Source organism: Schistocerca serialis, unplaced genomic scaffold (assembly GCF_023864345.2).
Source record: "Schistocerca serialis cubense isolate TAMUIC-IGC-003099 unplaced genomic scaffold, iqSchSeri2.2 HiC_scaffold_1362, whole genome shotgun sequence".
Classification (NCBI taxonomy): Eukaryota; Metazoa; Arthropoda; class Insecta; order Orthoptera; family Acrididae; genus Schistocerca; species Schistocerca serialis.
The window spans coordinates 6,956,099-7,244,456 of record NW_026047583.1 but is presented as its reverse complement, the minus strand read 5'-3'; positions in this window follow the sequence as shown (position 1 = coordinate 7,244,456).

Genomic DNA, 288,358 nt, shown 5'->3' with positions numbered 1-288,358 from the left:
TTTCATCGTCAATACGAAGGTCCAAGGGATACAGTAAACATGAAGTGAAGCTCCGGAATCTAAAGTGGACCCCCAGGAGAGGTTCAAATCATAGAAAGTTAGAGTGTCTGTCCTCTTTTACTTAAGTCGGCATTGTGCCTTTTGTATTAAATTCGGATGCAATTTCTGTGTTTCATCGTCAATAAGAAGGTCCAAGGTATACAGTAAACCTGAAGTGAAGCATCGGAATGTAAAACTGGACTCACAGGAGAGGTTCAAATCGTAGAAATTTAGTTTGTCAGTCCTCTTGTACTTCAGTCGGCGTTGTGCCTTTTGTATTAAATTCGGATGCAATTTCTGTGTTTCATCGTCAATAGGATGGTCCAAGGTGTACAGTAAACCTGAAGTGAAGCATCGAAATCTAAAACTGGACTCACAGGACAGGTTCAAATCATAGGAAGTTAGAGTGACAGTCCTCTTGTACTTAAGTCGGCATTGTGCCTTTTGTATTAAATTCGGATGCAATTTCTGTATTTCATCGTCAATAAGAAGGTGCAAGGTATACAGTAAACCTGAAGTGAAGCATCGGAATCTAAAACTTGACTCACAGGAGAGGTTCAAACCATAGAAAGTTAGAGTGTCAGTCCTCTTGTACTTAAGTCGGCATTGTGCCTTTTGTATTAAATTCGGATGCAATTTCTGTGTTTCATCGTCAATAAGAAGGTCCAAGGTATACAGTAAACCTGAAGTGAAGCATCGGAATCTAAAACTGGACTCACAGGAGAGGTTCAAATCTTGGAAAGGTAGAGTGTCAGTCCTCTTGCAGTTAAGTTGCCATTGTGCGTTTTGTATTAAATTCGGATGCAATTTCTGTATTTCATCGTCAATAAGAAGGTCCAAGGGATACAGTAAACCTGAAGTGAAGCATCGGAATCTAAAACTGGACTCACAGGAGAGGTTCAAATCATAGAAAGTTAGAGTGTCAGTCCTCTTTTACTTAAGTCGGCATTGTGCCTTTTGTTTTAAATTCGGATGTAATTTCTGTGTTTCATCGTCAATAAGAAGGTCTAAGGGATACAGTAAACCTGAAGTGAAGCATCAGAATCTAAAACAGGACTCGCAGGGGAGGTTCAAATCATAGAATGTTAGAGTGTCAGTCTTCTTGTACTTAGTTGGCGTTGTTCCTTTTGTATTAAATTCGGATGCAATTTCTGTGTTTCATCGTCCATAAGAAGGTCCAAGGTCTCCAGTAAACCTGAAGTGAAGCATCGGAATCTAAAACTGGACTCACAGGAGAGGTTCAAATCATAGAAAGTTAGAGTGTCAGTCCTCTTTTACTTAAGTCGGCATTGTGCCTTTTGTTTTAAATTCGGATGTAATATCTGTGTTTCACCGTCAATAAGAAGGTCCACGGGATACATTAAACCTGAAGTGAAGCATCAGAATCTAAAACAGGACTCGCAGGGGAGGTTCAAATCATAGAAAGTTAGAGTGAGAGTCTTCTTGTACTTAGTCGGCGTTGTGCCTTTTGTATTAAATTCGGATGCAATTTCTGTGTTTCATCGTCAATAAGAAGGTCCAAGGTCTCCAGAAAACCTGAAGTGAAGCATCGGAATCTAAAACTGGACTCACAGGAGAGGTTCAAATCATAGAAAGTTAGAGTGTCAGTCCTCTTGTACTTAAGTCGGCATTGTGCCTTTTGTATTAAATTCGGATGCAATTTCTGTGTTTCATCGTCAATAAGAAGGTGCAAGGTATACAGTAAACCTGAAGTGAGGCATCGGAATCTAAAACTCGACACAAAGGAGAGGTTCATATCATAGAAAATTAGAGTGTCAGTCCTCTTGTAATTAAGTCAGCATTGTGCCTTCTTGTATTAAATTCGGATGCAATTTCTGTGTTTCACCGTCAATAAGATGGTCCAAGGTATACAGTAAACCTGAAGTGAAGCATCGGAATCTAAAATTGGTCTCAGGGGAGGGGTTCAAATCGTAAAAAGTTAGAGTGTCAGTCCTCTTGTACTTAAGTCCGCATTGTGCCTTTTGTACTAAATTCGGATGCAATTTCTGTGTTTCATCGTCAATAAGAAGGTCCAAGGGATAGTGTAAACCTGAAGTGAAGCATCGGAATCTAAAACTGGACTCACAGGAGAGGTTCAAATCACAGAAAGTTAGAGTGATAGTCCTCTTGTACTTAAGTCGGCATTGTGCTTTTTGTATTAATTCCAGATAAATTTTCTGTGTTTCATCGTCAATAAGAAGGTCCAAGGTATACATTAAACCTGAAGTGAAGCATCGGAATCTAAAACTGGACTCACAGGAGAGGTTCAAATCATAGATATTTAGAGTGTCAGTCCTCTTGTACTTAAGTCGGCATTGTGCCTTTTGTTTTAAATTCGGATGTAATTTCTGTGTTTCATCGTCAATAAGAAGGTCCAAGGTATACAGTAAACCTGAAGTGAAGCATCGGAATCCAAAACTGGACTCACAGGAGAGTTTCAAATCGTAGAAAGTTAGAGTGTCAGTATTCTTGTACTTAAGTCGGCATTGTGCCTTTTGTATTAAATTCGGATGCAAATTCTGTGTTTCATCGTCAATAAGAAGGCCCAAGGTATACAGTAAACCTTAAGTGAAGCATCGGAATCTAAAACTGGACTCACAGGAGAGGTTCAAATCATAGATAGTTAGAGTGTCAGTCCTCTTGTACGTACGGCGGCATTGTGCCTTTTGTATTAAATTCGGATGCAATTTCTGTGTATCATCGTCAATAAGAAGGCCCAAGGTATACAGTAAACCTTATGTGAAGCATCGGAATCTAAAACAGGACTCACAGGAGAAGTTCAAATCGTAGAAATTTAGTGTGTCAGTCCTCTCGTTTTAGTCGGCGTTGTGCCTTTTGTATTAAATTCGGATGCAATTTCTCTGTTTCATCGTCAATTAGAAGGTCCAAGGAGTACAGTAAACCTGAAGTGAAGCATCGGAATCTAAAACTGGACTCACAGGATAGGTTCAAATCATAGAAAGTTAGTGTGTCAGTCCTCTTTTACTTAAGTCGGCATTGTGCCTTTTGTATTAAATTCGGATGCAATTTCTGTGTTTCATCGTCAATAAGAAGGTCCAAGGTATACAGTAGACCTGAAGTGAAGCATCGGAATCTGTAACTGGACTCACAGGAGAGGTTCAAATTATAGAAAGTGAGAGTGTCAGTCCTATTGTACTAAAGTCGGCATTGTGCCTTTTGTACTAATTTCGGATGCAATCTCTGTGTTTCATCGTCAATAAGAAGGTGCAAGGTAATCAGTAAACCTGAAGTGAAGCATCGGAATCTAAAACTGGACTCACAGGAGAGGTTCAAATCATAGAAAGTTAGAGTGTCAGTCCTCTTGTACTTAAGTCGGCATTGTGCCTTTTGTATTAAATTCGGATGCAATTTCTGTGTTTCATCGTCAATAAGAAGGTCCAAGGTATACAGTAAAGCTGAAGTGAAGCATCGGAATCTAAAACTGGACTCACAGGTGAGGTTCAAATTATAGAAAGTTAGATTGTCAGTCCTCTTGTACTTAAGTCGACATTGTGCCTTTTGTATTTAATTCGGATGCAATATCTGTGTTTCATCGTCAATAAGAAGGCCCAAGGGATACAGTAAACCTGAAGTGAAGCATCGGAAACTATCACTGGTCTCACAGGAGCGGTTCAAATCATAGAAAGTTAGAGTGTCAGTCCTCTTTTACTTAAGTCGGCATTGTGCCTATTGTATTAAATTCGGATGCAAAATCTGTGTTTCATCGTCAATGAAAATGTCCAAGGGAAACAGTAAAACTGAAGTGAAGCATCTGAATCTAAATTTGGACTCACATTAGAGGTTCAAATCGTAGAAAGTTAGAGTGTCAGGCCTCTTTTACTTAACTCGGCATTGTGCCTTATGTATTAAATTCGGATGCAATTTCTGTGTTTCATCGTCAATAAGAAGGTCCAACGTATACATTAAACCTGAAGTGAAGCATCGGAATCTAAAACTGGACTCACATTAGAGGTTCAAATCATAGAAAGTTAGAGTGTCAGTCCTCTTGTACTTAAGTCGGCATTGTGCATTTTGTATTAAATTCGGATGCAATTTCTGTGTTTCATCGTCAATAAGATGGTCCAAGTTATACAGTAAACCTGAAGTGAAGCATCGGAATCTATAACTGGTCTCACAGGAGCGGTTCAAATCATAGAAAGTTAGAGTGTCAGTCCTCTTGTACTTAAGTCGTCATTGTTGCTTTTGTATTAAATTCGGATGCTATTTCTGTGTTTGAACGTCAATACGGAGGTCCACGGGATACAGTAAACCTGAAGTGAAGCACCGAAATCTAAAACCGGACTCACAGGTGAGGTTCAAATCATAGAAAGTTAGAGTGTCAGTCCTCTTGTACTTAAGTCGGCATTGTGCATTTTGTATTAAATTCGGATGCAATTTTTGTGTTTCAACGTCAATAAGACGCTCCAAGGTATACAGTAAACCTGAAGTGAAGCATCGGAATCTAAAACTGGACTCACAGGAGAGGTGCAAATCATAGAAAGTTAGAGCGTCAGACCTCTTGTACTTAAGTCGGCATTGTGCTTTATGTATTAAATTCGGATGAAATTTCTGTGTGTCATCGTCAATAAGAAGGTCCAAGGTATACAGTAAACCTAAAGTGAAGCATCGGAATCTAAAACTGGACTCACAGGAGAGGTTCATATCATAGATAGTTAGAGTGTCAGTCCTCTTGTACTTAAGTCGTCATTGTGTCTTTTGTATTAAATTCGGATGCAAATTCTGTGTTTCATCGTCAATAAGAAGGCCCAAGGGATACAGTAAACCTGAAGTGAAGCATCGGAATCTATCACTGGTCTCACAGGAACGGATCGAATCATAGAAAGTTAGAGTGTCAGTCCTCTTTTACTTAAGTCGGCATTGTGCCTTTTGTATTAAATTCGGATGCAAAATCTGTGTTTCATCGTCAATAAAAATGTCCAAGGGATACAGTAAAACTGAAGTGAAGCTCTGAATCTAAAATTGGACTCACATTAGAGGTTCAAATCGTAGAAAGTTAGAGTGTCAGGCCTCTTTTACTTAAGTCGGCATTGTGCCTTTTGTATTAAATTCGGATGCAATTTCTGTGTTTCATCGTAAATGAGAGAGTCCAAGGGATACAGTAAACCTGAAGTGAAGCATCGGAATCTAAAACTGGACTAACAGGAGAGGTTCAAATCATAGAAAGTAAGGGTGTCAGTCCTCTTGTACTTAAGTCGGCATTTTGCCTTTTGTATTAAATTGGGATGCAATTTCTGTGTTTCAACGTCAATAAGACGGTCCAAGGGATACAGTTAACCTGAAGTGATGCATCGGAATCTAAAACTGGACTCACAGGAGAGGTTCAAATCATAGAAAGTTAGAGCGTCAGTCCTCATGTACTTAAGTCGGCATTGTGCCTTTTGTATTAAATTGGGATGCAATTTCTGTGTTTCAACGTCAATAAGACGCTCCAGGGTATACAGTAAACCTGAAGTGAAGCATCGGAATCTAAAACTGGACTCACAGGAGAGGTTCAAATCATAGAAAGTTAGAGCGTCAGACCTCTTGTACTTAAGTCGGCATTGTGCTTTATGTATTAAATTCGGATGAAATTTCTGTGTGTCATCGTCAATAAGAAGGTCCAAGGTATACATTAAACCTGAAGTGAAGCATCGGAATCTAAAACTGGACTCACAGGAGAGGTTCAAATAACAGAAATTTAGAGTGTCAGTCCTCTTGTACTTAAGTCGTCATTGTTGCTTTTGTATTAAATTCGGATGCTATTTCTGTGTTTCAACTTCAATACGAAGGTACACGGGATACAGTAAACCTGAAGTGAAGCATCGAAATCTAACACTGGACTCACAGGAGAGGTTCAAATCATAGAAAGTTAGAGTGTCAGTCCTCTTGTACTTAAGTCGGCATTGTGCCTTTTGTATTAAATTCGGATGCAATTTCTATGTTTCATCGTCAATAAAAATTCCCAAGGGATACAGTAAACCTGAAGTGAAGCATCGTAATCTATCACTGGACTCACAGGAGCGGTTCAAATCATAGAAAGTTAGAGCGTCAGTCCTCTTTTACTTAAGCCGACATTGTGCCTTTTGTATTAAATTCGGATGCAAAATCTGTGTTTCATCGTCAATAAGAAGGTCCAAGGGATACAGTAAAACTGAGGTGAAGCATCTGAATCTAAAACTGGACTCACATTAGAGGTCCAAATCGTAGAAAGTTAGAGTGTCAGGCCTGTTTTACTTAAGTCGGCATTGTGCCTTTTGTATTAAATTCGGATGCAATTTCTGTGTTTCATCGTCAATGAGAAAGTCTAAGGGATACAGTAAACCTGAAGTGAAGCATCGGAATCAAAAACTGGACTCACAGGAGAGGTTCAAATCGTAGAAAGTTAGAGTGTCAGTCCTCTTGTACTTAAGTCGGCATTGTGCCTTATGTATTAAATTCGGATGAAATTTGTGTGTGTCATCGTCAATAAGAAGGTCGAAGGTATACATTAAACGTGAAGTGAAGCATCGGAATCTAAAACTGGATTCACAGGAGAGGTTCAAATCACAGAAATTTAGAGTGTCAGTCCTCTTGTACCTACGCCGGCATTGTGCGTATTGTTTTAAATTCGGATGTAATTTCTGTCTTTCATCGTCAATAAGAAGGTCCAAGGTATATAGTAAACCTGATGTCAAGCATCGGAATCTAAAACTGGACTCACAGGAGAGGTTCACATCGTAGAAAGTTAGAGTGTCAGTCCTCTTGTATTTAAGTCGTCATTGTGCCTTTTGTATTAAATTCGGATGCTATTTCTGTGTTTCAACGTCAATACGAAGGTCCACGGGATACAGTAAACCTGAAGTGAAGCATCGAAATCTAAAACTGGACTCACAGGAGAGGTTCAAATCATAGAAAGTTAGAGTGTCAGTCCTCTTGTACTTAAGTCGGCATTGTGCATTTTGTATCTAATTCGGATGCAATTTCTGTGTTTCATGGTCAATAAGATGGTCCAAGGTATACAGTAAACCTGAAGTGAAGCATCGGAATCTATAACTGGTCTCACAGGAGCGGTTCAAATCATAGAAAGTTAGAGTGTCAGTCCTCTTTTACTTAAGTCGGTATTGTGCCTTTTGTGTTAAATTCGGATGCAATTTCTGTGTTTCATCGTCAATAAGAAGGCCCGAGGGATACAGTATACCTGAAGTGAAGCATCGGAATCTATCACTGGTCTCACAGGAACGGTTCAAATCATAGAAAGTTAGAGTGTCAGTCCTCTTTTACTTAAGTCGGCATTGTGCCTTTTGTATTAAATTCGGATGCAAAATCTGTGTTTCATCGTCAATAAAAATGTCCAAGGGATACAGTAAAACTGAAGTGAAGCTCTGAATCTAAAATTGGACTCACATTAGAGGTTCAAATCGTAGAAAGTTAAAGTGTCAGGCCTCTTTTACTTAAGTCGGCATTGTGCCTTTTGTATTAAATTCGGATGCAATTTCTGTGTTTCATCGTAAATGAGAAAGTCCAAGGGATACAGTAAACCTGAAGTAAAGCATCGGAATCTAAAACTGGACTAACAGGAGAGGTTCAAATCATAGAAAGTAAGAGTGTCAGTCCTCTTGTACTTAAGTCGGCATTTTGCCTTTTGTATTAAACTGGGATGCAATTTCTGTGTTTCAACGTCAATAAGACGGTCCAAGGGATACAGTTAACCTGAAGTAATGCATCGGAATCTAAAACTGGACTCACAGGGGAGGTTCAAATCATAGAAAGTTAGAGCGTCAGACCTGTTGTACTTAAGTCGGCATTGTGCTTTATGTATTAAATTCGGATGAAATTTCTGTGTGTCATCGTCAATAAGAAGGTCCAAGGTATACATTAAACCTGAAGTGAAGCATCGGAATCTAAAACTGGACTCACAGGAGAGGTTCAAATAACAGAAATTTAGAGTGTCAGTCCTCTTGTACTTAAGTCGTCATTGTGGCTTTTGTATTAAATTCGGATGCTATTTCTGTGTTTCAACTTCAATACGATGGTCCACGGGATACAGTAAACCTGAAGTGAAGCATCGGAATCTAACACTGGACTCACAGGAGTGTTTCAAATCATAGAAAGTTAGAGTGTCAGTCCTCTTGTACTTAAGTCGGCATTGTGCATTTTGTATTAAATTCGGATGCAATTTCTGTGTTTCATCGTCAATAAGATGGTCCAAGGTATACAGTAAACCTGAAGTGAAGCATCGGAATCTATAACTGGTGTCACAGGAGCGGTTCAAATCATAGAAAGTTGCAGTGTCAGTCCTCTTTTACTTAAGTTGGCATTGTGCCTTTTGTATTAAATACGAATGCAATTTCTATGTTTCATCGTCAATAAGTAGTTCCAAGGGATACAGTAAACCTGAAGTGAAGCATCGGAATCTAAAACTGGACTCACAGGAGAGGTTCACATCATAGAAAGTTAGAGTGTCAGTCCTCTTGTACTTAAGTCGACATTGTGCCTTTTGTATTAAATTCGGATGCATTTTCTGTGTTTCATCGTCAACAAAAAGGCCCAAGGGATACAGTAAACCTGAAGTGAAGCATCGGAATCTATCACTGGACTCACAGGAGCGGTTCAAATCATAGAAAGTTAGAGCGTCAGTCCTCTTTTACTTAAGTCGACATTGTGCCTTTTGTATTAAATTCGGATGCAAAATCTGTGTTTCATCGTCAATAAGAAGGTCCAAGGGATACAGTAAAACTGAAGTGAAGCATCTGAATCTAAAACTGGACTCACATTAGAGGTCCATATCGTAGAAAGTTAGAGTGTCAGGCCTCTTTTACTTAAGTCGGCATTGTGCCTTTTGTATTAAATTCGGATGCAATTTCTGTGTTTCATCGTCAATGAGAAAGTCCAAGGGATACAGTAAACCTGAAGTGAAGCATCGGAATCAAAAACTGGACTCACAGGAGAGGTTCAAATCGTAGAAAGTTAGAGTGTCAGTCCTCTTGTACTTAAGTCGGCATTGTGCCTTATGTATTAAATTCGGATGAAATTTGTGTGTGTCATCGTCAATAAGAAGGTCCAAGGTATACATTAAACGTGAAGTGAAGCATCGGAATCTAAAACTGGATTCACAGGAGAGGTTCAAATCACAGAAATTTAGAGTGTCAGTCCTCTTGTACCTAAGTCGGCATTGTGCCTATTGTTTTAAATTCGGATGTAATTTCTGTCTTTCATCGTCAATAAGAAGGTCCAAGGTATATAGTAAACCTGATGTCAAGCATCGGAATCTAAAACTGGACTCACAGGAGAGGTACAAAACGTAGAAAGTTAGAGTGTCAGTCCTCTTGTACTTATGTCGTCATTGTGTCTTTTGTATTAAATTCGGATGCAATTTCTGTGTTTCATCGTCAATAAGAAGGCCCAAGGGATACAGTAAACCTGAAGTGAAGCATCGGAATCTATCACTGGTCTCACAGGAACGGTTCGAATCATAGAAAGTTAGAGTGTCAGTCCTCTTTTACTTAAGTCGGCATTGTGCCTTTTGTATTAAATTCGGATGCAAAGACCGTGTTTCATCGTCAATAAAAATGTCCAAGGGATACAGTAAAACTGAAGTGAAGCTCTGAATCTAAAATTGGACTCACATTAGAGGTTCAAATCGTAGAAAGTTAGAGTGTCAGGCCTCTTTTACTTAAGTCGGCATTGTGCCTTTTGTATTAAATTCGGATGCAATTTCTGTGTTTCATCGTAAATGAGAAAGTCCAAGGGATACAGTAAACCTGAAGTGAAGCATCGGAATCTAAAACTGGACTAACAGGAGAGGTTCAAATCATAGAAAGTAAGGGTGTCAGTCCTCTTCTACTTAAGTCGGCATTTTGCCTTTTGTATTAAATTGGGATGCAATTTCTGTGTTTCAACGTCAATAAGACGGTCCAAGGGATACAGTTAACCTGAAGTGATGCATCGAAATCTAAAACTGGACTCACAGGAGAGGTTCAAATCATAGAAAGTTAGAGCGTCAGTCCTCATGTACTTAAGTCGGCATTGTGCCTTCTGTATTAAATTGGGATGCAATTTCTGTGTTTCAACGTCAATAAGACGCTCCAAGGTATACAGTAAACCTGAAGTGAAGCATCGGAATCTAAAACTGGACTCACAGGATAGGTTCAAATCATAGAAAGTTAGAGCGTCAGACCCCTTGTACTTAAGTCGGCATTGTGCTTTATGTATTAAATTCGGATGAAATTTCTGTGTGTCATCGTCAATAAGAAGGTCCAAGGTATACATTAAACCTGAAGTGAAGCATCGGAATCTAAAACTGGACTCACAGGAGAGGTTCAAATCACAGAAATTTAGAGTGTCAGTCCTCTTGTACTTAAGTCGTCATTGTTGCTTTTGTATTAAATTCGGATGCTATTTCTGTGTTTCAACTTCAATACGAACGTCCACGGGATACAGTAAACCTGAAGTGAAGCATCGAAATCTAACACTGGACTCACAGGAGAGGTTCAAATCATAGAAAGTTAGAGTGTCAGTCCTCTTGTACTTAAGTCGGCATTGTGCATTTTGTATTAAATTCGGATGCAATTTCTGTGTTTCATCGTCAATAAGATGGTCCAAGGTGTACAGTAAACCTGAAGTGAAGCATCGGAATATATAACTGGTCTCACAGGAGCGGTTCAAATCATAGAAAGTTAGAGTGTCAGTCCTCTTTTACTTAAGTTGGCATTGTGCCTTTTGTATTAAATTCGGATGCAATTTCTATGCTTCATCGTCAATAAGTAGTTCCAAGGGATACAGTAAACCTGAAGTGAAGCATCGGAATCTATCACTGGACTCACAGGAGCGGTTCAAATCATAGAAAGTTAGAGCGTCAGTCCTCTTTTACTTAAGCCGACATTGTGCCTTTTGTATTAAATTCGGATGCAAAATCTGTGTTTCATCGTCAATAAGAAGGTCCAATGGATACAGTAAAACTGAAGTGAAGCATCTGAATCTAAAACTGGACTCACATTAGAGGTCCAAATCGTAGAAAGTTAGAGTGTCAGGCCTCTTTTACTTAAGTCGGCATTGTGCCTTTTGTATTAAATTCGGATGCAAATTCTGTGTTTCATCGTCAATGAGAAAGTCCAAGGGATACAGTAAACCTGAAGTGAAGCATCGGAATCAAAAACTGGACTCACAGGAGAGGTTCAAATCGTAGAAGGTTAGAGTGTCAGTCCTCTTGTACTTAAGTCGGCATTGTGCCTTATGTATTAAATTCGGATGAAATTTGTGTGTGTCATCGTCAATAAGAAGGTCCAAGGTATACATTAAACGTGAAGTGAAGCATCGGAATCTAAAACTGGATTCACAGGAGAGGTTCAAATCACAGAAATTTAGAGTGTCAGTCTTCTTGTACCTAAGCCGGCATTGTGCCTATTGTTTTAAATTCGGATGTAATTTCTGTCTTTCATCGTCAATAAGAAGGTCCAAGGTATATAGTAAACCTGATGTCAAGCATCGGAATCTAAAACTGGACTCACAGGAGAGGTTCACATCGTAGAAAGTTAGAGTGTCAGTCCTCTTGTACTTAAGTCGGTATTGTGCCTTTTGTGTTAAATTCGAATGCAATTTCTGTGTTTCTTCGTCAATAAGAAGGTCCAAGGTATACAGTAAACCTGTAGTGAACCATCGGAATCTAAAACTGGACTCACAGGAGAGGTTCAAATCATAGAAAGTTAGAGTGTCAGTCTTCTTGTATTTAAGTCGTCATTGTGCCTTTTGTATTAAATTCGGATGCTATTTCTGTGTTTCAACGTCAATACGAAGGTCCACGGGATACAGTAAACCTGAAGTGAAGCATTGAAATCTAAAACTGGACTCACAGGAGAGGTTCAAATCATAGAAAGTTAGAGTGTCAGTCCTCTTGTACTTAAGTCGGCATTGTGCATTTTGTATTAAATTCGGATGCAATTTCTGTGTTTCATGGTCAATAAGATGGTCCAAGGTATACAGTAAACCTGAAGTGAAGCATCGGAATCTATAACTGGTCTCACAGGAGCGGTTCAAATCATAGAAAGTTAGAGTGTCAGTCCTCTTTTACTTAAGTCGGTATTGTGCCTTTTGTGTTAAATTCGGATGCAATTTCTGTGTTTCATCGTCAATAAGAAGGCCCAAGGGATACAGTAAACCTAAAGTGAAGCATCGGAATCTATCACTGGTCTCACAGGAACGGTTCAAATCATAGAAATTTAGAGTGTCAGTCCTCTTTTACTTAAGTCGGCATTGTGCCTTTTGTATTAAATTCGGATGCAAAATCTGTGTTTCATCGTCAATAAAAATTCCAAGGGATACAGTAAAACTGAAGTGAAGCTCTGAATCTAAAATTGGACTCACATTAGAGGTTCAAATCGTAGAAAGTTATAGTGTCAGGCCTCTTTTACTTAAGTCGGCATTGTGCCTTTTGTATTAAATTCGGATGCAATTTCTGTGTTTCATCGTAAATGAGAAAGTCCAAGGGATACAGTAAACCTGAAGTGAAGCATCGGAATCTAAAACTGGACTAACAACAGAGGTTCAAATCATAGAAAGTAAGAGTGTCAGTCCTCTTGTACTTAAGTCGGCATTTTGCCTTTTGTATTAAATTGGGATGCAATTTCTGTGTTTCAACGTCAATAAGACGGTCCAAGGGATACAGTTAACCTGAAGTAATGCATCGAAATCTAAAACTGGACTCACAGGAGAGCTTCAAATCATAGAAAGTTAGAGCGTCAGTCCTCATGTACTTAAGTCGGCATTGTGCCTTTTGTATTAAATTGGGATGCAATTTCTGTGTTTCAACGTCAATAAGACGCTCCAAGGTATACAGTAAACCTGAAGTGAAGCATCGGAATCTAAAACTGGACTCACAGGAGAGGTTCAAATCATAGAAAGTTAGAGCGTCAGACCCCTTGTACTTAAGTCGGCATTGTGCTTTATGTATTAAATTCGGATGAAATTTCTGTGTGTCATCGTCAATAAGAAGGTCCAAGGTATACATTAAACATGAAGTGAAGCATCGGAATCTAAAACTGGACTCACAGGAGAGGTTCAAATAACAGAAATTTAGAGTGTCAGTCCTCTTGTACTTAAGTCGTTATTGTTGCTTTTGTATTAAATTCGGATGCTATTTCTGTGTTTCAACTTCAATTCGAACGTCCACGGGATACAGTAAACCTGAAGTGAAGCATCGAAATCTAACACTGGACTCACAGGAGAGGTTCAAATCATAGAAAGTTAGAGTGTCAGTCCTCTTGTACTTAAGTCGGCATTGTGCATTTTGTATTAAATTCGGATGCAATTTCTGTGTTTCATCGTCAATAAGATGGTCCAAGGTGTACAGTAAACCTGAAGTGAAGCATCGGAATCTATAACTGGTCTCACAGGAGCGGTTCAAATCATAGAAAGTTAGAGTGTCAGTCCTCTTTTACTTAAGTTGGCATTGTGCCTTTTGTATTAAATTCGGATGCAATTTCTATGTTTCATCGTCAATAAGTAGTTCCAAGGGATACAGTAAACCTGAAGTGAAGCATCGGAATCTATCACTGGACTCACAGGAGCGGTTCAAATCATAGAAAGTTAGAGCGTCAGTCCTCTTTTACTTAAGCCGACATTGTGCCTTTTGTATTAAATTCGGATGCAAAATCTGTGTTTCATCGTCAATAAGAAGGTCCAAGGGATACAGTAAAACTGAAGTGAAGCATCTGAATCTAAAACTGGACTCACATTAGAGGTCCAAATCGTAGAAAGTTAGAGTGTCAGGCCTCTTTTACTTAAGTCGGCATTGTGCATTTTGTATTAAATTCGGATGCAAATTCTGTGTTTCATCGTCAATGAGAAAGTCCAAGGGATACAGTAAACCTGACGTGAAGCATCGGAATCAAAAACTGGACTCACAGGAGAGGTTCAAATCGTAGAAAGTTAGAGTGTCAGTCCTCTTGTACTTAAGTCGGCATTGTGCCTTATGTATTAAATTCGGATGAAATTTGTGTGTGTCATCGTCAATAAGAAGGTCCAAGGTATACATCAAACGTGAAGTGAAGCATCGGAATCTAAAACTGGATTCACAGGAGAGGTTCAAATCACAGAAATTTAGAGTGTCAGTCCTCTTGTACCTAAGCCGGCATTGTGCCTATTGTTTTAAATTCGGATGTAATTTCTGTCTTTCATCGTCAATAAGAAGGTCCAAGGTATATAGTAAACCTGTTGTCAAGCATCGGAATCTAAAACTGGACTCACAGGAGAGGTTCACATCGTAGAAAGTTAGAGTGTCAGTCCTCTTGTACTTAAGTCGGTATTGTGCCTTTTGTGTTAAATTCGAATGCAATTTCTGTGTTTCTTCGTCAATACGAAGGTCCAAGGTATACAGTAAACCTGTAGTGAACCATCGGAATCTAAAACTGGACTCACAGGAGAGGTTGAAATCATAGAAAGTTAGAGTGTCAGTCTTCTTGTATTTAAGTCGTCATTGTGCCTTTTGTATTAAATTCGGATGCTATTTCTGTGTTTCAACGTCAATACGAAGGTCCACGGGATACAGTAAACCTGAAGTGAAGCATTGAAATCTAAAACTGGACTCACAGGAGAGGTTCAAATCATAGAAAGTTAGAGTGTCAGTCCTCTTGTACTTAAGTCGGCATTGTGCATTTTGTATTAAATTCGGATGCAATTTCTGTGTTTCATGGTCAATAAGATGGTCCAAGGTATACAGTAAACCTGAAGTGAAGCATCGGAATCTATAACTGGTCTCACAAGAGCGGTTCAAATCATAGAAAGTTAGAGTGTCAGTCCTCTTTTGCCTCTTGTGCCTTTTGTGTTAAATTCGGATGCAATTTCTGTGTTTCATCGTCAATAAGAAGGCCCAAGGGATACAGTAAACCTAAAGTGAAGCATCGGAATCTATCACTGGTCTCACAGCAACGGTTCAAATCATAGAAAGTTAGAGTGTCAGTCCTCTTTTACTTAAGTCGGCATTGTGCCTTTTGTATTAAATTCGGATGCAAAATCTGTGTTTCATCGTCAATAAAAATTCCAAGGGATACAGTAAAACTGAAGTGAAGCTCTGAATCTAAAATTGGACTCACATTAGAGGTTCAAATCGTAGAAAGTTAGAGTGTCAGGCCTCTTTTACTTAAGTCGGCATTGTGCCTTTTGTATTAAATTCGGATGCAATTTCTGTGTTTCATCGTAAATGAGAAAGTCCAAGGGATACAGTAAACCTGAAGTGAAGCATCGGAAACTAAAACTGGACTAACAGGAGAGGTTCAAATCATAGAAAGTAAGAGTGTCAGTCCTCTTGTACTTAAGTCGGCATTTTGCCTTTTGTATTAAATTGGGATGCAATTTCTGTGTTTCAACGTCAATAAGACGGTCCAAGGGATACAGTTAACCTGAAGTAATGCATCGGAATCTAAAACTGGACTCACAGGAGAGGTTCAAATCATAGAAAGTTAGAGCGTCAGTCCTCATGTACTTAAGTCGGCATTGTGCCTTTTGTATTAAATTGGGATGCAATTTCTGTGTTTCAGCGTCAATAAGACGCTCCAAGGTATACAGTAAACCTGAAGTGAAGCATCGGAATCTAAAACTGGACTCACAGGGGAGGTTCAAATCATAGAAAGTTAGAGCGTCAGACCTCTTGTACTTAAGTCGGCATTGTGCTTTATTTATTAAATTCGGATGAAATTTCTGTGTGTCATCGTCAATAAGAAGGTCCAAGGTATACATTAAACCTGAAGTGAAGCATTCGAATCTAAAACTGGACTCACAGGAGAGGTTCAAATAACAGAAATTTAGAGTGTCAGTCCTCTTGTACTTAAGTCGTCATTGTGGCTTTTGTATTAAATTCGGATGCTATTTCTGTGTTTCAACTTCAATACGAAGGTCCACGGGATACAGTAAACCTGAAGTGAAGCATCGAAATCTAAAACTGGACTCACAGGAGAGTTTCAAATCATAGAAAGTTAGAGTGTCAGTCCTCTTGTACGTAAGTCGGCATTGTGCATTTTGTATTAAAATCGGATGCAATTTCTGTGTTTCATCGTCAATAAGATGGTCCAAGGTATACAGTAAACCTGAAGTGAAGCATCGGAATCTATAACTGGTGTCACAGGAGCGGTTCAAATCATAGAAAGTTAGAGTGTCAGTCCTCTTTTACTTAAGTTGGCATTGTGCCTTTTGTAACAAATACGGATGCAATTTCTATGTTTCATCGTCAATAAGTAGTTCCAAGGGATACAGTAAACCTGAAGTGAAGCATCGGAATCTAAAACTGGACTCACAGGAGAGGTTCACATCATAGAAAGTTTGAGTGTCAGTCCTCTTGTACTTAGGTCGACATTGTGCCTTTTGTATTAAATTCGGATGCATTCTCTGTGTTTCATCGTCAACAAAAAGGCCCAAGGGATACAGTAAACCTGAAGTGAAGCATCGGAATCTATCACTGGACTCACAGGAGCGGTTCAAATCATAGAAAGTTAGAGCGTCAGTCCTCTTTTACTTAAGTCGACATTGTGCCTTTTGTATTAAATTGGGATGCATAATCTGTGTTTCATCGTCAATAAGAAGGTGCAAGGGATACAGTAAAACTGAAGTGAAGCATCTGAATCTAAAACTGGACTCACATTAGAGGTCCAAATCGTAGAAAGTTAGAGTGTCAGGCCTCTTTTACTTAAGTCGGCATTGTGCCTTTTGTATTAGATTCGGATGCAATTTCTGTGTTTCATCGTCAATGAGAAAGTCCAAGGGATACAGTAAACCTGAAGTGAAGCATCGGAATCAAAAACTGGACTCACAGGAGAGGTTCAAATCGTAGAAAGTTAGAGTGTCAGTCCTCTTGTACTTAAGTCGGCATTGTGCCTTATGTATTAAATTCGGATGAAATTTGTGTGTGTCATCGTCAATAAGAAGGTCCAAGATATACATTAAACGTGAAGTGAAGCATCGGAATCTAAAACTGGATTCACAGGAGAGGTTCAAATCACAGAAATTTAGAGTGTCAGTCCTCTTGTACCTAAGTCGGCATTGTGCCTATTATTTTAAATTCGGATGTAATTTCTGTCTTTCATCGTCAATAAGAAGGTCCAAGGTATATAGTAAACCTGATGTCAAGCATTGGAATCTAAAACTGGACTCACAGGAGAGGTTCAAATCGTAGAAAGTTAGAGTGTCAGTCCTCTTGTACTTAAGTCGGTATTGTGCCTTTTGTGTTAAATTCGAATGCAATTTCTGTGTTTCTTCGTCAATAAGAAGGTCCAAGGTATACAGTAAACCTGTAGTGAACCATCGGAATCTAAAACTGGACTCACAGGAGAGGTTGAAATCATAGAAATTTAGAGTGTCAGTCCTCTTGTACTTAAGTCGTCATTGTGAATTTTGTATTAAATTCGGATGCTATTTCTGTGTTTCAACGTCAATACGAAGGTCCAAGGGATACAGTAAACCTGAAGTGAAGCATCGAAATCTAAAACTGGACTCACAGGAGAGGTTCAAATCATAGAAAGTTAGAGTGTCAGTCCTCTTGTACTTAAGTCGGCATTGTGCATTTTGTATTAAATTCGGATGAAATTTCTGTGTTTCATGGTCAATAAGATGGTCCAAGGTATACAGTAAACCTGAAGTGAAGCATCGGAATCTATAACTGGTCTCACAGAAGCGGTTCAAATCATAGAAAGTTAGAGTGTCAGTCCTCTTTTACTTAAGTTGGCATTCTGCCTTTTGTATTAAATTCGGACGCAATTTCTATGTTTCATCGTCAATAAGTAGTTCCAAGGGATACAGTAAACCTGAAGTGAAGCATCGGAATCTAAAACTGGACACACAGGAGAGGTTCAAATCATAGAAAGTTATAGTGTCAGTCCTCTTTTACTTAAGTCGGCATTGTGGCTTTTGTATTAAATTCGGATGCAAAATCTGTGTTTCTTCGTCAATAAGATGGTCCAAGGGATACAGTAAAACTGAAGTGAAGCATCTGAATCTAAAACTGGACCCACATTAGAGGTTCAAATCGTAGAAAGTTAGAGTGTCAGGCCTCTTTTGCTTAAGTCGGCATTGTGCCTTTTGTATTAAATTCGGATGCAATTTCTGTGTTTCATCGTCAATGAGAAAGTCCAAGGGATACAGTAAACCTGAAGTGAAGCTTCGGAAACTGAAACTGGACTCACAGGAGAGGTTCAAATCATAGAAAGTTATAGTGTCAGTCCTCTTGTACTTAAGTCGGCATTGTGCCTTTTGTATTAAATTGGGATGCAATTTCTGTGTTTCAACGTCAATAAGACGGTCCAAGGGATACAGTTAACCTGAAGTGATGCATCGGAATCTAAAACTGGATTCACAGGAGAGGTTCAAATCATAGAGAGTTAGAGTGTCAGTCCTCTTGTACTTAAGTCGGCATTGTGCATTTTGTTTTAAATTCGGATGCAATTTCTGTTTTTCATCGTCAATATGAAGGTCCAAGGTATACAGTAAACCTGAAGTGAAGCATCGGAATCAAAAACTGGACTCACCGGAGAGGTTCAAATCGTAGAAAGTTAGAGTGTCAGTCCTCTTGTACTTAAGTCGGCATTGTGCCTTTTGTATTAAAATCGGATGAAATTTATGTGTTTCATCGTCAACGAGAAGGTCCAAGGTATACAGTAAACCTGAAGTGAAGCATCGGAATCTAAAACTGGACTCACAGGAGAGGTTCAAATCATAGAAAGTTAGAGTGTCAGTCCTCTTGTACTTAAGTCGGCATTGTGCCTTTTGTATTAAAACTGGGATGCAATTTCCTTGTTTCATCGTCAATAAGAAGGTCCAAGGGATACAGTAAACCAGCAGTGAAGCATCGGAATCTAAAACTGGACTCACATTAGAGGTTCAAATCACAGAAAGTTAGAGTGTCAGTCCTCTTGTACACAAGTCACCATTGTGCCTTTTGTATTAAATTCGGATGAAATTTCTGTGTGTCATCGTCAATAAGATGGTCCAAGGTATACATTAAACCTGAAGTGAGGCATCGGAATCTAAAACTGGACTCACAGGAGAGGTTCAAATCACAGAATTTTAGAGTGTCAGTCCTCTTGTACTTAAGTCGGCATTGAGCCCATTGTTTTAAATTCGGATGTGATTTCTTTGTTTCAACGTCAATAAGAAGGTCCAAGGTATATAGTAAACCTGATGTCAAGCATCGGAATATAAAACTGGACTCGCAGGATAGGTTCAAATCGTAGAAAGTTAGAGTGTCAGTCCTCTTGTACTTAAGTCGTCATTGTGCCTTTTGTATTAAATTCAGATGCAATTTCTGTGTTTCATCGTCAATAAAAGGTCCAAGGGATACAGTAAACCTGAAGTGAAGAATCGGAATCTATAACTGGACTCACAGGAGCGGTTCAAATCATAGAAAGTTAGAGTGTCAGTCCTCTTGTACTTAAGTCGGCATTGTGCATTTTGTTTTAAATTCGGATGCAATTTCTGTGTTTCATCGTCAATAAAAGGTCCAAGGGATACAGTAAACCTGAAGTGAAGAATCGGAATCTATAACTGGACTCACAGGAGCGGTTCAAATCATAGAAAGTTAGAGTGTCAGTCCTCTTGTACTTAAGTCGGCATTGTGCATTTTGTTTTAAATTCGGATGCAATTTCTGTTTTTCATCGTCAATATGAAGGTCCAAGGTATACAGTAAACCTGAAGTGAATCATCGGAATCAAAAACTGCACTCACAGGAGAGGTTCAAATTGTAGAAAGTTAGAGTGTCAGTCCTCTTGTACTTAATTTGCAGTGTGCTTTTTTGTATTAAATTTGGATGCAATTTATGTGTTTCATCGTCAACGAGAAGGTCCAAGGTATGCAGTAAACCTGAAGTGAAGCATCGGAATCTAAAACTGGACTCACAGGAGAGGTTCAAATCGTAGGATGTTAGAGTGTCAGTCCTCTTGTACTTAAGTATTTATTGTGCCTTTTGTGTTAAATTCGGATGCAATTTCTGTGTTTCATCGTCAATAAGATGGTCCAAGGTATACAGTAAACCTGAAGTGAAGCATCGGAATCTAAAGTTGGACTCACAGGAGGGGTTCAAATCGTAGAAATTTAGTGTGTCGGTCCTCTTGTACTTAAGTCGGCATTGTGCCTTTTGAATTAATTTCGGATGCAATTTCTGTGTTTTATCGTCAATAAGAAGGTCCAAGGGATACAGTAAATCTGAAGTGCAGCATCGGAATCTAAAACTGGACTCACAGGAGGGGTTCATATCATAGAAAGTTAGAGTGTCAGTCCTCTTGTACTTAAGTCGGCATTGTGCCTTTTGTATTAAATTGGGATGCAATTTCCGTGATTCAACATCAATAAGACGGTCCAAGGGATACAGTTAACGTGAAGTGATGCATCGGAATCTAAAACTGGACTCACAGGAGAGGTTCAAATCATAGAAAGTTAGCGTGTCAGTCCTCTTGTACTTAAGTCGGCATTGTGCATTTTGTTTTAAATTCGGATGCAATTTCTGTGTTTCATCGTCAATATGAAGGTCCAAGGTACACAGTAAACCTGAAGTGAAGCATCGGAATCAAAAACTGGACTCACAGGAGAGGTTCAAATCGTAGAATCTTAGAGTGTCAGTCCTCTTGTACTTAAGTCGGCATTGTGCCCTTTGTATTAAATTCGGATGCAATTTCTGTGTTTCATCGTCAATAAGAACGTCCAAAGTATACTGTATGCCTGAAGTGAAGCATCGGATTCTAAAACTGGACTCTCAGGAGAGGTTCAAACAATAGGAAGTTAGAGTGTCAGTCCTCTTTTACATAAGTCGGCATTGTGCCTTTTATATTAAATTCGGATGCAATTACTGTGTTTCATCGTCAATGAGAAAGTCCACGGGATTCAGTAAACCTGAAGTGAAGCATCGAAATCTAAAACTGGACTCACAGGAGAGGTTCAAATCGTAGAAAGTTAGAGTGTCAGTCCTCTTGTACTTAAGTCGGCATTGTGCCCTTTGTATTAAATTCGGATGCAATTTCTGTGTTTCATCGTCAATAAGAAGGTCCAACGTATACTGTAAACCTGGAGTGAAGCATCGGAATTTAAAACTAGACTCACAGGAGAGGTACAAATCATAGAATCTTAGAGTGTCAGTCCTCTTGTACTTAAGTCGGCATTGTGCCTTTTGTATTAAATTCGGATGCAATTTCTGTGTTTCATCGTCAATAAAAACGTCCAAAGTATACAGTATGCCTGAAGTGAAGCATCGGATTCTAAAACTGGAATCTCAGGAGAGGTTCAAACAATAGAAAGTTAGAGTGTCAGTCCTCTTTTACATAAGCCGGCATTGTGCCTTTTGTATTAAATTCGGGTGCAATTTCTGTGTTTCATCGTCAATAGGAAGGTCCAAGGTATACAGTAAACCAGAAGTGAAGCATCGGAATCTAAAACTGGACTCACAGGAGAGGTTCAAATCATAGATAGTTAGAGTGTCAATCCTCTTGTACGTACGGCGGCATTGTGCATTTTGTATTAAATTCGGATGCAGAATCTGTGCTTCATCGTCAATAAGAAGGTCCAAGGGATACAGCAAATCTGAAGTGAAGCATCTGAATCTAAAACATGAGTCACATTAGAGGTTCAAATCGTAGAAAGTTAGAGTGTCAGTCCTCTTGTACTTATGTCGGCATTGTGCCTTTTGTATTAAATTCGGATGCAATTTCTGTGTTTCATCGTCAATGAGAAAGTCCAAGGGATACAGTAAACCTGAAATGAAGCATCGGAATCTAAAACTGGACTCACAGGAGAGGTTCAAATCATAGAAAGTTAGAGTGTCAGTCCTATTGTACTTAAGTCGGCATTGTGCCTTTTGTATTAAATTGGGATGCAATTACTGTGTTTCATCGTCAATAAAAGGTCCAAGGGATACAGTAAACCTGAAGTGAAGAATCGGAATCTATAACTGGACTCACAGGAGCGGTTCAAATCATAGAAAGTTAGAGTGTCAGTCCTCTTGTACTTAAGTCGGCATTGTGCATTTTGTTTTAAATTCGGATGCAATTTCTGTTTTTCATCGTCAATATGAAGGTCCAAGGTATACAGTAAACCTGAAGTGAATCATCGGAATCAAAAACTGCACTCACAGGAGAGGTTCAAATTGTAGAAAGTTAGAGTGTCAGTCCTCTTGTACTTAATTTGCATTGTGCTTTTTTGTATTAAATTTGGATGCAATTTATGTGTTTCATCGTCAACGAGAAGGTCCAAGGTATGCAGTAAACCTGAAGTGAAGCATCGGAATCTAAAACTGGACTCACAGGAGAGGTTCAAATCGTAGGATGTTAGAGTGTCAGTCCTCTTGTACTTAAGTATTTATTGTGCCTTTTGTGTTAAATTCGGATGCAATTTCTGTGTTTCATCGTCAATAAGATGGTCCAAGGTATACAGTAAACCTGAAGTGAAGCATCGGAATCTAAAACTGGACTCACAGGAGGGGTTCAAATCGTAGAAATTTAGTGTGTCGGTCCTCTTGTACTTAAGTCGGCATTGTGCCTTTTGAATTAATTTCGGATGCAATTTCTGTGTTTTATCGTCAATAAGAAGGTCCAAGGGATACAGTAAATCTGAAGTGCAGCATCGGAATCTAAAACTGGACTCACAGGAGGGGTTCATATCATAGAAAGTTAGAGTGTCAGTCCTCTTGTACTTAAGTCGGCATTGTGCCTTTTGTATTAAATTGGGATGCAATTTCCGTGATTCAACATCAATAAGACGGTCCAAGGGATACAGTTAACGTGAAGTGATGCATCGGAATCTAAAACTGGACTCACAGGAGAGGTTCAAATCATAGAAAGTTAGCGTGTCAGTCCTCTTGTACTTAAGTCGGCATTGTGCATTTTGTTTTAAATTCGGATGCAATTTCTGTGTTTCATCGTCAATATGAAGGTCCAAGGTACACAGTAAACCTGAAGTGAAGCATCGGAATCAAAAACTGGACTCACAGGAGAGGTTCAAATCGTAGAATCTTAGAGTGTCAGTCCTCTTGTACTTAAGTCGGCATTGTGCCCTTTGTATTAAATTCGGATGCAATTTCTGTGTTTCATCGTCAATAAGAACGTCCAAAGTATACTGTATGCCTGAAGTGAAGCATCGGATTCTAAAACTGGACTCTCAGGAGAGGTTCAAACAATAGGAAGTTAGAGTGTCAGTCCTGTTTTACATAAGTCGGCATTGTGCCTTTTATATTAAATTCGGATGCAATTACTGTGTTTCATCGTCAATGAGAAAGTCCACGGGATTCAGTAAACCTGAAGTGAAGCATCGAAATCTAAAACTGGACTCACAGGAGAGGTTCAAATCGTAGAAAGTTAGAGTGTCAGTCCTCTTGTACTTAAGTCGGCATTGTGCCCTTTGTATTAAATTCGGATGCAATTTCTGTGTTTCATCGTCAATAAGAAGGTCCAACGTATACTGTAAACCTGGAGTGAAGCATCGGAATTTAAAACTAGACTCACAGGAGAGGTACAAATCATAGAATCTTAGAGTGTCAGTCCTCTTGTACTTAAGTCGGCATTGTGCCTTTTGTATTAAATTCGGATGCAATTTCTGTGTTTCATCGTCAATAAAAACGTCCAAAGTATACAGTATGCCTGAAGTGAAGCATCGGATTCTAAAACTGGAATCTCAGGAGAGGTTCAAACAATAGAAAGTTAGAGTGTCAGTCCTCTTTTACATAAGCCGGCATTGTGCCTTTTGTATTAAATTCGGGTGCAATTTCTGTGTTTCATCGTCAATAGGAAGGTCCAAGGTATACAGTAAACCAGAAGTGAAGCATCGGAATCTAAAACTGGACTCACAGGAGAGGTTCAAATCATAGATAGTTAGAGTGTCAATCCTCTTGTACGTACGGCGGCATTGTGCATTTTGTATTAAATTCGGATGCAGAATCTGTGCTTCATCGTCAATAAGAAGGTCCAAGGGATACAGCAAATCTGAAGTGAAGCATCTGAATCTAAAACATGAGTCACATTAGAGGTTCAAATCGTAGAAAGTTAGAGTGTCAGTCCTCTTGTACTTATGTCGGCATTGTGCCTTTTGTATTAAATTCGGATGCAATTTCTGTGTTTCATCGTCAATGAGAAAGTCCAAGGGATACAGTAAACCTGAAATGAAGCATCGGAATCTAAAACTGGACTCACAGGAGAGGTTCAAATCATAGAAAGTTAGAGTGTCAGTCCTATTGTACTTAAGTCGGCATTGTGCCTTTTGTATTAAATTGGGATGCAATTACTGTGTTTCATCGTCAATAAGACGGTCCAAGGGATACAGTTAACCTGAAGTGATGCATCGGAATCTAAAACTGTACTCACAGGAGAGGTTCAAATCATAGAAAGTTAGAGTGTCAGTCCACTTGTACTTAAGTCGGCATTGGGCATTTTGTTTTAAATTCGGATGCAATTTCTGTCTTTCAGCGTCAATATGAAGGTGCAAGGTATACAGTAAACCTGAAGTGAAGCATCGGAATCAAAAACTGGACTCACAGGACAGGTTCAAATCGTAGAAAGTTAGAGTGTCAGTCCTCTTGTACTTAAGTCGGCATTGTGCCTTTTGTATTAAATTCGGATGCAATTTCTGTGTTTCACCGTCAACAAGAAGGTCCAAGGTATACAGTAAACCTGAAGTGAAGCATCGGAATCTAAAACTGGACTCACAGGAGAGGTTCAAATCATAGAAAGTTAGAGTGTCAGTCCTCTTGTACTTAAGTCGGCATTGTGCCTTTCGTATTAAAACTGGGATGCAATTTCTGTGTTTCGTCGTCAATAAGAAGGTCCAAGGGATAGTGTAAACCTGAGGTGAAGCATCGGAATCTAAAACTGGACTAACAGGAGGGGTTCAAATCATAGAAATTTAGAGTGTCAGTCCTCTTTTACTTAAGTCGGCATTGTTCCTTTTGTATTAAATTCGGATGCATATTCTGTGTTTCATCGTCAATGAAAAGGTACAAGGGATACAGTAAACCTGAAGTGAAGCATCGGAATCAAAAACTGCACTCACAGGAGAGGTTCAAATTGTAGAAAGTTAGAGTGTCAGTCCTCTTGTACTTAATTTGCATTGTGCTTTTTTGTATTAAATTCGGATGCAATTTATGTGTTTCATCGTCAACGAGAAGGTCCAAGGTATGCAGTAAACCTGAAGTGAAGCATCGGAATCTAAAACTGGACTCACAGGAGAGGTTCAAATCGTAGAATGTTAGAGTGTCAGTCCTCTTGTACTTAAGTATTTATTGTGCCTTTTGTGTTAAATTCGGATGCAATTTCTGTGTTTCATCGTCAATAAGATGGTCCAAGGTATACAGTAAACCTGAAGTGAAGCATCGGAATCTAAAACTGGACTCACAGGAGGGGTTCAAATCGTAGAAATTTAGTGTGTCGGTCCTCTTGTACTTAAGTCGGCATTGTGCCTTTTGAATTAATTTCGGATGCAATTTCTGTGTTTTATCGTCAATAAGAAGGTCCAAGGGATACAGTAAATCTGAAGTGCAGTATCGGAATCTAAAACTGGACTCACAGGAGGGGTTCATATCATAGAAAGTTAGAGTGTCAGTCCTCTTGTACTTAAGTCGGCATTGTGCCTTTTGTATTAAATTGGGATGCAATTTCCGTGATTCAACATCAATAAGACGGTCCAAGGGATACAGTTAACGTGAAGTGATGCATCGGAATCTAAAACTGGACTCACAGGAGAGGTTCAAATCATAGAAAGTTAGCGTGTCAGTCCTCTTGTACTTAAGTCGGCATTGTGCATTTTGTTTTAAATTCGGATGCAATTTCTGTGTTTCATCGTCAATATGAAGGTCCAAGGTACACAGTAAACCTGAAGTGAAGCATCGGAATCAAAAACTGGACTCACAGGAGAGGTTCAAATCGTAGAATCTTAGAGTGTCAGTCCTCTTGTACTTAAGTCGGCATTGTGCCCTTTGTATTAAATTCGGATGCAATTTCTGTGTTTCATCGTCAATAAGAACGTCCAAAGTATACTGTATGCCTGAAGTGAAGCATCGGATTCTAAAACTGGACTCTCAGGAGAGGTTCAAACAATAGGAAGTTAGAGTGTCAGTCCTCTTTTACATAAGTCGGCATTGTGCCTTTTATATTAAATTCGGATGCAATTACTGCGTTTCATCGTCAATGAGAAAGTCCACGGGATTCAGTAAACCTGAAGTGAAGCATCGAAATCTAAAACTGGACTCACAGGAGAGGTTCAAATCGTAGAAAGTTAGAGTGTCAGTCCTCTTGTACTTAAGTCGGCATTGTGCCCTTTGTATTAAATTCGGATGCAATTTCTGTGTTTCATCGTCAATAAGAAGGTCCAACGTATACTGTAAACCTGGAGTGAAGCAACGGAATTTAAAACTAGACTCACAGGAGAGGTACAAATCATAGAATCTTAGAGTGTCAGTCCTCTTGTACTTAAGTCGGCATTGTGCCTTTTGTATTAAATTCGGATGCAATTTCTGTGTTTCATCGTCAATAAAAACGTCCAAAGTATACAGTATGCCTGAAGTGAAGCATCGGATTCTAAAACTGGAATCTCAGGAGAGGTTCAAACAATAGAAAGTTAGAGTGTCAGTACTCTTTTACATAAGCCGGCATTGTGCCTTTTGTATTAAATTCGGGTGCAATTTCTGTGTTTCATCGTCAATAGGAAGGTCCAAGGTATACAGTAAACCAGAAGTGAAGCATCGGAATCTAAAACTGGACTCACAGGAGAGGTTCAAATCATAGATAGTTAGAGTGTCAATCCTCTTGTACGTACGGCGGCATTGTGCATTTTGTATTAAATTCGGATGCAGAATCTGTGCTTCATCGTCAATAAGAAGGTCCAAGGGATACAGCAAATCTGAAGTGAAGCATCTGAATCTAAAACATGAGTCACATTAGAGGTTCAAATCGTAGAAAGTTAGAGTGTCAGTCCTCTTGTACTTATGTCGGCATTGTGCCTTTTGTATTAAATTCGGATGCAATTTCTGTGTTTCATCGTCAATGAGAAAGTCCAAGGGATACAGTAAACCTGAAATGAAGCATCGGAATCTAAAACTGGACTCACAGGAGAGGTTCAAATCATAGAAAGTTAGAGTGTCAGTCCTATTGTACTTAAGTCGGCATTGTGCCTTTTGTATTAAATTGGGATGCAATTACTGTGTTTCATCGTCAATAAGACGGTCCAAGGGATACAGTTAACCTGAAGTGATGCATCGGAATCTAAAACTGTACTCACAGGAGAGGTTCAAATCATAGAAAGTTAGAGTGTCAGTCCACTTGTACTTAAGTCGGCATTGGGCATTTTGTTTTAAATTCGGATGCAATTTCTGTCTTTCAGCGTCAATATGAAGGTGCAAGGTATACAGTAAACCTGAAGTGAAGCATCGGAATCAAAAACTGGACTCACAGGACAGGTTCAAATCGTAGAAAGTTAGAGTGTCAGTCCTCTTGTACTTAAGTCGGCATTGTGCCTTTTGTATTAAATTCGGATGCAATTTCTGTGTTTCACCGTCAACAAGAAGGTCCAAGGTATACAGTAAACCTGAAGTGAAGCATCGGAATCTAAAACTGGACTCACAGGAGAGGTTCAAATCATAGAAAGTTAGAGTGTCAGTCCTCTTGTACTTAAGTCGGCATTGTGCCTTTCGTATTAAAACTGGGATGCAATTTCTGTGTTTCGTCGTCAATAAGAAGGTCCAAGGGATAGTGTAAACCTGAGGTGAAGCATCGGAATCTAAAACTGGACTAACAGGAGGGGTTCAAATCATAGAAATTTAGAGTGTCAGTCCTCTTTTACTTAAGTCGGCATTGTTCCTTTTGTATTAAATTCGGATGCATATTCTGTGTTTCATCGTCAATGAAAAGGTACAAGGGATACAGTAAACCTGAAGTGAAGCATCGGAATCAAAAACTGCACTCACAGGAGAGGTTCAAATTGTAGAAAGTTAGAGTGTCAGTCCTCTTGTACTTAATTTGCATTGTGCTTTTTTGTATTAAATTCGGATGCAATTTATGTGTTTCATCGTCAACGAGAAGGTCCAAGGTATGCAGTAAACCTGAAGTGAAGCATCGGAATCTAAAACTGGACTCACAGGAGAGGTTCAAATCGTAGAATGTTAGAGTGTCAGTCCTCTTGTACTTAAGTATTTATTGTGCCTTTTGTGTTAAATTCGGATGCAATTTCTGTGTTTCATCGTCAATAAGACGGTCCAAGGTATACAGTAAACCTGAAGTGAAGCATCGGAATCTAAAACTGGACTCACAGGAGGGGTTCAAATCGTAGAAATTTAGTGTGTCGGTCCTCTTGTACTTAAGTCGGCATTGTGCCTTTTGAATTAATTTCGGATGCAATTTCTGTGTTTTATCGTCAATAAGAAGGTCCAAGGGATACAGTAAATCTGAAGTGCAGCATCGGAATCTAAAACTGGACTCACAGGAGGGGTTCATATCATAGAAAGTTAGAGTGTCAGTCCTCTTGTACTTAAGTCGGCATTGTGCCTTTTGTATTAAATTGGGATGCAATTTCCGTGATTCAACATCAATAAGACGGTCCAAGGGATACAGTTAACGTGAAGTGATGCATCGGAATCTAAAACTGGACTCACAGGAGAGGTTCAAATCATAGAAAGTTAGCGTGTCAGTCCTCTTGTACTTAAGTCGGCATTGTGCATTTTGTTTTAAATTCGGATGCAATTTCTGTGTTTCATCGTCAATATGAAGGTCCAAGGTACACAGTAAACCTGAAGTGAAGCATCGGAATCAAAAACTGGACTCACAGGAGAGGTTCAAATCGTAGAATCTTAGAGTGTCAGTCCTCTTGTACTTAAGTCGGCATTGTGCCCTTTGTATTAAATTCGGATGCAATTTCTGTGTTTCATCGTCAATAAGAACGTCCAAAGTATACTGTATGCCTGAAGTGAAGCATCGGATTCTAAAACTGGACTCTCAGGAGAGGTTCAAACAATAGGAAGTTAGAGTGTCAGTCCTCTTTTACATAAGTCGGCATTGTGCCTTTTATATTAAATTCGGATGCAATTACTGTGTTTCATCGTCAATGAGAAAGTCCACGGGATTCAGTAAACCTGAAATGAAGCATCGAAATCTAAAACTGGACTCACAGGAGAGGTTCAAATCGTAGAAAGTTAGAGTGTCAGTCCTCTTGTACTTAAGTCGGCATTGTGCCCTTTGTATTAAATTCGGATGCAATTTCTGTGTTTCATCGTCAATAAGAAGGTCCAACGTATACTGTAAACCTGGAGTGAAGCATCGGAATTTAAAACTAGACTCACAGGAGAGGTACAAATCATAGAAAGTTAGAGTGTCAGTCCACTTGTACTTAAGTCGGCATTGGGCATTTTGTTTTAAATTCGGATGCAATTTCTGTCTTTCAGCGTCAATATGAAGGTGCAAGGTATACAGTAAACCTGAAGTGAAGCATCGGAATCAAAAACTGGACTCACAGGACAGGTTCAAATCGTAGAAAGTTAGAGTGTCAGTCCTCTTGTACTTAAGTCGGCATTGTGCCCTTTGTATTAAATTCGGATGCAATTTCTGTGTTTCATCGTCAATAAGAACGTCCAAAGTATACTGTATGCCTGAAGTGAAGCATCGGATTCTAAAACTGGACTCTCAGGAGAGGTTCAAACAATAGAAAGTTAGAGTGTCAGTCCTCTTTTACATAAGCCGGCATTGTGCCTTTTGTATTAAATTCGGGTGCAATTTCTGTGTTTCATCGTCAATAGGAAGGTCCAAGGTATACAGTAAACCAGAAGTGAAGCATCGGAATCTAAAACTGGACTCACAGGAGAGGTTCAAATCATAGATAGTTAGAGTGTCAATCCTCTTGTACGTACGGCGGCATTGTGCATTTTGTATTAAATTCGGATGCAGAATCTGTGCTTCATCGTCAATAAGAAGGTCCAAGGGATACAGCAAATCTGAAGTGAAGCATCTGAATCTAAAACATGAGTCACATTAGAGGTTCAAATCGTAGAAAGTTAGAGTGTCAGTCCTCTTGTACTTATGTCGGCATTGTGCCTTTTGTATTAAATTCGGATGCAATTTCTGTGTTTCATCGTCAATGAGAAAGTCCAAGGGATACAGTAAACCTGAAATGAAGCATCAGAATCTAAAACTGGACTCACAGGAGAGGTTCAAATCATAGAAAGTTAGAGTGTCAGTCCTATTGTTCTTAAGTCGGCATTGTGCCTTTTGTATTAAATTGGGATGCAATTACTGTGTTTCATCGTCAATAAGACGGTCCAAGGGATACAGTTAACCTGAAGTGATGCATCGGAATCTAAAACTGTACTCACAGGAGAGGTTCAAATCATAGAAAGTTAGAGTGTCAGTCCACTTGTACTTAAGTCGGCATTGGGCATTTTGTTTTAAATTCGGATGCAATTTCTGTCTTTCAGCGTCAATATGAAGGTGCAAGGTATACAGTAAACCTGAAGTGAAGCATCGGAATCAAAAACTGGACTCACAGGACAGGTTCAAATCGTAGAAAGTTAGAGTGTCAGTCCTCTTGTACTTAAGTCGGCATTGTGCCTTTTGTATTAAATTCGGATGCAATTTCTGTGTTTCACCGTCAACAAGAAGGTCCAAGGTATACAGTAAACCTGAAGTGAAGCATCGGAATCTAAAACTGGACTCACAGGAGAGGTTCAAATCATAGAAAGTTAGAGTGTCAGTCCTCTTGTACTTAAGTCGGCATTGTGCCTTTCGTATTAAAACTGGGATGCAATTTCTGTGTTTCGTCGTCAATAAGAAGGTCCAAGGGATAGTGTAAACCTGAGGTGAAGCATCGGAATCTAAAACTGGACTAACAGGAGGGGTTCAAATCATAGAAATTTAGAGTGTCAGTCCTCTTTTACTTAAGTCGGCATTGTTCCTTTTGTATTAAATTCGGATGCATATTCTGTGTTTCATCGTCAATGAAAAGGTACAAGGGATACAGTAAACCTGAAGTGAAGCATCGGAATCTAAAATTGGACTCACAGGAGAGGTTCAAATCGTAGAAAGTTAGAGTGTCAGTCCTCTTGTACATAAGTCCGCATTGTACCTTTTGCACTAAATTCGGATGCAATTGCTGTGTTTCACCGTCAATAAGAAGGTCCAAGGGATACACTAAACCTGAAGTGAAGCAACGGAATCTAAAACTGGACTCACATTAGAGGTTCAAATCACAGCAAGTTGGAGTGTCAGTCCCCTTGTACTTAAGTCGGCATTGTGCCTTTTGTTTTAAATTCGGATGTAATTATTGATTTTCATCGTCAATAAGACGGTCCAAGGTATATAGTAAATCTGAAGTCAAGCATCGGAATCTAAAACTGGACTCACAGGAGAGGTTCAAATCGTAGAAAGTTAGAGTGTAAGTCCTCTCGTACTTAAGTCGGTATTGTGCCTTTTGTGTTAAATATGGATGCAATTTCTGTGGTTCATCGTCAATAAGAAGGTCCAAGGTATACAGTAAACCTGAAGTGAATCATCGTAATCTAAAACTGTACTCACAGGAGAGGTTCAAATCATAGAAAGTTAGAGTGTCAGTCCTCTTGTACTTAAGTCGTCATTGTGCCTTTTGTATTAAATTCGGATGCTATTTCTGTGTTTCAACGTCAATAAGAAAGTCCACGAGATACAGTAAACCTGAAGTGAAGCATCGAAATCACAAACTGAACTCACAGGAGAGGTTCAAATCATAGAAAGTTAGTGTGTCAGTCCTCTTGTACATAAGTCGGCATTGTGCATTTTGTATTAAATTCGGATGCAATTTCTGTGTTTCACCGTCAATAAGATGGTCCAAGGTATACAGTAAACCTGAAGTGAAGCGTCGGAATCTAAAACTGGACTCACAGGAGGGGTTCAAATCGTAGAAAGTAAGAGTGTCAGTCCTCTCGTATTTAAGTCGGCATTGTGCCTTTTGTATTCAATTCGGATGCAATTTATGTATTTTATCGTCAATAAGAAGGTCCAAGGGATACAGTAAACCTGGAGTGAAGCATCGGAATTTAAAACTGGACTTACAGGAGAGGTTCAAATCATAGAATCTTAGAGTGTCAGTCCTCTTGTATTTAAGTCGGCATTGTGCCTTTTGTATTAAATTCGGATGCAATGTCTGTGTTTCATCGTCAATAAGATCGTCCAAAGTATACAGTATACCTGAAGTGAAGCATTGGATTCTAAAACTGGACTCACAGGAGAGGTTCAAATAATAGAAAGTTAGAGTGTCAGTGCTCTTGTACCTAAGTCGGCCATGTGCCTTTGGTATTAAATTCGGATGCAATTTTTGTTTTTCATCATCAGTAAGAAGGTCCAAGGTATACAGTAAACCTGAAGTGAAGCATTGGAATCTAAAACTCGACTCACAGGAGAGGTTCAAATCGAAGAAAGTTAGAGTGTCAGTCCTCTTGTACCTAAGTCGGCATTGTGCCTTTTGTATTATTTCGGATCCAATATCTGTGTTTCAACGCCAATAAGAAGGTCCGAGGGATACAGTTAACCTGAAGTGAAGGATCGGAATCTAAAACTGGACTCACAGGAGAGGTTCAAATCATAGAAAGTTAGAGTGTCAGTCCTCTTGTACTTAAGTCGGCATTGTGCCTTTTGTATTAAATTCGGATGCAATTTCTGTGTTTCATCGTCACTAAGAAGGTCCAGGGTATAAAGTAAACCTGAAGTGAAGCATCGGAATCTAAAACTTGACTCACAGGAGAGGTACAAATCGTAGAAAGTTAGAGTGTCAGTCCTCTTTTACTTAAGTCGGCATTGTGCCTTTTGTATTAAATTCGGATGCAATTTCTGTGTTTCATCGTCAATAAGAAGGTCCAAGGTATACAGTAAACCTGAAGTGAAGCATCGGAAACTAAAATTGGACTCACAGGAGAGGTTCAAATCGTAGAAAGTTAGAATGTCAGTCCTCTTGTACTTAAGTCCGCTTTCGGACTTTTGTACTAAATTCGGATGCAACTTCTGTGTTTCAACGTCAATAAGAAGGTCCAAGGGATACAGTAAACCTGAAGTGAAGCATCGGAATCTAAAACTGGACTCACATTAGAGGTACAAATCACAGAAAGTTAGAGTGTCAGTCCTCTTGTACTTAAGTCGGCATTGTGCTTATTGTGTTAAATTCGGATGAAATTTCTGTGTTTCATCGTCAATAATAAGGTCCAAGGTATACATTAAACCTGAAGTGAAGCAACGGAATCTAAAACTGGACTCACAGGAGAGGTTCAAATCATAGAAATTTAGAGTGTCAGTCCTCTTCTACTTAAGTCGGCATTGTGCCTTTTGTTTTAGATTTGGATGTAATTTCTGTGTTTCATCGTCAATAAGAGGGTCCAAGGTATACAGTAAGCCTGATGTGAAGCGTCGGAATCTAAAAGTGGACTCACAGAAGAGGTTCAAATCGTAGATAGTTAGACTGTCAGTCCTCTTTTACTTAAGTCGGTATTGTGCCTTTTGTGTTACATTCGGATGCAATTTCTGTGTTTCATCGTCAATAAGAAGGTCCAAGGTATACAGTAAACCTGAAGTGAAGCATCGGAATCTAAAACTGTACTCACAGGAGAGGTTCAAATCATAGAAAGTTAGAGTGTCAGTTCTCTTGTACTTAAGACGTCATTGTGCCTTTTTACCGAGCGAGGTAGCGCAGTGGTTAGCACACTGGACTCGCATTTGGGAGGACGACGGTTCAATCCCGTCTCCGGCCATCCTGATTTAGGTTTTCCGTGATTTCCCTAAACCGTTTCAGGCAAATGCCGGGATGGTTCCTTTGAAAGGGCACGGCCGATTTCCTTCCCAATCCTTAACTTACCCGAGCTTGCGCTCCGTCTCTAATGACCTCGTTGTCGACGGGACGTTAAACACTAACCACCACCACCACCATTGTGCCTTTTGTATTAAATTCGGATGCTAGTTCTGTGTTTCAACGTCAATAAGAAAGTCCATGGGATACAGTAAACCTGAAGTGAAGCATCGAAATCACAAACTGAACTCACAGGAGAGGTTCAAATCATGGAAAGTTAGTGTGTCAGTCCTCTTGTACTTAAGTCGGCATTGTGCATTTTGTATTAAATTCGGATGCAATTTCCGTGTTTCACCGTCAATAAGATGGTCCAAGGTATACAGTAAACCTGAAGTGAAGCGTCGGAATCTAAAACTAGACTCACAGTAGGGGTTCAAATCGTAGAAAGTAAGAGTGTCAGTCCTCTTGTATTTAAGTCGGCATTGTGCCTTTTGTATTAAATTCGGATGCAATTTCTGTATTTTATCGTCATTAAGAAGGTCCAACTGATACAGTAAACCTGAAGTGCAGCATCGAAATCTAAAACTGGACTCACAGGAGAGGTTCATATCATAGAAAGTTAGAGTGTCAGTCCTCTTGTACTCAAGTTGGCAGTGTGCCTTTTGTATGAAATTGGGATGCAATTTCTGTGATTCAACGTCAATAAGACGGTCCAAGGGATACAGTGAACGGGAAGTGATGCATCGGAATCTAAAACTGGACTCACAGGAGAGGTTCAAATCTTTGAAAGTTAGAGTGTCAGTCCTCTTGTACTTAAGTCGGCATTGTGCATTTTGTTTTAAATTCGGATGCAATTTCTGTGTTTCATCGTCAATATGAAGGTCCAAAGTACACAGTAAACCTGAAGTGAAGCATCGGAATCAAAAACTGGACTCACAGGAGAGGTTCAAATCGTAGAAAGTTAGATCGTCAGTCCTCTTGTACTTATGTCGGCATTGTGCCCTTTGTGTTAAATTCGGATGCAATTTCTGTGTTTCATCGTCAATAAGAAAGTGCAAGGTATACAGTAAACCTGGAGTGAAGCATCGGAATTTAAAACTGGACTTACAGTTGAGGTTCAAATCATAGAATCTTAGAGTGTCAGTACTCTTGTACTTAAGTCGACATTGTGCCTTTTGTATTAAATTCGGATGCAATGTCTGTGATTCATCGTCAATAAGATTGACCAAAGTATACAGAATACCTGAAGTGAAGCATTGGATTCTAAAACTGGACTCACAGGAGAGGTTCAAATAATAGAAAGTTAGAGTGTCAGTGCTCTTGTACCTAAGTCGGCATTGTGCCTTTGGTATTAAATTCGGATGCAATTTTTGTTTTTCATCATCAGTAAGAAGGTCCAAGGTATACAGTAAACCTGAAGTGAAGCATTTGAATCTAAAACTCGACTCACAGGAGAGGTTCAAATCGAAGAAAGTTAGAGTGTCAGTCCTCTTGTACTTAAGTCGGCATTGTGCCTTTTGTATTAAATTCGGATGCAATTTCTGTGTTTCATCGTCACTAAGAAGGTCCAGGGTATACATTAAACCTGAAGTGAAGCATCGGAAACTAAAACGTGACTCACAGGAGAGGTACAAGTCGTAGAAAGTTGGAGTGTCAGTCGTCTTGTACTTAAGTCGGCATTGTGCCTTTTGTATTAAATTCGGATGCAATTTCTGTGTTTCTTCGTCAATAAGAAGGTCCAAGGTATACAGTAACCCTGAAGTGAGGCATCGGAATCAAAAACTGGACTCACAGGAGAGGTTCTAATCATAGAAAGTTAGAGTGTCAGTCCTCTTGTACTTAAGTCGGCATTGTGCCATTTGTATTAAAACTGGGATGCAATTTCTGTGTTTCATCGTCAATAAGAAGGTCCAAGGGATAGTGAAAACCTGAAGTGAAGCATCGGAATCTAAAACTGGACTCACAGGAGATGTTCAAATCATAGAAAGTTAGAGTGTCAGTCCTTTTTTACTTAAGTCGGCATTGTGCCTTTTGTATTAAATTCGGATGCAATTTCTGTGTTTCATCGTCAATAATAAGGTCCAAGGTATACATTAAACCTGAAGTGAGGCAACGGAATCTAAAACTGGACTCACAGGAGAGGTTCAAATCATAGAAATTTAGAGTGTCACTCCTCTTCTACTTAAGTCGGAATTGTGCCTTTTGTGTTAAATTCGGTTGCAATTTCTGTGTTTCATCGTCAACAAGAAGGTCCAAGGTATACAGTAAACCAGTTGTAAAACATCGGAATCTACGACTGGACTCACAGGAGAGGTTCAAATCATAGAGAGTTAGAGTGTCAGTCCTCTTGTACTTAAGTCGTCATTGTGCTTTTTGTATTAAATTCGGATGCTATTTCTGTGTTTCAACGTCAATAAGAAGGTCCACGGGATACAGTAAACCTGAAGTGAAGCTTCGAAATCTAAAACTGGACTCACAGGAGAGGTTCAAATCATAGAAAAATAAGGTGTCAGTCCTCTTTTACTGTAGTCGGCATTGTGCTTTTGTATTAAATTCGGATGCAATTTCTGTGTTTTATCGTCAATAAGAAGGTCCAAAGGATACAGTAAACCTGAAGTGAAGCATCGGAATCTAAAACTGGACTCACAGAACAGGCTCAAATCATTGAAAGTTAGAGTGTCAGTCCTCTTGTACTTAAGTCGGCATTGTGCCTTTTGTATTAAAACTGGGATGCAATTTCTGTGTTTCATCGTCAATAAGAAGGTCCAAGGGATAGTGTAATCCTGAAGTGAAGCATCGGAATCTAAAACTGGACTCACCGGAGAGATTCAAATCATAGATAGTTATAGTGTCTGTCCTCTTGTACTTAAGTCAGCATTGTTCCTTTTGTATTAAACTCGGATGCAATTTCTGTGTTTCATCGTCATTAAGAAAGTGCAAAGTATACCGTAAACCTGAAGTGAAGCATCGGAATTTAAAACTGGACTCACAGAAGAGGTTCAAATCATAGTATGTTGGAGTGTCAGTCCTCTTGTACTTAAGTCGGCATTGTGCCTTTTGTATTAATTTCGGATGCAATATCTGTGTTTCAACGTCAATAAGAAGGTGAGAGGGATACAGTAAACCTGAAGTGAAGCATCGGAATCTAAAACTGGACTCATGGGCGAGGTTCAAACCATAGAAAGTTAGACTGTCAGTCCTCTTGTAGTTAAGTCGGCATTGTGCGTCTTCTGTTAAATTCGGATGCAAATACTGTGTTTCATCGTCAATAAGAAGGTCCAAGGGATACAGTAAACCTGAAGTGAAGCATCGGAATCTAAAACTAGACTCACAGGAGTGGTTCAAATCATAGAAAGTTAGAGTGTCAGTCCTCTTTTACTTAAGTCGGCATTGTGCCTTTTTTATTAAATTCGGATGCAAAATTTGTGCTTCATCGCCAAGAAGAAGGTCCAAGGGATACAGTAAAAGTGAAATGAAGCATCGGAATCTAAAACTGGACTCACAGGAGAGGTTCAAATCATAGAAAGGAAGAGTGTCAGTCCTCTTGTACTTTAGTCGGCATTGTGCCTTTTGTATTAAATACAGAAGCTATTTCTGTGTTTCAGCGTCAATAAGAAGGTCCAAGGGATACTGTAGACCTGAAGTGAAGCATCGGAATCTAAAACTGGACTCATGGGCGAGGTTCAAACCATAGAAAGTTAAACTGTCAGTCCTCTTGTACTTAAGTCGGCATTGTGCCTCTTCTGTTAAATTCGGATGCAAATACTGTGTTTCATCGTCAATAAGAAGGTCCAAGGGATACAGTAAACCTGAAGTGAAGCATCGGAATCTAAAACTAGACTCACAGGAGTGGTTCAAATCATAGAAAGTTAGAGTGTCAATCCTCTTGTACTTAAGTCGGCATTGTGCCTTTTTTATTAAATTCGGATGCAATTTCTGTGTTTCATCGTCAAATAGGAGGTCCAATGTATACAGTAAACCTGAAGTGAAGCATCGGAATCTAAAACTGGACTCACAGGAGAGGTTCAAATCGTAGAGAGCTAGAGTGTCAGTCCTCTTGTACTTAAGTCGGCTTGTGCCTTTTGTATTAAATTCGGATGCATTTTCTGTAGTTCATCGACAATAGAATGGTCCAAGGTATACAGTAAACATGAAGTGAAGCATCGGAATGTAAAACTGGACTCACAGGAGTGGTTCAAATCATAGAAGCTTAGAGTGTCAGTCCTCTTGTGCTTAAGTCGGCATTGTGCCTTTTGTATTAAATTCGGATCCAATTTCGGTGTTTCAACGTCTATAAGAAGGTCCAAGGGATACAGTAAACTTGAAGTGAAGCATCGGAATCTAAAACTGGACTCACAGGAGAGGTTCAAATCATAGATACTTAGAGGGTCAGTCCTCTTGTACTTAAGTCGACATTGTGCCTTTTGTGTTAAATTCGGATGCAATTTCTGTGTTTCATCGGTAATAAGATGGTCCAAGGAATACAGTAAACCTGAAGTGAAGCATCGGAATACAAAACTGGACTCACAGGAGAGGTTCAAATCATAGAAAGTTAGAGTGTCAGTCCTCTTGTACTTAAGTGGCAATTGTGCTTTTTGTATTAAATTCAGATGCAATTTTTGTGCATCATCGTCAATAAGATGGTCCAAGGTATACAGTAAACCTGAAGTGAAGCTTCGGAATCTAAAACTGGACTCACAGGAGAGGTTCAAATCATAGATACTTAGAGTGTCAGTCCTCTTGTACTTAAGTCGGCATTGTGCCTTTTGTATTAAATTCGGACCCAATTTCTGTGTTTCAACGTCAATAAGAAGGTCCAAGGGATACAGTAAACCTGAAATGAAGCATCGGAATCTAAAACTGGACTCACAGGAGAGGTTCAAATCGTAGAATGTTAGAGTGTCAGTCCTCTTGTACTTAAGTCGGCATTGTGCCTTTTGTATTAAATTCGGATGCAATTTCTGTGTTTCTTCGTCATTAAGAAGGTCCAAGGGATACAGTAAACCTGAAATGAAGCATCGGAATCTAAAACTGGACTCACAGGAGAGGTTCAAATCATAGATACTTAGAGTGTCAGTCCTCTTGTACTTAAGTCGGCATTGTGCCTTTTGTATTAAATTTGGATGCAATTTTTGTGTTTCATCGTCAATAAGAAGGTCCAAGGTATACAGTAAACCTGAAGTGAAGCATCGGAATCTGAAACTTGACTCACAGGAGAGGTTCAAATCGTAGAAAGTTAGAGTGTCAGTCCTCTTGTACGTAAGTCGGCATTGTGCCTTTTGTATTAAATTTGGATGCAATTTCTGTGTTTCATCGTCAATAAGAAGGTCCAAGGTATACAGTAAACCTGAAGTGAACCATCGGAATCTAAAACTGGGCTCACAGGAGAGGTTCAAATCATAGAAAGTTAGAGTATCTGTCCTCTTGTACTTAAGTCGGAATTGTTCCTTTTGTATTAAATTCGGACCCAATTTCTGTGTGTCATCGTCACTAAGAAGGTCCAAGGGATACAGTTAACCTGAAGTGAAGCATCGGAATATAAAACTGGACTCACAGGAGAGGTTCAAATCGTAGAATGTTAGAGTGTCAGTCCTCTTGTACTTAAGTCGGCATTGTGCCTTTTGTATTAAATTCGGATGCAACTTCTGTGTTTCAACGTCAATAAGAAGGTCCAAGGGATACAGTAAACCTGAAGTGAAGCATCGGAATCTAAAACTGGACTCACATTAGAGGTACAAATCACAGAAAGTTAGAGTGTCAGTCCTCTTGTACTTAAGTCGGCATTGTGCTTATTGTGTTAAATTCGGATGAAATTTCTGTGTTTCATCGTCAATAATAAGGTCCAAGGTATACATTAAACCTGAAGTGAAGCAACGGAATCTAAAACTGGACTCACAGGAGAGGTTCAAATCATAGAAATTTAGAGTGTCAGTCCTCTTCTACTTAAGTCGGCATTGTGCCTTTTGTTTTAGATTTGGATGTAATTTCTGTGTTTCATCGTCAATAAGAGGGTCCAAGGTATACAGTAAGCCTGATGTGAAGCATCGGAATCTAAAAGTGGACTCACAGAAGAGGTTCAAATCGTAGATAGTTAGACTGTCAGTCCTCTTTTACTTAAGTCGGTATTGTGCCTTTTGTGTTACATTCGGATGCAATTTCTGTGTTTCATCGTCAATAAGAAGGTCCAAGGTATACAGTAAACCTGAAGTGAAGCATCGGAATCTAAAACTGTACTCACAGGAGAGGTTCAAATCATAGAAAGTTAGAGTGTCAGTTCTCTTGTACTTAAGACGTCATTGTGCCTTTTTACCGAGCGAGGTAGCGCAGTGGTTAGCACACTGGACTCGCATTCGGGAGGACGACGGTTCAATCCCGTCTCCGGCCATCCTGATTTAGGTTTTCCGTGATTTCCCTAAACCGTTTCAGGCAAATGCCGGGATGGTTCCTTTGAAAGGGCACGGCCGATTTCCTTCCCAATCCTTCCCTTACCCGAGCTTGCGCTCCGTCTCTAATGACCTCGTTGTCGACGGGACGTTAAACACTAACCACCACCACCACCATTGTGCCTTTTGTATTAAATTCGGATGCTAGTTCTGTGTTTCAACGTCAATAAGAAAGTCCACGGGATACAGTAAACCTGAAGTGCAGCATCGAAATCTAAAACTGGACTCACAGGAGAGGTTCATATCATAGAAAGTTAGAGTGTCAGTCCTCTTGTACTCAAGTCGGCAGTGTGCCTTTTGTATTAAATTGGGATGCAATTTCTGTGATTCAACGTCAATAAGACGGTCCAAGGGATACAGTGAACGGGAAGTGATGCATCGGAATCTAAAACTGGACTCACAGGAGAGGTTCAAATCGTAGAAAGTTAGATCGTCAGTCCTCTTGTACTTATGTCGGCATTGTGCCCTTTGTGTTAAATTCGGATGCAATTTCTGTGTTTCATCGTCAATAAGAAAGTGCAAGGTATACAGTAAACCTGGAGTGAAGCATCGGAATTTAAAACTGGACTTACAGTTGAGGTTCAAATCATAGAATCTTAGAGTGTCAGTACTCTTGTACTTAAGTCGACATTGTGCCTTTTGTATTAAATTCGGATGCAATGTCTGTGATTCATCGTCAATAAGATTGACCAAAGTATACAGAATACCTGAAGTGAAGCATTGGATTCTAAAACTGGACTCACAGGAGAGGTTCAAATAATAGAAAGTTAGAGTGTCAGTGCTCTTGTACCTAAGTCGGCATTGTGCCTTTGGTATTAAATACGGATGCAATTTTTGTTTTTCATCATCAGTAAGAAGGTCCAAGGTATACAGTAAACCTGAAGTGAAGCATTGGAATCTAAAACTCGACTCACAGGAGAGGTTCAAATCGAAGAAAGTTAGAGTGTCAGTCCTCTTGTACTTAAGTCGGCATTGTGCCTTTTGTATTAAATTCGGATCCAATATCTGTGTTTCAACGCCAATAAGAAGGTCCGAGGGATACAGTAAACCTGAAGTGAAGGATCGGAATCTAAAACTGGACTCACAGGAGTGGTTCAAATCATAGAAAGTTAGAGTGTCAGTCCTCTTATACTTAAGTCGGCATTGTGCCTTTTGTATTAAATTCGGATGCAATTTCTGTGTTTCATCGTCACTAAGAAGGTCCAGGGTATACATTAAACCTGAAGTGAAGCATCGGAAACTAAAACGTGACTCACAGGAGAGGTACAAGTCGTAGAAAGTTGGAGTGTCAGTCGTCTTGTACTTAAGTCGGCATTGTGCCTTTTGTATTAAATTCGGATGCAATTTCTGTGTTTCTTCGTCAATAAGAAGGTCCAAGGTATACAGTAACCCTGAAGTGAGGCATCGGAATCAAAAACTGGACTCACAGGAGAGGTTCTAATCATAGAAAGTTAGAGTGTCAGTCCTCTTGTACTTAAGTCGGCATTGTGCCATTTGTATTAAAACTGGGATGCAATTTCTGTGTTTCATCGTCAATAAGAAGGTCCAAGGGATAGTGAAAACCTGAAGTGAAGCATCGGAATCTAAAACTGGACTCACAGGAGATGTTCAAATCATAGAAAGTTAGAGTGTCAGTCCTTTTTTACTTAAGTCGGCATTGTGCCTTTTGTATTAAATTCGGATGCAATTTCTGTGTTTCATCGTCAATAATAAGGTCCAAGGTATACATTAAACCTGAAGTGAGGCAACGGAATCTAAAACTGGACTCACAGGAGAGGTTCAAATCATAGAAATTTAGAGTGTCACTCCTCTTCTACTTAAGTCGGAATTGTGCCTTTTGTGTTAAATTCGGTTGCAATTTCTGTGTTTCATCGTCAACAAGAAGGTCCAAGGTATACAGTAAACCAGTTGTAAAACATCGGAATCTACGACTGGACTCACAGGAGAGGTTCAAATCATAGAGAGTTAGAGTGTCAGTCCTCTTGTACTTAAGTCGTCATTGTGCTTTTTGTATTAAATTCGGATGCTATTTCTGTGTTTCAACGTCAATAAGAAGGTCCACGGGATACAGTAAACCTGAAGTGAAGCTTCGAAATCTAAAACTGGACTCACAGGAGAGGTTCAAATCATAGAAAAATAAAGTGTCAGTCCTCTTTTACTGTAGTCGGCATTGTGCTTTTGTATTAAATTCGGATGCAATTTCTGTGTTTTATCGTCAATAAGAAGGTCCAAAGGATACAGTAAACCTGAAGTGAAGCATCGGAATCTAAAACTGGACTCACAGAACAGGCTCAAATCATTGAAAGTTAGAGTGTCAGTCCTCTTGTACTTAAGTCAGCATTGTGCCTTTTGTATTACGTTCGGATGCAATTTCTGTGTTTCATCGTCAATAAGAATGTGCAAAGTATACAGTAAACCTGAAGTGAAGCATCGGAATCTAAAACTGGACTTACAGAAGAGGTTCAAATCATTGAATGTTAGAGTGTCAGCCCTCTTGTACTTAAGTCGGCATTGTGCCTTTTGTATTAAAACTGGGATGCAATTTCTGTGTTTCATCGTCAATAAGAAGGTCCAAGGGATAGTGTAATCCTGAAGTGAAGCATCGGAATCTAAAACTGGACTCACCGGAGAGATTCAAATCATAGATAGTTATAGTGTCTGTCCTCTTGTACTTAAGTCAGCATTGTTCCTTTTGTATTAAACTCGGATGCAATTTCTGTGTTTCATCGTCATTAAGAAAGTGCAAAGTATACCGTAAACCTGAAGTGAAGCATCGGAATTTAAAACTGGACTCACAGAAGAGGTTCAAATCATAGTATGTTGGAGTGTCAGTCCTCTTGTACTTAAGTCGGCATTGTGCCTTTTGTATTAATTTCGGATGCAATATCTGTGTTTCAACGTCAATAAGAAGGTGAGAGGGATACAGTAAACCTGAAGTGAAGCATCGGAATCTAAAACTGGACTCATGGGCGAGGTTCAAACCATAGAAAGTTAGACTGTCAGTCCTCTTGTAGTTAAGTCGGCATTGTGCGTCTTCTGTTAAATTCGGATGCAAATACTGTGTTTCATCGTCAATAAGAAGGTCCAAGGGATACAGTAAACCTGAAGTGAAGCATCGGAATCTAAAACTAGACTCACAGGAGTGGTTCAAATCATAGAAAGTTAGAGTGTCAGTCCTCTTTTACTTAAGTCGGCATTGTGCCTTTTTTATTAAATTCGGATGCAAAATTTGTGCTTCATCGCCAAGAAGAAGGTCCAAGGGATACAGTAAAAGTGAAATGAAGCATCGGAATCTAAAACTGGACTCACAGGAGAGGTTCAAATCATAGAAAGGAAGAGTGTCAGTCCTCTTGTACTTTAGTCGGCATTGTGCCTTTTGTATTAAATACAGAAGCTATTTCTGTGTTTCAGCGTCAATAAGAAGGTCCAAGGGATACTGTAGACCTGAAGTGAAGCATCGGAATCTAAAACTGGACTCATGGGCGAGGTTCAAACCATAGAAAGTTAGACTGTCAGTCCTCTTGTACTTAAGTCGGCATTGTGCCTCTTCTGTTAAATTCGGATGCAAATACTGTGTTTCATCGTCAATAAGAAGGTCCAAGGGATACAGTAAACCTGAAGTGAAGCATCGGAATCTAAAACTAGACTCACAGGAGTGGTTCAAATCATAGAAAGTTAGAGTGTCAATCCTCTTGTACTTAAGTCGGCATTGTGCCTTTTTTATTAAATTCGGATGCAATTTCTGTGTTTCATCGTCAAATAGGAGGTCCAATGTATACAGTAAACCTGAAGTGAAGCATCGGAATCTAAAACTGGACTCACAGGAGAGGTTCAAATCGTAGAGAGCTAGAGTGTCAGTCCTCTTGTACTTAAGTCGGCATTGTGCCTTTTGTATTAAATTCGGATGCATTTTCTGTAGTTCATCGACAATAGAATGGTCCAAGGTATACAGTAAACATGAAGTGAAGCATCGGAATCTAAAACTGGGCTCACAGGAGAGGTTCAAATCATAGAAAGTTAGAGTATCTGTCCTCTTGTACTTAAGTCGGAATTGTTCCTTTTGTATTAAATTCGGACCCAATTTCTGTGTGTCATCGTCACTAAGAAGGTCCAAGGGATACAGTTAACCTGAAGTGAAGCATCGGAATATAAAACTGGACTCACAGGAGAGGTTCAAATCGTAGAATGTTAGAGTGTCAGTGCTCTTGTACTTAAGTCGGCATTGTGCCTTTTGTATTAAATTCGGATGCAATTTCTGTGTTTCATCGTCATTAAGAAGGTCCAAGATATACAGTAAACCTGAAGTGAAGCATCGGAATCTAAAACTGGGCTCACAGGAGAGGTTCAAATCATAGAAAGTTAGAGTGTCAGTCCACTTGTACTATTGTCGGCATTGTGAATTTTGTATTAAATTCGGATGCAAAATCTGTGCTTCATCGTCAATAAGAAGGTCCAAGGTATACAGTAAAACTGAAGTGAAGCATCGGAATCTAAAACTGGACTTTCAGGAGATGTTCAAATCATAGAAAAGTTAGAGTGTCAGTCCTCTTGTACTTTAGTCGGCATTGTGCTTTTTGTATTAAATTCAGATGCTATTTCTGTGTTTCATCGTCAATAAGAAGGTCCAAGGGATACAGTAAACCTGAAGTGAAGCATCGGTATCTAAAACTGGACTCACCGGAGATGTTTACATCGTAGAATGTTAGAGGGTCAGACCTTTTGTACTTAAGTCGGCATTGTGCCTTTTGTATTAAATTCGGATGCAATTTCTGTGTTTCATCGTCAATAAGAAGGTCCAAGGTATACGGTAAACCTGAAGTGAAGCATCGGAATGTAAAACTGGTCTCACAGGAGAGGTTCAAATCATAGAAAGTTAGAGTGTCAGGTCTCTTGTACTTATGACGGCATTGAGCCTTTCGTATTAAATTCGGATGCAATATCTGTGTTTCATCGTCAATAAGAAGGGCCAAGATATACAGTAAACCTGAAGTGAAGCATCGGAATTTAAAACTGGACTCACAGGAGAGGTTCAACTCGTAGAAAGTTAAAGTGTCAGTCCTCCTGTACTTATGTCGGCATTGTGCCTTTCGTATTAAACTCGGATGCAATTTCTGTGATTCATCGTCAATAAGAAGGTCCAAGGTATACAGTAAACATGAAGTGATGCATCGGAATCTAAAACTTGACTCACAGGAGAGGTTCAAATCATAGAAAGTTAGAGTGACAGTCCTCTTGTACTTAAGTCGGCATTGTGCCTTTTGTATTAAATTCGGATCCAATTTCGGTGTTTCAACGTCTATAAGAAGGTCCAAGGGATACAGTAAACTTGAAGTGAAGCATCAGAATCTAAAACTGGACTCACAGGAAAGGTTCAAATCATAGATACTTAGAGGGTCAGTCCTCTTGTACTTAAGTCGACATTGTGCCTTTTGTGTTAAATTCGGATGCAATTTCTGTGTTTCATCGGTAATAAGAAGGTCCAAGGTATACAGTAAACCTGAAGTGAAGCATCGGAATATATAACTTGACTCACAGGAGAGGTTCAAATCATAGAAAGTTAGAGTGTCAGTCCTCTTGTACTTAAGTCGCCATTGTGCCTTTTGTATTAAATTCGGATGCAATTTTTGTGCATCATCGTCAATAAGATGGTCCAAGGTATACAGTAAACCTGAAGTGAAGCATCGGAATCTAAAACTGGACTCACAGGAGAGGTTCAAATCATAGATACTTAGAGTGTCAGTCCTCTTGTACTTAAGTCGGCATTGTGCCTTTTGTATTAAATTCGGACCCAATTTCTGTGTTTCAACGTCAATAAGAAGGTCCAAGGGATACAGTAAACCTGAAATGAAGCATCGGAATCTAAAACTTTACTCACAGGAGAGGTTCAAATCGTAGAATGTTAGAGTGGCAGTCCTCTTGTACTTAAGTCGGCATTGTGCCTTTTGTATTAAATTCGGATGCAATTTCTGTGTTTCATCGTCATTAAGAAGGTCCAAGGGATACAGTAAACCTGAAATGAAGCATCGGAATCTAAAACTGGACTCACAGGAGAGGTTCAAATCATAGATACTTAGAGTGTAAGTCCTCTTGTACTTAAGTCGGCATTGTGCCTTTTGTATTTAATTTGGATGCAATTTTTGTGTTTCATCGTCAATAAGAAGGTCCAAGGTATACAGTAAACCTGAAGTGAAGCATCGGAATCTGAAACTTGACTCACAGGAGAGGTTCAAATCGTAGAAAGTTAGAGTGTCAGTCCTCTTGTACGTAAGTCGGCATTGTGCCTTTTGTATTAAATTTGGATGCAATTTCTGTGTTTCATCGTCAATAAGAAGGTCCAAGGTATACAGTAAACCTGAAGTGAACCATCGGAATCTAAAACTGGGCTCACAGGAGAGGTTCAAATCATAGAAAGTTAGAGTATCTGTCCTCTTGTACTTAAGTCGGAATTGTGCCTTTTGTATTAAATTCGGACCCAATTTCTGTGTTTCATCGTCACTAAGAAGGTCCAAGGGATACAGTTAACCTGAAGTGACGCATCGGAATATAAAACTGGACTCACAGGAGAGGTTCAAATCGTAGAATGTTAGAGTGTCAGTCCTCTTGTACTTAAGTCGGCATTGTGCCTTTTGTATTAAATTCGGATGCAATTTCTGTGTTTCATCGTCATTAAGAAGGTCCAAGATATACAGTAAACCTGAAGTGAAGCATCGGAATCTAAAACTGGACTCACAGGAGAGGTTCAAATCATAGAAAGTTAGAATGTCAGTCCTCTTGTACTTAAGTCGGCATTGTACTTTTGTAGTAAATTTGGATGCAATTTCTGTGTTTCATCGTCAATAGGAAGGTCCAAGGTATACAGTAAACCTGAAGTGAAGCATCGGAATCTAAAACTGGGCTCACAGGAGAGGTTCAAATCATAGAAAGTTAGAGTGTCAGTCCACTTGTACTATTGTCGGCATTGTGCCTTTTGTATTAAATTCGGATGCAAAATCTGTGCTTCATCGTCAATAAGAAGGTCCAAGGGATACAGTAAAACTGAAGTGAAGCATCGGAATATAAACTGGACTTTCAGGAGATGTTCAAATCATAGAAAGTTAGTGTGTCAGTCCTCTTGTACTTTAGTCGGCATTGTGCTTTTCGTATTAAATTCAGATGCAATTTCTGTGTTTCATCGTCAATAAGAAGGTCCAAGGGATACAGTAAACCTGAAGTGAAGCATCGGTATCTAAAACTGGACTCACCGGAGATGTTTACATCGTAGAATGTTAGAGGGTCAGACCTTTTGTACTTAAGTCGGCATTGTGCCTTTTGTATTAAATTCGGATGCAATTTCTGTGTTTCATCGTCAATAAGAAGGTCCAAGGTATACGGTAAACCTGAAGTGAAGCATCGGAATGTAAAACTGGTCTCACAGGAGAGGTTCAAATCATAGAAAGTTAGAGTGTCAGGTCTCTTGTACTTAAGACGGCATTGTGCCTCTTCTGTTAAATTCGGATGCAAATACTGTGTTTCATCGTCAATAAGAAGGTCCAAGGGATACAGTAAACCTGAAGTGAAGCATCGGAATCTAAAACTAGACTCACAGGAGTGGTTCAAATCATAGAAAGTTAGAGTGTCAATCCTCTTGTACTTAAGTCGGCATTGTGACTTTTTTATTAAATTCGGATGCAATTTCTGTGTTTCATCGTCAAATAGGAGGTCCAATGTATACAGTAAACCTGAAGTGAAGCATCGGAATCTAAAACTGGACTCACAGGAGAGGTTCAAATCGTAGAGAGCTAGAGTGTCAGTCCTCTTGTACTTAAGTCGGCATTGTGCCTTTTGTATTAAATTCGGATGCATTTTCTGTAGTTCATCGACAATAGAATGGTCCAAGGTATACAGTAAACATGAAGTGAAGCATCGGAATGTAAAACTGGACTCACAGGAGTGGTTCAAATCATAGAAGCTTAGAGTGTCAGTCCTCTTGTGCTTAAGTCGGCATTGTGCCTTTTGTATTAAATTCGGATCCAATTTCGGTGTTTCAACGTCTATAAGAAGGTCCAAGGGATACAGTAAACTTGAAGTGAAGCATCGGAATCTAAAACTGGACTCACAGGAGAGGTTCAAATCATAGATACTTAGAGGGTCAGTCCTCTTGTACTTAAGTCGACATTGTGCCTTTTGTGTTAAATTCGGATGCAATTTCTGTGTTTCATCGGTAATAAGAAGGTCCAAGGTATACAGTAAACCTGAAGTGAAGCATCGGAATACAAAACTGGACTCACAGGAGAGGTTCAAATCATAGAAAGTTAGAGTGTCAGTCCTCTTGTACTTAAGTGGCAATTGTGCCTTTTATATTAAATTCGGATGCAATTTTTGTGCATCATCGTCAATAAGATGGTCCAAGGTATACAGTAAACCTGAAGTGAAGCTTCGGAATCTAAAACTGGACTCACAGGAGAGGTTCAAATCAAAGATACTTAGAGTGTCAGTCCTCTTGTACTTAAGTCGGCATTGTGCCTTTTGTATTAAATTCGGACCCAATTTCTGTGTTTCAACGTCAATAAGAAGGTCCAAGGGATACAGTAAACCTGAAATGAAGCATCGGAATCTAAAACTGGACTCACAGGAGAGGTTCAAATCGTAGAATGTTAGAGTGTCAGTCCTCTTGTACTTAAGTCGGCATTGTGCCTTTTGTATTAAATTCGGATGCAATTTCTGTGTTTCTTCGTCATTAAGAAGGTCCAAGGGATACAGTAAACCTGAAATGAAGCATCGGAATCTAAAACTGGACTCACAGGAGAGGTTCAAATCATAGATACTTAGAGTGTCAGTCCTCTTGTACTTAAGTCGGCATTGTGCCTTTTGTATTAAGTTTGGATGCAATTTTTGTGTTTCATCGTCAATAAGAAGGTCCAAGGTATACAGTAAACCTGAAGTGAAGCATCGGAATCTGAAACTTGACTCACAGGAGAGGTTCAAATCGTAGAAAGTTAGAGTGTCAGTCCTCTTGTACGTAAGTCGGCATTGTGCCTTTTGTATTAAATTTGGATGCAATTTCTGTGTTTCATCGTCAATAAGAAGGTCCAAGGTATACAGTAAACCTGAAGTGAACCATCGGAATCTAAAACTGGGCTCACAGGAGAGGTTCAAATCATAGAAAGTTAGAGTATCTGTCCTCTTGTACTTAAGTCGGAATTGTTCCTTTTGTATTAAATTCGGACCCAATTTCTGTGTGTCATCGTCACTAAGAAGGTCCAAGGGATACAGTTAACCTGAAGTGAAGCATCGGAATATAAAACTGGACTCACAGGAGAGGTTCAAATCGTAGAATGTTAGAGTGTCAGTCCTCTTGTACTTAAGTCGGCATTGTGCCTTTTGTATTAAATTCGGATGCAATTTCTGTGTTTCATCGTCATTAAGAAGGTCCAAGATATACAGTAAACCTGAAGTGAAGCATCGGAATCTAAAACTGGGCTCACAGGAGAGGTTCAAATCATAGAAAGTTAGAGTGTCAGTCCACTTGTACTATTGTCGGCATTGTGCCTTTTGTATTAAATTCGGATGCAAAATCTGTGCTTCATCGTCAATACGAAGGTCCAAGGTATACAGTAAAACTGAAGTGAAGCATCGGAATCTAAAACTGGACTTTCAGGAGATGTTCAAATCATAGAAAGTTAGAGTGTCAGTCCTCTTGTACTTTAGTCGGCATTGTGCTTTTTGTATTAAATTCAGATGCAATTTCTGTGTTTCATCGTCAATAAGAAGGTCCAAGGGATACAGTAAACCTGAAGTGAAGCATCGGTATCTAAAACTGGACTCACCGGAGATGTTTACATCGTAGAATGTTAGAGGGTCAGACCTTTTGTACTTAAGTCGGCATTGTGCCTTTTGTATTAAATTCGGATGCAATTTCTGTGTTTCATCGTCAATAAGAAGGTCCAAGGTATACGGTAAACCTGAAGTGAAGCATCGGAATGTAAAACTGGTCTCACAGGAGAGGTTCAAATCATAGAAAGTTAGAGTGTCAGGTCTCTTGTACTTATGACGGCATTGAGCCTTTCGTATTAAATTCGGATGCAATATCTGTGTTTCATCGTCAATAAGAAGGGCCAAGATATACAGTAAACCTGAAGTGAAGCATCGGAATTTAAAACTGGACTCACAGGAGAGGTTCAACTCGTAGAAAGTTAAAGTGTCAGTCCTCCTGTACTTATGTCGGCATTGTGCCATTTGTATTAAATTCGGATGCAATTTCTGGGTTTCATCGTCAATAAGAAGTCCCAAGGTATCCAGTAATCCAGAAGTGAAGCATCGGAATCTAAAACTGGCCTCACAGAAGAGGTTCAAATCATAGAAAGTTAGAGTGTTAGTTCACTTGTACTTAAGTCGGCATTGTGATTTTTGTTTTAAATTCGGATGCAATTTCTGTGTTTCATCGTCAATAAGAAGGTCCAAGGTATACAGTAAACCTGAAGTGAAGCATCGGAATCTAAAACTGGACTTACAGGAGAGGTTCAAATCATAGAAAGTTAGAGTGTCAGTCCTCTTGTACTTAAGTCAGAATTGTACCTTTTGTATTAAATTCGGATGCAAAATTTGTGCTTCATCGTCAATAACAAGGTCCAAGGGATACAGTAAAACTGAAGTGAAGTATCGGAATCAAAAACTGGACTCACAGGAGAGGTTCAAATCACAGAAAGTTAGAGTGTCAGTCCTCTTGTACTTTAGTCGGCATTGTGCCTTTTGTATTAAATTCAGAAGCTATTTCTGTGTTTCAGCGTCAATAAGAAGGTCCAAGGGATACAGTAAACCTGAAGTGAAGCACTGGAAGCTAAAACTGGATTCACGGGAGAGGTTCAAATCATAGAAAGTTAGAGTGTCAGCCCTCTTGTACTTAAGTCGGCATTGTGCTAATGTATTAAATTCGGATGCAATTTCTGTGTTTCAACGTCAATAAGAAGATCCAAGGGATACAGTAAACCTGAACTGAAGCATCGGAATCCAAAACTGGACTCACAGGAGAGGTTCAAATCGTAGAAAGTTAGAGTGTCAGTCCTCTTGTACTTAAGTCGGCATTGTGCCTTTCGTATTAAACTCGGATGCAATTTCTGTGATTCATCGTCAATAAGAAGGTCCAAGGTATACAGTAAACATGAAGTGATGCATCGGAATCTAAAACTTGACTCACAGGAGAGGTTCAAATCATAGAAAGTTAGAGTGACAGTCCTCTTGTACTTAAGTCGGCATTGTGCCTTTTGTATTAAATTCGGATCCAATTTCGGTGTTTCAACGTCTATAAGAAGGTCCAAGGGATACAGTAAACTTGAAGTGAAGCATCAGAATCTAAAACTGGACTCACAGGAAAGGTTCAAATCATAGATACTTAGAGGGTCAGTCCATTTGTACTTAAGTCGACATTGTGCCTTTTGTGTTAAATTCGGATGCAATTTCTGTGTTTCATCGGTAATAAGAAGGTCCAAGGTATACAGTAAACCGGAAGTGAAGCATCGGAATATAAAACTTGACTCACAGGAGAGGTTCAAATCATAGAAAGTTAGAGTGTCAGTCCTCTTGTACTTAAGTCGCCATTGTGCCTTTTGTATTAAATTCGGATGCAATTTTTGTGCATCATCGTCAATAAGATGGTCCAAGGTATACAGTAAACCTGAAGTGAAGCATCGGAATCTAAAACTGGACTCACAGGAGAGGTTCAAATCATAGATACTTAGAGTGTCAGTCCTCTTGTACTTAAGTCGGCATTGTGCCTTTTGTATTAAATTCGGACCCAATTTCTGTGTTTCAACGTCAATAAGAAGGTCCAAGGGATACAGTAAACCTGAAATGAAGCATCGGAATCTAAAACTTTACTCACAGGAGAGGTTCAAATCGTAGAATGTTAGAGTGGCAGCCCTCTTGTACTTAAGTCGGCATTGTGCCTTTTGTATTAAATTCGGATGCAATTTCTGTGTTTCATCGTCATTAAGAAGGTCCAAGGGATACAGTAAACCTGAAATGAAGCATCGGAATCTAAAACTGGACTCACAGGAGAGGTTCAAATCATAGATACTTAGAGTGTAAGTCCTCTTGTACTTAAGTCGGCATTGTGCCTTTTGTATTTAATTTGGATGCAATTTTTGTGTTTCATCGTCAATAAGAAGGTCCAAGGTATACAGTAAACCTGAAGTGAAGCATCGGAATCTGAAACTTGACTCACAGGAGAGGTTCAAATCGTAGAAAGTTAGAGTGTCAGTCCTCTTGTACGTAAGTCGGCATTGTGCCTTTTGTATTAAATTTGGATGCAATTTCTGTGTTTCATCGTCAATAAGAAGGTCCAAGGTATACAGTAAACCTGAAGTGAACCATCGGAATCTAAAACTGGGCTCACAGGAGAGGTTCAAATCATAGAAAGTTAGAGTATCTGTCCTCTTGTACTTAAGTCGGAATTGTGCCTTTTGTATTAAATTCGGACCCAATTTCTGTGTTTCATCGTCACTAAGAAGGTCCAAGGGATACAGTTAACCTGAAGTGAAGCATCGGAATATAAAACTGGACTCACAGGAGAGGTTCAAATCGTAGAATGTTAGAGTGTCAGTCCTCTTGTACTTAAGTCGGCATTGTGCCTTTTGTATTAAATTCGGATGCAATTTCTGTGTTTCATCGTCATTAAGAAGGTCCAAGATATACAGTAAACCTGAAGTGAAGCATCGGAATCTAAAACTGGACTCACAGGAGAGGTTCAAATCATAGAAAGTTAGAATGTCAGTCCTCTTGTACTTAAGTCGGCATTGTACTTTTGTAATAAATTTGGATGCAATTTCTGTGTTTCATCGTCAATAGGAAGGTCCAAGGTATACAGTAAACCTGAAGTGAAGCATCGGAATCTAAAACTGGGCTCACAGGAGAGGTTCAAATCATAGAAAGTTAGAGTGTCAGTCCACTTGTACTATTGTCGGCATTGTGCCTTTTGTATTAAATTCGGATGCAAAATCTGTGCTTCATCGTCAATAAGAAGGTCCAAGGGATACAGTAAAACTGAAGTGAAGCATCGGAATATAAACTGGACTTTCAGGAGATGTTCAAATCATAGAAAGTTAGAGTGTCAGTCCTCTTGTACTTTAGTCGGCATTGTGCTTTTCGTATTAAATTCAGATGCAATTTCTGTGTTTCATCGTCAATAAGAAGGTCCAAGGGATACAGTAAACCTGAAGTGAAGCATCGGTATCTAAAACTGGACTCACCGGAGATGTTTACATCGTAGAATGTTAGAGGGTCAGACCTTTTGTACTTAAGTCGGCATTGTGCCTTTTGTATTAAATTCGGATGCAATTTCTGTGTTTCATCGTCAATAAGAAGGTCCAAGGTGTACGGTAAACCTGAAGTGAAGCATCGGAATGTAAAACTGGTCTCACAGGAAAGGTTCAAATCATAGAAAGTTAGAGTGTCAGGTCTCTTGTACTTAAGACGGCATTGAGCCTTTCGTATTAAATTCGGATGCAATATCTGTGTTTCATCGTCAATAAGAAGGGCCAAGGTATACAGTAAACCTGAAGTGAAGCATCGGAATTTAAAACTGGACTCACAGGAGAGGTTCAACTCGTAGAAAGTTAAAGTGTCAGTCCTCCTGTACTTATGTCGGCATTGTGCCATTTGTATTAAATTCGGATGCAATTTCTGGGTTTCATCGTCAATAAGAAGTCCCAAGGTATCCAGTAATCCAGAAGTGAAGCATCGGAATCTAAAACTGGACTCACAGGAGAGGTTCAAATCATAGAAAGTTAGAGTGTTAGTTCACTTGTACTTAAGTCGGCATTGTGATTTTTGTTTTAAATTCGGATGCAATTTCTGTGTTTCATCGTCAATAAGAAGGTCCAAGGTATACAGTAAACCTGAAGTGAAGCATCGGAATCTAAATCTGGACTTACAGGAGAGGTTCAAATCATAGAAAGTTAGAGTGTCAGTCCTCTTGTACTTAAGTCGGAATTGTCCCTTTTGTATTAAATTCGGATGCAAAATTTGTGCTTCATCGTCAATATCAAGGTCCAAGGGATACAGTAAAACTGAAGTGAAGCATCGGAATCAAAAACTGGACTCACAGGAGAGGTTCAAATCACAGAAAGTTAGAGTGTCAGTCCTCTTGTACTTTAGTCGGCATTGTGCCTTTTGTATTAAATTCAGATGCAATTTCTGTGTTTCTGCGTCAATAACAAGGTTTAAGGGATACAGTAAACCTGAAGTGAAGCATCGGAATCTAAAACTGGGCCCACAGGAGAGGTTCAAATCATAGATAGTTAGAGTGCCAGCTCTCTTGTACTTAAGTCGGCATTGTGCGTTTTGTATTAAAACTTTGATGCAATTTCTGTGTTTCATCGTCAGTAAGAAGGTCCAAGGTATACAGTAAACCTGAAGTGAAGCATCGGAATCTAAAACTGGACTCACAGGAGAGGTTCAAATCATTGAAAGTTAGAGTGTCAGTCCTCTTGTACTTAAGTCGGCATTGTGCCTTTTGTATTAAATTCGGATGCATTATCTGTTCTTCATCGTCAATAAGAAACCCCAAGGGATACAGTAAAACTGAAGTGAAGCATCGCAATCTAAAACAGGACTCACAGGAGAGGTTCAAATCATAGAAAGTTAGTGTGTTAGTCCTCCTGTACTTTAGTCGGCATTGTGCCTTTTGTATTAAATTCAGATGCAATTTCTGTGTTTTTGCGTCAATAACAAGGTTTAAGGGATACAGTAAACCTGAAGTGAAGCATCGGAATCTAAAACTGGGCCCACAGGAGAGGTTCAAATCATAGATAGTTAGAGTGCCAGCTCTCTTGTACTTAAGTCGGCATTGTGCGTTTTGTATTAAATTCGAAACCAATTTCTGTGTTTCAACGTCAATAAGAAGGTCCAAGGGATACAGTATACCTGAAATGAAGCATCGGAATCTAAAACTGGACTCACAGGAGAGGTACAAATCATAGAAAGTTAGAGTGTCAGTCCTCTTGTACTTAAGTCGGCATTGTGCCTTTTGTATTAAATTCGGATGCAATTTCTGTGCATCATCGTCAATAAGATGGTCCAAGGTATACAGTAAACCTGAAGTGAAGCATCGGAATCTAAAACTGGGCTCACAGGAGAGGTTCAAATCATAGAAAGTTAGAGTGTCAGTCCTATTGTACTTAAGTCGGAATTGTGCCTTTTGTATTAAATTCGGACCCAATTTCTGTGTTTCGTCGACAATAAGAAGGTCCAAGGGATACAGTAAACCTGAAGTGAAGCATCGGAATATAAAACTGGACTCACAGGAGAGGTTCAAATCGTAGAAAGTTAGAGTGTCAGTCCTCTTGTACTTAAGTCGGCATTGTGCCTTTTGTATCAAATTCGGATGCAATTTGTGTGTTTCATCGTCAATAAGAAGGTCCAAGGTATACGGTAAACCGGAAGTGAAGCATCGGAGTATAAAACTGGACTCACAGGAGAGGTTCAAATCAAAGATAGTTAGAGCGTCAGCCGTCTTGTACTTAAGTCGGCATTGTGCCTTTTGTATTAATTTCGGATCCAATTTCTGTGTTTCAACGTCAATAGGAAGGTCCAAGGGATACAGTAAACCTGAAATGAAGAATCGGAATCTAAAACTGGATTCACAGGAGAGGTTCAAATCATAGATACTTAGAGTGTCAGTCCTCTTGTACGTAAGTCGGCATTGTGCCTTTTGTATTAAATTTGGATGCAATTTCTGTGTTTCATCGTCAATAAGAAGGGCCAAGGTATACAGTAAACCTGAAGTGAAGCATCGGAATTTAAAACCGGACTCACAGGAGAGGTTCAACTCGTAGAATGTTAAAGTGTCAGTCCTCTTGTACTTATGTCGGCATTGTGCCTTTTGTATTAAATTCTGATGCAATTTCTGGGTTTCATCGTCAATAAGAAGTCCCAAGGTATCCAGTAATCCAGAAGTGAAGCATCGGAATCTAAAACTGGACTCACAGGAGAGGTTCAAATCATAGAAAGTCAGAGTGTTAGTTCACTTGTACTTAAGTCGGCATTGTGCCTTTTGTATTAATTTCGGATCCAATTTCTGTGTTTCAACGTCAATAAGAAGGTCCAAGGGATGCAGTAAACCTGAAATGAAGCATCGGAATCTAAAACTGGACTCACAGGAGAGGTTCAAATCATAGATACTTAGAGTGTCAGTCCTCTTGTACTAAAGTCGGCATTGTGCCTTTTGTATTAAATTCGGATGCAAAATCTGTGCTTCATCGTCAATAAGAAGGTCCAAATGATACAGTAAAACTGAAGTGAAGCATCGGAATCTAAAACTGGACTCTCAGGAGAGGTTCAAATCATAGAAAGTTAGAGTGTCAGCCCTCTTGTACTTTAGTCGGCATTGTGCCTCTTGTATTAAATTCAGATGCAATTTCTGTGTTTCATCGTCAATGATAATGTCCAAAGGATACAGTAAACCTGAAGTGAAGCATCGGAATCTAAAACTGGGCTCACAGGAGCGGTTCAAATCATAGAAAGTTAGAGTGTCAGTCCACTTGTACTATTGTCGGCATTGTGCCTTTTGTATTAAATTCGGATGCAAAATCTGTGCTTCATCGTCAATAAGAAGGTCCAAGGGTTACAGTAAAACTGAAGTGAAGCATCGGAATCTAAAACTGGACTTTCAGGAGAGGTTCAAATCATAGAAAGTTAGAGTGTCAGTCCTCTTGTACTTTAGTCGGCATTGTGCTTTTTGTATTAAATTCAGATGCAATTTCTGTGTTTCATCGTCAATAAGAAGGTCCAAGGGATACAGTAAACCTGAAGTGAAGCATCGGAATCTAAAACTGGACTCACCGGAGATGTTCACATCGTAGAATGTTAGAGGGTCAGACCTCTTGTACTTAAGTCGGCATTGTGCCTTTTGTATTGAATTCGGATGCAATTTCTGTGTTTCATCGTCAATAAGAAGGTCCAAGGTATACGGTAAACCTGAAGTGAAGCATCGAAATGTAAAACTGGTCTCACAGGAGAGGTTCAAATCATAGAAAGTTAGAGTGTCAGGTCTCTTGTACTTAAGACGGCATTGAGCCTTTCGTATTAAATTCGGATGCAATATCTGTGTTTCATCGTCAATAAGAAGGGCCAAGGTATACAGTAAACCTGAAGTGAAGCATCGGAATTTAAAACTGGACTCACAGGAGATTTTCAACTCGTAGAATGTTAAAGTGTCAGTCCTCTTGTACTTATGTCGGCATTGTCCCTTTTGTATTAAATTCGGATGCAAAATTTGTGCTTCATCGTCAATAACAAGGTCCAAGGGATACAGTAAAACTGAAGTGAAGCATTGGAATCAAAAACTGGGCTCACAGGAGAGGTTCAAATCTCAGAAAGTTAGAGTGTCAGTCCTCTTGTACTTTAGTCGGCATTGTGCCTTTTGTATTAAATTCAGAAGCTATTTCTGTGTTTCAGCGTCAATAAGAAGGTCCAAGGGATACAGTAAACCTGAAGTGAAGCACTGGAATCTAAAACTGGATTTACGGGAGAGGTTCAAATCATAGAAAGTTAGAGTGTCAGCCCTCTTGTACTTAAGTCGGCATTGTGCTTTTGTATTAAATTCGGATGCAATTTCTGTGTTTCAACGTCAATAAGAAGATCCAAGGGATACAGTAAACCTGAACTGAAGCATCGAAATCCAAAACTGGACTCACAGGAGAGGTTCAAATCGTAGAAAGTTAGAGTGTCAGTCCTCTTGTACTTAAGTCGGCATTGTGCCTTTCGTATTAAACTCGGATGCAATTTCTGTGATTCTGCGTCAATAAGAAGGTCCAAGGTATACAGTAAACATGAAGTGATGCCTCGGAATCTAAAACTTGACTCACAGGAGAGGTTCAAATCATAGAAAGTTAGAGTGTCAGTCCTCTTGTACTTAAGTCGGCATTGTGCCTTTTGTATTAAATTCGGATGCAAAATCTGTGCTTCATCGTCAATAAGAAGGTCCAAATGATACACTAAAACTGAAGTGAAGCATCGGAATCTAAAACTGGACTCTCAGGAGAGGGTCAAATCATAGAAAGTTAGAGTGTCAGTCCTCTTGTACTTTAGTCGGCATTGTGCCTCTTGTATTAAATTCAGATGCAATTTCTGTGTTTCATCGTCAATGATAATGTCCAAAGGATACAGTAAACCTGAAGTGAAGCATCGGAATCTAAAACTGGGCTCACAGGAGCGGTTCAAATCATAGAAAGTTAGAGTGTCAGTCCACTTGTACTATTGTCGGCATTGTGCCTTTTGTATTAAATTCGGATGCAAAATCTGTGCTTCATCGTCAATAAGAAGGTTCAAGGGATACAGTAAAACTAAAGTGAAGCATCGGAATCTAAAACTGGACTTTCAGGAGAGGTTCAAATCATGGAAAGTTAGAGTGTCAGTCCTCTTGTACTTTAGTCGGCATTGTGCCTTTTGTATTAAATTCGGATGCAAAATCTGTGCTTCATCGTCAATAAGAAGGTCCAAATGATACAGTAAAACTGAAGTGAAGCATCGGAATCTAAAACTGGACTCTCAGGAGAGGTTCAAATCATAGAAAGTTAGAGTGTCAGTCCTCTTGTACTTTAGTCGGCATTGTGCCTCTTGTATTAAATTCAGATGCAATTTCTGTGTTTCATCGTCAATGATAATGTCCAAAGGATACAGTAAACCTGAAGTGAAGCATCGGAATCTAAAACTGGGCTCACAGGAGCGGTTCAAATCATAGAAAGTTAGAGTGTCAGTCCACTTGTACTATTGTCGGCATTGTGCCTTTTGTATTAAATTCGGATGCAAAATCTGTGCTTCATCGTCAATAAGAAGGTCCAAGGGATACAGTAAAACTGAAGTGAAGCATCGGAATCAAAAACTGGACTCACAGGAGAGGTTCAAATCACAGAAAGTTAGAGTGTCAGTCCTCTTGTACTTTAGTCGGCATTGTGCCTTTTGTATTAAATTCAGAAGCTATTTCTGTGTTTCAGCGTCAATAAGAAGGTCCAAGGGATACAGTAAACCTGAAGTGAAGCACTGGAATCTAAAACTGGATTTACGGGAGAGGTTCAAATCATAGAAAGTTAGAGTGTCAGCCCTCTTGTACTTAAGTCGGCATTGTGCTTTTGTATTAAATTCGGATGCAATTTCTGTGTTTCAACGTCAATAAGAAGATCCAAGGGATACAGTAAACCTGAACTGAAGCATCGAAATCCAAAACTGGACTCACAGGAGAGGTTCAAATCGTAGAAAGTTAGAGTGTCAGTCCTCTTGTACTTAAGTCGGCATTGTGCCTTTCGTATTAAACTCGGATGCAAAATCTGTGCTTCATCGTCAATAAGAAGGTCCAAGGGATACAGTAAAACTGAAGTGAAGCATCGGAATCTAAAACTGGACTTTCACGAGAGGTTCAAATCATAGAAAGTTAGAGTGTCAGTCCTCTTATACTTTAGTCGGCATTGTGCTTTTTGTATTAAATTCAGATGCAATTTCTGTGTTTCATCGTCAATAAGAAGGTCCAAGGGATACAGTAAACCTGAAGTGAAGCATCGGAATCTAAAACTGGACTCACCGGAGATGTTCACATCGTAGAATGTTAGAGGGTCAGACCTCTTGTACTTAAGTCGGCATTGTGCCTTTTGTATTGAATTCGGATGCAATTTCTGTGTTTCATCGTCAATAAGAAGGGCCAAGGTATACAGTAAACCTGAAGTGAAGCATCGGAATCTAAAACTGGACTTACAGGAGAGGTTCAAATCATAGAAAGTTAGAGTGTCAGTCCTCTTGTACTTAAGTCGGCATTGTCCCTTTTGTATTAAATTCGGATGCAAAATTTGTGCTTCATCGTCAATAACAAGGTCCAAGGGATACAGTAAAACTGAAGTGAAGCATCGGAATCAAAAACTGGACTCACAGGAGAGGTTCAAATCACAGAAAGTTAGAGTGTCAGTCCTCTTGTACTTTAGTCGGCATTGTGCCTTTTGTATTAAATTCAGAAGCTATTTCTGTGTTTCAGCGTCAATAAGAAGGTCCAAGGGATACAGTAAACCTGAAGTGAAGCACTGGAATCTAAAACTGGATTTACGGGAGAGGTTCAAATCATAGAAAGTTAGAGTGTCAGCCCTCTTGTACTTAAGTCGGCATTGTGCTTTTGTATTAAATTCGGATGCAATTTCTGTGTTTCAACGTCAATAAGAAGATCCAAGGGATACAGTAAACCTGAACTGAAGCATCGAAATCCAAAACTGGACTCACAGGAGAGGTTCAAGTCGTAGAAAGTTAGAGTGTCAGTCCTCTTGTACTTAAGTCGGCATTGTGCCTTTCGTATTAAACTCGGATGCAATTTCTGTGATTCATCGTCAATAAGAAGGTCCAAGGTATACAGTAAACATGAAGTGATGCCTCGGAATCTAAAACTTGACTCACAGGAGAGGTTCAAATCATAGAAAGTTAGAGTGTCAGTCCTCTTGTACTTAAGTCGGCATTGTGCCTTTTGTATTAAATTCGGATGCAAAATCTGTGCTTCATCGTCAATAAGAAGGTCCAAATGATACACTAAAACTGAAGTGAAGCATCGGAATCTAAAACTGGACTCTCAGGAGAGGGTCAAATCATAGAAAGTTAGAGTGTCAGTCCTCTTGTACTTTAGTCGGCATTGTGCTTCTTGTATTAAATTCAGATGCAATTTCTGTGTTTCATCGTCAATGATAATGTCCAAAGGATACAGTAAACCTGAAGTGAAGCATCGGAATCTAAAACTGGGCTCACAGGAGCGGTTCAAATCATAGAAAGTTAGAGTGTCAGTCCACTTGTACTATTGTCGGCATTGTGCCTTTTGTATTAAATTCGGATGCAAAATCTGTGCTTCATCGTCAATAAGAAGGTTCAAGGGATACAGTAAAACTAAAGTGAAGCATCGGAATCTAAAACTGGACTTTCAGGAGAGGTTCAAATCATGGAAAGTTAGAGTGTCAGTCCTCTTGTACTTTAGTCGGCATTGTGCCTTTTGTATTAAATTCGGATGCAAAATCTGTGCTTCATCGTCAATAAGAAGGTCCAAATGATACAGTAAAACTGAAGTGAAGCATCGGAATCTAAAACTGGACTCTCAGGAGAGGTTCAAATCATAGAAAGTTAGAGTGTCAGTCCTCTTGTACTTTAGTCGGCATTGTGCCTCTTGTATTAAATTCAGATGCAATTTCTGTGTTTCATCGTCAATGATAATGTCCAAAGGATACAGTAAACCTGAAGTGAAGCATCGGAATCTAAAACTGGGCTCACAGGAGCGGTTCAAATCATAGAAAAATAGAGTGTCAGTCCACTTGTACTATTGTCGGCATTGTGCCTTTTGTATTAAATTCGGATGCAAAATCTGTGCTTCATCGTCAATAAGAAGGTCCAAGGGATACAGTAAAACTGAAGTGAAGCATCGGAATCTAAAACTGGACTTTCACGAGAGGTTCAAATCATAGAAAGTTAGAGTGTCAGTCCTCTTATACTTTAGTCGGCATTGTGCTTTTTGTATTAAATTCAGATGCAATTTCTGTGTTTCATCGTCAATAAGAAGGTCCAAGGGATACAGTAAACCTGAAGTGAAGCATCGGAATCTAAAACTGGACTCAGCGGAGATGTTCACATCGTAGAATGTTAGAGGGTCAGACCTCTTGTACTTAAGTCGGCATTGTGCCTTTTGTATTAAATTCGGATGCAATTTCTGTGTTTCATCGTCAATAAGAAGGGCCAAGGTATACAGTAAACCTGAAGTGAAGCATCGGAATTGAAAACTGGACTCACAGGAGAGGTTCAACTCGTAGAAAGTTAAAGTGTCAGTCCTCTTGTACTTATGTCGGCATTGTGCCTTTTGTATTAAATTCGGATGCAATTTCTGGGTTTCATCGTCAATAAGAAGTCCCAAGGTATCCAGTAATCCAGAAGTGAAGCATCGGAATCTAAAACTGGACTCACAGGAGAGGTTCAAATCATAGAAAGTTAGAGTGTTAGTTCACTTGTACTTAAGTCGGCATTGTGATTTTTGTTTTAAATTCGGATGCAATTTCTGTGTTTCATCGACAATAAGAAGGTCCAAGGTATACAGTAAACCTGAAGTGAAGCATCGGAATCTAAAACTGGACTTACAGGAGAGGTTCAAATCATAGAAAGTTAGAGTGTCAGTCCTCTTGTACTTAAGTCGGCATTGTCCCTTTTGTATTAAATTCGGATGCAAAATTTGTGCTACATCGTAAATAACAAGGTCCAAGGGATACAGTAAAACTGAAGTGAAGCATCGGAATCAAAAACTGGACTCACAGGAGATGTTCAAATCACAGAAAGTTAGAGTGTCAGTCCTCTTGTACTTTAGTCGGCATTGTGCCTTTTGTATTAAATTCAGAAGCTATTTCTGTGTTTCAGCGTCAATAAGAAGGTCCAAGTTATACAGTAAACCTGAAGTGAAGCACTGGAATCAAAAACTGGATTCACGGGAGATGTCAAATCATAGAAAGTTAGAGTGTCAGCCCTCTTGTACTTAAGTCGGCATTGTGCTTTTGTATTAAATTCGGATGCAATTTCTGTGTTTCAACGTCAATAAGAGGATCCAAGGGATACAGAAAACCTGAACTGAAGCATCGGAATCCAAAACTGGTCTCACAGGAGAGGTTCAAATCGTAGAAAGTTAGCGTGTCAGTCCTCTTGTACTTAAGTCGGCATTGTGCCTTTCGTATTAACCTCGGATCCAATTTCTGTGATTCATCGTCAATAAGAAGGTCCAAGGTATACAGTAAACATGAAGTGATGCCTCGGAATCTAAAACTTGACTCACAGGAGAGGTTCAAATCATAGAAAGTTAGAGTGTCAGACCTCTTGTACTTAAGTCGGCATTGTGCCTTTTGTATTAAATTCGGATGCGATTTCTGTGTTTCATCGTCAATAAGAAGGCCCAAAGTATACAGTAATCCTGAAGTGAAGCATCGGAATCTAAAGCTGGACTCACAGGAGAGGTTCAAAACATAGAAAGTTTGAGTGTCAGTCCTCTTGTACTTTAGTCGGCATTGTGCCTTTTGTATTAAAACTGGGATGCAATTTCTGTGTTTCATCGTCAATAAGAAGGTCCAAGGTATACAGTAAACCTGAAGTGAAGCATCGGAATCTAAAACTGGACTCACAGGAGAGGTTCAAATCATTGAAAGTTAGAGTGTCAGTCCTCTTGTACTTAAGTCGGCAATGTGCCTTTTGTATTAAATTCGGATTCATTATCTGTTCTTCATCGTCAATAAGAAGGCCCAAGGGATACAGTAAAACTGAAGTGAAGCATCTCAATCTAAAACTGGTCTCACAGGAGAGGTTCAAATCATAGAAAGTTAGTCTGTCAGTCCTCCTGTACTTTAGTTGGCATTGTGCCTTTTGTATTAAATTCAGATGCAATTTCTGTGTTTCAGCGTCAATAAGAAGGTTTAAGGGATACAGTAAACCTGAAGTGAAGCATCGGAATCTGAAACTGGACTCACAGGAGAGGTTCAAACCATAGAAAGTTAGAGTGTCAGTCCTCTTGTACTTAAGTCGGCATTGTGATTCTTGTGATAAATTCGGATGCAATTACTGTGTTTCATCGTCAATAAGAACTTCCAAGGGATACAGTAAACCTGAAGTGAAGCATCGGAATCTACAACTGGACTCACAGGAGAGGTTCAAATCATAGAAAGTTAGAGTGTCAGTCCTCTTGTACTTAAGTCGGCATTGTGCCTTTTGTATTAAATTCGGATGCAATATCTGTATTTCATCGTCAATAAGAAGGTCCAAGGTATACAGTAAACCTGAAGTGAAGCATCGCAATCTAAAAGTGGACTCACAGGAGAGGTTCAAATCATGGAGAGTTAGAGTGTCAGTCCTCTTGTACTTAAGTCGGCATTGTGCCTTTTGTATTAAATTCGGATGCAATTTCTGCGTTTCTACGTCAGTAAGAAGGTCCAAGGGATACAGTAAACCTGAAGAGAAGCATCGGAATCTAAAACTGGACTCACAGGAGAGGTTCAAATCATAGAAAGTTAAAGTGTCACTCCTCTTGTACTTAAGTCGGCATTGTGCCTCTGTATTAAATTCGGATGCAATTTCTGTGTTTCATCGTCAATAGGAAGGTCCAAGGTATACAGTAAACCTGAAGTGAAGCATCGGAATCTAAAACTGGGCTCACAGGAGAGGTTCAAATCATAGAAAGTTAGAGTGTCAGTTCACTTGTACTTAAGTCGACATTGTGCCTTTTGTATTAAATTCGGATGCAATATCTGTGCTTCATCGTCAACAAGAAGGTCCAAATGATACAGTCAAACTGAAGTGAAGCATCGGAATCTAAAACTGGACTCTCAGGAGCAGTTCAAATCATAGCATGTTAGAGTGTCAGACCTCTTGTACTTTAGTCGGCATTGTGCCTTTTGAATTGAATTGAGATGCAATTTCTGTGTTTCATCGTCAATGAGAAGGTCCAAAGGATACAGTAAACCTGAAGTGAAGCATCGGAATCTAAATCTAGGCTCACAGAAGCGGTTCAAATCATAGAAAGTTAGAGTGCCAGTCCACTTGTACTATTGTCGGCATTGTGCCTTTTGTATTAAATTCGGATGCAAAATCTGTGCTTCATCGTCATAAAGAAGGTCCAAGGGATACAGTAAACCTGAAGTGAAGCATCGAAATCTATAACTGGACTCACAGGAGAGGTTCAAATCGTAGAATGTTAGAGGGTCAGTCCTCTTGTACTTAAGCCGGCATTGTGCTTTTGTATTAAATTCGGATGCAATTTCTGTGTTTCATCGTCAATAAGAAGGGCCAAGGTATACAGTAAACCTGAAGTGAAGCTACGGAATGTAAAACTGGTCTCACAGCACAGGTTCAAATCATAGAAAGTTAGAGTGCCAGTACTTTTGTACTTAAGACGGCATTAGCCTTTTGCAATAAATTCGGATACAATTTCTGTGTTTCATCGTCAATAAGAAGGTCCAAGGGATACAGTAAAACTGAAGTGAAGCATCGGAATCAAAAACTGGACTCACAGGAGAGGTTCAAATCACAGAAAGTTAGAGTGTCAGTCCTCTTGTACTTTAGTCGGCATTGTGCCTTTTGTATTAAATTCAGAAGCTATTTCTGTGTTTCAGCGTCAATAAGAAGGTCCAAGGGAAACAGTAAACCTGAAGTGAAGCACTGTAATCTAAAACTGGATTCATGGGAGAGGTTCAAATCATAGAAAGTTAGAGTGTCAGCCCTCTTGTACTTAAGTCGGCATTGTGCCTTTTGTATTAAATTCGGATGCAATTTCTGTGTTTCAACGTCAATAAGAAGATCCAAGGGATACAGTAAACCTGAACTGAAGCATCGGAATCCAAAACTGGACTCACAGGAGAGGTTCAAATCGTAGAAAGTTAGAGTGTCAGTCCTCTTGTACTTAAGTCGGCATTGTGCCTTTCGTATTAAACTCGGATGCAATTTCTGTGATTCATCGTCAATAAGAAGGTCCAAGGTATACAGTAAACATGAAGTGATGCATCGGAATCCAAAACTGGACTCACAGGAGAGGTTCAAATCATTGAAAGTTAGAGTGTCAGTCCTCTTGTACTTAAGTCGGCATTGTGCCTTTTGTATTAAATTCGGATGCAAAATCTGTTCTTCATCGTCAATAAGAAGGCCCAAGGGATACAGTAAAACTGAAATGAAGCATCGGAATCTAAAACTGGACTCACAGGAGAGGTTCAAATCATAGAAAGTTAGTGTGTCAGTCCTCCGGTACTTTAGTCGGCATTGTGCCTTTTGTATTAAATTCGGATGCAATTTCTGGGTTTCATCGTCAATAAGAAGTCCCAAGGTATCCAGTAATCCAGAAGTGAAGCATCGGAATCTAAAACTGGACTCACAGGAGAGGTTCAAATCATAGAAAGTTAGAGTGTTAGTTCACTTGTACTTAAGTCGGCATTGTGATTTTTGTTTTAAATTCGGATGCAATTTCTGTGTTTCATCGACAATAAGAAGGTCCAAGGTATACAGTAAACCTGAAGTGAAGCATCGCAATCTAAAACTGGACTTACAGGAGAGGTTCAAATCATAGAAAGTTAGAGTGTCGGTCCTCTTGTACTTAAGTCGGCATTGTCCCTTTTGTATTAAATTCGGATGCAAAATTTGTGCTTCATCGTAAATAACAAGGTCCAAGGGATACAGTAAAACTGAAGTGAAGCATCGGAATCAAAAACTGGACTCACAGGAGATGTTCAAATCACAGAAAGTTAGAGTGTCAGTCCTCTTGTACTTTAGTCGGCATTGTGCCTTTTGTATTAAATTCAGAAGCTATTTCTGTGTTTCAGCGTCAATAAGAAGGTCCAAGTTATACAGTAAACCTGAAGTGAAGCACTGGAATCAAAAACTGGATTCACGGGAGATGTCAAATCATAGAAAGTTAGAGTGTCAGCCCTCTTGTACTTAAGTCGGCATTGTGCTTTTGTATTAAATTCGGATGCAATTTCTGTGTTTCAACGTCAATAAGAGGATCCAAGGGATACAGTAAACCTGAACTGAAGCATCGGAATCCAAAACTGGACTCACAGGAGAGGTTCAAATCGTAGAAAGTTAGCGTGTCAGTCCTCTTGTACTTAAGTTGGCATTGTGCCTTTCGTATTAACCTCGGATCCAATTTCTGTGATTCATCGTCAATAAGAAGGTCCAAGGTGTACAGTAAACATGAAGTGATGCCTCGGAATCTAAAACTTGACTCACAGGAGAGGTTCAAATCATAGAAAGTTAGAGTGTCAGACCTCTTGTACTTAAGTCGGCATTGTGCCTTTTGTATTAAATTCGGATGCGATTTCTGTGTTTCATCGTCAATAAGAAGGCCCAAAGTATACAGTAATCCTGAAGTGAAGCATCGGAATCTAAAGCTGGACTCACAGGAGAGGTTCAAATCATAGAAAGTTTGAGTGTCAGTCCTCTTGTACTTTAGTCGGCATTGTGCCTTTTGTATTAAAACTGGGATGCAATTTCTGTGTTTCATCGTCAATAAGAAGGTCCAAGGTATACAGTAAACCTGAAGTGAAGCATCGGAATCTAAAACTGGACTCACAGGAGAGGTTCAAATCATTGAAAGTTAGAGTGTCAGTCCACTTGTACTTAAGTCGGCAATGTGCCTTTTGTATTAAATTCGGATGCATTATCTGTTCTTCTTCGTCAATAAGAAGGCCCAAGGGATACAGTAAAACTGAAGTGAAGCATCTCAATCTAAAACTGGACTCACAGGAGAGGTTCAAATCATAGAAAGTTAGTCTGTCAGTCCTCCTGTACTTTAGTTGGCATTGTGCCTTTTGTATTAAATTCAGATGCAATTTCTGTGTTTCAGCGTCAATAAGAAGGTTTAAGGGATACAGTAAACCTGAAGTGAAGCATCGGAATCTGAAACTGGACTCACAGGAGAGGTTCAAACCATAGAAAGTTAGAGTGTCAGTCCTCTTGTACTTAAGTCGGCATTGTGATTCTTGTGATAAATTCGGATGCAATTACTGTGTTTCATCGTCAATAAGAACTTCCAAGGGATACAGTAAACCTGAAGTGAAGCATCGGAATCTACAACTGGACTCACAGGAGAGGTTCAAATCATAGAAAGTTAGAGTGTCAGTCCTCTTGTACTTAAGTCGGCATTGTTCCTTTTGTATTAAATTCGGAGTCAATATCTGTATTTCATCGTCAATAAGAAGGTCCAAGGTATACAGTAAACCTGAAGTGAAGCATCGCAATCTAAAAGTGGACTCACAGGAGAGGTTCAAATCATGGAGAGTTAGAGTGTCAGTCCTCTTGTACTTAAGTCGGCATTGTGCATTTTGTATTAAATTCGGATGCAATTTCTGCGTTTCTACGTCAGTAAGAAGGTCCAAGGGATACAGTAAACCTGAAGAGAAGCATCGGAATCTAAAACTGGACTCACAGGAGAGGTTCAAATCATAGAAAGTTAAAGTGTCACTCCTCTTGTACTTAAGTCGGCATTGTGCCTCTGTATTAAATTCGGATGCAATTTCTGTGTTTCATCGTCAATAGGAAAGTCCAAGGTATACAGTAAACCTGAAGTGAAGCATCGGAATCTAAAACTGGGCTCACAGGAGAGGTTCAAATCATAGAAAGTTAGAGTGTCAGTTCACTTGTACTTAAGTCGACATTGTGCCTTTTGTATTAAATTCGGATGCAATATCTGTGCTTCATCGTCAACAAGAAGGTCCAAATGATACAGTCAAACTGAAGTGAAGCATCGGAATCTAAAACTGGACTCTCAGGAGCAGTTCAAATCATAGAATGTTAGAGTGTCAGTCCTCTTGTACTTTAGTCGGCATTGTGCCTTTTGAATTGAATTGAGATGCAATTTCTGTGTTTCATCGTCAATGAGAAGGTCCAAAGGATACAGTAAACCTGAAGTGAAGCATCGGAATCTAAATCTAGGCTCACAGAAGCGGTTCAAATCATAGAAAGTTAGAGTGCCAGTCCACTTGTACTATTGTCGGCATTGTGCCTTTTGTATTAAATTCGGATGCAAAATCTGTGCTTCATCGTCATAAAGAAGGTCCAAGGGATACAGTAAAACTGAAGTGAAGCATCGGAATCTAAAACTGGACTCTCAGGAGAGGTTCAAATCATAGAAAGTTAGAGTGTCAGTCCTCTTGTACTTTAGTCGGCATTGTGCCTTTTGTATTACATTCTGATGCAATTTCTGTGTTTCATCGTCAATAAGAAGGTCCAAGGGATACAGTAAACCTGAAGTGAAGCATCGAAATCTATAACTGGACTCACCGGAGAGGTTCAAATCGTAGAATGTTAGAGGGTCAGTCCTCTTGTACTTAAGCCGGCATTGTGCCTTTTGTATTAAATTCGGATGCAATTTCTGTGTTTCATCGTCAATAAGAAGGTCCAAGGTATACAGTAAACCTGAAGTGAAGCTACGGAATGTAAAACTGGTCTCACAGCACAGGTTCAAATCATAGAAAGTTAGAGTGCCAGTACTTTTGTACTTAAGACGGCATTAGCCTTTTGCAATAAATTCGGATACAATTTCTGTGTTTCATCGTCAATAAGAAGGTCCAAGGATACAGTAAAACTGAAGTGAAGCATCGGAATCAAAAACTGGACTCACAGGAGAGGTTCAAATCACAGAAAGTTAGAGTGTCAGTCCTCTTGTACTTTAGTCGGCATTGTGCCTTTTGTATTAAATTCAGAAGCTATTTCTGTGTTTCAGCGTCAATAAGAAGGTCCAAGGGAAACAGTAAACCTGAAGTGAAGCACTGTAATCTAAAACTGGATTCATGGGAGAGGTTCAAATCATAGAAAGTTAGAGTGTCAGTCCTCTTGTACTTAAGTCGGCATTGTGCCTTTCGTATTAAACTCGGATGCAATTTCTGTGATTCATCGTCAATAAGAAGGTCCAAGGTATACAGTAAACATGAAGTGATGCATCGGAATCCAAAACTGGACTCACAGGAGATTTTCAAATCATTGAAAGTTAGAGTGTCAGTCCTCTTGTACTTAAGTCGGCATTGTGCCTTTTGTATTAAATTCGGATGCAAAATCTGTTCTTCATCGTCAATAAGAAGGCCCAAGGGATACAGTAAAACTGAAATGAAGCATCGGAATCTAAAACTGGACTCACAGGAGAGGTTCAAATCATAGAAAGTTAGTGTGTCAGTCCTCCGGTACTTTAGTCGGCATTGTGCCTTTTGTATTAAATTCAGATGCAATTTCTGTGTTTCAGCGTCAATAAGAAGGTTTAAGGGATACAGTAAACCTGAAGTGAAGCATCGGAATCTAAAACTGGAGTCACAGGAGAGGTTCAAACCATAGAAAGTTAGAGTGTCAGTCCTCTTGTACTTAAGTCGGCATTGTGATTCTTGTATTAAATTCGGATGCAATTACTGTGTTTCATCGTCAATGAGAAGGTCCAAGGGATACAGTAAACCTGAAGTGAAGCATCGGAATCTAAAACTGGACTCACAGGAGTGGTTCAAATCATAGAAAGTTAGAGTGTCAGTCCTCTTGTACTTAAGTCGGCATTGTGCCTTTTGTATTAAATTCGGATGCAATATCTGTATTTCATCGTCAATAAGAAGGTCCAAGGTATACAGTAAACCTGAAGTGAAGCATCGCAATCTAAAAGTGGACTCACAGGAGAGGTTCAAATCATGGAGGGTTAGAGTGTCAGTCCTCTTGTACTTAAGTCGGCATTGTGCCTTTTGTATTAAATTCGGATGCAATTTCTGCGTTTCTACGTCAATAAGAAGGTCCAAGGGATACAGTAAACCTGAAGATAAGCATCGGAATTTAAAACTGGACTCACAGGAGAGGTTCAAGTCATAGAAAGTTAAAGTGTCACTCCTCTTGTACTTAAGTCGGCATTGTGCCTTTGTATTAAATTCGGATGCAATTTCTGTGTTTCATCGTCAATAAGAAGGTCCAAGGTATACAGTAAACCTGAAGTGATGCATCGGAATCTAAAACTGGGCTCACAGGAGAGGTTCAAATCATAGAAAGTTAGAGTGTCAGTTCACTTGTACTTAAGTCGACATTGTGCCTTTTGTATTAAGTTCGGATGCAAAATCTGTGCTTCATCGTCAATAAGAAGGTCCAAATGATACAGTAAAACTGAAGTGAAGCATCGGAATCTAAAACTGGACTCTCAGGAGCAGTTCAAATCATAGAATTTTAGAGTGTCAGTCCTCTTGTACTTTAGTCGGCACTGTGCCTTTTGTATTGAATTGAGTTGCAATTTCTGTGTTTCATCGTCAATGAGAAGGTCCAAAGGATACAGTAAACCTGAAGTGAAGCATCGGAATCTAAATCTGGGCTCACAGAAGCGGTTCAAATCATAGAAAGTTAGAGTGTCAGTCCACTTGTACTATTGTCGGCATTGTGCCTTTTGTATTAAATTCGGATGCAAAATCTGTGCTTCATCGTCAATAAGAAGGTCCTAATGATACAGTAAAAATGAAGTGAAGCATCGGAATCTAAAACTGGGCTCTCAGGAGCAGTTCAAATCATAGAAAGTTAGAGCGTCAGTCCTCTTGTACTTTAGTCGGCATTGTGCCTTTTGTATTGAATTGAGATGCAATTTCTGTGTTTCATCGTCAATGAGAAGGTTCAAAGGATACAGTAAACCTGAAGTGAAGCATCGGAATCTAAAACTGGACTCACCGGAGAGGTTGAAATCGTAGAATGTTAGAGGGTCAGTCCTCTTGTACTTAAGTCGGCATTGTGCCTTTTGTATTAAATTCGGATGCAATTTCTGTGTTTCATCGCCAATAAGAAGGTCCAAGGTATACAGTAAACCTGAAGTGAAGCATCGGAATGTAAAACTGGTCTCACAGGAGAGGTTCAAATCATATAAAGTTAGAGTGTCAGTAATCTTGTACTTAAGACGGCATTGTGCCTTTTGCATTAAATTCGGACGCAATTTTTGTGTTTCATCGTCAATAAGAAGGGCCAAGGTATACAGTAAACCTGAAGTGAAGCATCGGAATCTAAAACTAGACTCACAGGAGAGGTTAAATTCATAGATACTTAGAGTGTCAGTCCTTTTGTACTTCAGTCGGCATTGTGCCTTTTGTATTAAATTCGGATGCAATTTCTGTGTTTCATCGTCAATAAGAAGGTTTAAGGTATGCAGTAAACCTGAAGTGAAGCATCGGAATGTAAAACTGGTCTCACAGGAGAGGTTCAAATCATATAAAGTTAGAGTGTTAGTCCTCTTGTACTTAAGTCGGCATTAGGCCTTTTGTATTAATTTCGGATGCAATTTCTGTGTTTCATCGTCAATAAGAAGCTCCAAGGTATACAGTAAACCTGAAGTGAAGCATCGGAATCTAAAACTGGACTCACAGGAGAGGTTCAAATCATAGAAAGTTAGAGTGTCATCTCTCTTGTACTTAAGTCGGCATTGTGCCTTTTGTATTACATTCGGACGCAATTTCTGTGTTTCATCGTCAAAACGAAGGCCCAAGGTATACAGTAATCCTGAAGTGAAGCATCGGAATCTAAAACTGGACTCACAGAAGAGGTTCAAATCATAGAAAGTTAGAGTGTCAGTCCTTTTGTACTTAAGTCGGCATTGTGCCATTTGTATTAAATTCGGATGCAAAATCTGTGCTTCATCGTCAATAAGAAGGTCCAAGGGATACAGTAAAACTGAAGTGAAGCATCGGTATCTAAAAGTGGACTCACGGGAGAGGTTCAAATCGTAGATAGTTAGAGTGTCAGTCCTCTTGTACTTAAGTCGTCATTCTGCCTTTTGTATTAAATTCGGATGCAAAATCTGTTCTACATCGTCAATAAGAAGGCCCAAGGGATACAGTAAAACTGAAGTGATGCATCGGAATCTAAAACTGGACTGACAGGAGAGGTTCAAATCATATAAAGTTAGAGTGTCAGTCCTCCAGTACTTTAGTCGGCATTGTGCCTTTTGTATTAAATTCAGATGCAATTTCTGTGTTTCAGCGTCAAAAGAAGGTCCAAGGGATACAGTAAAAATGAAGTGAAGCATCGGAATCTAAAACTGGACTCACAGGAGAGGTTCAAACCATAGAAAGTTAGAGTGTCAGTCCTCTTGTACTTAAGTCGGCATTGTGATTCTTGTATTAAATTCGGATGCAATTACTGTGTTTCATCGTCAATAAGAAGGTCCAAAGGATACAGTAAACCTGAAGTGAAGCATCGGAATCTAAAACTGGACTCACAGGAGTGGTTCAAATCATAGAAAATTAGTGTGTCAGTCCTCTTGTACTTAAGTCGGCATTGTGCCTTTTGTATTAAATTCGGATGCAATTTCTGTATTTCATCGTCAATAAGAAGGTCCAAGGTATACAGTAAACCTGAAGTGAAGCATCGGAATCTAAAAGTGGACTCACAGGAGAGGTTCAAATCATAGAGAGTTAGAGTGTCAGTCCTCTTGTACTTAAGTCGGCATTGTGCCTTTTGTATTAAATTCGGATGCATTTTCTGTGCTTCACCGTCAATAAGAAGGTCCAAGGGATACAGTAAACCTGAAGTGAAGCATCGGAATCTAAAACTGGACTCTCAGGATAGGTTCAAATCATAGAAAGTTAGAGTGTCAGTCTTCTTGTACTTAAGTCGGCATTGTGCCTTATGTATTAAATTCTAATGCAATTTCTGTGTTTCATCGTCAATGGGAAGGTCCAAGGTATACAGTAAACTTGAAGTGAAGCATCGGAATCTAAAACTGGACTCACAGGAGAGGTTCAAATCATAGGAAGTTAGAGTGTCAGTCCGCTTGTACTAAAGTCGGCATTGTGCCTGTGTATTAAATTCGGATGCAATTTCTGTGTTTCATCGTCAATAAGAAGGTTCAAGGTATACATTAGACCTGAAGTGAAGCATCAGAATCTAAAACTGGACTCTCAGGAGAGGTTCAAATCATAGAAAGTTAGAGTGTCAGTCCTGTTGTACTTAAGTCGGCATTGTACCTTTTGAATTAACTTCGGTTACAGTAACAGTGAGTAATCGTCACTAAGAAGGTCAAAGGGATACAGTAAACCTGAAGTGAAGCATCGAATCTAAAACTGGACTCACAGCACAGGTTCAAATCATAGAAAGTTAGAGTGTCAGTCCTTTTGTACTTAAGACGGCATTGTGCCTTTTGCAATAAATTCGGATAGAATTTCTGTGTTTCATCGTCAATAAGAAGGTCCAAGGGATACAGTAAAACTGAAGTGAAGCATCGAAATCAAAAACTGGACTCACAGGAGAGGTTCAAATCACAGAAAGTTAGAGTGTCAGGCCTCTTGTACTTTAGTCAGCATTGTGCCTTTTGTATTAAATTCAGAAGCTATTTCTGTGTTTCAGCGTCAATAAGAAGGTCCAAGGGATACAGTAAACCTGAAGTAAAGGACTGGAATCTAAAACTGGATTCACGGGAGAGGTTCAAATAATAGAAAGTTAGAGTGTCAGCCCTCTTGTACTTAAGTCGGCATTGTGCCTTTTGTATTAACTTCGGATGCAATTTCTGTGTTTCAACGTCAATAAGAAGATCCAAGGGATACAGTAAACCTGAACTGAAGCATCGGAATCCAAAACTGGACTCACAGGAGAGGTTCAAATCGTAGAAAGTTAGAGTGTCAGTCCTCTTGTACTTAAGTCGGCATTGTGCCTTTCGTATTAAACTCGGATGCAATTTCTGTGATTCATCGTCAATAAGAAGGTCCAAGGTATACAGTAAACATGAAGTGATGCATCGGAATCTAAAACTGGACTCACAGGAGAGGTTCAAATCATAGAAAGTTAGAGTGCCAGTCCTCTTGTACTTAAGTCGGCATTGTGCCTTTTGTATTAAATTCGGATGCGATTTCTGTGTTTAATCGTCAATAAGAAGGCCAAGGTATACAGTAATCCTGAAGTGAAGCATCGGAATCTAAAGCTGGACTCACAGGAGAGGTTCAAATCATAGAAAGTTTGAGTGTCAGTCCTCTTGTACTTTAGTCGGCATTGTGCCTTTTGTATTAAAACTGGGATGCAATTTCTGTGTTTCATCGTCAATAAGAAGGTCCAAGGTATACAGTAAACCTGAAGTGAAGCATCGGTATCTAAAACTGGACTCACAGGAGAGGTTCAAATCATTGAAAGTTAGAGTGTTAGTCCTCTTGTACTTAAGTCGGCATTGTGCCTTTTGTATTAAGTTCGGATGCAAAATCTGTTCTTCATCGTCAATAAGAAGGCCCAAGGGATACAGTAAAACTGAAGTGAAGCATCGGAATCTAAAACTGGACTCACAGGAGAGGTTCAAATCATAGAAAGTTAGTGTGTCAGTCCTCCTGTACTTTAGTCGGCATTGTGCCTTTTGTATTAAATTCAGATGCAATTTCTGTGTTTCAGCGTCAATAAGAAGGCTTAAGGGATACAGTAAACCTGAAGTGAAGCATCGGAATCTAAAACTGGACTCATAGGAGAGGTTCAAACCATAGAAAGTTAGAGTGTCAGTCCTCTAGTACTTAAGCCGGCATTGTGATTCTTGTATTAAATTCGGATGCAATTACTGTGTTTCATCGTCAATAAGAAGGTCCAAGGGATACAGTAAACCTGAAGTGAAGCATCGGAATCTAAAACTGGACTCACAAAAGAGGTTCAAATCATTGAAAGTTAGAGTGTCAGTCCTCTTGTACTTAAGTCGGCATTGTGCCTTTTGTATTAAATTCGGATGCAAAATCTGTTCTTCATCGTCAACAAGAAGGCCCAAGGGATACAGTAAAACTGAAGTGAAGCATCGGAATCTAAAACTGGACTCACAGGAGAGGTTCAAATCATAGAAAGTTAGTGTGTCAGTCCTCCTGTACTTTAGTCGGCATTGTGCCATTTGTATTAAATTCGGATGCAATTTCTGTGTTTCATCGTCAATAAGAAGATCCAAGGGATACAGTAAACCTGAACTGAAGCATCGGAATCCAAAACTGGACTCACAGGAGAGATTCAAATCGTAGAAAGTTAGAGTGTCAGTTCTCTTGTACTTAAGTCGGCATTGTGCCTTTCGTATTAAACTCGGATGCAATTTCTGTGATTCATCGTCAATAAGAAGGTCCAAGGTATACAGTAAACATGAAGTGATGCATCGGAATCTAAAACTGGACTCACAGGAGAGGTTCAAATCATAGAAAGTTAGAGTGTCAGTCCTCTTGTACTTAAGTCGGCATTGTGCCTTTTGTATTAAATTCGGATGCCATTTCTGTGTTTAATCGTCAATAAGAACGCCCAACGTATACAGTAATCCTGAAGTGAAGCATCGGAATCTAAAGCTGGACTCACAGGAGAGGTTCAAATCATAGAAAGTTTGAGTGTCAGTCCTCTTGTACTTTAGTCGGCATTGTGCCTTTTGTATTAAAACTGGGATGCAATTTCTGTGTTTCATCGTCAATAAGAAGGTCCAAGGTATACAGTAAACCTGAAGTGAAGCATCGGAATCTAAAACTGGACTCACAGGAGAGGTTCAAATCATTGAAAGTTAGAGTGTCAGTCCTCTTGTACTTAAGTCGGCATTGTGCCTTTCGTATTAAACTCGGATGCAATTTCTGTGATTCATCGTCAATAAGAAGGTCCAAGGTATACAGTAAACATGAAGTGATGCATCGGAATCTAAAACTGGACTCACAGGAGAGGTTCAAATCATAGAAAGTTAGAGTGTCACTCCTCTTGTACTTAAGTCGGCATTGTGCCTTTTGTATTAAATTCGGATGCGATTTCTGTGTTTAATCGTCAATAAGAAGGCCCAAGGTATACAGTAATCCTGAAGTGAAGCATCGGAATCTAAAGCTGGACTCACAGGAGAGGTTCAAATCATAGAAAGTTTGAGTGTCAGTCCTCTTGTACTTTAGTCGGCATTGTGCCTTTTGTATTAAAACTGGGATGCAATTTCTGTGTTTCATCGTCAATAAGAAGGTCCAAGGTATACAGTAAACCTGATGTGAAGCATCGGAATCTAAAACTGGACTCACAGGAGAGGTTCAAATCATTGAAAGTTAGACTGTCAGTCCTCTTGTACTTAAGACGGCATTGTGCCTTTTGTATTATATTCGGATGCAAAATCTGTTCTTCATCGTCAATAAGAAGGCCCAAGGGATACAGTAAAACTGAAGTGAAGCATCGGAATCTAAAACTGGACTCACAGGAGAGGTTCAAATCATAGAAAGTTAGTGTGTCAGTCCTCCTGTACTTTAGTCGGCATTGTGCCTTTTGTATTAAATTCAGATGCAATTTCTGTGTTTCAGCGTCAATAAGAAGGCTTAAGGGATACAGTAAACCTGAAGTGAAGCATCGGAATCTAAAACTGGACTCACAGGAGAGGTTCAAACCATAGAAAGTTAGAGTGTCAGTCCTCTTGTACTTAAGTCGGCATTGTGATTCTTGTATTAAATTCGGATGCAATTACTGTGTTTCATCGTCAATAAGAAGGTCCAAGGGATACAGTAAACCTGAAGTGAAGCATCGGAATCTAAAACTGGACTCACAGGAGTGGTTCAAATCATAGAAAGTTAGAGTGTCACTCCGATTGTACTTAAGTCGGCATTGTGCCTTTTGTATTAAATTCGGATGCAATTTCTGTGTTTCATCGTGAATACGAAGGATCAAGGTATACAGTAAACCTGAAGTGAAGCATCGGAATCTAAAACTGGACTCACAGGAGAGGCTCATATCGTAGAAAGTTAGAGTGCCAGTCCTCCTTTTACTTAAATCGGCATTGAACCTTTTGTATTAAAACTGGATGCATTTTCTGTGTTTCATCGTCAATAAGAAGGTCCAAGGTATAAAGTAAACCTGAAGTGAAGCATCGGAATCTAAAACAGGACTCACAGGAGAGGTTCAAATCATAGAAATTTAGAGTGTCAGTCCTCTTGTACGTAAGTCGGCATTGTGCCTTATGTATTAAATTCGGATGCAATTTCTGTGTTTCATCGTCAATAGGAAGGTTCAAGGTATACAGTAAACCTGAAGTGAAGCATCGGAATCTAAAACTGGACTCACAGGTGAGGTTCAAATCGTAGAAAGTTAAAGTGTCAGTCCTCTTGTACTTACGTCGGCATTGTGCCTTTTGTATTAAATTCGGATGCAATTTCTGTGTTTCATCGTCAATAAGAAGGCCCAAGGTATACAGTAATCCTAAGTAAAGCATCGGTATCTAAAACTGGACTCACAGGAGATGTTCAAATCATAGAAAGTTAGAGTGTCAGCCTTCTTGTACTTAAGTCGGCATTGTGCCTTATGTATTAAATTCTAATGCAATTTCTGTGTCTCATCGTCAATGGGAAGGTCCAAGGTATACAGTAAACTTGAAGTGAAGCATCGGAATCTAAAACTGGACTCACAGTAGAGGTTCAAATCATAGGAAGTTAGAGTGTCAGGCCTCTTGTACTTAAGTCGGCATTGTGCCTTTCGTATTAAACTCGGATGCAATTTCTGTGATTCATCGTCAATAAGAAGGTCCAAGGTATACAGTAAACATGAAGTGATGCATCGGAATCTAAACTGGACTCACAGGAGACGTTCAAATCATAGAAAGTTAGAGTGTCAGTCCTCTTGTACTTAAGTCGGCATTGTGCCTTTTGTATTAAATTCGGATGCGATTTCTGTGTTTAATCGACAATAAGAAGGCCCAAGGTATACAGCAATCCTGAAGTGAAGCATCGGAATCTAAAGCTGGACTCACAGGAGAGGTTCAAATCATAGAAAGTTTGAGTGTCAGTCCTCTTGTACTTTAGTCGGCATTGTGCCTTTTGTATTAAAACTGGGATGCAATTTCTGTGTTTCATCGTCAATAAGAAGGTCCAAGATATACAGTAAACCTGAAGTGAAGCATCGGAATCTAAAACTGGACTCACAGGAGAGGTTCAAATCATTGAAAGTTAGAGTGTCAGTCCTCTTGTACTTAAGTCGGCATTGTACGTTTGAATTAAATTCGGTTGCAATAAGTGTGAGTAATCGTCACTAAGAAGGTCAAAGGGATACAGTAAACCTGAAGTGATGCATCGAATCTAAAACTGGACTCACAGCACAGGTTCAAATCATAGAAAGTTAGAGTGTCAGTCCCATTGTACTTAAGACGGCATTGTGCCTTTTGCAATAAATTCGGATACAATTTCTGTGTTTCATCGTCAATAAGAAGGTCCAAGGGATACAGTAAAACTGAAGTGAAGCATCGGAATCAAAAACTGGACTCACAGGAGAGGTTCAAATCACAGAAAGTTAGAGTGTCAGGCCTCTTGTACTTTAGTCGGCATTGTGCCTTTTGTATTAAATTCAGAAGCTATTTTTGTGTTTCAGCGTCAATAAGAAGGTCCAAGGGATACAGTAAACCTGAAGTGAAGCACTGGAATCTAAAACTGGATTCACGGGAGAGGTTCAAATCATAGAAAGTTAGAGTGTCAGCCCTCTTCTACTTAAGTCGGCATTGTGCCTTTTGTGTTAAATTCGGATGCAATTTCTGTGTTTCAACGTCAATAAGAAGATCCAAGGGATACAGTAAACCTGAACTGAAGCATCGGAATCCAAAACTGGACTCACAGGAGAGGTTCAAATCGTAAGAAGTTAGAGTGTCAGTCTTCTTGTACTTAAGTCGGCATTGTGCCTTTCGTATTAAACTCGGATGCAATTTCTGTGATTCATCGTCAATAAGAAGGTCCAAGGTATACAGTAAACATGAAGTGATGCATCGGAATCTAAAACTGGACTCACAGGAGAGGTTCAAATCATAGAAAGTTAGAGTGTCAGTCCTCTTGTACTTAAGTCGGCATTGTGCCTTTTGTATTAAATTCGGATGCGATTTCTGTGTTTAATCGTCAATAAGAAGGCCCAAGGTATACAGTAATCCTGAAGTGAAGCATCGGAATCTAAAGCTGGACTCACAGGAGAGGTTCAAATCATAGAAAGTTTGAGTGTCAGTCCTCTTGTACTTTAGTCGGCATTGTGCCTTTTGTATTAAAACTGGGATGCAATTTCTGTGTTTCATCGTCAATAAGAAGGTCCAAGGTATACAGTAAACCTGAAGTGAAGCATCGGAATCTAAAACTGGACTTACAGGAGAGGTTCAAATCATTGAAAGTTAGAGTGTCAGTCCTCTTGTACTTAAGTCGGCATTGTGCCTTTCGTATTAAACTCGGATGCAATTTCTGTGATTCATCGTCAATAAGAAGGTCTAAGGTATACAGTAAACATGAAGTGATGCATCGGAATCTAAAACAGGACTCACAGGAGAGGTTCAAATCATAGAAAGTTAGAGTGTCACTCCTCTTGTACTTAAGTCGGCATTGTGCCTTTTGTATTAAATTCGGATGCGATTTCTGTGTTTAATCGTCAATAAGAAGGCCCAAGGTATACAGTAATCCTGAAGTGAAGCATCGGAATCTAAAGCTGGACTCACAGGAGAGGTTCAAATCATAGAAAGTTTGAGTGTCAGTCCTCTTGTACTTTAGTCGGCATTGTGCCTTTTGTATTAAAACTGGGATGCAATTTCTGTGTTTCATCGTCAATAAGAAGGTCCAAGGTATACAGTAAACCTGAAGTGGAGCGTCGGAATGTAAAACTGGACTCACAGGAGAGGTTCAAATCATTGAAAGTTAGAGTGTCAGTCCTCTTGTACTTAAGACGGCATTGTGCCTTTTGTATTAAATTCGGATGCAAAATCTGTTCTTCATCGTCAATAAGAAGGCCCAAGGGATACAGTAAAACTGAAGTGAAGCATCGGAATCTAAAACTGGACTCACAGGAGAGGTTCAAATCATAGAAAGTTAGTGTGTCAGTCCTCCCGTACTTTAGTCGGCATTGTGCCTTTTGTATTAAATTCAGATGCAATTTCTGTGTTTCAGCGTCAATAAGAAGGCTTAAGGAATACAGTAAACCTGAAGTGAAGCATCGTAATCTAAAACTGGACTCACAGGAGAGGTTCAAACCATAGAAAGTTAGAGTGTCAGTCCTCTTGTACTTAAGTCGGCATTGTGATTCTTGTATTAAATTCGGATGCAATTACTGTGTTTCATCGTCAATAAGAAGGTCCAAGGGATACAGTAAACCTGAAGTGAAGCATCGGAATCTAAAACTGGACTCACAGGAGTGGTTCAAATCATAGAAAGTTAGAGTGTCACTCCGATTGTACTTAAGTCGGCATTGTGCCTTTTGTATTAAATTCGGATGCAATTTCTGTGTTTCATCGTGAATACGAAGGATCAAGGTATACAGTAAACCTGAAGTGAAGCATCGGAATCTAAAACTGGACTCACAGGTGAGGTTCATATCATGGAAAGTTAGAGTGCCAGTCCTCCTTATACTTAAATGGGCATTGAACCTTTTGTATTAAAACTGGATGCATTTTCTGTGTTTCATCGTCAATAAGAAGGTCCAAGGTATACAGTAAACCTGAAGTGAAGCATCGGAATCTAAAACAGGACTCACAGGAGAGGTTCAAATCATAGAAATTTAGAGTGGCAGTCCTCTTGTACTTAAGTCGGCATTGTGCCTTATGTATAATATTCGGATGCAATTTCTGTGTTTCATCGTCAATAGGAAGGTCCAAGGTATACAGTAAACCTGAAGTGAAGCATCGGAATCTAAAACTGGACTCACAGGAGAAATTCAAACCATAGGATGTTAGTGTGTCAGTCCTCTTGTACTTAAGTCGGCAATGTGCATTTTGTTTTAAATTCGGATGCAATTTCTGTGTTTCTTCGTCAATAAGAAGGTCCAACGTATACAGTAAACCTGAAGTGAACAATCGGAATCTAAAACTGGACTCACAGGTGAGGTTCAAATCGTAGAAAGTTAAAGTGTCAGTCCTCTTGTACTTACGTCGGCATTGTGCCTTTTGTATTAAATTCGGATGCAATTTCTGTGTTTCATCGTCAACAAGAAGGCCCAAGGTATACAGTAATCCTAAGTAAAGCATCGGAATCTAAAACTGGACTCACAGGAGATGTTCAAATCATAGAAAGTTAGAGTGTCAGTCTTCTTGTACTTAAGTCGGCATTGTGCCTTATGTATTAAATTCTAATGCAATTTCTGTGTTTCATCGTCAATGGGAAGGTCCAAGGAATACAGTAAACTTGAAGTGAAGCATCGGAATCTAAAACTGGACTCACAGGAGAGGTTCAAATCATAGGAAGTTAGAGTGTCAGTCCTCTTGTACTTAAGTCGGCATTGTGCCTGTGTATTAAATTCGGATGCAATTTCTGTGTTTCATCGTCAATAAGAAGGTCCAAGGTATACATTAGACCTGAAGTGAAGCATCAGAATCTAAAACTGGACTCTCAGGAGAGGTTCAAATCATAGAAAGTTAGAGTGTCAGTCCTGTTGTACTTAAGTCGGCATTGTACCTTTTCAATTAAATTCGGTTGCAATAACTGTGAGTAATCGTCACTAAGAAGGTCAAAGGGATACAGTAAACCTGAAGTGAAGCATCGAATCTAAAACTGGACTCACAGCACAGGTTCAAATCATAGAAAGTTAGAGTGTCAGTCCTATTGTACTTAAGACGGCATTGTGCCTTTTGCAATAAATTCGGATACAATTTCTGTGTTTCATCGTCAATAAGAAGGTCCAAGGGATACAGTAAAACTGAAGTGAAGCATCGGAATCAAAAACTGGAGTCACAGGAGAGGTTCAAATCACAGAAAGTTAGAGTGTCAGGCCTCTTGTACTTTAGTCGGCATTGTGCCTTTTGTATTAAATTCACAAGCTATTTCTGTGTTTCAGCGTCAATAAGAAGGTCCAAGGGATACAGTAAACCTGAAGTGAAGCACTGGAATCTAAAACTGGATTCACGGGAGAGGTTCAAATCATAGAAATTTAGAGTGTCAGCCCTCTTGTACTTAAGTCGGCATTGTGCCTTTTGTATTAAATTCGGATGCAATTTCTGTGTTTCAACGTCAATAAGAAGATCCAAGGGATACAGTAAACCTGAACTGAAGCATTGGAATAGAAAACTGGACTCACAGAAGAGGTTCAAATCGTAGAAAGTTAGAGTGTCAGTCCTCTTGTACTTAAGTCGGCATTGTGCCTTTCGTATTAAACTCGGATGCAATTTCTGTGATTCATCGTCAATAAGAAGGTCCAAGGTATACAGTAAACATGAAGTGATGCATCGGAAACTAAAACTGGACTCACAGGAGAGGTTCAAATCATAGAAAGTTAGAGTGTCACTCCTCTTGTACTTAAGTCGGCATTGTGCCTTTTGTATTAAATTCGGATGCGATTTCTGTGTTTAATCGTCAATAAGAAGGCCCAAGGTATACAGTAATCCTGAAGTGAAGCATCGGAATCTAAAGCTGGACTCACAGGAGAGGTTCAAATCATAGAAAGTTTGAGTGTCAGGCCTCTTGTACTTTAGTCGGCATTGTGCCTTTTGTATTAAAACTGGGATGCAACTTCTGTGTTTCATCGTCAATAAGAAGGTCCAAGGTATACAGTAAACCTGAAGTGAAGCATCGGAATCTAAAACTGGACTCACAGGAGAGGTTCAAATCATTGAAAGTTAGAGTGTCAGTCCTCTTGTACTTAAGACGGCATTGTGCCTTTTGTATTAAATTCGGATGCAAAATCTGTTCTTCATCGTCAATAAGAAGGCCCAAGGAATACAGTAAAACTGAAGTGAAGCATCGGAATCTAAAACTGGACTCACAGGAGAGGTTCAAATCATAGAAAGTTAGTGTGTCAGTCCTCCCGTACTTTAGTCGGCATTGTGCCTTTTGTATTAAATTCAGATGCAATTTCTGTGTTTCAGCGTCAATAAGAAGGCTTAAGGGATACAGTAAACCTGAAGTGAAGCATCGTAATCTAAAACTGGACTCACAGGAGAGGTTCAAACCATAGAAAGTTAGAGTGTCAGTCCTCTTGTACTTAAGTCGGCATTGTGATTCTTGTATTAAATGCGGATGCAATTACTGTGTTTCATCGTCAATAAGAAGGTCCAAGGGATACAGTAAACCTGAAGTGAAGCATCGGAATCTAAAACTGGACTCACAGGAGTGGTTCAAATCATAGAAAGTTAGAGTGTCACTCCGATTGTACTTAAGTCGGCATTGTGCCTTTTGTATTAAATTCGGATGCAATTTCTGTGATTCATCGTGAATGCGAAGGATCAAGGTATACAGTAAACCTGAAGTGAAGCATCGGAATCTAAAACTGGACTCACAGGTGAGGTTCATATCGTAGGAAGTTAGAGTGCCAGTCCTCCTTTTACTTAAATCGGCATTGAACCTTTTGTATTTAAACTGGATGCATTTTCTGTGTTTCATCGTCAATAAGAAGGTCCAAGGTATACAGTAAACCTGAAGTGAAGCATCGGAATCTAAAACAGGACTCACAGGAGAGGTTCAAATCATAGAAATTTAGAGTGTCAGTCCTCTTGTACTTAAGTCGGCATTGTGCCTTATGTATTAAATTCGGATGCAATTTCTGTGTTTCTTCGTCAATAAGAAGGTCCAACGTATACAGTAAACCTGAAGTGAACAATCGGAATCTAAAACTGGACTCACAGGTGAGGTTCAAATCGTAGAAAGTTAAAGTGTCAGTCCTCTTGTACTTACGTCGGCATTGTGCCTTTTGTATTAAATTCGGATGCAATTTCTGTGTTTCATCGTCAATAAGAAGGCCCAAGGTATACAGTAATCCTAAGTAAAGCATCGGAATCTAAAACTGGACTCACAGGAGATGTTCAAATCATAGAAAGTTAGAGTGTCAGTCTTCTTGTACTTAAGTCGGCATTGTGCCTTATGTATTAAATTCTAATGCAATTTCTGTGTTTCATCGTCAATGGGAAGGTCCAAGGAATACAGTAAACTTGAAGTGAAGCATCGGAATCTAAAACTGGGCTCACAGGAGAGGTTCAAATCATAGGAAGTTAGAGTGTCAGTCCTCTTGTACTTAAGTCGGCATTGTGCCTGTGTATTAAATTCGGATGCAATTTCTGTGTTTCATCGTCAATAAGAAGGTCCAAGGTATACATTAGACCTGAAGTGAAGCATCGAATCTAAAACTGGACTCACAGCACAGGTTCAAATCATAGAAAGTTAGAGTGTCAGTCCTATTGTACTTAAGACGGCATTGTGCCTTTTGCAATAAATTCGGATACAATTTCTGTGTTTCATCGTCAATAAGAAGGTCCAAGGGATACAGTAAAACTGAAGTGAAGCATCGGAATCAAAAACTGGAGTCACAGGAGAGGTTCAAATCACAGAAAGTTAGAGTGTCAGGCCTCTTGTACTTTAGTCGGCATTTTGCCCTTTGTATTAAATTCAGAAGCTATTTCTGTGTTTCAGCGTCAATAAGAAGGTCCAAGGGATGCAGTAAACCTGAAGTGAAGCACTGGAATCTAAAACTGGATTCACGGGAGAGGTTCAAATCATAGAAAGTTAGAGCGTCAGCCCTCTTGTACTTAAGTCGGCATTGTGCCTTTTGTATTAAATTCGGATGCAATTTCTGTGTTTCAACGTCAATAAGAAGATCCAAGGGATACAGTAAACCTGAACTGAAGCATTGGAATCCAAAACTGGACTCACAGAAGAGGTTCAAATCGTAGAAAGTTAGAGGGTCAGTCCTCTTGTACTTAAGTCGGCATTGTGCCTTTTGTATTAAATTCGGATGCGATTTCTGTGTTTAATCGTCAATAAGAAGGCCCAAGGTATACAGTAATCCTGAAGTGAAGCATCGGAATGTAAAACTGGTCTCACAGGAGAGGTTCAAATCAAAGATAGTTTGAGTGTCAGTCCTCTTGTACTTTAGTCGGCATTGTGCCTTTTGTATTAAAACTGGGATGCAATTTCTGTGTTTCATCGTCAATACGAAGGTCCAAGGTATACAGTAAACCTGAAGTGAAGCATCGGAATCTAAAACTGGACTCACAGGAGAGGTTCAAACCATAGAAAGTTAGAGTGTCAGTCCTCTTGTCCTTAAGTCGGCATTGTGATTCTTGTATTAAATTCGGATGCAATTACTGTGTACCATCGTCAATAAGAAGGTCCAAGGGATACAGGAAACCTGAAGTGAAGCATCGGAATCTAAAGCTGGACTCACAGGAGTGGTTCAAATCATAGAAAGTTAGAGTGTCAGTTCACTTGTACTTAAGTCGACATTGTGCCTTTTGTATTAAATTCGGATGCAAAATCTGTGTTTCATCGTCAATAAGAAGGTCCAAATGATACAGTAAAACTGAAGTGAAGCATCGGAATCTAAATCTGTCCTCACAGAAGCGGTTCAAATCATAGAAAGTTAGAGTGTCAGTCCACTTGTACTATTGTCGGCATTGTGCCTTTTGTATTAAATTCGGATGCAAAATCTGTGCTTCATCGTCAATGAGAAGGTCCAAATGATACAGTAAAACTGAAGTGAAGCATCGGAATCTAAAACTGGACTCTCAGGAGCAGTTCAAATCATAGAAAGTTAGAGCGTCAGTCCTCTTGTACTTTAGTCGGCATTGTGCCTTTTGTATTGAATTGAGATGCAATTTCTGTGTTTCATCGTCAATGAGTAGGTCCAAAGGATACAGTAAACCTGAAGTGAAGCATCGGAATTTAAACTGGACTCACCGGAGAGGTTCAAATCGTAGAATGTTAGAGGGTCAGTCCTCTTGTACTTAAGTCGGCATTGTGCCTTTTGTATTAAATTCGGATGCAATTTCTGTGTTTCATCGTCAATAAGAAGGTCCAAGGTATACAGTAAACCTGAAGTGAAGCATCGGAATGTAAAACTGGTCTCACAGGAGAGGATCAAATCATATTAAGTTAGAGTGTCAGTAATCTTGTACTTAAGACGGCATTGTGCCTTTTGCATTAAATTCGGATGCAATTTTTGTGTTTCATCGTCAATAAGAAGGGTCAAGGTATACAGTAAACCTGAAGTGAAGCATCGGAATCTAAAACAAGCCTCACAGGAGAGGTTAAAATCATAGACACTTAGAGTGTCTGTCCTTTTGTACTTCAGTCGGCATTGTGCTTTTTGTATTAAATTCAGATGCAATTTCTGTGTTTCATCGTCAATAGGAAGGTTTAAGGTATACAGTAAACCTGAAGTGAAGCATCGGAATGTAAAACTGGTCTCACAGGAGAGGTTCAAATCATATAAAGTTAGAGTGTTAGTCCTCTTGTACTTAAGTCGGCATTGTGCCATTTGTATTAAATTCGGATGCAATTTCTGTGTTTCATCGTCAAAACGAAGGTCCAAGGTATAGAGTAATCCTGAAGTGAAGCATCGGAATCTAAAACTCGACTCACAGAAGAGGTTCAAATCATAGAAAGTTAGAGTGTTAGTCCTCTAGGACTGAAGTCGGCATTGTGCCTTTCGTATTAAACTCGGATGCAATTTCTGTGTTTCATCGTCAATAAGAAGGTCCAAGATATACAGTAAACCTGAATTGAAGCATAAGGAATCCAAAACGGGACTCACAGGAGTGGTTCAAATCATAGAAAGTTAGAGGTACAGTCCTCTTGTACTTAAGTCGGCATTCTGCCTTTTGTATTAAATTCGGATGCAATTTCTGTGTTTCATCGTCAATAAGAAGGTCCAAGGTATACAGTAAACCTAGAGTGAAGCATCGGAATCTAAAACTGGACTCACAGGAGAGGTTCAAATCATAGAAAATTAGAGTGTCAGTCCTCTTGTACTTAAGTCGGCATTGTGCCCTTTGAATTTAATGCAGATGCAATTTCTGTGTTTCATAGTCAATAACAAGGGCCAAGGGATACAGTAAACTTGAAGTGAAGCATCGGAATCCAAACCTGGACTCACAGGAGAGGTTCAAATCATAGAAAGTTAGAGTGAGTGTCCTCTTTTACTTAAGTCGGCATTTTGCCTTTTGCATTAAATTCGGATGGAATTTCTGTGTTTCATCGTCAATACAAAGTTCCAATTGATACGGTACACCTGAAGTGAAGCATCGGGTTCTAAAACTGGACTCACAATAGAGGTTCAAATCATAGAAAGTTAGAGTGTCAGTCCTCTTGTACTTAATTCGGCATTGTGCCCTTTGTATTAAATGCGGATGCAATTTCTGTGTTTCAAAGTCAATAACAAGGGCCAAGGGATACAGTAAACCTGAAGTGAAGCATCGGAATCTAAAACTGGAATCACAGGAGAGGTTCAAATCATAGAAAGTTAGAGTGTCAGTCCTCTAGTACTTAAGTCGGCACTGTGACTTTTGTATTAAATTCGGATGCAATTTCTGTGTTTCATCGTCATTAAGAGGGTTTAAGGGATACAAAAAACCTGATGTGAAGCGTCAGAATCTAAAACTGGTCTCACAGGTGAGGTTCAAATCACAGAAAGTTAGAGCGTCAGTCCTCTTGTACTTAAGTCGGCATTGTGCCTTTTGTATTAAATTCGGATGCAATTTTTGTGTTTCATCGTCAATAAGAAGGTCTAAGGAATACAGTTAACCTGAAGTGAAGCATCGGAATCTAAAACTGGACTCACAGGAGAGGTTCAAATCATAGAATGTTAGAGTGTCTGTCCTCTTGTACTTAAGTCGGCATTGTGCCGTTTGTATTAAATTCGGATGCAATTTCTGTGTATCATCGTCAATAAGAAGGTCCAAGGGATACAGTAAACCTGAAGTGAAGCGTCGGAATCTAAAACTGGACTCACAGGAGAGGTTCAATTCACAGAAAGTTACAGTGTCAGTCCTGTTGTACTTCAGTCGCCATTGTCCCTTTTGTATTAAATTCGGATGCAATTTCTGCGTTTAATCGTCAATGAGAAGGTCCAAGGGATACAGTAAACCTGAAGTGAAGCATCGGAATCTAAAACTGGACACACAGGAGAGGTTCAAATTATAGAAAGTTAGAGTGTCAGTCCTCTTGTACCTAAGTCGGCATTGTGCCTTTGGTATTAGATTCGGATGGAATTTCTGTGTTTCATCGTCAAAAAGAAGGTCCAATTGATACAGTAAACCTGAAGTGAATCATCGGAATCTAAAACTGGACTCACAGGAGTAGTTCAAATCATAGAAACTTAGAGTGTTAGTCCTCTTGTACTTAAGTCGGCATTGTGCCTTTTGTATTAAATTCGGATGCAATTTCTGTGTTTCATCGTCAATAAGAAGGTATAAGGGATACAGTAAACTTGAAGTGAAGCATCGGAATCCAAACCTGGACTCACAGGAGAGGTTCTAATCATAGAAAGTTAGAGTGTGTGTCCTCTTGTACTTAAGTCGGCATTTTGCCTTTTTCATTAAATTCGGATGGAATTTCTGTGTTTCATCGTCAATACAAAGGTCCAATTGATACGGTAAACCTGAAGTGAAGCATCGGATTCTAAAACTGGACTCACAGGAGAGGTTCAAATCATAGAAAGTCAGAGTGTCAGTCCTCTTGTACTTAAGTCGGCATTGTGAATTTTGAATTTAATTCGGATGCAATATCTGTATTTCATCGTCAATAAGCTGGTCCAAGGGAAACAGTAAACCTGAAATGAAGCATCGGAATCTAAAACTGGACTGACAGGAGAGGTTCGAATCATAGAAAGTTAGTCAGTCCTCTTGTACTTAAGTCGGCATTGCGCCTTTTGTATTAAATTCGGATGCAATTTCTGTGTATCATCGTCAATAAGAAGGTCCAGGGGATACAGTAAACCTGTAGTGAAGCATCGGAATCTAAAACTGGACTCACAGGAGAGGTTCAATTCACAGAAAGTTACAGTGTCAGTCCAGTTGTACTTCAGTCGGCATTGTGCCTTTTGTATTAAATTCGGATGCAATTTCTGCGTTTAATCGGCAATAAGAAGGCCCAAGGGATACAGTAAAACTGAAGTGAAGCATCGGAATCTAAAACTGGACTCATAGGAGAGGTTCAAATCATACAAAGTTAGAGTGTCAGTCCTCCAGTACTTTAGTTGCCATTGTGATTCTTCTATTAAATTCGGATGCAATTACTGTGTTTCATCGTCAATAAGAAGGTCCAAGGGATACAGTAAACCTGAAGTGAAGCATCGGAATCTAAAACTGGACTCACGGGAGTGGTTCAAATCATTGAAAGTTAGAGTGTCAGTCCTCTTGTACTTAAGTCGGCATTGTGCCTTTTGTATTAAATTCGGATGCAATTTCTGTATTTCATCGTCAATAAGAAGGTCCAAGGTATACAGGAAACCTGAAGTGAAGCATCGGAATCTAAAAGTGGACTCACAGGAGAGGTTCAAATCATAGAGAGTTAGAGTGTCAGACCTCTTGTACTTAAGTCGGCATTGTGCCTTTTGTATTAAATTCGGATGCATTTTCTGTGTTTCACCGTTAATAAGAAGGTCCAAGGGATACAGTAAACCTGAAGAGAAGCATCGGAATCTAAAACTGGACTCACAGGAGAGGTTCAAATCATAGAAAGTTAGAGTGTCACTCCTCTTGTACTTAAGTCGGCATTGTGCCTTTTGTATTAAATTCGGATGCAATTTCTGTGTTTCATCGTCAATACGAAGGATCAAGGTATACAGTAAACCTGAAGTGAAGCATCAGAATCTAAAACTGGACTCACAGGAGAGGTTCATATCCTAGAAAGTTAGAGTGCCACTCCTCCTTTTACTAAAGTCGGCATTGAACCTTTTGTATTAAAACTGGGATGCATTTTCTGTGTTTCATCGTCAATAAGAAGGTCCAAGGTATACAGTAAAACAGAAGTGTAGCATCGGAATATAAAACTGGACTCACAGGAGAGGATCAAATCATAGAAAGTTAGAGTGTCAGTCCTCTTGTACTTAAGTCGGCATTGTGGCTTTTGTATTAAATTCGGATGCAATTTCTGTGTTTCAACGTCAATAAGAAGGTCCAAGGGATACAGTAAACCTGAAGTGTAGCATCGGATTCTAAAACTGGACTCACAGGAGAGGTTCAAACCATAGAATGTTAGAGTGTCAGTCCTCTTGTACTTAAGTCGGCATTGTGCCTCTTCTATTAAATTCGGATGCAATTACTGTGTTTCATCGCCAATAAGAAGTTCCAAGGGATGCAGTAAACCTGAAGTGAAGCGTCGGAATCTAAAACTGGACTCACAGGAGTGGTTCAAATCATAGAAAGTTAGTGTGTCAGTCCTCTTGTACATAATTCGACATTGTGCCTTTCGTATTAAATTCGGATGCAATTTCTGTGTTTCATTGTCAATAAGAAGGTCCAAGGTATACAGTAAACCTGAAGTGAAGCATCGGAATATAAAACTGGACTCACAGGAGAGGATCAAATCATAGAAAGTTAGAGTGTCAGTCCTCTTGTACTTAAGTCGGCATTGTGCCTTTTGTATTAAATTCGGATGCAATTTCTGTGTTTCAACGTCAATAAGAAGGTCCAAGGGATACAGTAAACCTGACGTGAAACATCGGAATCTAAAACTGGACTCACTGGAGAGGATCAAATCATAGAAAGTTAGAGTGTCAGTCCTCTTGTACTTAAGTCGGCATTGTGCCTTTTGTATTAAATTCGGATGCAATTTCTGTGTTTCATCGTCAATAATAAGGTCCAAGGTATACAGTAAACCTGAAGTGAAGCATCGGAATCTTAAACTGGACTCTCAGGAGAGGTTCAAATCATAGAAATTTAGAGTGTCAGTCCTCTTGTACTTAAGTCGGCATTGTGCCTTATGTATTAAATTCTAATGCAATTTCTGTGTTTCATCGTCAATGGGAAGGTCCAAGGTATACAGTAAACTTGAAGTGAAGCATCGGAATCTAAAACTGGACTCACAGGAGAGGTTCAAATCATAGGAAGTTAGAGTGTCAGTCCTCTTGTACTTAAGTCGGCATTGTGCCTGTGTATTAAATTCGGATGCAATTTCTGTGTTTCATCGTCAATAAGAAGGTTCAAGGTATACAGTAAAGCTGACGTGAAGCATCGGAATCTAAAACTGGACTCACAGGAGTGGTTCAAATCATAGAAAGTTAGTGTGTCAGTCCTCTTGTACTTAATTCGACATTGTGCCTTTTGTATTAAATTCGGATGCAATTTCTGTGTTTCATTGTCAATAAGAAGGTGCAAGGTATACAGTAAACCTGAAGTGAAGCAGCGGAATATAAAACTGGACTCACAGGAGAGGAACAAATCATAGAAAGTTAGAGTGTCAGTCCTCTTGTACTTAAGTCGGCATTGTGCCTTTTGTATTAAATTCGGATGCTATTTCTGTGTTTCATCGTCAATAAGAAGGTCCAAGGTATACAATAACTCTAAAGTGAAGCATCGGAATCTAAAACTGGACTCACGGGAGAGGTTCAAATCGTAGAAAGATAGAGTGTCAGTCCACTTGTACTTAAATCGGCATTGTGCCTTTTGTATTGAAATCGGATACAATTTCTGTGTTTCATCGTCAATAAGAAGGTTCATGGTATACATTAAACCTGCAGTGAAGCATCGGAATCTAAAACTGGACTCACAGGAGGGGCTCAAATCATAGAAAGTTAGAGTGTCAGTCCTCTTGTACTGAGGTCCGCATTGTGCTTTTTGTATTAATTTCAGATGCAATTTCTGTGCTTCATTGTCAATAAGAAGGTCCAAGGGATACAGTAAAACTGAAGTAAAGCATCGGAATCTAAAACTAGACACACAGGAGTGGTTCAAATCATAGAAAGTTAGAGTGTCAGTCCTCTTGAACTGAAGTCGACATTGTGCCTTTTGTATTAAATTCGGATGCAATATCTGTGTTTCGTCGTCAATAAGAAGGTCCACGGTATACAGTAAACCTGAAGTGAAGCATCGGAATCTGAAACTTGAGTCACAGGAGAGGTTCAAATCGTAGAAAGTTAGAGAGTCAGTCCTCTTGTACGTAAGTCGGCATTGTGCCTTTTGTATTAAATTCGGATGCAATTTCTGTGTTTCATCGTCAATAAGAAAATTGAATGTATCCAGTAAACCTGAAGTTAAGCATCGGAATCTGAAACTGGGCTCACAGGACAGGTTCAAATCATAGAAAGTTAGAGTGTCATTCCTCTTGTACTTAAGTCGGCATTGTGCCTTTTGTATTAAATTCGGATGAAATTTCTGTGTTTCATCGTCAATAAGAGGGTCCAAGGGATACAGTAAACCTGAAGTGAAGGATCGCAATCTAAAACTGGACTCACAGGAGAGGTTCAAATCGTAGAAAGTTAGAGTGTCAGTCCTCTTGTTCTTAAGTCGGCATTGTGCCTTTTGTAATAAATTCTTATGCAATTTCTGTGTTTCATCGTCAATAAGAAGGTTCAAGGTATACATTAAACCTGAAGTGAAGCATCGGAATCTAAAACTGGTTTCACAGGAGGGGTTCAGATCATAGAAAGTTAGAGTGTCAGTCCTCTTGTACTGAAGTCAGCATTGTGCCGTTTGTATTAAATTCGGGTGCAATTTCTGCGTTTCATCGTCAATAAGAGGGTCCAAGGGATACAGTAAACCTGAAGTGAAGCATCGGAATCTAAAACTGGACTCACAGGAGAGGTTCAAATCATAGAAAGTTAGAGTGTCAGTCCTCTTGTACTTAAGTCGGCATTGTGGTTTTGTATTAAATTCGGATGCAATTTCGGTGTTTCATCGTCAACAAGAAGGTCGAAGGCATACAGTAAACCTGAAGTGGAGCATCGGAATCCAAAACTGGAGTCACAGGAGAGGTTCAAATCGTACAAAGTTAGGGTGTCCGTCCTCTTGTACTGAAGTCTGCATTATGCCTTTTGTATTAAATTCGGATGTAATTTCTGTGTTTCATCGTCAATAAGAAGGTCAAGGGATACAGTGAACCTGAAGTGAAGCATCGGAATCTAAAACTGGACTCACAGGAGAGGTTCAAATCATAGGAAGTTAGAGTGTCAGTCCTCTTGTACATAAGTCGGCATTGTGCCCGTGTATTAAATTCGGATGCAATTTCTGTGTTTCATCGTCAATAAGAAGGTTCAAGGTATACATTAGACCTGAAGTGAAGCATCGGAATCTAAAACTGGACTCTCAGGAGAGGTTCAAATCATAGAAAGTTAGAGTGTCAGTCCCGTTGTACTTAAGTCGGCATTGTACCTTTTGTTTTAAATTCGGATGCAATTACTGTGTGTAATCGTCACTAAGAAGGTCAAAGGGAAACAGTAAACCTGAAGTGAATCATCGGAATCTATAACTGGACTCACAGGAGAGGTTCAAATCGTTGAAAGTTAGAGTGTCAGTCCTCTTGTACTTAAGTCGGCATTGTGCCTTTTGTACTAAATTCGGATGCAATTTCTTTTTTCCAGCGTCAATAAGAAGGTCCAAGGGATACAGTAAACCTGAAGTGAAGCATCGGAGTCTAATACTGGACTCACAGGAGTGGTTCAAATCATAGAGAGTTAGAGTGTCAGTCCTCTTGTACGTAAGTCGGCATTGTGCCTGTTGTATTAATTTCGGATGCAATTTCTTTGCTTCATCGTCAATAAGAAGGTCCAAGGTAATCAGTAAACCTGAAGTGAAGCATCGGAATCTAAAACTGGACTCACAAGAGAGGTTCAAATCGTAGAAAGATAGGAAGTATGTCCTCTTGTACTTAAGTCGGCATTGTGCCTTTTGTATTAAATTCGGATGCAATTTCTGTGTTTCATCGTCAATAAGAAGGTCCAAGGGATATAGTAAACCTGTAGTGAAGCTTCGGAATCCAAACTGGACTCACAGGAGAGGTTCAAACCGTAGAAATTTAGAGTGTCAGTCCTCTTGTACTTAAGTCGGCATTGTGGTTTTGTATTAAATTCGGATGCAATTTCGGTGTTTCATCGTCAACAAGAAGGTCCAAGGCATACAGTAAACCTGAAGTGAAGCATCGGAATCTAAAACTGGACTCACAGGAGAGGTTCAAATCGTAGAAATTTAGAGTGTCAGTCCTCTTGTACATAAGACGCCATTGTGTCTTTTGTATTACATTCGGATGCAATTTCTGTGTTTCATCGTCAATAAAAAGGTCCAAGGTATACAGTAAACCTGAAGTGAAGCATCGGAATCTAAAACTGGACTGACAGGAAAGGTTCAAATCATAGAAATTTTGTGTGTCAGTGCTCTTGTTCTTAAGTCGGCATTGTGCCTTTTGTATTAAATTCGAATGCAATTTCTTTTTTTCATCGTCAATGAGAAGGTCCAAGCGATACACTAAACCTGAAGTGAAGCATCGGAATCTAAAACCGGACTCACATGAGTGGTTCAAATCATAGAAAGCTAGAGTGTCAGTCCTCTTTTACTTATGTCGGCATTGTGCCTTTTGTATTAAATTCGGATGCAATTTCTGTGTTTCATCGTCAATAAGAAGGTCCAAGAGATACAGTAAACCTGAAGTGAAGCATCGGAATCTAATACTGGACTCACAGGAGTGGTTCAAATCATAGAAAGTTAGAGTGTCAGCCCTCTTGTACTTAAGTCGGCATTGTGCCTTTTGTATTTAATTCAGATGCAATTTCTGTATTTCAGCGTCAATAAGAAGGTCCAAGTTATACAGTAAACATGAAGTGAAGCATCGAAATCCAAAACGAGACTCACAGGAGAGGTTCAAATCATAGAAAGTTAGAGTGTCAGTCCTCTTGTACTTAAGTCGGCATTGTGCCTTTTGTATTAAATTCGGATGCAATTTCAGTGTTTCATCGTCAATAAGAAGGTCCAAGGGATATAGTAAACCTGTAGTGAAGCATCGGAATCCAAACTGGACTCACAGGAGAGGTTCAAACCGTAGAAATTTAGAGTGTCAGTCCTCTTGTACTTAAGTCGGCATTGTGGTTTTGTATTAAATTCGGATGCAATTTCGGTGTTTCATCGTCAACAAGAAGGTCCAAGGCATACAGTAAACCTGAAGTGAAGCATCGGAATCTAAAACTGGACTCACAGGAGAGGTTCAAATCGTAGAAATTTAGAGTGTCAGTCCTCTTGTACATAAGACGCCATTGTGTCTTTTGTATTACATTCGGATGCAATTTCTGTGTTTCATCGTCAATAAAAAGGTCCAAGGTATACAGTAAACCTGAAGTGAAGCATCGGAATCTAAAACTGGACTGACAGGAAAGGTTCAAATCATAGAAATTTTGTGTGTCAGTGCTCTTGTTCTTAAGTCGGCATTGTGCCTTTTGTATTAAATTCGAATGCAATTTCTTTTTTTCATCGTCAATGAGAAGGTCCAAGCGATACACTAAACCTGAAGTGAAGCATCGGAATCTAAAACCGGACTCACATGAGAGGTTCAAATCATAGAAAGCTAGAGTGTCAGTCCTCTTTTACTTATGTCGGCATTGTGCCTTTTGTATTAAATTCGGATGCAATTTCTGTGTTTCATCGTCAATAAGAAGGTCCAAGAGATACAGTAAACCTGAAGTGAAGCATCGGAATCTAATACTGGACTCACAGGAGTGGTTCAAATCATAGAAAGTTAGAGTGTCAGTCCTCTTGTACTTAAGTCGACATTGTGCCTGTTGTATTAAAATCGGATGCAATTTCTTTGCTTCATCGTCAATAAGAAGGTCCAAGGTATACAGTAAACTTGAAGTGAAGCATCGGAATCTAAAACTGGGCTCACAAGAGAGGTTCAAATCGTAGAAAGGTAGGGTGTATGCCCTCTTGTACTTAAGTCAGCATTGTGCCTTTTGTATTAAATTCGGATGCATTTTCTGTGTTTCATCGTCAATAAGAAGGTCCAAGGTATACAGTAAACCTGAAGCGAAGCATCGGAATCTAAAACTGGACTCACAGGAGTCGTTCAAATCATAGAAAGTTAGAGTGTAAGCCCCCTTGTACTTAAGTCGGCATTGTGACTTTTGTATTTAATTCAGATGCAATTTCTGTATTTCAGCGTCAATAAGAAGGTCCAAGTTATACAGTAAACATGAAGTGAAGCATCGGAATCCAAAAGGAGACTCACAGGAGAGGTTCAAATCATAGAAAGTTAGAGTGTCAGTCCTCTTGTACTTAAGTCGGCATTGTGCCTTTTGTATTAAATTCGGATGCAATTTCAGTGTTTCATCGTCAATAAGAAGGTCCAAGGGATATAGTAAACCTGTAGTGAAGCATCGGAATCCAAAACTGGACTCACAGGAGAGGTTCAAACCGTAGAAAGTTAGAGTGTCAGTCCTCTTGTACTTAAGTCGGCATTGTGGTTTTGTATTAAATTCGGATGCAGTTTCGGTGTTTCATCGTCAACTAGAACGTCCAAGGCATACAGTAAACCTGAAGTGAAGCATCGGAATCTAAAACTGGACTCACAGGAGAGGTTCAAATCGTAGAAATTTAGAGTGTCAGTCCTCTTGTACATAAGTCGCCATTGTGCCTTTTGTATTAAATTCGGATGCAATTTCTTTGTTTCATCGTCAATCAGAAGGTCCAAGGTATACAGTAAAGCTGAAGCGAAGCATGGGAATCTAAAACTGGACTCACAGGAGACGTTCAAATCATAGAAAGTTAGAGTGTCAGCCCTATTGTACTTATGTCGGCATTGTGCCTTTTGTATTTAATTCAGATGCAATTTCTGTATTTCAGCGTCAATAAGAAGGTCCAAGTTATACAGTAAACATGAAGTGAAGCATCGGAATCCAAAACGTGACTCACAGGAGAGGTTCAAATCATAGAAGGTTAGAGTGTCAGTCCTCTTGTACTTAAGTCGGCATTCTGCCTTTTGTATTAAATTCGGATGCAATTTCAGTGTTTCATCGTCAATAAGAAGGTCCAAGGGATATAGTAAACCTGTAGTGAAGCATCGGAATCCAAAACTGGACTCACAGGAGAGGTTCAAACCGTAGAAAGTTAGAATGTCAGTCCTCTTGTACTTAAGTCGGCATTGTGGTTTTGCATTAAATTCGGATGCAATTTCGGTGTTTCATCGTCAACAAGAAGGTCCAAGGCATTCAGTAAACCTGAAGTGAAGCATCGCAATCTAAAACTGGACTCACAGGAGAGGTTCAAATCGTAGAAATTTAGAGTGTCAGTCCTCATGTACATAAGTCGCCATTGTGCCTTTTGTATTAAATTCGGATGCAATTTCTGTGTTTCATCGTCAATATAGAAGGTCCAAGGTATACAGTAAACCTGAAGTGAAGCATCGGAATCTAAAACTAGACTCACAGGAGCGGTTCAAATCATAGAAATTTTGTGTGTCAGTCCTCTTGTTCTTAAGTCGGCATTGTGCCTTTTGTATTAAATTCGAATGCAATTTCTGTGTTTCATCGTCAATAAGAAGGTCCAAGAGATACAGTAAACCTGAAGTGAAGCATCAGAATCTCAAACTGGACTCACAGGAGAGGTTCAAATCATAGTTAGTGACAGTGTCAGTCCTCTTGTACTTAAGTCGGCATTGTGCTTTTTGTATTGAGTTCGGATGCAATTTCTGTGTTTCATCGTCAATAAGAAGGTCCAAGGTATACAGTATACCTGCAGCGAAGCATCGGAATCTAAAACTGGACTCACAGGACAGGTTCAAATCATAGAAAGTTAGAGTGTCAGTCCTCTTGTACTTAGGTCGGCATTGTGGTTTTGAATTAAATTCGGATGCAATTTCGTTGTTTCATCGTCAACAAGAAGGTCGAAGGCATACAGTAAACCTGAAGTGAAGCATCGGAATCCAAAACTGGACTCACAGGAGAGGTTCAAATCGTAGAAAGTTAGGGTGTCCGTCCTCTTGTACTTACGTCGGCATTGTGCCTTTTGTATTAAATTCTTATGCAATTTCTGTGTTTCATCGTCAGTAAGAAGGTCAAGGGATACAGTGAACCCGAAGTGAAGCATCGGAATCTAAAACTGGACTCACAGGACAGGTTCAAATCATAGAAAGTTAGAGTGTCAGTCCTCTTGTACTTAAGTCGGCATTGTGCCTGTGTATTAAATTCGGATGCAATTTCTGTGTTTCATCGACAATAAGAAGGTTCAAGGTATACATTAGACCTGAAGTGAAGCATCGGAATCTAAAACTGGACTCTCAGGAGAGGTTCAAAACATAGAAAGTTGGAGTGTCAGTCCTGTTGTACTTAAGTCGGCATTGTACCTTTTGTATTAAATACGGATGCAATTACTGTGTGTAATCGTCACTAAGAAGGTCAAAGGGATACAGTAAACATGAATTGAAGCATCGGAATCTAAAACTGGACTCACAAGATAGGTTCAAATCGTAGAAAGTTAGGGTGTCCGTCCTCTTGTACTTAAGTCGGCATTGTGCCTTTTGTATTAAATTCGGATGCAATTTCTGTGTTTCATCGTCAATAAGAAGGTCCAAGGTCTACAGTAAACCTGAAGCGAAGCATCGGAATCTAAAACTGGACTCACAGGAGTGGTTCAGATCATAGAAAGTTAGAGTGTCAGCCCTCTTGTACTTAAGTCGGCATTGTGCATTTTGTATTAAATTCAGATGCAATTTCTGTATTTCAGCGTCAATAAGAAGGTCCAAGTTATACAGTAAACATGAAGTGAAGCATCGGAATCCAAAACTGGACTCACAGGAGAGATTCAAATCATAGAAAGTTATAGTGTCAGTCCACTTGTACTTAAGTCGGCATTGTGGTTTTGAATTAAATTCGGATGCAATGTCGTTGTTTCATCGTCAACAAGAAGGTCGAAGGCATACAGTAAACCTGAAGTGAAGCATCGGAATCCAAAACTGGACTCACAGGAGAGGTTCAAATCGTAGAAAGTTAGGGTGTCCGTCCTCTTGTACTTAAGTCGGCATCGTGCCTTTTGTATTAAATTCGGATGCAATTTTAGTGTTTCATTGTCAATAAGAAGGTCCAAGGGATATAGTAAGCCTGTAGCGAAGCATCGGAATCCAAAACTGGACTCACAGGAGAGGTTCAAACCGTAGAAAGTTAGAGTGTCAGTCCTCTTATACTTAAGTCAGCATTGTGGTTTTGTATTAAATTCGGATGCAAAATCTGGGCTTCATCGTCAATAAGAAGGTCCAAGTTATACAGTAAACATGAAGTGAAGCATCGGAATCCAAAACTGGACTCACAGGAGAGGTACAAATCATAGAAAGTTAGAGTGTCAGACCTCTTGTACTTAAGTCGGTATTGTGCCTTTTGTTTCAAATTCGGTTGCAAAATCTGTGCTTCTTCGTTAATAAGAAGGTCCAAGGGATACAGAAAACCTGAAGTGAAGCATCGGAATCTAAAACTGGACTCACATTAGAGGTTCAAATCATAGATAGTTAGAGTGTCAGTCCTCTTGTACTTAAGTCGGCATTGTGCCTTTTGCATTAAATTCGGATGCAATTTCTGTGTTTCGTCGTCAATAAGAGGGTCCAAGGGATACAGTAAACCTGAAGTGAAGCATCGGAATCTAAAACTGGACTCACATTAGAGGTTTAAAACATAGATAGTTAGAGTGTCAGTCCTCTTGTACTTAAGTCGGCATTGTGCCTTTCGTATTAAATTCGGATGCAATTACTTTGTTTCATCGTCTATAAGAAGGTCCAAGGTATACAGTAAACCGGAAGTGAAGCACCGAAATCTGAAACTGGACTCACAGGAGAGGTTCAAATCGTAAAAAGTTAGGGTGTCTGTCCTCTTGTACTTAAGTCCACATTGTGCCTTTTGTATTAAATTCGGATGCAATATCTGTGTTTCATCGTCAATAAGAAGGTCCAAGGTATACAGTAAACCTGAAGTGAAGCATCGGAATCTAATACTGGACTCACAGGAGCGGTTCAAATCATAGAAAGTTAGAGTGTCAGTCCTCTTGTACTTATGTCGGCATTGTGCCTTTTGTTTTAAATGCGGATGCAAAATCTGTGCTTCATCGTCAATAAGAAGGTCCAAGGGATACAGTAACTCTGAAGTGAAGCATCGGAATCTCAAACTGGACTCACATTAGAGGTTCAAATCATAGATAGTTAGAGTTTCAGTCCTCTTGTACTTAAGTCGGCATTGTGCCTTTTGTATTAAATTCGGATGCAATTTCTGTGTTTCATCGTCAATAAGAAGGTCAGAGCGATCCAGTAAACCTGAAGAGAAGCATCGTAATCTAAAACTGGACTCACAGGAGAGGTTCAAATCATAGAAAGTTAGAGGTCAGTCCCCTTGTACATAAGTCAGCATTGTGCCTATTGTATTAAATTCGGATGCAATTCCTGTGTTTTATCGTCAATAAGAGGGTCCAAGGTATAAAGTAAACCTGAAGTGATGCATCGGAATCTAAAACTGGACTCACAGGAGAGGTTCAAATCGTAGAATGTTAGGGTGGCTGTCCTCTTGTACTTAAGTCGGCATTGTGCCTTTTGTATTAAATTTGGATGCAATTTCTGTGTTTCATCGTCAATAAGAAGGTCCAAGTGATGCACTGAACCGGAAGTGAAGCATCATAATCTAAAACTGGATCACAGGGGAGGCTCAAATCATAGAAATTTAAAGTGTCAGTCGTCTTGTACTTAAGTCGGCATTGTGCCTGTGTATTACATTCCGATGCAATTTCTGTGTTTCATCGGCAATAAGAAGGTTCAAGGTATACATTAGACCTGAAGTGAAGCATCAGAATCAAAAACTGGATTCTCAGGAGAGGTTCAAAACATAGAAAGTTGGAGTGTCAGTCCTGTTGTACTTAAGTCGGCATCGTACCTTTTGTATTAAATTCGGATGCAATTACTGTATGTAATCGTCACTAAGAAGGTCAAAGGGATACAGTAAACCTGAAGTGAAGCATCGGAATCTAAAACTGGACTCACAGGAGAGGTTCAAATCGTTGAAAGTTAGAGTGTCAGTCCTCTTGTACTTAAGTCGGCATTGTGGTTTTGAATTAAATTCGGATGCAATGTCGTTGTTTCATCGTCAACAAGAAGGTCGAAGGCATACAGTAAACCTGAAGTGAAGCATCGGAATCCAAAACTGGACTCACAGGAGAGGTTCAAATCGTAGAAAGTTAGGGTGTCCGTCCTGTTGTACTTACGTCGGCATTGTGCCTTTTGTATTAAATTCTTATGCAATTTCTGTGTTTCATCGTCAGTAAGAAGGTCAAGGGATACAGTGAACCCGAAGTGAAGCATCGGAATCGAAAACTGGACTCACAGGAGAGGTTCAAATCATAGGAAGTTAAAGTGTCACTCCTCTTGTACTTAAGTCGGCATTGTGCCTGTGTATTAAATTCGGATGCAATTTCTGTGTTTCATCGACAATAAGAAGGTTCAAGGTATACATTAGACCTGAAGTGAAGCATCGGAATCTAAAACTGGACTCTCAGGAGAGGTTCAAAACATAGAAAGTTGGAGTGTCAGTCCTGTTGTACTTAAGTCGGCATTGTACCTTTTGTATTAAATACGGATGCTATTACTGTGTGTAATCGTCACTAAGAAGGTCAAAGGGATACAGTAAACATGAATTGAAGCATCGGAATCTAAAACTGGACTCACAAGATAGGTTCAAATCGTAGAAAGGTAAAGTGTCCGTCCTCTTGTACTTAAGTCGGCATTGTGCCTTTTGTATTAAATTCGGATGCAATTTCTGTGTTTCATCGTCAATAAGAAGGTCCAAGGTCTACAGTAAACCTGAAGCGAAGCATCGGAATCTAAAACTGGACTCACAGGAGTGGTTCAAATCATAGAAAGTTAGAGTGTCAGCCCTCTTGTACTTAAGTCGGCATTGTGCATTTTGTATTAAATTCAGATGCAATTTCTGTATTTCAGCGTCAATAAGAAGGTCCAAGTTATACAGTAAACATGAAGTGAAGCATCGGAATCCAAAACTGGACTCACAGGAGAGGTTCAAATCATAGAAAGTTATAGTGTCAGTCCACTTGTACTTAAGTCGGCATTGTGCCTTTTGTATTAAATTCGGATGCAATTTTAGTGTTTCATTGTCAATAAGAAGGTCCAAGGGATATAGTAAGCCTGTAGCGAAGCATCGGAATCCAAAACTGGACTCACAGGAGAGGTTCAAACCGTAGAAAGTTAGAGTGTCAGTCCTCTTATACTTAAGTCAGCATTGTGGTTTTGTATTAAATTCGGATGCAAAATCTGGGCTTCATCGTCAATAAGAAGGTCCAAGTTATACAGTAAAAATGAAGTGAAGCATCGGAATCCAGAACTGGACTCACAGGAGAGGTACAAATCATAGAAAGTTAGAGTGTCAGACCTCTTGTACTTAAGTCGGTATTGTGCCTTTTGTTTCAAATTCGGTTGCAAAATCTGTCCTTCTTCGTTAATAAGAAGGTCCAAGGGATACAGAAAACCTGAAGTGAAGCATCGGAATCTAATACTGGACTTACATTAGAGGTTCAAATCATAGATAGTTAGAGTGTCAGTCCTCTTGTACTTAAGTCGGCATTGTGCCTTTTGCATTAAATTCGGATGCAATTTCTGTGTTTCGTCGTCAATAAGAGGGTCCAAGGGATACAGTAAACCTGAAGTGAAGCATCGGAATCTAAAACTGGACTCACAATAGAAGTTTAAAACATAGATAGTTAGAGTGTCAGTCCTCTTGTACTTAAGTCGGCATTGTGCCTTTCGTATTAAATTCGGATGCAATTACTTTGTTTCATCGTCTATAAGTAGGTCCAAGGTATACAGTAAACCGGAAGTGAAGCACCGAAATCTAAAACTGGACTCACAGGAGAGGTTCAAATCGTAAAAAGTTAGGGTGTCTGTCCTCTTGAACTTAAGTCCGCATTGTGCCTTTTGTATTAAATTCGGATGCAATTTCTGTGTTTCATCGTCAATAAGAAGGTCCAAGGTATACAGTAAACCTGAAGTGAAGCATCGGAATCTAATACTGGACTCACAGGAGCGGTTCAAATCATAGAAAGTTAGAGTGTCAGTCCTCTTGTACTTATGTCGGCATTGTGCCTTTTGTTTTAAATGCGGATGCAAAATCTGTGCTTCATCGTCAATAAGAAGGTCCAAGGGATACAGTAACTCTGAAGTGAAGCATCGGAATCTCAAACTGGACTCACATTAGAGGTTCAAATCATAGATAGTTAGAGTTTCAGTCCTCTTGTACTTAAGTCGGCATTGTGCCTTTTGTATTAAATTCGGATGCAATTTCTGTGTTTCATCGTCAATAAGAAGGTCAGAGCGATCCAGTAAACCTGAAGAGAAGCATCGTAATCTAAAACTGGACTCACAGGAGAGGTTCAAATCATAGAAAGTTAGAGGTCAGTCCCCTTGTACATATGTCAGCATTGTGCCTATTGTATTAAATTCGGATGCAATTTCTGTGTTTTATCGTCAATAAGAGGGTCCAAGGTATAAAGTAAACCTGAAGTGATGCATCGGAATCTAAAACTGGACTCACAGGAGAGGTTCAAATCGTAGAATGTTAGGGTGGCTGTCCTCTTGTACTTAAGTCGGCATTGTGCCTTTTGTATTAAATTTGGATGCAATTTCTGTGTTTCATCGTCAATAAGAAGGTCCAAGTGATGCACTGAACCGGAAGTGAAGCATCAGAATTTAAAACTGGATCACAGGGGAGGCTCAAATCATAGAAATTTAAAGTGTCAGTCGTCTTGTACTTAAGTCGGCATTGTGCCTGTGTATTAAATTCGGATGCAATTTCTGTGTTTCATCGGCAATAAGAAGGTTCAAGGTATACGTTACCCCTGAAGTGAAGCATCAGAATCAAAAACTGGATTCTCAGGAGAGGTTCAAAACATAGAAAGTTGGAGTGTCAGTCCTGTTGTACTTAAGTCGGCATCGTACCTTTTGTATTAAATTCGGATGCAATTACTGTATGTAATCGTCACTAAGAAGGTCAAAGGGATACAGTAAACCTGAAGTGAAGCATCGGAATCTAAAACTGGACTCACAGGAGAGGTTCAAATCGTTGAAAGTTAGAGTGTCAGTCCTCTTGTACTTAAGTCGGCATTGCGCCCTTTGTATTACATTCGGATGCAATTTCTTTTTTTCAGCGTCAATAAGAAGGTCCAAGGGATACAGTAAACCTGAAGTGAAACATCGGAATCTAAAACTGGTCTCACAGGAGTGGTTCAAATCATAGAAAGTTAGAGTGTCAGTCCTCTTGTACTCAAGTCGGCATTGTGCCTGTTGTATTAAATTCGGAAGCAATTTCTTTGCTTCATTGTCAATAAGAAGGTCCAAGGTATACAGTAAACCTGAAGTGAAGCATCGGGATCTAAAACTGGACTCACAAGAGAGGTTCAAATCGTAGAAAGTGAGGGCGTCCGTCCTCTTGTACTTAAGTCTGCATTGTGCCTTTTGTATTAAATTCGGATGCAATTTCTGTGTTTCATCGTCAATAAGAAGGTCCAAGGTCTACAGTAAACCTGAAGCGAAGGATCGGAATCTAAAACTGGACTCACAGGAGACGTTCAAATCATAGAAAGTTAGAGTGTCAGCCCTCTTGTACTTAAGTCGGCAATGTGCATTTTGTATTAAATTCAGATGCAATTTCTGTATTTCAGCGTCAATAAGAAGGTCCAAGTTATACAGTAAACATGAAGTGAGGCATCGGAATCCAAAACTGGACTCACAGGAGAGGTTCGAGTCATAGAAAGTTGTAGTGCCAGTCCACTTGTACTTAAGTCGGCATTGTGCCTTTTGTATTAAATTCGGATGCAATTTCAGTGTTTCATCGTCAATAAGAAGGTCCAAGGGATATAGTAAGCCTGTAGTGAAGCATCGGAATCCAAAACTGGACTCACAGGAGAGGTTCAAACCGTAGAAAGTTAGAGTGTCAGTCCTCTTATACTTAAGTCGGCATTGTGGTTTTGTATTAAATTCGGATGCAATTTCGGTGTTTCATCGTCAACAAGATGGTCCAAGGCATACAGTAAACCTGTAGTGAAGCATCGGAATCTAAAACTGGACTCATAGGAGAGGTTCAAATCGTAGAGATTTAGAGCGTCAGTCTACTTGTACATAAGTTGCCATTGTGCCTTTTGTATTAAATTCGGATGCAAAATCTGGGCTTCATCGTCAATAAGAAGGTCCAAGTTATACAGTAAACATGAAGTGAAGCATCGGAATCCAAAACTGGACTCACAGGAGAGGTACAAATCATAGAAAGTTAGAGTGTCAGACCTCTTGTACTTAAGTCGGAATTGTGCCTTTTGTTTCAAATTCGGATGCAAAATCTGTGCTTCTTCGTCAATTAGAAGGTCCAAGGGATACAGAAAACCTGAAGTGAAGCATCGGAATCTAAAACTGGACTCACATTAGAGGTTCAAATCATAGATAGTTAGAGTGTCAGTCCTCTTGTACTTAAGTCGGCATTGTGCCTTTTGCATTAAATTCGGATGCAATTTCTGTGTTTCGTCGTCAATAAGAGGGTCCAAGGGATACAGTAAACCTGAAGTGAAGCATCGGAATCTAAAACTGGACTCACATTAGAGGTTCAAATCATAGATAGTTAGAGTGTCAGTCCTCTTGCACTTAAGTCGGCATTGTGCCTTTTTCATTAAATTCGGATGCAATTTCTGTGTTTCGTCGTCAATAAGAGGGTCCAAGGGATACAGTAAACCTGAAGTGAAGCATCGGAATGTAAAACTGGACTCACAGGCGAGGTTCAAATCATAGAAAGTTAGAGTGTCAGTCCTCTTGTACTTAAGTCGGCATTGTGCCTTTTGTATTAAATTCGGATGCAATTACTTTGTTTCATCGTCTATAAGAAGGTCCAAGGTATACAGTAAACCGGAAGTGAAGCACCGAAATCTAAAACTGGACTCGCAGGAGACGTTCAAATCGTAAAAAGTTAGGGTGTCTGTCCTCTTGTACTTAAGTCCGCATTGTGCGTTTTGTATTAAATTCGGATGCAATTTCTGTGTTTCATCGTCAATAAGAAGGTCCAAGGTATACAGTAAACCTGAAGTGAAGCATCGGAATCTAAAACTGGACTCACATTAGAGGTTCAAATCATAGATAGTTAGAGTGTCAGTCCTCTTGTACTTAAGTCGGCATTGTGCCTTTTTCATTAAATTCGGATGCAATTTCTGTGTTTCGTCGTCAATAAGAGGGTCCAAGGGATACAGTAAACCTGAAGTGAAGCATCGGAATGTAAAACTGGACTCACAGGCGAGGTTCAAATCATAGAAAGTTAGAGTGTCAGTCCTCTTGTACTTAAGTCGGCATTGTGCCTTTTGTATTAAATTCGGATGCAATTACTTTGTTTCATCGTCAATAAGAAGGTCCAAGGTATAAAGTAAACCTGAAGTGATGCATCGGAATCCAAAACTGGACTCACAGGAGAGGTTCAAATCGTAGAATGTTAGGGTGGCTGTCCTCTTGTACTTAAGTCGGCGTTGTGCCTTTTGTATAAAATTTGGATGCAATTTCTGTGTTTCATCGTCAATAAGAAGGTCCAAGTGATGCACTGAACCTGAAGTGAAGCATCAGAATCTAAAACTGGATCACAGGGGAGGTTCAAATCATAGAAAGTTAAAGTGTCAGTCCGCTTGTGCTTAAGTCGGCATTGTGCGTCTTGTATTAAATTCGGATGCAATTTCTGTGCTTCATCGTCAATAAGAAGGTCCAAGGGATACAGCAAACCTGAAATGAATCATCGGAATCTAAAACTGGACTCACAGGAGAGGTTCAAATCGTAGAAAGTTTGAGTGTCAGTCCTCTTGTACTTAAGTCGGCATTGTGCCTTTTGTATTAAATTCGGATGCAATTTCTGTGTTTCATCTTCAATAAGAAGGTCCAAGGTATACAGAAAACAGGAAGCGAAGCATCGGAATCTAAAACTGGACTCACAGGAAAGGTTCAAATCATAGAATGTTAGAGTGTCTGTCCTCTTGTACTTAAGTCGGCATTGTGAATTTTGTATTAAATTCGGATGCAATTTCTGTGTTTCAACGTCATTAAGAAGGTCCAAGGGATACAGTGAACCTGAAGTGAAGCATTGGAATCCAAAACTGGACTCACAGGAGAGGTACAAATCATAGAAAGTAAGAGTGTCAGACCTCTTGTACTTAAGTCGGCATTGTGCCTTTTGTTTCAAATTCGGATGCAAAATCTGTGCTTCTTCGTCAATAAGAAGGTCCAAGGGATACAGAAAACCTGAAGTGAAGCATCGGAATCTAAAACTGGACTCACATTAGAGGTTCAAATCATAGATAGTCAGAGTGTCAGTCCTCTTGTACTTAAGTCGGCATTGTGCCTTTTGCATCAAATTCGGATGCAATTTCTGTGTTTCGTCGTCAATAAGAGGGTCCAAGGGATACAGTAAACCTGAAGTGAAGCATCGGAATCTAAAACTGGACTCACATTAGAGGTTCAAATCATAGATAGTTAGAGTGTCAGTCCTCTTGTACTTAAGTCGGCATTGTGCCTTTTTCATTAAATTCGGATGCAATTTCTGTGTTTCGTCGTCAATAAGAGGGTCCAAGGGATACAGTAAACCTGAAGTGAAGCATCGGAATCTAAAACTGGACTCTCAGGCGAGGTTCAAATCATAGAAAGTTAGAGTGGCAGTCCTCTTGTACTTAAGTCGGCATTGTGCCTTTTGTATTAAATTCGGATGCAATTACTTTGTTTCATCGTCTATAAGAAGGTCCAAGGTATACAGTAAACCGGAAGTGAAGCACCGAAATCTAAAACTGGACTCGCAGGAGAGGTTCAAATCGTAAAAAGTTAGGGTGTCTGTCCTCTTGTACTTAAGTCCGCATTGTGCCTTTTGTATTAAATTCGGATGCAATTTCTGTGTTTCATCGTCAATAAGAAGGTCCAAGGTATACAGTAAACCTGAAGTGAAGCATCGGAATCTAATACTGGACTCACAGGAGCGGTTCAAATCATAGAAAGTTAGAGTGTCAGTCTTCTTGTACTTATGTCGGCATTGTGAGTTTTGTTTTAAATGCGGATGCAAAATCTGTGCTTCATCGTCAATAAGAAGGTCCAAGGGATACAGTAACTCTGAAGTGACGCATCGGAATCTGAAACTGGACTCACATTAGAGGTTCAAATCATAGATAGTTAGAGTTTCAGTCCTCTTGTACTTAAGTCGGCATTGTGCCTTTTGTATTAAATTCGGATGCAATTTCTGTGTTTCATCGTCAATAAGAAGGTCCAAGCGATACAGTAAACCTGAAGAGAAGCATCGTAATCTAAAACTGGACTCACAGGAGAGGTTCAAATCATAGAAAGTTAGAGGTCAGTCCCCTTGTACATAAGTCAGCATTGTGCCTTTTGTATTAAATTCGGACGCAATTTCTGTGTTTCATCGTCAATAAGAGGGTCCAAGGGATAAAGTAAACCTGAAGTGAAGCATCGGAATCTAAAACTGGACCCACAGGAGAGGTTCAAATCGTAGAAAGTTAGAGTGTCAGTCTTCTTGTACTTAAGTCGGCATTGTGCCTTTTGTATTAAATTCGGATGCAATTTCTGTGTTTCATCGTCAATAAGAAGGTCCAAGGTATACAGTAAACCTGAAGTGGAGCATCGGAATCTAAAACTAGACTCACAGGAGAGGTTGAAATCGTAGAAAGTTAGAGTGTCAGTTCTCTTGTACTTAAGTCGGCATTGTGCGTCTTGTATTAAATTCGGATGCAATTTCTGTGTTTCATCGTCAATAAGAAGGTCCAAGTGATGCACTGAACCTGAAGTGAAGCATCAGAATCTAAAACTGGATCACAGGGGAGGTTCAAATCATAGAAAGTTAAAGTGTCAGTCCTCTTGTACTTACGTCGGCATTGTGCGTCTTGTATTAAATTCGGATGCAATTTCTGTGCTTCATCGTCAATAAGAAGGTCCTAGGGATACAGCAAACGTGAAATGAATCATCGGTATCTAAAACTGGACTCACAGGAGAGGTTCAAATCGTAGAAAGTTTGAGTGTCAGTCCTCTTGTACTTAAGTCGGCATTGTGCCTTTTGTATTAAATTCGGATGCAATTTCTGTGTTTCATCTTCAATAAGAAGGTCCAAGGTATACAGAAAACAGGAAGCGAAGCATCGGAATCTAAAACTGGCCTCACAGGAAAGGTTCAAATCATAGAATGTTAGAGTGTCTGTCCTCTTGTACTTAAGTCGGCATTGTGAATTTTGTATTAAATTCGGATGCAATTTCTGTGTTTCATCGTCAATAAGAAGGTCCAAGGGATACAGTAACCTGAAGTGAAGCATTGGAATCTAAAACTGGACTCACAAGAGAGGTTCAAATCATAGAAAGTTAGAGTGTCAGTCCTCTTGTACTTAGGTCGGCATTGTGAATTTTGTAATAAATTCGGATGCAATTTCTGTGTTTCATCGTCAATGAGAAGGTTCAAGGTATACATTAACCCTGAAGTGAAGCATAGGAATATAAAACTGGCCTCACAGAAGAGGTTCAAATCATAGAAAGTTAGAGTGTCAGTCGTCTTGTACTGAATTCGGCATTGTGCCTTTTGTATTAAATTCGGGCGCAATTTCTGTGCTTCATCATCAATAAGAAGGTCCAAGGGATACAGTAAACCTGAAGAGTAGAATCGGAATCTAAAACTGGACTCTCACAAGATATTCAAATCATAGAAAGTTAGAGTGTCAGTCCTCTTGTACTTAAGTCGACATTGTGCCTTTTGTAATAAATTCGGATGCAATTTCTGTGTTTCATCGTCAATAAGAAGGTACAAAGTATACAGTAAACCTGAAGTGAAGCATCGGAATCTAAAACTGGACTCACAGGAGAGGTTCAAAACATAGAAAGTTAGAGTGTCAGTCCTATTGTACTTTAGTCGGCATTGTGCCTTTTGTATTAAATTCGGATGCAATTTCTGTGTTTCACGTCAATAAGAAGGTCCAAGAGATACAGTAAACCTGACGTGAATCATCGGAAACTAAAACTGGACTCACATGAGAGGTTCAAATCATAGAGAGTTAGAGTGTCAGTCCTCTTTTACTTAAGTCGGCATTGTGCCTTTTGTATTAAATTCGGATGCAATTTCTGAGTCTCATCGTCATTAAGAAGGTCCTAGGGATACAGTAAACCTGAAGTGAAGGATCAGAATCTAAAACTGTACTCAAAGGAGGGGTTCAATTTCTGAGTCTCATCGTCATTAAGAAGGTCCTAGGGATACAGTAAACCTGAAGTGAAGGATCAGAATCTAAAACTGTACTCAAAGGAGGGGTTCAAATCATAGAAAGTGAGAGTGTCAGTCCTCTTGTATTTAAGTCGGCATTGTGCCTTTTGTATTAAAATCGGATGCAATTTCTGTGTTTCATCGTCAATAAGAAGGTCCAAGTATACATTAAACCTGAAGTGAAGCATCGGAATCTAAAACTGAACTCACAGGAGAGGTTCAAATCATAGAAAGTTAGAGTGTTAGTCCTCATGTACTTAAGTCGGCATTGTGCCTTTTGTATTAAATTCGGATGCAATTTCTGTGTTTCATCGTCAATAAGAAGGTCCAAGGGATACAGTAAACCTGAAGTGAATCATCGGAATCTAAAACTGGACTCACAGGAGAGGTTCAAATCGTAGAAAGTTAGAGTGTCAGTCCTCTTGTACTTAAGTCTTCATTGTGCCTTTTGTATTATATTCGTATGCAATTTCTGTGTTTCATCGTCAATAAGAAGGTCCAAGGTATACAGTAAACCTGAAGTGAAGCATCGGAATCTAAAACTGGACTCACAGGAGAGGTTCAAATCGTAGAAAGTGAGAGTGTCAGTCCTCTTGTACTTAAGTCGGCATTGTGCCTTTTGTATTAAATTCGGATGCAATTTCTGTGTTTCATCGTCAATAAGAAGGTCCAAGGTATACAGTAAACCTGAAGCGAAGCATCGGAATCTAAAACTGGACTCACAGGAGAGGTTCAAATCATAGAAAGTTAGAGTGTCAGTCCTCTTGTACTTCAGGCTGCATTGTGCCTTTTGTATTGAATTCGGATGCAATTTCTGTGTTTCATCGTCAATAAGAAGGTTCAAGGTATACATTAAACCAGAAGCGAAGCTCGAAATCTAAAACTGGACTCACAGGAGCGGTTCAAATCGTAGAAGGTTAGAGTGTCAGCCCTCTTGTACTTAAGTCGGCATTGTGCCTTTTGTATTAAATTCGGATGCAATTTCTGTGTTTCAGCGTCAAAAAGAAGATCCAAGGGATACAGTAAACCTGAAGTGAAGCATCGGAATCTAAAACTGGACTCGTAGCAGAGGTTCAAATCATCGAAAGTTATAGTGTCAGCCCTCTTGTACTTAAGTCGGCATTGTGCCTGTTGTATTAAATTCGGATGCAATTTCTGTGTTTCATCGTCAATAAGAAGGTCCGAGGGATACAGTAAACCTGAAGTGAAGCATCGGAAACTAAAACTGAACTCACACGAGGGGTTCAAATCAAAGAAAGTTATAGTGTCAGTCCTCTTGCACTTTAGTCGGCATTGTGCCTTTTGTATTAAATTCGGATGCAATTTCTGTGTTTCATCGTCAATAAGAAGGTCCAAGGGATACAGTAAACCTGAAGTGAAGCATCGGAATCTAAAACTGGACTCACAGGAGGGGTTCAAATCGTAGAATGTTAGAGTGTCAGTCCTCTTCTACTTAAGTCGGCATTGTGCCTTTTGTATTAAATTCGGATGCAATTTCTGTGTTTCATCGTCAATACGAAGGTTCAAGGTATACATTAGACCTGAAGTGAAGCATCGGAATCTAAAACTGGACTCTCAGGAGAGGTTCAAAACATAGAAAGTTAGAGTGTCAGTCCTGTTGTACTTAAGTCGGAATTGTACCTTTGTATTAAATTCGGATGCAATTACTGTGTGTAATCGTAACTAAGAAGGTCAAAGGGATACAGTAAACCTGAAGTGAAGCATCGGAATCTAAAACTGGACTCACAGGAGAGGTTCAAATCGTTGAAAGTGAGAGAGTCAGTCCTCTTGTACTTAAGTCGACATTGTGCCTTTTGTATTAAATTCGGATGCAATTTATTTTTTTCAGCGTCAATAAGAAGGTCCGAGGGATACAGTAAACCTGAAGTGAAGCATCGGAAACTAAAACTGAACTCACACGAGGGGTTCAAATCATAGAAAGTTAGAGTGTCAGTACTCTTGTATTTAAGTCGGCATTGTCCCTTTTGTATTAAGTTCGGGTGCAATTTCTGTGTTTCATCGTCAATAAGAAGGTCCAAGGTATACAGTAAACCTGAAGTGAAGCATCGGAATCTAAAACTGGACTCACAGGAGAGGTTCAAACCGTAGAAAGTTAGAGTGTCAGTCCTCATATACTTACGTTGGCATTGTGCCTTTTGTATTAAATTCGGATGCAATTTCTGTGTTTCATCGTCAATAAGAAGGTCCAAGGTATACAGTAACTCTGAAGTGAAGCATCAAAATCTAAAACTGGACTCACAGGAGAGGTTCAAATCGTAGAAAGATAGAGTGTCAGTCCTCTTGTACTTAAGTCGGCATTGTGCCTTTTGTATTAAATTCGGATGCAATTTCTGTGTTTCATCGTCAATAAGAAGGTTCAAGGTATAAAGTAAACCTGAAGTGAAGCATCGGAATCTAAAACTGGACTCACAGGAGGGGTTCAAATCATAGAAAGTTAGAGTGTCAGTCCTCTTGTACTGAGATCCGCATTGTGCTTTTTGTATTAAATTCGAATGCAATTTTTGTGCTTCATTGTCAATAAGAAGCTCCAAGGGATACAGTAAAACTGAAGTGAAGCATCGGAATCTAAAACTGGACACACAGGAGAGGTTCAAATCAAAGAAAGTTATAGTGTCAGTCCTCTTGCACTTTAGTCGGCATTGTGCCTTTTGTATTAAATTCGGATGCAATTTCTGTGTTTCATCGTCAATAAGAAGGTCCAAGGGATACAGTAAACCTGAAGTGAAGCATCGGAATCTAAAACTGGACTCACAGGAGGGGTTCAAATCGTAGAATGTTAGAGTGTCAGTCCTCTTCTACTTAAGTCGGCATTGTGCCTTTTGTATTAAATTCGGATGCAATTTCTGTGTTTCATCGTCAATACGAAGGTTCAAGGTATACATTAAACCTGAAGAGAAGCATCGGAATCTAAATCTGTACTCACAGGAGAGGTTCAAATCATAGAAAGTTAGAGTGTCAGTCCTCTTGTACTGAAGCCAGCGTTGTGCCGTTTGTATTAAATTCGGATGCAATTTTTGTGTTTCATCGTCAATAAGAGGGTCCAAGGGATACAGTAAACCTGAAGTGAAGCATCGGAATTTAAAACTGGACTCACAGGAGAGGTTCAAATCAAAGAAAGTTAGAGTGTCGGTCCTCTTGTACTTTAGTCGGCATTGTGACTTTTGTATTAAATTCGGATGCAATTTCTGTGTTTCATCGTCAATAAGAAGGTCCAAGGGATACAGTAAACCTGAAGTGAAGCATCGGAATCTAAAACTGGACTCACAGGAGGGGTTCAAATCGTAGAATGTTAGAATGTCAGTCCTCTTCTACTTAAGTCGGCATTGTGCCTTTTGTATTAAATTCGGATGCAATTTCTGTGTTTCATCGTCAATAAGAAGGTTCAAGGTGTACATTAAACCTGAAGTGAAGCATCGGAATCTAAATCTGGACTCACAGGAGAGGTTCAAATCATAGAAAGTTAGAGTGTCAGTCCTCTTGTACTTAAGTCGGCATTGTGCCTGTGTATTAAAATTGGATGCAATTTCTGTGTTTCATCGACAATAAGAAGGTTCAAGGTATACATTAGACCTGAAGTGAAGCATCGGAATCTAAAACTGGACTCTCAGGAGAGGTTCAAAACATAGAAAGTTAGAGTGTCAGTCCTGTTGTACTTAAGTCGGAATTGTACCTTTGTATTAAATTCGGATGCAATTACTGTGTGTAATCGTAACTAAGAAGGTCAAAGGGATACAGTAAACCTGAAGTGAAGCATCGGAATCTAAAACTGGACTCACAGGAGAGGTTCAAATCGTTGAAAGTGAGAGAGTCAGTCCTCTTGTACTTAAGTCGACATTTTGCCTTTTGTATTAAATTCGGATGCAATTTCTTTTTTTCAGCGTCAATAAGAAGGTCCAAGGGATACAGTAAACCTGAAGTGAAACATCGGAATCTAAAACTGGACTCACTGGAGTGGTCAAATCATAGAAAGTTAGAGTGTCAGTCCTCTTGTACTCAAGTCGGCATTGTGCCCGTTGTATTAAATTCGGATGCAATTTCTGTGTTTCATCGTCAATACGAAGGTCCAAGGTATACAGTAAACCGGAAGCGAAGCATCGGAATCTAAAACTGGACTCACAGGAGACGTTAAAATCATAGAAAGTTAGAGTGTCAGCCCTCTGTACTTAAGTCGGCATTGTGCCATTTGTATTAAATTCAGATGCAATTTCTGTATTTCAGCGTCAAAAAGAAGGTCCAAGTTATACAGTAAACATGAAGTGAAGCATCGGAATCCAAAACTGGACTCACAGGAGAGGTTCAAATCATAGAAAGTTATAGTGTCAGTCCTCTTGTACTTAAGTCGGCATTGTGCCTTTTGTATTAAATTCGGATGCAATTTCAGTGTTTCATCGTCAATAAGGAGGTCCAAGGTATATAGTAAGCCTGTAGTGAAGCATCGGAATCCAAAACTGGACTCACAGGAGGGGTTCAAACCGTAGAAATTTAGAGTGTCAGTCCTCTTATACTTAAGTCGGCATTGTGGTTTTGTATTAAATTCGGATGCAATTTCGGTGTTTCATCGTCAACAAGAAGGGCCAAGGCATACAGTAAACCTGAAGTGAAGCATCGGAATCTAAGACTGGACTCACAGGAGAGGTTCAAATCGTAGAAATTTAGAGGGTCAGTCCTCTTGTACATAAGTCGCCATTGTGCCTTTTGTATTAAATTCGGATGCAAAATCTGTGCTTCATCGTCAATAAGAAGGTCCAAGTTATACAGTAAACATGAAGTGAAGCATCGGAATCTAAAACTGGACTCACATTAGAGGTTCCAATCATAGAAATTTAGTGTACCAGTCCTCTTGTACTTAAGTCGGCATTGTGCCTTTTGTATTAAATTCGAATCCGATTTCTGTGTTTCATCGTCAATAAGAATGTCCAAGGGATACAGTAAACCTGAAAAGAAGCATCGGAATCTAAAACTGGACTCACATTAGAGGTTCAAATCATAGAAAGTTAGAGTGTCAGTCCTCTTGTACTTAAGTCGGCATTGTGCCTTTTGTATTATATTCGTATGCAATTTCTGTGTTTCATCGTCAATAAGAAGGTCCAAGGTATACAGTAAACCTGAAGTGAAGCATCGGAATCTAAAACTGGACTCACAGGAGAGGTTCAAATAGTAGAAAGTGAGAGTGTCAGTCCTCTTGTACTTAAGTCGGCATTGTGCCTTTTGTATTAAATTCGGATGCAATTTCTGTGTTTCATCGTCAATAAGAAGGTCCAAGGTATACAGTAAACCTGAAGCGAAGCATCGGAATCTACAACTGGACTCACAGGAGAGGTTCAAATCATAGAAAGTTAGAGTGTCAGTCCTCTTGTACTTCAGGCTGCTTTGTGCCTTTTGTATTGAATTCGGATGCAATTTCTGTGTTTGATCGTCAATAAGAAGGTTCAAGGTATACATAAAACCAGAAGCGAAGCTCGAAATCTAAAACTGGACTCACAGGAGCGGTTCAAATCGTAGAAGGTTAGAGTGTCAGCCACCTTGTACTTAAGTCGGCATTGTGCCTTTTGTATTAAATTCGGATGCGATTTCTGTGTTTCAGCGTCAAAAAGAAGATCCAAGGGATACAGTAAACCTGAAAAGAAGCATCGGAATCTAAAACTGGACTCACAGGAGAGGTTCAAATCAAAGGAAGTTATAGTGTCAGTCCTCTTGCACTTTAGTCGGCATTGTGCCTTTTGTATTAAATTCGGATGCAATTTCTGTGTTTCATCGTCAATAAGAAGGTCCAAGGGATACAGTAACTCTGAAGTGAAGCATCAAAATCTAAAACTGGACTCACAGGAGAGGTTCAAATCGTAGAAAGAAAGAGTGTCAGTCCTCTTGTACTTAAGTCGGCATTGTGCCTTTTGTATTTAATTCGGATGCAATTTCTGTGTTTCATCGTCAATAAGAAGGTTCAAGGTATACATTAACCCTGAAGTGAAGCATCGGAATCTAAAACTGGACTCACAGGAGGGGTTCAAATCATAGAAAGTTAGAGTGTCAGTCCTCTTGTACTGAAGTCCGCATTGTGCTTTTTGTATTAAAGTCGAATGCAATTTTTGTGCTTCATTGTCAATAAGAAGGTCCAAGGGATACAGTAAAACTGAAGTGAAGCATCGGAATCTAAAACTGGACACACAGGAGAGGTTCAAATCAAAGAAAGTTATAGTGTCAGTCCTCTTGCACTTTAGTCGGCATTGTGCCTTTTGTATTAAATTCGGATGCAATTTCTGTGTTTCATCGTCAATAAGAAGGTCCAAGGGATACAGTAAACCTGAAGTGAAGCATCGGAATCTAAAACTGGACTCACAGGAGGGGTTCAAATCGTAGAATGTTAGAGTGTCAGTCCTCTTCTACTTAAGTCGGCATTGTGCCTTTTGTATTAAATACGGATGCAATTTCTGTGTTTCATCGTCAATAAGAAGGTTCAAGGTATACATTAAACCTGAAGAGAAGCATCGGAATCTAAATCTGTACTCACAGGAGAGGTTCAAATCATAGAAAGTTAGAGTGTCAGTCCTCTTGTACTGAAGCCAGCGCTGTTCCGTTTGTATTAAATTCGGATGCAATTTTTGTGTTTCATCGTCAATAAGAGGGTCCAAGGGATACAGTAAACCTGAAGTGAAGCATCGGAATTTAAAACTGGAATCACAGGAGAGGTTCAAATCAAAGAAAGTTAGAGTGTCAGTCGTCTTGTACTTTAGTCGGCATTGTGCATTTTGTATTAAATTCGGATGCAATTTCTGTGTTTCATCGTCAATAAGAAGGTCCAAGGGATACAGTAAACCTGAAGTGAAGCATCGGAATCTAAAACTGGACTCACAGGAGGGGTTCAAATCGTAGAATGTTAGAGTGTCAGTCCTCTTCTACTTAAGTCGGCATTGTGCCTTTTGTATTACATTCGGATGCAATTTCTGTGTTTCATCGTCAATACGAAGGTTCAAGGTATACATTAAACCTGAAGAGAAGCATCGGAATCTAAATCTGTACTCACAGGAGAGGTTCAAATCATAGAAAGTTAGAGTGTCAGTCCTCTTGTACTGAAGCCAGCGTTGTGCCGTTTGTATTAAATTCGGATGCAATTTTTGTGTTTCATCGTCAATAAGAGGGTCCAAGGGATACAGTAAACCTGAAGTGAAGCATCGGAATTTAAAACTGAACTCACAGGAGAGGTTCAAATCAAAGAAAGTTAGAGTGTCAGTCCTCTTGTACTTTAGTCGGCATTGTGCCTTTTGTATTAAATTCGGATGCAATTTCTGTGTTTCATCGTCAATAAGAAGGTCCAAGGGATACAGTAAACCTGAAGTGAAGCATCGGAATCTAAAACTGGACTCACAGGAGGGGTTCAAATCGTAGAATGTTAGAATGTCAGTCCTCTTCTACTTAAGTCGGCATTGTGCCTTTTGTATTAAATTCGGATGCAATTTCTGTGTTTCATCGTCAATAAGAAGGTTCAAGGTGTACATTAAACCTGAAGTGAAGCATCGGAATCTAAATCTGGACTCACAGGAGAGGTTCAAATCATAGAAAGTTAGAGTGTCAGTCCTCTTGTACTTAAGTCGGCATTGTGCCTGTGTATTAAAATTGGATGCAATTTCTGTGTTTCATCGACAATAAGAAGGTTCAAGGTATACATTAGACCTGAAGTGAAGCATCGTAATCTAAAACTCGACTCTCAGGAGAGGTTCAAAACATAGAAAGTTAGAGTGTCAGTCCTGTTGTACTTAAGTCGGAATTGTACCTTTGTATTAAATTCGGATGCAATTACTGTGTGTAATCGTAACCAAGAAGGTCAAAGGGATACAGTAAACCTGAAGTGAAGCATCGGATTCTAAAACTGGACTCACAGGAGAGGTTCAAATCGTTGAAAGTGAGAGAGTCAGTCCTCTTGTACTTAAGTCGACATTGTGCCTTTTGTATTAAATTCGGATGCAATTTCTTTTTTTCAGCGTCAATAAGGAGGTCCAAGGGATACAGTAAACCTGAAGTGAAACATCGGAATCTAAAACTGGACTCACTGGAGTGGTCAAATCATAGAAAGTTAGAGTGTCAGTCCTCTTGTACTCAAGTCGGCATTGTGCCCGTTGTATTAAATTCGGATGCAATTTCTTTGCTTCATTGTCAATAAGAAGGTCCAAGGTATACAGTAAACCTGAAGTGAAGCATCGGAATCTAAAACTGGACTCACAAGAGAGGTTCAAATCGTAGAAAGTTGGGGTGTCTGTCCTCTTGTACTTAAGTCGGCATTGTGCCTTTTGTATTAAATTCGGATGCAATTTCTGTGTTTCATCGTCAATACGAAGGTCCAAGGTATACAGTAAACCTGAAGCGAAGCATCGGAATCTAAAACTGGACTCACAGGAGACGTTCAAATCATAGAAAGTTAGAGTGTCAGCCCTCTGTATTTAAGTCGGCATTGTGCCATTTGTATTAAATTCAGATGCAATTTCTGTATTTCAGCGTCAAAAAGAAGGTCCAAGTTATACAGTAAACATGAAGTGAAGCATCGGAATCCAAAACTGGACTCACAGGAGAGGTTCAAATCATAGAAAGTTATAGTGTCAGTCCTCTTGTACTTAAGTCGGCATTGTGCCTTTTGTATTAAATTCGGATGCAATTTCAGTGTTTCATCGTCAATAAGGAGGTCCAAGGGATATAGTAAACCTGAAGTGAAGCATCGGAATCTAAAACTGGACTCACAGGAGAGGTTCAAATCGTAGAAATTTAGAGGGTCAGTCCTCTTGTACATAAGTCGCCATTGTGCCTTTTGTATTAAATTCGGATGCAAAATCTGTGCTTCATCGTCAATAAGAAGGTCCAAGTTATACAGTAAACATGAAGTGAAGCATCGGAATCCAAAACTGGACTCACAGGAGAGGTACAAATCATAGCAAGTTAGAGTGTCAGACCTCTTGTACTAAAGTCGGCATTGTGCCTTTTGTTTCAAATTCGGATGCAAAATCTGCGCTTCATCGTCAATAAGAAGGTCCAAGGGATACAGAAAACCTGAAGTGAAGCATCGGAATCTAAAACTGGACTCACATTAGAGGTTCAAATCATTGATAGTTAGAGTGTCAGTCCTCTTGTACTTAAGTCGGCATTTTGCCTTTTGTATTAAATTCGGATGCAATTTCTGTGTTTCGTCGTCAATAAGAGGGTCCATGGGATACAGTAAACCTGAAGTGAAGCATCGGAATCTAAAACTGGACTCACATTAGAGGTTCCAATCATAGAAATTTAGTGTACCAGTCCTCTTGTACTTAAGTCGGCATTGTGCCTTTTGTATTAAATTCGAATCCGATTTCTGTGTTTCATCGTCAATAAGAAGGTCCAAGAGATACACTAAACCTGAAGTGAAGCATCGGAATCTAAAACTGGACTCACATTAGAGGTTCAAATCATAGAAAGTTAGAGTGTCAGTCCTCTTGTACTTAAGTCGGCATTGTGCCTTTTGTATTATATTCGTATGCAATTTCTGTGTTTCATCGTCAATAAGAAGGTCCAAGGTATACAGTAAACCTGAAGTGAAGCATCGGAATCTAAAACTGGACTCACAGGAGAGGTTCAAATAGTAGAAATTGAGAGTGTCAGTCCTCTTGTACTTAAGTCGGCATTGTGCCTTTTGTATTAAATTCGGATGCAATTTCTGTGTTTCATCGTCAATAAGAAGGTCCAAGGTATACAGTAAACCTGAAGCGAAGCATCGGAATCTAAATCTGGACTCACAGGAGAGGTTCAAATCATAGAAAGTTAGAGTGTCAGTCCTCTTGTACTTCAGGCTGCATTGTGCCTTTTGTATTGAATTCGGATGCAATTTCTGTGTTTTATCGTCAATAAGAAGGTTCAAGGTATACATAAAACCAGAAGCGAAGCTCGAAATCTAAAACTGGACTCACAGGAGCAGTTCAAATCGTAGAAGGTTAGAGTGTCAGCCCTCTTGTACTTAAGTCGGAATTGTGCCTTTTGTATTAAATTCGGATGCGATTTCTGTGTTTCAGCGTCAAAAAGATGATCCAAGGGATACAGTAAACCTGAAGTGAAGCATCGGAATCTGAAACTAGACTCACAGGAGAGGTTCAAATCATAGAATGTTGGAGTGTCAGTCCTATTGTACTTAAGTCGGCATTGTGCCTTTTTTATTAAATTCGGATGCAATTTCTGTGTTTCATCGTCAATAAGAAGGTCCAAGGTATACAGTAACTCTGAAGTGAAGCATCAAAATCTAAAACTGGACTCACAGGAGAGGTTCAAATCGTAGAAAGGTAGAGTGTCAGTCCTCTTGTACTTAAGTCGGCATTGTGCCATTTGTATTTAATTCGGATGCAATTTCTGTGTTTCATCGTCAATAAGAAGGTTCAAGGTATACATTAACCCTGAAGTGAAGCATCGGAATCTAAAACTGGACTCACAGGAGGGGTTCAAATCATAGAAAGTTAGAGTGTCAGTCCTCTTGTACTGAGGTCCGCATTGTGCTTTTTGTATTAAATTCGAATGCAATTTTTGTGCTTCATTGTCAATAAGAAGGTCCAAGGGATACAGTAAAACTGAAGTGAAGCATCGGAATCTAAAACTGGACACAGGAGAGGTTCAAATCAAAGAAAGTTATAGTGTCAGTCCTCTTGCACTTTAGTCAGCATTGTGCCTTTTGTATTAAATTCGGATGCAATTTCTGTGTTTCATCGTCAATAAGAAGGTCCAAGGGATACAGTAAACCTGAAGTGAAGCATCGGAATCTAAAACTGGACTCACAGGAGGGGTTCAAATCGTAGAATGTTAGAGTGTCAGTCCTCTTCTACTTAAGTCGGCATTGTGCCTTTTGTATTGAATACGGATGCAATTTCTGTGTTTCATCGTGATTAGAAGGTTCAAGGTATACAATAAACCTGAAGTGAAGCATCGGAATCTAAATCTGGACTCACAGGAGAGGTTCAAATCATAGAAAGTTAGAGTGTCAGTCCTCTTGTACTAAAGTCGGCATTGTGCCTGTGTATTAAAATTGGATGCAATTTCTGTGTTTCATCGACAATAAGAAGGTTCAAGGTATACATTAGACCTGAAGTGAAGCATCGGAATCTATAACTGGACTCACTGGAGTGGTCAAATCATAGAGAGTTAGAGTGTCAGTCTTCTTGTACTCAAGTCGGCATTGTGCCCGTTGTATTAAATTCGGATGCAATTTCTTTGCTTCATTGTCAATAAGAAGGTCCAAGGTATACAGTAAACCTGAAGTGAAGCATCGGAATCTAAAACTGGACTCACAAGAGAGGTTCAAACCGTAGAAAATTAGGGTGTCTCTCCTCTTGTACTTAAGTCGGCATTGTGCCTTTTGTATTAAATTCGGATGCAATTTCCGTGTTTCATCGTAAATACGAAGGTCCAAGGTATACAGTAAACCTGAAGCGAAGCATCGGAATCTAAAACTGGACTCACTGGAGACGTTCAAATCATAGAAAGTTAGAGTGTCGGCCCTCTTGTACTTAAGTCGGCATTGTGCCTTTTGTATTAAATTCAGATCCAATTTCTGTATTTCAGCGTCAATAAGAAGGTCCAAGTTATACAGTGAACATGAAGTGAAGCATCGGAATCCAAAACTGGACTCACAGGAGAGGTTCAAATCATAGAAAGTTATAGTGTCAGTCCTCTTGTACTTAAGTCGGCATTGTGCCTTTTGTATTAAATTCGGATGCAATTTCAGTGTTTCATCGTCACTAAGGAGGTCCAAGGGATATAGTAAGCCTGTAGTGAAGCATCGGAATCCAAAACTGGACTCACAGGAGAGGTTCAAATCGTAGAAATTTAGAGGGTCAGTCCTCTTGTACATAAGTCGCCATTGTGCCTTTTGTATTAAATTCGGATGCAAAATCTGTGCTTCATCGTCAATAAGAAGGTCCAAGGGATACAGAAAACCTGAAGTGAAGCATCGGAATCTAAAACTGGACTCACATTAGAGGTTCAAATCATTGATAGTTAGAGTGTCAGTCCTCTTGTACTTAAGTCGGCATTGTGCCTTTTGTATTAAATTCGGATGCAATTTCTGTGTTTCGTCGTCTATAAGAGCGTCCAAGGGATACATTAAACCTGAAGTGAAGCATCGGAATCTAAAACTGGACTCACATTACAGGTTCCAATCATAGAAATTTAGTGTACCAGTCCTCTTGTACTTAAGTCGGCATTGTGCCTTTTGTATTAAATTCGAATCCGATTTCTGTGTTTCATCGTCAATAAGAAGGTCCAAGAGATACACTAAACCTGAAGTGAAGCATCGAAATCTAAAACCGGACTCACATGGGAGGTTCATATCATAGAAAGATAGAGAGTTAGTCCTCTTTTACTTAAGTCGGTATTATGCCTTTTGTATTAAATTCGGATGCAATTTCTGTGTCTCATCGTCAATAAGAGGGCCCAAGGTATACAGTAAACCTGAAGTGAAGCATCGGAATCTAAAACTGGACTCACAGGAGAGGTTCAAATCATAGAAAGTTAGAGTGTCAGTCCTCTTGTACTTAAGTCGGCATTGTGCCATTTGTATTAAATTCGGATGCAATTACTTTGTTTCATCGTCTATAAGAAAGTCCAAGGTATACAGTAAACCGGAAGTGAAGCACCGAAATCTAAAACTGGACTCACAAGAGAGGTTCAAATCGTAGAAAGTTAGGGTGTCTGTCCTATTGTACTTAAGTCGGCATTGTGCCTTTTGTATTAAATTCGGATGCAATTTCTGTGTTTAATCGTCAATAAGAAGGTCCAAGGTATACAGTAAACCTAAAGCGAAGCATCGGAATCTAAAACTGGACTCACAGGAGACGTTCAAATCATAGAAAGTTAGAGTGTCAGCCCTCTTGTACTTAAGTCGGCATTGTGCCTTTTGTATTAAATTCAGATGCAATTTCTGTATTTCAGCGTCAATAAGAAGGTCCAAGTTATACAGTAAACATGAAGTGAAGCATCCGAATCCAAAACTGGACTCACAGGAGAGGTTTAAATCATAGAAAGTTATAGTGTCAGTCCTCTTGTACTTAAGTCCGCATTGTGCCTTTTGTATTAAATTCGGATGCAATTTCAGTGTTTCATCGTCAATAGGAAGGTCCAAGGGATATAGTAAGCCTGTAGTGAAGCATGGGAATCCAAAACTTGACTCACAGGAGAGGTTCAAACCGTAGAAAGTTAGAGTGTCAGTCCTCTTGTACTTAAGTCGGCATTGTGGTTTTGTATTAAATTCGGATGCAATTTCGGTGTTTCATCGTCAACAAGAAGGTCCAAGGCATACAGTAAACCTGAAGTGAAGCATCGGAATCTAAAACGGGACTCACAGGAGAGGTTCAAATCGTAGATATTTAGAATGTCAGTCCTCTTGTACATAAGTCGCCATTGTGCCTTTTGTATTAAATTCGGATGCAAAATCTGTGCTTCATCGTCAATAAGAAGGTCCAAGTTATGCAGTAAACATGAAGTGAAGCATCGGAATCCAAAACTGGACTCACAGGAGATGTACAAATCATAGCAAGTTAGAGTGTCAGACCTCTTGTACTAAAGTCGGCATTGTGCCTTTTGTTTCAAATTTGGATGCAAAATCTGTGCTTCATCGTCAATAAGAAGGTCCAAGGGATACAGAAAACCTGAAGTGAAGCATCGGAATCTAAAACTGGACTCACATGGGAGGTTCAAATCATTGATAGTTAGAGTGTCAGTCCTCTTGTACTTAAGTCGGCATTGTGCTTTTGTATTAAATTCGGATGCAATTTCTGTGTTTCGTCGTCAATAAGAGGGTCCAAGGGATACAGTAAACCTGAAGTGAAGCATCGGAATCTAAAACTGGACTCACATTAGAGGTTCAAATCATAGAAAGTTAGAGTGTCAGTCCTCTCGTACTTAAGTCGGCATTGTGCCTATTGTATTAAATTCGGATGCAATTACTTTGTTTCATCGTCTATAACAACGTCCAAGGTATACAGTAAACTGGAAGTGAAGCACCGAAATCTAAAACTGGACTCACAAGAGAGGTTCAAATCGTAGAAAGTTAGGGTGTCTGTCCTCTTGTACTTAAGTCGGCATTGTGCCTTTTGTATTAAATTCGGATGCAAAATCTGTGCTTCATCGTCAATAAGAAGGTCCAAGTTATACAGTAAACATGAAGTGAAGCATCGGAATCCAAAACTGGACTCACAGGAGAGGTACAAATGATAGAAAGTTAGAGTGTCAGACCTCTTGTACTTAAGTCGGCATTGTGCCTTTTGTTTCAAATTCGGATGCAAAATCTGTGCTTCATCGTCAATAAGAAGGTCCAAGGGATACAGAAAACCTGAAGTGAAGCATCGGAATCTAAAACTGGACTCACATTAGAGTGTCAAATCATAGATAGTTAGGGTGTCAGTCCTCTTGTACTTAAGTCGGCATGGTGCCTTTTGTTTTAAATGCGGATGCAAAATCTGTGCTTCATCGTCAATAAGAAGGTACAAGGGATACAGTAACTCTGAAGAGAAGCATCGGAAACTAAAACTGGACTCACATTAGAGGTTCAAATCATAGATAGTTAGAGTTTCAGTCCTCTTGTACTTAAGTCGGCATTGTGCCTTTTGTATTAAATTCGGATGCAATTTCTGTGTTTCATCGTCAATAAGAAGGTCCAAGCGATACAGTAATCCTGAAGTGAAGCATCGTAATCTAAAACTGAACTCACAGGAGAGGTTCAAATCATAGAAAATTAGAGGTCAGTCCTCTTGTACATAAGTCGCCATTGTGCCTTTTGTATTAAATTCGGATGCAAAATCTGTGCTTCATCGTCAATAAGAAGGTCCAAGTGATGCACTGAACCTGACGTGAAGCATCAGAATCTAAAACTGGACTCACAGGGGAGGTTCAAATCATAGAAAGTTAGAGTGTCAGTCCTCTTGTACTTAAGTCGGCATTGTGCCTTTTGTATTAAATTCGGATGTAATTTCTGTTCTTCATCGTCAATAAGAAGGTCCAAGGGATACAGCAAACCTGAAATGAATCATCGGAATCTAAAACTGGACTCACAGGAGAGGTTCAAATCGTAGAAAGTTTGAGTGTCAGTCCTCTTGTACTTAAGTCGGCATTGTGCCTTTTGTATTAAATTCGGATGCAATTTCTGTGTTTCATCTTCAATAAGAAGGTCCAAGGTATTCTGAAAAGACGAAGCGAAGCATCGGAATCTAAAACTGGACTCACGGGAAAGGTTCAAATCATAGAATGTTAGAGTGTCTGTCCTCTTGTACTTAAGTCGGCATTGTGAATTTTGTATTGAATTCGGATGCAATTTCTGTGTTTCATCGTCAATAAGAAGGTCCGAGGGATACTGTGAACCTGAAGTGAAGCATCGGAATCTAAACCTGGACTCACAGGAGAGGTTCAAATCATGGAAAGTTAGAGTGTCAGTCCTCTTGTACTTAGGTCGGCATTGTGAATTTTGTATCAAATTCGGATGCAATTTCTGTGTTTCATCGTCAATAAGAAGGTTCAAGGTATACATTAACCCTGAAGTGAAGCATCGGAATCTAAAAGTGGACTCACAGAAGAGGTTCAAATCATAGAAAGTTAGAGTGTCAGTCGTCTTGTACTGAATTCGGCATTGTGCCTTTTGTATTAAATTCGGGCGCAATTTCTGTGCTTCATCATCAATAAGAATGTCCATGGGATACAGTAAACCTGAAGAGTAGAATCGGAATCTAAATCTGGACTCTCACAAGAGGTTCAAATCATAGAAAGTTAGAGTGTCAGTCCTCTTGTACTTAAGTCGGCATTGTGCCGTTTGTAATAAATTCGGATGCAATTTCTGTGTTTCATCGTCAATAAGAATGTACAAAGTATACAGTAAACCTGAAGTGAAGCATCGGAATCTAAGGCTGGACTCACAGGAGAGGTTCAAATCATAGAAAGTTAGAGTGTCAGTCCTCTTGTACTTTAGTCGGCATTCTGCCTTTTGTATTAAATTCGGATGCAATTTCTGTGTTTCATCGTCAATAAGAAGGTCCAAGAGATACAGTAAACCTGAAGTGAATCATCGGAAACTAAAACTGGACTCACATGAGAGGTTCAAATCATAGAGAGTTAGAGTGTCAGTCCTCTTTTACTTAAGTCGGCATTGTGCCTTTTGTATTAAATTCGGATGCAATTTCTGTGTCTCATCGTCATTAAGAAGGTCCTAGGGATACAGTAAACCTGAAGTGAAGCATCAGAATCTAAAACTGGACTCACAGGAGGGGTTCAAATCATAGAAAGTGAGAGTGTCAGTCCTCTTGTATTTAAGTCGGCATTGTGCCTTTTGTATTAAAATCGGATGCAATTTCTGTGTTTCATCGTCAATAAGAAGGTCCAAGTATACATTAAACCTGAAGTGAAGCACCGGAATCTAAAACTGGACTCACAGGAGAGGTTCAAATCATAGAAAGGTAGAGTGTTAGTCCTCATGTACCTAAGTCGGCATTGTGCCTTTTGTATTAAATTCGGATGCAATTTCTGTGTTTCATCGTCAATAAGAAGGTCCAAGTATACAGTAAACCTGAAGGGAAGCATCGGAATCTAAAACTGGACTCACAGGAGAGGTACAAATCATAGAAAGTTAGAGTGTCAGTCCTCTTGTACTTCTGGATGCATTGTGCCATTTGTATTGAATTCGGATGCAATTTCTGTGTTTCATCGTCAATAAGAATGTTCAAGGTATACATTAAACCAGAAGCGAAGCTCGAAATCTAAAACTCTACTCACAGGAGAGGTTCAAACCGTAGAAAGTTAGAGTGTCAGTCCCCTTGTACTTAAGTCGGCATTGTGCCTTTTGTATTATATTCGTATGCAATTTCTGTGTTTCATCGTCAATAAGAAGGTCCAAGGTATACAGTAAACCTGAAGTGAAGCATCGGAATCTAAAACTGGACTCACAGGAGAGGTTCAAATCATAGAAAGTTAGAGTGTCAGTCCTCTTGTACTTCTGGATGCATTGTGCCATTTGTATTAAATTCGGATGCAATTTCTGTGTTTCATCGTCAATAAGAAGGTCCAAGGGATACAGTAAACCTGAAGTGAATCATCGGAATCTAAAACTGGACTCACAGGAGAGGTTCAAATCGTAGAAAGTAAGAGTGTCAGTCCCCTTGTACTTAAGTCGGCATTGTGCCTTTTGTATTATATTCGTATGCAATTTCTGTGTTTCATCGTCAATAAGAAGGTTCAAGGTTTACATTAAACCTGAAGTGAAGCATCGGAATCTAAAACTGGACTCACAGGAGAGGTTCAAATCATAGAAAGTTAGAGTGTCAGTCCTCATGTAGTTATGTCGGCATTGTGCCTTTTGTATTAAATTCGGATGCAATTTCTGTGTTTCATCGTTAATAAGAAGGTCCAAGTTATACATTATACCTGAAGTATCGGAATCTAAAACTGGACTCACAGGAGAGGTTCAAATCATGGAAAGTTAGAGTGTCGGTCCACGTGTACTTAAGTCGGCATTGTGCCTTTTGTATTAAATTGGGATGCAATTTCTGTGTTTCATCGTCAATAAGAAGGTCCAAGGTATACAGTAAACATGAAGCGAAGCATCGGAATCTAAAACTGGACTCGCAGGAGAGGTTCAAATCATAGAAAGTTAGATTGTCAATCCTCCTATACATAAGTCGGCATTGTGCCTTTTGTATTAAATTCGGATGCAATTTCTGTGTTTCATCGTCAATAAGAAGGTCCAAGTTATACATTATACCTGAAGTATCGGAATCTAAAACTGGACTCACAGGACAGGTTCAAATCATAGAAATTTAGAGTGTTTACTGAGGTTTACTGAGGTTTACTGTATCCCTTGGACCTTCTTATTGACGATGAAACACAGAAATTGCATTCGAATTTAATACAAAATGCACAATGCCGACTTAAGTACAAGAGGACTAAAACTCTAACTTTCTATGATTTGAACCTTTCCTGTGAGTCCAGTTTTACATTCCGATGCTTAACATCAGGTTTACTGTATCCCTTGCACCTTCTTATTGACGATGAAACACAGAAATTGCATCCGAATTTAATACAAAAGGCACAATGCCGACATAAGTACAGGTGGACTGTCACTCTCACTTTCTATCATTTGAACCGCTCCTGTGAGTCCAGTTTAAGATTCCGATGCTTCACTTCAGTTTTACTGTATCCCTAGGACCTTCTTATTGACGATGAAACACAGAAATTGCATCCGAATTTAATACAAAAGGCACAATGCCGACTTAAGTACAAGAGGACTGACACTCTAACTTCCTAAGATTTGAACCTCTTCTGTGAATCAAGTTTTAGAATCAGATGCTTCACTTCTGATTTACTGTATCCCTTGGACCTTCTTTTTGACGATGAATCACAGAAATTCCAGCTGAATGTCATACAAAAGGCACAATGCCAACTTAAGTACAAGAGGACTGACACTCTCACTTTCTATGATTTGAACCTCTCCTGTGAGTCCAGTTTTAGATTCCGACGCTTCACTTCAGGGTTACTGTATACCTTGGACCATCTTATTGACAATGAAACACAGAAATTGCTTCCGAATTTAATACAAAAGGCACAATGCCGCCTTAAATACAAGAGGACAGACACTCTAACTTTCTATGATTTGAACCTCTCCTGTGAGTCCAGTTTTAGATTCCGATGCTTCACTTCAGGTTTACTGTACACCTCAGAACTTCTTATTCACGAGGAAACACAGAAATTGCATCGGAATTAAATTCAAAAGGCACAATGCCGACTTAAGTACAAGAGGACTGACACTCTCACTTTCTATGATTTGAACCTCTCCTGTGAGTCCAGTATTAGATTCCGATGCTTCACTTCAGGTTTCCTGTGTACCTTGAACGTTCTTATTGACGATGAGGCACAGAAATTGCATCGGAATTAAATTCAAAAGGCACAATGCCGAATTAAGAACAAGAGGACTGACACTCTCACTTTCCATGATTTGAACCTCTCCTGTGAGTACAGTTTTAGATTCCGATGTTTCACTTCAGGTTTACTGTATCACTTGGACCATCGTATTGACGATGAAACACAGAAATTGCATCCGAATTTAATACAAAAGGCACAATGCCGACTTAAGTACAAGAGGACTGACACTCTCACTTTCCATGATTTGAACCTCTCCTGTGAGTACAGTTTTAGATTCCGATGTTTCACTTCAGGTTTACTGTATCACTTGGACCATCTTATTGACGATGAAACACAGAAATTGCATCCGAATTTAATACAGAAGGCACAATGCCGACCTAAGTACAAGAGGACCGACACACTCACGTTCTATGATTTGAACCTCTCCTGTGAGTCCAGTTTTAGATTCCGCTGCTTCACTTCAGGTTTACTGTATACCTTGGACCTTCTTATTGACGATGAAACACAGAAATTGCATCCGACTTTAATACAAAACGCACAATGCCGACTTAAGCACAAGAGGACCGACACTCAAACATTCTATGATTTGGACCTCTCCTGTGGGACCAGTTTTAGATTCCGATTCCTGACTTCAGGTTCACTGTATCCCTTGGACCATCTTATTGACCATGAGACACAGAAATTGCATCCGAATTTAATACAATAGGCACAATGCCGACTTAAGTACAAGAGGACTGACACTCTCACTTTCTAAGATTTGAACCTCTCCTGTGAGTCCAGTTTCAGATTCCGATGCTTCACATCAGGTTTACTGTATCCCTTGTACCATCTTATTGACGATGAAACAAAGAAATCGCATCCGAATTTAATACAAAAGCACAATGCCGACTTAAGTACAAGAGGACTGACACTCTAACTTTCTATAATTTGAACCTTTCCTGTGAGTCGAGTTTTAGATTCCGATGCTTCACTTCAGGTGTCCTTTATACCTTGGACCCTCTTATTGAGAATGAAACACAGAAATTGCATCCGAATTTAATACAAAAGGCACAATGCCGACTTAAGAACAAGACGACTGACACTCTCCCTTTCTATGATTTGAACCTCTCCTGTGAGTCCAGTTTTAGATTCCGATGTTTCACATCAGGTTTACTGTATCCCTTGGACCTTCTTATTGACGATGAAACACAGAAATTGCATCCGAATTTAATACAAAAGGCACAATGCCGACTTAAGTACAAGAGGACTGACACTATCACTTTCTATGATTTGAAGCTCTCCTGTGAGTCCAGTTTTAGATTCCGATGCTTCACTTCAGGTTTGCTGTATACTTTGGACCTTCTTATTGACGATGAAAAACAGAAATAGCATCCGAATTTAATACAAAAGGCACAATGCCGACTCAGGTACTAGAGGACTGACACTCAAACTTTCTATGATTTGAACCTCTCCTGTGAGTCCAATTTTAGAATCCGATGCTTCACTTCAGGTTTACTGTATACCTTGGACTTTCCTATTGACGATGAAACACAGAAATTGCATCGGAATTAAATTCAAAAGGCACAATGCCGACTTAAGTACAAGAGGACTGACACTCTAACTTTCTATGATTTGAACCTTTCCTGTGATTCCAGTTTTAGATTCCGATGCTTCACTTCAGGTTTACTTTATACCTCGGAACTTCTTATTGACGATAAAACACAGAAATTGCATCGGAATTAAATTCAAAAGGCACAATGCCGACTTAAGTACAAGAGGACTGACACTCTAACTTCCTATGATTTGAACCTCTTCTGTGAATCCAGTTTTAGAATCAGATGCTTCACTTCAGGTTTACTATATCCCTTGCACCTTCTTTTTGACGATGAATCACAGAAATTCCAGCCGAATTTAATACAAAAGGCACAATGCCGACTTAAGTACAAGAGGACTGACACTCTCACTTTCTATGATTTGAACCTCTCCTGTTAGTCCAGTTTTAGATTCCGACGCTTCACTTCAGGGTTACTGTATCCCTTGGACCTTCTTATTGACGATGAAACACAGAAATTGCATCCGAATTTAATACAAAAGGCACAATGCCGACTTAAGTACAAGAGGACTGACACTCTAACTTTCTATGATTTGAACCTCTCGTGTGACTCCAGTTTTAGATTTCGATGCTTCACTTCTGGTTTACTGTATCCCTTGGACCTTCTTAATGACGATGAAACACAGAAATTGCGTCCGAATTTAATACAACAGGCACAATGCCGACTTAAGTACAAGAGGACTGACACTCTAACTTTCTATGATTAGAACCTCTCCTGTGAGTCTTGTTTTAGATTCCGATGCTTCACTTCAGGTTTACTGTATCCCTTGGACCTTCTTATTGACGATGAATCACAGAAATTGCATACGAATTTAATACAAAAGGCACAATGCCGACTTAAGTACAAGAGGATTGACACTCTCACTTTCCATGATTTGAACCTCTCCTGTGAGACCAGTTTTAGATTCCGATGCTTCACTTCAGGTTTACTGTATCACCTGTACCTTCTTTTTGACGATGAATCACAGAAATTGCATCCGAATTTAATACAAAAGGCACAATGCCGACTTAAGTACAAGACGACTGACACTCTCACTTTCTATGATATGAACCTGTCCTGTGAGTCCAGTTTTAGATTCCGATGTTTCACTTCAGGTTCACTCTATCCCTTGGACTTTCTTATTGACGATGAAACACAGAAATTGCATCCGAATTTAATTCAAAAGGCACAATGCTGACTGAAGTACAAGAGGTCTGACACTCTAACTTTCTATGATTTGAACCTCTCCTGTGAGTCCAGTTTTAGATTCCGATGCTACACTTCAGGTTTACTGTATCCCTTGCACCTTCTAATTGTCGATGAAACACAGAAATTGCATCCCAATTTAATACAAAAGGCGCAGTGCCGACTTAAGTGCAAGAGGACTGATACTCTAACTTTCTGTGATCTAAACCACTCCTGTGAGTCCAGTTTTAAATTCCGACGCTTCACTTCAGGGTTACTGTATCCCTTGGGCCTTCTTATTGACGATGAAACACAGAAATTGCATCCGAATTTAATACAAAAGGCACAATGCCGACTTAAGTACAAGAGGACTGACACTCTCACTTTCTATGATTTGAACCTCTCCTGTGAGTCCAGTTTTAGATTCCGATGCTTCACTTCAGGTTTACTGTATACCTTGGACCTTCTTATTGACAATGAAGCACAGAAATTGCATCGGAATTAAATTCAAAAGGCACAATGCCGACTTAAGTACAAGAGGACTGACACTCTAACTTTCTATGATTTGAACCTCTCCTGTGACTCCAGTTTTAGATTCCGATGCTTCACTTCTGGTTTACTATATCCCTTGGACCTTCTTATTGACGATGAAACACAGAAATTGCGTCCGAATTTAATACAACAGGCACAATGCCGACTTAAGTACAAGAGGTCTGACACTCTCACATTCTATGATTTGAACCTCTCCTGTGAGTCCAGTTTTAGATTCCGATGCTTCACTTCAGGTTCACTGTATCCCTTGGACTTTCTTATTGACGAAGAAACACAGAAATTGCATCCGAATTTAATACAAAAAACACAATGCTGACTGAAGTACAAGAGGACTGACACTCTCACTTTCTATGACTTGAACCTCTCCTGTGAGTCCAGTTTTAGATTCCAATGCTTTACTTCTGGTTTACTGTATCCCTTGGACCTTCGTATTGACGATGAAACACAGAAATTGCATCCGAATTAAATACAAAAGGCACAATGCCGACTTAAGTACAAGATGACAGACACTCTAACTTTCTATGATTTGAACCTCTCCTGTGAGTTTAGTTTTAGATTCCGATGCTACACTTCAGGTTTACTGTATACCTTGGACCTTCTAATTGACGATGAAACACAGAAATTGCATCCCAATTTAATACAAAAGGCGCAATGCCGACATAAGTACAAGACGACTGACACTCTAACTTTCTATGATTAGAACCTCTCCTGTGAGTCCAGTTTTAGATTCCGATGCTTTACTTCAGGTTTACTGTACACCTCGGAACTTCTCATTCACGAGGAAACACAGAAATTGCATCGGATTTAAATTGAAAAGGCACAATGCCGACTTAAGTACAAGAGGACAGACACTCTCACTTTCCATGATTTGAATCTCTCCTGTGAGTCTAGTTTTAGATTCCGATGCTTCACTTCAGGTATACTGTATACCTCGGAACTTCTTATTGACGATGAAACACAGAAATTGCATCGGAATTTAATTCAAAAGACACAATGCCGACTTACGAACAAGAGGACTGACACTCTAACTTTCTATGATTAGAACCTCCCCTGTGAGTCCACTCTTAGATTCCGATGCTTCACTTCAGGTTTACTGTATCCCTTGGACCTTCTTATTGACGATGAATCACAGAAATTGCATCCGAATTTAATACAACAGGCACAACGCCGAGTTAAGTACAAGAGGACTGACACTCTCACTTTCCATGATTTGAACCTCTCTTGTGAGTCCAGTTTTAGAATCCGATGCTTAACTTCAGGTTTACTGTATCCCTTTGGACTTTCTTATTGACGATGAAACACAGAAATTGCGTCCGAATTTAATACAAAAGGCACAATGCCGACTTAAGTACAGGTGGACTGTCACTCTCACTTTCTATCATTTGAACCTCTCCTGTGAGTCCAGTTTAAGATTCCGATGCTTCACTTCAGTTTTACTGTATCCCTAGGACCTTCTTATTGACGATGAAACACAGAAATTGCATCCGAATTTAATACAAAAGGCACAGTGCCGACTTAAGTACAGGTGGACTGTCACTCTCACTTTCTATCATTTGAACCTCTCCTGTGAGTCCAGTTTAAGATTCCGATGCTTCACTTCAGTTTTACTGTATCCCTAGGACCTTCTTATTGACGATGAAACACAGAAATTGCATCCGAATTTAATACAACAGGCACAATGCCGACTTATGCACAAGAGGACTGACACTCTAACTTTCTATGATTGGAACCTCTCCTGTGAGTCCAGTTTTAGATTCCGATGCTTCACTTCAGGTTTACTGTATCCCTTGGACCTTCTTATTGACGATGAATCACAGAAATTGCATCCGAATTTAATACAAAAGGCACAATTCCGACTTAAGTACAAGAGGACTGAAACTCTCACTTTCCATGATTTGAACCTCTCCTGTGAGTCCAGTTTTAGAATCCGATGCTTCACTTTAGGTTCACTGTGTACCTTGGACGTTCTTATTGACGATGAGGCACAGAAATTGCGTCCGAATTTAATACAAAAGGCACAATGCCGACTTAAGTACAAGAGGACTCACACTCTCACTTTCCATGATTTGAACCTCTCCTGTGAGTCCAGTTTTAGATTCCGATGTTTCACTTCAGGTTTACTGTATCCCTAGGACCTTCTTATTGACGATGAAACACAGTGATTGCATCCGAATATAATACAAAAGGCACAACGCCGACTTAAATACATGAGGACTGACACTCTAATTTTCTATGATTTGAACCTCTCCTGTGAGTCCAGTTTTAGATTCCGATGCTTCACTTCAGGTTTACTTTATACCTCGGAACTTCTTATTGACGATGAAACACAGAAATTGCATCGGAATTAAATTCAAAAGGCACAATGCCGACTTAAGTATAAGCGGACTGACAATCTAACTTTCTATGATTTGAACCTCTTCTGTGAATAAAGCTTTAGAATCAGATGCTTCACTTCAGGTTTACTGTATCCCTTGGACCTTCTTTTTGAGGACGAATCACAGAAATTGCATCGGAATTAAATTCAAAAGGCACAATGCCGATTTAAGAACAAGAGGATTGACACTCTAACTTTCTATGATTAGAACCTCTCCTGTGAGTCCAGTTTTAGATTCCGATGCTTCACTTCAGGTTTACTGTATCCCTTGGACCTTCTTATTGACGATGAATCACAGAAATTGAATCCGAATTTAATACAAAAGGCACAATGCCGACTTAAGTACAGGTGGACTGTCACTCTCACTTTCTATCATTTGAACCTCTCCTGTGAGTCCAGTTTAAGATTCCGATGCCTCACTTCAGTTTTACTGTATCCCTAGGACCTTCTTATTGACGATGAAACACAGAAATTGCATCCGAATTTAATACAAAAGGCACAATGCCGACTTAAATACAAGAGGACTGACACTCTAATTTTCTATGATTTCAACCTCTCCTGTGAGTCCAGTTTTAGATTCCGATGCTTCACTTCAGGTTTACTGTGTACCTTGGACGTTCTTATTGACGATGAGGCACAGAAATTGCATCGGATTTAAATTCAAAAGGCACAATGCCGACTTAAGTACAAGAGGACTGACACTCTATCTTTCTATAATTTGAACCTCTCCTGTTAGTCCAGTTTTAGATTCCGATGCTTCACTTCAGGTTTACTGTATCCCTTGGACCTTCCTATTGACGATGAAACACAGAAATTGCATCCGAATTTAATACAACAGGCACAATGCCGACTTAAGCACAAGAGGACTGTCACTCTAACTTTCTATGATTAGAACCTCTACTGTGAGTCCAGTTTTAGATTCCGATGCTTCACTTCAGGTTTACTGTATCCCTTGGACCTTCTTATTGACGATGAATCACAGAAATTGCATCCGAATTTAATACAAAAGGCTCAATGCCGACTTAAGTACAAGTGGACTGACACTCTCACTTCCCATGATTTGAACCTCTCCTGTGAGTCCAGTTTTAGAATCCGATGTTTCACTTCAGGTTTACTGTATCCCTTGGACCTTCTTATTGACGATGAAACAAAGAAATTGCATCCGAATTAAATACAAAAGGCACAATGCCGACTTAAGTACAGGAGGACTGTCACTCTCACTTTCTATGAACTGAACCACTCCTGTGAGTCCAGTTTTAGATTCTGGTGCTTCACTTCAGGTTTACTGTATCCCTAGGACCTTTTTATTGACGATGAAACACAGTAATTGCATCCGAATATAATACAAAAGGCACAATGCCGACTTAAGTACAGGTGGACTGTCGCTCTCACTTTCTATGATTTGAACCCCTCCTGTGAGTCCAGTTTAAGATTCCGATGCTTCACTTCAGGTTTACTGTATCCCTAGGACCTTCTTATTGACAATGAAACACAGAATCTGCATCCGAATTTAATACAAAAGGCACATTGCCGACTTAAGTACAAGAGGACTGACACTCTAATTTTCTATGATTTGAACCTCTCCTGTGAGTCCAGTTTTAGATTCCGATGCTTCACTTCAGGTTTACTTTATACCTCGGAACTTCTTATTGACGATGAAACACAGAAATTGCATCGAAATTAAATTCAAAATGCACAATGCCGACTTAAGTACAAGAGGACTGACACTCTAACTTTCTATCATTTGAACCTCTTCTGTGAATCCAGTTTTAGAATCAGATGCTTCACTTCAGGTTTACTGTATCCCTTGGACCTTCTTTTTGACGATGAATCACAGAAATTGCAGCCGAATTCAATACAAAAGGCACATTGCCGACTTAAGTACAAGAGGACTGACACTCTAATTTTCTCTGATTTGAACCTCTCCTGTGAGTCCAGTTTTAGATTCCGATGCTTCACTTCAGGTTTACTTTATACCTCAGAACTTCTTATTGACGTTGAAACACAGAAATTGCATCGGAATTAAATTCAAAATGCACAATGCCGACTTAAGTACAAGAGGACTGACACTCTAACTTTCTATGATTTGAACCTCTTCTGTGAATCCAGTTTTAGAATCAGATGCTTCACTTCAGGTTTACTGTATCCCTTGGACCTTCTTTTTGACGATGAATCACAGAAATTGCAGCCGAATCTAATACAAAAGGCACAATGCCGACTCAAGTACAAGAGGACTGACACTCTCACTTTCTATAATTTGAACCTCTCCTGTGAGTCCAGTTTTAGATTCCGACGCTTCACTTCAGGGTTACTGAATCCCTTGGACCTTCTTATTGACAATGAAACACAGAAATTGCTTCCGAATATAATACAAAAGGCACAATGCCGCCTTAAATACAAGAGGACAAACACTCTAACTTTCTATGATTTGTACCTCTCCTGTGAGTCCAGTTTTTGATTCCGATGCTTCACTTCAGGTTTACTGTACACCTCGGAACTTCTTATTCAGGATGAAACACAGAAATTGCATCGGAATTAAATTCAAAAGGCACAATGCCGACCTAAGTACAAGAGGACTGACACTCTCACTTCAGATGATTTGAACCTCTCTTGTGAGTCCAGTTTTAGAATCCGATGCTTAACTTCAGGTTTGCAGTATCCCTTTGGACCTTCTTATTGACGATGAAACACAGAAATTGCATCCGAATTTAATACAAAAGGCACAATGCCGACTTAAGTACAGGTGGACTGTCACTCTCACTTTCTATCATTTGAACCTCTCATGTGAGTCCAGTTTAAGATTCCGATGCTTCACTTCAGTTTTACTGTATCCCTAGGACCTTCTTATTGACGATGAAACACAGAAATTGCATCCAAATTTAATACAAAAGGCACAATGCCGACTTAAGTACAAGAGGACTGACACTCTAATTTTCTATGATTTGAACCTCTCCTGTGAGTCCAGTTTTAGATTCCGATGCTTCACTTCAGGTTTACTATATCCCTTGGACCTTCCTATTGACGATGAAACACAGAAATTGTATCCGAATTTAATACAACAGGCACAATGCCGACTTAAGCACAAGAGGACTGACACTCTAACTTTCTATGATTAGAACCTCTCCTGTGAGTCCAGTTTTAGATTCCGATGCTTCACTTCAGGTCTACTGTATCCCTTGGACCTTCTTATTGTCGATGAATCACAGAAATTGCATCCGAACTTAATACAAAAGGCACAATGCCGACTTAAGTACAAGAGGACTGACACTCTCACTTTCCATGATTTGAACCTCTCCTGTGAGTCCAGTTTTAAAATCCGATGCTTCACTTCAGGTTTACTGTATCCCCTGGACCTTCTTATTGACGATGAAACACAGAAATTGCATCCGAATTTAATACAAAAGGCACAATGCCGACTTAAGTACAGGAGGACTGTCACTCTCACTTTCTATGATCTGAACCTCTCCTGTGAGTCCATTCTTAGATTCTGATGCTTCACTTTAGGTTTACTGTATCCCTAGGACCTTCTTATTGACGATGGAACACAGTAATTGCATCCGAATATAATACAAAAGGCACAATGCCGACTTAAGTACAGGTGGACTGTCACTCTCACTTTCTATGATTTGAACCTCTCCTGTGAGTCCAGTTTAAGATTCCGATGCTTCACTTCAGGTTTACTGTATCCCTAGGACCTTCTTATTTACAATGAAACACAGAATTTGCATCCGAATTTAATACAAAAGGCACATTGCCGACTTAAGTACAAGAGGACTGACACTCTAATTTTCTATGATTTGAACCTCTCCTGTGAGTCCAGTTTTAGATTCCGATGCTTCACTTCAGGTTTACTTTATACCTCGGAACTTCTTATTGACGATGAAACACAGAAATTGCATCGGAATTAAATTCAAAATGCACAATGCCGACTTAAGTACAAGAGGACTGACACTCTAACTTTCTATGATTTGAACCTCTTCTGTGAATCCAGTTTTAGAATCAGATGCTTCACTTCAGGTTTCCTGTATCCCTAGGACCTTCTTCTTGACAATAAAACACAGTAATTTCATCCGAATATAATACAAAAGGCACAATGCCGACTTAAATACAAGAGGACTGACACTCTAATTTTCTATGATTTGAACCTCTCCTGTGAGTCCAGTTTTAGATTCCGATGCTTCACTTCAGGTTTACTTTATACCTCGGAACTTCTTATTGACGATGAAACACAGAAATTGCATCGGAATTAAATTCAAAAGGCACAATGCCGACTTAAGTACAAGCGGACTGACACTCTAACTTTCTATGATTTGAACCTCTTCTGTGAATCCAGCTTTAGAATCAGATGCTTCACTTCAGGTTTACTGTATCCCTTGGACCTTCTTTTTGAAGACGAATCACAGAAATTGCATCTGAATTTAACAAAAAAGGCACAATGCCAACTTAAGTACAAGAGGACAGACACTCTCACTTTCCATGATTTGAACCTCTCCTGTGAGTCTAGTTTTAGATTCCGATGCTTCACTTCAGGTATACTGTATACCTCAGAACTTCTTATTGACGATGAAACACAGAAATTGCATCGGAATTAAATACAAAAGGCACAATGCCGACTTAAGCACAAGAGGACTGACACTCTAACTTTCTATGATTAGAACCTCTCCTGTGAGTCAGGTCTTAGATTCCGATGCTTCACTTCAGGTTTACTGTATCCCTTGGACCTTCGTATTGACGATGAATCACAGAAATTGCATCCGAATTTAATACAATAGGCACAATGCCGAATTAAGTACAAGAGGACTGACACTCTCACTTTCCATGATTTGAACCTCTATTGTGAGTCCAGTTTTAGAATCCGATGCTTCACTTCACGTTTACTGTATCCCTTGGACCTTCCTATTGACGATGAAACACAGAAATTGCATCCGAATTTAATACAACAGGCACAATGCCGACTTAGGCACAAGAAGACTGACACTCTAACTTTCTATGATTAGAACCTCTCTTGTGAGTCCAGTTTTAGATTCCGATGCTTCACTTCAGGTTTACTGTATCCCTTGGACCTTCTTATTGACGATGAATCACAGAAATTGCATCCGAATTTAATACAAAAGGCACAATGCCGACTTAAGTACAAGAGGACTGACACTTTCACTTTCCATGATTTGAACCTCTATTGTGAGTCCAGTTTTAGAATCCGATTCTTCACTTCAGGTTTACTGTATCCCTTGGACTTTCGTATTGACGATGAAACACAGAAATTGCATCCGAATTCAATACAAAAGGCACAATGCCGACTTAAGTACAGGAGGACTGTCACTCTCACTTTCTATGATTTGAACCTCTCCTGTGAGTCCAGTTTTAGATTCTGATGCTTCACTTCAGGTTTACTGTATCCCTAGGACCTTCTTATTGACGATGAAACACAGTAATTGCATCCGAATATAATACAAAAGGCACAATGCCGACTTAAGTACAGGGGGACTGACACTCTCACTTTCTATGATTTGAACCTCTCCTGTGAGTCCAGTTTAAGATTCCGATGCTTAACTTCAGGTTTACTGTATCCCTAGGACGTTCTTATTGACAATGAAACACAGATTTTGCATCCGAATTTAATACAAAAGGCACATTGCCGACTTAAGTACAAGAGGACTGACACTCTAATTTTCTATGATTTGAACCTGTCCTGTGAGTCCAGTTTTAGATTCCGATGCACCACTTCAGGTTTACTTTATACCTCGGAACTTCTTATTGACGATGAAACACAGAAATTGCATCGGAATTAAATTCAAAATGCACAATGCCGACTTAAGTACAAGAGGACTGACACTCTAACTTTCTATGATTTGAACCTCTTCTGTGAATCCAGTTTTAGAATCAGATGCTTCACTTCAGGTTTACTGTATCCCTTGGACCTTCTTTTTGACGACGAATCACAGAAATTGCAGCCGAATTTAATACAAAAGGCACAGTGCCGACTTAAGTACAAGAGGACTGACACTCTCACTTTCTATGATTTGAACCTCTCCTGTGAGTCCAGTTTTAGATTCCGACGCTTCACTTCAGGGTTACTGAATCCCTTGGACCTTCTTATTGACAATGAAACACAGAAATTGCTTCCGAATTTAATACAAAAGGCACAATGCCGCCTTAAATACAAGAGGACAGACACTCTAACTTTCTATGATTTGTACCTCTCCTGTGAGTCCAGTTTTTGATTCCGATGCTTCACTTCAGGTTTACTTTATACCTCTGAACTTCTTATTGACGATGAAACACAGAAATTGCATCGGAATTAAATTCAAAAGGCACAATGCCGACTTATGTACAAGCGGACTGACACTCTAACTTTCGATGATTTGAACCTCTTCTGTGAATCCAGCTTTAGAATCAGATGCTTCACTTCAGGTTTACTGTATCCCTTGGACCTTCTTTTTGACGACGAATCACAGAAATTGCAGCCGAATTCAATACAAAAGGCACAATGCCGACTTAAGTACAAGAGGACTGACACTCTCACATTCTATGATTTGAACCTCTCCTGTGAGTCCAGTTTTAGATTCTGATGCTTCACTTCAGGTTTACTGTATCCCTAGGACCTTCTTATTGACGATGAAACACAGTAATTGCATCCGAATATAATACAAAAGGCACAATGCCGACTTAAGTACAGGGGGACTGTCACTCTCACTTTCTATGATTTGAACCTCTCCTGTGAGTCCAGTTTAAGATTCCGATGCTTAACTTCAGGTTTACTGTATCCCTAGGACGTTCTTATTGACAATGAAACACAGATTTTGCATCCGAATTTAATACAAAAGGCACATTGCCGACTTAAGTACAAGAGGACTGACACTCTCACATTCTATGATTTGAACCTCTCCTGTGAGTCCAGTTTTCGATTCCGATGCTTCACTTCAGGTTTACTGTATCCCTTGGACCTTCTTATTGACGATGAATCACAGAAATTGCAACCGAATCTAATACAAAAGGCACATAGCCGACTTAAGTACAAGAGGACTGACACTCTCACTTTCCATGATTTGAACCTCTCCTGTGAGTCCAGTTCTAGAATCCGATGCTTAACTTCAGGTTTACTGTATCCCTTGGACTTTCTTATTGACGATGAAACACAGAAATTACATCCGAATATAATATAAAAGGCACAATGCCGACTTAAGTATAGGTGGACTGTCACTCTCACTTTCTATGATTTGAACCTCTCCTGTGAGTCCAGTTTAAGATTCCGATGCTTCACTTCAGGTTTTCTGTATCCCTAGGACTTTCTTATTGACAATGAAACACAGAAATTGCATCCGAATTTAATACAAAAGGCACAATGCCGACGTAAGTACAAGAGGACTGACACTCTCACATTCTATGATTTGAACCTCTCCTGTGAGTCCAGTTTTAGATTCCGATGCTTCACTTCAGGGTCACTGTATCCCTTGGACCTTCTTATTGACAATGAAACACAGAAATTGCTTCCGAATTTAATACAAAAGGCACAATGCCGACTTAAGTACAAGAGGACTGACACTCCAACTTTCTATAATTTGAACCTCTCCTGTGAGTACAGTTTTAGATTCCGATGCTTCACTTCAGGTTTACTGTATCCCTTGGACCTTCCTATTGACGATGAAACACAGCAATTGCATCCGAATTTAATACAACAGGCACAATGCCGACTTTGGCACAAGAGGGTTGACACTCTAACTTTCTATGATTAGAACCTCTCTTGTGAGTCCAGTTTTAGATTCCGATGCTTCACTTCAGGTTTACTGTATCCCTTGGACCTTCTTATTGACGATGAATCACAGAAATTGCATCCGAATTTAATACAAAAGGCACAATACCGACTTAAGTACAAGAGGACTGACACTCTCACTTTCCATGATTTGAACCTCTCCTGTGAGTACAGTTTTAGAATCCGATGCTTCACTTCAGGTTTAATTTATACCTCGTAACTTCTTATTGACGATGAAACACAGAAATTGCATCGGAATTAAATTCAAAATGCACAATGCCGACTTAAGTACAAGAGGACTGACACTCTAACTTTCTATGATTTGAACCTCTTCTGTGAATCCAGTTTTAGAATCAGATGCTTCACTTCAGGTTTACTGTATCCCTTGGACCTTCTTTTTGACGACGAATCACAGAAATTGCAGCCGAATGTAATACAAAAGGCACAATGCCGACTTAAGTACAAGAGGACTGACACTCTCACTTTCTATAATTTGAACCTCTCCTGTGAGTCCAGTTTTAGATTCCGACGCTTCACTTCAGGGTTACTGAATCCCTTGGACCTTCTTTTTGACAATGAAACACAGAAATTGCTTCCGAATTTGATACAAAAGGCACAATGCCGCCTTAAATACAAGAGGACAGACACTCTAACTTTCTATGATTTGTACCTCTCCTGTGAGTCCAGTTTTTGATTCCGATGCTTCACTTCAGGTTTACTGTATCCCTTGGACCTTCTTTTTGACGACGAATCACAGAAATTGCAGCCGAATTTAATACAAAAAGCACAATGCCGACTTAAGTACAAGAGGACTGACACTCTCACATTCTATGATTTGAACCTCTCCTGTGAATCCAGTTTTAGATTCCGATGCTTCACTTCAGGGTCACTGTATCCCTTGGACCTTCATATTGACAATGAAACACAGAAATTGCTTCCGAATTTAATACAAAAGGCACAATGCCGACTTAAGTACAAGAGGACTGACACTTAAACTTTCTATGATTTCAACCCCTCCTGTGAATCCAGTTTTAGATTTTGATGCTTCACTTCAGGTATACTGTATACCTCGGAACTTCTTATTGACGATGAAACACAGAAATTGCATCGGAATTAAATTCAAAAGGCACAATGCCGACTTAAGTACAAGAGGACTGACACTCTAACTTTCTATGATTTGAACCTCTCCTGTGAGTCCAGTTTTAGATTCCGATGCTACACTTCAAGTTTACTGTATCCCTTGGACCTTCGTATTGACGATGAAACACAGAAATTGCATCCGAATTTAATACAACAGGCACAATGCCGACTTAAGTACAAGAGGACTGACACTCTAACATTCTATGATTAGAACCTCTCCTGTGAGTCCAGTTTTCGATTCCGATGCTTCACTTCAGGTTTACTGTATCCCTTGGACCTTCTTATTGACGATGAATCACAGAAATTGCAACCGAATCTAATACAAAAGGCACAATGCCGACTTAAGTACAAGAGGACTGACACTCTCACTTTGCATGATTTGAACCTCTCCTGTGAGTCCAGTTCTAGAATCCGATGCTTAACTTCAGGTTTACTGTATCCCTTGGACTTTCTTATTGACGATGAAACACAGAAATTACATCCGAATATAATATAAAAGGCACAATGCCGACTTAAGTATAGGTGGACTATCACTCTCACTTTCTATGATTTGAACCTCTCCTGTGAGTCCAGTTTAAGATTCCGATGCTTCACTTCAGGTTTTCTGTATCCCTAGGACCTTCTTATTGACAATGAAACACAGAAATTGCATCCGAATTTAATACAAAAGGCACAATGCCGACGTAAGTACAAGAGGACTGACACTCTAATTTTCTATGATTTGAACCTCTCCTGTGAGTCCAGTTTTAGATTCCGACGCTTCACATCAGGTTTACTTTATACCTCGGAACTTCTTATTGACGATGAAACACAGAAATTGCATCGGAATTAAATTCAAAATGCACAATGCCGACTTAAGTACAAGAGGACTGACACTCTAACTTTCTATGATTTGAACCTCTTCTGTGAATCCAGTTTTAGAATCAGATGCTTCACTTCAGGTTTACTGTATCCCTTGGACCTTCTTTTTGACGATGAATCACAGAAATTGCAGACGAATTTAATACAAAAGGCACAATGCCGACTTTAGTACAAGAGGACTGACACTCTTACTTTCTATGATTTGAACCTCTCCTGTGAGTCCAGTTTTAGATTCCGACGCTTCACTTCAGGGTTACTGAATCCCTTGGACCATCTTATTGACAATGAAACACAGAAATTGCTTCCGAATTTAATACATAAGGCACAATGCCACCTCAAATACAAGAGGACAGACACTCTAACTTTCTATGATTTGTACCTCTCCTGTGAGTCCAGTTTTTGATTCCGATGCTTCACTTCAGGTTTACTGTATCCCTTGGACCTTCCTATTGACGATGAAACACAGAAATTGCATCCGAATTTAATACAACAGGCACAATGCCGACTTAGGCACAAGAGGTCTGACACTCTAACTTTCTATGATTAGAACCTCTCTTGTGAGTCCAGTTTTAGATTCCGATGCTTCACTTCAGGTTTACTGTATCCCTTGGACCTTCTTATTGACGATGAATCACAGAAATTGCAACCGAATCTAATACAAAAGGCACAATGCCGACTTAAGTACAAGAGGACTGACACTCTCACTTTCCATGATTTGAACCTCTCCTGTGAGTCCAGTTCTAGAATCCGATGCTTAACTTCAGGTTTACTGTATCCCTTGGACTTTCTTATTGACGATGAAATACAGAAATTACATCCGAATATAATATAAAAGGCACAATGCCGACTTAAGCATAGGTGGACTGTCACTCTCACTTTCTATGATTTGAACCTCTCCTGTGAGTCCAGTTTAAGATTCCGATGCTTCACTTCAGGTTTTCTGTATCCCTAGGACCTTCTTATTGACAATGAAACACAGAAATTGCATCCGAATTTAATACAAAAGGCACAATGCCGACGTAAGTACAAGAGGACTGACACTCTAATTTTCTATGATTTGAACCTCTCCTGTGAGTCCAGTTTTAGATTCCGACGCTTCACATCAGGTTTACTTTATACCTCGGAACTTCTTATTGACGATGAAACACAGAAATTTATAAAATAAATAAAATAAAATAAAAATAAAATGAAATATTAATTATTTTTATCTGTATGATTGGCTCTCCTATGAGTCGTCAGGTTTTGATTATTCGGTATCAGACGCTTGACAATGGCTTTTTCGTAAAGGCAATGTTACTCGTAGTTGACCGTGAAATAAAACTGAAATAATCGGACTTCGTAATTAAATCGTTTCCAAAGACTGCTGCGGTAGGTGCGGACTCATAAACTAAATCTCAATATTACAATAATTTGCCAGCCATGCCAAAACGTCGTACAGAGGTGATTGTCTACTAAACAAAAAATTACACAGTTAGTTAAATCAGATATATTCAATGAATAAGCCTACAGTTCATAATCCTACTTACTTTTATAAATATAAATTCTTTACAGAATCGAGTGCCTAGTATTGTTGCAACTCGCAGTAATTTTCTATATCATGAAATATGGCGGTGTGCCAGACAATAAACTAAAATACGTGCTTCTCGCACCACTTCAACCAGGGCTCTTCCTTTTTTTTTTTAATCAAACATACGACTAACGAAATGTACTTTTGTTTTATCAGCGACACAGCGCTGCAGTTGTGTGCCATAGGCTTTATTTATTTGTCACTGATTATTTATTTAATTAATATCTCGCGTTTCCGAGGAAACTCACGCTCGGCATGCAAATGTGCCTTTATATTGCCCCCTGAATTGCGAGGCGAAAGGACACACCTGCAGGCGAGCAATTCACCTAAAGGCACAAGAAAATCTAAGTTATCTACAACTATTTACATGACTTACATTATACTGTATATTATACACAAAATTTGAATGACGCGCGTGCGCCGAAAAAGTTCTTATGTTGGCAAAACAGAGTGCGCGCATGCGCAGAAGCGTCTGTGTAACTACGGCACTGCCGTTATTTCGTAAATTTAGATCACGCGGCACAGTATTGCAGTTCATATTGTTCGTGTGCGCGCGCATTTCTTAGTCGTTGCACAAAGAAAATATTCCACCAAGATTACATATGAAGACTACATTCTATGACAGGTAACTTAGTTTTAAAATTACAATATTTGTTATAATACAATACAACTTTAGATTGTTGAATGTTCTTAGTTACATAGCATTGCAATGAAATGCTTCAAAGAAAAATGTCCGTATTTTTCAGGTGCGTTGACCTATACACATGGTGTCGTTATCACAGTTCATATTCATCTGCTGCACAATAATTTTTTACAGGTTAGTATCGTCGTGGTAAAGTTTTTTTGATCACAGTAACATCGTTGTATAACAACGTGATTGATACATAAGCATGCCCATTTCCTATTTCCATTATAGTCGTTGTGATGCAGTTCGTTGTGACAAAAAGCATTGTTTATTACAGATCAGACGTGACCCGTCGAGTAATTAGTCCATATGCAGTTCGTTTTCGATATTCCGTGGAAGCTTGGTTGCAGAACCTCGGACGGCACATAGCTGGCGTCGATCCTTGGACAGTCCAGGTAAGCGTGTCCGTCACATTTCGAGAACATTTCATTCCCTGAAGTTCCAACCAAAATTCTTCCACCCGTCGTGTTGTTTTCTGGACAGGCACTTTGTGTCCATTTAATCCAGTTAACATCTTGAAGTTGGGTACTGTAGTAATGTCGCTAGACGATGCACGAATTATGCACTTCACATATTCAGTTTTTTTTTTTTTTTTTAAATATAGCTCACCTAAATGTTCGTGGTTACTCATCGAAGAAATCGTTCATCGCGTTAACAAAGGTACGATGCATCATGAATGTCATTAACAGTTTCTTTCACATAGGTTTCTGCGTAGTTGCAGACTTGGTAATGTACGTTAATGTCCGTGAATAGTGGTTCACTACGCATTTTTTTTTTTTTTTTTTTAAAAAAAAGTTTTTCACATTTTGGCACTCGTTATCGTTCAAATTTTCACACAGTAACAGTTACATTATACATCAGTTTAAAAAAACATAAGTAATAATACATACACACGTCACATATTTTCTTAGCATAAACATAATACAGTTGCACATAAACATGTTTACATCATCATTACATAGCTATAGGTTATTACATTGTGTCATATTTGATTACTTGAATTGCAGATATTTACATCCTCTTTAGCGGTTTTGCTGGGATATTATCGATGTTTTTTGTCATGTCATCTGAAATTAAGATAGGTTAGACACAACATTCATTACATCAGTAGGCAAGACCAGGCGTTTTCGCTACTCAATAAATATTCAAAATAGTAAGAGAGAGAAAATGTTCGATTCCTCGCGTTTTGTGCGTGTGTGTAGTGTGTCTGTGTGGCCTTGACTACTGGTAGATGCTTTTCTTGCTGAGAGATGTGCGTCTAATCTATTTCTCGAAGTAAAAGATCGCTTCACAGATGACGTCTGTCGGTTCGTCAGGTGTCATAGCAAGTCAGTGGTACCTACAGTCACAAATGTTCCGTGAAAAATTTATATATCATTCACTGCTACGTAATCATAAATTTTACTTTAATATTCAGTCTTCTCGGTGGAACCGCGGCGTTGAAAGAAAAGTTCTTCTGTCTTCAACTGCGACTCTGGAACGCTGAAATGAAAATTTCTATACTACTTGTTATCTGTGTTGTAGCAACAGAGTTTTTCGAGTTGCTTAGCAATATTTTGATGGGTATGACTTTTACATTATTCAGCATGAAATGCTCTAAGATCTCGGTGTGCGTATAGCCCAATAATTTTGTTAGTTCTACGATGTTGTAACAGATACGCACCAGGGTGCGGTATGTTAACAATTATATAAGGTCCTTCATATAGCAGACGCCACTTAGCGTTGCGTCGTTTGAGTGCAACAGATTTATGATGAGTACGAAGTAGTACAAGCATTCCTACCTCGAATTTTTGTTTTCTTTTTATTATGTTTCTGTGATGTTTGTTTCGTATCTGTGCGTGATGTGTCAGCGTAGTCAATACTTCTTTTATTTTCTGTTCAGGTGTGATTTCCTTGTCTGACAACTTAGGTAATGGTTCTATCCACTGATCGTTCTGTTTGCAATTGAACATGATCTCGTTAGGTGTGTAATTTGTATCGTAAATATTTAAGTTATTGTGTACGTCTTCGAAAAGACTTAGGTAGGACACCCAATTAGTATGTTTTGATGAAATATAGGTCCTCATGAATCGATTTAATTCTCGGAAAAGTCTCTCAGTCGCGTTACATTGTGGACTAAACCTCGAAATAAATATACTTTTAATGTTATTGTCCTTCAAGAAATTTCTCCATTTGTACCCAGAGTAGTATGCTGCATTATCTGATAGAATTGCTTTAGGTTTTCCCACGTGCGTCAGGTAATCACTTGAGAATCTTCGTATTATAGCACTTGCAGTGGCGGATTTTAAAGCATAAAGTTTAACATGTTTAGAAAATATATCGTAAAAAGCTAAGATATATTTGACGCCTCCAGAGCTTGCTGGATGCGGTCCACTAATGTCAGTACACAGAATTTCCAGGGGTCTACCAGGTAAAATAGAATGTAAATCTGTTTTTGTGGATAAATTCTGAGGTTTTGATTTTTGACATATGACACATGTTTTTAGTTCCCTGTAAATTTTTCTTCTCATATTGCTAAAATAACAGTATGTACTGAGCTTTGCCAAACACTTTTTCGTCCCATAATGACCCCAAACTAAGTGTGTGTGCCAAATTAGATTACGTTCAGACTCTTTGGGAATGCATACACACCAGTTAGTAGCATTTGGATGTCGGCGGTAAAATAACACATCATTGTGTAACTTGTAATACTGAGTCAAAGGATGGTTGTGTTTTTCTACCAGTAATGTTATTATCTTATACCAGTGAGGATCAGATTTTTGTAATTCAGCCATGTTTCTGCACATATCAATATAATATTGGTGATACTGCTTGTCTTGCATTAAGAGAATCCTGTAGTCATTTATATTTTCTAAGTCACTGTTGGTATCATTCATACCTTGTGGAAGTCTAGACAAAGTGTCTGCAATGGTGTTGTCCTTACCTCTTATGTACTTAATTTCAAAAGAGTAGTTCTGAAGTGTAACTGCCCATCGTGATAGTCTAGGATGTACAAGTTTACAAGTTAACAAAAATGTCAGGGCCTGGTGATCGGTGTAAATTACCGTATGTTTTCCAAATAAATAATAATTGAATTTCTTGAATGCCCATACTATGGAAAGTGTTTCTAACTCAGTAGTGGAGTATGTACGCTCACATTCAGTTAGAGTGCGACTCGCAAACCCAATAATTCTTATCTGTTCCTCCTCTTTATTCTTTACAACTTGAAATAAGCAACAGCCCAAGCCAGTACGTGAAGCGTCACAAGTCATACAAAAATCTAAATTGAAATCTGGATGGCTCAAAATGTTAGCATTCACTAAAGCATGTTTAATTGTATTAAAGTCATTCTGGCACTGTTCCGACCAGATCCAAACTTGATTCCTTCTGAGTAGATTTAGCAGATGTTTACTGTTCAAAAGTGGTTGTGGCAAAAAACGTCTGAAAAATGAACATAGCCCAAGGAATGATTTTAACTGCTTTTTAGTTCGAGGGCTAGGAAAGTTTCTGATAGCATCTAATTTACTGGGATCCGGACGTATGCCCTGTGAATTAATGATATGTCCTAAATACTTTATCTCACTGCAACCAAATTTTGATTTTCTTAGGTTGGCTGTGACTCCAGCTTGTGCAAATTTTTCTAAAATTCTTTGAAGTGTGTCAACGTGTTGATTCCAGGATTGTGTAGCTATCAGTATATCATCTACATAGTGTGTGACTGTCTCAACTAAATCGTCGCCAAGCACGGTATCCAGGGCTGTAATGAATACCCCAGAGCTGACATTCAGTCCGAAGGGTAGAACACAAAACTGATAGGTTCGCCCCCCGAACATAAATGCAGTATATTTCCGAGAATCAGGAGTGATACCCACCTGCCAAAACGAATTAGCGAGATCTATTGTGGAAAAATATTTTGCATCTAGAAATTTCTGTAATTGCTCTTCTAAATTTTCAGGTTTTGTGTGAACCGGTAAAATTATTTCATTAATAGCTCGTGCGTCTAACACTAACCTAATGCCTCCATTTGATTTTTTGACAACAAGTAGAGGACTACAATAAGGTGAGGTGGATGGTTCAATGACCTTCCAGTCTAACATTTGTTTTAATTCTTGCCACACAGCAGGTCGTTGAGATAACGGTACGTTATATGTCTTATGGTAGAAGATCTTGTGAGGCTTAACTTCAATCTTGTACACATACGTGTTGATAACACCTAATCGTTTGGTAAAAACTTGTAAATATTTGGATAACACTTCCTGTAGTTTTATACGTTCATGTACACTGAGAGCTGTAGCTTCACTTATCTTATGATCAAGCAATGTTTTCAAGTCCATTAGCTCTCTGTCAGATGAGTGTGTTTGCATGTCTTGAATGTCTTTGTCAAGTACTAACTGTACCTTGTACCCTGTACAGTGTTTGTCATGCTTTAGAGTTCTCCTGTCCAAATCAATAATAATTACACTGCCTTTATCATTTAAAATACATTTACCTTTGGAGAAGTCTATAATGCAGTCCTTCTCGCTCATAATATCTATTCCTAATATGCAATTTGTCACAAGGTTTTGTACAACCAGGAATGGCCATTGTACGGTTCCATTACCTATTTTAACGTTTACAAAAACTTGCTTCGTAACCCTACATGACTTATTACCTAGTGCAGTAGTTATTTTACAGTTTTGGGCAGGAAACTCAGGCACAGGTTCCAATTCACACATCTTTTTATAAAAATTAAAAGATAAAACGCTCACAGCTGCACCTGTATCTAGGATAATAGTAGTTAGAATCCCACCTACTACACCAGTAGTGGATGCTAAAACAATTTCATTTGTGTTTAAACGACATTGTGTACTGTCTTGTAAAAGTTCATCTGATATATTGTTATTGTGGTTGTATCTTATAAATAAAACAGGTAGTTTTTGTTTAGAATTACTCGGCATATCATTATTCTGTTGTTCAAGTGTGGTGTCAAATAACTGATTAACATTGAAGCCGCCCCCCAAGGATTCTTCAGCCACGACCTGGGGCAAAGTAGTGACTGTTTCTAGTTTGTTGGATTATCATTTGTACTAGGTACTGACACAGATTGAGGTTGTGCATCAGGTGTCATTTCTATTATATTCACATTCGGATATTGCCTATTATGATCTCCAAACTTTTGCGGTTGTTGTTGCTGTTGCGCATTATAACTTACCTGTCGGTCGTAAGGTATGCTCCAATTTTGACCTGGTGGCTGCTGTGGTAAAGCAGAGTTTGAATGAAAGTACTGATCGTTACGAGTCCAACCTTGATGCTGTCTTGGCTCGTAGTTATTATTATTTCTATTTCTGTTTGTGTTTTTGTTATTACCTTTGTATCCGTTGTTACCGTTGCAGTTATTACCGCGGTGCCTTTTGTATGGATTGCCGCATGAAATGTTATTACTGTTGTAACTATTGTTCGTATTGGAATACGCGTGTTGATTTTGATTTCCGTACTGAGACGGCATGTGAGTTTGCTGTTTTTGTTGTACCGCGTATCCAACTGTGGGCGCGCCAGAATTGTGTTGGCAAGCCTGCATGTTTTGCATACCACTAGTGTAAACATTGTGGCTGCTGTTTTGCCGCGCGAAGCGCTGATCTTCAAGTAACATGTCAACCGAATCTAAAGCTGTTAAAAAATAATCTGAATCGTCATCCGGGATATGTAGAAGTTTTTCCTTAATGTTGAAAGGCAATTTGGCCTTCAACGCTCGGAGTATATCACGTGTTGCGACTGGTTCGTCTAAAAAATGTCCCATGTTCAAGTATTTTTCAAAATATCTGCGTAAGTTACCATTTTTACTGTTAAAAGTTTCAGGTTCTAAAATTTGTCTCCTGAGTCGCTCCTGGACGGATTGCGACCAGAATTTGTTCAGAAAGGCACGCTCAAACTCACTGTACGTGGTACATACGTCAGCTTGACTGTATGCCCAGACAGCTGCATCGCCTTGGATGTAACCGACAATATATGAAATCTTTTTCCGGTCACTCCAAGTGCGTGGAAATGCGTTACTAAAAGATTTAAGAAAAATCACCGGATGAATGGTTCGTTTCTCTGGGATAAAAGCCTGAAATTGCCTGTGTTTTATTAAGCTTTCTTCTTCCTTTGCATTATGATATGGATTTGTTCCACTGTAATTACTGCAATGCTCAGCTGGCGAGTAATTACGATAATGTTGCTGTGGTTTACCATGATAATAGCTTGTGTTTGTGGTTGCACGTCGTGGTATGTGTTGTAGTCGTGGTGTGTTTTGTTCTTGTGTGTATGTTGTGTGCGGTATGTGTGCGTCATACTCGAATGTATATTGGTTTCTGAACTGTACATTTTGACTGATATTTTCGTTACATTCAGACTGTGGTTGATCGGTGAATTGTCTCATGGGTGCAGTGACGGATTGTACTGCGTCACTAATCAGCTGTTTGTTATTAGTGATGTATTCCGCTACGGAGTCGTGCACAATTGTTGGTAAATTTTCACGTATGCATCTATCAAAGTGTTTGTCTTTGTTCTCTACCCAATCATGAAATTCTTTATTAATATTTTGAAAATGAGCTGTGGCATCAGATTGTAAGATGTCAGTCAGGTGTTGTTCAACATCGTCAAATTTATTCTGCACGTCAGTAATTCTTTTTTCAAGGTTGTCGTGTACTGAAGGATATGTTTGAATTTGTTCAGTAAGAGCTTCACACGTGACATTAAGGTTTTTTAATTGTTTCTGTAAAAGTGCTACGTCATTTGTAGTCTTTTCTTGTCTCGTATTAAGCTTGGAAAATTTCGTACTGAGTTCAGTCATCTGTTCGGTCAGTGTGGCGTCTATAAGTTCCACACGTTTACACAAAGTGTCATTACATGCCTTGATTGCTATGAGATCAGATTTAATTTCGTCATTTTGTGTCTTTAACTGTTCATTTTGTGTCTTTAAGGTTGCCATGTTTTCCGCGTTCTGCATCCTTAAGGTTGCCATATTTTCTGCGTTTTGTTTCATTAGCATTTGTAACATGTTGGCAATGTTTACTGTTTGCAAGGTCTCTGCCCCCGCCGCGTCATTAGACGTGACGTCATGTATTAACATGGGCTCTGACTGAGACTTTGAAATTTTTGTGGTGGACGGCCTATTGTCAAAATTTCCGTTGACACTTGCGTCAATATTTGATGTATCGTCACTACCGGTTGCTGTCGTAAAGTCATTTTCTAACATTTGTCTCTCGTCCGAGTCGGATTGCGTCTGAATAGTACGTCTTTGCTGTTCCATTTTTGCGTATTGTTTTCTAGTTATTACCATGCCACACGTGCTATATATTTCAAGAAATTAATGTTTGACACTGGTTTTAAAATAAAATGCAGTTGAGCATGAATCGGTCGTAGCAACAATGGCTGTCTGTTAATTTAAAAATATAAACTGAATTTGAGATTATTGGTAATGGCTGCTGGCCATGTTACATGATATCGTACAGAAGTCGGCCATATTGTACACTCGTGTATTGGTATTGTTGCATACGTTATTGTTTAAGGAAAAATACTGAGAATGGAATTTATCACTGAAACTGTTATGCGGAAAAGAAACACTACAGAATTTTACTGAAAAGCTAATACACTGAATTATACGTCTGGTCAAGCCTGCTAATGCAAAGATGCTGCGTCTTACCTTATTTTGCTGGAAGCTTCTTTGCGTCTTCCCGCAAAATTTTATAATTGGCAGATATCTTCTGATTTTTTTTTTTTTATTTCTCATATAGTCAAGTCCAGGACCAGAAGGTTGATTTTTCACATGAAACAAAGAGAACAATGTAACAAATGACAAAATAACAAGTCCGACACGCAGTCGCCAATATAAAATAAATAAAATAAAATAAAAATAAAATGAAATATTAATTATTTTTATCTGTGTGATTGGCTCTCCTATGAGTCGTCAGGTTTTGATTATTCGGTATCAGACGCTTGACAATGGCTTTTTCGTAAAGGCAATGTTACTCGTAGTTGACCGTGAAATAAAACTGAAATAATCGGACTTCGTAATTAAATCGTTTCCAAAGACTGCTGCGGTAGGTGCGGACTCATAAACTAAATCTCAATATTACAATAATTTGCCAGCCATGCCAAAACGTCGTACAGAGGTGATTGTCTACTAAACAAAAAATTACACAGTTAGTTAAATCAGATATATTCAATGAATAAGCCTACAGTTCATAATCCTACTTACTTTTATAAATATAAATTCTTTACAGAATCGAGTGCCTAGTATGGTTGCAACTCGCAGTAATTTTCTATATCATGAAATATGGCGGTGTGCCAGACAATAAACTAAAATACGTGCTTCTCGCACCACTTCAACCAGGGCTCTTCCTTTTTTTTTTTTAATCAAACATACGACTAACGAAAATGTACTTTTGTTTTATCAGCGACACAGCGCTGCAGTTGTGTGCCATAGGCTTTATATATTTGTCACTGATTATTTATTTAATTAATATCTCGCGTTTCCGAGGAAACTCACGCTCGGCATGCAAATGTGCCTTTATAAATTGCATCGGAATTAAATTCAAAATGCACAATGCCGACTTAAGTACAAGAGGACTGACACTCTAACGTTCTATGATTTGAACCTCTTCTGTGAATCCAGTTTTAGAATCAGATGCTTCACTTCAGGTTTACTGTATCCCTTGGACCTTCTTTTTGACGATAAATCACAGAAATTGCAGCCGAATTTAATACAAAAGGCACAATGCCGACTTTAGTACAAGAGGACTGACACTCTCACTTTCTATGATTTGAACCTCTCCTGTGAGTCCAGTTTTAGATTCCGACGCTTCACTTCAGGGTTACTGAATCCCTTGGACCATCTTATTGACAATGAAACACAGAAATTGCTTCCAAATTTAATACATAAAGCACAATGCCGCCTTAAATACAAGAGGACAGACACTCTAACTTCCTATGATTTGTACCTCTCCTGTGAGTCCAGTTTTTGATTCCGATGCTTCACTTCATTTTTACTGTACACCTCGGAACTTCTTATTCACGATGAAACACAGAAATTGCATCGGAATTAAATTCAAAAGGCACAATGCCGACCTAAGTACAAGAGGACTGACACTCTCACTTTCTATGATTTGAACCTCTTCTGTGAGTCCAGTTTTAGATTCCGATGCTTCACTTCAGGTTTACTGTGTACCTTGGACGTTCTTGTTGACGATGAGGCACAGAAATTGCATCGGATTTAAATTCAAAAGGCACAATGCCGACTTATGTACAAGAGGACTGACACCCTAACTTTCTATAATTTGAACCTCTCCTGTGAGTACAGTTTTAGATTCCGATGCTTCACTTCAGGTTTACTGTATCCCTTGGACCTTCCTATTGACGATGAAACACAGAAATTGCATCCGAATTTAATACAACAGGCACAATGCCGACTTAGGCACAAGAGGACTGACACTCTAACTTTCTATGATTAGAACCTCTCTTGTGAGTCCAGTTTTAGATTCCGATGCTTTACTTCAGGTTTACTGTATCCCTTGGACCTTCTTATTGACAATGAATCACAGAAATTGCATCCGAATTTAATACAAAAGGCACAATGCCGACTTAAGTACAAGAGGACTGACACTCTCACTTTCCATGATTTGAACCTCTATTGTGAGTCCAGTTTTAGAATCCGATGCTTCACTTCAGGTTTACTGTATCCCTTGGACCTTCTTATTGACGATGAAACACAGAAATTGCATCCGAATTCAATACAAAAGGCACAATGCTGACATAAGTACAGGAGGACTGTCACTCTGACTTTCTATGATTTGAACCTCTCCTGTGAGTCCAGTTATAGATTCTGATGCTTCACTTCAGGTTTACTGTATCCCTAGGACCTTCTTATTGACGATGAAACACAGTAATTGCATCCGAATATAGTACAAAAGGCACAATGCCGACTTAAGTACAGGTGGACTGTCACTCTCACTTTCTATGATTTGAACCTCTCCTGTGAGTCCAGTTTTAGATTCCGATGCTTCACTTCAGGTTTACTTTATACCTCGGAACTTCTTATTGACGATGAAACACAGAAATTGCATCGGAATTAAATTCAAAAGGCACAATGCCGACTTAAGTACAAGCGGACTGACACTCTAACTTTCTATGATTTGAACCTCTTCTGTGAATCCAGCTTTAGAATCAGATGCTTCACTTCAGGTTTACTGTATCCCTTGGACCTTCTTTTTGACGACGAATCACAGAAATTGCAGCCGAATTTAATATAAAAGGCACAATGAAGACTTAAGTACAAGAGGACTGACACTCTCACATTCTATGATTTGAACCTCTCCTGTGAGTCCAGTTTTAGATTCCGATGCTTCACTTCAGGGTCACTGTATCCCTTGGACCTTCTTATTGACAATGAAACACAGAAATTGCTTCCGAATTTAATACAAAAGGCACAATGCGGACTTAAGTACAAGAGGACTGACACTCCAACTTTCTATGATTTGAACCTCTCCTGTGAGTCCAGTTTTAGATTTTGATGCTTCACTTCAGGTATACTGTATACCTCGGAACTTCTTAATGACGATGAAACACAGAAATTGCATCGGAATTAAATTCAAAAGGCACAATGCCGACTTAAGTACAAGAGGACTGACACTCTAACTTTCTATGATTTGAACCTCTCCTGTGAGTCCAGTTTTAGATTCCGATGCTTCACTTCAGGTTTACTGTATCCCTTGGACCTTCGTATTGACGATGAAACACAGAAATTGCATCCGAATTTAATACAACAGGCACAATGCCGACTTAAGTACAAGAGGACTGACACTCTAACATTCTATGATTAGAACCTCTCCTGTGAGTCCAGTTTAAGATTCCGATGCTTCACTTCAGGTTTACTGTATCCCTTGGACCTCTTATTGACGATGAATCACAGAAATTGCAACCGAATCTAATACAAAAGGCACAATGCCGCCTTAAATACAAGAGGACCGACACTCTAACTTTCTATGATTTGAAACTCTCCTGTGAGACAAGTTCTAGATTCCGATGCTTCACCTCAGGTTTACTGTACACCTCGGAACTTCTTATTCACGATGAAACACAGAAATTGCATTGGAATTAAATTCAAAAGGCACAATGCCGACTTAAGTACAAGAGGACTGACACACAAACTTTCTATGATTTGAACCTCTTCTGTGAATCCAGTTTTAGAATCAGATGCTTCACTTCACTTTTACTGTATCCCTTGGACCTTCTTTTTGACGATGAATCACAGAAATTGCAGATGAATTTTATACAAACGGCACAATGCCGACTGAAGTACAAGAGGACTGACACTCTCACTTTCTATGATTTGAACCTCTGCAGTGAGTCCAGTTTTAGATTCCGATGCTTCACTTCAGGGTTACTGTATCCCTTGAACCTTCTTATTGACAATGAAACACAGAAATTGCTTCCGAATTTAATACAAAAGGCACAATGCCGCCTTAAATACAAGAGGACCGACACTCTAACTTTCTATGATTTGAAACTCTCCTGTGAGACAAGTTCTAGATTCCGATGCTTCACCTCAGGTTTACTGTACACCTCGGAACTTCTTATTCACGATGAAACACAGAAATTGCATTGGAATTAAATTCAAAAGGCACAATGCCGATTTAAGTACAAGAGGACTGACACTCTCACTTTCTATGATTTGAACCTCTTCTGTGAGTCCAGTTTTAGATTCCGATGCTTCACTTCAGGTTTACTCTGTACCTTGGTCGTTCTTATTGACGATGAGGCACAGAAATTGCATCGGAATTAAATTCAAGAAGCACAATGCCGACTTAAGTACAAGTGGACTGACACTCTAACTTTCTATGATTTGAACCTCTCCTGTGAGTCCATGTTTAGATTCCGATGCTTCACTTCAGGTTTACTGTATTCCTTGGACCTTCTTATTGACGATGAAACACAGAAATTGCATCCGAATTTAATACAACAGGGACAATGCCGACATAATTACAAGAGGACTGACACTCTAACTTTCTATGATTAGAAGCTCTCCTGTGAGTCCACTTTTAGATTCCGATGCTTCACTTCAGGTTTACTGTATCCCTTGGACCTTCTTATTGACGATGAATCGCAGAAATTGCATCCGAACTTAATACAAAAGGCACAATGCCGACCTAAGTACAAGATTACTGTCACTCTTACTTTCTATGATTTGAACCTCTCCTGTGAGTCCAGTTTTAGATTCCGATGCTTCACTTCAGGTTTACTGTATCCCTAGGACCTTCTTATTGACGATGAATCACAGAAATTGCAACCGAATCTAATACAAAAGGCACAATGCCGCCTTAAATACAAGAGGACCGACACTCTAACTTTCTATGATTTGAAACTCTCCTGTGAGACAAGTTCTAGTTTCCGATGCTTCACCTCAGGTTTACTGTACACCTCGGAACTTCTTATTCACGATGAAACACAGAAATTGCATTGGAATTAAATTCAAAAGGCACAATGCCGACTTAAGTACAAGAGGACTGACACACAAACTTTCTATGATTTGAACCTCTTCTGTGAATCCAGTTTTACAATCAGATGCTTCACTTCACTTTTACTGTATCCCTTGGACCTTCTTTTTGACGATGAATCACAGAAATTGCAGATGAATTTTATACAAACGGCACAATGCCGACTGAAGTACAATAGGACTGACACTCTCACTTTCTATGATTTGAACCTCTGCAGTGAGTCCAGTTTTAGATTCCGATGCTTCACTTCAGGGTTACTGTATCCCTTGAACCTTCTTATTGACAATGAAACACAGAAATTGCTTCCGAATTTAATACAAAAGGCACAATGCCGCCTTAAATACAAGAGGACCGACACTCTGACTTTCTATGATTTGAAACTCTCCTGTGAGACAAGTTCTAGATTCCGATGCTTCACCTCAGGTTTACTGTACACCTCGGAACTTCTTATTCACGATGAAACAAAGAAATTGCATTGGAATTAAATTCAAAAGGCACAATGCCGACTTAAGTACAAGAGGACTGACACTCTCACTTTCTATGATTTGAACCTCTTCTGTGAGTCCAGTTTTAGATTCCGATGCTTCACTTCAGGTTTACTGTGTACCTTGGACGTTCTTATTGACGATGAGGCACAGAAATTGCATCGGAATTAAATTGAAGAAGCACAATGCCGACTTAAGTACAAGTGGACTGACACTCTAACTTTCTATGATTTGAACCTCTCCTGTGAGTCCATGTTTAGATTCCGATGCTTCACTTCAGGTTTACTGTATTCCTTGGACCTTCTTATTGACGATGAAACACAGAAATTGCATCCGAATTTAATACAACAGGGACAATGCCGACATAATTACAAGAGGACTGACACTCTAACTTTCTATGATTAGAAGCTCTCCTGTGAGTCCACTTTTAGATTCCGATGCTTCACTTCAGGTTTACTGTATCCCTTGGACCTTCTTATTGACGATGAATCGCAGAAATTGCATCCGAACTTAATACAAAAGGCACAATGCCGACCTAAGTACAAGATTACTGTCACTCTTACTTTCTATGATTTGAACCTCTCCTGTGAGTCCAGTTTTAGATTCCGATGCTTCACTTCAGGTTTAATGTATCCCTAGGACCTTCTTATTGACGATGAAACACAGAAATTGCATCCGAATTCAATACAAAAGGCACAATGCCGACTTAAGTACAAGAGGACTGACACTCTCACTTTCTATGATTTGAACCTCACCTGTGAATCCAGTTTTAGATTCCGATGCTTCACTTCAGGTTTACTGTACCCCTTGTACCTTCTTATTGATGATGAAAGAAAGAAATCGCATCCGAATTTAATACAAAAGCTCAATGCCGAGTTAAGTACAAGAGGACTGACACACTAACTTTATATGATTTGAACCTCTCCTGTGAGTCGAGTTTTAGATTCCGATGCTTCACTTCAGGTTTCCTTTATACCTTGGACCCTCTTAACGACAATGAAACACAGAAATTGCATCCGAATTTAATACAAAAGGCACAATGCCGACTTAAGTACAAGAGGACTGACACTATAACTTTCTATGATTTGAACCTCTCCTGTGAGTCCAGTTTTAGATTCCGATGCTTCAGTTCAGATTTACTGTATACCTTCGACCCTCCTATTGACGATGAAACACAGAAATTACATCCGAATATAATATAAAAGGCACAATGCCGACTTAAGTATAGGTGGACTGTCACTCTCACTTTCTATGATTTGAACCTCTCCTGTGAGTCCAGTTTAAGATTCCGATGCTTCACTTCAGGTTTACTGTATCCCTAGGACCTTCTTTCTGACATTGAAACACAGAAATTGGATCCGAATTTAATACAAAAGGCACAATGCCGACGTAAGTACAAGAGGACTGACACTCTAATTTTCTATGATTTGAACCTCTCCTGTGAGTCCAGTTTTAGTTTCCGACGCTTCACATCAGGTTTACTTCATACCTCGGAACTTCTTATTGACGATGAAACACATAAATTGCATCGGAATTAAATTCAAAAGGCACAATGCCGACTTAAGTACAAGAGGACTAACACACTCACTTTCTATGATTTGAACCTCTTCTGTGAATCCAGTTTTAGAATCAGATGCTTCACTTCAGGTTTACTGTATCCCTTGGACCTTCTTTTTGACGATGAAACACAGAAATTGCAGATGAATTTAATACAAAAGGCACAATGCCGACTTAAGTACAAGAGGACTGACACTCTCACTTTCTATGATTTGAACCTCTGCTGTGAGTCCAGTTTTAGATTCCGATGCTTCACTTCAGGGTTACTGTATCCCTTGGACCTTCTTATTGACAATGAAACAAAGAAATTGCTTCCGAATTTAATACAAAGGGCACAATGCCGCCTTAAATACAAGAGGACCGACACTCTAACTTTCTATGATTTGAAACTCTCCTGTGAGACAAGGTCTAGATTCCGATGCTTCACCTCAGGTTTACTGTACACCTCGGAACTTCTTATTCACGATGAAACACAGAAATTGCATTGGAATTAAATTCAAAGGCACAATGCCGACTTAAGTACAAGAGGACTGACACTCTCACTTTCTATGATTTGAACCTCTCCTGTGAGTCCAGTTTTAGATTCCGATGCTTCACTTCAGGTTTACTGTATACCTTGGACCTTCTTATTGACGATGAAACACAGAAATTGCTTTGGAATTAAATTCAAAAGGCACAATGCCGACCTAAGTACAAGAGGACTGACACTCTCACTTTCTATGATTTGAACCTCTTCTGTGAGTCCAGTTTTAGATTCCGATGCTTCACTTCAGGTTTACTGTGTACCTTGGACGTTCTTGTTGACGATGAGGCACAGAAATTGCATCGGATTTAAATTCAAAAGGCACAATGCCGACTTATGTACAAGAGGACTGACACCCTAACTTTCTATAATTTGAACCTCTCCTGTGAGTACAGTTTTAGATTCCGATGCTTCACTTCAGGTTTACTGTATCCCTTGGACCTTCCTATTGACGATGAAACACAGAAATTGCATCCGAATTTAATACAACAGGCACAATGCCGACATAGGCACAAGAGGACTGACACTCTAACTTTCTATGATTAGAACCTCTCTTGTGAGTCCAGTTTTAGATTCCGATGCTTCACTTCAGGTTTACTGTATCCCTTGGACCTTCTTATTGACGATGAATCACAGATATTGCATCCGAATTTAATACAAAAGGCACAATGCCGACTTAAGTACAAGAGGACTGACACTCTCACTTTCCATGATTTGAACCTCTATTGTGAGTCCAGTTTTAGAATCCGATGCTTCACTTCAGGTTTACTGTATCCCTTGGACCTTCTTATTGACGATGAAACACAAAATTGCATCCGAATTCAATACAAAAGGCACAATGCTGACTTAAGTACAGGTGGACTGTCACTCTCACTTTCTATGATTTGAACCTCTCCTGTGAGTCCAGTTTAAGATTCCGATGCTTCACTTCAGGTTTACTGAATCCCTTGGACTTTCTTATTGACAATGAAACACAGAAATTGCTTCCGAATTTAATACAAAAGGCACAATGCCGCCTTAAATACAAGAGGACAGACACTCTAACTTTCTATGATTTGTACCTCTCCTGTGAGTCCAGTTTTTGATTCCGATGCTTCACTTCAGGTTTACTGTACACCTCGGATCTTCTTATTCATGATGAAACACAGAAATTGCATCGGAATTAAATTCAAAAGGCACTATGCCGACCTAAGTACAAGAGGACTGACACTCTCACTTTCTATGATTTGAACCTCTTCTGTGAGTCCAGTTTTAGATTCCGATGCTTCACTTCAGGTTTACTGTATCCCTTGGACCTCTTATAGACGATGAATCACAGAAATTGCAACCGAATCTAATACAAAAGGCACAATGCCGACTTAAGTACAAGAGGACTGACACTCTCACTTTCCATGATTTGAACCTCTCCTGTGAGTCCAGTTCTAGAATCCGATGCTTAACTTCAGGTTTACTGTATCCCTTGGACTTTCTTATTGACGATGAAACGCAGAAATTACATCCGAATATAATATGAAAGGCACAATGCCGACTTAAGTATAGGTGGACTGTCCCTCTCACTTTCTATGATTTGAACCTCTCCTGTGAGTCCAGTTTAAGATTCCGATGCTTCACTTCAGGTTTTCTGTATCCCTAGGACCTTCTTATTGACAATGAAACACAGAAATTGCATCCGAATTTAATACGAAAGGCACAATGCCGACGTAAGTACAAGAGGACTGACGCTCTAATTTTCTATGATTTGAACCTCTCCTGTGAGTCCAGTTTTAGATTCCGACGCTTCACATCAGGTTTACTTTATACCTCGGAACTTCTTATTGACGGTGAAACACAGAAATTGCATCGGAATTAAATTCAAAAGGCACAATGCCGACTTAAGTACAAGTGGACTGACACACAAACTTTCTATGATTTGAACCTCTTCTGTGAATCCAGTTTTAGAATCAGATGCTTCACTTCACTTTTACTGTATCCCTTGGACCTTCTTTTTGACGATGAATCACAGAAATTGCATCCGAACTTAATACAAAAGGCACAATGCCGACATAAGTACAAGATTACTGTCACTCTTACTTTCTATGATTTGAACCTCTCCTGTGAGTCCAGTTTTAGATTCCGATGCTTCACTTCAGGTTTACTGTATCCCTAGGACCTTCTTAATGACGATGAAACACAGAAATTCCATCCGAATTTAATACAACAGGGACAATGCCGACATAATTAGAAGGGGACTGACACTCTAACTTTCTATGATTAGAAGCTCTCCTGTGAGTCCACTTTTAGATTCCGATGCTTCACTTCAGGTTTACTGTATCCCTTGGACCTTCTTATTGACGATGAATCGCAGAAATTGCATCCGAACTTAATACAAAAGGCACAATGCCGACATAAGTACAAGATTACTGTCACTCTTACTTTCTATGATTTGAACCTCTCCTGTGAGTCCAGTTTTAGATTCCGATGCTTCACTTCAGGTTTACTGTATCCCTAGGACCTTCTTAATGACGATGAAACACATTAATTGCGTCCGAATTCAATACAAAAGGCACAATGCCGACCTAAGCACAAGAGGACTGACACTCTAATTTTCTATGATTTGAACCTCTCCTGTGAGTCCAGTTTTAGATTCCGCTGCTTCACTTCAGGTTTACTTTATACCTCGGAACTTCTTATTGACGATGAAACACAGAAATTGCATCGGAATTAGATTCAAAAGGCAGAATGCCGACTTAAGTACAAGAGGACTGACACTCTCACTTTCTATGATTTGAACCTCACCTGTGAATCCAGTTTTAGATTCCGATGCTTCACTTCAGGTTTACTGTATCCCTTGTACCTTCTTATTGATGATGAAACAAAGAAATCGCATCCGAATTTAATACAAAAGCTCAATGCCGAGTTAAGTACAAGAGGACTGACACACTAACTTTCTATGATTTGAACCTCTCCTGTGAGTCGAGTTTTAGATTCCGATGCTTCACTTCAGGTTTCCTTTATACCTTGGACCCTCTTAACGACAATGAAACACAGAAATTGCATCCGAATTTAATACAAAAGGCACAATGCCGACTTAAGTACAAGAGGACTGACACTATAACTTTCTATGATTTGAACCTCTCCTGTGAGTCCAGTTTTAGATTCCGATGCTTCAGTTCAGATTTACTGTATACCTTCGACCCTCCTATTGACGATGGAACACAGAAATTACATCCGAATTTAATACAAAAGGCACAATGCCAACTTAAGAACAAGACGACTTACACTCTCACTTTCTATGATGTGAACCTCTCCTGTGAGTCCAGTTTAAGATTCGGATGTTTCACTTCAGGTTTACTGTATCCCTTGGACCTTCTTATTGACGATGAATCACAGAAATTGCATCTGAATTTAATACAAAAGGCACAATGCCGACTTAAGTAAAAGAGGACAGAGACTCTCACTTTCTATGATTTGAACCTCTCCTGTGAGTCCAGTTTTAGATTCCGATGCTTCACTACAGGTTTACTGTATACCTTGGACCTTCTTATTGACGATGAAACACAGAAATTGCTTTGGAATTAAATTCAAAAGGCACAATGCCGACTTAAGTACAGGAGGACTGACATTCTAACTTACTATGATTTGAACCTCTCCTGTGAGTCCAGTTTTCGATTCCGATGCTTCACTTCAGGTTTACTGTATCCCTTGGACCTTCTTATTGACGATGAATCACAGAAATTGCAACCGAATCCAATACAAAAGGCACAATGCCGACTTAAGTACAAGAGGACTGACCTTCTCACTTTCCATGATTTGAACCTCTCCTGTGAGTCCAGTTCTAGAATCCGATGCTTAACTTCAGGTTTACTGTATCCCTTGGACTTTCTTATTGACGATGAAACACAGAAATTACATCCGAATATAATATAAAAGGCACAATGCCGACTTAAGTATAGGTGGACTGTCACTCTCACTTTCTATGATATGAACCTCTCCTGTGAGTCCAGTTTAAGATTCCGATGCTTCACTTCAGGTTTACTGTATCCCTAGGACCTTCTTATTGACATTGAAACACAGAAATTGGATCCGAATTTAATACAAAAGGCACAATGCCGACGTAAGTACAAGAGGACTGACACTCTAATTTTCTATGATTTGAACCTCTCCTGTGAGTCCAGTTTTAGTTTCCGATGCTTCACTTCAGGTTTACTTTATACCTCGGAACTTCTTATTGACGATGAAACACAGAAATTGCATCGGAATTAAATTCAAAAGGCACAATGCCGACTTAAGTACAAGCGGACTGACACTCTAACTTTCTATGATTTGAACCTCTTCTGTGAATCCAGCTTTAGAATCAGATGCTTTACTTCAGGTTTACTGTATCCCTTGGACCTTCTTTTTGACGACGAATCACAGAAATTGCAGCCGAATTTAATACAAAAGGCACAATGAAGACTTAAGTACAAGAGGACTGACACTCTCACATTCTATGATTTGAACCTCTCCTGTGAGTCCAGTTTTAGATTCCGATGCTTCACTTCAGGGTCACTGTATCCCTTGGACCTTCTTATTGACAATGAAACACAGAAATTGCTTCCGAATTTAATACAAAAGTCACAATGCCGACTTAAGTACAAGAGGACTGACACTCCAACTTTCTATGATTTGAACCTATCCTGTGAGTCCAGTTTTAGATTTTGATGCTTCACTTCAGGTATACTGTATACCTCGGAACTTCTTATTGACGATGAAACACAGAAATTGCATCGGAATTAAATTCAAAAGGCACAATGCCGACTTAAGTACAAGAGGACTGACACTCTAACTTTCTATGATTTGACCTCTCCTGTGAGTCCAGTTTTAGATTCCGATGCTTCACTTCAGGTTTACTGTATCCCTTGGACCTTCGTGTTGACGATGAAACACAGAAATTGCATCCGAATTAAATACAAAAGGCACAATGCCGCTTTAAATACAAGAGGACAGACACTCTAACTTTCTATGATTTGTACCTCTCCTGTGAGTCCAGTTTTTGATTCCGATGCTTCACTTCAGGTTTACTGTACACCTCGGAACTTCTTATTCATGATGAAACACAGAAATTGCATCGGAATTAAATTCAAAAGACACAATGCCGACCTAAGTACAAGAGGACTGACACTCTCACTTTCTATGATTTGAACCTCTTCTGTGAGTCCAGTTTTAGATTCCGATGCTTCACTTCAGGTTTACTGTATCCCTAGGACCTTCTTATTGACGATGAAACACAGTAATTGCATCTGAATATAATACAAAAGGCACAATGCCGAATTAAATACAAGAGGACTGACACTCTAATTTTCTATGATTTGAACCTCTCCTGTGAGTCTAGTTTTAGATTCCGATGCTTCACTTCAGGTTTACTTTATACCTCGGAACTTCTTATTGACGATGAAACACAGAAATTGCATCGGAATTAAATTCAAAAGGCACAATGCCGACTTAAGTACAAGCGGACAGACACTCTAACTTTCTATGATTTGAACCTCTTCTGTGAATCCAGCTTTAGAATCAGATGCTTTACTTCAGGTTTACTGTATCCCTTGGACCTTCTTTTTGACGACGAATCACAGAAATTGCAGCCGAATTTAATACAAAAGGCACAATGAAGACTTAAGTACAAGAGGACTGACACTCTCACATTCTATGATTTGAACCTCTCCTGTGAGTCCAGTTTTAGATTCCGATGCTTCACTTCAGGGTCACTGTATCCCTTGGACCTTCTTATTGACAATGAAACACAGAAATTGCTTCCGAATTTAATACAAAAGTCACAATGCCGACTTAAGTACAAGAGGACTGACACTCCAACTTTCTATGATTTGAACCTATCCTGTGAGTCCAGTTTTAGATTTTGATGCTTCACTTCAGGTATACTGTATACCTCGGAACTTCTTATTGACGATGAAACACAGAAATTGCATCGGAATTAAATTCAAAAGGCACAATGCCGACTTAAGTACAAGAGGACTGACACTCTAACTTTCTATGATTTGACCTCTCCTGTGAGTCCAGTTTTAGATTCCGATGCTTCACTTCAGGTTTACTGTATCCCTTGGACCTTCGTGTTGACGATGAAACACAGAAATTGCATCCGAATTTAATACAAAAGGCACAATGCCGAGTTAAGTACAAAAGGACTGACACACTAACTTTCTATGATTTGAACCTCTCCTGTGAGTCGAGTTTTAGATTCCGATGCTTCACTTCAGGTTTCCTTTATACCTTGGACCCTCTTAACGACAATGAAACACAGAAATTGCATCCGAATTTAATACAAAAGGCACAATGCCGACTTAAGTACAAGAGGACTGACACTATAACTTTCTATGATTTGAACCTCTCCTGTGAGTCCAGTTTATGATTCCGATGCTTCAGTTCAGATTTACTGTATACCTTCGACCCTCCTATTGACGATGAAACACAGAAATTACATCCGAATTTAATACAATAGGCACAATGCCAACTTAAGAACAAGACGACTTACACTCTCACTTTCTATGATGTGAACCTCTCCTGTGAGTCCAGTTTAAGATTCCGATGTTTCACTTCAGGTTTACTGTATCCCTTGGACCTTCTTATTGACGATGAATCACAGAAATTGCATCTGAATTTAATACAAAAGGCACAATGCCGACTTAAGTAAAAGAGGACAGAGACTCTCACTTTCTATGATTTGAACCTCTCCTGTGAGTCCAGTTTTAGATTCCGATGCTTCACTTCAGGTTTACTGTATACCTTGGACCTTCTTATTGACGATGAAACACAGAAATTGCTTTCGAATTAAATTCAAAAGGCACAATGCCGAATTAAGTACAAGAGGACTGACATTCTAACTTACTATGATTTGAACCTCTCCTGTGAGTCCAGTTTTCGATTCCGATGCTTCACTTCAGGTTTACTGTATCCCTTGGACCTTCTTATTGACGATGAATCACAGAAATTGCAACCGAATCTAATACAAAAGGCACAATGCCGACTTAAGTACAAGAATACTGACCTTCTCACTTTCCATGATTTGAACCTCTTCTGTGAGTCCAGTTCTAGAATCCGATGCTTAACTTCAGGTTTACTGTATCCCTTGGACATTCTTATTGACGATGAAACACAGAAATTACATCCGAATATAATATAAAAGGCACAATGCCGACTTAAGTATAGGTGGACTGTCACTCTCACTTTCTATGATTTGAACCTCTCCTGTGAGTCCAGTTTAAGATTCCGATGCTGCACTTCAGGTTTACTGTATCCCTAGGACCTTCTTATTGACATTGAAACACAGAAATTGGATCCGAATTTAATACAAAAGGCACAATGCCGACGTAAGTACAAGAGGACTGACACTCTAATTTTCTATGATTTGAACCTCTCCTGTGAGTCCAGTTTTAGTTTCCGACGCTTCACATTAGGTTTACTTTATACCTCGGAACTTCTTATTGACGATGAAACACAGAAATTGCATCGGAATTAAATTCAAAAGGCACAATGCCGACTTAAGTACAAGAGGACTGACACACTAACTTTCTATGATTTGAACCTCTTCTGTGAATCCAGTTTTAGAATCAGATGCTTCACTTCAGGTTTACTGTATCCCTTGGACCTTCTTTTTGACGATGAAACACAGAAATTGCAGATGAATTTAATACAAAAGGCACAATGCCGACTTAAGTACAAGAGGACTGACACTCTCACTTTCTATGATTTGAACCTCTGCTGTGAGTCCAATTTTAGATTCCAATGCTTCACTTCAGGGATACTGTATCCCTTGGACCTTCTTATTGACAATGAAACACAGAAATTGCTTCCGAATGTAATACAAAAGGCACAATGCCGCCTTAAATACAAGAGGACCGACACTCTAACTTTCTATGATTTGAAACTCTCCTGTGAGACAAGTTCTAGATTCCGATGCTTCACCTCAGGTTTACTGTACACCTCGGAACTTCTTATTCACGATGACACACAGAAATTGCATTGGAATTAAATTCAAAAGGCACAATGCCGACTTAAGTACAAGAGGACTGACACTCTCACTTTCTATGATTTGAACCTCTCCTGTGAGTCCAGTTTAAGATTCCGATGCTTCACTTCAGGTTTACTGAATCCCTTGGACCTTCTTATTGACAATGAAACACAGAAATTGCTTCCGAATTTAATACAAAAGGCACAATGCCGCTTTAAATACAAGAGGACAGACACTCTAACTTTCTATGATTTGTACCTCTCCTGTGAGACCAGTTTTTGATTCCGATGCTTCACTTCAGGTTTACTGTACACCTCGGAACTTCTTATTCATGATGAAACACAGAAATTGCATCGGAATTAAATTCAAAAGGCACAATGCCGACCTAAGTACAAGAGGACTGACACTCTCACTTTCTATGATTTGAACCTCTTCTGTGAGTCCAGTTTTAGATTCCGATGCTTCACTTCAGGATTACTGTATCCCTAGGACCTTCTTATTGACGATGAAACACAGTAATTGCATCTGAATATAATACAAAAGGCACAATGCCGAATTAAATACAAGAGGACTGACACTCTAATTTTCTATGATTTGAACCTCTCCTGTGAGTCTAGTTTTAGATTCCGATGCTTCACTTCAGGTTTACTTTATACCTCGGAACTTCTTATTGACGATGAAACACAGAAATTGCATCGGAATTAAATTCAAAAGGCACAATGCCGACTTAAGTACAAGCGGACTGACACTCTAACTTTCTATGATTTGAACCTCTTCTGTGAATCCAGCTTTAGAATCAGATGCTTCACTTCAGGTTTACTGTATCTCTTGGACCTTGTTTTTGACGACGAATCACAGAAATTGCAGCCGAATTTAATACAAAAGGCACAATGAAGACTTAAGTACAAGAGGACTGACACTCTCACATTCTATGATTTGAACCTCTCCTGTGAGTCCAGTTTTAGATTCCGAAGCTTCACTTCAGGGTCACTGTATCCCTTGGACCTTCTTATTGACAATGAAACACAGAAATTGCTTCCGAATTTAATACAAAAGTCACAATGCCGACTTAAGTACAAGAGGACTGACACTCCAACTTTCTATGATTTGAACCTATCCTGTGAGTCCAGTTTTAGATTTTGATGCTTCACTTCAGGTATACTGTATACCTCGGAACTTCTTATTGACGATGAAACACAGAAATTGCATCGGAATTAAATCCAAAAGGCACAATGCCGACTTAAGTACAAGAGGACTGACACTCTAACTTTCTATGATTTGACCTCTCCTGTGAGTCCAGTTTTAGATTCCGATGCTTCACTTCAGGTTTACTGTATCCCTTGGACCTTCGTGTTGACTATGAAACACAGAAATTGCATCCGAATTTAATACAACAGGCACAATGCCGACTTAAGTACAAGAGGACTGACACTCTAACATTCAATGATTAGAACCTCTCCTGTGAGTCCAGTTTTCGATTCCGATGCTTCACTTCAGGTTTACTGTATCCCTTGGACCTCTTATTGACGATGAATCACAGATATTGCAACCGAATCTAATACAAAAGGCACAATGCCGACTTAAGTACAAGAGGACTGACACTCTCACTTTCCATGATTTGAACCTCTCCTGTGAGTCCAGTTCTAGAATCCGATGCTTAACTTCAGGTTTACTGTATCCCTTGGACTTTCTTATTGACGATGAAACACAGAAATTACATCCGAATATAATATGAAAGGCACAATGCCGACTTAAGTATAGGTGGACTGTCACTCTCACTTTCTATGATTTGAACCTCTCCTGTGAGTCCAGTTTAAGATTCCGATGCTTCACTTCAGGTTTTCTGTATCCCTAAGACCTTCTTATTGACAATGAAACACAGAAATTGCATCCGAATTTAATACAAAAGGCACAATGAAGACTTAAGTACAGGAGGACTGACACTCTCACATTCTATGATTTGAACCTCTCCTGTGAGTCCAGTTTTAGATTCCGATGCTTCACTTCAGGGTCACTGTATCCCTTGGACCTTCTTATTGACAATGAAACACAGAAATTGCTTCCGAATTTAATACAAAAGTCACAATGCCGACTTAAGTACAAGAGGACTGACACTCCAACTTTCTATGATTTGAACCTATCCTGTGAGTCCAGTTTTAGATTTTGATGCTTCACTTCAGGTATACTGTATACCTCGGAACTTCTTATTGACGATGAAACACAGAAATTGCATCGGAATTAAATTCAAAAGGCACAATGCCGACTTAAGTACAAGAGGACCGACACTCTAACTTTCTATGATTTGACCTCTCCTGTGAGTCCAGTTTTAGATTCCGATGCTTCACTTCAGGTTTACTGTATCCCTTGGACCTTCGTGTTGACGATGAAACACAGAAATTGCATCCGAATTTAATACAAAAGGCACAATGCCGAGTTAAGTACAAAAGGACTGACACACTAACTTTCTATGATTTGAACCTCTCCTGTGAGTCGAGTTTTAGATTCCGATGCTTCACTTCAGGTTTCCTTTATACCTTGGACCCTCTTAACGACAATGAAACACAGAAATTGCATCCGAATTTAATACAAAAGGCACAATGCCGACTTAAGTACAAGAGGACTGACACTATAACTTTCTATGATTTTAACCTCTCCTGTGAGTCCAGTTTTAGATTCCGATGCTTCAGTTCAGATTTACTGTATACCTTCGACCCTCCTATTGACGATGAAACACAGAAATTACATCCGAATTTAATACAATAGGCACAATGCCAACTTAAGAACAAGACGACTTACACTCTCACTTTCTATGATGTGAACCGCTCCTGTGAGTCCAGTTTAAGATTCCGATGTTTCACTTCAGGTTTACTGTATCCCTTGGACCTTCTTATTGACGATGAATCACAGAAATTGCATCTGAATTTAATACAAAAGGCACAATGCCGACTTAAGTAAAAGAGGACAGAGACTCTCACTTTCTATGATTTGAACCTCTCCTGTGAGTCCAGTTTTAGATTCCGATGCTTCACTTCAGGTTTACTGTATACCTTGGACCTTCTTATTGACGATGAAACACAGAAATTGCTTTCGAATTAAATTCAAAAGGCACAATGCCGACTTAAGTACAAGAGGACTGACATTCTAACTTACTATGATTTGAACCTCTCCTGTGAGTCCAGTTTTCGATTCCGATGCTTCACTTCAGGTTTACTGTATCCCTTGGACCTTCTTATTGACGATGAATCACAGAAATTGCAACCGAATCTAATACAAAAGGCACAATGCCGACTTAAGTACAAGAATACTGACCTTCTCACTTTCCATGATTTGAACCTCTTCTGTGAGTCCAGTTCTAGAATCCGATGCTTAACTTCAGGTTTACTGTATCCCTTGGACATTCTTATTGACGATGAAACACAGAAATTAAATCCGAATATAATATAAAAGGCACAATGCCGACTTAAGTATAGGTGGACTGTCACTCTCACGTTCTATGATTTGAACCTCTCCTGTGAGTCCAGTTTAAGATTCCGATGCTGCACTTCAGGTTTACTGTATCCCTAGGACCTTCTTATTGACATTGAAACACAGAAATTGGATCCGAATTTAATACAAAAGGCACAATGCCGACGTAAGTACAAGAGGACTGACACTCTAATTTTCTATGATTTGAACCTCTCCTGTGAGTCCAGTTTTAGTTTCCGACGCTTCACATCAGGTTTACTTTATACCTCGGAACTTCTTATTGACGATGAAACACAGAAATTGCATCGGAATTAAATTCAAAAGGCACAATGCCGACTTAAGTACAAGAGGACTGACACACTAACTTTCTATGATTTGAACCTCTTCTGTGAATCCAGTTTTAGAATCAAATGCTTCACTTCAGGTTTACTGTATCCCTTGGACCTTCTTTTTGACGATGAAACACAGAAATTGCAGATGAATTTAATACAAAAGGCACAATGCCGACTTAAGTACAAGAGGACTGACACTCTCACTTTCTATGATTTGAACCTCTGCTGTGAGTCCAATTTTAGATTCCGATGCTGCACTTCAGGGATACTGTATCCCTTGGACCTTCTTATTGACAATGAAACACAGAAATTGCTTCCGAATTTAATACAAAAGGCACAATGCCGCCTTAAATACAAGAGGACCGACACTCTAACTTTCTATGATTTGAAACTCTCCTGTGAGACAAGTTCTAGATTCCGATGCTTCACCTCAGGTATACTGTACACCTCGGAACTTCTTATTCACGATGACACACAGAAATTGCATTGGAATTAAATTCAAAAGGCACAATGCCGACTTAAGTACAAGAGGACTGACACTCTCACTTTCTATGATTTGAACCTCTCCTGTGAGTCCAGTTTAAGATTCCGATGCTTCACTTCAGGTTTACTGAATCCCTTGGACCTTCTTATTGACAATGAAACACAGAAATTGCTTCCGAATTTAATACAAAAGGCACAATGCCGCTTTAAATACAAGAGGACAGACACTCTAACTTTCTATGATTTGTACCTCTCCTGTGAGTCCAGTTTTTGATTCCGATGCTTCACTTCAGGTTTACTGTACACCTCGGAACTTCTTATTCATGATGAAACACAGAAATTGCATCGGAATTAAATTCAAGAGGCACAATGCCGACCTAAGTACAAGAGGACTGACACTCTCACTTTCTATGATTTGAACCTCTTCTGTGAGTCCAGTTTTAGATTCCGATGCTTCACTTCAGGATTACTGTATCCCTAGGACCTTCTTATTGACGATGAAACACAGTAATTGCATCTGAATATAATACAAAAGGCACAATGCCGAATTAAATACAAGAGGACTGACACTCCAACTTTCTATGATTTGAACCTATCCTGTGAGTCCAGTTTTAGATTTTGATGCTTCACTTCAGGTTTACTTTATACCTCGGAACTTCTTATTGACGATGAAACACAGAAATTGCATCGGAATTAAATCCAAAAGGCACAATGCCGACTTAAGTACAAGAGGACTGACACTCTAACTTTCTATGATTTGACCTCTCCTGTGAGTCCAGTTTTAGATTCCGATGCTTCACTTCAGGTTTACTGTATCCCTTGGACCTTCGTGTTGACGATGAAACACAGAAATTGCATCCGAATTTAATACAACAGGCACAATGCCGACTTAAGTACAAGAGGACTGACACTCTAACATTCAATGATTAGAACCTCTCCTGTGAGTCCAGTTTTCGATTCCGATGCTTCACTTCAGGTTTACTGTATCCCTTGGACCTCTTATTGACGATGAATCACAGATATTGCAACCGAATCTAATACAAAAGGCACAATGCCGACTTAAGTACAAGAGGACTGACACTCTCACTTTCCATGATTTGAACCTCTCCTGTGAGTCCAGTTCTAGAATCCGATGCTTAACTTCAGGTTTACTGTATCCCTTGGACTTTCTTATTGACGATGAAACACAGAAATTACATCCGAATATAATATGAAAGGCACAATGCCGACTTAAGTATAGGTGGACTGTCACTCTCACTTTCTATGATTTGAACCTCTCCTGTGAGTCCAGTTTAAGATTCCGATGCTTCACTTCAGGTTTTCTGTATCCCTAAGACCTTCTTATTGACAATGAAACACAGAAATTGCATCCGAATTTAATACAAAAGGCACAATGAAGACTTAAGTACAAGAGGACTGACACTCTCACATTCTATGATTTGAACCTCTCCTGTGAGTCCAGTTTTAGATTCCGATGCTTCACTTCAGGGTCACTGTATCCCTTGGACCTTCTTATTGACAATGAAACACAGAAATTGCTTCCGAATTTAATACAAAAGTCACAATGCCGACTTAAGTACAAGAGGACTGACACTCCAACTTTCTATGATTTGAACCTATCCTGTGAGTCCAGTTTTAGATTTTGATGCTTCACTTCAGGTATACTGTATACCTCGGAACTTCTTATTGACGATGAAACACAGAAATTGCATCGGAATTAAATTCAAAAGGCACAATGCCGACTTAAGTACAAGAGGACTGACACTCTAACTTTCTATGATTTGACCTCTCCTGTGAGTCCAGTTTTAGATTCCGATGCTTCACTTCAGGTTTACTGTATCCCTTGGACCTTCGTGTTGACGATGAAACACAGAAATTGCATCCGAATTTAATACAAAAGGCACAATGCCGAGTTAAGTACAAAAGGACTGACACACTAACTTTCTACGATTTGAACCTCTCCTGTGAGTCGAGTTTTAGATTCCGATGCTTCACTTCAGGTTTCCTTTATACCTTGGACCCTCTTAACGACAATGAAACACAGAAATTGCATCCGAATTTAATACAAAAGGCACAATGCCGACTTAAGTACAAGAGGACTGACACTATAACTTTCTATGATTTTAACCTCTCCTGTGAGTCCAGTTTTAGATTCCGATGCTTCAGTTCAGATTTACTGTATACCTTCGACCCTCCTATTGACGATGAAACACAGAAATTACATCCGAATTTAATACAATAGGCACAATGCCAACTTAAGAACAAGACGACTTACACTCTCACTTTCTATGATGTGAACCGCTCCTGTGAGTCCAGTTTAAGATTCCGATGTTTCACTTCAGGTTTACTGTATCCCTTGGACCTTCTTATTGACGATGAATCACAGAAATTGCATCTGAATTTAATACAAAAGGCACAATGCCGACTTAAGTAAAAGAGGACAGAGACTCTCACTTTCTATGATTTGAACCTCTCCTGTGAGTCCAGTTTTAGATTCCGATGCTTCACTTCAGGTTTACTGTATACCTTGGACCTTCTTATTGACGATGAAACACAAAAATTGCTTTCGAATTAAATTCAAAAGGCACAATGCCGACTTAAGTACAAGAGGACTGACATTCTAACTTACTATGATTTGAACCTCTCCTGTGAGTCCAGTTTTCGATTCCGATGCTTCACTTCAGGTTTACTGTATCCCTTGGACCTTCTTATTGACGATGAATCACAGAAATTGCAACCGAATCTAATACAAAAGGCACAATGCCGACTTAGATACAAGAATACTGACCTTCTCACTTTCCATGATTTGAACCTCTTCTGTGAGTCCAGTTCTAGAATCCGATGCTTAACTTCAGGTTTACTGTATCCCTTGGACATTCTTATTGACGATGAAACACAGAAATTACATCCGAATATAATATAAAAGGCACAATGCCGACTTAAGTATAGGTGGACTGTCACTCTCACTTTCTATGATTTGAACCTCTCCTGTGAGTCCAGTTTAAGATTCCGATGCTGCACTTCAGGTTTACTGTATCCCTAGGACCTTCTTATTGACATTGAAACACAGAAATTGGATCCGAATTTAATACAAAAGGCACAATGCCGACGTAAGTACAAGAGGACTGACACTCTAATTTTCTATGATTTGAACCTCTCCTGTGAGTCCAGTTTTAGTTTCCGACGCTTCACATCAGGTTTACTTTATACCTCGGAACTTCTTACTGACGATGAAACACAGAAATTGCATCGGAATTAAATTCAAAAGGCACAATGCCGACTTAAGTACAAGAGGACTGACACACTAACTTTCTACGATTTGAACCTCTTCTGTGAATCCAGTTTTAGAATCAAATGCTTCACTTCAGGTTTACTGTATCCCTTGGACCTTCTTTTTGACGATGAAACACAGAAATTGCAGATGAATTTAATACAAAAGGCACAATGCCGACTTAAGTACAAGAGGACTGACACTCTCACTTTCTATGATTTGAACCTCTGCTGTGAGTCCAATTTTAGATTCCGATGCTTCACTTCAGGGATACTGTATCCCTTGGCCCTTCTTATTGACAATGAAACACAGAAATTGCTTCCGAATTTAATACAAAAGGCACAATGCCGCCTTAAATACAAGAGGACCGACACTCTAACTTTCTATGATTTGAAACTCTCCTGTGAGACAAGTTCTAGATTCCGATGCTTCACCTCAGGTATACTGTACACCTCGGAACATCTTATTCACGATGACACACAGAAATTGCATTGGAATTAAATTCAAAAGGCACAATGCCGACTTAAGTACAAGAGGACTGACACTCTCACTTTCTATGATTTGAACCTCTCCTGTGAGTCCAGTTTAAGATTCCGATGCTTCACTTCAGGTTTACTGAATCCCTTGGACCTTCTTATTGACAATGAAACACAGAAATTGCTTCCGAATTTAATACAAAAGGCACAATGCCGCTTTAAATACAAGAGGACAGACACTCTAACTTTCTATGATTTGTACCTCTCCTGTGAGTCTAGTTTTAGATTCCGATGCTTCACTTCAGGTTTACTTTATACCTCGGAACTTCTTATTGACGATGAAACACAGAAATTGCATCGGAATTAAATTCAAAAGGCACAATGCCGACTTAAGTACAAGCGGACTGACACTCTAACTTTCTATGATTTGAACCTCTTCTGTGAATCCAGCTTTAGAATCAGATGCTTCACTTCAGGTTTACTGTATCTCTTGGACCTTCTTTTTGACGACGAATCACAGAAATTGCAGCCGAATTTAATACAAAAGGCACAATGAAGACTTAAGTACAAGAGGACTGACACTCTCACATTCTACGATTTGAACCTCTCCTGTGAGTCCAGTTTTAGATTCCGATGCTTCACTTCAGGGTCACTGTATCCCTTGGACCTTCTTATTGACAATGAAACACAGAAATTGCTTCCGAATTTAATACAAAAGTCACAATGCCGACTTAAGTACAAGAGGACTGACACTCCAACTTTCTATGATTTGAACCTATCCTGTGAGTCCAGTTTTAGATTTTGATGCTTCACTTCAGGTATACTGTATACCTCGGAACTTCTTATTGACGATGAAACACAGAAATTGCATCGGAATTAAATTCAAAAGGCACAATGCCGACTTAAGTACAAGAGGACTGACACTCTAACTTTCTATGATTTGACCTCTCCTGTGAGTCCAGTTTTAGATTCCGATGCTTCACTTCAGGTTTACTGTATCCCTTGGACCTTCGTGTTGACGATGAAACACAGAAATTGCATCCGAATTTAATACAACAGGCACAATGCCGACTTAAGTACAAGTGGACTGACACTCTAACATTCAATGATTAGAACCTCTCCTGTGAGTCCAGTTTTCGATTCCGATGCTTCACTTCAGGTTTACTGTATCCCTTGGACCTCTTATTGACGATGAATCACAGATATTGCAACCGAATCTAATACAAAAGGCACAATGCCGACTTAAGTACAAGAGGACTGACACTCTCACTTTCCATGATTTGAACCTCTCCTGTGAGTCCAGTTCTAGAATCCGATGCTTAACTTCAGGTTTACTGTATCCCTTGGACTTTCTTATTGACGATGAAACACAGAAATTACATCCGAATATAATATGAAAGGCACAATGCCGACTTAAGTATAGGTGGACTGTCACTCTCACTTTCTATGATTTGAACCTCTCCTGTGAGTCCAGTTTAAGATTCCGATGCTTCACTTCAGGTTTTCTGTATCCCTAAGACCTTCTTATTGACAATGAAACACAGAAATTGCATCCGAATTTAATACAAAAGGCACAATGCCGACGTAAGTACAAGAGGACTGACGCTCTAATTTTCTATGATTTGAACCTATCCTGTGAGTCCAGTTTTAGATTCCGACGCTTCACATCAGGTTTACTTTATACCTCGGAACTTCTTATTGACGATGAAACACAGAAATTGCATCGGAATTAAATTCAAAAGGCACAATGCCGACTTAAGTACAAGAGGACTGACACTCTAACTTTCTATGATTTGACCTCTCCTGTGAGTCCAGTTTTAAATTCCGATGCTTCACTTCAGGTTTACTGTATCCCTTGGACCTTCGTGTTGACGATGAAACACAGAAATTGCATCCGAATTTAATACAAAAGGCACAATGCCGAGTTAAGTACAAAAGGACTGACACACTAACTTTCTACGATTTGAACCTCTCCTGTGAGTCGAGTTTTAGATTCCGATGCTTCACTTCAGGTTTCCTTTATACCTTGGACCCTCTTAACGACAATGAAACACAGAAATTGCATCCGAATTTAATACAAAAGGCACAATGCCGACTTAAGTACAAGAGGACTGACACTATAACTTTCTATGATTTTAACCTCTCCTGTGAGTCCAGTTTTAGATTCCGATGCTTCAGTTCAGATTTACTGTATACCTTCGACCCTCCTATTGACGATGAAACACAGAAATTACATCCGAATTTAATACAATAGGCACAATGCCAACTTAAGAACAAGACGACTTACACTCTCACTTTCTATGATGTGAACCGCTCCTGTGAGTCCAGTTTAAGATTCCGATGTTTCACTTCAGGTTTACTGTATCCCTTGGACCTTCTTATTGACGATGAATCACAGAAATTGCATCTGAATTTAATACAAAAGGCACAATGCCGACTTAAGTAAAAGAGGAGAGAGACTCTCACTTTCTATGATTTGAACCTCTCCTGTGAGTCCAGTTTTAGATTCCGATGCTTCACTTCAGGTTTACTGTATACCTTGGACCTTCTTATTGACGATGAAACACAAAAATTGCTTTCGAATTAAATTCAAAAGGCACAATGCCGACTTAAGTACAAGAGGACTGACATTCTAACTTACTATGATTTGAACCTCTCCTGTGAGTCCAGTTTTCGATTCCGATGCTTCACTTCAGGTTTACTGTATCCCTTGGACCTTCTTATTGACGATGAATCACAGAAATTGCAACCGAATCTAATACAAAAGGCACAATGCCGACTTAGATACAAGAATACTGACCTTCTCACTTTCCATGATTTGAACCTCTTCTGTGAGTCCAGTTCTAGAATCCGATGCTTAACTTCAGGTTTACTGTATCCCTTGGACATTCTTATTGACGATGAAACACAGAAATTACATCCGAATATAATATAAAAGGCACAATGCCGACTTAAGTATAGGTGGACTGTCACTCTCACTTTCTATGATTTGAACCTCTCCTGTGAGTCCAGTTTAAGATTCCGATGCTGCACTTCAGGTTTACTGTATCCCTAGGACCTTCTTATTGACATTGAAACACAGAAATTGGATCCGAATTTAATACAAAAGGCACAATGCCGACGTAAGTACAAGAGGACTGACACTCTAATTTTCTATGATTTGAACCTCTCCTGTGAGTCCAGTTTTAGTTTCCGACGCTTCACATCAGGTTTACTTTATACCTCGGAACTTCTTATTGACGATGAAACACAGAAATTGCATCGGAATTAAATTCAAAAGGCACAATGCCGACTTAAGTACAAGAGGACTGACACACTAACTTTCTACGATTTGAACCTCTTCTGTGAATCCAGTTTTAGAATCAAATGCTTCACTTCAGGTTTACTGTATCCCTTGGACCTTCTTTTTGACGATGAAACACAGAAATTGCAGATGAATTTAATACAAAAGGCACAATGCCGACTTAAGTACAAGAGGACTGACACTCTCACTTTCTATGATTTGAACCTCTGCTGTGAGTCCAATTTTAGATTCCGATGCTTCACTTCAGGGATACTGTATCCCTTGGCCCTTCTTATTGACAATGAAACACAGAAATTGCTTCCGAATTTAATACAAAAGGCACAATGCCGCCTTAAATACAAGAGGACCGACACTCTAACTTTCTATGATTTGAAACTCTCCTGTGAGACAAGTTCTAGATTCCGATGCTTCACCTCAGGTATACTGTACACCTCGGAACATCTTATTCACGATGACACACAGAAATTGCATTGGAATTAAATTCAAAAGGCACAATGCCGACTTAAGTACAAGAGGACTGACACTCTCACTTTCTATGATTTGAACCTCTCCTGTGAGTCCAGTTTAAGATTCCGATGCTTCACTTCAGGTTTACTGAATCCCTTGGACCTTCTTATTGACAATGAAACACAGAAATTGCTTCCGAATTTAATACAAAAGGCACAATGCCGCTTTAAATACAAGAGGACAGACACTCTAACTTTCTATGATTTGTACCTCTCCTGTGAGTCTAGTTTTAGATTCCGATGCTTCACTTCAGGTTTACTTTATACCTCGGAACTTCTTATTGACGATGAAACACAGAAATTGCATCGGAATTAAATTCAAAAGGCACAATGCCGACTTAAGTACAAGCGGACTGACACTCTAACTTTCTATGATTTGAACCTCTTCTGTGAATCCAGCTTTAGAATCAGATGCTTCACTTCAGGTTTACTGTATCTCTTGGACCTTCTTTTTGACGACGAATCACAGAAATTGCAGCCGAATTTAATACAAAAGGCACAATGAAGACTTAAGTACAAGAGGACTGACACTCTCACATTCTATGATTTGAACCTCTCCTGTGAGTCCAGTTTTAGATTCCGATGCTTCACTTCAGGGTCACTGTATCCCTTGGACCTTCTTATTGACAATGAAACACAGAAATTGCTTCCGAATTTAATACAAAAGTCACAATGCCGACTTAAGTACAAGAGGACTGACACTCCAACTTTCTATGATTTGAACCTATCCTGTGAGTCCAGTTTTAGATTTTGATGCTTCACTTCAGGTATACTGTATACCTCGGAACTTCTTATTGACGATGAAACACAGAAATTGCATCGGAATTAAATTCAAAAGGCACAATGCCGACTTAAGTACAAGAGGACTGACACTCTAACTTTCTATGATTTGACCTCTCCTGTGAGTCCAGTTTTAGATTCCGATGCTTCACTTCAGGTTTACTGTATCCCTTGGACCTTCGTGTTGACGATGAAACACAGAAATTGCATCCGAATTTAATACAACAGGCACAATGCCGACTTAAGTACAAGTGGACTGACACTCTAACATTCAATGATTAGAACCTCTCCTGTGAGTCCAGTTTTCGATTCCGATGCTTCACTTCAGGTTTACTGTATCCCTTGGACCTCTTATTGACGATGAATCACAGATATTGCAACCGAATCTAATACAAAAGGCACAATGCCGACTTAAGTACAAGAGGACTGACACTCTCACTTTCCATGATTTGAACCTCTCCTGTGAGTCCAGTTCTAGAATCCGATGCTTAACTTCAGGTTTACTGTATCCCTTGGACTTTCTTATTGACGATGAAACACAGAAATTACATCCGAATATAATATGAAAGGCACAATGCCGACTTAAGTATAGGTGGACTGTCACTCTCACTTTCTATGATTTGAACCTCTCCTGTGAGTCCAGTTTAAGATTCCGATGCTGCACTTCAGGTTTACTGTATCCCTAGGACCTTCTTATTGACATTGAAACACAGAAATTGGATCCGAATTTAATACAAAAGGCACAATGCCGACGTAAGTACAAGAGGACTGACACTCTAATTTTCTATGATTTGAACCTCTCCTGTGAGTCCAGTTTTAGTTTCCGACGCTTCACATCAGGTTTACTTTATACCTCGGAACTTCTTATTGACGATGAAACACAGAAATTGCATCGGAATTAAATTCAAAAGGCACAATGCCGACTTAAGTACAAGAGGACTGACACACTAACTTTCTACGATTTGAACCTCTTCTGTGAATCCAGTTTTAGAATCAAATGCTTCACTTCAGGTTTACTGTATCCCTTGGACCTTCTTTTTGACGATGAAACACAGAAATTGCAGATGAATTTAATACAAAAGGCACAATGCCGACTTAAGTACAAGAGGACTGACACTCTCACTTTCTATGATTTGAACCTCTGCTGTGAGTCCAATTTTAGATTCCGATGCTTCACTTCAGGGATACTGTATCCCTTGGCCCTTCTTATTGACAATGAAACACAGAAATTGCTTCCGAATTTAATACAAAAGGCACAATGCCGCCTTAAATACAAGAGGACCGACACTCTAACTTTCTATGATTTGAAACTCTCCTGTGAGACAAGTTCTAGATTCCGATGCTTCACCTCAGGTATACTGTACACCTCGGAACATCTTATTCACGATGACACACAGAAATTGCATTGGAATTAAATTCAAAAGGCACAATGCCGACTTAAGTACAAGAGGACTGACACTCTCACTTTCTATGATTTGAACCTCTCCTGTGAGTCCAGTTTAAGATTCCGATGCTTCACTTCAGGTTTACTGAATCCCTTGGACCTTCTTATTGACAATGAAACACAGAAATTGCTTCCGAATTTAATACAAAAGGCACAATGCCGCTTTAAATACAAGAGGACAGACACTCTAACTTTCTATGATTTGTACCTCTCCTGTGAGTCTAGTTTTAGATTCCGATGCTTCACTTCAGGTTTACTTTATACCTCGGAACTTCTTATTGACGATGAAACACAGAAATTGCATCGGAATTAAATTCAAAAGGCACAATGCCGACTTAAGTACAAGCGGACTGACACTCTAACTTTCTATGATTTGAACCTCTTCTGTGAATCCAGCTTTAGAATCAGATGCTTCACTTCAGGTTTACTGTATCTCTTGGACCTTCTTTTTGACGACGAATCACAGAAATTGCAGCCGAATTTAATACAAAAGGCACAATGAAGACTTAAGTACAAGAGGACTGACACTCTCACATTCTATGATTTGAACCTCTCCTGTGAGTCCAGTTTTAGATTCCGATGCTTCACTTCAGGGTCACTGTATCCCTTGGACCTTCTTATTGACAATGAAACACAGAAATTGCTTCCGAATTTAATACAAAAGTCACAATGCCGACTTAAGTACAAGAGGACTGACACTCCAACTTTCTATGATTTGAACCTATCCTGTGAGTCCAGTTTTAGATTTTGATGCTTCACTTCAGGTATACTGTATACCTCGGAACTTCTTATTGACGATGAAACACAGAAATTGCATCGGAATTAAATTCAAAAGGCACAATGCCGACTTAAGTACAAGAGGACTGACACTCTAACTTTCTATGATTTGACCTCTCCTGTGAGTCCAGTTTTAGATTCCGATGCTTCACTTCAGGTTTACTGTATCCCTTGGACCTTCGTGTTGACGATGAAACACAGAAATTGCATCCGAATTTAATACAACAGGCACAATGCCGACTTAAGTACAAGTGGACTGACACTCTAACATTCAATGATTAGAACCTCTCCTGTGAGTCCAGTTTTCGATTCCGATGCTTCACTTCAGGTTTACTGTATCCCTTGGACCTCTTATTGACGATGAATCACAGATATTGCAACCGAATCTAATACAAAAGGCACAATGCCGACTTAAGTACAAGAGGACTGACACTCTCACTTTCCATGATTTGAACCTCTCCTGTGAGTCCAGTTCTAGAATCCGATGCTTAACTTCAGGTTTACTGTATCCCTTGGACTTTCTTATTGACGATGAAACACAGAAATTACATCCGAATATAATATGAAAGGCACAATGCCGACTTAAGTATAGGTGGACTGTCACTCTCACTTTCTATGATTTGAACCTCTCCTGTGAGTCCAGTTTAAGATTCCGATGCTTCACTTCAGGTTTTCTGTATCCCTAAGACCTTCTTATTGACAACGAAACACAGAAATTGCATCCGAATTTAATACAAAAGGCACAATGCCGACGTAAGTACAAGAGGACTGACGCTCTAATTTTCTATGATTTGAACCTATCCTGTGAGTCCAGTTTTAGATTCCGACGCTTCACATCAGGTTTACTTTATACCTCGGAACTTCTTATTGACGATGAAACACAGAAATTGCATCGGAATTAAATTCAAAAGGCACAATGCCGACTTAAGTACAAGAGGACTGACACACTAACTTTCTATGATTTGAACCTCTTCTGTGAATCCAGTTTTAGAATCAGATGCTTCACTTCAGGTTTACTGTATCCCTTGGACCTTCTTTTTGACGATGAAACACAGAAATTGCAGATGAATTTAATACAAAAGGCACAATGCCGACTTAAGTACAAGAGGACTGACACTCTCACTTTCTATGATTTGAACCTCTGCTGTGAGTCCAGTTTCAGATTCCGATGCTTCACTTCAGGGTTACTGTATCACTTGGACCTTCTTATTGACAATGAAACACAGAAATTGCTTCCGAATTTAATACAAAAGGCACAATGCCGCCTTAAATACAAGAGGACCGACACTCTAACTTTCTATGATTTGAAACTCTCCTGTGAGACAAGTTCTAGATTCCGATGCTTCACCTCAGGTTTACTGTACACCTCGGAACTTCTTATTCACGATGAAACCCAGAAATTGCATTGGAATTAAATTCAAAAGGCACAATGCCGACTTAAGTACAAGAGGACTGACACTCTCACTTTCTATGATTTGAACCTCTCCTGTGAGTCCAGTTTAAGATTCCGATGCTTCACTTCAGGTTTACTGAATCCCTTGGACCTTCTTATTGACAATGAAACACAGAAATTGCTTCCGAATTTAATACAAAAGGCACAATGCCGCCTTAAATACAAGAGGACAGACACTCTAACTTTCTATGATTTGTACCTCTCCTGTGAGTCCAGTTTTTGATTCCGATGCTTCACTTCAGGTTTACTGTACACCTCGGAACTTCTTATTCATGATAAAACACAGAAATTGCATCGGAAATAAATTCAAAAGGCACAATGCCGACCTAAGTACAAGAGGACTGACACTCTCATTTTCTATGATTTGAACCTCTTCTGTGAGTCCAGTTTTAGATTCCGATGCTTCACTTCAGGTTTACTGTATCCCTTGGACCTTCTTATTGACAATGAAACACAGAAATTGCTTCCGAATTTAATACAAAAGGCACAATGCCGACTTAAGTACAAGAGGACTGACACTCCAACTTTCTATGATTTGAACCTCTCCTGTGAGTCCAGTTTTAGATTTTGATGCTTCACTTCAGGTATACTGTATACCTCTGAACTTCTTATTGACGATGAAACACAGAAATTGCATCGGAATTAAATTCAAAAGGCAGAATGCCGACTTAAGTACAAGAGGACTGACACTCTAACTTTCTATGATTTGAACCTCTCCTGTGAGTCCAGTTTTAGATTCCGATGCTTCACTTCAGGTTTACTGTATCCCTTGGACCTTCGTATTGACGATGAAACACAGAAATTGCATCCGAATTTAATACAACAGGAACAATGCCGACTTAAGTACAAGAGGACTGACACTCTAACATTCTATGATTAGAACCTCTCCTGTGAGTCCAGTTTTTGATTCCGATGCTTCACTTCAGGTTTACTGTATCCCTTGGACCTTCTTATTGACAATGAAACACAGAAATTGCTTCCGAATTTAATACAAAAGGCACAATGCCGACTTAAGTACAAGAGGACTGACACTCCAACTTTCTATGGTTTGAACCTCTCCTGTGAGTCCAGTTTTAGATTTTGATGCTTCACTTCAGGTATACTGTATACCTCGGAACTTCTTATTCACGATGACACACAGAAATTGCATTGGAATTAAATTCAAAAGGCACAATGCCGACTTAAGTACAAGAGGACTGACACTCTCACTTTCTATGATTTGAACCTCTGCTGTGAGTCCAGTTTCAGATTCCGATGCTTCACTTCAGGGTTACTGTATCACTTGGACCTTCTTATTGACAATGAAACACAGAAATTGCTTCCGAATTTAATACAAAAAGCACAATGCCGCCTTAAATACAAGAGGACCGACACTCTAACTTTCTATGATTTGAAACTCTCCTGTGAGACAAGTTCTAGATTCCGATGCTTCACATCAGGTTTACTGTACACCTCGGAACTTCTTATTCACGATGAAACCCAGAAATTGCATTGGAATTAAATTCAAAAGGCACAATGCCGACTTAAGTACAAGAGGACTGACACTCTCACTTTCTATGATTTGAACCTCTCCTGTGAGTCCAGTTTAAGATTCCGATGCTTCACTTCAGGTTTACTGAATCCCTTGGACCTTCTTATTGACAATGAAACACAGAAATTGCTTCCGAATTTAATACAAAAGGCACAATGCCGCCTTAAATTCAAGAGGACAGACACTCTAACTTTCTATGATTTGTACCTCTCCTGTGAGTCCAGTTTTTGATTCCGATGCTTCACTTCAGGTTTACTGTACACCTCGGAACTTCTTATTCATGATAAAACACAGAAATTGCATCGGAAATAAATTCAAAAGGCACAATGCCGACCTAAGTACAAGAGGACTGACACTCTCATTTTCTATGATTTGAACCTCTTCTGTGAGTCCAGTTTTAGATTCCGATGCTTCACTTCAGGTTTACTGTATCCCTTGGACCTTCTTATTGACAATGAAACACAGAAATTGCTTCCGAATTTAATACAAAAGGCACAATGCCGACTTAAGTACAAGAGGACTGACACTCCAACTTTCTATGATTTGAACCTCTCCTGTGAGTCCAGTTTTAGATTTTGATGCTTCACTTCAGGTATACTGTATACCTCGGAACTTCTTATTGACGATGAAACACAGAAATTGCATCGGAATTAAATTCAAAAGGCAGAATGCCGACTTAAGTACAAGAGGACTGACACTCTAACTTTCTATGATTTGAACCTCTCCTGTGAGTCCTGTTTTAGATTCCGATGCTTCACTTCAGGTTTACTGTATCCCTTGGACCTTCGTATTGACGATGAAACACAGAAATTGCATCCGAATTTAATACAACAGGAACAATGCCGACTTAAGTACAAGAGGACTGACACTCTAACATTCTATGATTAGAACCTCTCCTGTGAGTCCAGTTTTTGATTCCGATGCTTCACTTCAGGTTTACTGTATCCCTTGGACCTTCTTATTGACAATGAAACACAGAAATTGCTTCCGAATTTAATACAAAAGGCACAATGCCGACTTAAGTACAAGAGGACTGACACTCCAACTTTCTATGGTTTGAACCTCTCCTGTGAGTCCAGTTTTAGATTTTGATGCTTCACTTCAGGTATACTGTATACCTCGGAACTTCTTATTCACGATGACACACAGAAATTGCATTGGAATTAAATTCAAAAGGCACAATGCCGACTTAAGTACAAGAGGACTGACACTCTCACTTTCTATGATTTGAACCTCTCCTGTGAGTCCAGTTTAAGATTCCGATGCTTCACTTCAGGTTTACTGAATCCCTTGGACCTTCTTATTGACAATGAAACCCAGAAATTGCTTCCGAATTTAATACAAAAGGCACAATGCCGCTTTAAATACAAGAGGACAGACACTCTAACTTTCTATGATTTGTACCTCTCCTGTGAGTCCAGTTTTTGATTCCGATGCTTCACTTCAGGTTTACTGTACACCTCGGAACTTCTTATACATGATGAAACACAGAAATTGCATCGGAATTAAATTCAAAAGGCACAATGCCGACCTAAGTACAAGAGGACTGACACTCTCACTTTCTATGATTTGAACCTCTTCTGTGAGTCCACTTTTAGATTCCGATGCTTCACTTCAGGTTTACTGTATCCCTAGGACCTTCTTATTGACGATGAAACACAGTAATTGCATCTGAATATAATACAAAAGGCACAATGCCGAATTAAATACAAGAGGACTGACACTCTAATTTTCTATGATTTGAACCTCTCCTGTGAGTCTAGTTTTAGATTCCGATGCTTCACTTCAGGTTTACTTTATACCTCGGAACTTCTTATTGACGATGAAACACAGAAATTGCATCGGAATTAAATTCAAAAGGCACAATGCCGACTTAAGTACAAGCGGACTGACACTCTAACTTTCTATGATTTGAACCTCTTCTGTGAATCCAGCTTTAGAATCAGATGCTTCACTTCAGGTTAACTGTATCCCTTGGACCTTCTTTTTGACGACGAATCACAGAAATTGCAGCCGAATTTAATACAAAAGGCACAATGAAGACTTAAGTACAAGAGGACTGACACTCTCACATTCTATGATTTGAACCTCTCCTGTGAGTCCAGTTTTAGATTCCGATGCTTCACTTCAGGGTCACTGTATCCCTTGGACCTTCTTATTGACAATGAAACACAGAAATTGCTTCCGAATTTAATACAAAAGTCACAATGCCGACTTAAGTACAAGAGGACTGACACTCCAACTTTCTATGATTTGAACCTATCCTGTGAGTCCAGTTTTAGATTTTGATGCTTCACTTCAGGTATACTGTATACCTCGGAACTTCTTATTGACGATGAAACACAGAAATTGCATCGGAATTAAATTCAAAAGGCACAATGCCGACTTAAGTACAAGAGGACTGACACTCTAACTTTCTATGATTTGACCTCTCCTGTGAGTCCAGTTTTAGATTCCGATGCTTCACTTCAGGTTTACTGTATCCCTTGGACCTTCGTGTTGACGATGAAACACAGAAATTGCATCCGAATTTAATACAACAGGCACAATGCCGACTTAAGTACAAGAGGACTGACACTCTAACATTCAATGATTAGAACCTCTCCTGTGAGTCCAGTTTTCGATTCCGATGCTTCACTTCAGGTTTACTGTATCCCTTGGACCTCTTATTGACGATGAATCACAGAAATTGCAACCGAATCTAATACAAAAGGCACAATGCCGACTTAAGTACAAGAGGACTGACACTCTCACTTTCCATGATTTGAACCTCTCCTGTGAGTCCAGTTCTAGAATCCGATGCTTAACTTCAGGTTTACTGTATCCCTTGGACTTTCTTATTGACGATGAAACACAGAAATTACATCCGAATATAATATGAAAGGCACAATGCCGACTTAAGTATAGGTGGACTGTCACTCTCTCTTTCTATGATTTGAACCTCTCCTGTGAGTCCAGTTTAAGATTCCGATGCTTCACTTCAGGTTTTCTGTATCCGTAAGACCTTCTTATTGACAATGAAACACAGAAATTGCATCCGAATTTAATACAAAAGGCACAATGCCGACGTAAGTACAAGAGGACTGACGCTCTAATTTTCTATGATTTGAACCTCTCCTGTGAGTCCAGTTTTAGATTCCGACGCTTCACATCAGGTTTACTTTATACCTCGGAACTTCTTATTGACGATGAAACACAGAAATTGCATCGGAATTAAATTCAAAAGGCACAATGCCGACTTAAGTACAAGAGGACTGACACACTAACTTTCTATGATTTGAACCTCTTCTGTGAATCCAGTTTTAGAATCAGATGCTTCACTTCAGGTTTACTGTATCCCTTGGACCTTCTTTTTGACGATGAAACACAGAAATTGCAGATGAATTTAATACAAAAGGCACAATGCCGCTTTAAGTACAAGAGGACTGACACTCTCACTTTCTATGATTTGAACCTCTGCTGTGAGTCCAGTTTCAGATTCCGATGCTTCACTTCAGGGTTACTGTATCACTTGGACCTTCTTATTGACAATGAAACACAGAAATTGCTTCCGAATTTAATACAAAAGGCACAATGCCGCCTTAAATACAAGAGGACCGACACTCTAACTTTCTATGATTTGAAACTCTCCTGTGAGACAAGTTCTAGATTCCGATGCTTCACCTCAGGTTTACTGTACACCTCGGAACTTCTTATTCACGATGAAACACAGAAATTGCATTGGAATTAAATTCAAAAGGCACAATGCCGACTTAAGTACAAGAGGACTGACACTCTCACTTTCTATGATTTGAACCTCTCCTGTGAGTCCAGTTTAAGATTCCGATGCTTCACTTCAGGTTTACTGTATCCCTTGGACCTCTTATTGACGATGAATCACAGAAATTGCAACCGAATCTAATACAAAAGGCACAATGCCGACTTAAGTACAAGAGGACTGACACTCTCACTTTCCATGATTTGAACCTCTCCCGTGAGTCCAGTTCTAGAATCCGATGCTTAAGTTCAGGTTTACTGTATCCCTTGGACTTTCTTATTGACGATGAAACACAGAAATTACATCCGAATATAATATGAAAGGCACAATGCCGACCTAAGTATAGGTGGACTGTCACTCTCACTTTCTATGATTTGAACCTCTCCTGTGAGTCCAGTTTAAGATTCCGATGCTTCACTTCAGGTTTTCTGTATCCCTAGGACCTTCTTATTGACAATGAAACACAGAAATTGCATCCGAATTTAATACAAAAGGCACAATGCCGCCTTAAATACAACAGGACCGACACTCTAACTTTCTATGATTTGAAACTCTCCTGTGAGACAAGTTCTAGATTCCGATGCTTCACCTCAGGTTTACTGTACACCTCGGAACTTCTTATTCACGATGAAACACAGAAATTGCATTGGAATTAAATTCAAAAGGCACAATGCCGACTTAAGTACAAGAGGACTGACACTCTCACTTTCTATGATTTGAACCTCTTCTGTGAGTCCAGTTTTAGATTCCGATGCTTCACTTCAGGTTTACTGTGTACCTTGGACGTTCTTATTGACGATGAGGCACAGAAATTGCATCGGAATTAAATTCAAGAAGCACAATGCCGACTTAAGTACAAGTGGACTGACAATCTAATTTTCTATGATTTGAACCTCTCCTGTGAGTCCAGTTTTAGATTCCGAAGCTTCACATCAGGTTTACTTTATACCTCGGAACTTCTTATTGACGATGAAACACAGAAATTGCATCGGAATTAAATTCAAAAGGCACAATGCCGACTTAAGTACAAGAGGACTGACACACAAACTTTCTATGATTTGAACCTCTTCTGTGAATCCAGTTTTAGAATCAGATGCTTCACTTCACTTTTGCTGTATCCCTTGGACCTTCTTTTTGACGATGAATCACAGAAATTGCAGATGAATTTTATACAAACGGCACAATGCCGACTGAAGTACAAGTGGACTGACACTCTCACTTTCTATGATTTGAACCTCTGCTGTGAGTCCAGTTTTAGATTCCGATGCTTCACTTCAGGGTTACTGTATCCCATGGACCTTCTTATTGACAATGAAACACAGAAATTGCTGCCGAATTTAATACAAAAGGCACAATGCCGCCTTAAATACAACAGGACCGACACTCTAATTTTCTATGATTTGAAACTCTCCTGTGAGACAAGTTCTAGATTCCGATGCATCACCTCAGGTTTACTGTACACCTCGGAACTTCTTATTCACGATGAAACACAGAAATTGCATTGGAATTAAATTCAAAAGGCACAATGCCGACTTAAGTACAAGAGGACTGACACTCTCACTTTCTATGATTTGAACCTCTTCTGTGAGTCCAGTTTTAGATTCCGATGCTTCACTTCAGGTTTACTGTGTACCTTGGACGTTCTTATTGACGATGAGGCACAGAAATTGCATCGGAATTAAATTCAAGAAGCACAATGCCGACTTAAGTACAAGTGGACTGACACTCTAACTTTCTATGATTTGAACCTCTCCTGTGAGTCCAGGTTTAGATTCCGATGCTTCACTTCAGGTTTACTGTATTCCTTGGACCTTCTTATTGACGATGAATCGCAGAAATTGCATCGGAATTAAATTCAAAATTCAGAATGCTGACATAAGTACAAGAGGACTGACACTCTAACTTTCTATGATTAGAAGCTCTCCTGTGAGTCCAGTTTTAGATTCCGATGCTTCACTTCAGGTTTACTGTATCCCTTGCACCTTCTTATTGACGATGAATCGCAGATATTGCCTCCGAACTTAATACAAAAGGCACAATGCCAACCTAAGTACAAGAGGACTGTCACTCTTACTTTCTATGATTTGAACCTCTCCTGTGAGTCCAGTTTTAGATTCCGATGCTTCACTTCAGGTTTACTGTATCCCTAGGACCTTCTTAATGACGATGAAACACAGTAATAGCATCCGAATTCAATACAAAAGGCACAATGCCGACTTAAGTACAAGAGGACTGACACTCTAATTTTCTATGATTTGAACCTCTCCTGCGAGTCCAGTTTTAGATTCCGCTGCTTCACTTCAGGTTTACCTTATACCTCGGAACTTCTTATTGACGATGAAACACAGAAATTACATCGGAATTAGATTCAAAAGGCACAATGCCGACTTAAGTACAAGAGGACTGACACTCTCACTTTCTATGATTTGAACCTCACCTGTGAGTCCAGTTTAAGATTCCGCTGCTTCACTTCAGGTTTACTGTATCCCTTGTACCTTCTTATTGATGATGAAACAAAAAAATCGCATCCGAATTTAATACAAAAGCACAATGCCGACTTAAGTACAAGAGCACTGACACTCTAACATTCTATGATTTGAACCTCTCCTGTGAGTCCAGTTTTAGATTCCGATGCTTCAGTTCTGATTTACTGTATACCTTCGACCCTCCTATTGACGATGAAACACAGAAATTACATCCGAATTTAATACAACAGGCACAATTCCTACTTAAGTACAAGTGGACTGACACACTAACTTTTTATGATTAGAACCTCTCCTGTGAGTCCAGTTTCAGATTCCGATGCTTCACTTCAGGTTTACTGTATCCCTTGGACCTTCTTATTGACGATGAATCACAGATATTGCTTCCGAATTTAATACAAAAGACACAATGCCGCGTTAAATACAAGAGGATAGACACTCTAACTTTCTATGATTTGAAACTCTCCTGTGAGTCCAGTTTTAGATTCCGATGCTTCACCTCAGGTTTACTGTACACCTCGGAACTCCTTATTCACGATGAAACACAGAAATTGCATCGGAATTAAATTAAAAAGGCACAATGCCGACATAAGTACAAGAGGACTGACACTCTCACTTTCTATGATTTGAACCTCTTCTGTGAGTCCAGTTTTAGATTCCGATGCTTCACTTCAGGTTTACTGTGTACCTTGGACGTTCTTATTGACGATGAGGCACAGAAATTGCATCGGAATTAAATTCAAAAAGCACAATGCCGACTTAAGTACAAGTGGACTGACACTCTAACTTTCTATGATTTGAACCTCTCCTGTGAGTCCAGGTTTAGATTCCGATGCTTCACTTCAGGGTTACTGTATTCCTTGGACCTTCTTATTGACGATGAAACACAGAAATTGCATCCGAATTTAATACAACAGGCACAATGCCGACATAAGCACAAGAGGACTGACACTCTAACTTTCTATGATTAGAAGCTCTCCTGTGAGTCCAGTTTTAGATTCCGATGCTTCACTTCAGGTTTACTGTATCCCTTGGACCTTCTTATTGACGATGAATCGCAGAAATTGCATCCGAATTTAATACAAAAGGCACAATGCCGACTTAAGTACAAGAGGACTGTCACTCTTACTTTCTATGATTTGAACCTCTCCTGTGAGTCCAGTTTTAGATTCCGATGCTTCACTTCAGGTTTACTGTATCCCTAGGACCTTCTTAATGACGATGAAACACAGTAATTGCATCCGAATTCAATACAAAAGGCACAATGCCGACTTAAGTACAAGAGGACTGACACTCTAATTTTCTATGATTTGAACCTCTCCTGTGAGTCCAGTTTTAGATTCCGCTGCTTCACTTCAGGTTTACTTTATACCTCGGAACTTCTTATTGACGATGAAACACAGAAATTGCATCGGAATTAGATTGAAAAGGCACAATGCCGACTTAAGTACAAGAGGACTGACACTCTCACTTTCTATGATTTGAACCCCTCCTGTGAGTCTAGTTTTAGATTCCGATGCTTCACTTCAGGTTTACTGTATCCCTTGTACCTTCATATTGATGATGAAACAAAGAAATCGCATCCGAATTTAATACAAAAGCACAATGCCGACTTAAGTACAAGAGGACTGACACTCTAACTTTCTATGATTTGAACCTCTCCTGTGAGTCGAGTTTTAGATTCCGATGCTTCACTTCTGGTTTCCTTTATACCTTGGACCCTCTTATTGACAATGAATCACAGAAATTGCATCCGAATTTAATACAAAAGGCACAATACCGACTTAAGTATAAGAGGACTGACACTATAACTTTCTATGATTTGAACCTCTCCTGTGAGTCCACTTTTAGATTCCGATGCTTCAGTTCAGTTTTACTGTATACCTTCGACCCTCCTATTGACGATGAAACACAGAAATTACATCCGAATTTAATACAAAAGGCACAATGCCAACTTAAGTACAAGACGACTTACACTCTCACTTTCTATGATGTGAACATCTCCTGTGAGTCCAGTTTAAGATTCCGATGTTTCACTTCAGGTTTACTGTATCCCTTGGACCTTCTTATTGACGATGAAACACAGAAATTGCATCCGAATTTAATACAAAAGGCACAATGCCGACTTAAGTACAAGAGGACTGAGACTCTCACTTTCTATGATTTGAACCTCTCATGTGAGTCCAGTTTTAGATTCCGATGCTTCACTTCAGGTTTACTGTATACCTTGGACCTTCTTATTGACGATGAAACACAGAAATTGCTTTGCAATTAAATTCAAAAGGCACAATGCCGACTAAGGTACAAGAGGACTGACACTCTAACTTACTATGATTTGAACCTCTCCTGTGAGTCCAGTTTTATATTCCGAAGCTTCACTTCAGGTTTAGTGTGTACCTTGGTCCTTCTTATTGACGATGAGGCACAGAAATTGCATCCGAATTCAATACAAAAGGCACAATGCCGACTTAAGTACAAGAGGACTGACACTCTAATTTTCTATGATTTGAACATCTCCTGTGAGTCCAGTTTTAGATTCCGATGCTTCACTTCAGGTTTACTGTATCCCTTGGAGCTTCTTATTGACGATGACACGCAGAAATTGCATCCGAATTTAATACAAAAGGCACAATGGCTACTTAAGTACAAGTGGACTGACACTCTAAGTTTCTATGATTAGAACATCTCCTGTGAGTACAGTTTCAGATTCCGATGCTTCACTTCAGGTTTACTGTATCCCTTGGACCTTCTTGTTGACGATGAATCACAGAAATTGCTTCCGAATTTAATACAAAAGACACAATGCCGCCTTAAATACAAGAGGATAGACACTCTAACTTTCTATGATTTGAAACTCTCCTGTGAGTCCAGTTTTAGATTCCGATGCTTCACTTCAGGTTTACTGTACACCTCGAAACTCCTTATTCACGATGAAACACAGAAATTGCATCGGAATTAAATTAAAAAGGCACAATGCCGACTTAAGTACAAGAGGACTGACACTCTCACTTTCTATGATTTGAACCCCTTCTGTGAGTCCAGTTTTTGATTCCGATGCTTCACTTCAGGTTTACTGTGTACCTTGGACGTTCTTATTGACGATGAGGCACAGAAATTGCATCAAAATTAAAATTCAAAAGGCACAATGCCGACTTAAGTACAAGAGGACTTACACTCTAACTTTCTATGATTTAAACCTCTCCTGTGAGACCAGTTTTAGATTCCGGCGCTTCACTTCAGGTTTACTGTATCCCTTGGACCTTCTTATTGACGATGAAACACTGAAATTGCATCCGAATATTATACAACAGGCACAATGCCGACATAAGTACAAGAGGACTGACACTCTAACTTTCTATGATTAGAACCTCTCTTGTGAGTCCAGTTTTAGATTCCGATGCTTCACTTCAGGATTACTGTATCCCTTGGACCTTCTTAATGACGATGAAACATAGTAATTGCATCCGAATTCAATACAAAAGGCACAATGCCGACTTAAGTACAAGAGGACTGACACTCTAATTTTCTATGATTTGAACCTCTCCTGTGAGTCCAGTTTTAGATTCCGCTGCTTCACTTCAGGTTTACGTTATACCTCGAAACTTCTTATTGACGATGAAACACAGAAATTGCATCGGAATTAGATTCAAAAGGCACAATGCCGACTTAAGTACAAGAGGACTGACACTCTAACTTTCTATGATTTGAACCTCTCCTGTGAGTCGAGTTTTAGATTCTGATGCTTCACTTCAGGTTTCCTTTATACCTTGGACCCTCTTATTGACAATGAATCACAGAAATTGCATCCGAATTTAATACAAGAGGCACAATGCCGACTTAAGTACAAGAGGACTGACACTATAACTTTCTATGATTTGAACCTTTCCTGTGAGTCCAGATTTAGATTCCGATGCTTCAGTTCAGACTTACTGTATACCTTCGACCCTCCTATTGACGATGAAACACAGAAATTACATCCGAATTTAATACAAAAGGCACAATGCCAACTTAAGAACATGACGACTTACACTTTCACTTTCTATGATGTGAACATCTCCTGTGAGTCCAGTTTAAGATTCCGATGTTTCACTTCAGGTTTACTGTATCCCTTGGACCTTCTTATTGACGATGAAACACAGAAATTGCATCCGAATTTAATACAAAAGGCACAATGCTGACTTAAGTACAAGAGGACTGAGACTCTCACTTTCTATAATTTGAACCTCTCCTGTGAGTCCAGTTTTAGATTCCGATGCTTCACTTCAGGTTTACTGTATACCTTGGACCTTCTTATTGACGATGAAACACAGAAATTGCTTTGGAATTAAATTCAAAAGGCACAATGCCGACTTAAGTACAAGAGGACTGACACTCTAACTTACTATGATTTCAACCTCTCCTGTGAGTCCAGATTTAGATTCCGATGCTTCACTTCAGGTTTACTGTGTACCTTGGTCCTTCTTATTGACCATGAGGCACAGAAATTGCATCGGAATTAAATTCAAAAGGCACAATGCCGACTTAAGTACAAGTGGACTGACACTCTAAATTTCTATGATTTCAACCTCTCCTGTGAGTCCAGTTTTAGATTCCGATGCTTCACTTCAGGTTTACTGTATCCCTTGGAGCTTCTTATTGACGATGACACGCAGAAATTGCATCCGAATTTAATTCAAAAGGCACAATGCCTACTTAAGTACAAGTGGACTGACACTCTAACTTTCTATGATTAGAACCTCTCTTGTGAGTCCAGTTTTAGATTCCGATGCTTCACTTCAGGTTTACTGTATCCCTTGGACCTTCTTATTGACGATGAATCACAGAAATTGCTTCCGAATTAAATACAAAAGACACAATGCCGCCTTAAATACAAGAGGATAGACACTCTAACGTTCAATGATTTGAAACTCTCCTGTGAGTCCAGTTTTAGATTCCGATGCTTCACTTCAGGTTTTACCGTACACCTCGGAACTCCTTATTCACGATGAAACACAAAAATTGCATCGGAATTAAATTAAAAAGGCACAATGCCGACTTAAGTACAAGAGGACTGACACTCTCACTTTCTATGATTTAAACCTCTCCTGTGAGACCAGTTTTAGATTCCGGCGCTTCACTTCAGGTTTACTGTATCCCTTGGACCCTCTTATTCACGATGAATCGCAGAAATTGCATCCGAATTTAATACAAAAGGCACAATGCCGACTTAAGTACAAGAGGACTGTCACTCTTACTTTCTATGATTTGAACCTCTCCTGTGAGTCCAGTTTTAGATTCCGATGCTTCACTTCAGGTTTACTGTATCCCTTGTACCTTCTTATTTATGATGAAACAAAGAAATCGCATCCGAATTTAATACAAAAGCTCAATGCCGACTTAAGTACAAGAGGACTGACACTCTAACTTCCTATGATTAGAACCTCTCTTGTGAGTCCAGTTTTAGATTCCGATGCTTCACTTCAGGATTACTGTATCCCTTGGACCTTCTTATTGACGATGAATCACAGAAATTGCATCCGAATTTAATACAAAAGGCACAATGCCGACATAAGTGCAAGAGGACTGACACTCTAACTTTCTGTGATTAGAAGCTCTCCTGTGAGTCCAGTTTTAGATTCCGATGCTTCACTTCGGGTTTACTGTATCCCTTGGACCCTCTTATTCACGATGAATCGCAGAAATTGCATCCGAATTTAATACAAAAGGCACAATGCCGACTTAAGTACAAGAGGACTGTCACTCTTACTTTCTATGATTTGAACCTCTCCTGTGAGTCCAGTTTTAGATTCCGATGCTTCACTTCAGGTTTACTGTATCCCTTGTACCTTCTTATTTATGATGAAACAAAGAAATCGCATCCGAATTTAATACAAAAGCTCAATGCCGACTTAAGTACAAGAGGACTGACACTCTAAATTTCTATGATTTGAACCTCTCCTGTGAGTCGAGTTTTAGATTCCGATGCTTCACTTCAGGTTTCCTTTATACCTTGGACCCTCTTATTGACAATGAATCACAGAAATTGCATCCGAATTTAATACAAGAGGCACAATGACGACTAAAGTACAAGAGGACTGACACTATAACTTTCTATGATTTGAACCTCTCCTGTGAGTCCAGTTTTAGATTCCGATGCTTCAGTTCAGATTTACTGTATACCTTCGACCCTCCTATTGACGATGAAACACAGAAATTACATCCGAATTTAATACAAAAGGCACAATGCCAACTTAAGAACAAGACGACTTACACTCTCACTTTCTATGATGTGAACATCTCCTGTGAGTCCAGTTTAAGATTCCGATGTTTCACTTCAGGTTTACTGTATCCCTTGGACCTTCTTATTGACGATGAAACACAGAAATTGCATCCGAATTTAATACAAAAGGCACAATGCCGACTTAAGTACAAGAGGACTGAGACTCTCACTTTCTATGATTTGAACCTCTCCTGTGAGTCCAGTTTTAGATTCCGATGCTTCACTTCAGGTTTACTGTATACCTTGGACCTTCTTATTGACGATGAAACACAGAAATTGCTTTGGAATTAAATTCAAAAGGCACAATGCCGACTTAAGTACAGGAGGACTGACACACTAACTTTCTATAATTAGAACCTCTCCTGTGAGTCCAGTTTTAGATTCCGATGCTTCACTTCAGGTTTACTGTATCCCTTGGAGCTTCTTATTGACGATGACACGCAGAAATTGCATCCGAATTTAATACAAAAGGCACAGTGCCTACTTAAGTACAAGTGGACTGACACTCTAACTTTCTATGATTAGAACCTCTCCTGTGAGTCCAGTTTCAGTTTCCGATGCTTCACTTCAGGTTTACTGTATTCCTTGGACCTTCTTATTGACGATGAATCACAGAAATTGCTTCCGAATTTAATACAAAAGACACAATGACGCCTTAAATACAAGAGGATAGACACTCTAACTTTCTATGATTTGAAACTCTCCTGAGAGTCCAGTTTTAGATTCCGATGCTTCACTTCAGGTTTACTGTACACCTCGGAACTCCTTATTCACGATGAAACACAGAAATTGCATCGGAAATTAATTAAAAAGGCACAATGCCGACTTAAGTACAAGAGGACTGACACTCTCACTTTCTATGATTTGAACCTCTTCTGTGAGTCCAGTTTTTGATTCCGATGCTTCACTTCAGGTTTACTGTGTACCTTGGACGTTCTTATTCACGATGAGGCACAGAAATTGCATCAAAATTCAAATTCAAAAGGCACAATGCCGACTTAAGTACAAGAGGACTTACACTCTAACTTTCTATGATTTAAACCTCTCCTGTGAGACCAGTATTAGATTCCGGTGCTTCACTTCAGGTTTACTGTATCCCTTGGACCTTCTTATTGACGATGAAACACTGAAATTGCATCCGAATTTAATACTACAGGCACAATGCCGACATAAGTACAAGAGGACTGACACTCTAACTTTCTATGATTAGAACCTCTCCTGTGAGTCCAGTTTCAGATTCCGTGCTTCACTTCAGGTTTACTGTATCCCTTTGACCTTCTTATTGACGATGAATCACAGAAATTGCTTCCGAATTTAATACAAAAGACACAATGCCGCCTTAAATACAAGAGGATAGACACTCTAACTTTCTATGATTTGATACTCTCCTGTGAGTCCAGTTTTAGATTCCGATGCTTCACTTCAGGTTTTACCGTACACCTCGGAACTCCTTATTCACGATGAAACACAGAAATTGCATCGGAATTAAATTAAAAAGGCACAGTGCCGACTTATGTACAAGAGGACTGACACTCTCACTTTCTATGATTTGAACCTCTTCTGTGAGTCCAGTTTTAGATTCCGATGCTTCACTTCAGGTTTTCTGTCTACCATGGACATTCTTATTGACGATGAGGCACAGAAATTGCATCGGAATTAATTTCAAAAAGCACAATGTCGACTTAAGTACAAGTGGACTGACACTTTAAATTTCTATGATTTGAACCTCTCCTGTGAGTCCAGGTTTAGATTCCGATGCTTCACTTCAGGTTTACTGTATTCCTTGGACCTTCTTATTGACGATGAAACACAGAAATTGCATCCGAATTTAATACAACAGGCACAATGCCGACATAAGTACAAGAGGACTGACACTCTAACTTTCTATGATTAGAAGCTCTCTTGTGAGTCCAGTTTTAGATTCCGATGCTTCACTTCAGGTTTACTGTATCCCTTGGACCTTCGTATTGACGATGAATCGCAGATATTGCATCCGAATTTAATACAAAAGGCACAATGCCGACTTAAGTACAAGAGGACTGTCACTCTTACTTTCTATGATTTGAACCTCACCTGTGAGTCCAGTTTTAGATTCCGATGCTTCACTTCAGGATTACTGTATCCCTAGGACCTTCTTAATGACGATGAAACACAGTAATTGCATCCGAATTCAATACAAAAGGCACAATGCCGACTTAAGTACAAGAGGACTGACACTCTAATTTTCTATGATTTGAACCTCTCCTGTGAGTCCAGTTTTAGATTCCGCTGCTTCACTTCAGGTTTACTTTATACCTCGGAACTTCTTATTGACGATGAAACACAGAAATTGCATCGGAATTAGATTCAAAAGGCACAATGCCGACTTAAGTACAAGAGGACTGACACTCTCACTTTCTATGATTTGAACCTCTCCTGTGAGTCCAGTTTTAGATTCCGATGCTTCACTTCAGGTTTACTGTATCCCTTGTACCTTCTTATTGATGATGAAACAAAGAAATCGCATCCGAATTTAATACAAAAGCAAAATGCCGACTTAAGTACAAGAGGACTGACACTCTAACTTTCTATGATTTGAACCTCTCCTGTGAGTCGAGTTTTAGATTCCGATGCTTCACTTCAGGTTTCCTTTATACCTTGGACCCTCTTATTGACAATGGATCACAGAAATTGCATCCGAATTTAATACAAAAGGCACAATGCCGACTTAAGTACAAGAGGACTGACACTATAACTTTCTATGATTTGAACCTCTCCTGTGAGTCCAGTTTTAGATTCCGATGCTTCAGTTCAGATTTACTGTATACCTTCGACCATCCTATTGACGATGAAACACAGAAATTACATCCGAATTTAACACAAAAGGCACAATGCCAACTTAAGAACAAGACGACTTGCACTCTCACTTTCTATGATGTGAACATCTCCTGTGAGTCCAGTTTAAGATTCCGATGTTTCACTTCAGGTTTACTGTATCCCTTGGACCTTCTTATTGACGATGAAACACAGAAATTGCATCCGAATTTAATACAAAAGGCACAATGCCGACTTAAGTACAAGAGGACTGAGACTCTCACTTTCTATGATTTGAACCTCTCCTGTGAGTCCAGTTTTAGATTCCGATGCTTCACTTCAGGTTTACTGTATACCTTGGACCTTCTTATTGACGATGAAACACAGAAATTGCTTTGGAATTAAATTCAAAACGCACAATGCCGACTTAAGTACAAGAGGACTGACACTCTAACTTACTATGATTTGAACCTCTCCTGTGAGTCCAAATTTAGATTCCGATGCTTCACTTCAGGTTTACTGTGTACCTTGGACCTTCTTATTGACGATGAGGCGCAGAAATATCATCGGAATTAAATTCAAAAGGCACAATGCCAACTTAAGTACAAGAGGACTGACACTCTAACTTTCTACGATTTGAACCTCTCCTGTGAGTCCAGTTTTAGGTTCCGATGCTTCACTTCAGGTTTACTGTATCCATTGGAGCTTCTTAGTGACGATGACACGCAGAAATTGCATCAGAATTTAATACAAAAGGCACAATGCCGACATAAGTACAAGAGGACTGACACTCTAACTTTCTATGATTAGAAGCTCTCTTGTGAGTCCAGTTTTAGATTCCGACGCTTCACTTCAGGTTTACTGTATCCCTTGGACCTTCGTATTGACGATGAATCGCAGATATTGCATCCGAATTTAATACAAAAGGCACAATGCCGACTTAAGTACAAGAGGACTGTTACTCTTACTTTCTATGATTTGAACCTCACCTGTGAGTCCAGTTTTAGATTCCGATGCTTCACTTCAGGTTTACTGTATCCCTAGGACCTTCTTAATGACGATGAAACACAGTAATTGCATCCGAATTCAATACAAAAGGCACAATGCCGACTTAAGTACAAGACGACTGACACTCTAATTTTCTATGATTTGAACCTCTCCCGTGAGTCCAGTTTTAGATTCCGCTGCTTCACTTCAGGTTTACTTTATACCTCGGAACTTCTTATTGACGATGAAACACAGAAATTGCATCGGAATTAGATTCAAAAGGCACAATGCCGACTTAAGTACAAGAGGACTGACACTCTCACTTTCTATGATTTGAACCTCTCCTGTGAGTCCAGTTTTAGATTCCGATGCTTCACTTCAGGTTTACTGTATCCCTTGTTCCTTCTTATTGATGATGAAACAAAGAAATCGCATCCGAATTTAATACAAAAGCAAAATGCCGACTTAAGTACAAGAGGACTGACACTCTAACTTTCTATGATTTGAACCTCTCCTGTGAGTCGAGTTTTAGATTCCGATGCTTCACTTCAGGTTTCCTTTATACCTTGGACCCTCTTATTGACAATGAATCACAGAAATTGCATCCGAATTTAATACAAAAGGCACAATGCCGACTTAAGTACAAGAGGACTGACACTATAACTTTCTATGATGTGAACCTCTCCTGTGAGTCCAGTTTTAGATTCCGATGCTTCAGTTCAGATTTACTGTATACCTTCGACCATCCTATTGACGATGAAACACAGAAATTACATCCGAATTTAATACAAAAGGCACAATGCCAACTTAAGAAAAAGACGACTTGCACTCTCAATTTCTATGATGTGAACATCTCCTGTGAGTCCAGTTTAAGATTCCGATGTTTCACTTCAGGTTTACTGTATCCCTTGGACCTTCTTATTGACGATGAAACACAGAAATTGCATCCGAATTTAATACAAAAGGCACAATGCCGACTTAAGTACAAGAGGACGGAGACTCTCACTTTCTATGATTTGAACCTCTCCTGTGAGTCCAGTTTTAGATTCCGATGCTTCACTTCAGGTTTACTGTATACCTTGGACCTTCTTATTGACGATGAAACACAGAAATTGCTTTGGAATTAAATTCAAAACGCACAATGCCGACTTAAGTACAAGAGGACTGACACTCTAACATACTATGATTTGTACCTCTCTTGTGAGTCCAGTTTTAGATTCCGATGCTTCACTTCAGGTGTACTGTATCCCTTGTACCTTCTTATTGATGATGAAACAAAGAAATCGCATCCGAATTTAATACAAAAGCTCAATGCCGACTTAAGTACAAGAGGACTGACACTCTAAATTTCTATGATTTGAACCTCTCCTGTGAGTCGAGTTTTAGATTCCGATGCTTCACTTCAGGTTTCCTTTATACCTTGGACCCTCTTATTGACAATGAATCACAGAAATTGCATCCGAATTTAATACAAGAGGCACAATGCCGACTAAAGTACAAGAGGACTGACACTATAACTTTCTATGATTTGAACCTCTCCTGTGAGTCCAGTTTTAGATTCCGATGCTTCAGTTCAGATTTACTGTATACCTTCGACCCTCCTATTGACGATGAAACACAGAAATTACATCCGAATTTAATACAAAAGGCACAATGCCAACTTAAGAACAAGACGACTTACACTCTCACTTTCTATGATGTGAACATCTCCTGTGAGTCCAGTTAAAGATTCCGATGTTTCACTTCAGGTTTACTGTATCCCTTGGACCTTCTTATTGACGATGAAACACAGAAATTGCATCCGAATTTAATACAAAAGGCACAATGCCGACTTAAGTACAAGAGGACTGAGACTCTCACTTTCTATGATTTGAACCTCTCCTGTGAGTCCAGTTTTAGATTCCGATGCTTCACTTCAGGTTTACTGTATACCTTGGACCTTCTTATTGACGATGAAACACAGAAATTGCTTTGGAATTAAATTCAAAAGGCACAATGCCGACTTAAGTACAGGAGGACTGACACACTAACTTTCTATAATTTGAACCTCTCCTGTGAGTCCAGTTTTAGATTCCGATGCTTCACTTCAGGTTTACTGTATCCCTTGGAGCTTCTTATTGACGATGACACGCAGAAATTGCATCCGAATTTAATACAAAAGGCACAGTGCCTACTTATGTACAAGTGGACTGACACTCTAACTTTCTATGATTAGAACCTCTCCTGTGAGTCCAGTTTCAGTTTCCGAAGCTTCACTTCAGGTTTACTGTATTCCTTGGACCTTCTTATTGACGATGAATCACATATATTGCTTCCGAATTTAATACAAAAGACACATTGCCGCCTTAAATACAAGAGGATAGACACTCTAACTTTCTATGATTTGAAACTCTCCTGTGAGTCCAGTTTTAGATTCCGATGCTTCACTTCAGGTTTACTGTACACCTCGGAACTCCTTATTCACGATGAAACACAGAAATTGCATCGGAAATTAATTAAAAAGGCACAATGCCGACTTAAGTACAAGAGGACTGATACTCTCACTTTCTATGATTTGAACCTCTTCTGTGAGTCCAGTTTTTGATTCCGATGCTTCACTTCAGGTTTACTGTGTACCTTGGACGTTCTTATTCACGATGAGGCACAGAAATTGCATCAAAATTCAAATTCAAAAGGCACAATGCCGACTTAAGTACAAGAGGACTTACACTCTAACTTTCTATGATTTAAACCTCTCCTGTGAGACCAGTTTTAGATTCCGGTGCTTCACTTCAGGTTTACTGTATCCCTTGGACCTTCTTATTGACGATGAAACACTGAAATTGCATCCGAATTTAATACTACAGGCACAATGCCGACATAAGTACAAGAGGACTGACACTCTAACTTTCTATGATTAGAACCTCTCCTGTGAGTCCAGTTTCAGATTCCGTGCTTCACTTCAGGTTTACTGTATCCCTTGGACCTTCTTATTGACGATGAATCACAGAAATTGCTTCCGAATTTAATACAAAAGACACAATGCCGCCTTAAATACAAGAGGATAGACACTCTAACTTTCTATGATTTGATCCTCTCCTGTGTGCCCAGTTTTAGATTCCGATGCTTCACTTCAGGTTTTACCGTACACCTCGGAACTCCTTATTCACGATGAAACACAGAAATTGCATCGGAATTAAATTAAAAAGGCACAATGCCGACTTATGTACAAGAGGACTGACACTCTCACTTTCTATGATTTGAACCTCTTCTGTGAGTCCAGTTTTAGATTCCGATGCTTCACTTCAGGTTTTCTGTGTACCTTGGACATTCTTATTGACGATGAGGCACAGAAATTGCATCGGAATTAATTTCAAAAAGCACAATGTCGACTTAAGTACAAGTGGACTGACACTTTCAATTTCTATGATTTGAACCTCTCCTGTGAGTCCAGGTTTAGATTCCGATGCTTCACTTCAGGTTTACTGTATTCCTTGGACCTTCTTATTGACGATGAAACACAGAAATTGCATCCGAATTTAATACAACAGGCACAATGCCGACATAAGTACAAGAGGACTGACACTCTAACTTTCTATGATTAGAAGCTCTCTTGTGAGTCCAGTTTTAGATTCCGATGCTTCACTTCAGGTTTACTGTATCCCTTGGACCTTCGTATTGACGATGAATCGCAGATATTGCATCCGAATTTAATACAAAAGGCACAATGCCAACTTAAGTACAAGAGGACTGTCACTCTTACTTTCTATGATTTGAACCTCACCTGTGAGTCCAGTTTTAGATTCCGATGCTTCACTTCAGGTTTACTGTATCCCTAGGACATTCTTAATGACGATGAAACACAGTAATTGCATCCGAATTCAATACAAAAGGCACAATGCCGACTTAAGTACAAGAGGACTGACACTCTAATTTTCTATGATTTGAACCTCTCCTGTGAGTCCAGTTTTAGATTCCGCTGCTTCACTACAGGTTTACTTTATACCTCGGAACTTCTTATTGACGATGAAACACAGAAATTGCATCGGAATTAGATTCAAAAGGGACAATGCCGACTTAAGTACAAGAGGACTGACACTCTCACTTTCTATGATTTGAACCTCTCCTGTGAGTCCAGTTTTAGATTCCGATGCTTCACTTCAGGTTTACTGTATCCCTTGTACCTTCTTATTGATGATGAAACAAAGAAATCGCATCCGAATTTAATACAAAAGCAAAATGCCGACTTAAGTACAAGAGGACTGACACTCTAACTTTCTATGATTTGAACCTCTCCTGTGAGTCGAGTTTTAGATTCCGATGCTTCACTTCAGGTTTCCTTTATACCTTGGACCCTCTTATTGACAATGGATCACAGAAATTGCATCCGAATTTAATACAAAAGGCACAATGCCGACTTAAGTACAAGAGGACTGACACTATAACTTTCTATGATTTGAACCTCTCCTGTGAGTCCAGTTTTAGATTCCGATGCTTCAGTTCAGATTTACTGTATACCTTCGACCATCCTATTGACGATGAAACACAGAAATTACATCCGAATTTAACACAAAAGGCACAATGCCAACTTAAGAACAAGACGACTTGCACTCTCACTTTCTATGATGTGAACATCTCCTGTGAGTCCAGTTTAAGATTCCGATGTTTCACTTCAGGTTTACTGTATCCCTTGGACCTTCTTATTGACGATGAAACACAGAAATTGCATCCGAATTTAATACAAAAGGCACAATGCCGACTTAAGTACAAGAGGACTGAGACTCTCACTTTCTATGATTTGAACCTCTCCTGTGAGTCCAGTTTTAGATTCCGATGCTTCACTTCAGGTTTACTGTATACCTTGGACCTTCTTATTGACGATGAAACACAGAAATTGCTTTGGAATTAAATTCAAAACGCACAATGCCGACTTAAGTACAAGAGGACTGACACTCTAACTTACTATGATTTGAACCTCTCCTGTGAGTCCAATTTTAGATTCCGATGCTTCACTTCAGGTTTACTGTGTACCTTGGACCTTCTTATTGACGATGAGGCGCAGAAATTTCATCGGAATTAAATTCAAAAGGCACAATGCCAACTTAAGTACAAGAGGACTGACACTCTAACTTTCTACGATTTGAACCTCTCCTGTGAGTCCAGTTTTAGGTTCCGATGCTTCACTTCAGGTTTACTGTATCCATTGGAGCTTCTTAGTGACGATGACACGCAGAAATTGCATCAGAATTTAATACAAAAGGCACAATGCCGACATAAGTACAAGAGGACTGACACTCTAACTTTCTATGATTAGAAGCTCTCTTGCGAGTCCAGTTTTAGATTCCGATGCTTCACTTCAGGTTTACTGTATCCCTTGGACCTTCGTATTGACGATGAATCGCAGATATTGCATCCGAATTTAATACAAAAGGCACAATGCCGACTTAAGTACAAGACGACTGTTACTCTTACTTTCTATGATTTGAACCTCACCTGTGAGTCCAGTTTTAGATTCCGATGCTTCACTTCAGGTTTACTGTGTCCCTAGGACCTTCTTAATGACGATGAAACACAGTAATTGCATCCGAATTCAATACAAAAGGCACAATGCCGACTTAAGTACAAGACGACTGACACTCTAATTTTCTATGATTTGAACCTCTCCTGTGAGTCCAGTTTTAGATTCCGCTGCTTCACTTCAGGTTTACTTTATACCTCGGAACTTCTTATTGACGATGAAACACAGAAATTGCATCGGAATTAGATTCAAAAGGCACAATGCCGACTTAAGTACAAGAGGACTGACACTCTCACTTTCTATGATTTGAACCTCTCCTGTGAGTCCAGTTTTAGATTCCGATGCTTCACTTCAGGTTTACTGTATCCCTTGTACCTTCTTATTGATGATGAAACAAAGAAATCGCATCCGAATTTAATACAAAAGCAAAACGCCGACTTAAGTACAAGAGGACTGACACTCTAACTTTCTATGATTTGAACCTCTCCTGTGAGTCGAGTTTTAGATTCCGATGCTTCACTTCAGGTTTCCTTTATACCTTGGACCCTCTTATTGACAATGAATCACAGAAATTGCATCCGAATTTAATACAAAAGGCACAATGCCGACTTAAGTACAAGAGGACTGACACTATAACTTTCTATGATGTGAACCTCTCCTGTGAGTCCAGTTTTAGATTCCGATGCTTCAGTTCAGATTTACTGTATACCTTCGACCATCCTATTGACGATGAAACACAGAAATTACATCCGAATTTAATACAAAAGGCACAATGCCAACTTAAGAAAAAGACGACTTGCACTCTCAATTTCTATGATGTGAACATCTCCTGTGAGTCCAGTTTGAGATTCCGATGTTTCACTTCAGGTTTACTGTATCCCTTGGACCTTCTTATTGACGATGAAACACAGAAATTGCATCCGAATTTAATACAAAAGGCACAATGCCGACTTAAGTACAAGAGGACGGAGACTCTCACTTTCTATGATTTGAACCTCTCCTGTGAGTCCAGTTTTAGATTCCGATGCTTCACTTCAGGTTTACTGTATACCTTGGACCTTCTTATTGACGATGAAACACAGAAATTGCTTTGGAATTAAATTCAAAACGCACAATGCCGACTTAAGTACAAGAGGACTGACACTCTAACTTACTATGATTTGAACCTCTCCTGTGAGTCCAATTTTAGATTCCGATGCTTCACTTCAGGTTTACTGTGTACCTTGGTCCTTCTTATTGACGATGAGGCGCAGAAATTTCATCGGAATTAAATTCAAAAGGCACAATGCCAACTTAAGTACAAGAGGACTGACACTCTAACTTTCTATGATTTGAACCTCTCCTGTGAGTCCAGTTTTAGATTCCGATGCTTCACTTGAGGTTTACTGTATCCCTTGGAGCTTCTTAGTGACGATGACACGCAGAAATTGCATCCGAATTTAATACAAAAGGCACAATGCCTACTTAAGTACAAGTGGACTGACACTCTAACTTTCTATGATTAGAACCTCTCCTGTGAGTCCAGTTTCAGATTCCGATGCTTCACTTCAGGTTTACTGTATCCCTTGGACCTTCTTATTGACGATGAATCACAGAAATTGCTTCCGAATTTAATACAAAAGACACAATGCCGCCTTAAATACAAGAGGATAGACACTCTAAGTTTCTATGATTTGAAACTCTCCTGTGAGTCCAGTTTTAGATTCCGATGCTTCACTTCAGGTTTACTGTACACCTCGGAACTCCTTTTTCACGATGAAACACAGAAATTGCATCGGAATTAAATTAAAAAGGCACAATGCCGACTTAAGTACAAGAGGACTGACACTCTCACTTTCTATGATTTGAACCTCTTCTGTGAGTCCAGTTTTTGATTCCGATGCTTCACTTCAGGTTTACTGTGTACCTTGGACGTTCTTATTGACGATGAGGCACAGAAATTGCATCAAAATTAAAATTCAAAAGGCACAATGCCGACTTAAGTACAAGAGGACTTACACTCTAACTTTCTATGATTTAAACCTGTCCTGTGAGACCAGTTTTAGTTTCCGGTGCTTCACTTCAGGTTTACTGTATCCCTTGGACCTTCTTATTGACGATGAAACACTGAAATTGTATCTGAATTTAATACAACAGGCACAATGCCGACATAAGTAAGAGAGGACTGACCCTCTAACTTTCTATGATTAGAACCCCTCCTGTGAGTCCAGTTTTAGATTCCGATGCTTCACTTCAGGTTTACTGTATCCCTTGGACCTTCTTATTGAAGATGAATCGCAGAAATTGCATCCGAATTTAGTACAAAAGGCACAATGCCGACTTATGTACAAGAGGACTGTCACTCTTACTTTCTATGATTTGAACCTCTCCTGTGAGTTCAGTTTTAGATTCCGATGCTTCACTTCAGGTTTACTGTATGCCTTGTACCTTCTTATTGATGATGAAACAAAGAAATTGCATCCGAATTTAATACAAAAGCACAATGCCGACTTAAGTACAAGAGGACTGTCACTCTAACTTTCTATGATTTGAACCTCTCCTGTGAGTCGAGTTTTAGATTCCGATGCTTCACTTCAGGTTTCCTTTATACCTTGGACCCTCTTATTGACAATGAAACACAGAAGTTGCATCCGAATTTAATACAAAAGGCACAATGCCGACTTAAGTACAAGAGGACTGACACTATAACTTTCTATGATTTGAACCTCTCCTGTGAGTCCACTTTTAGATTCCGATGTTTCAGTTCAGATTTACTGTATACCTTCGACCGTCCTATTGACGATGAAACACAGAAATTACATCCGAATTTAATACAAAAGGCACAATGCCAACTTAAGAACAAGACGACTTACACTCTCACTTTCTATTATGTGAACATCTCCTTTGAGTCCAGTGTAAGATTCCGATGTTTCACTTCAGGTTTACTGTATCCCTTGGACCTTCTTAATGACGATGAAAAACAGAAATTGCATCCGAATTTAATACAAAAGGCACAATGCCGACTTAAGTACAAGAGGACTGAGACTCTCACTTTCTATGATTTGAACCTCTCCTGTGAGTCCAGTTTTAGATTCCGATGCTTCACTTCAGGTTTACTGTATACCTTGGACCTTCATATTGACGATGAAACACAGAAATTGCTTTGGAATTAAATTCAAAAGGCACAATGCCGACTTAAGTACAAGAGGACTGACACTCTAACTTACTATGATTTGAACCTCTCCTGTGAGTCCAGTTTTAGATTCCGATGCTTCACTTCAGGTTTACTGTGAACCTTGGTCCTTCTTATTGACGATGAGGCACAGAAATTGCATCGGAAGTAGATTCAAAAGGCACAATGCCGACTTGAGTACAAGAGGACTGAAACTCTAACTTTCTATGATTTGAACCTCTTCTGTGAGTCCAGTTTTAGATTCCGATGCTTCACTTCAGGTTTACTGTATCCCTTGGAGCATCTTATTGACGATGACACGCAGAAATTGCATCCGAATTTAATACAAAAGGCACAATGCCTACTTAAGTACAAGTGGACTGACACTCTAACTTTCTATGATTACAACCTCTCCTGTGAGTCCAGTTTCAGTTTCCGATGCTTCACTTCAGGTTTACTGTATCCCTTGGACCTTCTTATTGACGATGAATCACAGAAATTGCTTCCGAATTTGATACAAAAGACACAATGCCGCCTTAAATACAAGAGGACTGTCACTCTTACTTTCTATGATTTGAACCTCTCCTGTGAGTCCAGTTTTAGATTCCGATGTTTCACTTCAGGTTTACTGTATCCCTTGTACCTTCTTATTGATGATGAAACAAAGAAATTGCATCCGAATTTAATACAAAAGCACAATGCCGACTTAAGTACAAGAGGACTGACACTCTAACTTTCTATGATTTGAACCTCTCCTGTGAGTCGAGTTTTAGATTCCGATGCTTCACTACAGGTTTCCTTTATACCTTGGACCCTCTTATTGACAATGAAACACAGAAATTGCATCCGAATTTAATACAAAAGGCACAATGCCGACTTAAGTACAAGAGGACTGACACTATAACTTTCTATGATTTGAACCTCTCCTGTGAGTCCACTTTTAGATTCCGATGTTTCAGTTCAGATTTACTGTATACCTTCGACCGTCCTATTGACGATGAAACACAGAAATTACATCCGAATTTAATACAAAAGGCACAATGCCAACTTAAGAACAAGTCGACTTACACTCTCACTTTCTATGATGTGAACATCTCCTGTGAGTCCAGTTTAAGATTCCGATGTTTCACTTCTGGTTTACTGTATCCCTTGGACCTTCTTATTGACGATGAAACACAGAAATTGCATCCGAATTTAATACAAAAGGCACAATGCCGACTTAAGTACAAGAGGACTGAGACTCTCACTTTCTATGATTTGAACCTCTCCTGTGAGTCCAGTTTTAGATTCAGATGCTTCACTTCAGGTTTACTGTATACCTTGGACTTTCCTATTGACGATGAAACACAGAAATTGCTTTGGAATTAAATTCAAGAGGCACAATGCCGACTTAAGTACAAGAGGACTGACACTCTAACTTACTATGATTTGAACCTCTCCTGTGAGTCCAGTTTTAGATTCCGATGCTTCACTTCAGGTTTACTGTGTACCTTGGTCCTTCTTATTGACGATGAGGCACAGAAATTGCATCGGAATTAAATTCAAAAGGCACAATGCCGACTTGAGTACAAGAGGACTGAAACTCTAACTTTCTATGATTTGAACCTCTTCTGTGAGTCCAGTTTTAGATTCCGATGCTTCACTTCAGGTTTACTGTATCCCTTGGACCTACTTATTGACGATGAATCACAGAAATTGCTTCCGAATTTGATACAAAAGACACAATGCCGCCTTAAATACAAGAGGATAGACACTCCAACTTTCTATGATTTGAAACTCTCCTGTGAGTCCAGTTTTAGATTCCGATGCTTCACTTCAGGTTTACTGTACACCTCGGAACTCCTTATTCACGATGAAACACAGAAATTGCTTTGGAATTAAATTCAAGAGGCACAATGCCGACTTAAGTACAAGAGGACTTACACTCTAACTTTCTATGATTTAAACCTCTCCTGTGAGACCAGTTTTAGATTCCGGTGCTTCACTTCAGGTTTACTGTATCCCTTGGACCTTCTTATTGACGATGAATCACAGAAATTGCAACTGAATCTAATACAAAAGGCACAATGCCGACTTAAGTACAAGAGGACTGACACTCTCACTTTCCATGATTTGAACCTCTCCTGTGAGTCCTGATCCAGAATCCGATGCTTAACTTCAGGTTTATGTATCCCTTGGACTTTCTTATTGACGATGAAACACAGAAATTGCATCCGAATATAATATAAAAGGCACAATGCCGACTTAAGTATAGGTGGACTGTCACTCTCACTTTCTATGATTTGAACCTCTCCTGTGAGTCCAGTTTAAGATTCCGATGCTTCACTTCAGGTTTACTGTATCCCTAGGTCCTTCTTATTGACAATGAAACACAGAAATTGCATCCGAATTTAATACAAAAGGCACAATGCCGACTTAAGTACAAGAGGACTGACACTCTAATTTTCTATGATTTGAACCTCCCCTGTGAGTCCAGTTTTAGATTCCGACGCTTCACATCAGGTTTACTTTATACCTCGGAAATTCTTATTGACGATGAAACACAGAAATTGCATCGGAATTAGATTCAAAAGGCACAATGCCGACATAAGTACAAGAGGACTGACACTCTAACTTTCTATGATTTGAACCTCTTCTGTGAAATCAGTTTTAGAATCAGATGCTTGACTTCAGGTTTACTGTATACGTTGGACCTTCTTTTTGACGATGAATCACAGAAATTGCAGCCGAATTAAATACAAAAGGCACAATGCCGACTTAAGTACAAGAGGACTGACACTCTCACTTTCTATGATTTGAACCTCTGCAGTGAGTCCAGTTTTAGATTCCGATGCTTCACATCAGGGTTACCTTCTTATTGTCAATGAAACACAGATGTTGCTTCCGAATTTAATACAAAAGGCACAATGCCGAATTAAATACAAGAGGACCGATACTCTAACTTTCTATGATTTGAAACTCTCCTGTGATTCCAGTTTTAGATTCCGTTGCTTCACCTCAGGTTTACTGTACACCTCGGATCTTCTTATTCACGATGAAACACAGAAACTGCATTGGGATTAAATTCAAAAGGCACAATGCCGACTTAAGTACAAGAGGACTGACACTCTCACTTTCTATGATTTGAACCTCTTCTGTGAGTCCAGTTTTAGATTCCGATGCTTCACTTCAGGTTTACTGTGTACCTTGGACGTTCTTATTGACGATGAGGCACAGAAATTGCATCGGAATTAAATTCAAAAAGCACAATGCCGACTTAAGTACAAGAGGACTGACACTTTAAGTTTCTATGATTTGAACCTCTCCTGTTGGTCCAGGTTTAGATTCCGATGCTTCACTTCAGGTTTACTGTATTCCTTGGACCTTCTTATTGACGATGAAACACAGAAATTGCATCCGAATTTAATACAAAAGGCACAATGCCGACATAAGTACAAGAGTACTGACACTCTATCTTTCTATGATTAGAAGCTCTCCTGTGAGTCCAGTTTTAGATTCTGATGCTTCACTTCAGGTTTACTGTATCCCTTGGACCTTCTTATTGACGATGAATCACAGAAATTGCATCCGAATTTAATGCAAAAGGCATAATGCCGACTTAAGTACAAGAGGACTGTCACTCTTACTTTCTATGATTTGAACCTCTCCTGTGAGTCCACTTTTAGATTCCGATGCTTCACTTCAGGTTTACTGTATCCCTAGGACCTTCTTAATGACGATGAAACACAGTAATTGCATCCGAATTCAAGACAAAAGGCACAATGCCGACTTAAGTACAAGAGGACTGACACTCTAATTTTCTATGATTTAAACCTCCCCTGTGAGTCCAGTTTTAGATTCCGACGCTTCACATCTGGTTTACTTTATACCTCGGAACTTCTTATTGACGATGAAACACAGAAATTGCATCGGAATTAGATTTAAAAGGCACAATGCCGACTTAAGTACAAGAGGACTGACACTCTAACTTTCTATGATTTGAACCTCTTCTGTGAATCCAGTTTTAGAATCAGATGCTTGACCTCAGGTTTACTGTAGACGTTGGACCTTCTTTTTGACGATGAATCACAGAAATTGCAGCCGAATAAATACAAAAGGCACAATGCCGACTTAAGTACAAGAGGACTGACACTCTCACTTTCTATGATTTGAACCTCTGCAGTGAGTCCAGTTTTAGATTCCGATGCTTCACTTCAGGGTTACCTTCTTATTGTCAATGAAACACAGATATTGCTTCCGAATTTAATACAAAAGGCACAATGCCGCCTTAAATACAAGAGGACCGACACTCTAACTTCCTATGATTTGAAACTCTCCTGTGAGTCCAGTTTTAGATTCCGTTGCTTCACCTCAGGTTTACTGTACACCTCGGAACTTCTTATTCACGATGAAACACAGAAATTGCATCGGGATTAAATTCAAAAGGCACAATGCCGACTTAAGTACAAGGAGACTGACACTCTCACTTTCTATGATTTGAACCTCTTCTGTGAGTCCAGTTTTAGATTCCGATGCTTCACTTCAGGTTTACTGTGTACCTTGGACGTTCTTATTGACGATGAGGCACAGAAATTGCATCGGAATTAAATTCAAAAAGCACAATGCCGACTTAAGTACAAGAGGACTGACACTTTATCTTTCTATGATTTGAACCTCTCCTGTTGGTCCAGGTTTAGATTCCGATGCTTCACTTCAGGTTTACTGTATTCCTTGGACCTTCTTATTGACGATGAAACACAGAAATTGCATCCGAATTTAATACAAAAGGCACAATGCCGACATAAGTGCAAGAGTACTGACACTCTATCTTTCTATGATTAGAAGCTCTCCTGTGAGTCCAGTTTTAGATTCTGATGCTTCACTTCAGGTTTACTGATACCCTTGGACCTTCTTATTGACGATGAATCACAGAGATTGCATCCGAATTTAATACAAAAGGCACAATGCCGACTCAAGTACAAGAGGACTGTCACTCTTACTTTCTATGATTTGAACCTCTCCTGTGAGTCCAGTTTTAGATTCCGATGCTTCACTTCAGGTTTACTGTATCCCTAGGACCTTCTTAATGACGATGAAACACAGTAATTGCATCCGAATTCAAGACAAAAGGCACAATGCCGACTTAAGTACAAGAGGACTGACACTCTAATTTTCTATGATTTGAACCTCTCCTGTGAGTCCAGTTTTAGATTCCGCTGCTTCACTTCAGGTTTACTGTATACCTTGGACCTTCTTATTGACGATGAAACACAGAAATTGCTTTGGAATTAAATTCAAAACGCACAATGCAGACTTAAGTACAAGAGGACTGACACTCTAACTTACTATGATTTGAACCTCTCCTTTGAGTCCAATTTTAGATTCCGATGCTTCACTTCAGGTTTACTGTGTACCTTGGTCCTTCTTATTGACGATGAGGCACAGAAATTGCATCGGAATTAAATTCAAAAGGCACAATGCCGACTTAAGTACAAGAGGACTGACACTCTAACTTTCTATGATTTGAACCTCTCCTGTGAGTCCAGTTTTAGATTCCGATGCTTCACTTCAGGTTTACTGTATCCCTTGGAGCTTCTTAGTGACGATGACACGCAGAAATTGCATCCGAATTTAATACAAAAGGCACAATGCCTACTTAAGTACAAGTGGACTGACACTCTAACTTTCTATGATTAGAACCTCTCCTGTGAGTCCAGTTTCAGATTCCGATGCTTCACTTCAGGTTTACTGTATCCCTTGGACCTTCTAATTGACGATGAATCACAGAAATTGCTTCCGAATTTAATACAAAAGACACAATGCCGCCTTATATACAAGAGGATAGACACTCTAACTTTCTATGATTTAAAACTCTCCTGTGAGTCCAGTTTTAGATTCCGATGCTTCACTTCAGGATTACTGTATCCCTTGGACCTTCTTATTGACGATGAATCACAGAAATTGCATCCGAATTTAATACAAAAGGCACAATGCCGACATAAAAACAAGAGGACTGACACTCTAACTTTCTATGATTAGAAGCTCTCCTGTGAGTCCAGTTTTAGATTCCGATGCTTCACTTCAGGTTTACTGTATCCCTTGGACCTTCTTATTGACGATGAATCGCATAAATTGCATCCGAATTTAATACAAAATGCACAATGCCGACTTAAGTACAAGAGGACTGTCACTCTTACTTTCTATGATTTGAACCTCTCCTGTGAGTCCAGTTTTAGATTCCGATGCTTCACTTCAGGTTTACTGTATCCCTTGGACCTTCTTATTGACGATGAATCGCATAAATTGCATCCGAATTTAATACAAAATGCACAATGCCGACTTAAGTACAAGAGGACTGTCACTCTAACTTACTATGATTTGAACCTCTCCTGTGAGTCCAGTTTTAGATTCCGCTGCTTCACCTCAGGTTTACTTCATACCTCGGAACTTCTTATTGACGATGAAACACAGAAATTGCATCGGAATTAGATTCAAAAGGCACAATGCCGACTTAAGTACAAGAGGACTGACACTCTCACTTTCTATGATTTGAACCTCTCCTGTGAGTCCAGTTTTAGATTCCGATGCTTCACTTCAGGTTTACTGTATCCCTTGTACCTTCTTATTGATGATGAAACAAAGAAATCGCATCCGAATTTAATACAAAAGCACAATGCCGACTTAAGTACAAGAGGATTGACACTCTAACTTTCTATGATTTGAACCTCTCCTGTGAGTCGAGTTTTAGATTCCGATGCTTCACTTCAGGTTTCCTTTATACCTTGGACCCTCTTATTGACAATGAAACACAGAAATTGCATCCGAATTTAATACAAAAGGCACAATGCCGACTTAAGTACAAGAGGACTGACACTATAACTTTCTATGATTTGAACCTCTCCTGTGAGTCCAGTTTTAGATTCCGATGCATCAGTTCAGATTTACTGTATACCTTCGACCCTCCTATTGACGATGAAACACAGAAATTACATCCGAATTTAATACAAAAGGCACAATGCCAACTTAAGAACAAGACGACTTACACTCTCACTTTCTATGATGTGAACATCTCCTGTGAGTCCAGTTTAAGATTCCGATGTTTCACTTCAGGTTTACTGTATCCCTTGGACCTTCTTACTGACGATGAAACACAGAAATTGCATCCGAATTTAATACAAAAGACACAATGCCGACTTAAGTACAAGAGGACTGAGACTCACACTTTCTATGATTTGAACCTCTCCTGTGAGTCCAGTTTTAGATTCCGATGCTTCACTTCAGGTTTACTGTATACCTTGGACCTTCCTATTGACGATGAAACACAGAAATTGCTTTGGAATTAAATTCAAAAGGCACAATGCCGTCTTAAGTACAAGAGGACTGACACTCTAACTTACTATGATTTGAACCCCTCCTGTGAGTCCAGTTTTAGATTCCGATGCTTCACTTCAGGTTTACTGTGTACCTTGGTCCTTCTTATTGACGACGAGGCACAGAAATTGCATCGGAATTAAATTCAAAAGGCACAATGCCGACTTAAGTACAAGAGGACTGACACTCTAACTTTCTATGATTTGAACCTCTTCTGTGAGTCCAGTTTTAGATTCCGATGCTTCACTTCAGGTTTACTGTATCCCATGGAGCTTCTTATTGACGATGACACGCAGAAATTGCATCCGAATTTAATACAAAAGGCACAATGCCTACTTAAGTACAAGTGGACTGACACTCTAACTTTCTATGATTAGAACCTCTCCTGTGAGTCCAGTTTCAGATTCCGATGCTTCACTTCAGGTTTACTGTATCCCTTGGACCTTCTTATTGACGATAAATCACAGAAATTGCTTCCGAATTTAATACAAAAGACACAATGCCGCCTTAAATACAAGAGGATAGACACTCTAACTTTCTATGATTTGAAACTCTCCTGTGAGTCCAGTTTTAGATTCCGATGCTTCACTTCAGGTTTATGTACACCTCGGAACTCCTTATTCACGATGAAACACAGAAATTGCATCGGAATTAAATTAAAAAGGCACAATGCCTACTTAAGTACAAGAGGACTGACACTCTCACTTTCTATGATTTGAACCTCTTCTGTGAGTCCAGTTTTTGATTCCGCTGCTTCACTTCAGGTTTACTGTGTACCTTGGACGTTCTTATTGACGATGATGCACAGAAATTGCATCAAAATTAAAATTCAAAAGGCACAATGCCAACTTAAGTACAAGAGGACTTACACTCTAACTTTCTATGATTTAAACCTCTCCTGTGAGACCAGTTTTAGATTCCGGTGCTTCCCTTCAGGTTTACTGTAACCCTTGGACTTTCTTATTGACGATGAAACACAGAAATTGCATCCGAATATAATATAAAAGGCACAATGCCGACATAAGTACAAGCGGACTGACACTCTAACTTTCTATGATTAGAACCTCTCCTGTGAGTCCAGTTTTAGATTCCGATGCTTCACTTCAGGATTACTGTATCCCTTGGACCTTCTTATTGACGATGAATCACAGAAATTGCATCCGAATTTAATACAAAAGGCACAATGCCGACTTAAGTACAAGAGGACTGACACTCTTACTTTCTATGATTAGAACCTCTCCTGTGAGTCCAGTTTTCGATTCCGATGCTTCACTTCAGGTTTACTGTATCCCTTGGACCTTCTTATTGACGATGAATCACAGAAATTGCAACTGAATCTAATACAAAAGGCACAATGCCGACTTAAGTACAAGAGGACTGACACTCTCACTTTCCATGATTTGAACCTCTCCCATGAGTCCAGTTCCAGAATCCGATGCTCAACTTCAGGTTTACTGTATCCCTTGGACTTTCTTATTGACGATGAAACACAGAAATTGCATCCGAATATAATATAAAAGGCACAATGCCGACTTAAGTATAGGTGGACTGTCACTCTCACTTTCTATGATTTGAACCTCTCCTGTGAGTCCAGTTTAAGATTCCGATGCTTCACTTCAGGTTTACTGTATCCCTAGGACCTTCTTATTGACAATGAAACACAGAAATTGCATCCGAATTTAATACAAAAGGCACAATGCCGACTTAAGTACAAGAGGATTGACACTCTAATTTTCTATGATTTGAACCTCCCCTGTGAGTCCAGTTTTAGATTCCGACGCTTCACATCTGGTTTACTTTATACCTCGGAACTTCTTATTGACGATGAAACACAGAAATTGCATCGGAATTAGATTCAAAAGGCACAATGCCGACTTAAGTACAAGAGGACTGACACTCTAACTTTCTATGATTTGAACCTCTTCTGTGAATCCAGTTTTAGAATCAGATGCTTGACTTCAGGTTTACTGTATACCTTGGACCTTCTTTTTGACGATGAACCACAGAAATTGCAGCCGAATTAAATACAAAAGGCACAATGCCGACTTAAGTACAAGAGGACTGACACTCTCACATTCTATGATTTGAACCTCTGCAGTGAGTCCAGTTCTAGATTCCGATGCTTCACTTCAGGGTTACCTTCTTATTGACAATGAAACACAGAAATTGCTTCCGAATTTAATACAAAAGGCACAATGCCGCCTTAAATACAAGAGGATCGACACTCTAACTTTCTATGATTTGAAACTCTCCTGTGAGTCCAGTTTTAGATTCCGTTGCTTCACCTCAGGTTTACTGTACACCTCGGAACTTCTTATTCACGATGAAACACAGAAATTGCATCGGGATTAAATTCAAAAGGCACAATGCCGACTTAAGTACCAGAGGACTGACACTCTCACTTTCTATGATTTGAACCTCTTCTGTGAGTCCAGTTTTAGATTCCGATGAGTCAATTCAGGTTTACTGTGTACCTTGGACGTTCTTATTGACGATGACGCACAGAAATTGCATCGGAATTAAATTCAAAAAGCACAATGCCGACTTAAGTACAAGAGGACTGACACTTTAACTTTCTATGATTTGAACCTCTCCTGTTGGTCCAGGTTTAGATTCCGATGCTTCACTTCAGGTTTACTGTATTCCTTGGACCTTCTTATTGACGATGAAACACAGAAATTGCATCCGAATTTAATACAAAAGGCACAATGCCGACATAAGTACAAGAGTACTGACACTCCATCTTTCTATGATTAGAAGCTCTCCTGTGAGTCCAGTTTTAGATTCCGATGCTTCACTTCAATTTTACTGTATCCCTTGGACCTTCTTATTGACGATGAATCACAGAAATTGCATCCGAATTTAATACAAAAGGCACAATGCCGACTCAAGTACAAGAGGACTGTCACTCTTACTTTCTATGATTTGAACCTCTCCTGTGATTCCAGTTTTAGATTCCGATGCTTCACTTCAGGTTTACTGTATCCCTTGGACCTTCTTATTGACGATGAAACACAGAAATTGCATCCGAATTTAACACAAAAGGCACAATGCCGACTTAAGTACAAGAGGACTGACACTATAACTTGCTATGATTTGGACCTCTCCTGTGAGTCCAGTTTTAGATTCCGATCCTTCAGTTCAGATTTACTGTATACCTTCGACCCTCCTATTGACGATGAAACACAGAAATTACATCCGAATTCAATACAAAAGGCACAATGCCAACTTAAGAACAAGACGACTTACACTCTCACTTTCTATGATGTGAACCTCTCCTGTGAGTCCAGTTGAAGATTCCGATGTTTCACTTCAGGATTACTGTATCCCTTGGACATTCTTATTGACGATGAAACACAGAAATTGCATCCGAATTTAATACAAAAGGCACAATGCCGACTTAAGTACAAGAGGACTGAGACTCTCACTTTCTATGATTTGAACCTCTCCTGTGAGTCCAGTTTTAGATTCCGATGTTTCACTTCAGGTTTACTGTATACCTTGGACCTTCTTACTGACGATGAAACACAGAAATTGCATCGGAATTACATTCAAAAGGCACAATGCCGACTTAAGTACAAGAGGACTGTTACTCTAACATACTACGATTTGAACCTCTCCTGTGAGTCCAGTTTTAGATTCCGATGCTTCACTTCAGGTGTACTGTTTACCTTGGTCCTTCTTATTGACGATGAGGCACAGAAATTGCATCGGAATTAAATTCAAAAGGCACAATGCCGACTTAAGTACAAGAGGACTGACACTCTAACTTTCTATGATTTGAACCTCTCCTGTGAGTCCAGTTTTAGATTCCGATGCTTCACTTCAGGTTTACTGTATACTTGGACCTTCTTATTGACGATGAAACGCAGAAATTTCATCCGAATGTAATACAAATGACACAATGCCTCCTTAAATACAAGAGGATAGACACTCTAACATTCTACGATTTGAAACTCTCCTGTGAGTCCAGTTTTAGATTCCGATGCTTCACTACAGGTTTACTGTACACCTCGGAACTCCTTATTCACGATGAAACACAGAAATTCCATCGGAATTAAATTAAAAAGGCACAATGCCGACTTAAGTACAAGAGGACTGACACTCTAACTTTCTATGATTAGAACCTCTCCTGTGAGTCCAGTTTTAGATTCCGATGCTTCACTTCAGGTGTACTGTTTACCTTGGTCCTTCTTATTGACGATGAGGCACAGAAATTGCACCGGAATTAAATTCAAAAGGCACAATGCCGACTTAAGTACAAGAGGACTGACACTCTAACTTTCTATGATTAGAACCTCTCCTGTGAGTTCAGTTTCAGATTCCGATGCTTCACTTCAGGTTTACTGTATCCCTTGGACCTTCTTATTGACGATGAATCACAGAAATTGCTTCCGAATGTAATACAAATGACACAATGCCTCCTTAAATACAAGAGGATAGACACTCTAACTTTCTACGATTTGAAACTCTCCTGTGAGTCCAGTTTTAGATTCCGATGCTTCACTACAGGTTTACTGTACACCTCGGAACTCCTTATTCACGATGTAACACAGAAATTCCATCGGAATTAAATTAAAAAGGCACAATGCCGACTTAAGTACAAGAGGACTGACACTCTCACTTTCTATGATTTGAACCTCTTCTGTGAGTCTAGTTTTTGTTTCCGATGCTTCACTTCAGGTTTACTGTGTACCTTGGACGTTCTTATTGACGATGAGGCACAGAAATTGCATCAAAATTAAAATTCAAAAGGCACAATGACGACTTAAGTACAAGAGGACTTACACTCTAACTTTCTATGATTTAAACCTCTCCTGTGAGACCAGTTTTAGATTCCGGTGCTTCACTTAAGGTTTACTGTATCCCTTGGACCTTCTTATTGACGATGAAACACAGAAATTGCATCCGACTTTAATACAAAAGGCACAAAGCCGACTTAAGTACAGGAGGACTGTCCCTCTTACTTTCTATGATTTGAACCTCTCCTGTGAGTCCAGTTTTATTTTCCGATGCTTCACTTTAGGTTTACTGTATACCTAGGACCTTCTTATTGACGATGAAACACAGTAATTGCATCCGAATTCAATACAAATGCACAATGCCGACTTAAGTACAAGAGGACTGATACTCTCACTTTCTATGATTTGAACCTCTCCTGTGAGTCCAGTTTAAGATTCCGATGTTTCACTTCAGGTTTACTGGATCCCTTGGACGTTCTTATTGACGATGAAACACAGAAATTGCATCCGAATTTAATACAAAAGGCACAATGCCGACTTAAGTACAAGAGGACTGACACTCTCACTTTCTATGATTTGAACCTCTCCTGTGAGTCCAGTTTTAGATTCCGATGCATCACTTCAGGTTTACTGTATACCTTGGACCTTCTTATTGACGATGAAACACAGAAATTGCATAGGAATTGAATTCAAAAGGCACAATGCCGACCTAAGTACAAGAGGACTAACACTCTAACTTACTGTGATTTGAACCTCTCCTGTGAGTCCAGTTTTAGATTCCGATGCTTCACTTCAGGTTTACTGTGTACCTTGGCCTTTCTTATTGCCGATGAGGCACAGAAATTGCATCGGAATTAAATTCAAAAGGCACAATGCCGACTTAAGTACAAGAGGACTGACACTCTCACTTTCCATGATTTGAACCTCTCCTGTGAGTCCAGTTTTTGAATCCGATGCTTAACTTCAGGTTTACTGTATCCCTTGGACCTTCTTATTGACGATGAAACACAGAAATTGCATCCGACTTTAATACAAAAGGCACAATGCCGACTTAAGTACAGGAGGACTGTCACTCTTACTTTCTATGATTTGAACCTCTCCTGTGAGTCCAGCTTTAGATTCCGATGCTTCACTTCAGGTTTACTGTATCCCTAGGACCTTCTAATTGACGATGAAACACAGTAATTGCATCCGAATTCAATACAAAAGGCACAATGCCGACTTAAGTACAAGAGGACTGACACTCTAATTTTCTATGATTTGAACCTCTCCTGTGAGTCCAGTTTTAGATTCCGATGCTTCACTTCAGGTTTACTTTATACCTCGGATTTTCTTATTGACGATGAAACACAGAAATTGCATCGGAATTAAATTCAAAAGGCACAATGCCGACTTAAGTACAAGAGGACTGACACTTTAACTTTCTATGTTTTGAAACTCTCCTGTGAGTCCTGTTTTAGATTCCGATGCTTCACTTCAGGGTTACTGTATCCCTTGGACCTTCTTATTGACGATGAAACGCAGAAATTGCATTCGAATTTAATACAAAAGGCATAAAGCCGACTTAAGTACAAGAGGACTGACACTCTAACTTTCTATGATTACAACCTCTCCCGTGAGTCCAGTTTTAGAATCCGATGCTTAACTTCAGGTTTACTGTATCCCTTGGACCATCTTATTGACGATGAAACACAGAAATTGCATCCGAATTTAATACAAAAGGCACAATGCCGACTTAAGTACAGGAGGACTGTCAATCTCACTTTTTATGATTTGAACCTCTCCTGTGAGTCTAGTTTTAGATTCCGATGCTTCACTTCAGGATTACTGTATACCTGGGACCTTCTTATTGACGATGAAACACAGTAATTGCATCGGAATTAAATTCAAAAGGCACAATGCCGACTAAAGTACAAGAGGACTGACACTCTAACTTTCTATGATTTGAACCTTTCCTGCGAGTCCAGTTATAGATTGTGATGCTTCTCTTCAGGTTTACTGTGTACCTTGGGCCTTCTTATTGACGATGAGGCACAAAAATTGCATAAAAATTAAATTCAAAAGGCACAATGCCGACTTAAGTACAAGAGGACTGACACTCTAACTTTCTATGATTAGAACCTCTCCTGTGAGTCCAGTTTTAGATTCCGATGCTTCACTTCAGGTTTACTGTATCTCTTGGACCTTCTTATTGACGATGAATCACAGAAATTGCATCCGAATTTGATACAAAAGGCACATTGCCGACTTAAGTGCAAGAATACAGACACTCTCACTTTCCATGATTTGAACCTCTCCTGTGAGTCCAGTTTTAGAATCCGATGCTTAACTTCAGGTTTACTGTATCCCTTGGACCTTCTTTTTGACGATGAATCACAGAAATTACATCGGAATTAAATTGAAAAGGCACAATGCCGACTTAAGTACAAGAGGACCGATACTCTCACTTTCTATGATTTGTACCTCTCCTGTGAGTCCAGTTGAAGATTCCGATGTTTCACTTTAGGATTACTGTATCCCTTGGACCTTCTTATTGGCGATGAAACACAGAAATTGCATCCGATTTTAATACACAAGTCACAATGCCGACTTAAGTACAAGACTACTGAGACTCTCACTTTCTATGATTTGAACCTCTCCTGTGAGTCCAGTTTTAGATTCCGATGCTTCACTTCAGGTTTACTGTATCCCTTGGACCTTCTTATTGACGATGAATCACAGAAATTGCTTCCGAATTTAATACAAATGACACAATGCCTCCTTAAATACAAGAGGATACACACTCTAACTTTCTATGATTTGAAACTCTCCTGTGAGTCCAGTTTTAGATTCCGATGCTTCGCTACAGGTTTACTGTACACCTCGGAACTCCTTATTCACGATGAAACACAGAAATTGCATCGGAATTAAATTAAAAAGGCACAATGCCGACTTAAGTACAAGAGGACTGACACTCTCACTTTCTATGATTTGAACCTCTCCTGTGAGTCCAGTTTTAGATTCCGATGCTTCACTTCAGGTTTACTGTATCCCTTGTACCTTCTAATTGATGATGAAACAAAGAAATCGCATCCGAATTTAATACTAAAGCACAATGCCGACTTAAGTACAAGTGGACTGACACTCTAACTTTCTATGATTTGAACCTCTCTTGTGAGTCCACTTTTAGATTCTGATGCTTCACTTCATGTTTCCTTAATCCCTTGGACCTTCTTATTGACGATGAATCACAGAAATTGCATCCGAATTTAATACAAAAGGCACAATGCCGACTGAAGTACAAGAGGACTGTCACTCTTACTTTCTATGATTTGAACCTCTCCTGTGAGTCCAGTTTTAGATTTCGATGCTTCACTTCAGGTTTACTGTATCCCTAGGACCTTCTTAATGACGATGAAACACAGAAATTGCATCCGAATTCAATACAAAAGGCACAATGCCGACTTAAGTACAAGAGGACTGACACTCTAATTTAATATGATTTGAACCTCTCCTGTGAGTCCAGTTTTAGATTCCGCTGCTTCACGTCAGGTTTACTTTATACCTCGGAACTTCTTATTGACGATGAAACACAGAAATTGCATCGGAATTAGATTCAAAGGCACAATGCCGACTTAAGTACAAGAGGACTGACACTCTCACTTTCTATGATTTGAACCTCTCCTGTGAGTCCAGTTTTAGATTCCGATGCTTCACTTCAGGTTTACTGTATCCCTTGTACCTTCTAATTGATGATGAAACAAAGAAATCGCATCCGAATTTAATACAAAAGCACAATGCCGACTTAAGTACAAGAGGACTGACACTCTAACTTTCTATGATTTGAACCTCTCCTGTGAGTCGAGTTTTAGATTCCGATGCTTCACTTCAGGTTTCCTTTATACCTTGGACCCTCTTATTGACAATGAAACACAGAAATTGCATCCGAATTTAATACAAAAGGCACAATGCCGACTTAAGTACAAGAGGACTGACACTTTAACTTTCTATGATTTGAACCTCTCCTGTGAGTCCAGTTTAGATTCCGATGCTTCAGTTCAGATTTACTGTATACCTTCGACCCTCCTATTGACGATGAAGCACAGAAATTACATCCGAATTTAATACAAAAGGCACAATGCCAACTTAAGAACAAGACGACTAACACTCTCACTTTCTATGATGTGAACCTCTCCTGTGAGTCCAGTTGAAGATTCCGATGTTTCACTTCAGGATTACTGTATCCCTTGGACCTTCTTATTGGCGATGAAACACAGAAATTGCATCCGAATTTAATACACAAGTCACAATGCCGACTTAAGTACAAGAGGACTGAGACTCTCACTTTCTATGATTTGAACCTCTCCTGTGAGTCCAGTTTTAGATTCCGATGCTTCACTTCAGGTTTACTGTATCCCTTGGACCTTCTTATTGACGATGAATCACAGAAATTGCTTACGAATTTAATACAAATGACTCAATGCCTCCTTAAATACAAGAGGATACACACTCTAACTTTCTATGATTTGAAACTCTCCTGTGAGTCCAGTTTTAGATTCCGATGCTTCACTACAGGTTTACTGTACACCTCTTAACTCCTTATTCACGATGAAACACAGAAATTGCATCGGAATTAAATTAAAAAGGCACAATGCCGACTTAAGTACAAGAGGACTGACACTCTCACTTTCTATGTTTTGAACCTTTTCTGTGAGTCTAGTTTTTGATTCCGATGCTTCAACTCAGGTTTACTGTGTACCTTGGACGTTCTTATTGACGATGAGGCACAGAAATTGCATCAAAATTAAAATTCAAAAGGCACAATGAGGACTTAAGTACAAGAGGACTGACACTCTCACTTTCCATGATTTGAACCTCTCCTGTGAGTCCAGTTTTTGAATCCGATGCTTAACTTCAGGTTTACTGTATCCCTTCGACCTTCTTATTGACGATGAAACACAGTAATTGCATCCGACTTTAATACAAAAGGCACAATGCAGACTTAAGTACAGGAGGACTGTCACTCTTACTTTCTATGATTTGAACCTCTCCTGTGAGTCCAGCTTTAGATTCCGATGCTTCACTTCAGGTTTACTGTATCCCTAGGACCTTCTAATTGACGATGAAACACAGTAATTGCATCCGAATTCAATACAAATGGCACAAAGCCGACTTAATTACAAGAGGACTGACACTCTAATTTTCTATGATTTGAACCTCTCCTGTGAGTCCAGTTTTAGATTCCGATGCTTCACTTCAGGTTTACTTTATACCTCGGATTTTCTTATTGACGATGAAACACAGAAATTGCATCGGAATTAAATTCAAAAGGCACAATGTTGACTTAAGTACATGAGGACTGACACTCTAACTTTCTATGATTTGAACCTCTGCTGTGAGTCCAGTTTTAGATTCCGATGCTTCGCTTCAGGTTTCCTTTATACCTTCGACCTTCCTATTGACGATGAAACACAGAAATTGCATCCGAATTTAATACAAAAGGCACAATGCCGACTTAAGATCAAGACGAATGACACTCTCGCTTTCTATGTTTTGAACCTCTCCTGTGAGTCCAGTTTTAGATTCCGATGTTTCACTTCAGGTTTACTGTATACCTTGGACCTTCTTATTGACGATGAAACACAGAAATTGAATCGGAATTAAATTCAAAAGGCACAATGCCGACTGAAGTACAAGAGGACTGACACTCTAACTTTCTATGGTTTGAACCTCTCCTGCGTGTCCAGTTTTAAATTCCGATGCTCCACTTCAGGTTTACTGTGTACCTTGGGCCTTCTTATTGACGATGAGGCACAAAAATTGCATCGAAATTAAATTCAAAAGGCACAATGCCGACTTAAGTACAAGAGGACTGACACTCTAACTTTCTATGATTTGAACCTCTCCTGTGAATGAAGTTTTAGATTCCGATGCTTCACTTCAGGTTTACTATATCCCTTGGACCTTCTTATTGACGATGAAACACAGAAATTGCATCCGAAAGAAATACAACAGGCACAATGCCGACTTAAGTACAAGAGGACTGACACTCTAAATTTCTATGGATAGAACCTGTCCTGTGAGTCCAGTTTTAGATTCCGATGCTTCACTTCAGGTTTACTGTATCTCTTGGACCTTCTTATTGACGATTAATCACAGAAATTGCATCCGAATTTGATACAAAAGGCACATTGCCGACTTAAGTGCAAGAATACAGACACTCTCACTTTCCATGATTTGAACCTCTCCTGTGAGTCCAGTATTAGAATCCGATGCTTAACTTCAGGTTTACTGTATCCCTTGGACCTTCTTATTGACGATGAAACACAGAAATTGCATCCAAATTTAATACAAAAGGCACAATGCCGACTTAAGTACAGGAGGACTGTCACTCTCATTATCTATGATTTGAACCTCTCCTGTGAGTCCAGTTTTAGATTCCGATGCTTCACGTCAGGTTTACTGTATCCCTAGGAACTTCTTATTGACGATGAACCTCAGAAATTGCACCCGAATTTAATACCAAAGGCACAATGCCGACTTAAGTACAAGAGGACTGACACTCTAATTTTCTATGATTTGAACCTCTCCTGTGAGTCCAGTTTCAGATTCCGATGCTTCACTTCTGGTTTACTGAATACCTCGGAACCTCTTATTGACGATGAAACACAGAAATTGTGATCAGAATTAAATTCAAAAGGCACAATGCCGACTTAAGTACAAGAGGACTGACACTCTAACTTTCTATGATTTGAACCTCTTCTGTGAATCCAGTTTTAGAATCAGATGCTTCACTTCAGGTTTACTGTATCCCTTGGACCTTCTTTTTGACGATGAATCACAGAAATTGCAGCCGAATTTAATACAAAAGGCACAATGCCGCCTTAAGTACAAGAGGACAGACACTCTAACTTTCTATGATTTGAACCTCTCCTGTGAGTCCAGTTATAGATTCCGATGCTTCACTTCAGGTTTACTGTATACCTCGGAACTTCTTATTGACGATGAAACACAGAAATTACATCGGAATTAAATTGAAAAGGCACAATGCCGACTTAAGTACAAGAGGACTGATACTCTCACTTTCTATGATTTGAACCTCTCCTGTGAGTCCAGTTTTAGATTCCGACGCTTCACTTCACGTTAGTGTATCCATTGGACCGTCTTATTGTCGATGAAACACAGAAATTGCATCTGAATTTATTACAAAAGGCACAATACCGACCTAAGTACAAGAGGAGTGACACTCTCACATTCTATGATTTTAAACCTCTCCTGTGAGTCCAGTTTTAGATTCCGATTCTTCACCTCCGGTTCACTGTATCCCTTGTACCTTCTTATTGACGATGAAACAAAGAAATTGCATCCGAATTCAATACAAAAGGCACAATGCCGACTTAAGTGCAAGTGGACAGACATTCTAACTTTCTATGATTTGAACCTCTCCTGTGAGTCCACTTTTAGATTCTGATGCTTCACTTCAGGTTTCCGTAATCCCTTGGACCTTCCTATAGACGATGAAACACAGATATTGCATCCGAATTTAATACAAAAGGCACAATGCCGACTTAAGTACAAGAGGACTGACACTCTAACTTTCTATGATTTGAACCTCTCCTGTGAGTCCAGTTTTAGATTCCGATGCTTCACTTCAGGTTTACTGTATCCCTTGGACCTTCTTATTGACGATGAATCACAGAAATTGCTTCCGAATTTAATACAAATGACACAATGCCTCCTTAAATACAAGAGGATACACACTCTAACTTTCTATGATTTGAAACTCTCCTGTGAGTCCAGTTTTAGATTCCGATGCTTCACTGCAGGTTTACTGTACACCTCGGAACTCCTTATTCACGATGAAACACAGAAATTGCATCGGAATTAAATTAAAAAGGCACAATGCAGACTTAAGTACAAGAGGACTGACACTCTCACTTTCTATGTTTTGAACCTCTTCTGTGAGTCTAGTTTTTGATTCCGATGCTTCAATTCAGGTTTACTGTGTAACTTGGACGTTCTTATTGACGATGAGGCACAGAAATTGCATCAAAATTAAAATTCAAAAGGCACAATGAGGACTTAAGTACAAGAGGACTGACACTCTCACTTTCCATGATTTGAACCTCTCCTGTGAGTCCAGTTTTTGAATCCGATGCTTAACTTCAGGTTTACTGTATCCCTTCGACCTTCTTATTGACGATGAAACACAGAAATTGCATCCGACTTTAATACAAAAGGCCCAATGCCGACTTAAGTACAGGAGGACTGTCACTCTTACTTTCTATGATTTGAACCTCTCCTGTGAGTCCAGCTTTAGATTCCGATGCTTCACTTCAGGTTTACTGTATCCCTAGGACCTTCTAATTGACGATGAAACACAGTAATTGCATCCGAATTCAATACAAATGGCACAAAGCCGTCTTAATTACAAGAGGACTGACACTCTAATTTTCTATGATTTGAACCTCTCCTGTGAGTCCAGTTTTAGATTCCGATGCTTCACTTCAGGTTACTTTATACCTCGGATTTTCTTATTGACGATGAAACACAGAAATTGCATCGGAATTAAATTCAAAAGGCACAACGTTGACTTAAGTACAGGAGGTCTGACACTCTAACTTTCTGTGATTTGAACCTCTGCTGTGAGTCCAGTTTTAGATTCCGATGCTTCGCTTCAGGTTTCCTTTATACCTTCGACCTTCCTATTGACGATGAAACACAGAAATTGCATCCGAATTTAATACAAAAGGCACAATGCCGACTTAAGATCAAGACGAATGACACTCTCACTTTCTATGTTTTGAACCTCTCCTGTGAGTCCAGTTTTAGATTCCGATGTTTCACTTCTGGTTTACTGTATACCTTGGACCTTCTTATTGACGATGAAACACAGAAATTGAATCGGAATTAAATTCAAAAGGCACAATGCCGACTTAAGTACAAGAGGACTGACACTCTAACTTTCTATGATTTGAACCTCTCCTGTGAATGAAGTTTTAGATTCCGATGCTTCACTTCAGGTTTACTATATCCCTTGGACCTTCTTATTGACGATAAAACACAGAAATTGCATCCGAATGAAATACAACAGGCACAATGCCGACTTAAGTACAAGAGGACTGACACTCTAAATTTCTATGATTAGAACCTGTCCTGTGAGTCCAGTTTTAGATTCCGATGCTTCACTTCAGGTTTACTGTATCTCTTGGACCTTCTTATTGACGATTAATCACAGAAATTGCATCCGAATTTGATACAAAAGGCACATTGCCGACTTAAGTGCAAGAATACAGACACTCTCACTTTCCATGATTTGAACCTCTCCTGTGAGTCCAGTATTAGAATCCGATGCTTAACTTCAGGTTTACTGTATCCCTTGGACCTTCTTATTGACGATGAAACACAGAAATTGCATCCAAATTTAATACAAAAGGCACAATGCCGACTTAAGTACAGGAGGACTGTCACTCTCATTATCTATGATTTGAACCTCTCCTGTGAGTCCAGTTTTAGATTCCGATGCTTCACGTCAGGTTTACTGTATCCCTAGGAACTTCTTATTGACGATGAACCTCAGAAATTGCACCCGAATTTAATACCAAAGGCACAATGCCGACTTAAGTACAAGAGGACTGACACTCTAATTTTCTATGATTTGAACCTCTCCTGTGAGTCCAGTTTTAGATTCCGATGCTTCACTTCAGGTTTACTGTATACCTCGGAACTTCTTATTGACGATGAAACACAGAAATTACATCGGAATTAAATTGAAAAGGCACAATGCCGACTTAAGTACAAGAGGACTGATACTCTCACTTTCTATGATTTGAACCTCTCCTGTGAGTCCAGTTTTAGATTCCGACGCTTCACTTCAGGTTTACTGTATCCATTGGACCGTCTTATTGTCGATGAAACACAGAAATTGCATCTGAATTTATTACAAAAGGCACAATACCGACCTAAGTACAAGAGGAGTGACACTCTCACTTTCTATGATTTTAAACCTCTCCTGTGAGTCCAGTTTTAGACTCCGATTCTTCACCTCCGGTTCACTGTATCCCTTGTACCTTCTTATTGACGATGAAACAAAGAAATTGCATCCGAATTCAATACAAAAGGCACAATGCCGACTTAAGTACAAGAGGACAGACATTCTAACTTTCTATGATTTGAACCTCTCCTGTGAGTCCACTTTTAGATTCTGATGCTTCACTTCAGGTTTCCTTAATCCCTTGGACCTTCTTATAGACGATGAAACACAGATATTGCATCCGAATTTAATACAAAAGGCACAATGCCGACTTAAGTACAAGAGGACTGACACTCTAACTTTCTATGATTTGAACCTCTCCTGTGAGTCCAGTTTTAGATTCCGATGCTTCACTTTGGGTTTACTGTGTACATTGGACCTTCTTTTGTAGATGAGGCACAGAAATTGCATCGGAATTAAATATAAAAGGCACAATGCTGGCTTAAGTGCAAGAGGACTGACACTCTAAATTTCTATGATTTGAACCTCTCCTGTGTGTCCAGTTTTAGATTCCGATGCTTCACTTCAGGTTTACTGTATCCCTTGGACGTTCTTATTGACGATGAATCACAGAAATTGCATCCGAATCTAATACAAAAGGCACAATGCCGACTTCAGTACAAGAGGACTGACACTCTCACTTCCTATGATTTGAGCCTCTCCTGTGAGTCCGGTTTTAGATTCCGATGCCTCACTTCAGGTTTACTGTATACCTTGGACCTTCTGATTGACGATTAAACGAAGAAATTGCATCCGAATCTAATACAAAAGGCACAATGCCGACTTAAGTACAAGAGGACTGACACTCTAACTTTCTATGATTTGAACCTCTCCTGTGAGTCCAGTTTTAGATTCCGATGCTTCACTTCAGGTTTACTGTATCCCTTGGACCTTCTTATTGACGATGAAACAGAGAAATTTCATCCGAATTTAATACAAAAGGCACAATGCCGACTTGAGTACATAAGACAGACACTCTCACTTTCTATGATTTGAACCTATCCTGTGAGTCCAGTTTTAGATTCCGATGCTTCACTTCAGGTTTACTGTTTACCTTGGACCTTCTTATTGACGATGAAACACAGAAATTGCATCCGAATTTAATACAAAAGGCACAATGCCGACTTAAGTACAAGAGGACTGACACTCAAATTTTCTATGATTTGAAGCTCTCCTGTGAGACCAGTTTTAGATTCCGATGCCTCACTTCAGGTTTACTGTATCCCTGGGACCTTCTTATTGACGATGAAACACAGAAATAGCATCTGAAATTAATACAAAAGGCACAATGCCGACATAAGTACAAGAGGACTGACACTCTCACTTTCTATGATTTGAACCTCTCCTGTGAGTCCAGTTTTAGAATCCGATGCTTCACTTCAGGTTTACTGTATCCATTGGACCGTCTTATTGTCGATGAAACACAGAAATTGCATCTGAATTTATTACAAAAGGCACAATACCGACCTAAGTACAAGAGGAGTGACACTCTAACTTTCTATGATTTGAACCTCTCCTGTGAGCCCAGTTATAGATTCCGATGCTTCACTTCAGGTTTACTGTATACCTCGGAACTTCTTATTGACGATGAAACACAGAAATTACATCGGAATTAAATTGAAAAGGCACAATGACGACTTAAGTACAAGAGGACTGATACTCTCACTTTCTATGATTTGAACCTCTCCTGTGAGTCCAGTTTTAGATTCCGACGCTTCACTTCAGGTTTACTGTATCCATTGGACCGTCTTATTGTCGATGAAACACAGAAATTGCATCTGAATTTATTACAAAAGGCACAATACCGACCTAAGTACAAGAGGAGTGACACTCTCACTTTCTATGATTTTAAACCTCTCCTGTGAGTCCAGTTTTAGATTCCGATTCTTCACCTCCGGTTCACTGTATCCCTTGTACCTTCCTATTGACGATGAAACAAAGAAATTGCATCCGAATTCAATACAAAAGGCACAATGCCGACTTAAGTACAAGAGGGCAGACATTCTAACGTTCTATGATTTGAACCTCTCCTGTGAGTCCACTTTTAGATTCTGATGCTTCACTTCAGGTTTCCTTAATCCCTTGGACCTTCTTATAGACGATGAAACACAGATATTGCATCCGAATTTAATACAAAAGGCACAATGCCGACTTAAGTACAAGAGGACTGACACTCTAACTTTCTATGATTTGAACCTCTCCTGTGAGTCCAGTTTTAGATTCCGATGCTTCACTTCGGGTTTACTGTGTACATTGGACCTTCTTTTGTAGATGAGGCACAGAAATTGCATCGGAATTAAATACAAAAGGCACAATGCTGGCTTAAGTGCAAGAGGACTGACACTCTAAATTTCTATGATTTGAACCTCTCCTGTGTGTCCAGTTTTAGATTCCGATGCTTCACTTCAGGTTTACTGTATCCCTTGGACGTTCTTATTGACGATGAATCACAGAAATTGCATCCGAATCTAATACAAAAGGCACAATGCCGACTTCAGTACAAGAGGACTGACACTCTCACTTCCTATGATTTGAACCTCTCCTGTGAGTCCGGTTTTAGATTCCGATGCCTCACTTCAGGTTTACTGTATACCTTGGACCTTCTGATTGACGATTAAACGAAGAAATTGCATCCGAATTTAATACAAAAGGCACAATGCCGACTTAAGTACAAGAGGACTGACACTCTAACTTTCTATGATTTGAACCTCTCCTGTGAGTCCAGTTTTAGATTCCGATATTTCACTTCAGGTTTACTGTATCCCTTGGACCTTCTTATTGACGATGAAACAGAGAAATTTCATCCGAATTTAATACAAAAGGCACAATGCCGACTTGAGTACATAAGACAGACACTCTCACTTTCTATGATTTGAACCTATCCTGTGAGTCCAGTTTTAGATTCCGATGCTTCACTTCAGGTTTACTGTATACCTTGGACCTTCTTATTGACGATGAAACACAGAAATTGCATCCGAATTTAATACAAAAGGCACAATGCCGACTTAAGTACAAGAGGACTGACACTCAAATTTTCTATGATTTGAAGCTCTCCTGTGAGACCAGTTTTAGATTCCGATGCCTCACTTCAGGTTTACTGTATCCCTGGGACCTTCTCATTGACGATGAAACACAGAAATAGCATCTGAAATTAATACAAAAGGCACAATGCCGACAAAAGTACAAGAGGACTGACACTCTCACTTTCTATGATTTGAACCTCTCCTGTGAGTCCAGTTTTAGAATCCGATGCTTCACCTCACGTTTACTGTATTCCTTCGACCTTCTGTTTGACGATGAAACACAGAAATTGCATCCGAATTTAATACAAAAGGCACAATGCCGACTTAAGTACAGGAGGACTGTCACTCTCACTTTCTATGATTTGAACCTCTCTTGTGAGTCCAATTTTAGTTTCCGATGTTTCACTTCAGGTTTACTGTATCTCTTGGACCTTCTTATTGACGATGAAACACAGAAATTACATCCGAATTTAATACAAAAGGCACAATGCCGACTTAAGTACAAGAGGACTGACACTCTAACTTTCTACGATTTTAACCTCTCCTGTGAGTCCAGTTCTAGATTCCGATGCTTCACAGGTTTACTGTATACATCTGATCTTCTTAATGACGATGAAACACAGAAATTGCATCGGAATTAAATTGAAAAGGAACAATGCCGACTTAAGTACAAGAGGACTGACACTCTCACTTTCTTGATTTGAACCTCTCCTGTGAGTCCAGTTTTAGATTCCGATGCTTCACTTCAGGTTTACTGTATCCCTTGGACCTTCTTATTGACGATGAAACACAGAAATTGCATCGGAATGAAATTCAAAAGGCACAATGCCGACATAAGTACAAGAGGACTGACACTGTAACTTTCTATGATTTGAACCTCTCCTGTGAGTCTAGTTTTAGATTCCGATGCTTCACTTTGGGTTTATTGTGTACATTGGACCTTTTTATTGTCGATGAGGCACAGAAATTGCATCGGAATTAAATACAAAAGGCACAATGCCGGCTTAAGTACAAGAGGACTGACACTCTAAATTTCTGTGATTTGAACCTCTCCTGTGTGTCCAGTTTTAGATTCCGATGCTTCACTTCAGGTTTACTGTATCCCTTGGACGTTCCCATTGACGATGAAACAAAGAAATTGCATCCGAATTTAATACAAAAGGCACAATGCCGATTTAAGTACAAGATGACTGACACTCTCTATGATTTGAACCTCTCCTGTGAGTCCAGTTTTAGATTCCGATGCTTCACTTCAGGTTTACTGTATACCTTGGACCTTCTTATTGACGATGAAACACAGAAATTGCATTGGAATTAAATTCAAAATTCACAAGGCCGACTTAAGTGAAAGTGGGCTGACACTCTAACTTTCTATTATTTGAACCTCTCCTGTGAGTCCAGTTTTAGATTCCGATGCTTCACTTCAGGTTTACTGTGTACCTTGACCTTCTTATTGCCGATGAATCACAGAAATTGCATCCGAATTTAATACAAAAGCACAATGCCGACTTAAGTACAAGAGGACTGACACTCTCACTTCCTATGATTTGAACCTCTCCTGTGAGTCTAGTATTAGATTCCGATTATTCACTTCAGGTTCACTGTGTACCTTGGACCTTCTTAAGACGATGAGGCACAGACATTGCATCGGAATTAAATTCAAAAGGCACAATGCAGACTTAAGTACAACTGGACTGACACTCTAACTTTCTATGATTTGAACCTCTCCTGTGAGTCCAGTTTTAGATTCCGATGCTTCACTTCAAATTTCCTATATACCTTGGACCTTCTTATTGACGATGAATCACAGAAGTTGCATCCGAATTTAATACAAAAGGCACAATGCCGACTTAAGCACAAGAGGACTGACACTCTCACTTCCTATGATTTGAACCTCTATTGTGAGTCTAGTATTAGATTCCGATTTTTCACTTCAGGTTTACTGTGTACCTTGGACCTCCTTAAGACGATGAGGCACAGACATTGCATCGGAATTAAATTCAAAAGGCACAATGCCAACTTAAGTACAAGAGGACTGACACTCAAATTTTCTATGATTTGAAGCTCTCCTGTGAGACCAGTTTTAGATTCCGATGCTTCACTTCAGGTTTACTGTATCCCTTGGACCTTCTCATTGACGATGACACAGTGAAATTGCATCCGAATTTAATACAAAAGGCACAATGCCGACTTAAGTACAAGAGGACTGACACTCTAACTTTCTATGATTTGAACCTCTCCTGTGAGTCCAGTTTTAGATTCCGATGCTTCACAGGTTTACTGTATACATCGGAACTTCTTATTGACGATGAAACACAGAAATTGCATCGGAATTAAATTCAAAAGGCACAATGCCGACTTAAGCACAAGAGGACTGACACTCTCTATGATTTGAACCTCTCCTGTGAGTCCAGATTTAGATTCCGATGTTTCACTTCAGGTTTACTGTATCCCTTGGACGTTCTTATTGACGATGAAACACAGAAATTGTATCGGTATTGAATTCAAAATTCACAATGCCAACTTAAATAAAAGGGGACTGACACTCTAATTTTCTGTGATTTGAACCTCTCCTGTGAGTCCAGTTTTAGATTCCGATGTTTCACTTCAGGTTTACTGTATACCTTGGACCTTCTTATTGACGATGAAACACAGAAATTGCATCGGAATTAAATCCAAAAGGCACAATGCCGACTGAAGTACAAGAGGACTGACACTATAACTTTCTATGATTTGAACCACTCCTGCGAGTCCAGTTTTAGATTCCGATGCTTCACTTCAGGTTTACTGTGTACCTTGGGCCTTCTTATTCACGATGAGGCACAAAAATTGCATCGAAATTAAATTCAAAAGGCACATTGCCGACTTAAGTACAAGGGGACTGACACTCTAACTTTCTATGATTTGAACCTCTCCTGTGAGTGAAGTTTTAGATTCCGATGCTTCACTTCAGGTTTACTATATCCCTTGGACCTTCTTATTGACGATGAAACACAGAAATTGCATCCGAATGAAATACAACAGGCACAATGCCTACTTAAGTACAAGAGGACTGACACTCTAACTTTCTATGATTTGAACCTATCCTGTGAGTCCACTTTTAGATTCCGATGCTTCACTTCAGGTTTACTGTATCTCTTGGACCTGCTTATTGACGATGAATCACAGAAATTGCATCCGAATTTGATACAAAAGGCACATTGCCGACTTAAGTGCAAGAATACAGACACTCTCACTTTCCATGATTTGAACCTCTCCTGTGAGTCCAGTTTTAGAATCCGATGCTTAACTTCAGGTTTACTGTATCCCTTGGACCTTCTTATTGACGATGAAACACAGAAATTGCATCCAAATTTAATACAAAAGGCACAATGACGACTTAAGTACAGGAGGACTGTCACTCTCACTTTCTATGATTTGAACCTCTCCTGTGAGTCCAGTTTTAGATTCCGATGCTTCACGTCAGGTTTACTGTATCCCTAGGACCTTCGTATTGACGATGAACCTCAGAAATTGCATCCGAATTTAATACCAAGGGCACAATGCCGACTTAAGTACAAGAGGACTGACACTCTAATTTTCTATAATTTGAACCTCTCCTGTGAGTCCAGTTTTAGATTCCGATGCTTCACTTCTGGTTTACTGAATACCTCGGAACTTCTTATTGACGATGAAACACAGAAATTGTTATCGGAATTAAATTCAAAAGGCACACTGCCGACTTAAGTACAAGAGGACTGACACTCTAACTTTCTATGATTTGAACCTCTTCTGTGAATCCAGTTTTAGAATCAGATGCTTCACTTCAGGTTTACTGTATCCCTTGGACCTTCTTTTTGACGATGAATCAAAGAAATTGCAGCCGAATTAAATACAAAAGGCACAATGCCGACTTAAGTACACGAGGACTGACACTCTCACTTACTATGATTTGAACCTCTCCTGTGAGTCCAGTTTTAGTTTCCGATGCTTCACTTCAGGGTTACTGTATCCCTTGGACCTTCTTATTGACAATGAAACACAGAAATTGCTTCCGAATTTAATACAAAAGGCACAATGCCGCCTTAAGTACAAGAGGACAGACACTCTAACTTTCTATGATTTGAACCTCTCCTGTGAGTCCACTTTTAGATTCTGATGCTTCACTTCAGGTTTCCTTAATCCCTTGGACCTTCTTATTGACGACGAAACACAGAAATTGCATCCGAATTTAATACAAAAGGCACAATGCCGACTGAAGTACAAGAGGACTGACACTATAACTTTCTATGATTTGAACCACTCCTGCGAGTCCAGTTTTAGATTCCGATGCTTCACTTCAGGTTTACTGTGTACCTTGGGCCTTCTTATTCACGATGAGGCACAAAAATTGCATCGAAATTAAATTCAAAAGGCACATTGCCGACTTAAGTACAAGGGGACTGACACTCTAACTTTCTATGATTTGAACCTCTCCTGTGAGTGAAGTTTTAGATTCCGATGCTTCACTTCAGGTTTACTATATCCCTTGGACCTTCTTATTGACGATGAAACACAGAAATTGCATCCGAATGAAATACAACAGGCACAATGCCTACTTAAGTACAAGAGGACTGACACTCTAACTTTCTATGATTTGAACCTATCCTGTGAGTCCACTTTTAGATTCCGATGCTTCACTTCAGGTTTACTGTATCTCTTGGACCTGCTTATTGACGATGAATCACAGAAATTGCATCCGAATTTGATACAAAAGGCACATTGCCGACTTAAGTGCAAGAATACAGACACTCTCACTTTCCATGATTTGAACCTCTCCTGTGAGTCCAGTTTTAGAATCCGATGCTTAACTTCAGGTTTACTGTATCCCTTGGACCTTCTTATTGACGATGAAACACAGAAATTGCATCCAAATTTAATACAAAAGGCACAATGACGACTTAAGTACAGGAGGACTGTCACTCTCACTTTCTATGATTTGAACCTCTCCTGTGAGTCCAGTTTTAGATTCCGATGCTTCACGTCAGGTTTACTGTATCCCTAGGACCTTCGTATTGACGATGAACCTCAGAAATTGCATCCGAATTTAATACCAAGGGCACAATGCCGACTTAAGTACAAGAGGACTGACACTCTAATTTTCTATAATTTGAACCTCTCCTGTGAGTCCAGTTTTAGATTCCGATGCTTCACTTCTGGTTTACTGAATACCTCGGAACTTCTTATTGACGATGAAACACAGAAATTGTTATCGGAATTAAATTCAAAAGGCACACTGCCGACTTAAGTACAAGAGGACTGACACTCTAACTTTCTATGATTTGAACCTCTTCTGTGAATCCAGTTTTAGAATCAGATGCTTCACTTCAGGTTTACTGTATCCCTTGGACCTTCTTTTTGACGATGAATCAAAGAAATTGCAGCCGAATTAAATACAAAAGGCACAATGCCGACTTAAGTACACGAGGACTGACACTCTCACTTACTATGATTTGAACCTCTCCTGTGAGTCCAGTTTTAGTTTCCGATGCTTCACTTCAGGGTTACTGTATCCCTTGGACCTTCTTATTGACAATGAAACACAGAAATTGCTTCCGAATTTAATACAAAAGGCACAATGCCGCCTTAAGTACAAGAGGACAGACACTCTAACTTTCTATGATTTGAACCTCTCCTGTGAGTCCACTTTTAGATTCTGATGCTTCACTTCAGGTTTCCTTAATCCCTTGGACCTTCTTATTGACGACGAAACACAGAAATTGCATCCGAATTTAATACAAAAGGCACAATGCCGACTTAAGTACAAGAGGACTGACACTCTAACTTTCTATGATTTGAACCTCTCCTGTGAGTCCAGTTTTAGATTCCGATGCTTCACTTCTGGTTTACTGTATCCCTTGTACCTTCATATTGACGATGAAACACAGAAATTGCATCGGAATGAAATTCAAAAGGCACAATGCCGAGTTAAGTACAAGAGGACTGACACTCTAACTTTCTATGATTTGAACCTCTCCTGTGAGTCCATTTTTAGATTCCGATGCTTCACTTCGGGTTTACTGTGTACATTGGACCTTCTTTTGTAGATGAGGCACAGAAATTGCATCGGAATTAAATACAAAAGGCACAATGCCGGCTTAAGTACAAGAGGACTGACACTCTAAATTTCTATGATTTGAACCTCTCCTGTGTGTCCAGTTTTAGATTCCGATGCTTCACTTCAGGTTTACTGTATCCCTTGGACCTTCTTATTGACGATTAAACGAAGAAATTGCATCCGAATTTAATACAAAAGGCACAATGCCGACTTAAGTACAAGAGGACTGACACTCTAACATTCTATGATATTAACCTCTCCTGTGAGTCCAGTTTTAGATTCCGATGCTTCACAGGTTTGCTGTATACATCTGAACTTCTTAATGACGATGAAACACAGAAATTGCATCGGAATTAAATTGAAAAGGAACAATGCCGACTTAAGTACAAGAGGACTGATACTCTCACTTTCTATGATTTCAACCTCTCCTGTGAGTCCAGTTTTAGATTCCGACGCTTCACTTCAGGTTTACTGTATCCATGAGACCGTCTTATTGTCGATGAAACACAGAAATTGCATCTGAATTTATTACAAAAGGCACAATACCGACCTAAGTACAAGAGGACTGACACTCTCACTTTCTATGATTTTAAACCTCACCTGTGAGTCCAGTTTTAGATTCCGATGCTTCACCTCAGGTTTACTGTATCCCTTGTACCTTTTTATTGACGACTAACAAAGTAATTGCATCCGAATTTAATACAAAAGGCACAATGAGGACTTAAGTACAAGAGGACTGACACTCTAACTTTCTATGATTTGAACCTCTCCTGTGAGTCCAGTTTTAGATTCCGATGCTTCACTTCTGGTTTACTGTATCCTTTGTACCTTCTTATTGACGATGAAACACAGAAATTGCATCGGAATGAAATTCAAAGGGCACAATGCCGACTTAAGTACAAGAGGACTGACACTCTAACTTTCTATGATTTGAACCTCTCCTGTGAGTCCAGTTTTAGATTCCGATGCTTCACTTCGGGTCTATTGTGTACATTGGACCTTCTTATTGTCGATGAGGCACAGAAATTGCATCGGAATTAAATACAAAAGGCACAATGCCGGCTTAAGTACAAGAGGACTGACACTCTAAATTTCAATGATTTGAACCTCTCCTGTGTGTCCAGTTTTAGATTCCGATGCTTCACTTCAGTTTACTGTATCCCTTGGACGTTCGTATTGACGATGAAACAAAGAAATTGCATCCGAATTTAATACAAAAGGCACAATGCCGACGTAAGTACAAGAGTACTGACACTCTCTATGATTTGAACCTCTCCTGTGAGTCCAGTTTTAGATTCCGATGCTTCCATTTAGGTTTACTGTATAACTTGGACCTTCATATTGACGATGAAACACAGAAATTGCATCCGAAATTAATACAAAAAGCACAATGCCGGCCTAAGTACAAGAGGACTGACACTCTATGACTTGAACCTCACGTGTGACTCCAGTTTTAGATTCCGATGCTTCACTTCAGGTTTACTGTATACCTTGGACCTTCTTATTGACGATGAAACACAGAAATTGCATTGGAATTAAATTCAAAATTCACAATGCCGACTTAAGTGAATGTGGACTGACACTCTAACTTCCTATGATTTGAACCTCTCCTGTGAGTCCAGTTTTAGATTCCGATGCTTCACTTCAGGTTTACTGTATCCCTTGGACGTTCCTATTGACGATGAAACAAGGAAATTGCATCCGAATTCAATACAAAAGGCACAATGCCGACTTAAGCACAAGAGGACTGACACTCTCTATGATTTGAACCTCTCCTGTGAGTCCAGATTTAGATTCCGATGTTTCACTTCAGGTTTACTGTATATCTTGGACCTTCTTATTGACGATGAAACACAGAAATTGCATCTGAATTAAATCCAAATTAACAATGCCAACTTAAATAAAAGGGGACTGACACTCTAATTTTCTATGATTTGAACCTCTCCTGTGAGTCCAGTTTTAGATACCGATGCTTCACTTCAGGTTTACTGTGTACCTTGGACTTTCTTATTGACGATGAGGCACAGAAATTGCATCGGTAATAAATTCAAAAGGCACAATTCCGACTTAAGTACAAGAGGACTGACACTCTCACTTCCTATGATTTGAAACACTCCTGTGAGTCAAGTATTAGATTTCGATGCTTCACGTCAGGTTTACTGTATCCCTTGGACGTTCGTATTGACGATGAAACAAAGAAATTGCATCCGAATTTAATACAAAAGGCACATTGCCGACTTAAGTGCAAGAATACAGACACTCTCACTTTCCATGATTTGAACCTCTCCTGTGAGTCCAGTTTTAGAATCCGATGCTTAACTTCAGGTTTACTGTATCGCTTGGACCTTCTTATTGACGATGAAACACAGAAATTGCATCCAAATTTAATACAAAAGGCACAATGACGACTTAAGTACAGGAGGACTGTCACTCTCACTTTCTATGATTTGAACCTCTCCTGTGAGTCCAGTTTTAGATTCCGATGCTTCACGTCAGGTTTACTGTATCCCTAGGACCTTCTTATTGACGATGAACCTCAGAAATTGCATCCGAATTTAATACCAAGGGCACAATGCCGACCTAAGTACAAGAGGACTGACACTCTAATTTTCTATGATTTGAACCTCTCCTGTGAGTCCAGTTTTAGATTCCGATGCTTCACTTCTGGTTTACTGAATACCTCGGAACTTCTTATTGACGATGAAACACAGAAATTGTTATCGGAATTAAATTGAAAAGGCACACTGCCGACTTAAGTACAAGAGGACTGACACTTTAACTTTCTATGATTTGAACCTCTTCTGTGAATCCAGTTTTAGAATCAGATGCTTCACTTCAGGTTTACTGTATCCCTTGGACCTTCTTTTAGACGATGAATCAAAGAAATTGCAGCCGAATGAAATACAAAAGGCTCAATGCCGACTTAAGTACACGAGGACTGACACTCTCACTTACTATGATTTGAACCTCTCCTGTGAGTCCAGTTTTAGTTTCCGATGCTTCACTTCAGGGTTACTGTATCCCTTGGACCTTCTTATTGACAATGAAACACAGAAATTGCTTCCGAATTTAATACAAAAGGCACAATGCCGCCTTAAGTACAAGAGGACAGACACTCTAACTTTCTATGATTTGAACCTCTCCTGTGAGTCCACTTTTAGATTCTGATGCTTCACTTCAGGTTTCCTTAATCCCTTGGACCTTCTTATTGACGACGAAACACAGAAATTGCATCCGAATTTAATACAAAAGGCACAATGCCGACTTAAGTACAAGAGGACTGACACTCTAACTTTCTATGATTTGAACCTCTCCTGTGAGTCCAGTTTTAGATTCCGATGCTTCACTTCTGGTTTACTGTATCCCTTGTACCTTCATATTGACGATGAAACACAGAAATTGCATCGGAATGAAATTCAAAAGGCACAATGCCGAGTTAAGTACAAGAGGACTGACACTCTAACTTTCTATGATTTGAACCTCTCCTGTGAGTCCATTTTTAGATTCCGATGCTTCACTTCGGGTTTACTGTGTACATTGGACCTTCTTTTGTGGATGAGGCACAGAAATTGCATCGGAATTAAATACAAAAGGCACAATGCCGGCTTAAGTACAAGAGGACTGACACTCTAAATTTCTATGATTTGAACCTCTCCTGTGTGTCCAGTTTTAGATTCCGATGCTTCACTTCAGGTTTACTGTATCCCTTGGACGTTCTTATTGACGATGAAACAAAGAAATTGCATCCGAATTTAATACAAAAGGCACAATGCCGACTTAAGTACAAGAGGACTTACACTCTCTATGATTTGAACCTCTCCTGTGAGTCCAGTTTTAGATTCCGATGCTTCACTTCAGGTTTACTGTACACCTTGGACCTTCTTATTGACGATCAGACACAGAAATTGCATCGGAATGAAATTCAAAAGGCACAATGCCGACTTAAGTGAAAGTGGACTGACACTCTTATTTTCTATGATTTGAACCTCTCCTGTGAGTTCAGTTTTAGATTCCGAATCTTCACTCCAGGTTTACTGTGTACCTTGGACCTTCTTATTGCCCATGAATCACAGAAATTGCATCAGAATTCAATACAAAACGCACAATGAAGACTTAAGTACAAGAGGACTGAAACTCTCACTTCCTATGATTTGAACCTCTCCTGTGAGTCCAGTTTCAGATTCCGATGCTTCACTTCGGTTTTCCTTTAGACCTTGGACCTTCTCATTGACGATGAATCACAGATATTGCATCCGAATCTAATACAAAAGGCACAATGCCGACTTCAGTACAAGAGGACTGACACTCTCACTTCCTATGATTTGAACCTCTCCTGTGAGTCCGGTTTTTCGATTCCGATGCCTCACTTCAGGTTTACTGTATACCTTGGACCTTCTTATTGACGATTAAACGAAGAAATTGCATCCGAATTTAATACAAAAGGCACAATGCCGACTTAAGTACAAGAGGACTGACACTCTAACTTTCTATGATATTAACCTCTCCTGTGAGTCCAGTTTTAGATTCCGATGCTTCACAGGTTTGCTGTATACATCTGAACTTCTTAATGACGATGAAACACAGAAATTGCATCGGAATTAAATTGAAAAGGAACAATGCCGACTTAAGGACAAGAGGACTGACACTCTCACTTTCTATGATTTGAACCTCTCCTGTGAGTCCAGTTATAGATTCCGATGCTTCACTTCAGGTTTACTGTATTCCTTGGACCTTCTTATTGACGATGAAATATAGAAATTGCATCCGAATTTAATACAAAAGCCAGAATGCCGACTTAAGTACAAGAGGACTGATACTCTCACTTTCTATGATTTCAACCTCTCCTGTGAGTCCAGTTTTAGATTCCGACGCTTCACTTCAGGTTTACTGTATCCATGAGACCGTCTTATTGTCGATGAAACACAGAAATTGCATCTGAATTTATTACAAAAGGCACAATACCGACTTAAGTACAAGAGGACTGACACTCTCACTTTCTATGATTTTAAACCTCACCTGTGAGTCCAGTTTTAGATTCCGATGCTTCACCTCAGGTTTACTGTATCCCTTGTACCTTTTTATTGACGACTAACAAAGTAATTGCATCCGAATTTAATACAAAAGGCACAATGAGGACTTAAGTACAAGAGGACTGACACTCTAACTTTCTATGATTTGAACCCCTCCTGTGAGTCCAGTTTTAGATTCCGAAGCTTCACTTCTGGTTTACTGTATCCTTTGTACCTTCTTATTGACGATGAAACACAGAAATTGCATCGGAATGAAATTCAAAAGGCACAATGCCGACTTAAGTACAAGAGGACTGACACTCTAACTTTCTATGATTTGAACCTCTCCTGTGAGTCCAGTTTTAGATTCCGATGCTTCACTTCGGGTCTATTGTGTACATTGGACCTTCTTATTGTCGATGAGGCACAGAAATTGCATCGGAATTAAATACAAAAGGCACAATGCCGGCTTAAGTACAAGAGGACTGACACTCTAAATTTCAATGATTTGAACCTCTCCTGTGTGTCCAGTTTTAGATTCCGATGCTTCACTTCAGTTTACTGTATCCCTTGGACGTTCGTATTGACGATGAAACAAAGAAATTGCATCCGAATTTAATACAAAAGGCACAACGCCGACGTAAGTACAAAAGTACTGACACTCTCTATGATTTGAACCTCTCCTGTGAGTCCAGTTTTAGATTCCGATGCTTCCATTTAGGTTTACTGTATAACTTGGACCTTCATATTGACGATGAAACACAGAAATTGCATCCGAAATTAATACAAAAAGCACAATGCCGGCCTAAGTACAAGAGGACTGACACTCTATGACTTGAACCTCACGTGTGACTCCAGTTTTAGATTCCGATGCTTCACTTCAGGTTTACTGTATACCTTGGACCTTCTTATTGACGATGAAACACAGAAATTGCATTGGAATTAAATTCAAAATTCACAATGCCGACTTAAGTGAATGTGGACTGACACTCTAACTTCCTATGATTTGAACCTCTCCTGTGAGTCCAGTTTTAGATTCCGATGCTTCACTTCAGGTTTACTGTATCCCTTGGACGTTCCTATTGACGATGAAACAAAGAAATTGCATCCGAATTTAATACAAAAGGCACAATGCCGACTTAAGCACAAGAGGACTGACACTCCCTATGATTTGAACCTCTCCTGTGAGTCCAGATTTAGATTCCGATGTTTCACTTCAGGTTTTCTGTATACCTTGGACCTTCTTATTGACGATGAAACACAGAAATTGCATCTGAATTAAATCCAAATTAACAATGCCAACTTAAATAAAAGGGGACTGACACTCTAATTTTCTATGATTTGAACCTCTCCTGTGAGTCCAGTTTTAGATACCGATGCTTCACTTCAGGTTTACTGTGTACCTTGGACTTTCTTATTGACGATGAGGCACAGAAATTGCATCGGTAATAAATTCAAAAGGCACAATTCCGACTTAAGTACAAGAGGACTGACACTCTCACTTCCTATGATTTGAAACACTCCTGTGAGTCAAGTATTAGATTTCGATGCTTCACGTCAGGTTTACTGTATCCCTTGGACGTTCGTATTGACGATGAAACAAAGAAATTGCATCCGAATTTAATACAAAAGGCACAATGCCGACGTAAGTACAAGAGTACTGACACTCTCAATGATTTGAACCTCTCCTGTGAGTCCAGTTTTAGATTCCGATGCTTACATTTAGGTTTACTGTATAACTTGGACCTTCATATTGACGATGATACACAGAAATTGCATCCGAAATTAATACAAAAAGCACAATGCCGGCCTAAGTACAAGAGGACTGACACTCTCTATGATTTGAACCTCTCCTGTGAGTCCAGATTTAGATTCCGATATTTCACTTCAGGTTTACTGTATACCTTGGACCTTCTTATTGACGATGAAACACAGAAATTGCATCGGAATTAAATTCAAATTAACAATGCCAATTTAAATAAAAGGGGACTGACACTCTAATTTTCTATGATTTGAACCTCTCCTGTGAGTCCAGATTTAGATTCCGATGCTTCACTTCAGGATTACTGTGTATCTTGGACTTTATTATTGACGATGAGGCACAGAAATTGCATTGGTAATAAATTCAAAAGGCACAATGCCGACTTAAGTACAAGAGGACTGACACTCTCACTTCCTATGATTTGAAACACTCCTGTGAGTCCAGTTTTAGATTCTGATGCTTCACTTCAGGTTTACTGTATCCCTTGGACGTTCGTATTGACGATGAAACACAGAAATTGCATCCGAATTTAATACAAAAAGCACAATGCCGACCTAAGTACAAGAGGACTGACACTCTATGATGTGAACCTCTCGTGTGACTCCAGTTTTCGATTCCGATGCTTCACTTCAGGTTTACTGTATACCTTGGACCTTCTTACTGACGATGAAACACAGAAATTGCATCGGAATTATATTCAAAAGGCACAATGCCGACTTACGTACAAGGGGACTGACCCTCTAACTTTCTATGATTTGAACCTCTCCTGTGAGTCCAGTTTTAGATTCCGATGCTTCACTTCAGGTTTACTGTGTACCTTGGACCTTCTTGTTGACGATGAGACACAGAAATTGCATCGGAATTAAATTCAAAAGTCACAATGCCGACATAAGTACAAGTGGACTGACACACTAACTTTCTATGATTTAAACCTCTCCTGTGCGTCCAGTTCTAGATCCCGATGCTTCACTTCAGGTTTCCTGTGTACCTTGGACTTTCTCATTGACGATGAAACACAGAAATTGCATTCGAATTTAATACAACAGGCATAATGCCGACTTAAGTACAAGAGGACGGACACACTAACTTTCTATGATTTCAACCACTACTGTGAGTCCAGTTTTAGATTCCGATGCTTCACTTCAGGTATCCTGTATACCTTGGACCTTCTTATTGACGATGAAGCACAGAAATTGCATCCGAATTTAATACAAAAGGAACAATGCCGACTTAAGTACAAGAGGACTGACACTCTCACTTTCTATGATTTGAACCTCTCCTGTGAGTCCAGTTTTAGATTCCGGTGCTTCACTTCAGGATTCCTTTATCCCTTGGACCTTCTTATTGACGATGAAACACAGAAATAGCATCCAAATTTTATACAAAAGGTACAATGCCGACTCAAGTACAAGAGGACTGACACTCACACTTTCTATGATTTGAACCTCTCCTGTGAGTCCAGTTTTAGATTCCGATGCTTCACTTCAGGTTTCCGTTATCCCTTGGACCTTCTTATTGACGATGAAACACAATAAATTGCATCCAAATTTAATACAAAAGGCACAATGCCGACTCAAGTACAAGAGGACTGACACTCTCACTTTCTATGATTTGAACCTTTCCTGTGAGTCCAGTTTTAGATTCCGATGCTCCACCTCTGGTTTACTGTATACTGTGGAAATTCTTATTGACGATGAAACACAGAAATTGCATCTGAATTTAATACAAAAGGCACGATGCCGACTGAAGTACAACAGGACTGGCATTCTAACTTTCTATGATTTGAACCTCCCCCGTGAGTCCAGTTTTAGATTCCGATGCTTTACTTCAGGTTTACTGTATACCTTCGACCTTCCTATTGACGATGAAACAATGAAATTGCATCCGAATTTAATACAAAAGGCACAATGCTGACTTAAGTACAAGATGACTGACAGTCACACTTTCTATGATTTGAACCTCTCCTGTGAGTCCAGTTTTAGATTCCGATGCTTCACTTCAGGTTTACTGTATCCCTTGGACCTTCTAATTGACGATGAGACACAGATATTGCATCGGAATTTGGTACAAAAGGCACAATGCCGACTTAAGTACAAGAGGACTGACACTCTAACTTTCTATGATTTGAACCTGTCCTGTGAGTCCAGTTTTAGATTCCGATGCTTCCCTTCATGTTTCCCGTATACCTTGGACCTTCTTATTGACGATGAAACACAGAAATTGCATTCGAATTTAATACAAGAGGCACAATGCCGACTTAAGTACAAGAGGAATGACACTCTAACTTTCTATGATTTGAACCTCTCCTGTGAGTCCAGTTTTAGATTCCGATGCTTCAATTCAGGTTTACTGTATATCTTGGACCTTCTTATTGCCGATGAAACAAAGAAATTGCATCCGAATTTAATACAAAAGTCACAATGCCGACTTAAGTACAAGAGGACTGACGCTCTAACTTTCTATGATTTGAACCTCTCCTTTGAGTCCACTTTTAGATTCTGATGCTTCACTTCAGGTTTCCCTAATCCCTTGGACCTTCGTATTGACGATGAAACACAGAAATTGCATCCGAATTTAAAACAAAAGCACAATGCCGACTTAAGTACAAGAGGACTGACACTCTAAGTTTCTATGATTTGAACCTCTCCTGTGAGTCCAGTTTTTGATTCCGATGCTTCACTTCTGGTTTACTGTATCCCTTGTACCTTCTTATTGACGATGGAACACAGTAATAGCATCGGAATGAAATTCAAAAGGCACAATGCCGACTTAAGTACAAGAGGACTGACACTCTAACTTTCTATGATTTGAACCTCTCCTGTTAGCCCAGTTTTAGATTCCGATGCTTCACTTTGGGTTTACTGTGTACATTGGACCTTCTTATTGTCGATGAGGCACAGAAATTGCATCGGAATTAATTACAAAAGGCACAATGCCGGCTTAAGTACAAGAGGACTGACACTCTAAATTTCTATGATTTGAACCACTCCTGTGTGTAAAGTTTTAGATTCCGATGCTTCACTTCAGGTTTACTGTATCCCTTGGACGTTCTTATTGACGATGAAATAAAGAAATTGCATCCGAATTTAATACAAAAGGCACAATGCCGACTTAAATACAAGAGGACTGACACTCTCTATGATTTGAACCTCTCCTGTGAGTCTAGTATTAGATTCCGATTTTTCTGTTCTTGGTTTACTGTGTACCTTGGACCTTCGTATGACGATGAGGCACAGACATTGCATCGGAATTAAATTCAAAAAACACAATGCAGACTTAAGTACAAGTGGATTGACACTCTAACTTTCTATGATTTGAACCTCTCCTGTGAGTCCAGTTTTAGTTTCCGATGCTGCACTTCAGGTTTACTGTATCCCTTGGACCTTCTCATTGACGATGAAACACAGAAATTGCATCCGAATTTAATACAAAAGGCACAATGCCGCCTTAAGTACAAGAGGACTGACACTCTAACTTTCTATGATTTGAACCTCTCCTGTGAGTCCAGTTTTGGATTCCGATGCTTCACAGGTTTACTGTATACATCGGAACTTCTTATTGACGATGAAACACAGAAATTGCATCGGTATTAAATTTAAAAGGCACAATGCCGACTTAAGCACAAGAGTACTGACACTCTCTACGATTTGAACCTCTCCTGTGAGTCCAGATTTAGATTCCGATGCTTCACTTCAGGTTTACTGTATACCTTGGACCTTCTTATTGACGATGAAATACAGAAATTGCATCGGATTTAAATTCAAAATTCACAATGCCAACTTAAATAAAAGGGGACTGACACTCTAATTTTCTATGATTTGAACCTCTCCTGTGAGTCCAGTTTTAGATTCCGATGCTTCACTTCAAGTTTACTGTGTACCTTGGACTTTCTTATTGACGATGAGGCACAGAAATTGCATCGGAAATAAATTCAAAAGGCACAATGCTGACTTTAGTACAAGAGGACTGACACTCTCACTTCCTATGATTTGAACCACTCCTGTGAGTCAAGTAATAGATTCTGATGTTTCACGTCAGGTTTACTGTATCCCTTTTACCTTCGTATTGACGATGAAACAAAGAAATTGATCCGAATTTAATACAAAAGGCACAATGCCGACGTAAGTACAAGAGTACAGACACTCTCTATGATTTGAACCTCTCCTGTGAGTCCAGTTTTAGATTCCGACGCTTCCATTCAGGTTTTCTGTATAACTTGGACCTTCATATTGACGATGAAACACGGAAATTGCATCGGAATTAAATTCAAAATTCACAATGCCGACTTAAGTACAAGGGGACTGACACTATAACATTGTATGATATGAACCTCTCCTGTGAGTCCAGTGTTAATTTCCTATGCTTAACTTCAGGTTTACTGTATCCCTTGGACCTTCTTATTGACGATGAAACACAGAAATTGCATCCGAATTTAATACAAAAAGCACAAAGGCGACTTAAGTACAAGAGGACTGACACTCTATGATTTGAACCTCTCGTGTGACTCCAGTTTTAGATTCCGATGCTTCACTTCAGGTTTACTGTATACCTTGGACCTTCTTATTGACGATGAAACACAGAAGTTGTATCGGAATTATATTCAAAAGGCACAATGCCGACTTAAGTACAAGGGGACTGACACTCTAACTTTCTATGATTTGAACCTCTCCTGTGAGTCCAGTTTTAGATTCCGATGCTTCACTTCAGGTTTACTGTGTACCTTGGACCTTCTTGTTGACGATGAGACACAGAAATTGCATCGGAATTAAATTCAAAAGGCACAATGCCGACTTAAGTACAAGAGGACTGACACACTAACTTTCTATGATTTGAACCTCTCCTGTGAGTCCAGTTTTAGATTCCGATGCTTCACTTCAGGTTTCCTGTGTACCTTGAACGTTCTTATTGACGATGAAACACAGAAATTGCATCGGAGTTAAATTCAAAAGGCACAATGCCGACTTAAGTAAAAGAGGACTGACACTCTAACTTTCTATGATTTGCACCTTTCCTGTGAGGTCAGTTTTAGATTCAAATGCTTCACTTCAGGTTTACTGTATCCCTCCGACCTTCTTATTGACGATGAAAAACAGAAATTGCATCCTAATTTTATACAAAAGGCACAATGCCGACTTAAGTACAAGTGGGCTGACACTCTAATTTACTATGATTTGAACCTCTCCTAAGAGTCCTATTTTAGATTCCGATGCGTCACTTCAGGTTTACTGTATACCTTGGACCTTCTTATTGACGATGCAACACAGAAATTGCATCCGAATTTAATACAACAGGCACAATGCCGACTTAAGTACAACGGTACTGACACTCTAACTTCCTAGGATTTGAACCTCTCCTGTGAGACAAGTTTTAGAATCCAATACCTCACTTCAGGTTAACTGTATCCCTTGGACCTTCTTATTGACGATGAAAGACAGAAATTGCATCCGAATGTAATACAAAAGGCACAATGCCGACTTAAGTACAAGAGGAATGACACTCTCAATTTCTATAATTTGAACTTCTACTGTGAGTCCAGTTTCAGATTCCGATGCTTCACTTCAGGTTTACTGTATCCCTTGGACCCTCTTATTGACGATGAAACACAGAAATTGCATCCGAATTTAATACAAAAGGCACAATGCCGACTTAAGTACAAGAGGACTGACACCCTCACTTTCTATGTTTTAAACCTCTCCTGTGAGTCCAGGTTTAGATTCCGATGCTTCACTTCAGGTTTACTAGATCCCTTTTACCTTCTTATTGACGATGAAAAACAGAAATTGCATCCGAATTTAAATCAAAAGGCACAATGACGACTTAAGTACAAGAGGACTGACACTCTCACTTTCTATGATTTGAACTTCTCCTGTCAGTCGAATTTTAGATTCCGATGCTTCACTTCAGGTTTACTGTATCCCTTGGACCTTCCTATTGACGATGAAAAACAGAAATGACATCCCAAATTCATACAAAAGGCACAATGCCGACTTAAGTACAAGAGGACTGACACTCGAACTTACTATGATTTGAACCTCTCCTCAGAGTCCGGTTTTAGATTCCGATGCTTCACTTCAGGTTTACTGTAAACCTTGGACCTTTTTAGTGCCGATGAAACACAGATATTGCATCCGAATTTAATACAAAAGGCACAATGCCGACTTAAGTACAAGAGGACTGACATTCTCACTTTCTGTGATCTGAACTACTCCTGTGAGTCCAGTTTTACATCACGATACTTCACTTCAGGTTTACTGTGTCCCTTGGACCTTTTTATTGACGATGAAACACAGAAATTGCATCCGAATTTAATACAAAAGTCACAATGGCGACTTAAGTACAAGAGGACTGACACTATAACTTTCTATGATTTGAAACTCTCCTGTGAGTCCAGTTTTAGATTCCGATGCTTCACTTCAGGTTTACTGTATCCCTTGGGCCTTCTTATTGACGATGAAACACAGAAATTGATTCCGAATTTAATACAAAACTCACAATGCCGACTTAAGTACAATAGGGCTGACACTCTAAGTTTCTATGATTTGAACTTCTCCTGTGAGTCCAGTTTTCGATTCCGATGCTTCACTTCATGTTTACTGTATCCCTTTAACCTTCTTAATGACGATGAAACACAGAAATTGCATACGAATTTAATACAAAACTCACAATGCCGACTTAAGTACAAGAGGACTGACACTCTCAATCTCTATGATTTGAACTTCTCTTGTGAGTCCAGTTTTAGATTGCGATGCTTGACTTCAGGTTTACTGTATCCCTTGGACCTCCTTATTGACGATGAAACACAGAAATCTTCCGAATTTAATACAAAAGGCACAATGCCGGCTTAAGTACAAGAGGACTGATACTCTCACTTTCTATGTTATGAACCTCTCCTGTGTGTCCAGTTTTAGATTCCGATGCTTCACTTCAGGTTTACTGTATCCCTTGTACCTTCTTATTGACGATGAAAAACAGAAATTGCATAGGAATTAAATTCAAAAGGCACAATGCCGACATAAGTACAAGAGGACAGACACTCTAACTTTCTATGATTTGAACCTCTCCTATGAGTCCAGTTATAGATTCCGATGCTTCACTTCAGGTTTACTGTATCCCTTGGACCTTCTTATTGACGATGAAACACAGAAATTGCATCCGAATTTAATACAAAAGGCACAATGAAGACTAAAGTACAAGAGGACTGACACTCTCACTTTCTATGATTTGAACCTCTCCTGTGAGTCCACTTTTAGATTCTGATGCTTCACTTCAGGTTTCCTTAATCCCTTGGACCTTCGTATTGACGATGAAACACAGAAATTGCATCCGAATTTAAAACAAAAGGCACAATGCCGACTTAAGTACAAGAGGACTGACACTCTAACTTTCTATGATTTGAACCTCTCCTGTTAGCCCAGTTTTAGATTCCGATGCTTCACTTCGGGTTTACTGTGTACATTGGACCTTCTTATTGTCGATGGGGCACAGAAATTGCATCGGAATTAAATACAAAAGGCACAATGCCGGCTTAAGTACAAGAGGACTGACACTCTCTATGATTTGAACCTCTCCTGTGAGTCTAGTATTAGACTCCGATTTTTCTCTTCAGGTTTACTGTGTATCTTGGACCTTCGTATGACGATGAGGCACAGACATTGCATCGGAATTAAATTCAAAAAACACAATGCAGACTTAAGTACAAGTGGATTGACACTCTAACTTTCTATGATTTGAACCTCTCCTGTGAGTCCAGTTTTAGTTTCCGATGCTGCACTTCAGGTTTACTGTATCCCTTGGACCTTCTCTTTGACGATGAAACACAGAAAGTGCATCCGAATTTAATACAAAAGGCACAATGCCGACTTAAGTACAAGAGGACTGACACTCTCTACGATTTGAACCTCTCCTGTGAGTCAAGATTTAGATTCCGATGCTTCACTTCAGGTTTACTGTATACCTTGGACCTTCTTATTGACGATGAAATACAGAAATTGCATCGGAATTAAATTCAATATTCACAATGCCAACTTAAATAAAAGGGGACTGACACTCTAATTTTCTATGATTTGAACCTCTCCTGTGAGTCCAGTTTTAGATTCCGATGCTTCACTTCAAGTTTACTGTGTACCTTGGACTTTCTTATTGACGATGAGGCACAGAAATTGCATCGGAAATAAATTCAAAATGCACAATGCCGACCTTAGTACAAGAGGACTGACACTCTCACTTCCTATGATTTGAACCTCTCCTGTGAGTCAAGTATTAGATTCTGATGCTTCACGTCAGGTTTACTGTATCCCTTGGACGTTCGTATTGACGATGAAACAAAGAAATTGCATCCGAATTTAATACAAAAGGCACAATGCCGACGTAAGTACAAGAGTACAGACACTCTCTATGATTTGAACCTCTCCTGTGAGTCCAGTTTTAGATTCCGATGCTTCCATTCAGGTTTTCTGTATCCCTTGGACCTTCTTATTGACGATGAAACACAGAAATTGCATCCGAATTTAATACAAAAGGCACAATGGAGACTAAAATACAAGAGAACTGACACTCTCACTTTCTATGATTTGAACTTCTCCTGTGAGTCCAGTTTTAGATTCCGATGCTTCACTTCAGGTTTACTTTATACCTTGGACCTTCTTATTGACGATGCAACACAGAAATTGCATCCGAATTTAATGCAACAGGCACAATGCCGACTTAAGTACAACGGTACTGACACTCTAACTTCCTAGGATTTGAACCTCTCCTGTGAGACAAGTTTTAGAATCCAATACCTCACTTCAGGTTAACTGTATCCCTTGGACCTTCTTACTGACGATGAAACACAGAAATTGCGTCCGAATTTAATACAAAAGGCACGATGCCGACTTAAGTACAAGAGGACTGACTTTCTAACTTTCTATGATTTGAACCTCTCCTGTGAGTCCAGTTTTAGATTCCGATGCTTCACTTCAGGTTTACTGTATACCTTCGACCTTCCTATTGACGATGAAACACTGAAATTGCATCCGAATTTAATACAAAAGGCACAATGCTGACTTAAGTACAAGAGGACTGACACTCTCACTTTCTATGATTTGAACCTCTCCTGTGAGTCCAGTTTCAGATTGCGATGCTTTACTTCAGGTTTACTGTATACCTTGGAACTTCTTATTGACAATGAAACACAGATATTGCATCCGAATTTAATACAAAAGGCACAATGCCGACTTAAGTACAAGAGGACTGACACTCTCACATTCTATGCTTTTGAACCTCTCCTGTGAGTCCAGTTTTAGATTCCAATGCTTCACTTCAGGTTTACTGTATCCCTTGTACCTTCTTATTGACGATGAAACACAGAAATTGAATCCGAATGTAATACAAAAGGCACAATGCATACTTAAGTACAAGAGGACTGACACTCTCACTTTCTATGATTTGAACTTATCCTGTGAGTCCAGGTTTAGATTCCGATGCTTCACTCCAGGTTTACTGTGTCCTTTGGACCTTCTTATTGACGATGAAACACAGAAATTGCATCCGAATTCACAACAAAAGGCACAATGCCGACTTAAGTACAAGAGGACTGACACTCTCACTTTCTATGATTTGATCCTCTCCTGTGAGTCCAGTTTTGGATTCCGATGCCTCACTTCAGGTTTAATGTATCCCTCTTACCTTCTTATTAACGATGAAAAACAGAAATTGCATCTGAATTTAATACAAAAGGCACAATGCCGACTTAAGTACAAGAGGACTGACTCTCTCACTTTCTATGATTTGAACTTCTCCTGTGAGTCGAATTTTAGATTCCGATGCTTCACTTCAGGTTTACTGTATTCCCGGGACCTTCTTATTGACGATGAGAAACAGAAATTGCATCCGAATTTAATAGAAAAGGCACAATGCCGACTTATGTACAAGAGGACTTACACACTACGTTTCTATGACTTGAATCTCTCCTGTGAGTCTAGTTTTACATTCCGAGGCTTCACTTCAGGTTTACTGTATCCCTTGGAACTTCTTTATGACGATGAAGCACAGAAATTGCAGCGGAATTAAATTCAAAAGGAACAATGCCGACTTAAGTACAAGAGGACTGACACTCTAACTTTCTATGATTTTAACCTCTCCTGTGAGTCCAGTTTTAAATTCCGATGCTTCACTTCCGGTTTTCTGAATCCCTTGGACCTTCTTATTGACGATGAAACACAGAAATTGCATCCGAATTTAATTCAAAAGGTACAATGCCGACTTAAGTACAAGAGGACTGACACTTTAATTTTCTATGATTTGAACTTCTCCTGTGAGTCCAGTTTTCGATTCCGATGCTTCACGTCAGGTTTACTGTATACCTTGGACCTTCTTATTGACGATGAAACTCAGAAATTGCATCCGAATTTAATACAAAGGGCACAATGCAGACCTAAGTACAAGAGGTCTGACTCTCTAAATTTATATGATTTGAACCTCTCCTGTGAGTCCAGTTTTAGATTCCGATGCTTCACTTCAGGTTTACTGTATACCTTGGACCTTCTTATTGACGATGAAACACAGAAATTGCCTCCGAATTTAATTTAAAAGGCACAATGCCGACTTAAGTACAAGAGGACTGACACTCTCACTTTCTATGATTTGAACTTCTCCTGTGAGTCCAGTTTTAGATTGCGTTGCTTCACTTCAGGTTTACTGTATACCTTGGAACTTCTTATTGACAATGAAACACAGATATTGCATCCGAATTTAATACAAAAGGCACAATGCCGACTTAAGTACAAGAGGACTGACACTCTCACTTTCTATGTTTTGAACCTCTCCTGTGAGTCCAGTTTTAGATTCCAATGCTTCACTTCAGGTTTATTGTATCCCTTGTACCTTCTTATTGACGATGAAACACAGAAATTGAATCCGAATGTAATACAAAAGGCACAATGCCGACTTAAGTACAAGAGGACTGACACTCTAAGTTTCTATGATTTCAACTTATCCTGTGTGTCCAGTTTTAGATTCCGATGCTTCACTTCAGGTTTACTGTATCCCTTGGACCTTCTTATTGACGATGAAAAACAGAAATTGCATCGGAAATAAATTCAAAAGGCACAATGCAGACTTAAGTACAAGAGGACTGACACTCTCACTTTCTATGATTTGAACTTATCCTGTGAGTCCAGGTTTAGATTCCGATGCTTCACTCCAGGTTTACTGTGTCCTTTGGACCTTCTTATTGACGATGAAACACAGAAATTGCATCCGAATTCATAACAAAAGGCACAATGCCGACTTAAGTACAAGAGGACTGACACTCTCACTTTCTATGATTTGAACCTCTCCTGTGAGTCCAGTTTTGGATTCCGATGCCTCACTTCAGGTTTACTGTATCCCTCTTACCTTCTTATTGACGATGAAAAACAGAAATTACATCTGAATTTAATACAAAAGGCACAATGCCGACTTAAGTACAAGAGGACTGACACTCTCACTTTCTATGATTTGAACTTCTCCTGTGAGTCGAATTTTAAATTCCGATGCTTCACTTCAGGTTCACTGTATTCCTTGGACCTTCTTATTGACGATGAAAAACAGAAATTGCATCCGAATTTTAAACAAAAGGCACAATGCCGACTTATGTACAAGAGGACTTACACTCTAACTTTCTATGATTTTAACCTCTCCTGTGAGTCCAGTTTTAGATTCCGATGCTTCACTTCCGGTTTTCTGAATCCCTTGGACCTTCTTATTGACGATGAAACACAGAAATTGCATCCGAATTTAATTCAAAAGGTACAATGTCGACTTAAGTACAAGTGGACTGACACTCTAATTTTCTATGATTTGAACTTCTCCTGTGAGTCCAGTTTTCGATTCCGATGCTTCACTTCAGGTTTACTGTATACCTTGGACCTTCTTATTGACGATGAAACACAGAAATTGCATCCGAATTTAATACAAAGGGCACAATGCCGACCTAAGTACAAGAGGTCTGACTCTCTAAATTTATATGATTTGAACCTCTCCTGTGAGTCCAGTTTTAGATTCCGATGCTTCACTTCAGGTTTACTGTATACCTTGGACCTTCTTATTGACGATGAAACTCAGAAATTGCCTCCGAATTTAATACAAAAGGCACAATGCCGACTTAAGTACAAGAGGACTGACACTCGCACTTTCTATGATTTGAACTTCTCCTGTGAGTCCAGTTTTAGATTGCGTTGCTTCACTTCAGGTTTACTGTATACCTTGGAACTTCTTATTGACAATGAAACACAGATATTGCATCCGAATTTAATACAAAATGCACAATGCCGACTTAAGTACAAGAGGACTGACACTCTCACTTTCTATGTTTTGAACCTCTCCTGTGAGTCCAGTTTTAGATTCCAATGCTTCACTTCAGGTTTACTGTATCTCTTGTACCTTCTTATTGACGATGAATCACAGAAATTGAATCCGAATGTAATACAAAAGGCACAATGCCGACTTAAGTACAAGAGGACTGACACTCTAAGTTTCTATGATTTGAACTTATCCTGTGAGTCCAGTTTTAGATTCCGATGCTTCACTTGAGGTTTACTGTATCCCTTGGACCTTCTTATTGACGATGAAAAACAGAAATTGCATCGGAAATAAATTCAAAAGGCACAATGCAGACTTAAGTACAAGAGGTCTGACTCTCTAAATTTATATGATTTGAACCTCTCCTGTGAGTCCAGTTTTAGATTCCGATGCTTCACTTCATGTTTACTGTATACCTTGGACCTTCTTATTGACGATGAAACTCAGAAATTGCCTCCGAATTTAATACAAAAGGCACAATGCCGACGTAAGTACAAGAGGACTGACACTCTCACTTTCTATGATTTGAACTTATCCTGTGAGTCCAGGTTTAGATTCCGATGCTTCACTCCAGGTTTACTGTGTCCTTTGGACCTTCTTATTGACGATGAAACACAGAAATTCCATCCGAATTCATAACAAAAAGCACAATGCCGACTTAAGTACAAGAGGACTGACACTCTAACTTTCTATGGATTGAACCTCTCCTGTGAGTCCAGTTTTAGATTCCGATGCTTCACTTCAGGATTCCTTTATCCCTTGGACCTTCTTATTGGCGATGAAACACAGAAATAGCATTTAAATTTAATACAAAAGGCACAATGCCGACTCAAGTACAAGTAGACTGACACTCTCACTTTCTATGATTTGAACCTCTCCTGTGAGTCCAGTTTTAGATTCCGATGCTTCACTTCAGGTTTCCTTTATCCCTTGGACCTTCTTATTGACGATGAAACACAATAAATTGCATCCAAATTTAATACAAAAGGCACAATGCCGACTCAAGTACAAGTGGACTGACACTCTCACTTTCTATGATTTGAACCTTTCCTATGAGTCCAGTTCTAAATTCCGATGTTTCACCTCTGGTTTACTGTATACCGTGGACCTTCTTATTGACGATGAAACACAGATATTGCATCCGAATTTAATACAAAAGGCACGATGCCGACTTAAGTACAAGAGGACTGACTTTTTAACTTTCTATGATTTGACCTCGCCTGTGAGTCCAGTTTTAGATTCCGATGCTTCACTTCAGGTTTACTGTATACCTTCGACCTTCCTATTGACGATGAAACACTGAAATTGCATCCGAATTTAATACAAAAGGCACAATGCTGACTTAAGTACAAGAGGACTGACACTCTCACTTTCTATGATTTGAACCTCTCCTGTGAGTCCAGTTTCAGATTGCGATGCTTTACTTCAGGTTTACTGTATACCTTGGAACTTCTTATTGACAATGAAACACAGATATTGCATCCGAATTTAATACAAAAGGCACAATGCCGACTTAAGTACAAGAGGACTGACACTCTAAGTTTCTATGATTTGAACTTATCCTGTGAGTCCAGTTTTAGATTCCGATGCTTCACTTCAGGTTTACTGTATCCCTTGGACCTTCTTATTGACGATGAAAAACAGAAATTGCATCGGAAATAAATTCAAAAGGCACAATGCAGACTTAAGTACAAGAGGACTGACACTCTCACTTTCTATGATTTGAACTTATCCTGTGGGTCCAGGTTTAGATTCCGATGTTTTACTCCTAGTTTACTGTGTCCTTTGGACCTTCTTATTGACGATGAAACACAGAAATTGCATCAGAATTCATAACAAAAGGCACAATGCCGACTTAAGTACAAGAGGACTGACACTCTCACTTTCTATGATTTGAACCTCTCCTGCGAGTCCAGTTTTTAATTCCGATGCCTCACTTCAGGTTTACTGTATCCCTCTTACCTTCTTATTGACGATGAAAAACAGAAATTGCATCTGAATTTAATACAAAAGGCACAATGCCGACTTAAGTACAAGAGGACTGACACTCTCACTTTCTATGATTTGAACTTCTCCTGTGAGTCGAATTTTAGATTCCGATGCTTCACTTCAGGTATACTGTATTCCTTGGACCTTCTTATTGACGATGAAAAACAGAAATTGCATCCGAATTTAATACAAAAGGCACAATGCCGACTTATGTACAAGAGGACTTACACTATACGTTTCTATGATTTGAACCTCTCCTGTGAGTCTAGTTTTAGATTCCGATGCTTCACTTCAGGTTTACTGTATCCCTTGGAACTTCTTTATGACGATGAAGCACAGAAATTGCATCGGAATTAAATTCAAAAGGCACAATGCCGACTTAAGTACAAGAGGACTGACACTCTAACTTTCTATGATTTTAACCTTTCCTGTGAGTCCAGTTTTAGATTCCGATGCTTCACTTCCGGTTTTCTGAATACCTTGGACCTTCTTATTGTCGATGAAACACAGAAATTGCATCCGAATTTAATTCAAAAGGTACAATGCCGACTTAAGTACAAGAGGACTGACACTCTAATTTTCTATGATTTGAACTTCTCCTGTGAGTCCAGTTTTCGATTCCGATGCTTCACTTCAGGTTTACTGTATACCTTGGACCTTCTTATTGACGATGAAACACAGAAATTGCATCCGAATTTAATACAAAGGGCACAATGCCGACCTAAGTACAAGAGGTCTGACTCTCTAAATTTATATGATTTGAACCTCTCCTGTGAGTCCAGTTTTAGATTCCGATGCTTCACTTCTGGTTTACTGTATACCTTGGACCTTCTTATTGACGATGAAACACAGAAATTGCCTCCGAATTTAATACAAAAGGCACAATGCCGACTTAAGTACAAGAGGACTGACACTCTCACTTTCTATGACTTGAACTTCTCCTGTGAGTCCAGTTTTGGATTGCGTTGCTTCACTTCAGGTTTACTGTATACCTTGGAACTTCTTATTGACAATGAAACACAGATATTGCATCCGAATTTAATACAAAAGGCACAATGCCGACTTAAGTACAAGAGGACTGACACTCTCACATTCTATGTTTTGAACCTCTCCTGTGAGTCCAGTTTTAGATTCCAATGCTTCACTTCAGGTTTACTGTATCTTTTGTACCTTCTTATTGATGATGAAACACAGAAATTGAATCCGAATGTAATACAAAAGGCACAATGCCGACTTAAGTACAAGAGGACTGACACTTTAAGTTTCTGTGATTTGAACTTATCCTGTGAGTCCAGTTTTAGATTCCGATGCTTCACTTCAGGTTTACTGTATCCCTTGGACCTTCTTATTGACGATGAAAAACAGAAATTGCATCGGAAATAAATTCAAAAGGCACAATGCAGACTTAAGTACAAGAGGACTGACACTCTCACTTTCTATGATTTGAACTTATCCTGTGAGTCCAGGTTTAGATTCCGATGCTTCACTCCAGGTTTACTGTGTCTTTTGGACCTTCTTTTTGACGATGAAACACAGAAATTGCATCCGAATTCGTAACAAAAGGCACAATGCCGACTTAAGTACAAGAGGACTGACACTCTATACTTTCTATGGATTGAACCTCTCCTGTGAGTCCAGTTTTAGATTCCGATGCTTCACTTCAGGATTCCTTTATCCCTTGGACCTTCTTATTGACGATGAAACACAGAAATAGCATCCAAATTTAATACAAAAGGCACAATGCAGACTCAAGTACAAGAGGACTGACACTCTCACTTTCTATGATTTGAACCTCTCCTGTGAGTCCAGTTTTAGATTCCGATGCTTCACTTCAGGTTTCCTTTATCCCTTGGACCTTCTTATTGACGATGAAACACAATAAATTGCATCCAAATTTAATACAAAAGGCACAATGCCGACTCAAGTACAAGAGGACTGACACTCTCACTTTCTATGATTTGAACCTTTCCAATGAGTCCAGTTTTAGATTCCGATGCTTCACCTCTGGTTTACTGTATACCGTGGACCTTCTTATTGACGATGAAACACAGTTATTGCATCCGAATTTAATACAAAAGGCACGATGCCGACTTAAGTACAAGAGGACTGACTTTCTAACTTTCTATGATTTGAACCTCTCCTGTGAGTCCAGTTTTAGATTCCGGTGCTTCACTTCAGGTTTACTGTATACCTTCGACCTTCCTATTGACGATGAAACACTGAAATTGCATCCGAATTTAATACAAAAGGCACAATGCTGACTTAAGTACAAGAGGACTAACACTCTCACTTTCTATGATTTGAACCTCTCCTGTGAGTCCAGTTTCAAATTGCGATGCTTTACTTCAGGTTTACTGTATACCTTGGAACTTCCTATTGACAATGAAACACAGATATTGCATCCGAATTTAATACAAAAGGCACAATGCCGACTTAAGTACAAGAGGACTGACAGTCTCACTTTCTATGTTTTGAACCTCTCCTGTGACTCCAGTTTTAGATTCCAATGCTTCACTTCAGGTTTACTGTATCCCTTGTACCTTCTTATTGACGATGAAACACAGAAATTAAATCCGAATGTAATACAAAAGTCACAATGCCGACTTAAGTACAAGAGGACTGACACTCTAAGTTTCTATGATTTGAACTTATCCTGTGAGTCCAGTTTTAGTTTCCGATGCTTCACTTCAGGTTTACTGTATCCCTTGGACCTTCTTATTGACGATGAAAAACAGAAATTGCATCGGAAATAAATTCAAAAGGCACAATGCAGACTTAAGTACAAGAGGGCTGACACTCTCACTTTCTATGATTTGAACTTATCCTGTGAGTCCAAGTTTAGATTCCGATGCTTCACTCCAGGTTTCCTGTGTCCTTTGGACCTTCTTATTGACGATGAAACACAGAAATTGCATGCGAATTCATTACAAAAGGCACAATGCCGACTTGAGTACAAGAGGACTGACACCCTCACTTTCTATGATTTGAACCTCTCCTGTGAGTCCAGTTTTGGATTCCGATGCCTCACTTCAGGTTTACTGTATCCCTCTTACCTTCTTATTGACGATGAAAAACAGAAATTGCATCTGAATTTAATACAAAAGGCACAATGCCGACTTAAGTACAAGAGGACTGACACTCTCACTTTCTATGATTTGAACTTCTCCTGTGAGTCGAATTTTAGATTCCGATGCATCACTTCAGGTTTACTGTACTCCTTGGACCTTCTTATTGACGATGAAAAACAGAAATTGCATCCGAATTTAATACAAAAGGCACAATGCCGACTTATGTACAAGAGGACTTACACTCTACGTTTCTATGATTTGAACCTCTCCTGTGAGTCTAGTTTTAGATTCCGATGCTTCACTTCAGGTTTACTGTATCCCTTGGAACTTCTTTATGACGATGAAGCACAGAAATTGCATCGGAATTAAATTCAAAAGGCACAATGCCGACTTAAGTACAAGAGGACTGACACTCTAACTTTCTATGATTTTAACCTCTCCTGTGAGTCCAGTTTTAGATTCCGATGCTTCACTTCCGGTTTTCTGAATCCCTTGGACCTTCTTATTGACGATGAAACACAGAAATTGCATCCGAATTTAATTCAAAAGGTACAATGCCGACTTAAGTACAAGAGGACTGACACTCTAATTTTCTATAATTTGAACTTCTCCTGTGAGTCCAGTTTTCGATTCCGATGCTTCACTTCAGGTTTACTGTATACCTTGGACCTTCTTATTGACGATGAAACACAGAAATTGCATCCGAATTTAATACAAAGGGCACAATGCCGACCTAAGTAGAAGAGGTCTGACTCTCTAAATTTATATGATTTGAACCTCTCCTGTGAGTCCAGTTTTAGATTCCGATGCTTCACTTGAGGTTTACTGTATACCTTGGACCTTCTTATTGACGATGAAACACAGAAATTGCCTCCGAATTTAATACAAAAGGCATAATGCCGACCTAAGTACAAGAGGACTGACACTCTCACTTTCTATGATTTGAACTTCTCCTGTGAGTCCAGTTTTAGATTGCGTTGCTTCACTTCAGGTTTACTGTATACCTTGGAACTTCGTATTCGCAATGAAACACAGATATTGCATCCGAATTTAATACAAAAGGCACAATGCCGACTTCAGTACAAGAGGACTGACACTCTCACTTTCTATGTTTTGAACCTCTCCTGTGAGTCCAGTTTTAGATTCCGATGCTTCACTCCAGGTTTACTGTGTCCTTTGGACGTTCTTATTGATGATGAAACACAGAAATTGCATCCGAATTCATAACAAAAGGCACAATGCCGACTTAAGTACAAGAGGACTGACACTCTAACTTTCTATGGATTGAACCTCTCCTGTGAGTCCAGTTTTAGATTCCGATGCTTCACTTCAGGATTCCTTTATCCCTTGGACCTTCTTATTGACGATGAAACACAGAAGTTGCATCCGAATTTAATACAAACGGCACAATGCCGACTTAAGTACAAGAGCACTGACACTCTCACTTTCTATGATTTGAACCTCTCCTGTGAGTCCAGTTTTAGATTCCGATGCTTCACTCCAGGTTTACTGTGTCCTTTGGACCTTCTAATTGACGATGAGACACAGAAATTGCAACGGAATTTGATACAAAAGGCACAATGCCGACTTAAGTACAAGAGGACAGACACTCTCACCTTCTATGATTTGAACCTCTCCTGTGAGTCCACTTTTAGATTCCGATGCTTCACTCCAGGTTTACTGTGTCCTTTGGACCTTCTTATTGACGATGAAACACAGAAATTGCATCCGAATTTATTACAAAAGGCACACTGCCGACTTAAGTACAAGAAGACTGACACTCTAACTTTCTATGGATTGAACCTTTCCTGTGAGTCCAGTTTTAGGTTCCGATGCTTCACCTCTGGTTTACTGTATACCGTGGACCTTCTTATTGACGATGAAACACAGAAATTGCATCCGAATTTAACACAAAAGGCACGATGCCGACCTAATTATAAGAGGACTGACTTTCTAACTTTCTATGATTTGAACCTCTCCTGTGAGTCCAGTTTTAGATTCCGATGCTTAACTTCAGGTTTACTGTATACCTTCGACCTTCCTATTGTCGATGAAACACTGAAATTGCATCCGAATTTAATACAAAAGGCACAATGCTGACTTAAGTACAAGAGGACTGACACTCTCACTTTCTATGATTTGAACCTCTCCTGTGAGTCCAGTTTTAGATTCCGATGCTTTACTTCAGGTTTACTGTATATCTTGGACCTTCTAATTGACGATGAGACACAGAAATTGCAACGGAATTAGATACAAAAGGCACAATGCCGACTTCAGTACAAGAGGACTGACACTCTCTCTTTCTATGATTTGAACCTCTCCTGTGAGTCCAATTTTTGATTCTGATGCTTCTCTTCAGGTTTACTGTATCCCTTGGACCTTCTTACTGACGATGAAACACAGAAATTGCATCCGAATTTTATACAAAAGGCACATTACCGACTTAAGTACAAGAGGACAGACACTCTCACTTTCTATGATTTGGACCTCTCCTGTGAGTCCAGTTTTAGATTCCGATGCTTCACTCCAGGTTTACTGTGTCCTTTGGACCTTCTTATTGACGATGAAACACAGAAATAGCATCCAAATTTAATACAAAAGGCACAATGCCGACTCAAGTACAAGAGGACTGACTTTCTCACTTTCTATGATTTGAACCTCTCCTGTGAGTCCAGTTTTAGATTTCAATTCTTCACTTCAGGTTTCCTTTATCCCTTGGACCTTCTTATTGACGATGAAACACAGAAATAGCATCCAAATTTAATACAAAAGGCACAATGCCGACTCAAGTACAAGAGGACTGACACTCTAACATTCTATGATTAGAACCTCTCCTGTAAGTCCAGTTTTAGATTCCGATGCTTCACTTCAGTTTTCCTTTATACCTTGGACCTTCTCATTGATGATGAAACACAGAAATTGCATCCGAATATAATACAAAAGGCACAATGCCGACATAAGTACAAGAGGACTGACACTCTCACTTTCTAAGATTTGAATCTCTCCTGTGAGTCCGGTTTTAGATTCCGATGCTTCACTTCAGGTTTACTGTATACCTTGGACATTTTTATTGACGATGAAACACAGAAATTGCATCCAAATTTAATACTAAATGCACAATGCCGACATAATAACAAGAGGACTGACACTGTAACTTTCTATGATTTGAACCTCTCCTGTGAGTCCAGTTTTAGATTCCGATGCTTCACTTCAGGTTTACTGTATCCCTTGGACCTTCTAATTGACGATGAGACACAGAAATTGCATCCGAATTTGATACAAAAGGCTTGATGCTGACTCAAGTACAAGAGGACTGACACTCTAATTTTCTATGATTTGAACCTCTCCTGTAAGTCCAGTTTTAGATTCCGATGCTTCACTTCAGGTTTCCTGTGAACCTTGGACCTTCTTATTGACGATGAAACACAGAAATTGCACCCGAATTTAATACAAAAGGCACGATGCCGACTTAAGTACAAGAGGACTGACACTGTAACATTCTATGATTTGAACCTCTCCTGTGAGTCGAGTTTTAGATTCCGATGCTTCACTTCAGGTTTACTGTATATCTTCGACCGTCCTATTGACGATGAAACACTGTAATTGCATCCGAATTTAATAGAAAAGACACAACGCCGACTTAAGTACAAGACGACTGACACTCTCACTTTCTATGATTTGAACCTCTCCTGTAAGTCCAGTATTAGATTCCGATGCTTCACTTCAGGTTTACTGTATCCCTTGGACCTTCTAATTGACGATGAGACACAGAAATTGCATCCGAATTTGATACAAAAGGCACAATGCCGACTTAAGTACAAGAGGACTGACACTCTAACTTTCTACGATATGAACCTCTCCTGTGCCCAGTTTTCGATTCCGATGCTTCACTTCAGGTTTATTGTATCTCTTGGACCTTCTTGTTGACGATGAAACACATAAACTGCATCCAAATTTAATACATAAGGCACAATGACGACTCAAGTGCAAGAGGACTGACACTCTAACTTTCTATGATTCGAAACTCTCCTGTGAGTCCAGTTTTAGATTCCGATGCTTCACTTCAGTTTTCCTTTATACCTTGCTCATTCTTATTGACGAGGAAACACAGACATTGCATCGGAATGAAATTCAAAATTCACAATGTCGTCTTAAGTACAAGGGGACTGACACACTAACATTCTATGATTTGAACCTCTCCTGTGAGTCCAGTTTTAGATTCCGATGCTTCACCTCAGGTTTACTGTGTTCCTAGGACCTTCTTAATGACGATGAGGCACAGAAATTGCATCGGAATTAAATTCAAAAGGCACAATGCCGACTTAAGTACTAGAGGACTGACTTTCTAACTTTCTATGATTTGAACCTCTGCTGTGAGTCCAGTTTTAGATTCCGATGCTTCACTTCAGGTTTACTGTGTACCTTGGACCTTCGTATTGACGATGAGGCACAAAAATTGCATCGGAATTAAATTCAGTAGGCACAATGCCGACTTAAGTACAAGAGGACTGACACTCTAACTTTCTGTGATTTGAACCTCTCCTGTGATTCCAGTTTTAGATTCCGATGCTTCACTTCAGTTTTCCTTTATACCTTGGACCTTCTTATTGACGATAAAACACAGAAATTGAATCCGAATTTAATACAAAAGGCACAATGCCGACTTAAGTACAAGAGGACTGACACTCTCACTTTCTAAGATTAGAACCTCTCCTGTGTGTCCGGTTTTAGATTCCGATGCTTCACTTCAGGTTTACTGTATACCTTGGACCTTCTAATTGACGATGAAACACAGAAATTGCATCCAAATTTAATACAAAAGGCACAATGCCGACTTAAGTACAACAGGACTGACACTCTAACTTTCTATGATTTGAACCGCTCCTGTGAGTCCAGTTTTAGATTCCGATGCTTCACTTCAGGTTTCTGTATCCCTTGGACCTGCTTATTGACGATGAAACACATATATTTCATTTGAATTTAATACAAAAGGCACAATGCCGACTCAAGTACAGAGGACAGGCACTCTCACTTCCTATGATTTGAACCTCTGCTGTTAGACCAGTTTCAGATTCCGATGCCTCTCTTCAGGTTTACTGTATCCCTTCTACCTTCTTATTGACGATGAAACACAGAAATTGCATCCAAATTTAATACAAAAGGCACAATTCCGACTTAAGTACAAGAGGACTGACACTCTCACTTTCTATGATTTGAACCTCTCCTGTGAGTCCAGTTTTAGATTCCGATGCTTCACTTAGGGTTTACTGTATCCCTTGGACCTTCTTATTGACGATGAAACACAGAAATTGCATCCGCTTTTAATACAAAAGTCACAATGCCGACTTAAGTACAAGAGGACTGATGCTCTCACATTCTATGATTTGAAACTCTCCTGTGTCCAGTTTTCGATTCCGATGCTTCACTTAAGGTTTATTGTATCCCTTGGACCTTCTTGTTGACGATGAAACACATAAATTGCATCCAAATTTAATACAAAAGGCACAATGCCGACTCAAGTACAAGAGGACTGACACTCTCACTTTCTACGATTTGAACCTCTCCTGTGAGTCCAGTTTTAGATTCCGATGCTTCACTTCAAGTTTCCTTTATCCCTTGGACCTTCTTATTGACGATGAAACACAATAAATTGCATCCAAATTTAATACAAAAGGCACAATGCCGACTCAAGTACAAGAGGACTGACACTCTCACTTTCTATGGTTTGAACCTTTCCTGTGGGTCCAGTTTTAGGTTCCGATGCTTCACCTCTGGTTTACTGTATACCGTGGACCTTCTTATTGACGATGAAACACAGAAATTGCATCCGAATTTAATACAAAAGGCACGATGCCGACCTAATTATAAGAGGACTGACTTTCTAATTTTCTATGATTTGAACCTGTCCTGTGAGTCCAGTTTTAGATTCCGATGCTTAACTTCAGGTTTACTGTATACCTTCGACCTTCCTATTGTCGATGAAACACTGAAATTGCATCCGAATTTAATACAAAAGGCACAATGCTGACTTAAGTACAAGAGGACTGACACTCTCACTTTCTATGATGTGAACCTCTCCTGTGAGTCCAGTTTTAGATTCCGATGCTTTACTTCAGGTTTACTGTATATCTTGGACCTTCTAATTGACGATGAGACACAGAAATTGCAACGGAATTAGATACAAAAGGCACAATGCCGACTTCAGTACAAGAGGACTGACACTCTCTCTTTCTATGACTTGAACCTCTCCTGTGAGTCCAATTTTTGATTCTGATGCTTCACTTCAGGTTTACTGTATCCCTTGGACCTTCTTACTGACGATGAAACACAGAAATTGCATCCGAATTTTATACAAAAGGCACATTACCGACTTAAGTACAAGAGGACAGACACTCTCACTTTCTATGATTTGGACCTCTCCTGTGAGTCCAGTTTTAGATTCCGATGCTTCACTCCAGGTTTACTGTGTCCTTTGGACCTTCTTATTGACGATGAAACACAGAAATAGCATCCAAATTTAATACAAAAGGCACAATGCCGACTCAAGTACAAGAGGACTGACTTTCTCACTTTCTATGATTTGAACCTCTCCTGTGAGTCCAGTTTTAGATTTCGATGCTTCACTTCAGGTTTCCTTTATCCCTTGGACCTTCTTATTGACGATGAAACACAGAAATAGCATCCAAATTTAATACAAAAGGCACAATGCCGACTCAAGTACAAGAGGACTGACACTCTAACATTCTATGATTAGAACCTCTCCTGTAAGTCCAGTTTTAGATTCCGATGCTTCACTTCAGGTTTACTGTGTACCTTGGACCTTCTTATTGACGATGAGGCACAGAAATTGCATCAGAATTAAATTCAATAGGCACAATGCCGACTTAAGTACAAGAGGACTGACACTCTAACTTTCTGTGATTTGAACCTCTCCTGTGAGTCCAGTTTTAGATTCCGATGCTTCACTTCAGTTTTCCTTTATACCTTGGACCTTCTCATTGATGATGAAACACAGAAATTGCACCCGAATATAATACAAAAGGCACAATGCCGACATAAGTACAAGAGGACTGACACTCTCACTTTCTAAGATTTGAATCTCTCCTGTGAGTCCGGTTTTAGATTCCGATGCTTCACTTCAGGTTTACTGTATACCTTGGACATTTTTATTGACGATGAAACACAGAAATTGCATCCAAATTTAATACTAAATGCACAATGCCGACTTAAGAACAAGAGGACTGACACTGTAACTTTCTATGATTTGAACCTCTCCTGTGAGTCCAGTTTTAGATTCCGATGCTTCACTTCAGGTCTACTGTATCGCTTGGGCCTTCTTATTGACGATGAAACACAGAAATTTCATCCGAATTTAATACAAAAGGCACAATGCCGACTTAAGTACAAGATTACTGACACTCAAACTTTCTATGATTTGAACCTCTCCTGTGAGACCTGTTTTAGATTCCGATGCCCCACTTCAGGTTTATTGTATCCCTTGGACCTTCGTATTGACGATGAAACACAGAAATTGCATCCGAATTTAATACGAAAAGCACAATGCCGACTTAAGTACAAGAGGACTGACACACAAACTTTCTATCATTTTAACCTCTTCTGTGAGTCCAGTTTTAGATTCCGATGCTTCACTTCAGGTTTCCTGTATACCTTGGACATTCTTATTGACGATGAAACACAGAAATTGCATCCGAACTTAATACAAAAGGCACAATGCCGACTTAAGTACAAGAGGACTGACACTCTCACTTTCTATGATTTGAACCTCTCCTGAGAGTTCAGTTTTAGATTCCGATGCTTCACTTCAGGTTTACTGTATTCCTTGGACTTTCTTATTGACGATGAAACACAGAAATTGCATCCGAATTTAATACGAAAGGCACAATGCCGACTTAAGTACAAGAGGACTGACGCTCTCACATACTATGATTTGTACCTCTCCTGTGAGACCAGTTTTCGACTCCGATGCATCACTTCAGGTATATTGTATCCCTTGGACCTCCTTATTGACGATGAAACACATAAAATGCATCGAAATTTAATACAAAAGGCACAATGCCGACTCAAGTACAAGAGTACTAACACTCTAACTTTCTAAGATTTGAACCTCTCCTGTAAGTCCAGTTTTAGATTCCGATGCTTCACTTCAGGTTTACTGTGTACCTTGAACCTTCTTACTGACGATGAGGCACAGAAATTGCATCGGAATTAAATTCAGTAGGCACAATGCCGACTTAAGTACAAGAGGACTGACACTCTGACTTTCTGTGATTTGAACCTCTCCTGTGAGCCCAGTTTTAGTTTCCGATGCTTCACTTCAGTTTTCCTTTGTAAATTCGACCTTCTTATTGACGATGAAACACAGAAATAGCATCCAAATTTAATACAAAAGGCACAATGCCGACTCAAGTACAAGAGGACTGACACTCTAACATTCTATGATTAGAACCTCTCCTGTAAGTCCAGTTTTAGATTCCGATGCTTCACTTCAGGTTTACTGTGTACCTTGGACCTTCTTATTGACGATGAGGCACAGAAATTGCATCAGAATTAAATTCAATAGGCACAATGCCGACTTAAGTACAAGAGGACTGACACTCTAACTTTCTGTGATTTGAACCTCTCCTGTGAGTCCAGTTTTAGATTCCGATGCTTCACTTCAGTTTTCCTTTATACCTTGGACCTTCTCATTGATGATGAAACACAGAAATTGCACCCGAATATAATACAAAAGGCACAATGCCGACATAAGTACAAGAGGACTGACACTCTCACTTTCTAAGATTTGAATCTCTCCTGTGAGTCCGGTTTTAGATTCCGATGCTTCACTTCAGGTTTACTGTATACCTTGGACATTTTTATTGACGATGAAACACAGAAATTGCATCCAAATTTAATACTAAATGCACAATGATGACTTAAGAACAAGAGGACTGACACTGTAACTTTCTATGATTTGAACCTCTCCTGTGAGTCCAGTTTTAGATTCCGATGCTTCACTTCAGGTCTACTGTATCGCTTGGGCCTTCTTATTGACGATGAAACACAGAAATTTCATCCGAATTTAATACAAAAGGCACAATGCCGACTTAAGTACAAGATTACTGACACTCAAACTTTCTATGATTTGAACCTCTCCTGTGAGACCTGTTTTAGATTCCGATGCCCCACTTCAGGTTTATTGTATCCCTTGGACCTTCGTATTGACGATGAAACACAGCAATTGCATCCGAATTTAATACAAAAAGCACAATGCCGACTTAAGTACAAGAGGACTGACACACAAACTTTCTATCATTTTAACCTCTTCTGTGAGTCCAGTTTCAGATTCCGATGCTTCACTTCAGGTTTCCTGTATACCTTGGACATTCTTATTGACGATGAAACACAGAAATTGCATCCGAACTTAATACTAAAGGCACAATGCCGACTTAAGTACAAGAGGACTGACACTCTCACTTTCTATGATTTGAACCTCTCCTGAGAGTTCAGTTTTAGATTCCGATGCTTCACTTCAGGTTTACTGTATTCCTTGGACTTTCTTATTGACGATGAAACACAGAAATTGCATCCGAATTTAATACGAAAGGCACAATGCCGACTTAAGTACAAGAGGACTGACGCTCTCACATACTATGATTTGTACCTCTCCTGTGAGACCAGTTTTCGACTCCGATGCATCACTTCAGGTATATTGTATCCCTTGGACCTCCTTATTGACGATGAAACACATAAAATGCATCGAAATTTAATACAAAAGGCACAATGCCGACTCAAGTACAAGAGTACTTACACTCTAACTTTCTAAGATTTGAACCTCTCCTGTAAGTCCAGTTTTAGATTCCGATGCTTCACTTCAGGTTTACTGTGTACCTTGAACCTTCTTACTGACGATGAGGCACAGAAATTGCATCGGAATTAAATTCAGTAGGCACAATGCCGACTTAAGTACAAGAGGACTGACACTCTGACTTTCTGTGATTTGAACCTCTCCTGTGAGCCCAGTTTTAGTTTCCGATGCTTCACTTCAGTTTTCCTTTATAAATTCGACCTTCTTATTGACGATGAAACACAGAAATTGCATCCGAATAAAATTAAAAAAGGCACAATGCCGACATAAGTACAAGAGGACTGACACTCTCACTTTCTAAGATTTGAATCTCTCCTGTGAGTCCGGTTTTAGATTCCGATGCTTCACTTCAGGTTTACTGTATCCCTTGGACCTTCTTATTGACGATGAAACACAGAATTTGCATCCGAATTTAATACAATAAGCACAATGCCGACTTAACTACAAGAGGACTGACACTCTCTATCATTTGAACCGCTCCTGTGAGTCCAGTTTAAATTCCGATGCTTCACTTCAGGTTTACTGTATACCTTGGGCCTTCTCAATGACGATGAAACACAGAAATTAGATCGGTTTTAATTTCAAAAGGCACAATGCCGACTTAGGTACAAGGGGACTGACACTCTAACTTTCTATGATTTGAACCTCTCCTGCGTGTCCAGTTTTAGATTCCGATGCTTCACTTCAGGTTTACTGTGTACCTTGGACCATCTTGTTGACGATGAGGCACAGAAATTGCATCGGAATTAAATTTAAAATGCACAATCCCGACTTAAGTACAAGAGGACTGACACTCTCACTTTCTATGATTTGAACCTCTCCTGTGAGTCCAGTTTTAGATTCCGATGCTTCACTTCAGGTTTACTGTATACCTTCGACCTTCCTATTGACGATGAAACACTGTAATTGCATCCGAATTTAATAGAAAAGACACAATGCCGACTTAAGTACAAGACGACTGACACTCTCACTTTCTATGATTTGAACCTCTCCTGTGAGTCCAGTTTTAGATTCCGATGCTTCACTTCAGGTTTACTGTATCCCTTTGACCTTCTAATTGACGATGAGACACAGAAATTGCATCCGAATTTGATACAAAAGGCTTGATGCTGACTCAAGTACAAGAGGACTGACACTCTAACTTTCTATGATTCGAAACTCTCCTGTGAGTCCAGTTTTAGATTCCGATGCTTCACTTCAGTTTTCCTTTATACCTTGCTCATTCTTATTGACGAGGAAACACAGACATTGCATCGGAATGAAATTCAAAATTCACAATGTCGTCTTAAGTACAAGGGGACTGACACACTAACATTCTATGATTTGAACCTCTCCTGTGAGTCCAGTTTTAGATTCCGATGCTTCACCTCAGGTTTACTGTGTTCCTAGGACCTTCTTAATGACGATGAGGCACAGAAATTGCATCGGAATTAAATTCAAAAGGCACAATGCCGACTTAAGTACTAGAGGACTGACTTTCTAACTTTCTATGATTTGAACCTCTGCTGTGAGTCCAGTTTTAGATTCCGATGCTTCACTTCAGGTTTACTGTGTACCTTGGACCTTCGTATTGACGATGAGGCACAAAAATTGCATCGGAATTAAATTCAGTAGGCACAATGCCGACTTAAGTACAAGAGGACTGACACTCTAACTTTCTGTGATTTGAACCTCTCCTGTGATTCCAGTTTTAGATTCCGATGCTTCACTTCAGTTTTCCTTTATACCTTGGACCTTCTTATTGACGATAAAACACAGAAATTGAATCCGAATTTAATACAAAAGGCACAATGCCGACTTAAGTACAAGAGGACTGACACTCTCACTTTCTAAGATTAGAACCTCTCCTGTGTGTCCGGTTTTAGATTCCGATGCTTCACTTCAGGTTTACTGTATACCTTGGACCTTCTAATTGACGATGAAACACAGAAATTGCATCCAAATTTAATACAAAAGGCACAATGCCGACTTAAGTACAACAGGACTGACACTCTAACTTTCTATGATTTGAACCGCTCCTGTGAGTCCAGTTTTAGATTCCGATGCTTCACTTCAGGTTTCTGTATCCCTTGGACCTGCTTATTGACGATGAAACACATATATTTCATTTGAATTTAATACAAAAGGCACAATGCCGACTCAAGTACAGAGGACAGGCACTCTCACTTCCTATGATTTGAACCTCTGCTGTTAGACCAGTTTCAGATTCCGATGCCTCTCTTCAGGTTTACTGTATCCCTTCTACCTTCTTATTGACGATGAAACACAGAAATTGCATCCAAATTTAATACAAAAGGCACAATTCCGACTTAAGTACAAGAGGACTGACACTCTCACTTTCTATGATTTGAACCTCTCCTGTGAGTCCAGTTTTAGATTCCGATGCTTCACTTAGGGTTTACTGTATCCCTTGGACATTCTTATTGACGATGAAACACAGAAATTGCATCCGCTTTTAATACAAAAGTCACAATGCCGACTTAAGTACAAGAGGACTGATGCTCTCACATTCTATGATTTGAAACTCTCCTGTGTCCAGTTTTCGATTCCGATGCTTCACTTAAGGTTTATTGTATCCCTTGGACCTTCTTGTTGACGATGAAACACATAAATTGCATCCAAATTTAATACAAAAGGCACAATGCCGACTCAAGTACAAGAGGACTGACACTCTCACTTTCTACGATTTGAACCTCTCCTGTGAGTCCAGTTTTAGATTCCGATGCTTCACTTCAAGTTTCCTTTATCCCTTGGACCTTCTTATTGACGATGAAACACAATAAATTGCATCCAAATTTAATACAAAAGGCACAATGCCGACTCAAGTACAAGAGGACTGACACTCTCACTTTCTATGGTTTGAACCTTTCCTGTGAGTCCAGTTTTAGGTTCCGATGCTTCACCTCTGGTTTACTGTATACCGTGGACCTTCTTATTGACGATGAAACACAGAAATTGCATCCGAATTTAATACAAAAGGCACGATGCCGACCTAATTATAAGAGGACTGACTTTCTAATTTTCTATGATTTGAACCTGTCCTGTGAGTCCAGTTTTAGATTCCGATGCTTAACTTCAGGTTTACTGTATACCTTCGACCTTCCTATTGTCGATGAAACACTGAAATTGCATCCGAATTTAATACAAAAGGCACAATGCTGACTTAAGTACAAGAGGACTGACACTCTCACTTTCTATGATGTGAACCTCTCCTGTGAGTCCAGTTTTAGATTCCGATGCTTTACTTCAGGTTTACTGTATATCTTGGACCTTCTAATTGACGATGAGACACAGAAATTGAAACGGAATTAGATACAAAAGGCACAATGCCGACTTCAGTACAAGAGGACTGACACTCTCTCTTTCTATGACTTGAACCTCTCCTGTGAGTCCAATTTTTGATTCTGATGCTTCACTTCAGGTTTACTGTATCCCTTGGACCTTCTTACTGACGATGAAACACAGAAATTGCATCCGAATTTTATACAAAAGGCACATTACCGACTTAAGTACAAGAGGACAGACACTCTCACTTTCTATGATTTGGACCTCTCCTGTGAGTCCAGTTTTAGATTCCGATGCTTCACTCCAGGTTTACTGTGTCCTTTGGACCTTCTTATTGACGATGAAACACAGAAATAGCATCCAAATTTAATACAAAAGGCACAATGCCGACTCAAGTACAAGAGGACTGACTTTCTCACTTTCTATGATTTGAACCTCTCCTGTGAGTCCAGTTTTAGATTTCGATGCTTCACTTCAGGTTTCCTTTATCCCTTGGACCTTCTTATTGACGATGAAACACAGAAATAGCATCCAAATTTAATACAAAAGGCACAATGCCGACTCAAGTACAAGAGGACTGACACTCTAACATTCCATGATTAGAACCTCTCCTGTAAGTCCAGTTTTAGATTCCGATGCTTCACTTCAGGTTTACTGTGTACCTTGGACCTTCTTATTGACGATGAGGCACAGAAATTGCATCAGAATTAAATTCAATAGGCACAATGCCGACTTAAGTACAAGAGGACTGACACTCTAACTTTCTGTGATTTGAACCTCTCCTGTGAGTCCAGTTTTAGATTCCGATGCTTCACTTCAGTTTTCCTTTATACCTTGGACCTTCTCATTGATGATGAAACACAGAAATTGCACCCGAATATAATACAAAAGGCACAATGCCGACATAAGTACAAGAGGACTGACACTCTCACTTTCTAAGATTTGAATCTCTCCTGTGAGTCCGGTTTTAGATTCCGATGCTTCACTTCAGGTTTACTGTATACCTTGGACATTTTTATTGACGATGAAACACAGAAATTGCATCCAAATTTAATACTAAATGCACAATGCCGACTTAAGAACAAGAGGACTGACACTGTAACTTTCTATGATTTGAACCTCTCCTGTGAGTCCAGTTTTAGATTCCGATGCTTCACTTCAGGTCTACTGTATCGCTTGGGCCTTCTTATTGACGATGAAACACAGAAATTTCATCCGAATTTAATACAAAAGGCACAATGCCGACTTAAGTACAAGATTACTGACACTCAAACTTTCTATGATTTGAACCTCTCCTGTGAGACCTGTTTTAGATTCCGATGCCCCACTTCAGGTTTATTGTATCCCTTGGACCTTCGTATTGACGATGAAACACAGAAATTGCATCCGAATTTAATACGAAAAGCACAATGCCGACTTAAGTACAAGAGGACTGACACACAAACTTTCTATCATTTTAACCTCTTCTGTGAGTCCAGTTTTAGATTCCGATGCTTCACTTCAGGTTTCCTGTATACCTTGGACATTCTTATTGACGATGAAACACAGAAATTGCATCCGAACTTAATACAAAAGGCACAATGCCGACTTAAGTACAAGAGGACTGACACTCTCACTTTCTATGATTTGAACCTCTCCTGAGAGTTCAGTTTTAGATTCCGATGCTTCACTTCAGGTTTACTGTATTCCTTGGACTTTCTTATTGACGATGAAACACAGAAATTGCATCCGAATTTAATACGAAAGGCACAATGCCGACTTAAGTACAAGAGGACTGACGCTCTCACATACTATGATTTGTACCTCTCCTGTGAGACCAGTTTTCGACTCCGATGCATCACTTCAGGTATATTGTATCCCTTGGACCTCCTTATTGACGATGAAACACATAAAATGCATCGAAATTTAATACAAAAGGCACAATGCCGACTCAAGTACAAGAGTACTAACACTCTAACTTTCTAAGATTTGAACCTCTCCTGTAAGTCCAGTTTTAGATTCCGATGCTTCACTTCAGGTTTACTGTGTACCTTGAACCTTCTTACTGACGATGAGGCACAGAAATTGCATCGGAATTAAATTCAGTAGGCACAATGCCGACTTAAGTACAAGAGGACTGACACTCTGACTTTCTGTGATTTGAACCTCTCCTGTGAGCCCAGTTTTAGTTTCCGATGCTTCACTTCAGTTTTCCTTTATAAATTCGACCTTCTTATTGACGATGAAACACAGAAATAGCATCCAAATTTAATACAAAAGGCACAATGCCGACTCAAGTACAAGAGGACTGACACTCTAACATTCTATGATTAGAACCTCTCCTGTAAGTCCAGTTTTAGATTCCGATGCTTCACTTCAGGTTTACTGTGTACCTTGGACCTTCTTATTGACGATGAGGCACAGAAATTGCATCAGAATTAAATTCAATAGGCACAATGCCGACTTAAGTACAAGAGGACTGACACTCTAACTTTCTGTGATTTGAACCTCTCCTGTGAGTCCAGTTTTAGATTCCGATGCTTCACTTCAGTTTTCCTTTATACCTTGGACCTTCTCATTGATGATGAAACACAGAAATTGCACCCGAATATAATACAAAAGGCACAATGCCGACATAAGTACAAGAGGACTGACACTCTCACTTTCTAAGATTTGAATCTCTCCTGTGAGTCCGGTTTTAGATTCCGATGCTTCACTTCAGGTTTACTGTATACCTTGGACATTTTTATTGACGATGAAACACAGAAATTGCATCCAAATTTAATACTAAATGCACAATGATGACTTAAGAACAAGAGGACTGACACTGTAACTTTCTATGATTTGAACCTCTCCTGTGAGTCCAGTTTTAGATTCCGATGCTTCACTTCAGGTCTACTGTATCGCTTGGGCCTTCTTATTGACGATGAAACACAGAAATTTCATCCGAATTTAATACAAAAGGCACAATGCCGACTTAAGTACAAGATTACTGACACTCAAACTTTCTATGATTTGAACCTCTCCTGTGAGACCTGTTTTAGATTCCGATGCCCCACTTCAGGTTTATTGTATCCCTTGGACCTTCGTATTGACGATGAAACACAGCAATTGCATCCGAATTTAATACAAAAAGCACAATGCCGACTTAAGTACAAGAGGACTGACACACAAACTTTCTATCATTTTAACCTCTTCTGTGAGTCCAGTTTCAGATTCCGATGCTTCACTTCAGGTTTCCTGTATACCTTGGACATTCTTATTGACGATGAAACACAGAAATTGCATCCGAACTTAATACAAAAGGCACAATGCCGACTGAAGTACAAGAGGACTGACACTCTCACTTTCTATGATTTGAACCTCTCCTGAGAGTTCAGTTTTGGATTCCGATGCTTCACTTCAGGTTTACTGTATTCCTTGGACTTTCTTATTGACGATGAAACACAGAAATTGCATCCGAATTTAATACGAAAGGCACAATGCCGACTTAAGTACAAGAGGACTGACGCTCTCACATACTATGATTTGTACCTCTCCTGTGAGACCAGTTTTCGACTCCGATGCATCACTTCAGGTATATTGTATCCCTTGGACCTCCTTATTGACGATGAAACACATAAAATGCATCGAAATTTAATACAAAAGGCACAATGCCGACTCAAGTACAAGAGTACTAACACTCTAACTTTCTAAGATTTGAACCTCTCCTGTAAGTCCAGTTTTAGATTCCGATGCTTCACTTCAGGTTTACTGTGTACCTTGAACCTTCTTACTGACGATGAGGCACAGAAATTGCATCGGAATTAAATTCAGTAGGCACAATGCCGACTTAAGTACAAGAGGACTGACACTCTGACTTTCTGTGATTTGAACCTCTCCTGTGAGCCCAGTTTTAGTTTCCGATGCTTCACTTCAGTTTTCCTTTATAAATTCGACCTTCTTATTGACGATGAAACACAGAAATTGCATCCGAATACAATACAAAAGGCACAATGCCGACATAAGTACAAGAGGACTGACACTCTCACTTTCTAAGATTTGAATCTCTCCTGTGAGTCCGGTTTTAGATTCCGATGCTTCACTTCAGGTTTACTGTATCCCTTGGACCTTCTTATTGACGATGAAACACAGAATTTGCATCCGAATTTAATACAATAAGCACAATGCCGACTTAACTACAAGAGGACTGACACTCTCTATCATTTGAACCGCTCCTGTGAGTCCAGTTTAAATTCCGATGCTTCACTTCAGGTTTACTGTATACCTTGGACCTTCTCAATGACGATGAAACACAGAAATTAGATCGGTTTTAATTTCAAAAGGCACAATGCCGACTTAGGTACAAGGGGACTGACACTCTAACTTTCTATGATTTGAACCTCTCCTGCGTGTCCAGTTTTAGATTCCGATGCTTCACTTCAGGTTTACTGTGTACCTTGGACCATCTTGTTGACGATGAGGCACAGAAATTGCATCGGAATTAAATTTAAAATGCACAATCCCGACTTAAGTACAAGAGGACTGACACACTAAGTTTCTATGATTTGAACCTCTCCTGTGAGTCCAGTTTTAGATTCCGATGCTTCACTTCAGGTTTACTGTATACCTTCGACCTTCCTATTGACGATGAAACACTGTAATTGCATCCGAATTTAATAGAAAAGACACAATGCCGACTTAAGTACAAGACGACTGACACTCTCACTTTCTATGATTTGAACCTCTCCTGTGAGTCCAGTTTTAGATTCCGATGCTTCACTTCAGGTTTACTGTATCCCTTGGACCTTCTAATTGACGATGAGACACAGAAATTGCATCCGAATTTGATACAAAAGGCTTGATGCTGACTCAAGTACAAGAGGACTGACACTCTAATTTTCTATGATTTGAACCTCTCCTGTAAGTTGCTTGACTTTAGGTTTCCTGTGTACCTTGGACCTTCTTATTGACGATGAAACACAGAAATTGCACCCGAATTTAATACAAAAGGCACGATGCCGACTTAAGTACAAAAGGACTGACACTGTAACATTCTATGATTTGAACCTCTCCTGTGAGTCGAGTTTTGGATTCCGATGCTTCACTTCAGGTTTACTGTATATCTTCGACCTTCCTATTGACGATGAAACACTGTAATTGCATCCGAATTTAATAGAAAAGACACAATGCCGACTTAAGTACAAGACGACTGACACTCTCACTTTCTATGATTTGAACCTCTCCTGTAAGTCCAGTATTAGATTCCGATGCTTCACTTCAGGTTTACTGTATCCCTTGGACCTTCTAATTGACGATGAGACACAGAAATTGCATCCGAATTTGATACAAAAGGCACAATGCCGACTTAAGTACAAGAGGACTGACACTCTAACTTTCTACGATATGAACCTCTCCTGTGCCCAGTTTTCGATTCCGATGCTTCACTTCAGGTTTATTGTATCTCTTGGACCTTCTTGTTGACGATGAAACACATAAACTGCATCCAAATTTAATACACAAGGCACAATGACGACTCAAGTGCAAGATTACTGACACTCTAACTTTCTATGATTCGAAACTCTCCTGTGAGTCCAGTTTTAGATTCCGATGCTTCACTTCAGTTTTCCTTTATACCTTGGACATTCTTATTGACGAGGAAACACAGAAATTGCATCGGAATGAAATTCAAAATTCACAATGTCGTCTTAAGTACAAGGGGACTGACACTCTAACATTCTATGATTTGAACCTCTCCTGTGAGTCCAGTATTAGATTCCGATGCTTCACTTCAGGTTTACTGTGTTCCTAGGACCTTCTTAATGACGATGAGGCACAGAAATTGCATCGGAATTAAATTCAAAAGGCACAATGCCGACTTAAGTACTAGAGGACTGACTTTCTAACTTTCTATGATTTGAACCTCTGCTGTGAATCCAGTTTTAGATTCCGATGCTTCACTTCAGGTTTACTGTGTACCTTGGACCTTCGTATTGACGATGAGGCACAAAAATTGCATCGGAATTAAATTCAGTAGGCACAATGCCGACTTAAGTACAAGAGGACTGACACTCTAACTTTCTGTGATTTGAACCTCTCCTGTGATTCCAGTTTTAGATTCCGATGCTTCACTTCAGTTTTCCTTTATACCTTGGACCTTCTTATTGACGATTAAAAACACAGAAATTGAATCCGAATTTAATACAAAAGGCACAATGCCGACTTAAGTACAAGAGGACTGACACTCTCACTTTCTAAGATTAGAACCTCTCCTGTGTGCCCGGTTTTAGATTCCGATGCTTCACTTCAGGTTTACTGTATACCTTGGACCTTCTAATTGACGATGAAACACAGAAATTGCATCCAAATTTAATACAAAAGGCACAATGCCGACTTAAGTACAACAGGACTGACACTCTAACTTTCTATGATTTGAACCGCTCCTGTGAGTCCAGTTTTAGATTCCGATGCTTCACTTCAGGTTTCTGTATCCCTTTTACCTGCTTATTGACGATGAAACACATATATTTCATTTGAATTTAATACAAAAGGCACAATGCCGACTCAAGTACAGAGGACAGGCACTCTCACTTTCTATGATTTGAACCTATCCTGTGAGACCAGTTTTAGATTCCGATGCTTCACTTCAGGTTTACTGTATACCTTGGACTTTCTGATTGACGATGAAACACAGAAATTGCATCCGAAATTAATACAAAAGGCACAATGCCGACTTAAGTACATGATTACTGACACTCAAACTTTCTATGATTTGAACCTCTCCAGTGAGACCAGTTTTAGATTCCGATGCCCCACTTCAGGTTTACTGTATCCCCTGGAATTTCTTATTGACGATGAAACACAGAAATTGCATCCGAATTTAATACAAAAGGCACAATGCCGACTTAAGTTCAAGAGGACTGACACTCAAACTTTTTATGATTTGAACCTTTCCTGTGAGTCCA